This window comes from Centroberyx gerrardi, chromosome 20, assembly GCF_048128805.1.
Source record: "Centroberyx gerrardi isolate f3 chromosome 20, fCenGer3.hap1.cur.20231027, whole genome shotgun sequence".
Classification (NCBI taxonomy): domain Eukaryota; kingdom Metazoa; phylum Chordata; class Actinopteri; order Beryciformes; family Berycidae; genus Centroberyx; species Centroberyx gerrardi.
The window spans coordinates 17,457,499-17,729,024 of record NC_136016.1 but is presented as its reverse complement, the minus strand read 5'-3'; the positions used below and the strand labels follow the sequence as shown (position 1 = coordinate 17,729,024).

The window sequence follows — 271,526 nt, the reverse complement described above, 5'->3', positions numbered from 1 at the left end:
TTGTTTGAAAACCATAATCCTGGCTGTTAATTGCTGTGGTTTGAGAGGCTAGGCAAAGACAGGTGTGTTTCCCTGCAGTGGGTAGACTCTCAGTCTAGGTTTTAGTAGGGCATCCAGTGGGCTAAGCTTACGTCAGCCAGATAAGAAAACAAGAGAGAGAATTGGCCCGTCATTGTATGACAAATAGATTTGCTCATAGAAGAGGGTTTTGGTACAGGAGGCCCTGGAGGAAAATAGTGGTAGGAAACAACCATGCATACACAGTTAAAAATTTAATTGTGCCTGACTCAGAGGCAAACCCATTTAAACCAGTTGATTTCCCATAAAAAGAATCCTATGAAAAAGTTAAAATAACTCAAAAAGATGTTAGTGAATATTGTGATGTAAGTGAATATTTCCATGTATATTTCTGACTTCTGACAAAATCTCATCAGACCTGGAAAATGAGAGAAGAATAGAGGTTGAAGTCTGCTTTTTTTCAGTTCTGTCTGCAACAACAGCAAACTATGCCTGATACAAATTAATTGATACAGGATACCTTCAAAGAAATGCATTTTTTAAAATTAGTATGTAAATTAGTTGCTCTTTGTACTGCATAATGAAGTCGTGTTGAATAACATCATGAATTCCCCGCTCACTCCCCATATACAATGAATCTACCCTAGTAGCATCACTGTGGTTGACAATCTGAAGACAATGATGGCCCTTCAATGCAGATTTTGTACTCTACCAACGTTGGTTCAACAATGGTCTAATGTTGGCAATAGTAGTCTATCTATCTATCTATCTATCTATCTATCTATCTATCTATCTATCTATCACACTCTGATCTCTCCCCCTCATTTTTGCCATGCGAGCCTGATGCCACACATCCTGACACAGTGAATGGCCCTTAAGTAGCCTTATTAGTGTATGATGCAGCGTTTGGAGGTTTTGTGGTCTTACCCCCTGCAGCCCGTGTAACCCCAGGGACCCGGTGAGGAGATGGCAGCTGTATTCGGCTGAAACGGAGGGATAGCGGCCCTTCATTGGAGGGGGTCGCAATTCACTCCCTCTGTCTTTCCTTACAATACTTTTTTTTTGGCGGGAAAGCACCAAAGACGCTTGCTCAACCCAACTTGTGTGTTTCTTTGCAGGACCCCCTCCCTGAGAAATGTCTCGCCCGCCTCCACACTCACATACACCATGTCCACCCTGTCTTGATTGATTTTCAGTGCGCATTTTGGAAGGGATTACAGCCATCTGCAGGCTCTTGAGGAACAAAGGGGACTCCTCACTCTCCTCCCTTCAGCACTTCAGAGGGATAACATGGCCAGATAAACATGCTCTTGCCCCACTCTACCCTTGCTCTCTATTCTGCCATGACCTCTCAACCCACCCAAACTGCCCACTCTACTTAAAAGCTGACCACAGGGCCTTTTTTCTCCCTCCAGCACTATGCTTTGTGAAGAGAGGCTACTCTTAACTCATCAGTAATTGTAAACTTGCTCAATACAGAAAGACGAATGCTAGTCAGTGCCTTACCGAAATCGTTCCAATGAAAGAGCGCTGCCATTGAAGTAAGAGTAAGACATGAAGCTTATGGTTTGATAATGGCTGATGTTTCGTGGCCTGAATATGAGCATCATGGGATAACAAGTTAGCGTGTTCGCAGACTTGCACATTCACAGAATTTCCATTTGTGAATCATTATTCCCAGCTGTGCGAGGGTGTTATGGGAACCAGAAATTGTCAGCTGGGAATCTGGGATGCCAAAGTGTGGTCATGCTCACTCTCAGCTGGTGCTGAGTTGATGGAGGAGCAGCAGGATGCGTAACCACTGAGTCACAGAGAGAGATGGACACAGACTTAAGTTTGGTTGCATGCAAGCAGCATGGAAAAAACATTTGTACATATGGTGAATATGGCCATTTAAAACCACAGTTTCTTTATCACTTCTTAGTTCTCTACCTCTGTGAGTTTGGCTTATGCACAACCAGAGGTACAAAAACACCCACAAATCTTCTTCCTCCTGATGCCTTTCTGTTTGTCTTCCTGCCTTTTTATCACATCCTGGACTGACACCATGTACATACAAGTCAATAAGGAAGCACTTTCAGCATTTTATTTAAATATGCTTTTCAGGATTGTCAAAATTAGTGTTTATGTTTTGCAAAAACTTTGTAAGCCTTGATTTGGCGGCAGGGATATGAACGTGTACAGGTGCAAACTTGCACTTGATGAAAACATAAAACTGCAGGCTCCAATGGCATCATTATGTCTCATCTGGAAGATCTCTCCTGATCTATCTGTAGTGACCTCTTCCCAGACCCAGAACAAATATCTTCCAGGTACAGGACAGTTGGAAAGAAAACTGTCATAGTAATGCTCCTACATATATCAATCTCCAGGAGTCCATTTCCTCTGAACCTGCCACTGAGGAGCATCTGTGAATCCCTCTGGGAAAAGGGCAATCCCTTGGAAAAGAGAGCAGAAAAAAAGAGCTACAGAGAAGCCAGCAGGAAGATCAGAGCTCATGTTCTAGTCAGTCAGAAGAACCAAGTCTCTTCTGTCCTAAGGAGGGAGATCTGATTTTGTGTCAAGTGTTTGTCAGCAACCACAGCTTTTGATCCCCAACAGGAGTTACACAGCACTGAATGGGAGTGATCCAACATTTGTTGTTAAAGTTCAGACAAAGATTAGACTCTTAAATCAAGTTCAAACCCACAGCTCATAAGATGTTTGAACATATTAAGGAACAGTCCCAGTGGAGAGAGATAGAGGTAAAGGAGAAGGAGAAGAAACATTAAGAGAGGCCAGACTAGCTTCCTTCAAGGCACAAGAAGAGGAGAAGGGAAATGGTTTAAGGAGATGAGTGAGATGATGGTAACTCCCTCAGAGGATATTAAGGATTTACAAAAGAATTTGGAAGCAAATGTACTGATATTCCTGCAGTGATACAAGAACATAAAGGAAACAGCAGCTTTCAATCGGAGTAGCTGGTTTCAGTTTTTTTATTTGAGGACAAACGGCCCACAGTAGAGTCAGAGAAACTGCAAAGGATTGTCAACATTAACTTCTTGACCCAACACACTACAAATGACTCCCCAGTGTGTTGGCGATTTATGTCAGTCCATGTATGTCTGTTTGGACTTTGCTGACAATGATTTTTAGACCTTTGTCTGGTTTAAAGCATTAACTATTTCTGTTTATATGGGTGGATAATAGCGGAGAGTTCCTGCCGGGAACACAGGACCTGTGCACTGGGCGGGGTGTTGTTGTGCTGGACTACGAGGGAGCTAACCCTAACCCTAGAGCACTTTGCCCCTGTCTGCGCTCTCATCTCTGGAGCTTTGTGTGCAGCCACTTCCCCCTCAGGGGCCGACGGACGTCCACACCCAGCGACTCTCTCCCATCCCTTTGGATTCCCCTTTCCTGAGTGCTTCCCGCTCCGCAGCCTCTATACATCACCTCAGCTATACAACAGAACAGAATAACAGAGGAGCGGGGAGGGGAGGAGGGGTTTATTGTGCGCCCACAGCACTCTGAACCTCTGCAGAGCCACCAACATTTGTTAATACACAACATTTTTGAAGGTCCACAAAGTCACGTAAACATGCCTACAAAGAAAATCACTCATTGTCTATATCATGAATAAATATCACACATGCAAAGTAACAAAAATTCCTTGATTAATTTAAGAAGAAGCCATGTGAATGAACATTATTCTAGCGATAATGGTGTAATAGTGCATGCCATCAATACCAATGTGCAATATAATCATAAATATGTTGGATGTAGTAACTGCAAAATATGTTTTCAGAAATTTGTGTCACAGTTACACTTAAAAAAAAAAAATGAACACATCAAATTTTATCTGGATTGTGCACTGCATGCATTATAATGAGTTATTGCAATTGCTATTATGTTGCATTTACAAAAGTAAACATAGTGCTATTGTGGTTGGACAGCAAGGTGTAGTGTCTTTGTGGTTGCATGGTGTCTATATTGTGATTCATTTTGCAGTTTTAGGGGTTCAAGCTGGGGTCACAACCAAGTGACAACAATGGAGGAAGTTGAGCTTTGTCAAAATGTCATTAGTTCAATGAGCATAATTTGAGTGCTCTTTGTTTTGGCTTATCAGTTCTGCAGCAGTAACCTCAGATGGACTGGGAAGGAGGGAGGGAGGAGAGAGAGAGAGAGAAAGAAGAGAAAGAGGGGGGGGGGGGGGTTGTTGGAGTGCAGCTTAGGGCCCCCAGCCATGGCATTTTTTTAAAGGGGTACTGAGGCAGTAAATAGTCGGGGAGGTTGGAGGTTCACTCTCATGGACTACTGATGCAGTGGCAAAGCAGCGTTGGGGTTTCTATGGGTGATAGCATGCCAGACATGGGAAGCATGTCGCGCTTTTGTGATTCTTTTCCATTTAACCTAAACACCATGTTAATTCCCCAGCTGCTCTTTTTCAAATGGATTTACAGCACGCAGTAAATCTGAGATTTTACTGAGGTATATGTCATAGTCTGGAGCAGAGACGCATATACAAACGCAGTACATGGCTGCCCTTGACACTTTCTTTTTCACTGAGATACTCTGAATTTGGCAATGAGAAGAAACAGGTGGTGAATTTATCATAGTGGTTCAGTGACATGGGTGTTTCTGTACTGTTATTACCATGCAGCTCCTCATCGGTTAGAGCAGCCGAAATATATTATCCACGGGTTCAGTCATAACACTCCTCCCTAGCCACAACAGGCTGTATGACTGCACAGGTTCAGTATCGGTGTAAAGAATAAGATCCAAGTCTCGGTGAGATTGGAGACTAACTTTTGCTCTAGGCTGAATTATGGCTGAATGGAAAAGAGATCTGGTTTATTTTTGGCCTTGTGTACAGGTCTGCTGGCCTACGCGTGGTCAGGATGAAGTGAGCGACTGTGTGGCACCTCCGCTCAGCCGAGTCTGCCATGCCGCTCCCTTAATGGCAATTTATTGCTTCCTGAATCCTGAAAATGGGAGGCCGAGGACAACAGAATTCCAACCGTTGTTTTCTACCGCCTTCCCTCTCCGAAGCCCTCAGGGTCCTGAACACTCCTCTAAATCTCTCCGCCTTTTAGGCCGCTCGCTCTTTCAGGCACGCCGTTTGTTTTGAGCCTTCAGGGATCTGATTCATGGACACTTCAAGTGACTTATGTCTGAGAAAAGTTTAGAATGGTAGAAACCTATAGACCCACATACTCTAATGTAGATTAAACAGTGCTGTGAGAGGATTAGACTGCTGATAAATTAGTGATCATGTGAAGCATTAACATTATCTCTAATTAAGTGTTTATGAGAAAGCCTTTCAGAAGAAAACAAATAACTCCATAAACATCAGGATCATTTTCTTATGTTTTAATAACACAGACAAACATAAAAACATTCCACAATACTGAGACAATGTTTTTTTTCTCTCCATAGGTTTTTTTTGATGGTGTTGTTTCTAGAATTTCTTATTTACATATTTACATTCACATTGGTATTAACATAAATTCACATTGAAAAAAAACAAACAGCAAAAATGGCAGTGTACAGCACTTGAAACATACCGCTCCAGCACATCATGGTAATTTGGTATGAACCTCTCCACTTGTTGATATAGTGCACATCAGATATGAAATCACTTTACTGAACAGAATTTCTACACTAAATGCATATTTTGTGTTTCTCTTGAGCTAGCCTTGTCCATTGTAATCACTTGTTCTTCCAAACGCAGGCTTGAGGATTTTAATGCAACAATTCATTCATCCTAATTCATATTGTATCATAGGTTGGACAAATTTGACTTTTTTGCCCTATGTTCCTCCATCCTTACTACCACCAACACATAGCACGATACCACTGGACTTCTGTTAAGAATGGCTGTTGTCACCAGGTTTATGAGCGTTACTGATTATGTACAGGTGAAATACAATTATCAATCTTGTTTTACATCAAACATGAAATAGCTTCTTGATTTTGTTATTTTCTTGTTATGTGTTTCTCGAAACAGAATTGGTAATTCTTCGCAGACAGCACTGAAAGACTTGTAATTGCTTTGGCAACACTGCGGCAGTAGAACTCAAAGACATTTTCAAAAATAATCATCTTTAAAGTCAAAGGCAGTCCAATCAATCAAAATTTTGCAGAAATATAGCATGGCTACTGAAATGAAACAGAGCAAGCGTGTGATATCTTACACATGGTGACTTGTTGTGAACAGTGGTCTATACATCACAAACATCTTGTTTATACAGGGTTGTGAAAAGCAGTGTTGCCCTGTGTCTACTTTTAGAAACAAAATCTCAGAGTTGGCTAGAATATGAAAGTGCTTTCAGCACTAGTTTGAGCTGTGAAACCTGCTCAGGAAGCCTTAGCTTAGCGTTACTATGTGCTCACATTATCTGTACATATATTAAGTTCTCAATCGCTCCGCTATGCTACATATAGTTGCTTTTCATTTGGTTTTCAGTGCTTGCAGCATCACACCTTCCAGATCATTCCCTTTCCCTTATCAGTGCAAATATTTTTTTTCTAAATTTTCTTTTATCAGGACCTTCCCTAATCTCCTAAAAATAGCAACACTGAGGATGGCCCCTGTAAAGGAGTAGCTACCAAAACATGACATTGAACTTAATTTCCTCTTGCTGTTTGACTGCTAAAAAAAGCAAGGCCAAACATTTTCTTAACAAAAAACACTGTGGAAAAGGGTGGCCATTTTGAAGCCTTGGACCATAATAACACCTGCCTTGAGGTTGAACACTTGGATATCAACTAAGTGACAATAATGTCTCAACAGAACTTTTCAAACATTTTCCTGAGTTTCACAAATATATCACCCAATAGCCCTGAATTAATGGCTTGAATTAATTTGCCTTGAATGGAAAGCTTTTAAAAAAATTTGTTCTGAACCAGCAAAATGGCATCAGTATGGAAAAACTGTTGAATGCCAAATGCTTATAATCTCCACTTCAGCCGTGTCCCTCATGTCACAACTCCATTGGGTCTTTCGGACCAGGTGACTGCATATTGCACTGGGAATGGTGTCGCAAAAAAGAGCCAGGTTCGCTCCTCAGTCCTTTGGGAAGACTGTATCCATTGGTGCCAACAGCTGCACACCAAGGCTTCTTCCTAAACCTTCCTTCTCTGGGAGGTTTGGCAGCCCAGGATGGGTATGGAATGGGCCTGAGTTTGGCTTGGCTTTCAGTACAGCCTTGATTTTCTATTGTAGAAAGCGGCTGGAAAGTTTTTCGACTCAGTCTACAGCCAGTTCGCAGGGTATCTGCTGGGCCTCTTTGGCCATGATGTAGGCCCGTTGGAAGTCCTTGTATCGGGGGGCGCAGCCCAGCCAGGCCTCCCCGAAGTGGACCCTGCCTGTGAACAGGAAGCTGCCTGGCCCGGGTCTGACGCCGCACTGCAACAGAGTTCTGATCTCACCCTGGCTGGTCAGCCGGCTGTTACCGGTGAACAGGGCGTACTTCTGACGAAACACCCGGGTGGCGCTGACCTTGATCACTGCTGCCCTTAAGTTCTCGTCTTCCTCTACTGCCCGAATGTTTCCACGCACAACTGTGGAGAAAAGACACATTCTGGTCAATTTCTACTCTGCTTGTTTTACAATGAGGACCTCCAAATCTTGTCTTTTTTATCAGTACATAAAAATGTGGTTTTGTTGTATATTTGTACTATTGTTGCAATGTTGCAAAAGTTGTATTGTTGTTTACATGAGTTTCTAACCATTGGCTGGAATTGAATGGTATGGCAGAAATAACTGAAGTCATAATCTAGCTAGAGATGTGGTTCTCTAGAGGCTACCAACTGATGGTAAAAGCAGTATGGAAAACCGAGGCTGTTCACTAATCCTTCTAACTTTTGTTGCCAGTTGAGCCACTCGGTCCCATTACAGCTCAATCAGAGGCATGCAGATTAGTCCACTGCTCCTTCTCTAGGGGGGAGATGTTAGGATTAGTCCACTGCAGCGCCTTCAGGAGGGGTTAGAAAGAGTGCGTGTGGGGGGGGCAGGGTACTGCTGTTTCACCTTTAACCTTTGCAGTTTTGAGGGGAGAGGATTTGGAGGCACTGGGGTGCTCTGCCTTTAAGTCGATTCGACACAACCGATTTGTAGATCCTGACACAAAATCATTACTTGCTATGGCTTTTGCTGCAAGGACTTGTTGCCATTTGGTGGTCCGGTAAAATATGTTAATCCTGGCTGAATTAGGGGGGAATTCTGTGTGACAATAACATTTAATTCCTGGTGTGATGTGTTTTTTAGTCAGGACAGTGAAGGGCTCTAAAAGGTAAACTTACCAAAATCACTGGTACAGACAGCCATGAGAATCTCTGTGTTGTTGCAGGGTCTGCAGGCATCTGGAGAGACAAGGAAGGGGAAAGAGTGGATAAAGCGAGAGAAAAGAGAGAGGGAGTCAGTTGGTGACCTTACATAACACTCTAAACTCTGTTAGAAGACACCTATATGCTAATACATTGAGCCCTTGGAAATCAAAGGCCTTATTTCCGGATAAAAGCTACAGGACACGAGCTTACGATCGAATGCACAGAGGACGTGAGATGTGAATATCCAGGCCTAAAGCGCTGTGCAAAGACATGCAGCAAGGGAGAGACCAACCGCTGCGTTCTAACAGACAGCTGCTACTTTTACGGTTGGGAGAGGAGGACCAGTGAAGCTTTAAGGTGTGAGGCTCCTCCGTCCCAGACGATTTAAAGGCCAAATGAAACTTCCCCCCTAAAGCCTGCCAGGGTGTCACCAGTCACACCTCATCAAAGCCCGCTAGACAGGGGCCGAGGAGCGGGGGAGGAGGAGGACTTCAAAAGATTTTAAAAAGGAACAAAATTCCACTTCCACTTTCTCAGAAGGTACTTCCTTCCTACTGGGGGCCTGTCAACCTCATTTACAGCTTTTTTTTTATCATTTCAAACAAAAATCCTTGCGGAGGAAAGAAAATTTAGTGAACCCTTCCTGAGATTCATAAAAGGATCTGCAGATGGCCACAAGAAAAGAGTGAAACCAAACCACCAAAGCCCTGGCTGTCTGCATTGACTAAACTGGGGGGAAAGGGGGGAAAAAAAGCATCCTGGCATTTTTTAAAGTTCTGCTCTCCTTGTGGTTGTGCGGAGGCCCCTTGCCCACCCCACACATTCTCCTCCTTGGTGAAAACCTCCTGATAAATGAGATTCCTTCCTCTCTAGTCCATAGCAATCCTCCCCCCAAGCCTAATCAGTGTGTGTGTGTGTGTGAGAGAGAGAGAGATGCAGGGGTGGGGGGTGTACTCCTACAGACAAGTCTCCCCACAGAGGGGCAGCTCAACAAAAGAGGGGAGCATCTCAGCTGGGCAGAGGCCTCCCTGTCGCCTAGGCGACGGCAGTAATCCCAGAATACTCATGCGGCAGCCATTGAAAGGGCTCTGGACTCTGGAGAAGGCCCCACATACTGGGCTTTTGTCCCCCTCCTCCCCACTCCCTCTCTCCCTCTCCTTCAAATCTAAACCAGTGGACGCTTTCTGCACGCCTCCGGGGAAAGTTTGGCCACTTCCTCCGCTACACTCTGCATGGGCCGTGGAAAGTCCGAACCCCCCCACAGAAGCCTGTTTGGAATTAGGAATCATCCTCAGAGGCGATTTTATGGAATATAATATAATATTGAGACTGTCGGGTGAAAACCACGAATCTCCGAAATGTCTCATTGTCAGGAAACTAAGAAAACCAGTCTTGTTCTTAGCTTGGTGGCAATGCATTTTTGACTTTATCCAATGGGTTTTGAAAGGGTCTCATAAGCCCAATAGGTCAGAGAATTTACTCAACTCATAGAGAAGCATGTATTCCTTCAGTTTAAGCGAAAACATGAAAATCCCCACAATCGGAGTTACAAGGTTTTCACATAACAATATTCCTCATTGTTCCATTGAAGTAAATGAGTGAACTGAGAATTGAGTGACTTTTGTGAAGATTCAAGTTTCTCAGAACCTCCTCTGTGCTTTCCATGTTTATTACACACTGAATTAAAATGAAAAATGAATGTAGTCTCGTCTCATCATACTTGACCACAAATGGCCCCTGAAGGCCCCGAGGCTCAAACCAACATGGCTGACTAATGGCTCCACTGACTCACCTTCACTGCTGATGGGGCTGGAGTCGAGTGACAGCCGGGCGGTCCAGTCCCCTCTCAGCTCGTAGCGGAAGGTGGCGATCCGCCGGCTGATGTCCTGGTGGGGCGTAGCCTGCAGGAACAGGGCCACCCTCTCCCCGGGCAGCCGGCTGAAGCAGCGGACCCTCGGCGGGGGGGAAGTCTCTAGCCGGTCCCCCACCAGGAGCTCCAGCACCCCGTCTCTCTCCAGGTACAGCTGGGCTCCGTGGAACTGCTCCGAGGGCTTGACGCAGGCCGTGATGAGGCCCGAGCTGCTGCCGCCGGGCCCCACCGCCGCTGAGGGCAGGCGGGGCGACAGGGTGAGGCGCAGGGCCCCCTTGGGATACAGCCAGTCCAGGGTGCCCTCGGAGCAGTGGAGGGAGATCTGCTCCACGCTGCCCTGCTGCTGGGACAAACCACTGTATGAGGGGAAAGGAGGAGGAGGAGGAGAGAGGGAAGGAGAGAGGACAAGGTTAAATAAAGGTTTTAATTAAGTTTTTTTTCTAGATCTTTGGCCTCCAAACCGCCTATTGGGGCTGGAAGTTACTGCTATACCATCAGTGGGAGTTGGTGGCACTTTTCTGAATCAACTGCACTGGCCATTGCAGGATGTGTGGTTTGGGTTGGTTTTAAATGTAGAAAACAGGCAGCTTACATCAAAGATTTCTAAATGTGTAGAATACCAAGATGACTATTTAAAAATCTACACTGACAAAATTTTTTTTTTTTTTAAATCAGGCTGCAGGAAATTTACATATGCTCAGAAAGAGAAGGCGCCGCCTACTGGCAGCTGAGGGGAGTCAGGATTCCCTCACAGCATCCATAGTTATTATTATGTCATATAGCCTACTAAAACACTGTAATAAGTCCACTGTGGTAATTTCAACAATATAGTTAAATACAGTTATAGCTAGATAAAGTCAATGCTTAGGCAACCACATCCACAATATGCCAATATGCGTTTTATCCTCATTTATCAGTGAGCCTCCTGTCTGTCTGGACCCTCCATGCCTCCTGCAGAAAGCCCCGAGGCGCAATCGCAGCAGAGCACTAGAAACATTTTAATTGCGCCCTAATGACAAGTCTCAACTTGTTTCATACAAATAAGCATTGTCCTTTACCATCAGTCAACTGCACGCTAAAATACAAGAGGCATCCGCAGCATCGCAGATGTGTGGCAGATGGAGCATTTTTGCATCTGTTTTTTCACATTATGCCACATGCAAAAATAAAATCAAGTAAATAAAATGTACTTGCCTGCCTCTCCAGCTGCACTGGTCTTCCGAATAGTTTGAGAGAGCCATGTCAAAAATGGCAAAAAGTAACATCCAACTTTTGTAAATCCAAACCCCAAAACCAGGCATTTTCGATAGTGGATGAAGCAAAAAACGTGGGAGAATAATGTATTCCAAAGATGCGGTCTCCTAACGCTCTGCAAGTGAAAGTCCTCTATAAAACAAATGCTATTCTATCTTTAATAACCTCCATAGTTTGGTATCCTCTTACCCTAACGGACTAGATAAGAGAATACTGCTAAACTCACTTTTCTCCCTGCAAACATCCAGACTGATGTGCGGAAAGGACGGAGAGCTCCGGAGTTATTCCCCCTTAGAAAAACTTCGTCGACCAATCACAGGCCGAGAGGCGAAACTTTAAACCACTCACACGACAGAGGGGGAGGGAAGTCTGACCTATTGAATGGTCTAACAGTATGCAAGGATAAACGGTGTTAGAAATAGGCAGTTCACCATTGTGTTAGGCATGCCTGCATAGCAAATACTAATTAACTACTCAAATGTTGAGTGAGTTTACAGAAAGTATTACAGCCTACACTTTTCATAAAGAAACACATTTACTGGACTGAACTTTACATTTAGTGGACAGAATTAACACTAGAAAAGCCAAACTGTAGACAATTGAGGCTGTTTTGAATTTAAGTATTGAATTGAAATTTAAAAATGTCTCTCCATGAGTTTTTCTAAACCCACTTTCTGTATCACACAAGGAAATAGTCAAGTCAAGTTTATTTATAAAGCCTTTATCACAAGCATGTCTCAAAGGGCTTAACATATAAATACCATACTACATTACTATATACTATACTGCATCATATACATACTACATATACATCATATATTACTCATTATCATCATACATCATATACTACATCATATACATATGCATATACTACAGCATACCTTATATTGTATAGCATGCTATATTAAACACACTCATGCTCACATTTATGCCTATGGGCAGTTTACCTAGAAATTACATTAATAGTTGTCAAGTGATACCTTGTGGACTTTCTTTTAGATCCCTAAATCCACTGGCATTTCTAGTGTCAAAGTACAAAAAAACATAAGACAATCAGAGTCTCGTGATATTTTAATTTCAAGATTTTCATTGCTTTGATTAGTAGCCTTTTTAAATCTGTTTCTATCTGCAACATTTCACATTTTCTGACAGGAAGACATGTTTCTTGATAGAATGCATTTTCCCCCAATAGGATCAGATCCTGGAAAAAATGGCCAGGTCATTTGAAGGCAACATATAAAGTACTGATCCTCATATCAAAGATGCTAAACTGAAATGAATCTACACAGACATGATGCTCACCCCTTTTTCCATATTCAGAAGCAACATGTATGATGATGATGATGAAGGTTTTGCCCCCACTGGTTGCCCTTTACCCTGCTGGGCTTCTCTTTCATGTTGCGGTATTTAGAACCAAATCAAATATTCTTTTGTGCTGACGCTGCCATCCATCTCCCCGAGCCGTAACAGTGACTTTCAGTGTACGTGTGTGTGAGCGAGTGTGTACGTGTGCCTGTGCGTGTTTGCACATGTGTGTGTGTGTGTGCGTGTGTGTATGTGATGAAAGACCAGGCAAGGCCCGCCGATCGAGTTATGACAAGGCCTCAGACCGACACAAAGGCACATGTGCAGAAATCCAGCTGCTTTATTGTCTCCAGCAGGACGGAGCTTTGTTCTCCCAGGAGCATTTCAAAGCAGCAGAGTTTAAAGGAGAGCGAGGCGGGGGGTGACCGAGTCAAAGAAAAATGAATACATTATTGTCTAAACTTAGTTATGGGCATCACCAGTATGACTTAGCATCCACGTGTGCACAATGCATTCACACACATACATGTACACGCAGATGCACGTACTTTGTCAAACTCATCAGTGTGTGTGCATTCACACACTTGTCCTTTAAAACAATAAAGCGCACGCTTTTTGTGACCTGAACTACAGTTTCATCTGGACAGGAGCACATTTAATCTGTAACGCTTTGTGTTGCTACAAACTGTGTGCTGAGTTGTACGCAAGGATCATTCATTAAGATGAAACTGATGAGATGCAGGTTAGGACTTTCATTGCAACTCTCATTCACTGACAAAATGTTTTCAGCACAAAAAAAGTCATGGAGAGCTAGAAAAATACATGGTTGGCATTTGTTTGAGTTTGCACATGCATTATTATCAATGCATAAGTGAATCCAATGCATGTAACATCATCACAGTGCAATGCATCTGCAGCAGACTGATGTAGCGCTGACAGATTCTCTTATTTGAAATGAATGAATGAAGTAACGCATTCAATGAACTTCGATAAAAGTGTGATAAATGTTGTTTCATTAAATTTTTTTTGCTAACTCTGATTTTTGTCGTGATGAAAACATTTAATCAGTGAATCAAAGTTCCAATGAAAATTTCAGTTGCCATACTATAGACTCGTTAGCAGCACCTGATCAGTTTTGTACCAATTAGAGTCACAGGACCCGTGTGCACGACTGAGCACATATTTTGCAGAAACATAAAAGGATCATTTCAGTGCACAGAGCAGCACAGTCACTAATCAAGGTCAGCCTGAGTGTGTGAACCAGCAGCCAAAGCCGGTTCCGTTCTGCACCTAGAACAATGCCATCTTTGACTCTAATGAAATGCTGTTTGGTCGTCCTCACACTTTAACCAGTGAACCAGATTCCCACTGTTGTAGAGTTTAGCTCTCCGTGTCTCCTGCGTTCTCACCGGCCCGCGAACGCAGCGTCTTCAAACACTGCTGCTGTGTGTGTACGAGAGTTTGCATGTGTGTGTTAGTGCTGTGTGTATTTACCTGGTATACTGTATTCCTGTGTATGTGTGTTACAAACATGGAGAGGATGTACTGACAGTGTAGTGTTACTGACATTTATGGTACATTGACACTGTATGACATTCTTTCTCTTTCTCTCTCTCGCTCTCTCTCTCTCTGTTGCTCTCTCTCGCTCTCTCTCTCTCTCTCTTTCCCAGGCAGATAGGCAGAAGCTCCTTTCAAACATGCATTCTTTTCCATAAATGTTAACAAACGTTTCCTTTTAATGGGTCATGTGTGAATAAGAGCTTCAGTCAAAATTCAGGAAAGTCTACCCTTGCTGGAAGGGTTAATTTGACAATGTTCCATATCGCATGTTTGAAAGAGTCTAGAGATTAATGCTGCGTTCCATGCAAAGTCAGAAGTCAAAAATTCCCAGCTGGTAGCTCGTTATTACAACTTCAGTGCGTTCCAGTGGTCCAGCTTGGAAAAACCAGGGAAGACACAGATTATCTTTGCCGAACATAAAATCCTGTTCCACACGCAACAGCTTGTTATGTCAAAGATACAAGCTAGTTGCATGCAGAATATGAATGAATGAATAAATCTTTATTTGTCCGTTAGGAAATTTGTTCTGTACAATCATCAGTGGCAAACGACAAACAAAAAAAGACAAGAAACATCATCACTAGACAAACAGGACATCACATTAATGTCATAACAGGACACAAAACATACATGATTGGAAATGGGGAGCAATTGGGAACAGTGATCAGACCGTTGTTGATTAGTCCTATGGATGTGGGGATGAATGTTTTATTTGTGCTTGTTGTCCTGTGAAGTGGGGTCCGAAACCTGCGTCCTGATGGGAGTAGTTCATATTGGCTGTTGAGTGGATGAGTAGTGTCTACTATGATCCGGTTTGCCTTGTGTATTGCACGTGATTTGAACAGTGATGTAATGTCCCGGCATTTGATTCTGCAGATTTTTGCTTGAAATATTGGTGATTTTTGTTATCTTGTTTTTATTGACGAGTGTTAAGGAACTGAACCAGGCGAGGAATCCAAAGGTGAGAATGTTTTCCATGTTGCAACTGTAAGTGCAACTTTACATTTAAAATGTAGATGTTTCACTATTTACCACACAGGTATTTTGCTAGATTTGAGGTCATGCAATGCTGAAAATCAAACTCAAGTGTATTTTGAGGATTATGAACATGTTAAAAGTAATGCTGTGTAGTGTTTAACAGTGTTTGCCGGCATGTTGACATGATGACAGATACCTGCATTTCAGAAAACTCGGGGTTGAGAAATCTTGCCCAAGTTTCCTAGTTGGAATTCCAACTTGCAAATACGAATTTCCTACTTTCTGAGATCTCTGAAATGCAGCACAAGCCCTGTGACCACCATGGCTGACTGCCTTGAGTTCTTTAGACAGGTTTCATGTAGCAGTACTCTCTAACTTGACTGTCCCAGCTAAAAGACGAGGGGATGGACCGCTGAGGTGAACTGTCCCCGTTCCCAGACTTTCCAGCAGCTTCCCATGGCACCTCAGTGCTAATCCAGTTGATCTGACGTTGCTGCTGTTTGTTTTCCTGCACGCTGACATCTATCCGCTGGTAAAGAGATCTGAGAGCTTGTCAGGATGCCCTGATAATCCGACTACGTTCAGGATGGCAGACATTATGTCTTTCTTTTTAGAGGATTGTGCTGTGTCTTATAATTTGGTTGGTTAGTCTGAGATTAGCAATTGGAAACACAGACAATGGCTGAGCTGTCAGTGTCACATAATATGCAACTGTGGAGATTATTTAAGGGTTAAGGATGAGAAAAATCTTTATATCCTGAATGATGAGGGGAGTTAAATATGACACTTATGGTGTTAAAATAGAAAATCAATGAAGATTCCTGCAGAAAATTCACCTCTGCTGTGTTGCCTATCGACTTTCAGTTCAAGACCTTTATCAAAACATTTCTCATGGCATGAGATATCTCTTGAAGTATTAAAGGTCTTGTACTGAAACATCAACAGGCACAGCAGGCTGTGGTGGCTATTATCACTTTACTATTTTCACTATACTGTTATGTCACTGTAATTACAGTTTAGCTGTTTAGTAGATTCATAAAGCTTCACTGGCTGCGTGATGAATGTGCACCCAATCTTTCACACTTTTGTAAAAATACAATTGCACATATTTTGTAACGAGTTGAAAGCACAATACCTCTTCTGGAAAACAGTCAAAGATTTAGATCTGCTGGCTGAGGATGTCACATATAGTGACATATTGTGTATACAGCTGGACAGACTCTACCTGAACCCTTCCCATACCCCGCTGGAGTTTGGTGTTGTGATGAGTCAGTGAGACCAGTGCAGTCGGCGTTTTCCCATCTCTCCGTCCAGGTGAGCGGCTCCTGGTCTGTTCTCAGAGTCGAATGGCGGCCAGAGGCTGCGTGAGGCCTGTGAGAAGAACCAACGCCACGAGCCGGAAAAGCCAACGCTGTTATTTACCCTCTGAACCCCTATGAGAGCCCAATGTGAAAACCGACACCTGCTCTCTCATTGCACTTTCTCAGGACCGTGTTTGTGTGTGTGTGTTTGTTTGTATGAGTGAATTTCTCTCTGTGTCTCTCATCTCAGTGTGTGTAGTCTATGTGTGTGTGTGTGTGTGTGTGTTAGTGTAAAGCCCAGTGGGAAACTGTTGAATGCAAGAGGGCCCTATACCAGATAAACAGAGTCAGACAGGGTTGATAGCAAACGCAGCTGGAAACGCGCAGAGACACCCTGAGAATGCTCTCTAATGCTTTTCTAAACTTGTAATAGATCACTTAGCTCCACTGTCACAATACTCTCTCATGGCCCTCGTGGTCTTTCATCATCTCCGTAGGGATCTGGCCTAACTTTTAAAGAAGATATGTAGCTGAGAAACCCTGACATGCGTTGTTATATTCAAACGGATCGGATGAATAATCTCATGATTTAGTAGGAATCACACAAATCTCCAGAGATTTATTAGCAGCTGGGATTAAGTCTCAATTTAAATTTCAGCAACAATTTTTTACACATTTGCAGCAACTCTCTCTCTCTCTCTCGCTCTCTCTCTCTCTCTCACACACACACACACACACACACGCACACACGTTTTGTCCTATTCTTAGAGTCTGTGTTATACTTGTTTTATCCCATGTTTTATCCTCGCTTTTATCTGTTTTTGTGTCCCTTGTTTCCTGTAAACATTTTATGACAGGCATGTTTGTTAAAAGCACTCTATAAATAAACTTCTAAATTGCCTTCATAGCTCTCCATAACACTTAGACAATCCACTTTTTCTTTTGCATTCACCAGCTCCAGATATAACCTAATTACTGTGTCTGGGGTCAGAGGTCACAGCTGGGTGCCCTGGGGACTTTTCATTAGAGAAATGGAGGGAAGAGGCTGCAGGTGTCTCAAATGGCCCTCAGTATCTTGTGCACCCAAACTGGGGACATTGATTTCTCTAATTATAGTGCCTGCAATTTAGGTTTGTCTTTGTCTCTTTTTTTATTATCCTTTTTTCAACAATATGTATACTCACTTGGAATCAATCGTTTGTGCATTATACTTTGGGTTAAAAAGACATGCATAACAATTTTGACATTTGGCAAAACAGAGTTATCTTTACCTATTGAGGAATATCAAAAAAGCCTAAATCTTCTTTATTGTCAGTGGGCAGAGAGCTCAAAATGCCAGTATCTCACACTGCAGCCTCTCTCTGCCTACTAACTGTCTGTTCTAGGGGAATTTGCATATTCTGAGTGTTGGTCATCCCCCCTCTGTCCATTCAGCTGACAGCAAACTGCCCAACATATCATTTAATGCCTGTTTTCATTTAACTTTTAAATGAAAAATAGCCTGAGATGCAGAGGAGAGAAATCTGAGGATCACTTTTTTTTCATGGGAGGATCCAGTAAAGATCCACAGTTTAGGTATCTCGCAACTTTTCTAAATTGATACTCTCTTTCCTACTTGTGATGAATATTGATAACCCTTAAAGGACAGAATGCTAATTATTGTATCCCTAGATTGACAAAAGGATGGTATCAATCGCTTATCTCAGTGTAAGCAGATAACGACAGTGTCATTGAACTGAAATTGGCTTTAAACAGAGGCAGCGTCAATAGTGCAGCCAACCTTGACGTGCTTTGCGTTGATTCTTACATTCCTCAGTGTCCAAAAGCACATAAGGGAACGCTTTAGCTGAAGGGTAAACAGGCCGGACTCTTTTTAAGTGGTTCTTCACACAGAGTTGTCACTGCTAAGTCGGAGGATTTTACTTTTGACAATCAGTGCTCGGTTGCCAGCAAGAGAGACAGGGAAGGGATGAAAAGGCGAATGGAAACACAGTGCAGCCACCACAGAATGCACAGGAAGTTTCCTGCGGTACATGAGGTTTCAGGGTAAATATAGAATAAAAAGAGCTACAGTCGGCTCCGCGGCTTTTGATTACAGCCAGATTGAAACAAGCATGTGTTCCTTTATAAATGGTGCACTTCCCCATTAGAGCGTGGTAGTTCCTTGGTGAGCTTGTCATGATTGCCTGGCATTTATTTTGCAGAATGGGGTCTGTGCATGGTGTGGTGTGTGGAAGTGCTGGTGGTGCTTTTTTTTTTTTTTTTTTTTTGGAGGGAAAAACACTTTTGTCTTTTAGAAGATGGCATCTCCTGCTCCTTTCACTTGAAGTTTAGTTTAGTTCATTAGCTGCAATTAACACAGCATCTCCCAATGCAACTATTAGTAATCACACATGAGAGTATTGTCATTAGTATTCCAGTGGTCCTATAGTAACGCCTCGGGCCTGGGGGGGTTGATAGCCAGTGTTGTTGGAGCCCAGCTGGGGGTCAGACAGAGGTGCTCCCCTGTCTGTCTTGTCTGTCGCTCCCCTGCCCCCCAAACTGCCTCTAATTGGCTGAATCAATTTGGAGGGAAACTTAAGAAGAAGCAGGATCCCTCCAAAATTGACAATAGGTATAGTGTTTTACATATGTCCATAGAAAAGACAGATGTTGTCGGTCCTCACCACATCCACATTTGAATACCCTTATTTGGATACAATGGATGTGAATACAAAAGAGCTATTTTGGCGGTCAAGGCAGATGTATAATTTTGGCGGTCAGGATGGACCCTACATTCCTATACTTGTGGTTCTCAAAATGATGCTGTTGACCAGTGAGCTTTTAAATGAAATGATCTTGATTTTATTGAGACAGTGGATATCTACTCAATGTTCAAATCTTTGCCAGTTGTCCAAATCATTCTCCAATCATTCATATGCAGGACAGGACAAATTCCTTGTGAATATACCTGATGATTAAAGTCATTCTGATTCTGAATATGGCACACTGCAACATCAACCACTTGTAATGTAATTAACTGTAATGAATGTGTTTCTCCTTGTTTTTTCTATAGTCTTGGAAATTGCTTATGTAATTTGCCATTACACCATGAGACGTCACATATTGATCTAATTTAACATACTACTGCAAACTGAAGAAAGTATCCCAAAAGAAAGACGTGGATAAAACGAGAGTATAACTTATACACAGACCATCTCTTTTGCTTGTCTCATTTTTTTTTTTTTAAATTACACATTCATACATCCACTCAAATTTAAATAGACACACATCAAAACCTCACATTTAGAAACTCAAAAAAAAAAAAAAAGCATGCATGGTCAATCTTTTCTTGTGGTGCCTGACTGCACACAGGCTCTGCCCCTCCTCCTCACTGCATGATGCTGTTGACTCCTGGCTGTGTAGAATATAATTAGCCTGCCTACACACACACACATGCACACACATGCACACACACACACACACACACACGCACACACACACACATGCAGACTTTAAACTTTAAACCCCCCATACAATGGCCTGGTCAGACAATAGACACATGCCAATACTATGACCCCCTTGGCTACCTCCCCATGCACAAAACCCTCCCTGTTCATCCTCAGACCCAGTGTCCCCTGATTGTTCAAGTATTACATCCCCCCCGACCCCCCCCCACCCCCCCTTCCCCCCCATCCCCCCTCCCGCTCACTCAGCAGAATAATGAGACTGATAAGATTACATTTTAACTTATCAGATTTCACATCATATCTATTGGAAATAATATACAGCTAAACAGGTGCTGCATCTCAGCTGTTACTGTGGAGACTTTAAATCTTGCCAGTGGTCGGAATTAGACTCAAGATTTCTTCAATGTATTAGATTTCAACAGATAAAGTTAGACATTTTTAGTGTCGTAAATGTTGTAACCAAATATGGTGTTCAGCTTCACCTCCATAAACTGTTGGAAATGATTATCTGAAGTCAATGTTTCATTTTCCCAGTGTGTCCATTTGCCAAACAAACTACTACTACTGCTACTACAACTACTACTACTACTTCTACTACTATTATTAGTACTATTACTACTACTACTACTACTTCTACTACTTCTACTACTACTATTATTACTACTGCTACTATTACTACAACTAACACTATTACTACTGCTACTACAACTACTACTACTACCTCTACTACTATTATTGCTTCTACTACTACTTCTATTACTACTACTGCTACTAAAACTACTACTACTACCACTACCACTATTACTGGTACTACTACTACTACAACTACTACTTCTACTACTATTACCAACTTTATTTATATAGCGCAGTTTATAAAGTGCTTAACAATCAAATAAAATGAAACAGCATAATCATAAATAAATAAAAACAAACACCACCTGATAAAAGGTAAGGTAAGGTAAGTAAGACAATATGAGGGTAAAAACAATAGGGCCAAGGCATCACATAAAAGCAAGTCTATAAAAATAAGTTTTAAGAAGTGACTGAAAAGATGATACTAATTAGCCTAAGCAACGATCCAAGCATCTTCACATTTCACTCCCCAAATGACAATAAAAAGCTCTGAATAGAGACTTATTGTGCCCATAATTGCACACCAAATCTGAATCTGGAGCGTCTTTTATGCCACACCATCTTTCATCAAGTCCATTCAGACTCCTCGGTGACCTCGGTTAGTCTCAGGCCCCTTTTTGATCTAATTTTGTAAAATGCCATCGCACACGAGCTGCTCTCCCTTTGGTCTCTCAGCACCTGCACTTCAGTGTCCTCCGGCTCATCAATGGAACCTGTCTTTTAAAAATGTATACATCTGTTGCAAATGAGGAGCCTTTGTTGGGGGAAACCCTTGAGGGGACCGCCAAAATTAGGTGTCTCCCCCTTTCCGTCACTGAGTAAAGTCTCCCATCCCCCCCTAAGTTCTCTGTCCGCACACACACACACACATACACACACACACACACCTCTCTCACTACAGGGATATCATATCACCTATCCCTTGGGGTATGCTGGTGTGCAAGGTTGGATGTTCAAATACTAACAGGTGTATTTGAATGTACGCAACAGGTGGGATGAATGCTGGCAGAGAAGTCTACGGCTGTTTTCTTGGCTTTGCTGCTGTTTTCTTTGGGTTTTCCTTTCATTAAACAACATAAACAACACTGCAGTGGAATGTGTGTTTATATGGGCACTTTCACACATCGAACCACAATAATGAGCAGCTAGTGGTCAATTTTTCTCAATCGTATACACTACCAGTCAAAAGTTTGGGCACACACATTTTTCCATTTATTTATTTATTTATTTATTTATTTTTTATACTATTTTTCACATTGTAGATTAATAGTAAAGACATCAAAAGTATGACATGACATGACATGAATAACACAAATGGAATTATGCAGTGATCAAAAAAGTGTGAAACAAATCAAAGTTTGCCTCTGCAAAGTTTGTTGACTGGGCTATTGGGATAGAGATTAATTATAATGATAAGAAGTTTACTATTATTAACATTTACACACCTTATGAGTCTTATAAAAATAAGGATGAATATCTCAATAGACTAGCTTCTGTTTTTCTTCATTTATTGAGGACAATTCTTCAACTTGTATCTATGTTGTTGGAGATATGAATGCTGATATTTCAGATAATAGTTCTATATTTGCAAAACACTTAATACAGTTTTGCCATGACAGTAACCATGTGGGAAAAATGAATTAAATGAAAACTATCTTTTAGATTCTTTAAAGTAGCCACCCTTTGCCTTGATGGAAAGGCAAAGGGTTTGGAAAGAAATTCATACATAGGCATCAACTTCACTATTTATATTTGTCTAAGAAACAAATTTCAAGCATTTAAGCATAAGAGAATGAAAAACATAGTGCATTCAATCAGATGTGTCCAGACTTTTGACTGGTGGTGTATCTTTTGAACCAGTGATTTGGAAGTGTCACTGTTAACCAGAGTGATGAATAGCTCCTGTTTTCCTATTTTGAGGATGTTAGGGATTCTGTAAAGCATACCAGAGACGATAAATATTTATCTCACAGCTCCAAGTGGTTATTTGGCTTTTTTTTCCATCTGACCCCAAGACTGCTGAACAGAGGAAGCTGATGGAGGGGAGAAAAAAGAGGAGAGACAAAACGGAGTCTGTCTTCTGACTGAGTGACTCTTCAATGGAGGTAGTTTCTTTCCGCAGTGAACTGTGTCCTGCTGCAGAGAAGTGCAGAGGAGGGAGAAAGCAACAGAGAGAGAGAGAGAGAGAGAGAGAGAGAAAGAAAAGGAGGAAAGGCAACTTGTTGAATAATTAGAGCATGGAGGATACTCTTGAATTCCTGACACATTCATGCACGCACACATTCGCATGAGCGCACGCAATCACTCTCGCTCTTCCTCTCTGTATGCAATGCGCGTGCACACACATACGCACATGCACATTCATACGTAGCCCCGACTTAAGAATTTTGGGCCTATCTGCACATGTATGCGGGCTAATCAGGGCCTCTTCACAGGGAGAAAGCGGAGGGTCAGTCAGGGTGAGATGTTTGTGATGGAAATTTGGACGGCAGGCGTAGGAAAACAAAGATAGAGACAAGACTCCCCAGAGACGACATACTTTACACATGAGATAACACACTATGAGGAATAAAAAAAATAAAAAAAAACCTCTCCACAATGGGATCACAATGCCTTCCTCATTCATCGGGCTAAGAATGGCTCAGCTCCAATGCAGGCGTTTTCACGAAATTATAAGAGAACAGTTGAATTTCGAAGAGATTTTGTCTGTAGGTTTTACTCTGAGAGCTGGTATTGAAAAACTTTATTTTTTTTTATCACTTCACCACATTACAACTGAATTGTGGAAAAGTGGAACCTGCACAGAGCATTAAGTTTATCGCCACCTGCATTTGGGGCATTGGTGGAGACTTTTATCTAAAGTGTCTAATGTGAATGCATAAAGTTTTTGCTGCACTACATCCATTGAGGGCCGCTGTTCTGTATTCATTGTTGCACAGGCTCATAAATCCAGCAGAATCCACAGCTTTCTGTTTGACTTTTTCTAAAATTGTAGATTGCCTCAAACCACTTTACAGCTAAATTCCTGCCCTGCTTCTTCTGAAGGACAAGCATGTGCATCCATCGAGTCCCCCCCTGCTAGTCCCTGTTGGAGAGCACTGGGGCCATTCCTTCAGCATTGGAGGACATGCCCAGGACATGCAGAAGTGGGCATAGTGCAGAGATGGAGGCATCCAATGGAACCGCGCCATACTGAGAAATCACACAAAGATGGGATTTAATGGCCCTTCGATTGAGCGGTTCTGAAAAGCCAACCTCTGACCCCCAGCCTTGACCCCTGGCAACCCCTCCCATCCTCCAGGGTCCAGTGCTTGTCATTGGTCATTTGTCAAACTCCTCACACTGATCTGATTACCGTCCAATTTGGGATCTGCCGACTACACACTTCTAGGATCAAGACAAGCTGCTTTCAGCAACTTTACATGACAACAAATAGCTGGATTGTTGGGGGGAGTAAAGGGAAGAGTATTTGTTCTTTTCAGACAAGAGTGAGACAAAACTTTAGACAGAAGACAACCTTGGCATCTTCTAAATATTAAACTTATTTAATTTAATGATGAATTGCTAGAAATGGGATATAAATAGATATATCTAATGAAATCTGTTCAAGAAACAAGTCATATCCTCCTGGGTTCACACTGAATCATTAAGTGAAGAAGAGAAAATAGGATGGTAGAAACCACCACCGTCCAGGCAATAAAGTCTAAACTCACTGAGAGCAATGGGTTAGTCTGTGGTGTGTGTGTGTGTGTGTGTGTGTGTGCATATAACAGTTTATGTGTCCTCTCATGTGCTACTGCTCTCACATTACTGTAATTCTCCTGTACAGGAATTTCTGTCAGTCAGTCAGATATAATAAAAGCCTTTTACTGATCCTCCCTGAAGGAGAAAAGGAGAACCCCCCCCCCCCCCCCCCCCCACCACCACAACCTCCCACCTCTGTCTGGCCAACACACACACACACACACACACACACACACACAATTAGCCCATTGCTCATTATGTCTGGCTTAGCTCCTCTGGATTGTGTTGGGGGTTGGGACAGGGTGGGGTTTGGTGACCCCAGAGAGCATGACCTCAGGGGACATTCGGGGAGTTAAAGGGGGGAGGGGGGAGGGTTGGGTGGGGGTGTAGTGTTGAAGACAGGGGGATGGGGCAGCGACACACAGGGAGGGAAAGTAACTTCTTGTGCCCCTGCTGGTTGTGTTCTCTCCTGAGAGGGTTAGGGTTAGCTTTCGCTTAGCCATTCGCTTCCCAATTGACAAATGCAATAATTTGACATCACTAATAAATTGCATGAGCTTTACCAGAACATTTGTTTACCAGAACTTTGATTAAGTAATGAAATATAATCTACAATAAAGCTCAGTGCAAATATAAAAACTAAATTTTGTCTTTTGTGGCCCACAAGTAAGTAGTTGCAATCAATTGGGATTGATTGTTTTTATGTGGAAATAGAATCTCTGTCATGTTTAATTCATTGTACTGTGTAATTTATATGTATATAAGAAAAGTGCAATGGCCAAAGGCTGATGTGATGGATTTCCCTCTCCATCCCTGAACTCTCAGACACAGGAGTTTTGAGTTCCCTCCAAAACGTTGGTCCATTGTAAAACATCTCCCCCGCCACTTATACAAGCAGAGCCGCCGCTTCCACCCCCAGCCGTCACACATCCATCACAACAGGCGGAAAGAGACTGGTGTGTGTGTGTGTGTGTGTGTGTGTGTCTTTTGGAAAGCGGGGGGTCTCAGCCAGTGTACCATTAACCCCCCAGGGTGTAAAAGATTTTTGCACTAACACCGCTACTTTGAAAAACAAACTCAGTTGCTTTGCTTGTTTGGGTCTGAAACCAGTAATGGCAAAACACATAGACCTGTAACACTAACACTGACAATCAAGAGTGATGAAATTGGTAATGTATGCATGAAATGTAACAATAATGTGTCAAAGCAATAGCGTTTGACAACTTTAATGAAAAACCTGTAGTGTGCTTGATAAAGTTTTCAATTCAGTGGGCTGATAAAATTATCCTAGTCAAACATTTGAAATCCTTTTGAAATGAATAACCTTTTCTTGGGTTTTCTGTTTATTCATCTTTTAAAATGCAAGTTTTTATTTTGCCATTTAAAGTGAATTCCACATTAAGCAATATTTTTAGTACTATATTTCTGGGACTTCAACTCTCCTCAACAGTCTTTGTTGAAGTAGACATTTTCTTGACTCCCTGTGTGTGTGTGTGTGCGTGTGTGTGTGCATGTGTGTGTGTGCGATCTGAATGAAGGAGATTGATCTGCCCTTCCCTCGGGGGTGGGAGGTGGGAGGTGTTATTCCACACCCCTGCCTTTGTCAGGAAGCTTAATCAGGGCTGCGGAGGTGTGTGGGTGACTTCTGACCCCTTTAGGTGTCCCTGGCCTTTTTCTAACTTGCCTTTTACTTAGCGTCAGGATATCCCCTCATTTAACTCCTAACCTAACGTGTCCACTTTTGCACCCAACTGCTTAAAGTTGAGTTATGTACACACAGAAGTACAGATAGAAATTGTCTATTGGGAATGATATGCGATTTACAAACACTTCTAAACCCCTAACAGGCTATTGGAGAAGAAAATAACAGAAAATAACATTGTTCTGGATAGTAAGATGTAACCTGCAGGAGTCCAGTGACTAGGAGCAGCTGCTGCGTCACAACAGGCCTGGACATGTCCTCTACAGACAACTGTTGACAGACCGGCCAGAGAAAGTGACCAGTGACAAGAACATGAAGAGTTTATTTCCACCTAGACCTGTGCCAATATGAAGATTTCATAGTACGATTATCTTGGCCAAAATGATCTTGATATATGATATTATCCCGATAACAGGCTATTGGAGAAGAAAATAACAGAAAATAACATTGTTCTGGATAGTAAGATGTAACCTGCAGGAGTCCAGTGACTAGGAGCAGCTGCTGTGTCACAACAGGCCTGGACATGTCCTCTACAGACAACTGTTGACAGACCGGCCAGAGAAAGTGACCAGTGACAAGAACATGAGGAGTTTATTTCCACCTATAGGCCTGTGACAATATGAAGATTTCATAGTACGATTATCTTGGCCAAAATGATCTTGATATATGATATTATCCAGATAATTATTAATAAGATGAAAACCTTAAAATCAGCACTGTAATATGCTTCAATTACTTAGAAATTACTTTATAATGTCAATAGCAAGACATTTCTCTTTTTTAAACATGTTTTAATGTAAGACTGTAGAACATATGTAAAATTCATGTAAAATATTGACTTTTTGTGTTTGCTATTCAGCCTCCCAACAAGTTGCCGGTTATGAAATGTGGGGCGGTGTAATAGGCCTAACTGTTATTGTCTCATCCCTATATGCACCATGTGAAAAAATGTGACAAAATGTTTTATGGCATGACAGTAAAACTCACTATTGATTGTGATTTTGAAATGTTGAGTCAACATTGTGTCACATTTTCAGCCAAACAAAATGGATACACAGCATTTTGGAATTAAATCTTTCATGGTGGCTTTCTGCCTGTGGCATTCACTGTCAGTAGTGATTAGGTTATAACGGAAGGCTGGTAAAATATGTTTCTCTTCTGGTCAGTAAGAGAGCTTGCAAGATCGCTTGAGCAACGTTCAAAGTAGGGATGGGACAATATATCGAAATTCAACATAGCGCAATACAAAAATGTGACATTATGTATCATTGGGCAAAAAAATGAATCGTGATATTAGCTACATTTTATTCTGCTGTACTAATCACTAACGGCTTGATCATCACAATTTCACAAGCTCTCCATCCAAATTCCATTACTTGCACTTGTATTAAATTGTTGTTCATTGTAGCAAGCCAATGAAAGATGCGTGGGTCAGAAATAAACATAATTCTGCACAGTCAGACTTTGTTGTCATTGAACTTTAATTTATTACATCATATTGTGGTTGTCCAAGGTGAATTTGTCGCATGCACATGGACCCTGAATGAGTACAGAGCCTGGGTTTATTTGATAGAAGGTGATTAATGTGTCATTTGGTATGTTTGTTCTAGTAGCACAGGAATAGACTGCAGAGGGGAGTAACAGCATGTAAAGGGGAAAGTTGTGATTGACAGTAAGGCGTGTGTGTGTGTGCGTGTGTGTGTAAGTAAACAGGTGTTTTCCATGTCAGTGGGTGATGTGTGATGGTTACAGTGTGTATGTGTGCAGACGTGTGTGTGTGTGTGAGTGTGAGTGTGAGTGTGTGTGAATCAGAGACAGAGAAGCTTGTGACAGACAACAATGTGTCTCAGCACTCCAGCAGGTTAGCAGTGAAATTCTGGCTAACAGAGTAAAGTCGCTAACAGACGGTGACAGATGATTCACACAGTACTGCAGACTGACAGGAAGTACAGCAATAAACTCATGTCTGACTCTTCAGTAATCATGTTCTCAAAGAGACCAGCAAAATGCCTCTCACTTCATTAAAATGAGTCTGTTTGATAAGTTGAGACATAAATTTCAAACAGTGATTTTATGCTTTTCCATCTTCTGTGTTTCAGTTTCAGTGGGACTATTCTTTCACGTTTTGTACGTGGTTCATTCACCAGCCCGCTTTAACACACTGTGATAAGTCTATGAGCCTTTCCCCTTCTCAAAATGAGCAAACCCGCCAAACAAGGGACAGCCATTGTGCGTAAATACTCTTTTTGTTTTACCCATTTGAACCTGAGGTTTCCCTTAACGTCGAGGAGAGTGTGTTCACCCCTTTTCTCTTTTCAGAGGTTTTGGCGCTGAATAGCGGAGGCCACTGCCAAATGGGAAAACGACTACACAGGCAGAAAGAAAGACCAGAATCAATCAGGAAGTGGCAGCTTTTCAGCTGTGCCAGAGGAGCCTGGGCAACTTCCTGGTCTTGTTGCCAAGGTGACTGGAAGCTCAGCCAGCTGGTGGGGTGGGCAGCGGTCGGGTCTGATGGGGGGACGGCAGAGGGCGACGGTTGGGATGTCGACGAGGAAGGAGTGGGCAGGGAACTGGTGAGTGAGGGGAGAGGCAGTTTAAATGTAAACACTGAGTATTTCAAACATTATTCATATTAACCATCCTGATGTGGAGATCATGGTTCTATTCTGTTTATAATCCTCTCCAAACAACTACCTAATCCCTCCAGTTTCTCCCAGCATGTGGTCTGTGGGGTTTGTTCACACATTATTCTGATCATGGATTGAATGCAATAAGCCCTTGTGTATGGGAAAATGTAAGGTAATGCACTGCAATTACATGGAAGTCTGATTCCCATCTATTAATAGGAAATGGTTTTCTGAGATGAATAGATGTATTCCTCTGAGGAAAAAGCAGGATGGTTTCAAAAAGATCTGGCAACCCTTTATTGAGTACACACCCTTGTTGATAATGGAAAGTTAGGATGTAATTATTGTGCCTAGAAATAGTGCCTCTGTTGATATGTCTCCCATGGATTTAATGTAATCAAATTAATATCAAGTCTCTATAATGCTAATATATTTTGATTGTCTGTTTGTTTTTCCTAGGAATTGGTTGCATTTGTTATTTGTTATATTTGAGTTGAAATAATTAAAAAAGTTGAACATTGTACAAGTTGAACAATGACTTTATGCTATTAACTTTTGTATGCCAGTTAATGGTAGCATCCTAGGTGCTGCCAAGCCAAAACATGTATCAGTGAATAACAATAATAGCTTCACAAGTGTAAATATAAATTCCTATCATTAGTGTGTGTGTATGTCTTCATCAGTGTGTGTGTGTGGACTGGATTGTGTAAAACTCTTCTCCTCTCCCTGGTCACAGGCCGGGGGATGGGTCTGAGTGAGGGGTGTGTGTGTGTGTGTGTGTGTGTGTGTGTGTGGGGGGGGTGTTGGTTGGGGATAAGGGGACCAGACTGGTGGAGCTGGGCAAACACAGCTGGGGACACAGTCCTGGTGGGTCTGCGGCTCAACGGCCCCCTCACACATTTATCAGTGTGTTTGCTCAGGGGATGTGCCCTAATCTTCACACACTGATCCCTGCCCAGACCCTAACACACTCTTCACACAGGGCCGACAGCCTGGGATGAAAGTGACCCTGTCCACAGTCACACCCTTGCTAATTCCTCTGTGGGTAAACTTGGGTGTTCTTCCTATTATAAATGCCTGGATTGGACGCTCAGGACGCATCTATGGCTCTATCTGTGTGTGGGGCATCAGCGGGTGAATCTCTCTGTGGGTGGGTTGGCTCTGATCAGTCTCTATGTTCTTGATCATCATCTGACCTTTCTCTGAACATGGCACCTCCATTTGAATAGATCATTGTCATGCAGTGCCAAAGTTGACAGGCTAAAATTGGACTCCTAATGATTGTAATTTGTGACAGAAAATATCTGCATTATTTTGCCATGTAGGCTTCATTTTCCTCACTTATCACTATAGTCGCAATCTTGGCCAATCATGAGTAACCACAACTGCAACATTTTGGGTTAACCCCCCAACTTTCAGGGTTGTGTGTGTCATTATTCACATGCCTGTAGTGCGTCTGAGAGCAATGAGGTAAACAGCATTCCTCACTGGGATATCAGTCACCTAGATACACTGATTACAGTTTGTCACAATTGTTTACACACTAAAACTGGAACTTGGGACACAATCACTAAAACCTGAAACTCATGTATCAAATCCCTAAACCAAGTCTGCAAACCTACAAGCACATTTTCTGCTTTTCACTCTGTTTGCAATTCTCTATCACACTTTTTGCAAAACACTACACACAGTAATGTGTAGTTTTCCAACATTCAAAAACTAAAATCACATGTGTTCATTTGGAAGCACTGCCATCCCAAATGCTTAAATTCATTTACCAATTGGCAACATCCACTCATCACACATATAAACACTAATATCTGAATTGTTCACTCAGAAATCAGAGCTTTAGCTCTATAAAAAAAAGGCCACAGGTGAGCTCTCTTGTTTTTGAGAACAATGTTTCAGTGAGAGCTAGAGGAAGAGGAGTGACAGTAAGAGGAGGAAGAGGACAGGGACAGAGAGGACAAGGAGAACAGTTATCTCAGATGAGATCCAGGTCACTTTGGTTCACCATGTGGTCCACATGGGTTGAGCATGAGGGAGGCTGGGCAGAGTCCAGTCCAACCTGAGCTTCACTGCTGCTTCCATCATCCAGACATTCAGACATGAGAACAGGCAAGTAGCCTAATCTCTACACCATGCTGCTGTTCTTTATACTGTAGTATACTGTAGTAGTAGTAGTAGCAGTAGTAGTAGTCCTAGCTACTCAGTGATGGTTGGCCAATGTTACAGTAATGTGTCATTTCATATTGAAAAATAGAAATATTCTTGTACCCTAGCCAATCACATCATGTTTTTAGATCTTCTGCAGAACTGAGAGACGACAAGTCTTGGCTTGTGATGTAGATGAGATGCTGTCCGACCCAAACAGGAGGCAGGATGCAGCCTCATTTTTTAAAATCCTTTTTCAATTTTTATTTTATTTATTTATTTTTTTAAAGAAAAGGCTTTTTTTCTGTTTTTATCCTACTGCATTGTGTTTTGTATGTAGAACACTTCACATATCCAACACATTCAAGTGTTGAAATAAAGTATTTGTGATTGAAATAAAGTATTTGTGTGTTACTATATTACTGTATACTGTAACAGTCGTTTACAACAGGCTACTGTGCATAAGTCTAACTCTGAAATGCAAAAGGCATAAGCCTACTGATAAAATATTCATAATAGTGTTTTCCGTTAAGCACATCAGTGTATAGTCAGTTGTTAGAAAGATGTATTGTGTGTGTCATTTTACTGCAAAATAGCATTTTGAAAATAGATAAAATGGTTTTGAATGCAGTGCTTCATTTTGCCAGTGATTTGTGGAGTTTTGCATTTTGTGTTAGTGATTTTGTGTTTTGTGTTTAGAGTTTTCAGAAAATGAGCCCTAGTTTCAGGAAATGTGTGTAATGTGTAATGTGTGTAATGTGTGTGTAATGTGTGTAAACAATTGTGAAAAACTGTAAGAGTTCTGGTATGACCAAAGTCAAGACAGAGGCCAAATACAGTACTATGATACCTAGTGGTAATGATATGCTACCCTCTTGTGGACTCAAATCGTACAGCAACATCAAACTTTTAGGCAAAAGAAAGACAAAGAAAAAAATAATGTACATCTTAACCAAAATGACAACCACAAAACACATTTAGGCCTAACTGCTATCTATCTATCTATCTATCTATCTATCTATCTATCTATCTATCTATCTATCTATCTATCTCTCTCTCTTTAGGGGTTTGAATGCACCTCTATTATAGAGCGCCATCTGCTGACAAAACTACTTAATTTTTTTCAGCCTTTTGCTACTGGTCTCCTCTCAGGCTTCCGTCGTCCCGCAAGCGCTTGACGTCAGCATAACAACAACCTGTCATGACAGCTCGTGATGGGAAAAGCAAATCGATTAAGACTTGAAATTAAATTAGATAAACATCCTTTTCACCCGAATGTAACATTTCTTCTATAAGGTGAGGTTTGAACAACGTGTATCTTACAAAGCAATCGCTAACTTGCATGGAAATGATAAAATCGGAGCCTATACGCTGCCTAGCAGACGAGCTAATTTATGTTATCTAAGGTTAGCTAGCGGCTAACTGCTGGGGTGAGTTTTTTAGGCCCAGGTAACAAGAACAGAATTAATACATTTATTCGTAACCATCTCGCCATCTGCTGGCTAAATGGTCAATTGTTGTAACGGTAGCTACGTTGAATGAGCAGGATTGATGCTCTTACTACCCACCCCGGCGCATTATCGACAATGTAGCTTAGTATGCTATCTAGCTAACTGCTCCACCTGAGCACCGATCCCTTGTCTCTTGTTAAAGCCAGCCACATTGTCATTCTGTCTCTGGCACACTTTTGTAACAACTGGGTTACGCTGCTACATGCGAGCCAAACACTAAATGTCACTGTCCTACCTCTATCATCTGTAATTACCGTTTTATACAAATGTAGTATAGCTGAAGGCTGTGTTGGGAACAGACCGCTAAGCTAGTGCTGGGGACTGTGTAACGTTTTGTGATGGCTAGCTAGCTGTACTGCCCGTTTAGTCACCGTTGATGTTTGTCATATGAATGGTTAATTCGCCGGCAATCCAGCCACCTCTTTTTATATCCCAGCAGTGATGCACAGTCAGCGAACTAAATGAATCCCTTCTGAGTTGCATCAAGGACTGCACCTAATTCGCCCAAGACACGCATTGCAGGTGCACTGCAGTGAATGCACGCCAACGTTGATATACATGCCTTCTCTCCCTGGTCTAGTGTGTGAGAAACAGAAGTGACAGGGTATTCTTTAACCTGTCAGTTAGCCAGCCGAAGAGACGGGGAACAGGATAGGGAAGCAGGGCGAAGCGGGCCCCGCGGAGCCGGTGGAGAAGATGGCCGGCAGCCCGGAGAAGAGCTCCACAGCGCAGGAGCTGAAGGAGCAGGGGAACCGGCTGTTCCTCTGCCGCAAGTACCAGGAGGCTGCTACCTGCTACAGCAAAGCTATCGTGAGTAGCTTCTCTCTCCCTGTAAATGCCACGAATGCTGGCATAGTGTCTTGTTAATTGAAACACCATAAAAAGATATTTGGTCAGAAAGTAAAAAAGAAATTGATTGAATGCATTGCAGCCTTGCAATGCATTCAGCCTTGCACAGTGTATGCACTGATGATTGTAAATGAAAGTATACAGTGCCATAATGTTGCTCTGCGTGTATGTGTGTGTGTGCTTACACGTGTGTTGTTTGGCATGTCCTGCCTCTCAGAACCGTAATCCATCGGTGGCGGTGTACTACACTAACCGGGCCCTCTGCCATGTGAAGCTGCAGCAGCACGACAAGGCTCTGGCTGACTGTAAACACGCGCTGGAGCTGGACAGCCAGTCCGTCAAGGCCCACTTCTTCCTGGGCCAGTGTCACTTGGAGCTGGAGAACTACGATGAGGCCATTGGCAACCTGCAGAAAGGTCAGAACAAACCCCTTACGGTGCTGTAACATTTTGGTAACATTTTGCGGCAGTGTAGAGGGACAGTGTCATTGATTTATTCCCTCATTTATTGTTTTGTTTTGTTTGTTTGTTCTTAATCCCCTATGCGTTTGTTTCTTTTTAAAACTTTATCATCCCCCCATCCCTGCTGCAGTCAGCATTGCTCATCTCCCCGGCTGATTTTTGTCAGTGGTCTCAGAGTTGAAGTGCTGATCCTAGAATCAGCTGTGCCTTTTTCAGGTCAGTATTTATGAAACAGTTACAAAGGGATAATATTGCTGATCTTTCATTAGCTCTTCTACTCTGAGGTGCACTGTGGCCACAGGATTTCTTTCCAGTGAGCTAGTATATCAATTTCTGTGAGGTTAACAGCTTTGTAATAATAATTTTCTACACTGAATAGTATGGAAAGTTTGGGCATATCCTCTCTGGAACAAGAGAAGGCAGGACAAAAGAAAGCCGGTTTAATCTACTATGCAAAACATTTGAATGGTGATCCAGCGTTGCTGTAATGATGGTTTTGTTGTGCAGCTTATAACCTGGCGAAAGAGCAGAGGCTGAACTTTGGAGATGACATCCCCAGCGCCTTGCGCATCGCCAAGAAGAAGCGCTGGAACAGCATTGAGGAGAAGCGCATCAACCAGGAGAACGAGTTACACGCCTATCTCACCAAACTCATACTGGCCGAGAAGGAAAGGTGAGACGGGAAGCATGTTTATTTGTCTGGTAATGATCTCTTAATGAAGTCTGCAAATCACTTAAATGAGTCTGGCATGTGGGTTTGATTATTAAGGTCTGGATGGTGAATGTAGAAGGATAATAATTTTGTACTTGTACAGAGAACTGGAAGATTGCAGAGAAAAGCAGGACGACAATCAAAATGGAAGCAATGCTGTCAAGATCAAATCAAAACATGTATGTTTTTCCATATGTTCGGAACTCGCTTGGTTGTCATGGGCGTCATAAATTAACATACTTATGACATATTTTGACTGAATATTTATGGTAAAATGTGTTGTTCCCTATTCAGGACAAGTTCCTAATGGACATGGATGAGCTCTTCTCTCAAGTGGACGAGAAAAGAAAAGTACGTATGGAAACTGACTGAATTCATTTTCCATACCCGCTTATTCCTATTCAGGGTCACGGGGGGCCTGGAGCCTTTCCCAGCATGCATTGAGTGAAAGACAGGGTAACATGCTGGACAGGTCGCCAGGCCGTCACAGGGCTAACACATATAGACAAACAAACAGACACTCATGCTCACATTCAAACCTATGGGCAATTTAGAGTCTCCAGTTCACCTGATTTGCATGTCTGCGGAATGTGGGACACCTACTTTACACTAGCTTCTTTGTGCGTTGACATAGCAACAGCAGAAAGAGACTCAAACAGACTTAATCAGGTGTTTCTGTCAGATTTATGCACAATTGTGTTAGCTCATCTCTCATCTTAAAAGTGTGCACATTCTCTCTGCATTGTTCCTATCTTGTGTATCTGACCCACCCACTTCCATTAACACTTGCGGCTTTGTGTGTGTCAAGTGCACCGATATAGACCAGCATCCATATCCTATTTCCAGCCCAAGCCGTTCCTACGGTAACCACCACCTCTCTTTGCTTGCCTGTGCTTGTTGCGATGAATTACCCAGGCTATAGATAGTTGTTGACTCAGGAGAAGTAGTTGTCATGTAATTGTCAGTTGAAATGACACCATGTTGACCGGCAGCAGGCTGTTTCAAATCCCAGTGCGTTAGACGGAGTCGAGGCCAGAGGGTTCAGAGTGGCTTGGTGGGATTTTGGTGCTGCTGAGAGTGCTAAGCTGTCAGCATGTGATGAGCGTTCTGGACTGCGCTCCCTGCTAGGTAGGGTGCAGGGCGAGGCACAGGGTGGCTGGCCGATACATCATCACAGAAGTGTTCGTATCAGGAAGGCGGGACGTACAAATTGTCCCTACTACTGCTAAAATCAAAAAGCAAATTGTGTTTTTTTCCCGAGGTTATGGTAACATTTTAATGTTGTGTTGTACAGCTCTGGGGTCTCATTTATAAACGTTGCGTACGCACAAAACGGGGCCTGAAAGAGGCGTACGGCACTTCCCACGCAAAAGTTGTGATCTATAAAAAACAAACCTGACGGGAGAATGTGCGCACCTGTACGCTAACTCTGACCCATGCGTACGAACATTTTGGAGACAGTGGGGAACGGTGACTGAGATGGCAAAGTAGTAAAATAAAGCAAAAAATGGCCTTTACACTCCGCCGACTCCACATCAACTTAGAAACCCCTCTAATAATAATAGTCCTTGTTGGTAGAACGTCTAGGCTACAACTAAATAGTGTCTTTGTTGCTTTAGTTCCAAACCCGATCATTTGTCCAAAAAGCATCTATATGTCATTATAGGCTGACATGGTGTGAATTAGTCTCAAGTACGTACATTACAGTATTTTAGCAGAGACCCAGTTTGTCACAATTAAATCCGACAAATTCAAGGTGTTAGGCAATTGGACTGGATATCTCAAGGTAATAAATAATGATGCGTTATGACGCACAGGGCGCGTTGGAGACGCCGGTGCCAGGCGCAGCGTCCTCTTGTTCACCCCGGTCGCACACTGTCTGATCCCCAGAAAACGAGAATACAGAACTTGTCTATGCGTTTTTTTATTCAAATTAAATGAATGTGAAATGCTGAGTGCGTGGTTACGTTCACTCTTTCCAAAATCAAAAGGCACATTTACGATACCTGGGTCAGTCGCAGCATCTCATCTTCCTCTCTAACGTTAAGTCAGTGTCACGCTGTGTTTCTGGCACAATGCCACTAAATAGGGTTTCCCCCGTCATCGAGGTGTTTTCTCACACGGGAGAATGGAATGACAAACATATTTGCATACACATCAGTATTCATTCAGGGCGTTTCATTGACCATCTATGGTTAATTGTGGGAGTTAAGGGGCGGAGTATGAGGCTTGTGCACGTGCGCAACATTTCAAGTTGGATTGTGATTTATAAAGGGAAAATTGCCTGCAGGTGTGCGTACGCACGGTTTTATAAGTCTGATTTTTTTTTGGGCGCACGCCATTTTCGGCTTTTGTGCGCACCTACACTTTTGGTATGGATCCTACGCACTGTTTTATAAATGAGACCCCTGGAATCTCAGACACACACAATATTAACTTCTCCATCTTTCAGCTCTTTGTACATCACACAAAGCAGTAATCTGATTGGACACGCTTTGAAAGGTTAGCAGCAAACCGGGTGAATAATTGTAACTTTGCGCGCAGTGGCAAGGTGGAAAATCGGAGCGGTGTGTGACGCTCAAGGTAGCGCTGCCTCTAGGTTCAGCCTCACTGTCTCCATAGGAAAACAACGGCTCAGCTGGGGCAAAGCGGTTTTACCGGTGATCGTGTGTTGACAGCTTTAGTGTTCACTGCAAACTGAATAGCTCACTGAATAAATAATTCTGTTAAATGACTTGTTCAGATACAAAATCTTGCCTTGTGTGTGTTCTGTCATCCCTGCAGAAGCGTGAGATCCCAGATTACCTGTGTGGTAAGATCAGCTTTGAGCTGATGAGGGAGCCCTGCATCACCCCCAGTGGAATCACCTATGACCGCAAGGACATTGAGGAGCACCTACAGGTAAAGCTCCATCACCTGCATAAAGACTATCTCAGGGTTTTCATTGTTAGCTGAGGACTGTCAGATTTGCAAACCATCGGCCTATAGGCTAATAATCAACCGAGCACATAATGCACAGTCTGATCAGAAACTAAAGACATGGCATCACGGTCATATAACCAACCTAGATATATAGCCATGGCATATAATGTAGATGCATATTAAATACATTCATGTACATATTGTAAATTATTCTTTGAGTCCATCAGTGTAGTCTGTTGATTTTGTTAAAGATCATTGAGTGTAATACAATACAGCATTCTATAATTTATTGCCATTTACTTTTCTATCTGAAATGCTTTTGGCTATAGTTATATTACCACAACTTAAAATCTTCAAGCAGCCATTAAGAAGAATCAGAACTGGCATTAGTTGTGATAAAATTCTATCCATGCCCATTTCTTAGCTGAGAGTAAAGCCTGAAGGAAGGCTGGGGATAGTCTGAGGTTAGACCTGATAAAATTGATTAAATCTTACCTACAATTCTGAGTGAATACTGTGTTGAGCCAAAGAGGTCAGAGCAGAAAACCAGAAAATAGAGCACAAAATGTGGTTACTGTTACGGTTTAAACAGTAAGTGACTCTGAACTGTATTGAATCTCGTTTTCATTAACTCTTACCGACTCCACCTCTGGCTGTTTGTTTCTTCCAGCGTCTTGTATAAAAATGAAAACCCTGCTATCTTGCTCTCACTGTAACATGCATCTAAGGGAGCGTTCACACCCGGCATGTAGAGCGGTTTATTTGAACTCTGGGGAATTTACTCCTTCAATTTGATTTGCCCGATAAACAAGCCACTTGTAATTGGGCAGTGTGAACTTAAACAAAACAAACACAAAAATTCAAACTTCTCTACTATAGTTAAGACCAAAGGAAATGAACTGTAGGTGTGATCGCATTCTGCATCTCTTCTGGCCAAATATTGCTGCTCTACATAGTGTGAAATCCAGATATTCCCACCCTCTGCCTGTGTATCCCTTAAAGATTTTCAGCCGCTGTCAAATCACAAATGATAACACTAACTCTGAACCTTCTCTCTGTGCAGCGAGTCGGCCATTTTGACCCGGTCACCAGGAGTCCACTGACCCAGGACCAGCTGATCCCCAACCTGGCCATGAAGGAAGTGATCGACGCCTTTATCCAGGAGAACGGCTGGGTGGAGGACTACTGAACGGACCCCCTCCCTCCCTCTCCCTCTCTCTCTCTCTCTCTCTCTCTCTCCGTTACACCCCAATGTTCAACACAAGGCCTGGACAACTCAAGACTAGAGAGAACAGATCCCCCCCCTCTCCCCTGGATATGTACTTTACACAAGCGGGAAAAACCCACACCATGGACTACCGAATGGGAGCCATGTATCTCGGTCTGCCTCTCTCTCTCTCCGCCAATCCTCCCCACATTTTTGTCTTTGCTGTAAATCTTCCCGCTCCCAAATTTAGGAGGCTTTGTGGTCTCCTGCTCCCTTTAAGTCCCTCCCTTATTCTACTCTGTCCATATTTTCTCCTTTACTCCCTCTTCCTCTCTCTCTCACGCTGTTTCTCCTCCCTCGAGCCTGACTCCTTCCTTTATTCAAAAACAAGGGGCCATGTTTCTCAGGTCTCTTTCTCTCCATCTCTCTCTCTCTCTCGCTCTCTCTCTCTCTCTCTCTTTTTCTCTCTCTCCTCTCTATAGTGCCACAATCCTTGGAAAACATCAGTGCTGCACTCGAGTGTTTGACATACCACCAATGTTTTAAAAAACAAAAACGGAAAAAAAAAAGGATTTCCTCCTCATGGCGGCAGAAATTATAAACACGTTGGCCTTTCGTCTGGCTTTTACTCCAGTATTCCTTAGTTATTATTTTTTTCTTTAAACGATAGAACATTTATATAAGTAGCTGGTTACTCAAATGATTTGCCCACTTTTCAGTGTTGGTGGTACCTTTTGCTGAAGTGATAAACAAAATGCCAAAAACTTTGTTCTCAACAAGGGTGACTACTTTGTATGCAAGTTTTCAGAAATGAAGATTGAAAAAAAAAAAAAGTCCATTAAGGTAAGTTTTTGAGTGGATTGTCCTTTTTTGCATATCAGTCACCTCATTACAGACAATTGAAATAAGTTGAATGTATGCATAATATACTCTTTAGGTTTAGATTTGACCTAAGTTGAAATGTTTCTCTTATCAGTAAACTATAATGTTGTTTTTATGAAAAGGGGAGTTGAACTATATAAAAATAATGAATGGAAACAACAGCTGCATAGAAAAAAAAAAAAACAGAAGTCCTGACTTTACTGGATAATAATTGAAAATGTCAAACTGTTTGAATTTTGATAGTCTTGAGATCAGTTCATCTGTCTTTTTGGGTTTGACGTTAATGAAAACTGCTTTGAAGAATGGTCTGCGCTGTCTGTGTGTTGTTGATAGAAAAAAAAAAATGTGCTCGGACGTTGTGTTTGGCTAGTGCTCTTTGCTCAAAAATGACGGGACGCTCACATCAAGCATGAAATGAATTCTGTTTTCCTTTGCAAAGGACAAGAAAATGGTTGTGATTTGGCTCAGCACGACCCCCCCCCCCCCCCCTCCACTCTTCATTTCACACACTTTCTCTCCATGGTGTCACGAGTCGTAAAGAAAATGGTTGTAGGCCAATCATCTGTGACCGACTGACTCAAAGCTGAAGTTGTGGAATATTCTGTTACAGGGATTTGAGGTTCTCTGGCTTCACTGTACCAATCTCCTCCGTGTCAGAAATGCTGGAAGAGTTACAATCTTACCTTATCCATACCTCAGTCCAAGTTTCGGAGGGCCTGTGCACTGGCATTCTGTGCAAAACACATTTTCAGTTCAGTGCTGTTAGTTTACAGGTTCTCTCAGCTGAATGTGTGTCTGTGATGAATTGGGCCTACAGGCGGTTCATGTTGGGGTACAGGCAGTGTAAATAAATTTGCTTGTGTATCTCAGATTTTACTTCTTGACAAAATAGGTTTGATTTTTTTTTTCTTGAGAATTCCTAGAGCTTGAGAAAACTGTATTAAATGTAGATATGTTGATAACATAAATGCCTGTTTTAGTTTTCATTTGTCCCCATTAAACAGTGAACTTTGAGTTTGTTGTTTCTTGTGGAGTTTCTGACACTAGAGTAACATTAATGAGAGACTGAGTGTGATGACAGTTCTGTGCTGCTCATGGGGAGTTTATCAAGGGGAAGGAAATGGTTTCACATAGTCCACCTCTAAGCTATGATTGATATGGTAACACTTTTTATGAAGACCATGTCTATAATGCACTATAAACACGCTCATTATGTGCTTTAAAGCATTTATCAGGCATTATAGACCTCATAAATGTTTATAATTATGCATGACACCTTATAAAAGGGTGTACTATGTAGTAAAAGTTATTGACATAATACGTTATAAGTTCAGGGTTCATAACGCTTTATAACACCATTGCCAAAGTGACTACAGTGTATGAAAGAAGAAACGTGAGTGTCGGGTTGCATAGCGCATTATATCATAGGCTATATATCATAAAGACACTTGGAGAACTGTTCTGATGTATCATAACAGATTATGAATTATTCAAGTGGAATAATGTCTTATAAATATTATTAATAAGCTATAGCATGTCTTTGTAAGCTTTAAAGTGAAATAAATGGTGTGGTGAGATAATTTAGTGGTGAGACAACTAAATCATTTTTATTTAGTTGTTATGACAACTATAATCTAAGAATTTATGAGCTGTATTTGCTGGCTCTAAGTTAGTGTAAGTAAGTGTAAGTAAATTTTGCGCATAAGTTTGTGAGAGCGATGTCAAGTGTTTATTGCTCACTACAAACACACACGCTCAACTATTTTGTTAGTGAAAATCAACAACAGTACCACCATAATAAACTTTGGCATTGGTGTTATAAAGCTTTATGAACCCTGACCTTATAATACATAATAAACCCTGTTCTAAGGGGTTCATTATAAACATTTATAATGAGGTCTATAATTTCTTAGAAATGCATTATAGCACGTAATGAATGTTCTTATAATGCTTCATAGAAAGTGTTACCGTCTCAGTTCAACCTTCAGAGTGCTTCATTCTCACAATAAGAATCAATGTTGCTGCAGGCAATTTTATATTCTCAGATTTAGTTTTCCTCCTGGAACTCAAGCTAATTAAAGCAAGATATCCTCACTAAATAAAGGGCAATGACCTATTTAGGGTCCCAACCCATAGTTTAAGAAACACTAATAATGACTCTCAAATGCCTGATGCAAACATGCTGTTAACCACAAAAACTACAAAATCCCCACCATGGATCAGGCACCTGGATGCTAAAGATCAGTCACTTTAAATATAAACACTGTAGGCTAGTTTCTCACATGATCTCGACACACATAGGCGTATTCATGTGTGTGTGTGTGTGTGTGTGTGTGTCAGTCACACAGCCAGGACAGTGTCATCCAGCCACGGGCCCTCACACACCGGGCCTATTGTCAGAGCATCCGTCCGGAGAGTTGACGTCATGCCTGTGCTAGGAGGGGAGAGGAGTCTGTGCACAGAGCATTAGCAAGTGGGACTGACTTAGCAACACAGAGGGACAACAAACCAACTTCAAAATGGTAAGAAAAGTTGTTTTTCCCTGTTACTTTTCAACATAATTTAGTTTCCAATATGTCTTCAGCCTATGATAATGGATATGACTTCAATGAGGATTATTCTGAGATAATAGATGGATGTTCTGTACAGTAGTGGAAAGTAACTAAGTACATTTACTCAAGTACTGTACTTAAGTAGAATTTTGAGGTACCTTTACTTTCCTTTAGTATTTACATTTAATGAGACTTTGCACTTTTCCAATACATTTCAAAATGGAAATATTGCACTTTTTACTCCACTACAATTCTGACACCTGAAGTCACTAGTTTGTAGAATGAGGTTTTGCATATAAGATGTGTGTAGGATAAGTTCATAAAATATGATATATTATCAAAGTTCAAGTCACCAAACTGAAAAAGGGAGCAGTAAATGAACAACAACTTTAACACAATCTATAATAGACTGTCCTTAAGAATAAATGATTTTACTTTTGAGGCTAAAGTATTGCTAATACTTTGATACTTTTACTAGAATTTTGAATGCAGGACTTTCACTTTTACTGGAGTAATTTCCCATTAAGGTATCTCTACTTTTACTTGAGTAAAGCATTTGAGTGCTTCTTCCACCACTGGTTCTGTGTGTCTGCAGAGTGTCAACAGTGAGAAGTTTGCTGTATTTCTGCTTGGTGTCTTCAGTTTGTCCTCGGGCCTGTTTGGCCTCTCCTCTGCCACACAAGGTATGGTTTCAGGAGCAGAATCCTATCAGAAGTAATGGTAATAATAACACTTCCACATCAGTTTCTTTGTCCCACATTACTTGGCTGTGTGTGCAGATTTCACCTCTGGGGTTATGTTCTCCGCACTCAGTTCAGTTTTACAGTTCTGTTGTCTTAGTTATCCTATCCTGTGTTGATCCAGTGGGTCTGAGCAGCAAAGTCCTGGTCTTCCCTTATGAGACGGACTTCAGCTTCGTGGCCCTGATCCCCCTGAAGGAGATGGAGCTGCGGGCCTTCACCCTCTGCATGCGCGTGGCCACCGAGCTGCAGGGCGAGCGGCAGATCATCCTGTTCGCCTACCGCACGCCCGACTACGACGAGCTCAACGTGTGGCGCGAGAAGGACGGACGCATCTCCTTCTACCTGAGCGGCGACGGCGCCTTCTTCCACCTGCCGCCCATCACCACCTTCCGCACCAGCCTCTGCCTGACCTGGGAGTCCGGGACGGGCCTCGCCGCCTTCTGGGTGGACGGGCGCCGCAGCACCTACCAGGTCTACAAGCCCGGGCACACCATCCGTCCGAAGGGCACCGTCCTCCTGGGGCAGGACCCCGACAAGCACCTGGGGGACCTGGAGGCCGTGCAGAGCTTCGTAGGGGAGGTGACCGATCTCAACATGTGGGACTTTGTGCTGTCCAGGAGCTTGATCCAGGCCTGGCACTACGGACACAGGGTCCCCAAGGGCGACATCTTCGACTGGGGCACCATCGAGTACGAGCTGAACGGGAACGTGATGGTGGTGGACGATGACTGACTCGCTGTGGAGTCCCGTGCGGAGAGGGGCGAGGGTTTAGAGGCGTGTGTCGGACTCATACTGGTGTCTTTGTTTGATTTCTTTCTGGAGTTCTGTGTTTCTTTATGTTAGGGCTTTTCAGCTGTTCTTCTTCAAGGAGCAAAACTCCTTTTGTTGCCCTTTCTACCTGATGCTGAGGTATTTAGTTTACAGTGTTTGTTCCCCAAGATTTACCATTAGGAGTTTTTGATTTGTGTGAAGGAACTCTTGATTACTAACAGATTAAGAACAGAAATCAGGAGTATTTGGTGTTTTTTAGGATCTTAATTGTATATCTTTCCTATATGTAATCTAAATATTTTCAGCAGCAAAATACTTTGGCAGTAAGGAAAATACTTTGTGCCGCACGAAAGTATTTGTGAAACCTGTGAGAAACTGAACACAGTTTCACAAACCAGTCAGTTGCTTTACTTCAGTGGCTCCTCACTCATCAGTCAAATCTTATGCTAGATTGAATTTAATACAGTATGTTCTCAGTTTCTGTTTTTGTTTTTGCGCTCTTACTTGAGTTATATTAAGCTGTTTCCATTGAGTGTCCGTTCAGTTTGTGTTTGTGAAAACACATGATGTTGATGTGCCAGATGTATCCATAGGGTGGCACTCTATACTAGTCCACATCATAGAGAAAGGTGCGCTAAACAAAGCATTATTATACATGCATCCATCAGTATGACTTGGTATGGTTATGCTTAGGAATTGAGGTTATAACGAGGCCATGAATAGCTGATTGAAGTGTTAAGCAGCACCGTTTAGTTGTTAAACTCTAGACTAATTTACAGTTGTTCTGCATGCAAAGGAATTGTATTATTGTGTTATTGTGAAGATTGTGTAGAAATGTAGTCATGTCTAATAATTAAGACAGCTTACATTACAATGATACTACAATGCCTGTTATAGCAAATCAAAACAGACTTGAAATATGAGACAAAAACTGTAATCAACTATTACAATGCAACCATCAGTTTACAATTTAATTACCTTAGCTAAATAAGTGGTAAAACTGTTCAGTAAAACTAAGTCCAATTAACTAAATGTCTCCAATAAATTCATCTTCAGTTCATTCTTCATAATAATTTTGTAACAAACCCTGACATGTTTCAAAAAGTTGCTGTGAAGCATTGAAAATATGCAGAAATATGTTTTTAACCAAATTCTATTGTGAATGAGAGTGTGAATGAGAAAACTGGCTAATTTATTATTTCTATACTTAATGATTTAACTGCACGGAGAGACAAATAGCAATTATGATGTTTAAAAGCCATTGCCATAATGTTGCCTTCGGTTAGCATACTCACTCATGAATTTTCCATGTTCCAACTGATGTAAGAACGCTTTTGGGTCTGAAATAAAATCTTGCCATGTGCATAACTAAAAATGTTTGTCATTGAAGAGAATATTTCTTCTTTGAACTCTAATTGTATTATTTGAGGCATTCTGGCATTCTGGAGAAATATTACTTTTACGTATTAGTCCAATAGAGGCATAGTTTTAACTTATGTGTTATTTCTCATTAGGAATGCAGTAGGCTTGTTGTTTTTTTTGGGGGAGAATTTCACCTGTTCAAATTGATGTGTTTTCGGGGTGGATTGTTACTCACAGATAGAAAAAATGTCTCATTCTTTCATGATTTGGAAAGCTGTTTTGTGACACTAATGTTCTTGATCAATGTGTTTTGCTGTGAAAGTGTAAATTGAGTTTGACTTATCCAACTGTTTCTTGGAAGCTCACCCTTTTTTTCTAATGCTGGTGCTGCATTGATTGATAAAATATCAGTTTTCAGAAGACGGTTTTCCAACTGGTCTGAACAAAGTTGGCGCTCTGCAAGTCACTATTTTTGCACCTCTTCCTTCTGGGCCTCTGTCAGTTATCTAAATATAATGTTGGTCCCCGTACTTCCTTGTTTCTGCACTGTGCATCGGCAAGCCATGGCCAATAGACTTAACATGCTGGACGTGTTACATGTTACTTGCAGAAATCCAGTCATATGGAATCGCTTCACTAATAATGACCCCTCAGAATAAGCTTGAGGTCAGATCATCACCATCCAAGTGTAACACAATAACGCTAAGTTCCAGTCTCTGTCTCTGGTCTCCTCTCTCATCCTGACCTCCTTGCAGAGACGGGGAGAAGTTTCCGGCGCGCGGCCCAGGCTCCCTTGAGGGTGGGAAAGTGCTGCGTTCCCAATGTGTGTTTATTCCGACCAAATCACCCGTCGGCTCTCTCGCAGCAGCTAAATAAGGAGAAGGCAGGGCCAATGAGTTCTGACTGCGGGTCAGCAGCCAAATGTTCCACCTTCTTGGATGTTGCAATGCATCAATCGCAGTGCCCACTCACTGTGTGGTAACACCTTTGTGGACCATCTGCCCGAGCCTGGCATCTCAGCCCTCTGGTTCACACACACACACACACACACACACACACATTGAGCCTGTTATTTCCTTCTTTTTGCATCTCTGCCCAAGAGGGGTACTAATCCTACACACACACATGTACACATGCAAAGATCCCCACATGCCAGTCTGGTCCATCCATATTTTGTCTTATAAAGTGTAAGTTTGACTGAGTGCTTTTCCTGTTTCAGGAATTTGAATTTTTAAAACATGAATGAAAAATACACATCTACCTGACTCTTCTCTTCAATCCTATCTCATTAAGATTAATAATGAAAAAAACCCCACTGCATTTCAGTAATCATAGTAGCATAGGTCATCTCTAAGTATTTGTCTTGCGACTAACAAGGAAAAGCCTTTTTCACTATAATACACTGATATTTTGATACATTTTCCTCTTTCTTTTTTCTTTTGGAAACACTTAAAGCCTTTTTATTACTTGACATTTTGACTTTTTTTTTTTACAAACAGGTGAAATTCTTTGGGGTCACACAGTCCACTGTTTCAACACCAAAGTAGGAGTTTTGAGCATTTAAGAGCAAGACAAAAGCTGTGGCCCGGCCGCTCCAGAGAGCAGATGATTATTCCCCATGTGTCCTGTATTGCGTGTATTATCCAACTGAGCAAACAGTTGCAGGGCTCCTTGTCCCGCGCGCTGATAGGGCCGGCAGTGTCGGACTGTAAGATCTGCATATTGGCCCATGGTGGTAGAGGCTGTCTGAGGCGCGGCGGTGCGGCTGACTGTATGTCCGTGCGTGTGGAGCTGGTGAAATGTTTTCCACGCGAGAGGAGATAGACGGCGAGAGGGAGGCCCCGCGTGAGCCGGCGAGGGAGACAGAAGGAGGGCCGTTCTGGATTCCTTCGAGCAACTCCAAATAGATTTCCAGGCAAAACATATTTGCATACGCAAGACAGTGCTACGAGCTATCTGAGTGAGCTGTGGCATGTGCGCATTGAACAGATGGATAATTTTTTTTTAGAGCTTTCTTGCAGAAATTTCAGCCCATTAAATTGAGATCTTGGGCATTATTCAGCCTGCTTTTGTTCATGAAATAAACCCACACACTGTCATCAAGATTGAATTGCTCTCCTATATCAGATTTGGTGTATGGTTCCCAATAGAAGAATATGAAATATTACAGAAAATGCATATAATTCAAACTGTTTTACAATACATTCACTAATTGGCTTGTGGGAATCCATGCATTAGCAAAGACATGTAAATGCACAGCGGAGATGAGTAAAGAATGTCTCATGTTTTATCAAAATGAGTCACAAAAGCATATCATCTGCAAACATTACTATCACAGAAAGTAGAACAAACATGAATTTGACTGAAAAACAGTGAAATTTCACCCGTAAAAGTTAACACATCAAACAGATAATAGCTCTCTGGCTGTTGTGGCTCATGACCATCTTTGCTCTGCTACAGCCTACACTGCTCAAAGGAAGAGAGATACAAGTTACTCATTTGTCCCAAAGATTCTTGCAGCAAACATTTCTCTTTTTGTTCGGCCGCAGCTTGGCTTTGTTCCAGAGACAATTCTCTCCTGGGTTTGCATCTTCACAAGGGACGTTGTTCAACAATCTCACTGTCTGTTCAAGTTTGATTAACCTGTCATTTAGCAAATGCCCATCAAAAGCATGATGAGAGAGAGTGGGGATCTGGACGTCACTCTCTCTCCCTCTCTCTCTCCCTCTCTCTCTCTCTCTCTCTCTCTCTCTCTCTCTCACTCTCTCAGAGGTTGTAATCTGCCAGTATGCTCGCTCGTCCTCCCCCTCTGGGCTGTATGAAAAATTCACCAGGCCTTCCCATTAGAGTCAGTCTGAATCAGGGAGCAGGCGCTGCAATGGCCACACGCATGACACTTTTACCACTCGACACTTAGCAACGCAAACGTTACGTTTAAAAAACACAAAATCACAGCCGCCCCAAAATTTCTCACTACGTCTGGTGTTTTTAAATGGACTATGAGTTGTACACCTTTGCATTGACCCTGGACACACAAACAAGCACATACTCTATGCACATACATACAGCATGTGTATATGTAACACGTATTTATGTGCCCGCACACACACGCACACAATAACCACAGTTCCTCACTTGTTAACAACAGAGCAACTACACCCTTTTCAATACAGGCTTTTCACACTTCTGGTGCGAGGCCTGACCTTTACCATGTGTGAGTGTGAGTGTCTGGCTCTGTGCGGTGCGATACCTCCAGGCAGAGGGGCTAGCAGCACACGCACTACCTTTGAGCATGTGTCCCGCGTCAGGCAGCCTGAAAACTTCAACACTGTGGGTGAGGTTAGATACTCTGTGTTTTGGATGTGATGTGGTGCGACAGATGTGATGAATTCATAAACAAAGAGATTCTTTCCATGTTTATATTCATAAGACAGCAACACCGTTGGCAGCTGCTATGCATTGTATGATAATAATAGAGGGGATGATTTTCTGACTAAGCAAGGAAACACTGTAATGAAAAACTCTTGCAAGGAAAATATCCTAACAGTGTCTACTGTAAGCAGGATGTTTTACAAATACACTGAAATTCAGCCTGATTTCTCCCGCATGTCCTTCCAGTACCAACCCATCTCAGCGCCTTCCTCTCTCCTCCACCCCAAAGGAGCGCGGCATCAGAGAGTGAAAGAGAGCGAGAGGCTCTGTGGTTGAATGCGTTGTGGCTTTTAGCAGTGAATTCCCCTCCGTCGCCTCTGGGCTGGCCTCTCCTGTGAACATATGAGCCGTGCCACAGCGTGTGGCGCTGGGAGACGGTCCAGGGCCTCCTGATTAAATATTACAGCGCTCTAAATGGATGGAGATTAGCCTCTGTGGGAATGTTAGGGCTTAATTTACCCCCCGGCCAGAGGACTCCGCCGTCGTTAGGAGGGTGTGTGTGTGTGTGTGTGTGTAGATGTGAAAGGAAAGGCGGGGTGGGTTGGGGTTGTTGTACATGTGCCCTGGTGTAAATGGATTGCATGTTTCCAGGACTAGGTCAACGGAGGATGTGCTGCGGTTACATGTGCTGACTGTTCTGCAGCAGTTCATAGGTACAAGTAGGGTGATGAGATCTGTCCTGTCTGGTTATACATGGCACAAATAGATATTAAACATCAAAATAGTGTCAACTGTACGCTATTTATTTTTATTTTCATTTCCAACCTCTTAAATTTGTGAGCAGGAGGAATTATGTGACGATTAGTGATGGGGTTGTACTCAAAGTTTCATTGTTATTTCTCCAGTTTCAAAGAAGAGTTTTAGTCTCTTTCAATTTTGACTAAATGAGTCAATGTTTTTGCATGTAATATTCAATTTCCAATGTACAGGATCAGATCTAGCAATCTCTCGTGCTGTTAAACTAGGTATCAAATGATGTAGAAACCTGGTTTGGATGTTAGAGTGCAGGGTGGGAATGGGGTTTGGCTGAGAGGAGGCACAGTGGGTCATTGGGGTTTTGAAGTGAGCATCTCTTATCACAGACAACTCATTGATCCACAACACCTCCAGAAGACTCAACACCAAATTTTGGCATCTCATCACCTCCTTTATACCCACTCAGCACCCATCAGACCTGCGCTCAACTACACTACACTGAACCTGCCCCTATATTTACTCTTAAACACCATCTCACCCTGTAATTTCCATTCTCAATATCAACCTGGACAACAGGCCAAAGGGAGGGCTGACCCGCTGGCTTCAAACAGCCCACTCAGCAGTTCAGAAACTGCATTGTATGAAGGTTTGCAGCCTAAATGGATGGCTGACCCAGAGTAAGCTGTAGGCTCAGATATTGGATGTTAACGTGATTAGATGTGATCACATAAATGCAAACAGGAAATATGTCAACATCTTTGTTCCTACTTCTAAGAATATGCACCAGTCTAGACTGAACCCCCCACACTGAACAGCAGGAGAGTGATGTTGGCTGGTATTAAATATTTCAACTAGTTTGATTCGCTTCGAATTTAGAAATACAGCAGTAAAAGCATTTGAATATAATGTTTGTTTTTTTTTCTTCTCAGGATTAGGGTTATGGTTATTATGGTTATCTTTGATAAAAGTAATCATAATACGAATATGCTTTGTTCATATAGCACTTTTCAAAACAGTCTAGCAAAGTGGCTTTGCAAATAGTAAAGCAATAATAACTGAAAACCAATCATATGTACATTCAGAATGCCAGGAATTAATAAAAATAGAAAAAATAAAATCTCTCTTGTTCTTTTCTAATATAGGAGGTTAATAAGTTCTTCATACAAGTAACTGACAGATCACTTTGTGGTTTTCCATCATTGTTCAGTTCTTCTACATTTCCTGTTAAAGCTGCAGATGTTCATATGAAAGATGATCTGGCTGTTTATTACATTGTTACTGTATTACTTTATTATTACATGATACATTAATTACATTCAATGTGGATCAACATAACTGATTAAAGCAATAGCTAATAGTTAAGCTTTTACCAATAGTTAGTTTTCATCTGCATATAGTTTTAGCCTAGTTGGGCTTTTAATCCAAGAGTCCTCAAGACAAAACAGATCACACACAATTGGAGATGAAATTATGGAAAATTGAAACTGAAGAGTAAAGAAAACAGCATGATGATAGTTATGCAAATGCATAGAAGTACTGTATATCTGTATTACACACTGGCTCTAGCCATTATACTATACAAATACAATAATGAACCCTATGAGAAAGAGTCTGTTATTTCTGATGGCCATCCAAGACTGTTACACATATTCAAAGACGACATTTCTCTTTTGCAACTCAGACTTGTTCCTGCTACCTGATTTTGAGCGACCTGCAGCCTCTCCCTATACCACAGAGCGATCTGCAGAGAAAAACATTTTTACATCAAATTCATTCTGTTTTACTGTGGGAGTCAGTCATAGTAAGCAAAATATTTATTTCACACGTGAAATAAATGACTGTCATTTTAATTGCAGGCTGTTCTCTGTGTTCTGTTATGCCATCCTGACATTCCTGCTGAATTATTGATTGGTTGGTTTTGTAGTTCGCTGGGTTTAAAATGCTTTTAGGGATGTGAGTGCATGTTTTGAGGTCTTTGCATGAAAACCCTGAAGTTTATTATTTATAAACACACATAACCTTTACAGATGGAAAGGGGACGTATTTAATCACCCGCTCTATCCGTTCACCTTTATTGGACTTGCTTTTACCCTGACATCACAGCGCCGTTATAATGTGCGTCCTGATAAACATATGTTTCTCTCAGTCATCTTCTTCTGCAGAATGGTGCATCAGATGTATCACTGCAAGGTCTTAATTCTCTGTTAATTTGCCTCTCATAACGGACAAACACATCCATCAAACGCACACCACATGTGTGTATAGCAGCCATAGACAATAACAGTTCAACATGAACACGCACACGCACACACGCATCGTGCACACACAGAGAAACGCAAACAGAGAAACAGAAACACAACTCCGCACATGCACACACACACACACACACAAACACACACACACAAGCACTCTGCGCCACTGGGCAGGGACTAGCCTGAAAGATTGAAAGCAATTAAAACTATCATCTGCAGTGGCTCTGGGCTGGCCCGTGGCTGCGAGGGGGGAGCTGCCACTGTGCATCAGCCTCTCAGTCTCAGCAACGCGCAGCGACATGAGAGGGAGAGTCGCAGCCCTCTCTCTCTCCGAAACACACAGCCACCGCCACACAGTAGCTCCCCCTCGCAACATACACACACACACACACACAGGGGGGCTTCAACGTACAACTCCCATGCTGTTGACGCTCTTCCACCTGCAGTGTCTTCTTATGGGACCTGAACTGGTGATGCAGTTAAAGCAGGACCCTCAAGACACAGAGCAGAGCCAGCCAGGCACAGCAACTCTCCATGAAGTTGGATAATGTATTAGAGTGTATTAGAGTGTATTAGTGACGTACTGTGCTGACGGTGTCTGTGGTTATAATGTGGTTACAATAGCTTTGCCTTGAAGTGTGAAGAACGGATGTGACTCTAGAGGTAAAGTGACACAAACAGGGAGGAGAGAAAAAGTTCAAGTTGCAGTGCACGGGGATGTGGAAAGAAAGTGCTGGATGCCTTTAGTGCACAGATGAGTCTATTTTGTAAAGTGCATGTCTTACACAAGAAGCCAGTTGAACATAATTAGGTACATGGGTGAGTAAAAGGCAAACATAGAGGAAATAGTTATTGTTGCCATGAATACTTTTGTGTTTCGGGACACTTCATAAAGGCACACACACACACACACACACACACACACACACGCAGCTCATCAGTCTGATCTCATCTAGTGGAAGTAACTCCAAGCTGTTTGGGCCAAACTTGGAGCAGTTTACCTGCGTTCAGATCCCTGGGAATGGTGGCTGTCTAGCCCTGTCTGGACTGGCCCTTAACAAGTCTCCTCAGGACAACCACACCACCATTATCAACTACTGTTACTGTTACTCTCTCTCTCTCTCTCTCTCTGTCTCTCTCTCTCTCTCTCTCTCTGTCCTTTCCCTCCGATCAGCTCTCAACCTGTCACTCTCACTTAGCGTCGACATTAGCACCGGTGGTTTCCTCATCCTGGTTCTCTTCACCCCTCCCCCGCCTCCATCTCCCCTCGGTGCGTTTGAATACATATCTCCGATATCCAGCCCCTACTTAATTTGACAGGCCCCTGTTTTGTCAGTCTGACAGGCCCATAGCAAGACACTAATAGGCCACGGAGACCACCAGCAAAGGCACCAGCCAGGGAGGCCCCTGCGGTGCCAGTCCCCATCACCCTCCATGTCTCTCGGGGCGATGCAGGCAGCAGAGAGGGGGTCAGGGTTGGGGGGGGGAGTGGTCAGAGGTGGCCAGGCAGCAGCGCTGTCACACCAGGCCACAGCAGACTGGACCAGGCCTTAGTGCTGACACCCGTCACTGGTCCTCTGCCCCCCCCCCCCCCCCCCCTCTCAACACACACACACAAAGCGGGTAAAAAGAGCAGCCAGTGGGGGCATCCAGGGATGTAATGACTGCGCCTGCCACTCACAGCCATGGGTGCAGTCATCACTGAGATGGCTGCTGAGAGAGGGAATTAGTCCCACACTGTTTGTTTGGTGATGGACCCTCGCTGGAGCAGCTGGGAGAGGGCTGATGTGCTGCTGGTTGTGTGTGTGCGTGCGTGTCTGTGTGTGTGTGTGTGTGTGTCCCTTTAGGCCGCCTGTCTGACTGATTGTGACCTGCTAAACTCTGATAACGGTTAATTGGTGGCTGGTGGCGGTGAGAGGAGGCACCCTAAATTTGAGACAGTGGCTATTGTTTATTTTTTTTTTGGGCTGTTCCCAGACAGGTGAGGGAGGGGACCGGGTCCAAAACATGCCACTAAAATTAGGATGCGCTCATGACCTTACATTTTTAATCTGCAGACATGGATGAGGCTTTCATGCTCCCTTCAAGACTCATATCAAGGACTGTATCATGATATTTTTAGAGGCTTGTGTGACAGCTTGGTGTTGTCGGCAAAAGAGACGGGAGGTTGAATTGTCTGAGCGAACAACAATCTTTAGGAGTAAATATAAGACCACTGGGACTCATTCAGCAGCCATTTGCAATTAATAGATGCTATCAGAACTCACTCAGGTTCCTGAAACTAAAAGTATAATTCAATACATTCATTCAATACATTTCAACACAATATGATTCAACACATTTTAGATGTAAATTTTAGAGTTACAGTATTTTAGATGTTCCTTCCGGTGGTCAGAGAAAACATTTAGACGGGCATCCTAAAACTATTAGACGGGAAAAACCCTCATATCAGAGCAGCATGCACCTGTGTTTGCTTTCACTAGTGGCAGGGATTACACTACCTGTCAAAAGTTTGGACATTTTTCTTTATTTTTACTATTTTCCACATTTTCGAATAATAATAAAGACATCAAAACTATGAAATAACACAAATTGAATTATGCAGTGACCAAAAAAGTGTTAAACAAATCAAAACTATCTTATATTTTAGATTCTTTAAAGTAGCCGCCCTTTGCCTTGATGGAAAGGCAATGGCTTTAGAAAGAAATCCATACATAGGATCAACTTCACTATTTATATTTGTCTAAGAAACAAATTTCAATTAAAGCATAAGCCTTTAGATCAAAATGGCTTTAAGATAATGAAAAACATAGTACATTCAATCAGGTGTGTCCACACTTTTGACTGGTATTGTATAATCCAAAGAATAATGTATATTGTGCTGCACTACATCATGCTGTCAGTCGGTTAAGATCAGGAGTGATTCCTATTGTCTTTGACTTTGGTTCTTAACAACCGCTGCAAGAGAGAGCCACAGAGAGCCGGGGCCAGGACGAGAGACAGAGCGGGGGTCGGTCGGGGGACTCCGGGGTCTTTGGCGTAGTGAATTATTAAGGTTTACTAATACTTCATAAATCCCCTCTTTGTCCTGTCCATTACCGGCCTGTCACATCCGCTCGCCACTGCTAGACTGACTCACTCGCTTCATCCAAATGACAGAAGTTAAACTGTGTTCCAGAGGAGATGGGGGGGATGGAGGGAGGAGGAGGGGGGGGGGGGGGGGAGTTGGGGGGGAGGAGGAGGAAGGAGGAGGGCAACAGCACTCTGCAAGTAGGCCCCAGGGCTGGATGGCTTGGGAGGGTGTGCGTTGGTTCAGAGTGTGTGCATGTGTGTGTTGCTGTGTGTGTTTGTGTGTTGCCTTGTGTGTGTTTGCGTGTGTCTTCAAATGCAAATATAAATGTGTGAGCGCACTCATACGACAGCGAGTGAGTGACTAGATCAAAAGAGGAAGTCAGTGTGTATCATTTCTCAGTCCTGTGGTTCCTCATCAACTCCCCACGCAGCTACACCACCAGCTCGCTCCCTGTCCTCCCCCCTCCACCCCTCCACCCCTTCACCCCTCCACCCCTCCTCCCTCCATCTCTCCTCCTCCTTCTCCTCCTCCTCCCAAAACAGCAAACCTCGCCTCAGTGCGTGCCTGGCGGACTCTCTCCGCGGTCTCGACAGCCGAGCTGGTCGTTGCCCCGAGCGCCGAGGAGCTGTCGCCTCTCGTTAGTGTCGCCGCGGCGACCCAGAGTCCTGCCTGCCTGCCTGCTCCTTGATTAGAGAGTGAGGTGGAAGGAGGGAGGGGAGGAGGGTGGTGGTGGTGGTGGTGTGTGTGTATGTGTTGAGGGAGGAAGCGAGGGGGGGGGGGGGGGGGGGGACTCAACCCTACTCCCCCCCTTCTCCCCCCCCCCAGAGCTGCTTTTAAAGATCAGTGATTTGGTCAATTGGCCTGGCAACTCCAATCCCACGGAAGGTCACTGATGACTCAATGGACCAGTCAGTGAGGCAGGCTGTCATGTCACTATGCGTGTGTCCGTGTTTGTGTGTGTGTGTGTGTGTGTGTGTCTGACCAAGCCCCTGCCAAGATCAATGAAGACTAAATCAATAAAGGTGTGATCAGGATGTCGAAAATTCCATGACACTTGTCTCGTTCTCATGGAGATGGCAAATCAAACTTATCAGACTATATCAAACATACTGTATGTTTCCCATTTAGACTTAACATGCCATCAGATAAATCATGCATTAAACGTGTTTATAATCACAATTGCAGAAGTCAACCCCACACAGAGATGGTCAATATTATGCGCAAACAGGGAAAGCAATTCAAAAGTAAACTATCCATCGTCCATCGCTGAGCAAAATTGGGAATTCTTTTGAACTTTTCACAGGCACTAAGCTCTGTGAAATATTTTGAAAAACACATATATTAACAAAACCTCGAATTCCATGACTATATGTCCACCACAGGAAGGAAGAAATAGTGAGATACCGTAAGAATGAAATGGCGTTCAGATAAACAATGCTTTGATTGCTGACTTATCTTGTAAACCTACCACTGTGCTGGACCGAGGCTGACCTTGTAATAAACTTTAGACAGCCAACTGTCTGCCTGTCTGCTTCTGGATGGCCAGGTCAGTGAGTCGATGGACCCTGGGGGAGCCATAAATACTGTGTGTGATTTCACTTCCTATATGCCCTGCCCTGGGCACAGCTGTCCATCTCTGGCCAATTTCTCTGCCCAAAGGGAGGACTGACTGGCCCCACGGACCTTGTACACACTCTGCCCATCTGTTTTGGACTGTCTTTCATTCACCCCCTGGAAAACATCACCAGACAACTTGGTTCATTTTGAAAAAAAAAAGAAAAAAGCGGCTTTATGTTTAATTGAGGACACGCTGGGGTCATGAGGGTTGTATTTGAGTGGAGAGAGCACACTGCCTTGTTCAAATCAGCAATAGTTAAACTTAACTCAATGAAAAAGCTTCAATGTAAAACAAGGCCCGGACATTTGAAGGATATGTCAGACTTAAGACAACATTTCACTTGTATTGTTTTTCAGATATGAAGCCTGACAGTGTTCCTTCTGTTTAAAGGATGCGCTCACAATAAAATACACGCAGTTCACAAAACACAAAATGTTATCACACTTTCTACATCATCCATCTCATACCCAACATGATTCTATATTCCCCAAATCACGTGATCCTCCCAAATGTACTGCATGAGGACGCCGCACGGAGAGGAGAGCGAATGCGAGTGCGAGAGAGAGCGACAGCCAGTAAAGAGGGAAACAAGACTTCCCCCTAGCTATAGCTTCTTGACTTGTTTATTTGCTAACTGGGTGCGGGGGGGTGGGGTGTGTGTGTGTGTGTGTGTGGGGGGGGGGGGGGGGGGGGGGTGTGTGCGGGGAGGGTGAACATATGGTATGCTAAAACATGGACTTGTAGTTGGGAGGCCGAGGCACCCTAAGGGATGGAGCTGACGGGCTTTGGTCCCTGTCTCCCTCAATTCCTCCCGCTTGGACAGCCAGAGCCGACCAGCCGTCCTCCAGGAGTTCGCGGCGCAGGCTCTCTCTCTCTCTCTCTCTCTCTCTCTCGCGCGCGCTCGCTTTCTCGGCTGCTCCCCCCACCACCCGTCCAGTTAAAACCAGAGATGGAGGGAGGTTGGAGGGGGGGGGTCACTGGCTTTGGGGTGTACAGGGGGCCTTGGCTGCAGCTGGGCCACTGGCTGACACCATCCTCTTGTCCCCGGTCCCCAGAGTGCAGCGCTGAGAGGTGGCACTGCTGCTGAGGGAATAGCAGCCCCGGTCCCAGCAAGAAGACATGCTGGTACTGTGGTCCCAACACATATGGATGGTTACTGGGGGTTAGCATTCGTATTACGGATCTGTTTGTTTGGTAACAGATACTAGCTTTGGGAATTTGTCAGTCGGCGATGCTGAGATTTATGTGAAGATACTGAAGTGCCAGGATGTTTTATTTTTAGAAGTAGAAGGTTGTCAATGACTTACCAGCCGCAGCAGCTATATCTTGTACAGATCACTGCACTGAGATAGACAGTCACCACACACACACACACACACACACCCTCAAGGTCTATGTGTTTACGGACACACTCACTCCCTGGGATCAAGGCGCTAATGTACACACATGGACTCACACACCCTGCATTGATGAACAAACATATGCACACACTCACATACACTCCCTGTGGGTCAGTGACTTAATATGCACACACACATATACACACAGTGGCTCAGCGGAGTTGTTGATAGACTCACACAAATACACGCATGTAAACAAGCGCTCACACACTCTCACACACGCACGCACACACCCCGGAGGTCAGCGCTTTGACGGACAGGAGTCCTGATGCGCTCTGACAGAATCGGCTGCTTCCTTTCATTTCCAGTTGCTTTTCCCCCATCAGGTGACACCCACAGGTGCCTTGGCAAGAGAGACCCCGCGTCCCGCGGGTGTGTTCGGGGGCAGCTGGTAAAACGGGAGGCGGAGACTGAGACGATGAGCGAAACCCGGCGACCGAGGCACCAGCTGCTTCCTGTCAGTGACCCACAGCAACGGCGTCAAGTGTTAACTCCATGTCGCTTCACACAGACAGATACAGCCGGCATATATCGATACTGTGAACGATAAGAGTGTTAGGCCTCAGCTGAAGCGTCATTCCAACTGAACACACCCTTCTCACCTATTGTGATTCTATGCAGATCCACGTAAAGCAGCATCCATATCTGATGCTTTTCCTATTTAGTTAAGATCCAGAGAAGGGCATAGATATCTGGAGAGGAAAATGGAGTCATACGTCCAGTCATGACTGAACCTTGACATCTGCCCTTTTCAGATATCAACCCAGCTCACTTTGGAGGCTGCTTTTTCGCCTTGGAAACTGGCCAGCGCTCGTCCGGCCCTCGTCTGTATAATTGCATGGGTTCATTTAAGTGTGAAGCTGAAAATGTCTCATTGTGTGCTCCCAGCGGTGTTCCCTGACATACTGTGGGGGCAGTTCACCTAAAAAAGATGGACAGTTGTCTGTCTCGTCAAGACTGCTGGATCTGGAAAGTGGGTCTGAAAGCTTACAAGACATCAAATGCCTTTTCTGTATTATAATAAGGAAATAAACTCAAAGACCAGTCAAATCTCAGGGAAATATGATGGTTCAGTTTGCACAGCAGCCGCATACTGTAAATGAGACAAACCACTCACAGCTAATAATTTTTGAATAGGTCAATATAATTTGAGTGGCAGTGTGGCCTAGTGGAACTGAATCTCGCGCCACGACCACTGTGAAGTGAAAATAGACTTTTTCAATGGGATTAACTAAGTATCACATATATATCTAACATTCTCACTGTGCAAAATTAGTTCAAACTCAATTATACATGGAACAGCTACTGTATATATAAACCATATCATGCAATAATGATGTAAGATCATTATTAGCATGTTAAAGACTATTCCAAGCCATTGCTGCCAGTTTCCAGTTATAAAACACATTGGGGGCTAAAGAAAACCAAAGGAAGGCACCAAAGGCATTTGGTTGTTTTTTCTCTGTGGCTGTGTATTAGTAAAGCTGGGAATGGCTGTTGGAGTTGTTCTCCTTTGAAAAGGAGGGGAAGCAGGGAAAGAAGGGAGGGGGTGGTGAATAATTGATAGTGGCTGAGAGCGATATGAGTTTAGTTAATGTGCCCAGCAGCGCAGGCTAAGAGAGGAGCTGTTAGCTATTCCACCTCAGGCCCTAAACTCACTGGAAGAGGCTGAAGGAGACTCACCTGGGCGAGAGGCCGCCATTTAACGCTCCAACCAGCATCAGTCCTCCGTCCATCCCTCCTCCTACCTGTCTATTTATCTTTCTATTCACACCGTAGTCCATCTTGTGTGAGTGTGCACACAGGGTGGGTGCATGTGTGTGCTGAAAATTTCTCTTAATTTGCATGAGTTTGTGTGTGTGTGTTGGGAGGCATCTGCACAGCTGGATCTCCCTGGTAGCGGTGTTGTAGCAGCCCTTGGGTTCCTTTCTCTGAGCGGTAATAGAGTGCTCCTGTCAGCCTCCCCAGATGCCTCTCCATAAGGAGCCTCAACTCCCTCAACTCGCCAGGAGACTTCTGCATTCACACTGCAAGTCTCACCCAGCATATCCCTGATATTTCTGTCTCTACTTTTCCCTCTGAAGGCAACTCTGTAAAAAAGACTGCAGTTTGCACTCGGGCTTAAAGGAATACACTGAGTTTTTGGGAGTGTTTTGGGGAATGTACAGTGAGCTGATCAGTATCGGAAAAAAGCCCCGACAGGGTGAATCAAGACCCTGACCAGCTCACTGTACATTATCCCACTTATTACACAGCTACTTACCAAAGACATTAATCATTTGTCACAAAATATTGATTTAATATGATTCATTACAAGCTAAAGTAATTTACAAGCTTCTGCCAAAAAAATAAAAAAAAAACGTCCAGCAGGAGTGCAGCCACAGAAACGACTGAGGCTAGCATCCATGGGCTGCACTGTAGCAGAAGTACAACCATAGCAATGTAAACAAATTCAGTAAGATTGCCGTTTAGCCTCTAACCAGCAATCAAAAGTTTTGTGCGCTCTGAATAAATTAAAAGTAAAATTGGAAAAATCTTCCGTGTTTCCAGGTTAGCCAAGTGGACTGCTTGCCTAGTCTGATATTCAGAAATCACAGACAGGCCAATCAGAATCGAGTATTCAACAAAGCCGTATAACAAGTGATGAGGACATAGAAACCAAAATCAGCAATTGGCTTCCCGGTAGATCATGCTAACACTGTTGAGTGAAGTGTTTAGCATTATCTCAAAAGTGAGAAAATGAGAACTTGTAGTAGCTGTAAAACTAAATGGTCAGTGATCTTAAATGATATGCAGCTAAGTCTGGCAGTTTTATATAGGCCTATAAAAAAATAACACTATTTTTTTTATAGTACCATGGACTATTTTCCCTGTTTCCATAGGAAGTAAATGTGGTCAGCAATGGGAAACAGTGTACTGTCTCACATTGTCTCACATCAGAGCCCATCAGTAATAAACAATATATATAGCATAGGACAGATGGAGTTGTGTATCATAGCATGAGATGTTGATGGATCCCACGACAGTTTTTTTCTGTTTTAGCCTAGACTTTTATCTAGGCTATAACAGTTGACATATCACACACCAACACTCTTCTCTCTAACCCACAACAGACTTGTGGATCCAACAATAAAGAGGTTGAAGGAAGTGGCAGCACTGAAGGAGCAAGTCCCGCACTTAGACGCAGTAACACTTAACAGGAGGAACTGACACAGCCTCCCAAGTGTCTCCATAGTTGGAGAGAAATAGTCTCTCTCTTACTCCCTAGAAAAAAAAACTGACATCATCTCCCATGTGCCCTTGCTTTAAGAAGTGGAGGATCTCTCTCTTTCTCTTGCCTCCCTTCCCTCTCTACTTCCTTCGCTCTCCTCCATCTCGTCGTGCGCTCCTGTCGTTCCTCCTGATTTACCAGACATCCTCTTTCCCCTGCTGTCACATTTGGTACAGATGGTTAGGCCCTATGGAGTGGCCTGTCAGTCTCCATTTGGCCGCCTCGGCGTGACAGCGGGCCTGATGGCTCGTGAAGGGCCCCCGACTTTCCCAGCACACGGACACTGACATTTCTCAAAGGGGCTCGCATGCGCGCCTCCCACCCAGCCAGAGGAGAGAAATGAAGAAACCTGGAGTTGACCCAAAGCCTGCCACAGGCTAAGAGAGTCAGCGATGGTGGAGGGGGGTGGAGCAGGGAGAGAGATAGGGGAGCTTGAGAGGGATGCGAGAGAGAGAGAGAGAGGGTGGGGTTAGAAAGACGGCATGAAAGGAAAGTTAGGGAAAGAGACGGAGAGTGTGGGGAAAAGAGGGTAAAGAAAGAGGAGTGGAGAGAGGCAGGAAAGAGGATTGAGAGAGAGAGAGAGAGAGAGAGAGGGGAAGGGAGAGAGGGAGAGTTAGAGGAAAAGAGAGAAATGAAGTGAGTCTGAACTGTCAGAGGCGACATATGTCAGTCATCGCCTGTGGATGTGATCTTGCAGCTTATGTCAGTAACCTATCTGGTGCCTTGGTACCGTTGCACTAATCACTTCCCTTGGAGGAAGGCTGCACTGACTCACCCCCCCCAACCCCCCCCCCCCCCCCCTCCCCCACACACACACACACCCTGCCCGCTCACCCGCCCGGCATTGTGGGTGAGGTGAAGCGGAGGGGAAAGAACCCCCAGCTGCCCCAAAACGCACTTCCACCTGAATACACCTGCTGACTTAAACACTCATACTTACTGTGTTAGAGTCACAGAGAGGCACAAGCACACAGCCGTCGTGAGTGCATACACACACTTCTCATTCAAACACACATGGACACATACACACATGTGCAAGCATACATAGAGAGACGTGCACACATGAACACGTGCACACACCAAAAACACACAGGTTACACATTTACAGACATGCTCCCATTCTTCTGATTGTATGAAGAATTACAAGAGGTAAAATCAACAAAATCTAATAAGAAATGTAATAATACATTTTAAAATATGGAATACAATGCACTGCAATTCACAAAGATATTAATAGATGATGAAAAAAAAATGGGGAAATGAAAATCTAGTCTAAAACAATTGTATGTTTAAATGCATGCTTCAGCAGAGAAGAGATTGCAAACTCTCTCATCCGGAAAGCTGTCTGTCACATAAACTGACAGATGTGAGGAATATCTCTGTGTGGCAGATTGACAGTTTCAGTCTCTATTAAATTATAGACCTACATTATTAATTCGAAAGCACTACACAACTTTAAAAACAATCAGACCTATTTCACAATGGAAAACATTACATACCATAGATAGATAGATAGATGGATAGATAGATAGATAGATAGATAGAGCCTTCACATGAAAACATTTTAGAGAAAAGTATCCATCTGATTTAACCTATATCTAAAGCTTTAATAGTCACAGTCGGAGCTTAGTTTTTTTTTATGCTAAACAGTTTTGAAATGCAGTATGAACTGCAGTGTTAAATTTAAGCATAATGGATTCAACAAGAACAAAATTGAGCAACATTGCATTTGTTCTGAAAAAAAAAAGATTTTTCTGCAGCGCTAGAAATTATTATTCACTTAACAATTTCATTTTATAACAGTCTTAAAATCTATTTTATTTGTAAAATAAATAAATAACCCATAAAAAAATAAAAGTCTGCCAATGGTGTGCTTTAATTTCATTTGTTTCCATTGCAAATCATCTTGTTTCAAATTCAAGCATTTTCATAAATTAACTGAGATTATCTTCATTCTAATGGAGTGACTCACTCACTTCAAGAAAAATCTGTGAAATTGAAGTGAAATTATCACTGGCAAAAATTGATTTCAGGTATTTTAAGAAAAATGCGATTTCAGTACAAGATTGATCACGTCTTAAGTTATGTTTAGTGACATTTATTTTTGCAGTGGGGCTATTAGAGATAATACACTGGCCCCTGCTGTCTCATGCCTCCTTTAATACAGGCCTTACCATAGAAATAAATCAACACAGTAATGCCTGTGTACACACTGTGCGGCTGACAGAGTTGTACTTCTCGTCTGCACTCCAAACAGTTACATATACAGTACCGTTTAGTGGATAATGCTTAGGAGAGTTTAGACAGAGAGACTGTAATAACTAAAACACCTCATTATCTCAGTTTCAAGGTAAGTAGCCTACTGTATTTGTCTCCTGCTTTACTCCAGTGACAGCAATAAAATAGGCAGACAAGTTAAGCAGCTCCGTGTAGACTATAGCTTCCATGAAAACTGCATTATCCTGAAGGAATTCATCCAGACAAATCTCATTTTTAACCTCGGTTATAACGACAGAACCCACTAACCTAACCTTTGCCAATATTGTTGAAGTTGTTATATTGCATCCTGGCTGCAAGGTAGAGACCACATTTGACAATCCAGGGGAGGGAGGCAGGAGAGAGGAGGGAGGGAGGGAGGGGGAGCTGCTGTATTGTAGTGCCTCCGGGCAATGCTCCTAGTCAATATATATCTCCCACTCTCGCTCCTGCGCTCCCATTTGAGCGGGACGCGCTGCCCTCTCGGTACCGCTGCGCAGAGGAGTGACAGCCAGCCACACCGGGACACTCTGCACTCTGCAGGTATGGATGAACACCACGTTTATTCCCTGCTTTCAACTTCCCTGTGACATTAAAGCCGGTTAGTGGGTTAAGTTGATGTGTGTGTTTGGAAATTAAGACGAGAGGCCTGCTGTAAATGGTCCACGTTTTATTTGCATGGAGATTTTTATTTAGCTTTTTTTATTTTTTTTTTATTTTTTACTTTCAATTGTAGTAGGCCTACATCAGTGTTTTGTAGTTAAGAATGGCATGTGAGCTTTTATTTATTTCAACTTTGATGCAACTAGGCTGCTATTCAATTATAAGATTGAATTCTGTGACAAAATTACATTAAATACAGGGAAGAAGTAATCTTAAAGTTTATTTGCTATCATTTGTACTTTTTGTGATAACATCTTTTAATCTATAGACTGTAATTGTACTATGACAGTTTTACATAACTGTAATATAACATGATATAATACTAGTATAACATGATATAATACTATAATACTGATGGATGTAACATTTCCTTGAACCAAGAATCCTTGAACCTTGAATCAGTTTTCATCATCATTATCCAATATTTTACTTGCAAATGTAAATGTCAGCAAATCCCCTTTCTATTTTAACATCCAATTATACAACAAATAGTGTTTGTTGGAAATGTTTGTCAAAATGTTGTTTGATGAAATAGCCTATTGATAGGGGAGGAAATTTGTTTCATGCTTATTATATTGAAAATGAAGCATGAAAATGAGAATAATAACTCTTAAACTCTCTCTCATCTTCTCTTCCAGGACCTTTATTTTTCAGAGGGAGACGGTCAACACTATCCCGACCTCCATCTTAGGTAAAGAGTGCAACTCTATGACTTTAAAAAACATAACAGCTTATAAACAATATCAATTACAGCCTGTGGGTAGGTGGTGTTTGGATTGGACAATTCTGTGCCTTTACTCGTCTCACTTGAAGTAAATCAATAGCTCATATTGGATCCTTTGGACAAAGGCCCCCTTTTCCGTAACCCAGTCCCATAGGCTGTCATTGGTGTGGTTTTTATTGCATGTAACTTGTCAAAGCTTTTAGTGTGGTGAACCTCTTTAATTGAAACGATAGATGTTCAAGCGTTTAGGCTTGTATGATCATCAACCCTAAAAGCTTAAAACAAGACCGCAGGGTTTGGATATGGGACAGCGGGGGGCCAAAGTGCACAGTCGACAGGGAGGGGAGCAGATAGCAGTGTCCAGGAGAGGGAAAAATCAACTGTAAAAATGATTTTTATTGATTGGCTTCTAGTAGCAGCTGTTAGACTCCATTATGAGCTCAAAACCCAGGTCAGAGCCCCGGGGCAGACAAGCGAGCCAATCAAATGGTCGAACACTAACGGGCCAGTTCTGAAGGGCCAATCGGGTGAGCAGCCTGCCATCCTGTGTTAGAGTCACAGTGTCTCGCTCTCATCATCACCCTTCGTGCTGTGGGTGTTATGGATGAGGTTGTCCACCGTCTCTGACTGTATCCGGACACCCGACTTCATCCCTCACCTGTGTCAGAGACATTCGCCTTTATTTCAAAGCTTTGTGATGAAGAGTTATCTTGTAAAAAGACAAGTCAGTGTAAAGACAGGAAAAAAAAAACGGGTTGGTAAAGTTTGTTTTACCTCAGCATGGACCCCGAACATCACACAGACTTTCATCCTTGAATGACCTGGGGAAAAAGACAAAATAAAAGCCTCACAGCAGAGTCTTTTAAATTGAGGAGCAGGCTCACTCACGCCTTCTTTCACCGCAGGGTTCACCCAGCGGCTTCGCTCAAAGTAGAGAAAGATCACAAAGTTTCTCTGATTTAATTGAAGAAGAAAAAAATCATTTAATTGTTGGATATTTTAATCTATTTGAGAGGAGTAGGAGAGAGGGATATTAATTAAACCAATGCAATGCAACTCATGTTACCTATATATTAAAAAAATACCAGAGAAAATGGAAGAGAAAGAAAGAGAACAAGAACTAGAAAGAGAAAGAAAAAGAGAACGATAGAGAAAGAGGAGGAGAAAGAGAAATTGCAAAAGAGAAATAGACAATTTTTGGAGAGTGAACAGTAACTAAATCCTAGGTAAATAGTAGATTACTGTAGATGTACAAGCTATACTTTATCATGTATTTCATAGAGGGAAGAAAGCAAGAGTTAAATTGCTTAAAATATAAATATTACAATAAATGCAGCTGGAAGGTTTATTGGTGCTGAGAGGTTGTTTGCCTTGTCAGTCACGGCATATAGAAGTAAAGCCATTTTAATTCATTTTAATATATGCATCATAAATTGAACCGCTCATAGTCCATACTATGACTGTATATTGACAAATTCTGAACTTTGAAACCGCCATCCCAACTCCAAATGCAGAAGTAGCAAGACGAGGCAGAGTACAGGGGAGCAGTTGAACTTGGGCACTGCGCCCTGACCCAGATCCCTCCCTGGCACTAATGATGCCCTATAGGCATGACGCCAGGCTCTCATTAGGAACCAGGGCTCATACCCCCATTCCCTCTCCCTTCCAAGCCCGCCCTATGCAACCCTCACCCAGGCCTCACTATGCCTGTAGCCGACCTCCGAGGGTCCAGCCCTGAACCCAGGCGGGCCCGTGAGTGAGGCCCCCTGCACAGGTGCAGAGCCCCCCGGGACGGCCTGTTTGCCCCCCAGCCCTGGGCCCTGTTAGCGCCTGGTACTGCACTGGAACTAATGAGTAGTGGCAGGTACAGTGAGAACAGAGCAGTGTGGGCCTCCCTGCAGTTAGGTTAGTGGCAACACTCAGCGTAGGCAGACAACACATGATGCACTCACATAATACACATATGTGCATGCTGATACATAACACCCTTCAGTGCACACACAACCTCATCTCAGATGCTAAGATGCTCATTTTTGACACACACCGTAACATGACTGCATTTCTGCAAGTTGTCTCCTTCTTTCCTCAGTTACGAGTTACGAAGAACAAGTCAAGAAGTAAAATTGATAAATTGAAAAGATAATAGCTACACTGTCAATCTGATGTTTTTGATGTTTTGACGTTTTTTTTTTTTCTTTACTCATCATTCTAACAATTTGTCTTTTGTATTCCACAGGCCCCGCTCCACTTGTGTAGAGAGAATGCTCTTTTTCACACCCATCTACATTCAAGCCCGAGGAGACGTTCACAACAAATGAAATGTACCCTGGCAGAAAAGAAAAAAAATCTAAAAAACTTATCTTGAATTCTCATTAGTCTAACTCAGTCACATAATCTTGATAAACACCAAGACTGTGAGCGGTCTATCTCAATCATGTCCAAGGACGACGCATGTAAAGTGACGTCCGCCTGCAAACACAAGGAGCGCAAACCCAAGAAGCCCCACTACATTCCCCGGCCATGGGGCAAACCCTACAACTACAAATGCTTCCAGTGCCCCTTCACCTGCATGGAGAAGTCCCACCTGTACAACCATATGAAGTACAGCCTATGTAAGAACTCCCTGTCCCTGCTCATAGAGTCAGACTGGCCGTATAAAAAGGGAAACATTCTGCACCCGGACCAGCTCCGACCCCTCCAGCAGGCACACGGCATCCATGCAACTGGGAAAGATGAGCCAGAGCAAGTAACAGGGACTGAGGAGCGACCCAGGCAGCGAAGGATAATGGAGGAGGAAGGAGAGGACAGGGAAAGCCAGGGGCCAGAAGATGAAGAGGAGGGAGGACGAGCGGAGGGAGCAGAGCTCACAAAGGAGAGCTCCAGTAACGGCAGCAACAGAGGAGACGCTGTAGAAGGCGCCACCAAGAAAACCAAACGGCCAGAATCAGAGCTCCTGATGGCTGACATGTTCTCCCTGGAAGACCAGCTTCTACGGGCACGCTCGGTGGAGGTAGAGGCCCAGCTGAAACACTATAAGCTGTCCAAAACATGTCTAACAGCCCCCGGTCTGCTGTCAGAGCAGTGGCGGCTGCTAGCTACCAGCCACACTAAGGCCAAGGCTGAAGGTGCCCAGCCCCGCGTGGCCAGTTCAATCCCCTGCTACCCTCCTCCGCCCAACCTGGTGGACTACCAGGATCCCACCGGACTCAACCTGTCAGTCCTCGGGGTGGGCTACCCCATAAGCCCCAGCCTCTTCTCCTACGTGAACTCAGCTATTCCCACTGCTGCCGCCAACGTCACTGCCCAAACCCACGCGCAGCTAGCCCAGCTTCCCTTCCTCGCTTCGGCCGCTCAGCTCATGCACCCTGCCTCCAGCGCGCACCCTCACGCAGACAGAGCCCTCCTCCCTCCTCGTCTCTACTACCCCTTCCTGTGTGAGCACACCTTCGGACCAGCCTCTGGGCAGACTGACGCCAGCAAAGGGCTCAAAACCTCCGCAAACAGTTTGGAGGCTAATCCCTTGTCCGGCTACCAGCCCAAAGTCAATCTGTGGAAAGTGCCTGCTTTGCGGCCGGGGACCACCACGGTGTCCCCTGCTGGCTGGGTGTCACCGCAGAGAGAGTCCCCTGACCCAGGCTACAGGCTGGGGGATAAACTGCAGGTTACAGCCAAGGAGGGTAAAGCAGGGTGGGGCCTCAAGAGGACCGGGGCCCCACTGGGGAACCACGAGGCCCCCGTGGAGAAAAAGCCGGCCATGGGCTTCACCTTGGACCTTCTAAAGAACATCCAGAATGCTTCAACTCTTACTATGGCAGCGGACAAGCTTCTCCTCCATAGCAGGTAAGAATCCCCATACACTCTTCTTCTTCTACTTCTTCCTCTTCTTCTTCTTGTTATTAATAGTAACAGTACTAGAAGCAGTAGCAGTAGTAGTAGTGTGATCATCGTTATTTTCATCATAGAATTATCTATAGTATGTGTCATACATGTAGGGGTATTTCTTTTTGTGGTAGACGTAAATGTCGTAGGTATCTAACTGAAAATCTCTAAATACTTCTCTCCTCCTTAGTTTACAGAGCGTTCAGCCTCAGACTCGGCCTACCGAATCCTGGTACAGTGATTCCCTCACCAGTCCCAATAGTGAATCATCCTCTCTTCCGACTTGTGGGGGACCCAATAGCCAGGACTCGACCTCTGCCCGGACAATGGGGGAGGGAGCTTCAGAGTCAGTGGCTGCCCTCCTCAGCGACCTCTCCAAGGCCCTGCAGGAGTACCAGGAGGCTGAGCGCAAAATCTCCCACCTGGAGAAAGAGGACCTTCCCGCCCAGCGCCACCTCTGGGAACACCTGAACAAAATCCGCAGCGAGCTCTCCCACATCCACCAGGCGCTGGAGCGGACGGCCCGCCAGAGCGAAGGGCCTCTCGACCTGTCGGTGAAGAAAGACTCCACAGATGCGGTCGCCCACGGTGACCAGGGCGTGAGAGAGGATGGCGGCCTGAAAGACAACACAACAGAGACGGAGGAGGAAGACGAGGAGGTAGAGGAAGAAAAGGACGACGATGAGGAGGAGAGCGAGAGGAAGGCAATGAAGGCTTCGCTGGAGAGTCGTAAGCAGTCGCTGGACATGCTGATCAAGATGAGTCAGGCGGGTGTGTCGGTGGTAAACACAGAGGTTCTCTCCCCCAGCGGCCTGGGTTTGAGGCCCAGTCCGGCTGAGGCCTTATGGCCAAGCAGAACCACTAAGTGTGAGGCCGACTCCAGCGTCCTGCTCTGCCCCGACGGCCGACCTGTGGTCTTCACCGACATCCCCTCCTCTGCCAAAACCCAAAAGAGACCACCGTCCATACAGCGACTAGAAGCCCAGTGTCCTCCTAGCCCCTTGACAGCTATAGACAACTAAAACTCTGTTAATCTGTATATGTCTATAGCCTGAATAAATCTGATTCCATACAGTTGTTCAAATGCTACAGCTACATGAATTTGTCTTTATCATTGGCATGCCCTTCGATTTTCACTGCTCAAAAGAAGCCTGTCACTCTCATCCCCAAGTTCCCTTCACATCAACCTCAAAAAATTTAGCACCTTATAAGACAAACAGAGAATGAAGGACAAAATATGGAAAATGAGAAGTGATACTAATGCACTAACTGGACATTGATTGTTACTATAGGATTCTCTTAAAGATAATAGTAAAATGTAATATGAATGAGCGACTTATAAAATGAAAAAACAGCCCAGCACTTACCAAGACAAAAGGTGAAAGAACAAGAATTTTTAATGTAAGGCCATTAGAATAATATTGAGAGACAATCCTTTGAGCTGATTTGTAAATAATGTAATTATTTGATCAATGTAAGTAAAATGTTTTAAAGGGTAAATGTTATGTTTTATATGGATGATGTCATGTTGGACTGTATTATTGCATTTGATGAAAATAAAATTGTATTATACACACTGTATTTCTTTGAATAAACAAAGAGAAGAAACAAGAACGTGTCTTATTCTTCTTTATGAAATTGTGGCAATAAAGATGAACAGAAAGGAAACAAACATCCACATATCAGAGGAACACGAAACACCAGAAAAGAATAAAATAATGAAAGATTTGTATGTAATTGCATAAAAGAAAATAACATTCAGTATGAGATGGAATATAATAATGTTTCAACGTGGATTCATCAGTGTACTGTACGTCAAGTTTCCTTTTGTAAAGACCGTGAGGCTAAACATTATGATGACTGGCCTGCTAAACAGAGTCAGGGGCTTACAGGTTAGCAAACGAAAAGACAAGCAGGCTCCGCTGATACGTAGTGGCACGACCCCTGTGACTCTCCTCTATCCGCCCTGACATAGTGGGGTGCCTGTGCTAAAGGTGAAGGGACTCCCTAAGCTAAAACGCCGTCAGCGGGGTCACCTGCGCCTGGCTCCTAGGTCCAGGAGCCCCCCTGCAAAGGTCAGGGCCCCGGGGCCGAGCTCCACATAGGCTAAGCGGAGGAGCACCTGTCTGCCCCGAGGTCGGGCACACAGCGCCGGGCTGGCCTGCTTCCTCCTGCCCCCTCGCCACCCTCACACCCAACACACGGCCGCAAAGGTCAGCTGCCATGACCAGAAGAACCGCAATGGACGTTCATCCTGAAGAGGTCAAAATGCCTGTCTGCTCTCTTTAACCGTGAGTTTTTTTAAATCCATATTTGATGTGAACTGAATATCTTAATTGACTTAAAGATATTATTACTAAAGTCATATTTGTACTAGTTCTTTTAAAAAAAAAAAACAGCTATCATTCAATCAATGAAAATGTAACATATTTAGCATATTAATAAGAAAATGTTGGAAGCATCAGATGTGCACCATAACAATTTTTTGTCATTTGTTTTCAAAAATGAAAAATAGAAATCTATAGTTTCTCTAGTTTCCCACTAAGACATAATTGCTGTAAGACTCCCATAGCCTTTCAACGATGCAGAGCGCTCAGTGCTTTACTGAGACAGATTTTAAATTTAGGCAGCATTAATCTGAAGTTTTACAGCAGTCAGTCTGTCAGTCCAACAGTCTGGGAACACCCAGAGACTCCTGATGGTGGGTCTTCTGAAAAAAGGAAAATATATAAATTTTAAGGTAATTTCATTTAAGCTACCAGTTAACACAATGTCTCTCTGTCTGTTCTGGGGTTCTCTGCCAAATGTCCATCTGGGTGTCTTTGGCATGAAAAAATATAAATTCTCCTACAAACACAGTACAGTCTCTATATGCAGTATAGCTTCATTGAAATAGGACCAAAGCCGATAGCTCCCTCGTGTGGGCAAAGATTTACCGGAGTGAAATTACATTTGGATGACCATGAGTCCTGTTGAGAACAAGGATGTGTGTTGCTAATGCCTGCATTTTATCCTTTCTTTCTTTGTTTTTTAAAAAAAAAAATATCATATCAACAATATTTTGTCTATGTTTTGTATTCAATGCAGTAAGAGCTACAGGGCATGACAGTGAGTTGAGAGTTGATAGGCTCAGTTTAAATGTTGTTGTATAATGTTACATCAATGACACAGATGATAACACATTCAATAGTTTGAGTGACAATATCTCATGGAGTAACTGAATATGAAACTTGTATTTCTTACTCAATTTCATGAACTTCCATTGCAACATAATTGTTGATTGTGTTCTGAATACTAACATTTATTTCCTCTTTGCTTTTCAAACCTTTGTCCTGATTCACACACTGAGAATATTTCATAGAGGCTTGCAACTCACATCAGGAATTATAACATTGAACAATGAATGCTATAGTTTGTGTTGCCATTGCCTCACAATGAAATACACCCATATTGCTGGCTTTTCAAAAAATGATCTTTTCAACATTTTCACAGATTGATTCAATGGAAAAAATGACTTAAGTTACTGCACATAAAAAAGGACATAACTGGGGCTGCCATGTAAAGATGGATGAAGTGGTGCTTGCTGAGATCTGCAATGTCTTGATTTTTGTACACTCCTGCAGCTGCACATCCTCAAAATCATCTGACATTGAGACAAAATTAATGTGTTGGTTGAAAAAAAAAAAAACATTACCACAGCTAACTGAGCAAGATAAGAACTGCATTCAATAGTGTGATTACAACTCTACACACAAAAACCTCCTTCCCACGCAAAGACATTTAGAGAACTTGATAACGGTCAAAATGGGAAGTGCAGCTGCAAAAAGTAAAGCAGCATCAGAAGAGATGAAAGGGTATGTTTTAGTCTTCATGCTGTCACAGTCATACTGTATAAATATGTTTTCCTTTTAATGTGATGCAAGATATTCTTATGAAAAGGAGGATTTAATATAATTTGTCATGGTTTGTACATCAATGTTGTTGGCAAGAACACTGAATGTTAACTTTTGGATTGTTAACTGAATATATAATGTTATATTCAGGGGTTGCTACTTTGCTGAAATTGTATTTAAATTACCGGTGTAAAAATCTACTTAAGTAGAATTAAAAGTAGCTAATTTAAAATGCATTCAGCGATTTATTCTAAAAGGCAGAGAGGACAAAGTTGAAAGTAGATTATTTTAATTGGAAAATTAATTAAAGTAAAGCCAGATTACTCTTCTCTTCTCGGCTGACTGGCTGTTCACTGTGGATGGCTCCACATTTGGCCAACTTTGGACAACAGTCTAGTTTCTGATGCAGTGCTTATGGAGAGCCTAGAAAATGCTACTTTGTAATGAATGTGATTTAAAATTCAGCAAAGTACAATACTTCAGTCAAAACACACTTAAGTAAAAGTAAAATTACTGATTTCAAAAAATAATCTACAATTAATTACAACTACTATTAAACAAAAAAGCTACTCAATTACAGTAACAGGAGTAACTATATTTATTATTTATTAAATATAGTTTAATATTTAATAAGGGCATTAACTTTAAGAGCGATAGCCTTTTCATGAAGAAATCCTTGAACATTCAGTGCTTTGTCTCTTTAACACACTTCTATACAAGAAACAATAAGACTGATCATTCATTACAGCCTCAATGTGATTCCTTGTCAACTTCCTCATAATGCAGTGGGTTTTCTATGTCAAAACATTTTTTCTAGTTGGACTCCTGTGCAGCTTGTGTAGGGGAACTGTACAGCGAAGATGGTGCGAACTTCTCTGTTCTTGCTTCTGCTCAGCGCCTCGGCCTGCTGGGGTTTTGGCTTTAAGGGCTGCTCTCAGAACTACCCAGCCGGGGAAACCATGTGGTGCTTCAACAAGAACATCGCCAACCTCTCTGAAGTCACTAGCATGATCCCAGAAAACATAACGGCAGTCAACCTGTGCAAGAACAGGATCAGGACCATCCCCTCTGGATGCTTCAGACGCTTGCTCAAGCTCGCAGACCTGAACCTGAGCCAGAACCAGCTGGTCTCTCTGAGAGGAGGAGAATTCAGAGGACTGAAGCGCCTGGATCGTCTCAACCTGACCTGCAACAACATCTCACACATCCACCCCGATGCCTTCGATGAACTCACCAGCCTACGAATCCTCCTTTTAACCCATAACCAAATTGTCAGAATCTTGCCAGGTTTTTTTCGTTTCCTCCCTGGGATTCAAGAAGTGGATCTGTCTCTGAACAGGCTGAAGACTTTCAGCTGTGGAGAGTGTGGCGTCTCCTCCACTCTTAAGCGGCTATATCTTTTAGCAAACAACATCCAGAGGTTAAACGTGAGCGGGTTCCCTGCTCTTGAGTACATCAAGCTGTCCAACAACTCAGAGCTGGAGCTCCAGGCCGATGTCTTTGCCTACAACCCCAGGCTGAAGAGTCTGCTTCTGAAGGGGACTAAAGCAGAGGTGCTGGCAGGACTCTCTGTGGAGACCAAGAGGAATCTTTCTTGGGTGACGTTTTCTGTGTTTGTGGAGAAATCCTCTTTCACCATCTGCGGATTGCTGAAAGGAATGGACCAACTTGAGAGAGTGGAGGTACATGTAATTGTTATGCAGCATTTCTTTCCTCATTATTATACAACATCTATTTATAGTTCTTATAATGTGTGCTTTAACTCTGCTATGAGAATCAGTTTTAAATGAATCTAATGTGACTTTAATAACTTGATTCAGGTTGACCTAAGAGGATCCAGGTTTCCGCAGCATAACTCCAGTCTCCTGGACTGTGCCACTCCAAAAATGGTTGTTATTGAGAATGCTAACCTGGGGAATGTTGCCCGGTTGGCGGTGGCCACGAGGAACACCAGCAGACTTGATCTCAACAACTGTGGGTTGAAGGAGATATCTCAAACTACATTTGATGGCTATGAAGGCCTGAAAACGCTACAGCTGAATCGAAACAAGCTAGCCATTCACCCGAATACATTCAGAGACCTGATCCACCTCGACTTTTTAGCTTTTGACCGAAGCAAAATACGCGAACTGGACCCTAACTGGTTTGTCCCTCTGAAGAAGCTGACTCGCCTGTCTATCCTGAAAAACGAAATCACTGAGCTCACACCGAAGATATTCAGTGCCCTCACCCACCTTCAGCAGCTATACTTGCAGTTCAATCTGCTAAAATACATCACCAACCAGCCCTTCTGTAAACTGTGGAGACTAGTGAAGCTCAACCTCAGTTTGAACATTATCGATTTCATTGAAGAGGGCTCCTTCCAAGACCTCAGAGAACTCAGGTATTTAGTATTATTTATTCTGCTTGTGCATGTGTATGGTTGTGCATTCATCCAACTGTCCTCTCTGTCCATCCAATTATATATATATACTGTACATCCATCCATCCATCCTGTAGATACCTGGACCTAAGTGGGAACCGCATCAAGAGGCTGACACCATCCATTCTATCAGGCCTAGTGAGTTTGAGCGGACTCATTCTGTACAACAACCGCCTCTATTTTAAGCTGTATGAAACTCCTTTCATCAACCTGACTTCTCTGAAGGTATGACCAGTTTCTTATAGTCATTATGCACTTCATGATTGGCAGTAGAAATGTAATGCATTGCAAGTATAGATCTATTTGTCTGTCGGTCTCATTAACCACATGTTCACTTTGGAGGTATTGGAGTTGAACTACCAGGGTCCCGGTGGCCGTGGCATTGGGTATATTGGACCGCATTTCTTTGAGGGTCAGCGGCGACTTGTCAGTCTTGCCATCGGACACAGCATCATGGGTGACTTCCATCCCGACGCCTTCGTTCCTCTGGTCAATCTGACGGCTCTGTACATAGCTGGCATGGTTATGAGCAAGACCAACCTGAGTGCAGTGCTCTTACCTCTCAAAGGGCTGAAGAAGCTGACTCTTTACAGGGCCGACCTGGACGCTCTGCCTGCTAACCTGCTGCCCCCAGGGAATTCACTGGAGATCCTGAAGGTCCAGTCTAACCACCTCCACACTATGGACAAGCCGCTGTTGGAAGCTCTGCCAAGGTACAGAGGCCACTGAAATATCTAAAGCAAATAGTTCTCAAAGGAGAATCAGCTACCAACAGAATTGGTCATTCAGGACCTCAACAAAACTTCTCAGTAATTTGATTTGGGTCTGAAACCAGATTGTAGCTTCTCATATAGGCCTACACCATTAGAAGCGGTTAATGCCACAGTCGAAGGCCTGTTCTTTTGATCAATGGGAACAACAGTGGCCTGGGGGCTCGGTACTCTACAGCGATTTTATAAAATGTAGTTTAAAAATACCGCTGAGTTGACCAGCACAAGTCTTAGGTACCTCCCTAAGTACATTATATGGATCTGGGCCCTCAAAAAACTCAAATTCCTGTACAGTAAAGTCTGTTTCAGGACCAGTTGTCATCTTGTCATCATGTTGAAAATCAGGACGCAAATAAAAACTATCCAGTTCATTGACTGGTTGTGTGTTTGAGTTAAAACCGTGCAGGCTCACCATCCCACTGTTTTTCTGGTTATGTGACCCTGTCATCAGGTTGTTGCTAAGATGAGCCTCTATCATCTCTTGATATTTATTCTTGCCTTCTTAATTTCCGACTTTACCTCCTTTCTTGCTTCCCTTAGAAGCAAGACACAGGCCAAACTCCAAAACACTGACTTTAGGATGTAATTTAAGCAAATCAGTAACCTTTGTGTTTGTTTCCAGATTGCGTTTCTTGGACATCAGCGACAACCCATTTGCCTGCACCTGTGAAAACGCCTGGTTCAAGACCTGGGCCGTCCATAATACTCACACACAGGTAGTAGAAGCTACAGACATTGTTACATATATTGAGAATTACTTAATTCCAAAAAATGCATATAACATTTCAACGCTTCGGTCTATAAGACCTTCCTCAGGTATACAAAAAAATGTGTCGGCTAATTGATCCATTGGCACCACTATAAATGTCAGGTAGAGTACACGTGTTTTGAATACCTGAGGAAGGTCTTACAGACCGAAACGTTGTATGCATTGTTTGGAATAAAGTAAGTTTAATCAGTGTACAGGACTTGTTTTCCTATTGGTCTAAGGCTGGCTCCATTAGTCCCTTTGCACCTGTCTCCAAGACTTTAAGCCAAGTGTGTGGTAGCTTTTCTTCTCAAATGATACATTTCTCTCAAGTTTTAGGCCTAGTGGAAAATCTGATGGCAGTTTCATTCATTTCGTTCCCTCCAGGTGTCCTACCTGTACGACCTCCGCTGTGACAACAACAGGAGGTCGCCCTACCTGTGGCAGTTTGATGATAAGGCCTGCTCTTATGACCAGATGTCCTACGCTCTCTTCATTGCCAGCTCTGTGATAGACGTGCTGTTTGTATGTGTGTGTCTGGCCTGGCACACACAGGGCCCCACCCTGCGCTACCTGGCGCTCGTCCTCAGGGCAAAACTCAGAGGACGGAGGGGGGTGCAGGGGGCCAACTTCCGGTATGACGCCTTCATCTCCTACAGCTCCAGGGACGAGGCCTGGGTGATGGGACAACTGCTGCCCCGGCTGGAGAGGCCGGCTGCCGGTGGGCCGAGGTTCAGGCTGTGCCTCCACCACCGAGACTTCCGCCCCGGCAGCGCCGTTATGGAGAACATCGAGGCGGCCATCTACAGCTCCCGCCACACCATCTGTGTGGTGACACGTCACTTCCTGCGGAGTGAGTGGTGCACGATGGAGTTCCAGCTGGCCAGTCTGAGGCTTCTGTGTGACGGCAGTGATGTCCTGCTGCTGGTGTTCCTGGAGGAGATACCAGAGCACTGCCTCTCTCCATACACACGCCTGCGCAAGATCGTACGCAAGAAGACCTACCTCCTCTGGCCTGGAAACACACAGGAGCAGGACGCTTTCTGGGTCAGACTGGTAGATGCTTTGAGAGAAAATGAGGAGGAAGAGGAGGAGGAGGAAGGAGGAAGAGTGGATGAGTTGGCTAGGCTAATTGGCTAGACTTAAAGCTATTTCAATATGAAGAAGTTTGACATGAGAGATTAAATATGCCTTGGCTTTTTTAAGTGAGGCAGCCAGTTAGGATAGAGCTTTAGTTTAGGAGCTGTCTATGGACAAAACGAAATTTTAATATTCTTTGCAAATATGGAAAAACAGAAATTAATATTAAGCTGTGTGTCAGAGATCTTAATCAAGAAAACTGAATTTCAATAGGGAAAACTGAATTTGAAAATTAAGTTAAATTCAATACCATTCAGTTTCAAGCAATTGCGTCCCATTTCGTCCCATAGAAGATGTCACTTGGCCCCAGCATGTATTACAGAGCTTTCAACTCCCTGTCTAGAGCAATCTGTAGTCTTCGACCTTTAGACAAAACTCTTCACTCTTCCTGTTCTAGATTGAAGACAAAAGGTGATTTTACATTTGCAATCTGGGCCACTAAACCTATAGGTCCCAACTTGCCTAAAATAGACTTAGCAATATCTTAACTCTGTTAAGAAAAGTTCTTTAAGATAAGTTTTTTTTTTTTAAATATAGAACTATCATTATCATTAACTGGGGACAAAGTTTTATGTCTCCATCTGCTGCTCAAGTCTGTTACTGCCAACTCACTCCAATACCATGTTGATTGTCACTGAATAGTGATCATAGTGATTATTGTTATTACTTATTTTATAGTCAATTTGTTTTGAGACAATAATAAGTTTTGTTACTTTCATTAGTTGTTAGTAAAGCAAGGAAGGATGGTTGCTGTTCCACTGAGTTGAAATAAAGGAGCAGTGTTCCTCTACAGTGCACTGTGGCAAAAACAACTACCACGATTAACTACTTTCTAATGCAGCATAAACATCATTAAACTCCTTCATGGTATTAAATTGTGTCATTTCTCATCACAGATGTCTACTGCAATGTATCAGGGATTTCCATAATTTCAGGACACCAGAGTTTGAGATTAGGAAACAGGTTCAGAAGATTCAGAAACACTTCATTTATTTGACATTATACATTCAAATGAAAATAAAAAATATTCATATATATATTTAATATAGAGCTAGTAAGCAAGGTACAAGTTTAAAACAAAACACAGAAGTTTTCCGTGTGGCATATATATACAAGGCGTGATCTGAATACTATACAGTGTGTATCCATAGCTGCACAGGTTTCATGGATGTGTATATTCTTCACTCAGTTGAGGCACAAAGACTATTTCAAAGACAGATTTCAGTGAGAGGTCAGGGATTGGGCCAAGTGCTTCAAGACCGCCGCTTACAGTAAAACATTTCAATCTCAACACCTAAACAGTAGGACTTGCAAAGCAAAGCTTATTAATGTTAAGAGTTCCACAAAAGCATAAAGTAGGAAAATGAGGCAAAGTGATCATTCTGCAATTCAAATTACCATACAGTCATGCAAAGTCCTAAATAGTGTCAATTTTTTTGAGATGAAATTCTCACACCAAACTCAAAACTGAGCAAACTCAAATTCATGTTGTAAGAGATTAAAAATAAAAAAAACCTCAGTATCACTAACAAGTCACGGTTGTTTACCATATTTGACAGAAGTCATGATGTTTGGTTGCACTGCAATAATAGACTTGAAGTCACTACACCAATTTGAGACAAATAAAAGAAACAGCTTCCTCAAGTAGTCAAGTGATAAGTGCAACCCCCCCCCCCCTCTGTACCCCTTCACACACAGACACTCATAATTTTATAAATCTCTCATACATCAATCAGCAATATAAGCATCACATTTTTTTCCACTATCAATCAAACCATAGGTATAGTACAGCAGATGCCCCAACAATCAATGGCAAACCATACTCTTCCACATATCCAGTAGTTATGTACAACACAACTGGTGCAACATAAAACACATAAACAAAATTATTAGATATAGAAATTGTAACCAAAACAATAAAATACAGCAGATATTTAATTAATTCATACTGGGAAATATATATTATTCATACCGTGTATTGCTGTCTGTTTTGGCATTTTGGTGGATCAATAAAAAAATAAAATGCTGTCACTTATCCCTCTCAAAAGGTAACACAGCTTAAGCTTGACACTTATCCACCTTGGACAGATTCCATATTAAGGTTATTAAAGAAAACTTACACAGGATTGATTCAGTTATGTAAACTAAAATGAAGAGACTTTTTTCCAAGAATACAAAAAAAAAAAGTGACAACTTTTCATTACGAACAGAGAAGCAGCCAGTCCAGGTTTAGAATTGATACTGATAGATTTTGTCCATTTGCTGTAAGAGTCTCCGCCTGATGGTGGCATGGCCTTAACAATCTGACCAAAAACCAAGGCTAGCAAAGAGAAAAGAAACTTCAGATTCCCAATATTCAAATCTTTCTGGAATCCTTTGCCTCAAATAGCTTCATGCGCTCCTGCACAGTTAGTCCCTCTTTTAGGCTCTAGAAGAGAGAGAGAGAAAGAGAGAGAAAAGAAATGTTATTGATATTTAACTGATGATAAGGGCTCATGTGGGCAGAGAAGAACATTCAGAAAACAAACCAGGAAATTTGTCAATTGCTTTGGAAGACATATTTTCTTCCTCATTGCAGGTCTCAACTTAAGATGTGCAGGAAAAAGTGTTATTGTTGGAACAAAGTCGTGCAAATTGCCACACCAGAGATAACTGCAAACAACCATGATGTGCATACAGTATTTCTGGAGTACAAATACCTTCCACCATTGAAGACACAAAAGACTGACAAACTGACCAAAGACAAACACACTTCACAGAAAAGGTTATTTCACATCAATAGAGCATCACAAAGTTAGAGCGTCTGAGATGTCTCGCATAAAAAAAAAAAGACAGCTGTCATTTCTGTATATCATGCATGTTGAGACAGTTCATCGACGCACTTGTTGGGTAAGACTGATATTCCCCAGCTATCACTGCTGACCCAAACAGTGGTGGCTGCAGTGAAATAGGGGTGGCATGTCATTAAATCTTACTAGAACTAAGGTTGACTGCTCCAGTAGGTTTACAGTATATTGCGAATACATTTCATTGGCTGTTGCAGAGATTTTTAAGTGTACAGTTTTTTCAGGGAGGAATGTAACCAGGTGGGCTTTCGCAGGACAGTTTATTTTTTAGGCATTGTCTACAAACCTGATTTGCTAATGACCGCAACTGTGATATTTTTTGGACGTGTGGGACACTACAATCAACTCTTGGTGGTGGTGCAGGTTGGGGTAGAGGGGAGATCATGCGAGGTGGGGTAGGGCATGCTTGCTCTAGGGTCATGCTATACCTACAGCACATCTTGGGGCAGGGGGGGAATCACCCCACAATGGGAGTGTCAGCTATCCCATGAGACCTGTTCAGTGACAGACTGATGGACAAAAAAGACAGATGACAAACTTACAAGACAAACAACTTACATAATCACTTCCTAACCCATTTTAAAACAGCAAAACTGGAAGCCTTCCAAAAAGCAACAAAGATACATGGAGAAACAACCTTGATGCAACTCGAAATATTTTGCGGATTTTGGGAAGTGGCCTATAGAGGCGAGCACATTGCCAGACTAACAATTAACAAGAATGAAGTCAAGTCTGCACACTGAAAGCTCAACACATCACCTCACTTTGTGCAAACAAACAGCAATGGTAGACTTAAGAATGTGTGGATTTTACTCCATTCATATGTTTTGGATTTGAGACAATGTGTCAGTATTTGGGAAAGAAAAACAGGTAAAATTTGTCCAACTAGTCTCTCACCTTTGACCTTAAACCTCTTGTTTGCTTGGCGATCGTTGATCGTTCTTTTTTCAAGAAGTCTGGATTACTTTTTGATTTCATGATATCTAAAAAAAAAAATAGAAAATGAACATATTAATGGAATATTACTTTTGGGCAAAATGACAATAACTTAAAGTAACAGAATGAAATCACCATGTTGACACAAGATATTAACAGTATTTAGTTTTTCAAAACTATAAAAATTAAATTGTGTTTTCCTAATAGGAAAATCAAAATGTCATAGTTTTGTATTAACCATATCCAGGTGTGACGGCTCCATCTACAGTCCTCTCCCCAAGTGCTTCTGTGGCAACGAGCAGTTTCTCCTTCAGTTTACTGATGTCGCAGTCTGCCTTTGCTTTCACAATGCTGAGCTCTGTGTAGATGTCCTTATATTTGTCTGTGGCATATTTCTTATCCTGATGAGATGAGAAATCAGTGAAAAGGCAACTCAATTTTTGGTATTTTGATAAGAGAACCTGAAAATGTGGCTTGAAAGAATGATGTATATTTCCCATACCCTTAAAGCAGACTGCAGTTCATCTTTCAAAGAGTGGATTTCCTGTTTAAGATATTGGATCTCCGACTCTTTAATTCGTAGCAACACCTAAAAATGGAGAGGAAAAGCTCAGATTAGAGAGCAAAACCTTGATGTATATGGGTTGTGTGTGGGGTGTGTGTGTGTGTACATACCTCTAGTTCATAGACATCCTTGCCCTGGGTAAGCGGTGACAATGCGGTTTCACCACTGAAGCAGGAGCGCATTCGAATGATCTCTGCACTCAGTCGGTTATTTAATTCCTGTGGGGCACAAAGATGTCAATTTTTGTCTGTAGAAAGGAAGGTGTTTGTATGTGTGTGTGTGTGTGTGTATGTGTTTTTAACCTGGTTGTGTGCGTTGAGCTCCTGGTTCTCCCTTTGACACTGCCTGAGGGCCTGCCTCTCGGCCTCCAACGCCTGGGCCAGGTGAGCGTTCTCCAGGCATTTCTGGGAATACTGCTCTGACAAAACCTCCAGCTCCCTCTGGATGGACTGCAGCTCCTCCCTGGACAGTTGATACAACATGATATCAATTCCCATTTCATGTCACATTACCAAATATATTACAGCTTTTACCCAGCCCAGAAGAGAGTGGACCCTTTCATGTCACAGTGACCATTTCCTAAAAGCCAGTTAACAACATTCCAAGTATAGGGTGCTCCAGTTACTCGACCTCAAACAACCTTATGGGTGGGGCAAGCTCATGCACCGATCGGAAGACCTAGATTTAGTTTCTGCTATGAGTCCAGTTGTCGAGAAAGAATTGGTGGATGGATAAAATCAAAACTATCCAAAAATACACAGTTTGCACAACTCCATACCTCCACAATCTTGAATAATGATGAAAATTCCATGTTCCATTTCTACAAGACCATTGCTCATGTTTTTTACATTTGCCCTACTGCAACTGAAAGCTACCCTGCTTCTCATTCACACAGATAAACACAGTCTAGTGGTGTAGAAAGTTATGTTCTTGTCAGAAAACATACTCATATTGTAAGCGAAGCTCATCAATGTCAGAGTTCAGTCCACTCAGTTGGGAGCGCTGGGTCTTCTCCAGTTCCTCCTTGTGTGCATTCTTCATAGCTTCAATAGCTGGATTAAAGATAGATCACACACGATTATGTCAATCTTGTTTAAAAGAGATTATATCAATTACAGTTGGTAATACAGTTGGTTTCTTTACCAGCAATTGTGGCTGCAGTTTCCTCAGCCAACAGTCTCTCTCTTTCTTCCATGAGTTTAGAGACCTCCCTCTGGTGCTGCCTCTGGATGTCCTCTATGACCTTCTGGTGTGTTTCCTCCATTGCTGCAAAGCCACGTTCACATGTGGCCTAGGGGACGGAAGGGTTAACATGCTGTCATCATGAAAATCCCCTGAATTTTCCACTTATCAATTAACTATATTCTAATTTGTGACTACGACTTCAGTGCAATATCTGTTAACAGCTCACTAGGCTACATGGTGCATTATTGACAAGCTCAAGCAAAATCACATTGCAGGAAGCCATGCAAGCTTTTTATTAACTAAAGCCAAGCTAGGTTAGTAAGAGAGCGAGTTAAGGCAGTAAATTTATTTTCCTGAGAGGCTGCATTTCGTCACTGACAGACTGTGGTTCAGTCTATTTCTGAAGGTGGGAAATGAGTACAGTCTACTGATGCCTAAATGAAGAGGCAATGATGTGGTGAAAGTGAGACATGCAGGTGAGAATTATTGTTTTACTCATTAGGACCTAGGACTTAAGTGATGACATACTGCTGTGGATAGTTTTGTTTTTCATTAAGTAAAAGCTATGAACAGTTATAATCACATTACTGGTTACAAGCAAATTGATATAATCCAAGATGCAGTTTCTAAATGAACAATAATTTCTCAATTTATGCCATTTTCCAATTTCAATTCCTCCTTGAAGATTAGTAATGGCCTAATATGGAATGATGAACACTACTGTTTGTTTGAAGGACAAAAGCAACCAAATATTTTGCTATTTTACTATTCTACTACTCATTCATAAAAAAAAAAAATACTAAGGTAAAATGAAAGAGCAAAAACCTTAAGACTTTCAAAGTCTCTCTGGTATTTCTCTCTCAGGCTGGCCACATCTCCTTCTAGGTGCTTGTTCTCCAGTTCGTCCCTCATGGTGTTCATCTGGGTCTCCAGCTCCTGGATCCTGTCCTTCAGAACCACCATGGGGTCCACCTCTGACATGGTCTGTGCTTCCTCCCCCTTCCCCTGCTCCTCCTCTTCCATTGGTGCTGCGGCCTCATCACTCTGGGGTGAGTGGGAGACCTCAGGGTATTTCTTGCCCTGCTGGTGCTCTTGGATACAGCGAATGGTATCCATATACTGGGCATGCAACTTCTGAATCTCCTCCTCATGGATATGCTGGAGCTCACAGATCCTCTCCTGGAACTGCTCCTCCAGTTTCCTCACGTGGCCCTCATGCCGCTCCTCCATGGTGTCCATATCCACCAGCAGAACCTCTAGCTTTCGTTGGCTGTCAGCTGTGGTCTCCATGAGGGCCAGCTCTGTGGAGGCACGGCCCTGCTCTGCTTGGCTTAGCTCTTGCTTGTGCCTCTGCCTCAGCTCTTCAGTCTCCATATGGAATTGCTCCTCCAAGTGGGCAAGTTGCTCCTGCTGCTGGGAGAGCTGGTTCACACGTTTTCCGATTTCACTCTTCAGTGTTTGGTTCTCCATCTGGAGAGTGGCCACTGTTTGCGTGAAGCTCAGGTGCTCCTCCTGCAAGGATGCTTTGAATTTCTCTTGGATGGCAATGACATTGCGGGCATGCTCCTGGACAAGAGCATCCATGTTTTGACCTGCCTGTTGACACCGACCCAAGTCCCGTTCATGCATGGCTCGTAACCTGCAGGCAACATAAGCCACTTGAGCCTGGATAAGAGCTTCGCGCATACAAAGGGAGCTACTTGTGAAATTATGTGTAGCTTGGTGCCCTGCGAGAGAACGGATCATGTTGGCCACTCCAGGATGGTTGCCACCACTCTCCATCTCGTGAGCATATCTATGAAGGATTGCTGCCTGTCTTTGAAGCTCGGCAGCCAGGCTGTCTTGTGCATTTTGCAGTGACTCAATAGAGTCAACACTGCAAGATGGCATGTCTCCAGCCAATTGTCTATCTATGATTTCCTCTGCCAGGTCTCTGGCCTCTTCCATTTCAATCTGCTCCATATAGGGAGCAAGTTCAGGAGGACGAATATCAGCTAACCTCTGTTGACTAAAACCAAAGTTATTTCTCACTTCTTTGATTACGTTTTTCAAATCAGGCCTTTTGAAAGCTTCAAAAATTGCTTTCAAGGCCAACTCCCTTTGTTGTAGGTTATTATGGGCTTCGGCCAGCTCCCTTTTGAGCATTCTGAATTTTTCCTCATAGAAAACTTTGAGGTTTTGAATAGAGTAAGCTAGTTCAGCTTTAATGAAGGTGTTTAAGATAACTGTGGCATCAATATCTGCATCAGCTGAAACTCCGCCCTCTCTTGATTTAGCAACATTCGAATGTTCACATTCTGTCTCTGCTTTCTCCCGTTCTTTCCAAAATGCACTCTCCAACATCAACTTCCTGGTCAAGACATCAGCATAAACTATAGCCAAGCAATCTTCATCACCTCTTTTAATGTTCTCGATGTCTTCCCATATCTCAGCAAGACCTTGTAGCAGGTCAGACTTTGAATTTTGTATTAACAAAGCCATCTTGTTCAAAACAATTGCCTCAAAAGACAGGGTTTTGGCAAAGAGGCGCATTGTTTCTTCATCTAAGTCCTTGCTATTAAGAGTCTCTTGGGTTTGATTTTGATGGACCCCTAGTGAGGGCTCTTCCAAGGTCTTTTCCCCTTGTCTGATGTACAATGTTGCATTGAACAACTCATTCTCTATCTCTGACAAGGAGTGCAACTGTGAATCGGTGGTCTCATGAGAGCCACTGAGAATAGCCCTGACTTTCTCTCGACTTGTTTCCACACACACTAGGGCCTTGGCATACTCGTTATTGGCAGCACTAATCTGACACCCACTTCCACAACTGGGTTCTGTCTCTTGGTGAGGTTTATCATCCATCTCCTTTAGATCAGTCATGGACAGGTCTTCTACTTGGACAGCTCTTTGCTCTGCAAGGTTCTGTGTGAGGTTTCTTAGCTTTTCCTCAGTGGCCAGCAGTTTAGTCTCTAGGGCATGTATGATGGAGATAAACTTCTCTGGATCACTCGTGTAATGGAATGTGATATCAGAGGAGCTTGTTCCTACAGTTGGACCGACATCTTGGCTCACATCTTGGTTAACTTTCTGGCTTGTATCTATAAAGGTGCTGCTCACATGACTGGAGTCCAGGCCCTCTAAGTTGATGTATTTTTGGCACTGAATGCTGGAAAAACGTATCCTTGGCCTCTTAGCCTGAGACTCCTTATCATCTGAGGAGTTTGTTGTCTTGGATGGAGTGTCAAAGGCAAGTGACAGTTCTGTATTTGTTGGCAAGGAGGGTGAGGTCGTAACCCTTTCCTGTGTGTGCTGTTCTGGGATTCGCTGCCTTTCCATGCGGAGGCCAGCGTACCCCAACTGCAGGGCATTGAGGTGCTGCTCTAGCTCTGCAATACGGTCCTCTGCAACCACAAGCTTAGCTTGCAGATCCCTTTCAGCACTGCAGGGCTCAACCTTATCTAAGAGGCTATTACTTATTTGACAGAGAAGCTCCTCCTTAGCTTGCAACTTCTGTTCCGTCTCCTCCAGGCTGTTGCCAAGTGCAGTCATCTTAACAAGGGCCTCTTTCAGGTCATTGTCCTTGCGTTCCACCAGCCTCTCGTACATTTCCTTAGTCTGCCGGATCTCCTCCTCTTTTTCTCTGAGGAACTGGCTCATCTTCTGGAACTCTTCAGAAGCCCTCTCATAAGAGTGTTCAAGGGTGTAGTAATCAGCTTCTTCCGTTTCCAGACGATTACGGAGCTTGTTCACCTCGCGGTCTGCCTCTGCAATCTGGTTGAGAAGCTCCTGACAGTGGCATGTGAGATGGCCTTTCTCTTCCTCTAGCCTACGGACACTCTCTCTCAGTTTCTCAACCATACCAGTCTTCTGGGCCAGTTCCTCTTGCAGCTTCAGCACTTCCTCCCTGCCCTCTTTTCCTCCTAAGGCCTGCCTCCCTCTTAACAGGGTCTCCACCTGCTGCTCAGCCTCCAGCAGTCTGTCGTCAATCTCTTTCCGTACACTTTCAGCTTCAGCTAATCTTCTACTCAGGCTCTGTCTTTCCCTCTCATGATTCTCTTGTATGCTATGCTGCTCCTTCCTCAGGCGCTCCTCCTTCAGTGCCTGACCCTCTTCAGTAGCGCATAGTCTGGCAGTCACCTCCTGTAGCCTCTCTTGGAGCCTCTGTACCTCCCTCAGGTGGTCCCTCTGCAGGGCCTGCTGACGTTCCAGGTGCCTGAGGGCCTGATTTCTCTCCAAGAGGCTGGCCTCTACTTCACGGAGTCTGTCCTCGCTGTCCCTTAGCTGGGCACGTAGGGTGGCCTCACTGGATCCCCATTCCTCTTCCTGTTCCCTGGAACGCTCTTGCTCTAGCTTGAGCTCGTTACGCATGCGGGCCACAGCCTGCTCACTAGCTAAGATTTCAGCCATTGCAGAGGCCAGTTTAGCCTGCAGAGCCTGGATGTCAACCTCATGTCGGTCTACAGCGTCCTGGGCTTCGGTGTAGCTTCTCCTTAGTGTCTGAACCTGCTGCTGAGCAAGGTCCTGCTTGCGCTTCTGGGCCTCCACCTCACCCTGCAAATCTTGGTTGAGCTTGTGCAAGCGTTGCCATGGCACTCTGTGTGGTGAGGTGGAGGGGGGTGTTGCACTCTTGAAAAGATTGATGAGACAGTTTCATTAGTGACATCACCTCACTTCCCCTACCACATACGGAGAACCACATCTCAGGGGTAACCAGGGAAAAAAATGTTTTCTTCCCTTTTCCATTTAATGTTCATACCAAAACCTTTCTTTTGAGAAGCATTTTCCCAAGCTTTCACTGTGCTTTTTCAGAGATGACTTGGAAGTTGAAAAGTTTGAATGACAAAAAAATAAACTTAAAAGTGGGTGAATAATATAGAGATATAAACATGGATGTGAACTGACAGCAAAGCAATCAAGTGCTTATTTTAAGACCAACCCATAACTTCCTTAATTGCATTAAACTTGTGAACAGTGAATGTGATGTCATACAACAAAATACCCATCCTGCCTGTTCTATAATCTCATTTAAAAAATATAATAACATGTGCATGATGTATAAAGGAATTAGTTAAATTATGCAATTCCAAAACACCCAAAAGCATGCACAAATCAAGCTTGGAAAAGACACACAGACAAAGCACAGATGAACAGAGAGAAAAAGCACAGCGCAAGGCTTCTTGATCAAGTTTCTTACCTTGAGCATATCAGTCCAAATCAATTATTTTCCCAGGAGATGTGAAACTCCGTAAAACAGTTAGTGAAAATTCATGCTAAGAACACCACAACCATGCATATCAGTTTTAGAGACTAAGCACCCACACCTGTTAGTAGAATTTCATACAAGTTACAGTAGCCACACAAATCTACCATGAGCCAGTACACTGTATTACAATAATACATACAGTACAACATTTACAGCTTTGTATTGTATTTGACCAGTACATTTATTCTATTTTACAAAGTCTGCAAACCATTCCAAACATACAAAAGATTCCCTTGCCTAAAAACATGTTACAATGCTTTTTGTTCATGGTGTCAACTATTCAATACCAAATGAATCCTCTCTAATGGATGGTGAGTGTGGTACCTGCAGTACATAGCCCTCCCTGGCACTTTGTTCTCTCCCTCTTGCATCTTCCAGTTGTTCCTGTAAAAGATTGTTCTGTTGCTGCAGTCGGTCCAGCTCCTTTTGCTTCTGTCCCAGCTGAACAAAGTACCAGGTACAAAAAAAATGAATGAATGACAGAAGATGCAGTACCATAGTATCATACCATTAGTACCATAATCATACTGTATCTGAACATGTTCGGGAAACATACCTCTTTGTCTAGAAGGGCAGCAAGTTCATGTGCAGGCAATCTATCAGAGTTAACAGAGTTTCCTATATTTGTACTGATGGGCACTTGCTTCTCTTCTCTTAACGGTGTTGTCTCCACCTGATGCCAGCGCTGCTCAATCTCTACCTGGACATCTGAGGTCCTGTTACCCTTCTGCCCACTCTTTTCTTCACTGGGGTCAGTGTGCATGGCTGTAGGGTGGTCTACTTCCATCTTCCCCTGGTCCTGACGTTCAGAAGTCCATGGCTGCACCCCAGATGTAGTGTTTAATGTGGTAGTCATGGTAACCGTAACAGTATTTGGCGTGTGGGTTGCACTGGTTGTGGTGTGCTGCAGGATGCCCTTCCTTTCCTCGAGCCAGCGTGCTCGCTCCTTTTCTATCTCTGCAGTTGCCACGGAAAGTGGTTGAGAACCTGAGACAGAGGAGGTCTGGGGAGAGGAGGTGTTAGAGATAGGAGAGGATGCTGAGGAGGAAGGGGATGAGGAGGAACAGCAAGAGGAAGTGGTTGTGGAGGATGATGACGGAGAGCTGAGGTCGACTGTGTCCGCTCTATCCCTCATGGACTTTTCTGTCTGTCCCGCTTTGAACTCAGACCAGTCGTAGGTCTTGGAGCGGCCCTCTCGTCTGCGCTCACGAACCCGACTTTTGCGTGGCTCAGAGGCCGGCACAGAGACACTGCTACCAGCTGGCTGTGTGTGGACATCCATCTTGGGGGCCTCAGGACTGGGGCTGGGCTCAGTGGAGGCCTGTGGACATGGCTCCAACACCACTTGCCCTTTTACCTTCTCCTCAGGGAGGGATCTGAGGGGATAAGAACAAAAACCAAAAACAAATAAAATAGTTAGACCGGATGGCTTAAACCACAACCTGATGATGAATGCCAACATTTCCATCAGCTCAAGCTACTCACATTACTATTACATAAAGCCTTGATGGACAAACCATTAGTGCATACATTTTTGGCAGTGCAGCATACTACTACAAGCGAGATTAACTGAAAGGAATGTATCAAAGTCAAAGCATCTAAACATTCAACATTTTATTTGGCAAACTTTTGTAATTGCACATTGGGCTCAAAGCAGCTTTGGTGTTTCTCTTGGTGTCCACAGCTGTAGTCTGAGGCTCAGGCCTAATGGTTCTGGTGCAGTCGCCTGCCTTCAGCTTCTTTGTCCACTCCCGTTTATACAGTAGCTTTTGCAATTACTGCAATGTGTTCCCAGTAATCCGCACACTGCTTGGCACTTTTAGTGTTGAGGAGCAGAGCACTTAAAAAAAGTAGCCTGACCGAATAATCTATTTCCATCACGTTGTGTGGAGGTGGCAGGAGTGGGGGGTAAGGGGAAAAGGAGAAGGGGCACAGCCCCAGAATAAGGAAGAGGTGTCTGTGTGGCGTCTGTGTAGAAATGCCAAAAATATCACACATTCCCCCTGGAGAGAGCCGCCTGAGAGACAGACTTGCGCACAGCAAGGTGTCTGACTAATCGGTAAATGCAGCTCAAAGCATGTATACAGTACCATACGTACATGTGATGAGTCCTCTGAAAGGCAAGACTCAACATTAAAAACACTGACATAACAGTGTTAAAGTATCCAAAAAAACAAAACCCTCAGCTGAATACTTGATTGTTGTTACGGCTGCTTTGGAATATAGGAATGCAACAAAATACTTCTCTTCCCCAGCTGTTCCTTACTGTTAACTCAATGGCATTTTTTTCTTCTGTGTGTTGGTTTTGTGATTGTTATGTGACCACCTCCAAACATTACTCTGTGGATAGTCACATTATGACCATTATTATCAGGTAAGGTGGATCATTCTAATTGGCTGATATAGTAGCAGTGTGTGGGGCCTTCAAGCCTCTACAGTGGCACAACTGACAGGGAGACATTACTCAACAATCACATGACACAGGGTGGGACGACAAACACGCCGAGGCTGACATTGCTGAGCAATTACATCACTGTTTGAGGAGGGGAGATATTCAACACACAAGCACTCCAACCTGGGCTTCAGAACGGACAGTTTCAAAGAGACGTTTTTCCTGGAAGCAGGTTGGAAATACCAGTCGAGGGAGGAAGAGAGAAAGAGGAAAGAGAGGGCGAGGAGGAGAGAGAGATTAATGAGATAAAATAAGTGAGAAAAACAGTTATTATATCTGCCAGTGGTTGAGTGTTGATCCTCTTTGGGCATTACCGGGTGACATCAGGGGCGATAGTGGGCCGCACATTCTTCATGATGGCCTGAATCCAGTTGCGACGGATCCCAGAGGTCATGGCCGACAGAGTGCATGCCCCCTCCTTACACTGGAAACAGAGCAGGCATGACATTAGAATGACTGACAGGGATGAGACAACATGCCGATTTAAAAGACCTCTTACAGTGACCTTATTGCCAATTTTAAAATTCTAAGCCTAAGCTTTTCTGGTATGCAGCAGCATGGCTTTTCCCATTTCAGTTAGCAGATATCAGTTACTTCTCCTTAATTGATTGTAACCTATTCGATTGTAACCTATTCACTTGTAACGCTTACTTTCAAATATGTGGTGAGGTCATTGGAGGAGGGCTTTGATATAAATTAAACAGACACAGTTTTAAACTTGAATGGAAAACAAAACACAGTGGAGGACGGTTTTGTTCAGTGTGTCATACAATCAATCATTTACATACCACATTGCACCCAGTAATATCATCCCCTAATCTATATAAGTACTGTCTCTAATAGAGGTAGTACTTTACAAGAATCCTATCAAATATTTAGGCACCCCATTTATTTGATGCAGACAACAATGTGATGTTTTGGTTCTGCACTCAGATCAATTCTAGCCCCCCACCAGTCTGAACATGGAGCAGAGGGAGTAGTTATAAATACTGTAGTTATTAATTTCTCGTCACTAAACCCATGTTGTTCTCAGCCAAAGAGACAACGATCCTCTCTACAACTCTATTTCTGGATTCCCTGAGAAAATAGCCAGAGTAAGCTGCTTCAAGCCAATGTAAACAAAACAAATGACCTTGTAGTCACTGTTCTCCTCATACTCATACAGGCTGGATTTGTATGTAAAGTTGAAATCTATAAGTAACATGAACAAAATGCCCACTGACATCAGCTGGTGAGTTATGATTAACTTTCAAGCAAGTACATAGGTCCAGCAAGTGTTTGGCATATGCTAAAGGGATGAGATGTTTGGTTCACAGCCAAAGGATTATATGAGCTAAGCATCCTTACATTAGTTTCACAGGACGTTCTATGGAACTGCATAGTTGTTATGCCGTTATGGTTCAGGGTGAAAGCCTTAAAAATAGCTTATACATAAGGGTTTTCAAAACATGAGTGTTGTTGAGCAAGTGTGGACACAAGGACAGGCTTTTTGAATGCAGGAGGTTAGGTAAACATATTGTGCAGGATGAGGGGCACGTGGGTTCAGGGGGACAACCAGGGGTGGCAACGTCTGTGGCAGATTTAGACCCCCATGATGTCAGCCTTTCACAGAGGGATGACAGGTCAAGTGACATCCTTCGTGATGGGACAAAGAATTGTTTTAAAAAGAGAAATGGCAAAACCTGATCCCGACATTTGCACCACATGGTGTCTCAGGCTGTTTATAGACTGGCAGGTCACAGCGGAGCAGCACCGTATAGACGATGGGTTTTACCTTAAGCTTTTTAGATGTGATCAATGACAGCAGAGAATTGATGGCATGCAGAATCAACACTCACCAGGATTTGGAAGCCGTAGTTCCTCTGGACGGGGAACTCGGTCACATCGTAACATGTGGAAAGGTCAATCTCACCATCCAGATCTGAAGCCTAGGGAAAAAAAAAAGAAAAATCCTTGTTATTTACCTATTCACTGGCATAAAATAATGACCACTTAATCACAATACTGACAAACCCCTTGAAGGAAAAAAGCCTTACCTCCTCAGCTATTGAGTCCTTGTAGTACCTCAGACTCTGGTCTGTAAGAACAAACCAGTGTTTCTTCCACTAAAGGGGGATAAGACACCATATTTATACAATATCAGGATGTTTATGCAGTTCAATTGGGAAAAGAGTTGAGGTCTCCAGTCATTCATTTCTACTAATGAAACAAATTACCATTCCATCTTCATATAGCTTGGTCATCCATCCTTTTTTGAAGTTCAACAGATCTGGCTGCAGAGAAAACAAATCAGAGAGGCATCAATGTGATGTGATGCGATATGTGATGCAACTAAAGTAGCTCATCCTTATCAATGATAGTTAACTTGGCTACCAGTTAGTCTGGAGAGATTTTCAACTAAATAAGTAGACTTCAACCAAATAAGTACAAAAAAAACACAGGCAAAAAGAAATAGCCAGGCGTAACACTACTACAGCAAGTTACCCACAAACTTAACGATCATGTTGAAAAGTTTTTAGCTTATGCAATCCAAATCCTAACATTGTGGTCAATGTTTACATTTTGTTGAAACATTTTCTACTAAGTTTTGCCATTGTATTAAAAGGTAAGTCCTCATTACTGATGTAATCCGAATACATTCCCTAAACAATGCTCCATTTATGTTTTATTTGTTTACATTTAGTTCACCACCATCAGTTCAATCAGTCACAGTGCCAATATGTGGCTCCGGACTGGCGTGAGCTGGACTTTCCCTGTGAAACTCAAACTGCCTCGCTCAGTCATTCAAACCAAGCTCAAGTCTGTTTATAGACTCTAAAGTAAACCATTCTTCCAAAAACTGGTTTCTGCTCACTCAAACAATACCTTGTTTTTGCTGAGCTTCATCAGGTGTGGTGGCACCGTCTGGCAGAGAGTCATTCTGATGGCTAACTGCCTTCACACTCAGTACACTTCATATGTTGACAATCTGTCTCTTTCCGTCTCTCATGGACATACACACAACTGCGGCTGTAGCCTCTGTGCTGGCTATTTATATCCGGGGTGGTGCTCTGTGTGTGTGTGTGTGTGTCTGTCTATGTGGGTGGGGGGTTCTGGCAGCTGCAAGTTTGCCAGCCAGACCAACCACACACTGACAGGAACACCCCAACAGCATTCCCTGAACAGACCTCAGATCAGCAGCAGCTTGCTGCTGGCTGGACTAGTAGAGCTAAAACCTGAGGGGATCCCGGTGCAGCATTTAGCAGAACTGAGGGCCACTGTAATCTAGAGCTGAATGATTAATTAAAAAAAAAAAATCCAAATCTCAATATGAACAATTTCCAAATCGCAGAGGCTGCACTTAATTGCTAAAGAGAGAGTTGTGTCCAAAATTGATTTCTAAACAAGGTGCTTTAGAGCTCCAGGTAATCTTTGGTCCATGAATCAAGTACAATATTGGTGAAAACCTTTCATCATACTCAAACTCACTAAATCCTGCACACTGACATCATATTTTTTTTTTAACGAAATCACTTTTATTTAAACAATTTTAAAGTTCTAAAAAATTCTGACCAGAAAAAAATTCTGTCAAACAATCGCAATTACGAGTTTCCATTAAGCAAAGAAGTGTGCTATTGTCTTTCATACTGCCAATGTTGATTACATATTTCAATCAACAGCTCCCCTAGAGGACATATCAATCATTTGAAATATCACAGCCCTATTTTCTGCACAGTAAAAGGTTTGCTGACATATCTCCCTCCTTCCCATTAAACACCTTGTCCTTGACCCTACATGCTCCATGAGCAGGAGAATTTATGCCAACCAGCCATGAAAATGGTTTTGTGGTCCACTGGTTATGGCTCTGTATACTTTTAGAGAACTGTACTTAGAACTCACAGTCATGGAGGACTCTGTGACTCTGCGGTCCAGTGACTTGGCTCTTCTTAAGTTGGCAAATGTGGAGCTGGACACGTCAGGGACTGAACGCTCCTTCCCAGCATCCAGTGACATCTCCTAAAAATACAGAATCACATGTTACATGATTTGACATAATGTGGAGATCTAAGAAATTCCCCCGTATCAAACCAGGGAAATCATTTCTAACTCATAACTCTTCTTATCATACATACGTCCTTCAGTGAATTCTTTGATACTGTGTTTTACACTTTTTTTGGATTTGGTTATTCAGGTTTGCATACATGTTTGTTAGCCAGGTAGCGTCTCTCGCTGCGGCCTTGTCTCTGGGTTAGCGTGGTATTAGAGGAGGGCTCAGTGGAGCTGCTTGTGTCCATACGCTCTACATGCTGCCCCTCCTCAAACCGGCCAATGACTTGAGGACGCCTAGGAGACACAAAAAGACAAGCTTTAGCGGGACAGGCACAACGCACAGTGTGGCACAGTACACATATCACACTTAAAATTAGATTAAAAAAAAGTCTTATAGAGTCTAACAAAGTTAAAAAGTAAGCTTAAACATCTTAATCCTTCTATAAAAGTGCCTTTTCTGCAGCATACCAATGAAAACCCAGTAAAATATAAAAGATCAGCCATAACATGTAATAGGTTGTTCATAAGAACAGGCTGCAGCACATCTTCCTCAAATGGTGTCAGGCATCAGCATAAAAATCAACAACATGGAAGCAACTTTGAGACAAAACCAATGTCCTCAATGGACTAATTACAATATAAGTGCAGAATACAAGTGCAGATACATTTACATATGTAGGAAGTTTGGACATTAATCTTGACACAAAGTCCCTTTCATAGACAACAATGTGTAAATTAAAGTAGAAGGATGATCCCCAAAAGAGAATGAGCCAGAAGTATGTCAAAGTATGAAAGACTAGTGTGATATGGGGAGAGATTAAATTTAAGATGAAGAGGAAGAAGTCTAGGATGGGTCATTGGAGGATTAATAACCAGATCCCAGGAGTAGCAGCAATGGCAGCACAATCAGCGTTACCTGAAGACACTGGACCTGTTAGTGTGTGTGTGTATGAGAGAGAGCAAGAAGGAACTGTATGTATAAAACACAATCAGGGTGTGTGTCTGTTTGTGTAGGTATGTATATAATCAAATAATGTATGTGTGCGCTCCCAGGCAGTGCAGAGATGAAATGATAGAAAGCAGGTATCAGCGGTGACCAGCAGGGAGCAGCATTGGGACAGGGGCGGAAGGGTTGGTAGAGCATTAGCTCCGGGAAGCTCCTTTCAGAAGCCCCTGGAAAAGATCAAAACAACAAAACCAAATAGCAAAGTAGCAAGAGCAAGAGGCAGAGACCAATAGAAAAGGCGCAGAAAGTAATACATGCATTTAATTCCCATAAATCATTAATTGAAAACCGTTGATAAGCTAGTGTAGGGGGCAAAGAAATTGATGTTCAAGAGATAAAAGGTGCCTAAAGACAGCAGCCACAAGGTGGCGCTACAGGACAGAAATGCTGATTATGAGTTTCACATAATAGAGGTCTTTGCATTACATCAATAATTTCTATGCAGGGCTATGGGTAGGGCTAACAATCAGTTGCCTGTTTATGATTACCTATTATGTTTGGCTGCATCATCACCACAAGTGAATCTGTATTTATGTTTCTGGTATATGATTTGTGGTCAGAACTGATTTGGTCTTCTAGTACTAGTCTAGTCTTCTAGTATAAGTCATCATTTTACAGCAGGTGGCAAGAAACTGACAGTGTCGCCTGTGTATAATCTTTCAGTGTGCTGTGCATGTCTCTAATCCATGCCGTCTTACCTGCGCTCCTCCCCAAACAGCCGGGCCACCTCCTCTCTGCCGGGACTCCGCGTCCGCGCCCTCAGCTCTTGCCGCTTCTTCTCCGAGCGGAACGCCTCGCGGTAGCTCAGCCTGCGAGCCCGCGGCACGTCCGACAGCGCTGCGTACTCCCTGCCGGGCCGGCCCACCCTGCCGCCTCCTCCTCCTCCTCCACTGACGCTACTAACGCTCCCTCCACCGCCGCTGCGCCCGTCCCAGCTGGGCGCGCTGCTGCTGGGTTCAGAGTCCAGCGAGCTCTGGGAGGAGCTGATGGTGGAGTAGCTGGGGGAGAGGAGGGCGCCTGGGGAAGGGAGGGGGTCTGGGGAGGGGTAATAAGGGGAGTTGTGGGGATCTGACTCGGAGCTGTACCTGTGGTTGGGGGCTCCTAGCGAGGAGGAGGATGCTGAAGAGGACAGGGGCAGGTGCTGGGGTGGCTGGGATGGCTGCATGGGCGGTGCTGACGGCTCCGACTTGGTCTTCTCCAGGGAAAAGTAACCGCTCTCCACTCGTACCTTGCGTCCACTGCTGATGGTGCTGCCATCTGGGAAAGGATAGATCCAGAGACAGTTATTGACAATTTCATACAAATTACAATTTAGTTAAAGATTAGAAACTTAAAGTGAGTTAAACAAAATGGCAAGTGGCAACGCATTTCTGTTGACTGTGACCTGCAAACCATGTCCCAAGGTGATCTCAGTGAAACAGCAGCTGGAGTGTGTGTGTGTGTGTGTGTGTGTGTGTGTGTGTGTATGAATTTCCACGCCCTCTCCTTAGTCCTCACCGTCTTGACTGGTGACACTGGAGCCCGGGTGGCTCTGGGCCAGCTGGCTGAGACAGGAGGCGCTGCGGCTGCAGGGGATGGTGGCCCGGCTCCAGCGGGCCTCCTCCTGCCACAGGCTGGCACGGCTGGCCGGGACACGCTCAGCGCTGGCTATGCTGCTGGGCAGGCAGGGGATGCTGCCGCCGCTGCTGCTGGTCACCGTCACCTTGGCCGGACCGGGCTCCTGGGGAGAGATTGGGGACGGACGGAGGGGGTGGGAAGAGGAAAGGAGATGAAGGGAGGTGAGGTCGCACAAAGACTAAAGAAAAGGAATACAAGAGGAAAATAAAAATAAAAATACTGAATACTGAATGTCAAAACTCATTCAATAAACACATGAACCTTTTTAAATAATGAAGTACATGTACTCTATACTGTACCTATTGTCTATTGCAGTGGTGTCCATTCATATATCATGGAGGGCCAGGGGTATGGAAGTTCTCCTTCCAACTAATCACTAGACATTTCAACACACATTTCACTGATTAGTTTCTCCCTCTCTGCTTGAAGGTGTGCTATTCAGTGAAATCAGCTGCTGTAGGGTTTGGTTGGAAGGAAAACCAGCAGACTCTTGGCCCTCCATAGCACATTATTGGACACCACTGGTCTATTTTCATTTTTTTCCCCTTGTCTCTTGATTTTTATGTCCTGCTTTCAAGTCAAATCCAGAGTGACAGAGCAAAGGAAAATTGTTTCCATGATATTAGCAAAATGACAAATTCTGAGAAGAGGGAAGAAGGATTCGTGGTAAGGAGCAAGACACAGAGATGGACTGCTCAACAAAGAACAAAGAGCTCCTTTATGGCAGACACACCTGTGTTATTAGAGAATACAGAGGACAAAGAACAGACAACGAAGACATTCTGTAGAATAGAGATATGATAAGGATGAAAAACCCCCACAACAAATTCATACTTACCATCTTTAACTGATTAATAAATGCAAAGTAAAGAAACAAAACACTTGCTATTGCATTCAAAGTTTGATGCAACCAGTACATCGTAATCACAGTCCATTTGGTGATCAGCAAACCCACAGATCATTTGAGCCGATAAGAAGTGAAAGCAAGATTTTTGAAAGCGACAGAGAAGCAAAGGGCCCCTCAAATATAATCTCTTCAGCCACCCCACTTCAATCACCACCAACATGCCGCTGTGCTGAGGATCATTCTTTCAATAACAAAGAGAGAGGTGCAAATAGCATGTTCGCTTTATTCCCCCTTCACCTAGATTGACCGGGAGTAGAATTAGGTCTGATTTGTAAGGACTGGGATTTCAAAGCCACTCAGGGCGTGGAAGGAAGAGGAGTTTGGCCAAGCTGAACTCACTGGGTGTCCGTTCATGTCTCCGGTGGAAAAGCAACGACTTGGAGTTACTCCGGCCTGCCAATCACAAAAAGCCTTTTATGTTAATGTGTGCATCTATTGCGGAGTATAATCAATACTGGTAGACCTAATAATCTGATACCAAACTAAAAATGAAAGAGTTGAGGTCCAGTTTAAGTTGAGGGACCTTGAGGAGTTCCTGGCTACTTTATCCGTGTTATTTTGCCTTAGGTGTATGCCTTTTTTCTAAAGAATTAGTACCAACTTTAATGTTAAAGTGTAACAGAAGGCGCTCATTACAAGAGGTTTTGTATTTTAGTGCTGAAGAACAACAGAGCAATCTGGAAGGACAGACCGACTGCTTTCAGCTCCAATCCGAGACTGCAATAATTACCAGTATTTCTTGACAGAGCATTTGTTCTTGTTTCTCATTGTCAAGTGTTTGACTTTGAGGGCACTTCCCAGAAGGCAAACAGGTGTTTCTGTGCCCATGTATTGACACAGCTTGCCTGGCATGTGTCTCCTGTAAAATGGTGCAAGTCAGTGGAGAGCTTTCAGGTGAAAATGTGGTCTTGACACTGAGGAGGTGGGCAAACAGTGAGGCTTATCACAAGGGTGGATGTGTCTTTGTGACAATCTCCCCTGTGTAATCATACCTTGCAAAGGAAATCTGCCCAAAAGCACAGACCAACCCATGAGACAATGCTGCAAACTAACCTGAGACAAGCAATGAAAGCATCATCGCTCTCACAAGTTAACAACCTTAATTACATGGCTTGGCCTTGACTTGGTGTGCAGATTTATCTACCAGCAGCTCCACTGTTATTTGAACAAGTAGTCATTTCACATACACACACAAAACCAAGGACGAGGGAGACAGGTAGGAACTGTGTAGTACTGAAATATCTTAATAACTACTGGCTGAAGTTTCCAGCTCTACAGCGTCGGCGATCCAGTTTTGGGCCCTGTAATTATAGTATTGTTTGGAAGGAAGAGCTCCTAGCAACCAGACTTCCTAATTGCTGTCAATGAGTGTATGAAATGGAACAGGGGGGGCGGGGTGGGGGGTCAGACAGTCGAGCCAATGAGATGAAAACACACACAAAGACACAATGACAGTCAATCAGGTAACCTAAAGTGCTGACAGTTCAAGAGACAGAAACTGACAAAAAAACAGGAGTGACAAATAATGAAATTTAAATAGAAGCAGACAAGTCACAATTTGAAGAGAATGGCAGGCAGACATACCTACACAAGGAAGCTTTGTTGATGGACACAGCAACAAACAAAAAAAAAAAAAAGACATAAATGACGGGAGCCACATGGGACAAACAAGTCAAGGTCACGTCTGTGTCTCTGCTGTCCCTCTGCAAATGAGCCTGTTTGTGAAAGCTCAGTAAGGCCAGTCTGATTCGGGGCACCGTCATTAGAGAAACCAGACAATGAACTTCAGAGACTGTTTTGCGTGCCCCCACCACAAATCTGGCCTCACATCAAAAAGGAGGGAGGAAAGGAAAATAGCAACCGTATCCCACGGTGGGTGGTCTGTGCCATACAATATCAAATGCCATTACTTCATCTTGTCATTAAAACCATTATTACGGTCATGCACCTTTACATTGCCCTGTTATTTTATACTGTATCTACCTACCAGGGAGATTACTGTATAGCACATGCAAGCTTGTACCGACAAGAAAATTGTATTTCAAATCCCTTTGGGCATTGTGTGCCTCATGGATATCACATGAATGGCTTGAACAAACAAGATAATGTGACTTCATACTAGAATTCACATATTACTCTTCACCTTATTTGGCTCTGCTCACCTTGCTGTGAGACTGTCGAATGTAATTGTGTTTTGGTTTCTAGTTGCTCAACTTTATGGTTTAGATGTTATATGATATATTTTTCATCTATCCATCCGTCTATCTATCTAGATACTTCATTGCTCCTCAAAGGGGAAATTATCTTTCACCCCCCTCTACAAGGGATCCAGTGTCTTGGTCAAGGACACTTCAGCAGACGCTTGCTGCCACATAGCTTGAACCCGGGCCTTCTAGCCCCTGACTCACCACTCCACTCTGCTGTGCCTCTCTTTCTGTTCATGGGTGTTACCAAACTGAATAAATACTGCATCTACTGTATAAACACAGAACTGCTTTGATAGATCTATCCTGTTCTAACTAAAATAGTCAAAGAAAAAACAAAAACAGTTGCAATCACACAGAAGCCAACGTTGGCAATGCTGTGTCACTGGCAGAACAACTGCCAGGCCTCAGTGTACAAGCAAGAGGATTATGGTTACATTGCTGAATGTTATTTTAGAGGGCAGCTGTTATCATCAGCCTGGATTGCTTGCTTGCTTTTTGCCACTTTTTGATCCCTGCTAACCAGCTGATACTGATAGTTTAGTCAGCCTTCATGAGCCAAGTCAAACTGAATGAATACTGCATCTATGAAAACAAAACTGCCCTATGTTGTTGTAACCAGAATTTCTCCTGAAACTTCAATCTTTGATTTTATCAAGTAACACGTTCTGAAACTACTCCAATAACAAGGCTGACTTTATAGACTCAAAAGAATACTTTTAGTATAGTTTTATAGCAAAATGAGTGTTATTGTATCACTATTTTAGTTTCTATCAAACACGCTGTACCATCAAATCAAGTGTTCCCATTATTATTCCTCTGCTATTCACAATGAGCACTGCGACAAATCACATAGGCAGCATACAGTGCATTCACCTATTTAAATCTGCCATTCCATGTGACTCAGGGATGCACTGTGTAAAATTTCCCTTAGAGTTGTTGCTGCACTTCAAAGTAATACGATATCACCTCAAGAATAATCCCAAAATACAGTACAGTGAGTGCATGAAGGCTAAGGTTGCAGTACCATCCTGTCCTCTCCCTGCTACACATCTATGTACAGGACGTACAGAAACACTGTAAAGAGAGTTTGCCATAATCATGCAGTATAAATACGAACAATAGAATGCGTAGCAAAAACATCCCACTTATGATCAAGGTAAAACCACTTTACCATGGAGTGGGCGAGTGGGTGCATTACCTGGTGAGTGGGTGGTTCAACCTTGCGTTTTTTCTTCTGGTTCTGCTTGTTGGTCCTGGGGTAGACAGTCAGAGCCTCCTGCCACCTACAAATAATCAAATTCATCAATCAATTCATCTGAAAGTGATGGCCCTGAAAACACTAAATGCAGACTGTACAAACCCTGCACCTGTGGTGGGGTCAAAACCCGTTTAGGACAAAGTTCTTTGAACCAGTATATAAATAATACTTTCCAGAACAAACCAGGTCAGGACCTCAAATACTAACAACTACAAAAAGATCCAACTATGCTATGACATGTGCACCCTCTCTACAGTGAGCTGATGCATTTACAGTACCTTTAGCCTCTGTCCCATCCCTCAAAGTGCAACACAAAGCAGAATTAGCTTTGCATCATTCTTGAAAAGCACATATACACTATTCCCCACTGTTGAAATGGCACAGCACAGATAAAACTGTCATACCGTTCCTATTGGAGCCATTAAGTCATTCGCTATGGTGCAGAACACTTGAGGAGTGTCACATATTCCACCATTGTCCACCCACTCTGTGAGGAGTGTGAAATCCTATTCAACAGTGCTGCACTGTGACACTCCAACACCACAGTTCCAGACATCTGACACAGTCACAAATGAACAAATGCAGCTTTTGTCAAGACATCCGGACCGCATTTTAACATGAATCCATAATAAATATAATCTCAAGACAGGGATATCTCCACAATTAAATACTCTTCTGGTTCATTGCCTTGGAGTGCAGTACAGTGTGGTCTTAGTGGCATATCATTCTTTTATTCTTTGTGCAAGACCAATACATTGTCTCGTATTATATTTTGCAGTATGAAAACAAAGAAATATGAGCAAAAGATATTTTAACACTGAAGCTTTTCCCCCCACTGAGGTATAAAGGTGTTCAACCTGCAAAACTAAAACTGTTATTGTGATTGTTAGAGTTTACACATATTATTAGATAGATATTTAAGGTTTTGCTGAATTTAAGGGGAAATCACAGAGAAGAGGGGGTGCGGGAGTCAGGGAGAGTGTGAAAGGCTTAACCAAACCATGAGGAGGGGAAAAAAAACAAACAGACAATCTCCTAAACCGGGAGTTTATCATGGTGGCCAAGCCCCTGTCAGATGGCAACATCCCTGCCAGGGCCAATATGCTTGCAGGATGGCACAGAACCAACGAAGCGGGGGCAGATGATGGGGGATTGGATGCGGACAATGATAGAGAAGGTAGCATAATGGAGAGGGGGTGTTGTGAGTCAGACTTTCCTAAGAATAGCTAATATGCATGTTACAGCCAAGGATGGGAGTGCAGTGCAGAAACACATTTTGAATGAGGAGCAGCGGAGCAGAGGCACAGAGGAAGACTGAATTATGAGGCTTACAGCTTACTGTGTATCGTGTACTGCAATCTGAGTGTTACAGGCACGGCACAGAGCAGTGTGCCAGGGGTTATGGGGGTTTATGAACACAGACAGAGAAGGTAGAGAGGCAGGGAGAGGGAACAGTTCAAGAATGTGCACTGTCATTGCAGTGTGGATTACAACTCCTTGAAAGCACAGCCCAGAAGAGACAGCAGGGGGCAGAGCAGTGTTGGCAGCATCGGCAGTTGCGCACAACTCTTCTCCCTTCTCCACCTCTCTGTCATCTCTACTGAATCAACCCAAAAGACACAGCAACACAAACCATACTGCTCACCCAAAGGCACAAGACTTTTTCTTTCGTAAATGCTAAATTAACATTCTTGGGTCATTATCTCTCACCCGTTGATGATTTCTTTACACTCGGCCCGTATGAAGTGCTCTTTGTCAGGGGTAAGGATGCACAGCGAGTTCTTCTGGCCCGTCCTGGACTCTCCATCGATGACATCAGAGCACTGATTCATGTTGATGGTGCCCTGGGGCAGAGTGCTGGGCTGGAGAACACAACAGAGAGACATGGAGAAAGTGTTAAGTAGGCACTGAACAGAACTCAACATGCCCACATATCCCTCCACATGGTCTTTCAAACTGTCTTCTAACACAATCCACCCAAGCATCAATTTTCATGCCAAGCTACATACCACACATTAACACTTTTACGACAAACATCAATGTTGTATATTATGCCCCTAGAAAGAGTCTGAGTGCGCCTGTGAAAAGGACTGTCTGTGCCATTTATAAACAGTGCGAGTTCATGGGTTCACTGAGCGGGTTTGATTTTAATCTGTCTGATACCTAGCTGTGAGGTGTAAATCCAACTATGCACGATGACATGGACTCCATCTGTCAGCCATAAACAATGTGGCCACAGGACTGCCAGAATAATACTGGTTTGTGTGCACTGACTCAAGGTTTTACATGCAGGTTTATGTAAGCACACAATGGCTTTGTGTATGTAGACACAGCTCATTTGCAATGAATGGAGACTTGTTGGCTTGACTTGGAGCAGATAAGAGGATGTATTTAGTGCATTTACCAAGTCGCTCAATGAATAGCTGTTGTGCTAGCCATACATGCTGACAAAATGCTATTTTATGTGCACTTGCTAGTCAAAAACCTGTGGAGATACATTCTTGGAAAGACACTACTTCAAGCAGACAAATATCTGCACACATTACCCCTTCAGGAATCTGACTTTTGCTTAGTGTGACCTCCAAATGACTTAGTCAAGCAATGGAAGAAGCCCTGATAAGCTCAAGTTGACTGAGGGATTTAGAATTGCTCAATGAAGTAACATGAGTGCTGCATAGCTAAGGACGCTGGGCACAGGCAGCTGTTTTAACAACCTTTGGGTCCTACCTTCTTTGCACTATAAATACAGGCAGAATTACAGACACCAAAATACCACAGAGGTCCCAAGCCATCAGTACCAGGGACCCACAGATGATAAATTACAGCCATCAGCAAATCTGAATACATTAGGAGATAGAGTGGGAGACAAAATTAAAAGGTATCAGGCTCAAGTTAGCTACTGACCGAATAAATCTGACTCAAGAGCCCAATATGCGCAGCATAACCATAGCCTGTCAGTCACAGAGCAATTTAAGCTTATGGATGGCCTTTGATGTGGACAGAGAAGTCAATAGTTAACAGTTTGTGGTAATCCCACCCAAAGGGCGGTTGAGAGGCCCTATTTACCCCGTTGCTGTTAAATGCCACTTTTCATTCTCAGTTGCTTTACCATTGTCTATATTGTAATAGATAGTGTGTCAAATGAAAGTTTGGCACAGCAGAGTGGAAAAAGAAGGATAGCAGGTAGGGCTAATACTTAAAAAAAAGAGAAAAAGTGAGAGAATTAAAGACCTGAGAGCTGAAAATCTGAGCAGCATGGTGTGGCAGGTGGTATGACCTTTGCCACTTCTCATGTACCATGGAAAAACAAGAGGGAGGTACTCAGTTGGGCATTATGGTTTGGTTCTTATGCTCCTGGCTTTAAAATGGTGCATAATGTGGAAGGGTTCTTGACACCAAGGTGAGAGGCCGGGGCAACAGCCGGGCATGACAGACAGACGGACAAATAGACATTGGGACAGCTGGGCGAGGGCCTGGGCCTGCTTCAGATTGGACAGAGACTGGCGTCAGCTTGACCTGAGAGCCCTGTCACTCTCAGACATGGGGAGTGATCGAAGGTTTGCAGATGGGGGGGAAAGGAACGGTAGAGGGTCAGAGAAGCGTCGAGTGCCGAGTTGGTGGTCAAGGGGCACAGCAGCAGTGCAACAACAAAAAAAGAGAGTTTCTGGACTATGACATTGGAACGCTCGGCCATCTGTCTATGTAAACAAATCAAGAGCACACACCACACGTGGGCTTGTCCTTGAGCCGAGGTCATGAGAGGATAAACAGCAAAATATTCCAGATTCTGGGAACAGTTGTACAAGCAGTTTAAGCCCTCGGCGTTATCATCACAGCATGGGATTCTATTGGCACATGGAAATAAATCAGAGACTGACAACAGCTCTGATGAAAAACTAATTTTCACAAAGCCGCTGCAACCCTGTGAGAGATTGAGGATTGGGTGCTTATATACAGTAGGTGGTGGCTGTGTGGGTGAACAGTATGTGTGTGGTGCTGGGGGTGTGTGGCAAGCTGCAGCATGGGACTCCTCTCACACGTGTGCACACTCCCAGGCCCGGCGTCGTGTCAGCTGACCGCCAGTACACGCCTCTTCTTTGGGACGGCTGCCGCAGCTCTAGCCCCCAGACCCAGGCCCCCCAAACCCACACCTCTCTGTCACCTAGCCTAGACCTGGTCCCCTCTCCCTGGGCCGCCACTTTCCACAATGGGCCCTTTGTGGAGCAGCACCAGTTCACACACAATGTGGGATTGTCAGCCGCCACAGTCCACAGAGCCACTCCTCCCCTTAACCCTCAATGAGGAAATGACCAAGATTTTAGAGACACAAGAGAGACAAGAGGCCCAAACAAGTGTCCTTTTGTGATGGGTGCATGGAAATTATGAAGCCAGCATAAACTTTTTCTTGTGCCTGAAGTTGTTCAGACAATAGTATAAATACTGTCTCAATGGGAGCACTTGAGCAGAGTTTCAAGGAGAGTGACAGGGACAAATTAAAAGAGGTTTCTCTAGTCTAGTCTACGATGTCTGTCGGGGCAGGTGAGCTTTTGTATAAGCAGCCATGTTTTTGGCCTTGCATCTATAATAAGATGTGATTGTGAAAGCAGCAGACAGTTTGTGCCAATTAATCTATCATAATATAATAGTCTAGAGAGCAGTACTGTGATGCAGAGGCAAAAAGCAGTACTTTTTGTGAATTTTAATAGGTCAAAGGTCATGACTAGAGTTTAGATTTAATATCAATGACCCATCATTGCTATTTAATGATATGCAGTCCACTTCTGTGCCAACAATATTTTTGTTGGTGCAGGAGATAAACTTCCTCTCCTGTTATTTTTCTTATTTTCATTGCTCATGCAGTTACTGCTCTCTGGCTTTGCGGGGCAGAGTACCACAGCTGACAAAAGAACCAGGTAACCTCCGATGACAGCCTCTTGCTTTAACAGATGGGGCAGTGACCCAACCAGACCAAAATACACTGAAAAACAAACTTTTTTTTCTTGCACTTCCACTGCATAATCTAGGCTTATCTCTCGTCGCCTTATGTTCTAACCATACTCTACTCAGTTTTCGTGATCTTTCAGTCTGTCTTCTTGTGATCTCTGTCCAGATGTTGTGCAGCATTACAACACTGTTCATTAGGAATGGATTCTCTGCTTACAACATGGTAATTAGTAAGCGCCATACTAGCATGCCTTTGCGCCCTCCAAAACTTCACCCCTGGCCGTTCCGCAGATTAGCAAAACATCCCATTCTCCCTCTAATGACACACCGAGAGAAATATTTGCTTCTTTTGGCAGCCGGCGGACAGTCTACTTTCATTTTTGGTTGCAAAGCAAATTCTCTTCCTCTGCCGTCAACATTTTGGATCTGACAGACCAAGTTCTGGACACGGAAATCAAGAGTGTAGTGAAACTGACTCAGTTAAGAGGAACACAGGGGAACGGCATGGCATTGTGTTACATTTTAAAGTTTTATCGATTCTTAAAAGCCAGTATTTGAACATCAGCCAAGTACTGTTGCCAATAAAATGAGTTCAGCAGAGGTGCATAATTTTTCATGTTCTAAATGACACAGGCTTATAATTTTCCCCTTATGGCTATCATTCCCAATTAAGATTACAAAATTGGCTGATTGGAGTTGTTGTAACTACTGGTGCAATTTCATGATGGATGGAGACTTGTATTGCCTCCACCTTTTTCATTATTTTATCATGATTTGTCACGCATTACCTATCAGTATGGTACACTGCCATAAATGTGAATCATCCCCCATGTTATTGAGTTATGAACACCTGCAATTCGATTGTAAACACCTGCTATTTGATAACTGGCGCCAGTTTGTTTGTCTACCAACTTTGTGTGGTGACAAATTCAAATGCTATGAATTCACAGATGCGATCATACTTTTGTTAGGCATGTAGCAGCAAGATCCTTGAAGATCGCTTCCAAGTTCTTCACCTTCTATCCAAAGTCATTTGACTTTGATCATAAAAGAGATGGAAAGCAAAAGGAGTGCTGACAAACTGGCAGTGGTTCATCCTGACTCATGAACATGGCGTAAAATGTGCTGCTCGGGATCCAACTTCCTCTGCTTGTTACCGATAAGGGCAATTATACAATGAGTCTTTCCTTAGCAACTTCGGACAACAGGGGTAAACACACATTCTTGAAACCAGCGAGCAAGCCAACAACCAGCTACAGAGTAACGTCCACAGGTGCCAGAGAGATGGAGTCACCTCCACTCTTGGTCCGGAGGAAATATGAAACATACACTCTCTCTGTCTCTCTCTCTCTCTCTCTCTCTCTCTCTCATTCTCTCTCAGGAGTCCACAATAAACATGCATACAAACGCAGACATACAAAGTAATCAGGCCAGGAACAAGAGCTGACAGATTGATCATTGCCATGATTACAATCATCACTGTCCTGGAGTTGTCTTGGTCCTGTAATTTTACCCCAACACTGAAACAACACTAATCTAGTACTAGGCTTCGATGCCAACCCCTAACCCCCTGTCTGTAGTACACACAGACACATACAGCTCTATAAAATCAGACTTGGCCATATGGTGGATATCTGTCAGATATCTGTTGCCGGGGCAAGTACAGTCCTCCAGGCATTCTCACATACACCTCACTCCACTGGAATGTGTTCGAGACGTTCAGCTGAATGCTACAGACAGTATAGGTATCTGCCCTAAGCCTGAGAGTATAGCAACAGTACTACAGTGTAGGCTTGCTGCAAGAACGCCGTTTTGACATTACAATGAGGATATTAAAAGAAAAAGCCATCGTTGGCCCTTTCACAGGCATCTACACCAGGCATTTTAGACAGGACTGCAGATGGTATTCCAAACTGGCAATGGTGCTCTCCTTATGGAGAATGGTGGGAGATGTGGGCGGTTTAATGTTGTGTTAGGCGGCCTGCAGGAGCCAAAGCTCAGGATGCAGAGGAGGAGGAAGAGAAGGGTGAGTTGGAGGATGAAGAGCATTCTCTGAGCTGGTACAGTAGAATTATTTTCAAAACTGGTAGCTAGGATTTGTTTGCCGTCTACCAGATGCAATTGTATACAAGGAACTTGATCTACTGCCCACTGTAGTAGTACTAATCTACTAACAGGTGGGATAATGAGTGTGTGAGAGAGACAAAGAGGGAGAGAGAGACAGAGACAGAGAGAGTGAGAAATCAGTCAGTCTATGTCTGGGTGGCAAGAGAGTAGACAGGCAGGCTGCAGAAACAGGTGCTATGTTCGAGTTGTGTCATGTCCTGTTGGCCAGACTCTGTCTAAGCAGAACTTCTGTGTGTGCGTCTTTGTTTTCCCAGATTGGTCACTCTCTTTACTTCACTTTCTTTGCTTCACACCTTCCTTCCTTCCTTTACTTCTTAGAAACTCTTCCTTTCTTTTATGCACTTGTCAATGCTTAATAATACACTAAATCCTCAATCCACTTAATTTATCCCTTTGATCACTTGGGAAATCACACCCAACCCACTCACACCCATCATACCCAACTACTTGTGAGAAAACATATAAAATTGTACTCTTTCTTCTACCTCCTTCCCATCTGTGACATGGCATCTGCTATGTCTGCTAGCTACTCTAACAGCCCAGTTTTTACACTCCTCACTAAATTGTGTAGTCCGTGCTAATTCATTCCTACACATGCATAGTGATTGTGTTTGTTGCTTTTGTTGTAACTAATGTCTAGATGAAGTGGTGAGAGAAACACTGAGGAAATGTAACAAAGTAGTGAGTGAGACAGACTGACAGTAAGAGAAACTGAGCATGTGAGTGGGTGAAAGGGAAGGGGAGGAGACACAAACTAAGAAGGAAAACATTTTGATTTTATTAGATGCCCAGGTGAGGGCGGTGGGCCCCGTTTCCATGGAGACAGAAAGGAACGGCTTATCTAAAACCCTCAGTGGCTCAGCTCCACTTGATGGAATATTAAACCTGCAAACGCACGTCACAGTGATGCAGCACATTGCTTAATAAACCGTCTCCATTAACAGCACGGATCAGTCTAAATTCACTGCATTTGCAACCCAGACAAGGCCAACTAGATCAAAACACTACCACTCACTCACTACTTCAGCACTAAGTGTTTGAGTCGCAGCTGTAGGATCAGCTTCTAGTCTCCATTGCAAAAAAAACAGTTGTTCCGAAATCACACGGCCCCCCCAAAGCAGCAGTGTCTGGATTGCTGCAGCGTCCCATGCGGTCCTCTGACACAGCACTTTGGAAAGTAGGCCAAGGTGAGTGGGAATAGTCTTTACTGGGACCTTGCCACCACAGTCACCACAGCAGCAAATGGGCACCTCTCCAAAACCTTTGTAATCAACATACAAAGAAGTACATAAACATCATTCCCCCGTGGAACACCATGACCAAGAAGCTTCAACAATGACTAATTTCTGCAACTCAGTCCACACTATGTGGAGAAATTACGTAAGAACTGCAGTCAGGCTTCAAATAACTCTTTGATAACGACTGCAAATCTGCCAAAGCCTCGCTAAGTAGACACAAATTAGCCCATCAGGCAGAGGCGAAGGGAATATGGGGGAGGGGTAGGAAAATGTTCCTTTGGGTATTCAGTTTAATACCTCAGTTCAGGAGCTAACCATTTTTCCACAGTGCTGAGGAGCAGCTTTCTACAGGCCCGAGTCTGCTGGTTAGCAGTTGACCTGCTGTTCCAAAAAGTCTTTCCCCTAAAAGAGGGCTACGCAGTAAAGGGGTAATTAACAAGACAGAGATAGCACTGGATAGTTTTAGATGTAAAAAAAAAAAAAAAAAGATAGATAGATAAAAAAAATTGCTGGGGCATGCAAACAGTTTTAGCAAAACTATGTGTATGATTTCAACCTCAAACACAGCTTCAGACTTTTCTGAATACCCAGTTTTTGTCATGTGTGTGATGTCAGCTACAAGCCACCAGTCAGGATTGAGGAATATATTATTTAATGTTTTTAGATTAAAATATATGATTGGTTTGTTGGCATACAATAACATTTATTTATTTACTCCGGTTCGTGTATCCTGTAGATTTCAGCATATTTCAGATATGTGATCTGTGAGTCAAAGATGGGCCAGTATTAGCTGAACACAATATGTTGTTGTGCAAGCACAGCTCAAAGTTGATGAAGACAGACAAGTTGGCTGGGTCTTTTTCCACTAAGTGTTGTCTACTTGCTCTTGATTTCTGGAAAAGATGCCAGATATCTTGGCCTTGTAAGCATTTTTTGTGAGTGACGTAACATTGCGTACTTCCAATATCCTGATGAAATTAGAAAACTATTTTGATCACTGGTGTGCTTAGTTAGCCATGACATCGTAAGTAATAATCAATATATTTGTTAACTTAATTTAGACCACACCAACTTAATCTAACTAAAATTAGACGACTTGAATCATCAGCATAGCCTCCCACACACTGTAGGTGTTTACAGCCATGTTTGCTATTTAGATCTCTGACGTGGCCTCAGAGTATTTTACTGCAGTGCTTTGTTTTCCATTTTATGACATTTCTGTATAATTTTTCCAGCTTTTTTCGATCAGTAGTTAATATCTCAAAGGAATTTAGTTTCTAAATCTTTTGTAGGGGTAGTGGGGGGGCATTTTCTGTTGCTTTCTCTTTAAAGAAGAGAAAAAGCACAGAGGAGAGAAGGGAGCACTAAGCTGATTAGGTGCTGGGGTTGGAGACGGGCCAATCCATGCCTGCTGGCAGTGGGAATTTTGGGCAAGGACCTGAGGAAGCTGGAGTGGGTTATTAAAGAGCGAGCGGCTCACCCAACAACAATGAAATGCTGGCCAACATACTTAAGTTGCAGGTTGTGTGGATTTTACAAGCAAGCACTACCCATGAAATGAGGCCCAGGTCAGTATATATATCAGTAAAAAGATCTTGTATGCTCTCTGAGGTTCTACTCTGTGATATGAGTAGTTCTGCAAAGCTCCTTCACCTGTATATCAAGTATTTCTACCTCCCATAGAATACAAGCCATCCTTCTTAAATTTTAGCCTGGCTACAATATCAAGATCACCAGATCTAACTCCAAGGCTGCACTTTTTCTGTAATCCTAATAATATCTTGGCTGCGGAGACCTGACCTCAACAGGTGGCTGGATTGGCAGGTCGCCAAGCCGAGGTGAGGGGTTAAAGGTCAGCCAATATACCTGCATCTGTCGCAGCTCTGAAAGACATTCAGCTGCAGCTGTGGCTAGTGCAGGCCGTCCCAAGACAACAACCTATAAGGATGCCCTGTCCCAGGCCGGGTTACGACTTACTGCAGTGATGTAACTAATCAACTTGGCCAGCCGTCCTAAAACCTAAAAACAACACAGAGCTACAGTATGAGGGCAGGAATCATTCATGTTTTAGTGGTACAGTGTTTTAAATATTAATATTGTAGCCCAATCTAAACAGAAGTGAAATGTAGTTCCTTGCATAGACTACTGGGCTTTGGCATTTTAGGCCCAATAAGAGGCCAAGTTTGAGACAGTCACAGCAGAGCACTGGCAGCCTCAGGGCACAACCACAGACAAACACAGACTCTGGCATATGATACTGTGGTGTGGTGTGGTGTGGTGTGGTGTGGTGTGTGTGTGTGTGTGTGTGTGTGTGTGTGTGTGTGTTTCACTGAAGCTGCTATATAACTTCCTAAAGTGAAAATGCCGAAATGCCCCCACCCCCCACGTGGACACCAACCCACCCACCCCACTGTTCTGTGCAGCTAGCCCCTCCATTTTATTAGCGCCTGTCTCAAAGTTGGCTAAACCCCTCACGCTGAGGCTTCAAATGAAACCTATTGTCGGTGTCCTGGTCTAGTGTTTAGAGCAAACTGAGCGAGCAGTCCGTCAGACCATGTTTGGCTTTATAGACAAGGGGGGGTTTGGGGGAGAGAGAGAAGTTAAACAATACTGTTGGCTGCCCGTTCCAGCACAAATGATTTATTGGCGAGAGAGAGAAGTGGAGTGAAAGACAGAGATACGACAGAGTGACAGAATAAGAGAAAGTGGGGAGAGAAAAGGATGGGAAAGTGAGTCTGAGTGAGTAATGGGAAAGTAAAAGTGAGGACCATGCAAGTGAGAGTGGACACTGGTTTAGCCAAAGCCTCCCAGAGCCAGCCTTTCTCTGGATAATGAATGGCTGGAAATCATTAAAAAGAACAAGAAAATGAAAGAAGGGAGAAAGAACAGGATGGTAAAAAGACATTCTGAATAAAAAAAAAGAACCTTTTGAGGACTTTTCACCATGGAGCAGCAGTGGACTGCCACCAAGCATTTGGTTTAACCCCAAACGGCAATCACACTCACCGAGACTAATTTGCAAGAAATCTCAAATGAAAAGTATAGCTCCACCATGAATTGGAATACCACATCAAAAGAAAAGCGACACCTTATGAAAAACCATTCTCCTTATGCTATGAGCAATATGGTGCTCATTTATCCAAGGTGTTGAGAGACCTAGTGCCCCGTGTTAAATGATCCTGTCCACGGCTCACGGAGCAGTGAGCACCAATACAATAATGGAACAGAAGGATTAGGAACCTGATGACTTGATGATCAGTAGAAACTCAAAGCTGAAGTGGAACTTACAGAGAGACACAAAATATGGCCAGCAATTGCACTGTTAAAGTTGTAGTGGTTTGCTTTTCTTGTTTGGTTCTCACTTCTTTTGAGGTGAGATGTTTTTATAAGCCCCAATTTGTATTTTTTCCTCATCTTTATGGGTTTGTTGATCAATGTATTTCATCAGAGTGGTTTCAATATCTTCCCTCTCTGCTTTATCACTGTGCAAGGAAACTGAACTCAACTAACCTAAGCAGACAACTGAGGAAAGAATCTTCCTGCCCACCCAATCAACTGGGACAGCTTAGAGCTGCGTGTGTTTGAGTGCGTATACTGGGGAACAATGCTGTTTTGGTGACTAATTTGGAAGCCATTATTTTTAGACTCATTAGGCTTTTGGGCCATGGGTTCCACACTTCATAAATGGAGAGAGAGAGGGAGGGAGAGAGGAGGAAAGTGAGTTCAGGCAGGAGCATAACAACTTCTCCCTTTCCCATCACATGATCTGATCCTTGAGAGTTTGGAACAAGAGCAGAAAAGCAACCGAGTGTTTTTCAAATCAGCTGGAATCATTAATGATTTTTTGACAGATTTCTGGAAGGTCAAAATCTCTGTACCCTAATGCAGATAACAAAGCCAACAATACAACAATACAGAGAGTCTTAAAGATAAGGTCAATGAACTTGACCATAGCTGTGTCATTTATAGAACAGTAGCTCATGGTCAAACCTAGCCTACACACCAGCTTTTAGTGGTGGACTGTAAAGTTTAGAGAGCAGAGTTAGTGCTGGGCAGGGTTGCTTTGACTAAAGCGATGGAAGTATTCAAACAGTGAACGAGTGGAGGAGATAAGATCTTTATCTTAGTTATATCCGGGATGATGTGTTGACTAAAGCTGGGCAGAACTAGAAAGCACAGATCAAAACAGATTGGAAAGACACAGGAAGGGAGAGACAGATTGGTCCTCATTTATCATGCAAGCATACAACCAAACCCATTTTCCATAAGGAATTCCATTGCATGACTTTCAACTTAATCATGCACTATTGGTAAGAGCATGTCTACTCCGAAAGCATGTACACTCAGCTGGAGAAGTGGACAAGCAGGTCAAGTCACTTAGAGCAGTGATTCTCAGCCTTTTTTCATATCAACGACCCCTAATTTAGTCCACATTAGGGCCACAGACCCCCATTTGATGAGATTTTGTCTCTCTGACCCAAATCTGAAAATATTTTTATTGTTAGGTATTATTTTGTCCAGAATTCCATGACTATCTGTATTGTAGGTAGAGAGATAACAGAGAAACTATGATCAAAACAGTCATTCTTCTACATTCTCTAATTGTGTTAACTTCTTGTAAATGAAATAATGCTGAAGTTTAACAATTCATCAATTTGCTGGGGACCCCCTGGAACCCCCTCAAGGACCCCTGGTGGTCCCTGGACCCCACGTTGAGAAACACTGACTTAGAGGAGCGTAGGGCCCTTCAGCAGCCACCAAGGTGAGCTGGTGGATGAGAACGTCCTGGTGGAGCCCTCTGCCTAGGCAAGGGTGTAGGCTCACTTCACAGACCAGCAAACTGCTGTCTAGCTTGATTTGTCTGGGTGCTATGCTTCAAGGCCTGTTGTGTTGTGAGGCCAAACATCTCCCTAGGGACCAAAAGGAGAGTGTGTAGGGCCTCTCTGCTTGGCTCTGACTGGGGAGACAGAGGCAGAAATACCTGGCGGCGGGTCAGGGCAGACATGAGGTTGCCAAGTTCCCTTGCCATACAGGCAAAGAACTGCAGTGATGCATCACTGAGGGTCTGGACAGAGAGTCTGGGGGTGTGATCACTAGCCTGGGTGCAAATAGAGTCCAGGAGAAAACATCACTGTCAGGAGAGGAAAGAGACAGGCAGCTGGGATTGACCAGTCACAGCCACAGGAGGAAGTGAACATCTAACCTGTAGTTACGAGGCTACAAGTGACAAGTTGCCACATCTTTGTTGGTATAGACACTCAACCTGTGTGCACAGATGATATGTTAAGCGAGCTGGTCATTAATGACAAATAAGCCCCAACAGGATGATTCAGGGTCTTGATCAAGCTGAAACGACTTATGTTGCAAAAATGACTGTCCTGCTACACATTATCCCACTCATTATGGCTATACCAAAGACAATCATTTGGCACAAAATATTGATTTAACATGATTTTATTACAAGCTAAAGTAATTTATAAGCTTCCACCAAAAAAATAGTCCAACAGGACAGTCTGCAACAACCAAGGAGTAACGTCTTTTTGGCACAAGGTGTCAAGAGTTCATTTAATTGGAAATCAACAAAATCAACAGAGTTTCTTGACTGATATGATTAGATGTTAAACAGCAGTCTGTTATTCAGAAATAACAGACCTCAGAATGCATTCATCTTCCAACCAGAATAAATTAGTATTCAACAAAGCAACGCAATAACCTGTTAAGCACTGTCTGGTGGTCAGGAGAGTTAATCAGAATGGGATTGATAAGAGCACAGAATGACAGAATACTGTAAGCCTTCTTAGTTGATTATCTCAGATTTTACTTTATAGGCCGTTTCATTGCTGCAGAATATAGAGGTGCAGCAGTCCACAAATGCCAGGAGGATGCTGCATTTCTGTCATCACAAATTGACAAGTTCAGCATCACAGAGCCTAGCCTAAATGCTGTCTGTAGAGTTCACAGGAAAGCAGTGGGTGTGTTATTTTTCAAACCTGTGCTGTCATGAATGTGCTATTCACACTGGAACTTGTGTTAGCAATGAGCTGGTGTAGCAGGTCTTGGTGTGGTTGATCAGTCCAGAGAACTGTGTCTTACAACCATCTCCAAGTGTCACCTTGTGTTCGTACGTAGTTTAAACGCATGTCGGTATAGTTAAGCAGATAATGAACTGACATTATATGGGCCATTAGCTGCCAGAGAGCATAAATTGTAGCTTGGTTTGTTATTTTTGTTTGTTTTTGTCATCCATTGCCGTTCTCCCTTTGCCACTTGCAGATCAAAGAGTTTAGTGGTTTGAGAAATAAGTTCACAAGACTTTCAAATGAAGGGAGATTAAAAAAAGAGGGAATTTTAAATACAAGGTAATGTTCTTTATAAATCTATCCTGGGAGACAGCTTTGGGATATGTGGTTGCCATTAGGTTGAGTGGCAGTTACAGTGTAGTAGCAGAGCCTGGCGATTACAGGCTGAGTGAATGGCTATTCCCATGGTTTTGTGGCTTTGTGCAACGGGAACAGTGACCCCACTGTAATCCGTGGCTGTTTACATTCCAGCAGATCAGTTCCTACTGGAACCAGGGGGAAGGAAGGGCAGGGGTTAAAGAGGACTCTCACGCACCCTATCTTCCTAAATCCAAAACAAGCCTCACCCGCGACCCACACTTAATAAACAAACTACAGTGAACCACTTGGGAAGGCTTACACCGTCTTATCGACAGTCAGGAGTTGTAACCCACAACCCACTCCTCTTTTTTCCTCTACCTCCCTTCCTTTACTCAGTCATCTGCTTCCCTCTCCCAAATCCACCTTTCCATCTCTCACCAACTATAACTCCAAGTCTTGAGTATTTCAGGCCATCCCCTTCTTTCTATTTGTTCCAAGTCTCCAATCTTCTCTTCCCTCTCCATTCTGTTTCCCATGACTGGCTTTGGAAGTTTGGAGCTCTCCTGCAAGTATCCCTAATTTGTCGGGGTGGAGTGAGGTGGGGTGGGGTGGTCAGCTTCCAGTTTGTCCCTGCATAGGACGCCTGGAGGCAACAACACAGCGCAGAGGCCCTCCCCACTCATCCATTCCCTCGAAAGCTCTCCCAGACCAACACAAGACAAAAGGCCTTCGGAATTGGTTAAAAATAGCCCTTGATTTCATGTTTCACATGGAGAGGAAAAGGAGAGGGTTTGAGGGCAAACAGGCTGAGGGCAAACACGTTGAGGGCAAACAGGCTGAATCTCTCATGTCTGAGAGAGATTCAAGGGAAAGGCTGCAGAATAGTGTGCCTCAAGTTAAAAGAATGCACAAACTGGCAGAAAATGGAAGGAATCGTTCTTTCTCAAAACTTTTGGACAGTGCTATGGGGCAGGGGTCCACCATTTGAATTCCAGTAAACACAGGAAATGAATTGTGCTTAGATGAAATGAGAATGACCTCAACAGTTGAAACATCATCAGAACGTCATGTTCTTGTTGGAAAAACAACGGATGTGATACAGAGAGTCAAACTGCAGGCAATACAGTCTAAGGTCATAGCAATTCACATCTTTGAATGGACCTTTTGTGTACTGCAACTCAATAGGCACCATGGTTTCATTTGCAGGTATAGCATGCTCACATAATCTGGACCAACGTTACATAAACTGACCTGCATGACAATGCAAAGAGCGTTGTCTTTTAACAAGCAGGCATAAAAGACGCCTCTTCGCACACAACCCAACATCAGTGGTAATCACAGCAGTGTCAGTGAATGAGCCTCCCTTATCCTCCACATAGATCCTTAACCTCAGGATGTCAGAAAATTTGTGGGTGTGATTCAATGTGAGCTCAGAGACCAGAACAGACATTGTGAACAAAACAATTTCAACCCAGCTCATATGATGAGGGGTCATTTTCAAGTGGGTGTTGAACTTGGTTCCCCTGCTGCGCGTGTGTGTGTGTATGAGTGAGAGGAAGAATATGTTGGAATCAGGTCACAGCAGGGTCAGTGGGAGCTAGGTGTTGCCTAGGGTATTTTGGACCGCATAGCGAAGCAGTTATTAGAGAGTGGGTGTTGAGCATTTTAACTCGCACTGATGTCATCAGAGGGGCTTTGTGGGGCTGGAGAGTTCTTCTTTACACCCACCTACCTGCCCTCACCACTGGGTGATAATGGATTGTGTGTGTGTGTATGTTTCTCACATCACTGAAACAAAATGAACATTGTGCGTACAACATTTGTTCATACGACTTTTTGTCCACCTCTAAATGATTGCAAGACCACTACTTCTCAGCAGTGCTTAGTCAAATCAGCCCCCTGTTCAGGTGACCACAGAACCAGCTTCCTGTCTGAAACCCTGAGGCTTCTCCAACCTTGCAACACCTGTTCCTGACACGGCCTCTGCAGTCAAGCACTCTCAGTCCCAGGTGCATTCACTCACTCCCACATACACACACACACACACACACACACAGTCAGAAACTTGTGCGGCTCAGCACAAAAAGGGACTAGAACTCTCTGTCCTATACTGCCTTGCTCTCATTTGTTACAATGCTGTGTTTGATGTTTTTCTACAGCTACTGTAGAATGGCTTGCTCACCATACGACTGAGCCTACAGACAACCTCAGCCCACACACTCATGTGCTTTGCTTCCAGATTGTTCTGTCCTGTACCCCTACAGTCAGGGGAGAGACAGCGAGAGCTCTCAACAAAACAGAGAATGTCTCCATGTCCCATGTTACGCATGCCATGGTCAACTGCTGTTGGACAAAGAGACAAAAACATGTTGCCTTGGCAACGCTCGCCTGAAATAACTTCGTGCTGGCTTCCTCTGGGAAAATCTAGCCTGTAGGTTCAACAGATACTGTAGATATTAATATCTGAATTGATACGACTCAAGAAAATATAGTAAATATATTACCAGATGTATATAAATAATACAATGCTAAAATTCAATAAAGCGGCTCTGATACAATAAGTTACAACTCCTTTCTTTGGAGGCCTATGCCAAGAACAATCCACTAAAGCTGTACTGACGCATTAGCTTTGCATGGCAGCACATGTTCTATGTAGGCCAACATGTTCTGGCCATTCACTCGGCCTCTCTCTATCCTTCTTCCCTATCCTTCCAATCACTGACAACACATCCTCTCTTTATCTCTGCTCCCTCACTGCTGCTACATTCTCTCTCCTCATCCTCTTTCACATTTGGTTCTCGCACATAACCTCTCTTCAAAGCCACCACTGCCCTTAGCAGAAAATGGTGGCAGTGGTGTGTCGTGCTGGGTGTTCACCCTAGGTGGGCAACCCCAAAAGATGGCTCAGAGGATTGTGATCTCTCCCAGGCCCTCGCTAACCCATTCCTCTCCCCCAGAGCCGTGCCACATCCTGCAGGTTGGGACCGCAGCCCATCTGGGTCTAGTTAGAGCCAAGACACCAGAGCCATAAAACTAGGCTGGGAGGAAAACAGAGGGGCACCTTCTCATCTATAACCCCAACCCAGAGCTCTCAGATGGGGGCTCTGATGTGGGCTGGAGCAATGTTGTAGCCTATTCTTTTATATTGGCTAAAACTGACAGTCGTGAGATTTGACCTGATTTTGTTTACAATACTGCATTTAAATTGATCTTAATGCCATTCTCTTAAATATTTAATGTTGTTTGAAGCTACAATGCATCTTGCACTGAACATCTTGAATTATATGCAATTGCATACTGCATGAAATACATCACTGTCGGTCAAATTTGTGTCAACAATAGGGATGTACCAATAACACTTTCACTAGCAGTAGTGATTCCAAGGGTTAAAATCTAAGCATCATCCAATACACTCTATTAATCTGATACCTTACTTTAATTGAACAATATAGGTTTAGGTCATAGGTTTGGCATCAGTGGACAAAAATTACACATTGCAATGATTGTGAAGTCACAGAGAGATCTAGGATCCATTGTTTGAAAAAGAATGCAGAAAAACAAGCCGCTTGGCTTTGATCACTGACATGTCATACCTGGCTCTCGGCATCTAATTAAATATCATCTGATATTCAAACACTGTTTCACTATCAGCCCAATCTAATACCAGTATAAGTATATAATTGTAACACTAGTCACAAAGGTTTTAATGCTTGTATAATGTTAACCTTGGGGTCAAATAGAGCCTGTAATGTACTATGAGTCTGGAATTGCCTTTTATCTCAGTGAACTGGCGGTGGAGGGTTAGGGACACAAAAGGCTACCACCAGGGACCAGGCCTAGAGTTCAAAGGACCTCGTCTCTGGTCTCTCTGCATTTCTACCCATCAACCAATGAGATCCCCCCCCCCCCAATAAGATGTTATTCATTAGCAACTTACAGCTGGCTTCCCATGAAAGAAAATCAGTTCTCATTTAAAAAGGCAGCAGGTTCTGGTTTGACAACAAAAACTGCGTACCAAAGATGTGGGGTGGGGTGTTTTATGCGAAGAATCATGAAGATATGACTGTAAAACTGCAGGCTAAGTCTTTGCTTTGTGTTGAGCGGTGTGTTGCTTTGGCATTTGTCATCAGGAGTTCGTTGCCTGGACTTGATATGGAGAGGGTCGAGTCTAGGGCTGCAGCTATCGATTATTTTAGTAATCGAGTATTCTACCGATTATTCCATCGATTAATCGAGTAATCGGATAAGAAATACTTTTGCTTTATTAAAGAGCAATAGTAAATATACAAAAGAGAAAAGCTGTCCGCACGAAGCTGTCCATACGACACTGTGATTTACTGAAAACGAGGTGAAATAATTATTATTATTGATATTTATTACTAGGCCTAAATATCATACAAGTTCATAAGACTGGCTAATATACATTTATTTACTATGTTGAAGGGTTGCCCTACACCTGCTGACCCTACTCACTGCAATCAAACTAAACTGAATATACCTGCTGTATTGGACTGGTGCATTTTAGGCTCCAATTGCTACTTACACCACCTGATATTTTGCTTTCTGGGGTATTTTATGCATCACTGTGAGGGGAGTAGGTGTGTGTGTGTGTGTGTGTGTGTGTGTGTGTGTGTGTGTGTGTGTGTGTGTGTGTGTGTGTATGTGTGTGACTATCATAATAATAACATGAATGAAGCTCAGGCTTTCACAAATTGACTGCAGCATTTTATTTTCTGTGGTTATTTTCTTGAGCAAAACTTAGCTAACTTAGGGACATCATAACTAGCCACCATATTGATTTACGTTCTTAACTAGCCATTACATATAGCCATAATTAACGTGCATTCTTTACTAGCCTTCATCTCATCCCGTTTTAATATTAAGTGCTGACTCCGCCCACCCGGGCCAGTTTCGGCGTACGCCGGTAGCAATTACAAGTGGACCCTATCCTACAGTCCCTGCTCTCAGCAGAGGGAAGGAGCAACGCTGTGTGTGGGAAGCGCTGTGATCGTCAGACCTCTCTGGATTAGACAAGCAAGTAGAGAAAACCGGCATCAGCCGAACCAATTTATTGCCAAATGCTTTGGGATTCAACACATTAACATTGCTTCCCATGGTCAGAAAAAGTCGGCAGATTTGTCGCTAGTCGCTTTTGAGAAATAAAGTCGCCAGGGGGGTCTGAAAAGTCGCTAAGTCTAGCGACAAAGTTGCCAAGTTGGCAACACTGGATCCGAAACTTTGGACACTTTCTGTCGTTTTCTCTGGCCTGTCTCTTCTCTTCGCCCCTCGCTATTTTCTCTCTCTTTCTCCAGCGCGTTGTGCAACAGTAATAATCATCCGTGCGAAACACTGAGTGTGTATATAGTTATATGGATTAAACAAAGCTTCGATGCAAAGAATTTGCATCGATGATTTTTAGTAATCGAGTTACTCGAGTTTCTCGAGGAATCGTTTCAGCCCTAGTCGAGTCTAAGCACTCCAACTGAGTCTTCCAGACCTAGAGTCTGATTAGGCCTGTAGGAGTGTGTCAATACATATGCAGAACATACACACACACTGTCAGTTCTAGAGATGCATTTTTACATAATGACCTGTACTGTCCCGAAAAGTGACAAAGAAGACATTATGCGCTATGTACAATGTCATCTCAATTTGTACCACCCACACACACTCTAGCCCTAAGCAATAGCACTATAACAACTCAAAAGGCTCTAATCAAGGCTATCTAGTGCACCAAATATCAGTTTCACCTCTTTGTTCGTCCACCAAGAGACCAATACCAGATAGGCATGCCACTTAGCCAAGTTTGTGCAGCTGTTTATTCAACAGCAAACAATTATTCTGATGTACTTGGTGTGACAATTGAGGTTCTATATTTAGTGCCACTTGATATTTTCAGCTCTAGACCTTCGCTAACCCCCCCTCCCTTTGATCCTCCTTTCAGAAAGGAGATGAAAAGATGAAGAGTGACACGCACAGAGGATAGTGAATGGAAGGAGGACATCCTCCTCCTCTTTCCTTCAGCTCTCACTGTACACACATCATGCTCCTGTCTCTGTCCTTCTGGAGTCGTCATCCTCTACCAATGTCTCACACAGATACAGTGGACTCCAATTTGAAGAAGACATTATGCACAGTATAATATTTCTCATCACATTTAGTACCACTAGGGTATGAATACCTCTGTGGTTAGGAGAAATCTTCCCTGCTCTTGGGTGCACTATGCAAAGAATAGCCTACCTATTCAATATGTGGCAAATGTCTGCACAAGGAATGCAGACCCCCACCCACACAAAAAAAACACAAAAATCCCTGTACCTACTGCTTCTTTTACATAAGAGCTCTCAGCATCTCTCTCCCCTGCTAGAGAACACTGCATATGAATGAGTCAAATGCAACAAGCCATGTGCTGTTTCATCCACTTGCTGTTTTCACCTCTCGCTTCAAAAAACAACCCACGTTTAGAAAAAAGCTGTTGGGTAGCATTAGTTTGGGCCGATCAATATTCAGTGTGCCCACATTCAGCAGCACATAACACTGTAAAAAGAATCAGCAATAAATTGGATGATAGTGTTAAAAAAAAAGTGGCCTAGCAAAACATTAACACTATAAAAAAAACAAAAAAACATTATGCTTTTACGCATTGCACAGACACCCAATTACAAACATCAAGATCATACTGAAGACTTGAATCTATCTAGCATTAAGTGGTTTTTCCAGTTTTTCTCTCTTGCACAATGAGTGTGTTAGCCACTTCAGGAAACACACACAGCCCTGCTCACATGACTTACAGTATCAGCAACATGTGGTGTCATTTCATTCCTTCTGACACTGCTGTGCTAGTTAGTTTGGTGTTTAGCACATTAGCAACATGCTCGGCGTTATGCAGGACAGCACTGTTGCTGACAGCGTGGTGAAAGCCTGGTGCTGTGGCAGTGAGCCCATCACACATTCCAGGTATGCCTCAGAAGAATGGAAAAATACTAATAACAATAATTGATGTACTTACATACATGGGGAAACATAATAGACATGTCAAAATTCACACTTGCACAACACAATCTAAACAGTCAAACCTTTCCAATGTTTAGAGTCTGTAAATGAGTTCTTAAGAAGGTGCCACTTGCTTCCTTTGATGTATATCTTAAGCTGTAAACCATTCACTATGAGTTATTCTTTTCATAAACAGACATGAACAACTATAAAATCTGATTTTTTCCTACAGTCAAAATGGCCACTTAACTGTCGTGGGACGTATTATATAGTAAATCATTCGACGGTGAAAACCTTTCAGACATTATTATTACCCAGAGCAAACAAAAAGCCAGCAGCCAATTGGGAGGAAGTTTTCACTCACCATCTCGTCCAGAGCATAGCGGAGCAAGCCATGCTCGTAAAGGATGAAGAACCTCCTCTGCCATTTCTGCACGGAAAAAAAGAAGTTCTAAAGTTAGTCATATGCCCATATGGTCACATGAATCATTTCAGTTTCAATGTCAGTCATTACAGTGCATTGCATGATATGGCAATTTATACAGGATGAAGCAATATGAAAAAATGTGCCACTATTTTGGTTTGGCAACTGTTGTTTATTAAGCACTAGCCTATTTTTAGCCATGACAGTTTGAACAAATGATCTTAAGATGCATGGAGAGACATTCAGTTTATAAAAACAGGAATTTATTATTAACAGAAACCACTCTAAACTTTCCGATGTAAAATCTTGGAGTCGTATATGCATAGTATGCAATAGTATCCATCTTCTCCAGAGATGAATGCTGCAGATGACTGACTCAGCACACTCCACATCCCAGAGTAAAGACTGGGCCAACTCACACACACACACACACACACGCACGCACACGCACACGCACATGCGCACACACACATGCCAAGCCTTTGGGTAAAATGTGCCATGCAGTAGCAACCAATATGCTGGCACACTTTCAGCATATGCCACATAACAAGGCCTTAAGGCCAGTTGGACTACATTCTATCCCTATGCTTCAATCAAGAGATCAATCATCCACTCAAGCTGAATTTTTTTCAAAACTGTATGTGAGAGCAATGGGTAAGAACAGAAAACAAGACAAATCTGCAGCTGCTCTTGAAGCCCCAGTTGAATTATAGCACAAAAACAACATAGGCCTACTAGAAGCAGTGAAGCCATTTCACAGCAGTACACAGAAACACACTTCTGATAATATTAACAAGCTAAATGATTAGCAAATCTCTCTCTTACAGGATAAAACCAACAGAACCCTGAACTGATACCTAACAGTATGATGTCAGTGTTTAGCCAAAACACAAGTAGTGTATAATACGTATGGACCCGAGCCTCCTGAGGATGATTAAGGTCTATAGTATTGATAAATTGCAAGGTAAAATCCAACACACAAGGAGGTCAATTTATCCCTTGGTTAGAATTACATTTTTGCCAATTTTTGAACATATGATATGGTGACCGTTTCCATCGATCTCCTTTCTCGTTGGCTAGATCGCCCCTCCATTGTCCCCTCCTTCCTTAATGCACCGTTTTGTCTCAGTGTTAAGTTTCTTGGCTCTGTTTCCTACCGAGACCGATCCATAAAATATTGAGAAGTGCTTTGTAACCTACAAGGCATCAGGAGGTCTGAATAGGGTTGCAGATAAGCCTCCTCTACAGAGGACATGTTAGAGGGTCATCATACTCTTATCGATAGATGCCATTAAAAGGGGATCTGAAACTCACAAGGGGCCGCTGAAAAAATCTGTTAGACTCCCAACCCTCTCTGCAGTGTTGTTCATGGACAGAACAGAATAGAGCCACAGACCAAAATCTTAGACCAAAGAGGACCTAAAACACCCAGAGCAACTGTTACCCTTCACATGACTCAACCAAGTCATCAGCTCTTTCTCTATGTCATTTATTTTTCAGTCAGTCCAAACCTGACCAACATGCTTACCTCAGCACTATGCAACAGAGCACCAATCACCTACCCCACAGTGAGAAGTTGAATGTCAGAATAGACAGAACATGTAAGTGACGAAGTCAAAGTGTGAGCGGACTGTTGACAGTAGTCGAGTTCAAGGCTCCAGAGATGTTTTCCCCTGGCCCATATGGAAGCCATCAGTGGGGCTGTGAGAACTGGGACTTTTCCTTCTCCTCCCCCACATCCTCCCTACTCCTCTTTGGGATGCTCCACCACAATATCATCTGGGAGCTGATACAGGAAGCGGTGCAACAGAGGGAGGCTCCCGCCACACTACGCCAGGGGAGCAGGTTTTGTGAAATAAAGTCAATATTATGCTCATTACTGCCTGAGAAAGGGGCTTCTTCTGATAAAGGACCAAGCCTCCCACAGGAAGCTGCCCACTCCATGACGCAGCTTCAGGAGCCACAGCAACCAGGCCTACTGTTCAGCTGCAATCTGCTGCTACATACAGTGGAGAGAGTGTGGAAGACAACAAGAATACTCTGCAGAAAAACCCAGTTAACACATTATGCACCAGCAATGTAACCCATTTGGACTTTTTAGTCATTTCATGACTTACCAGCTGGCAATATTGTGGTTATGTTCTTTGGTAGCAATTTTATTGCCTCCATGGCTCATTTCAGACTTGCTAACACACCATGTTGTAATTTCATGCTCCATATTTAAATACCTAAGGTTACCAGTCAGTCATCAAATTACCATCCAGCAACATGGGCTCTTTGTTAAGGTTAACTCCATGTATGAACAAACCCAATGAGGCGGCAAAAGCTGCACAACATTTTATGATGGTAAAAAAGCCACAAGCTAGGTTCTTGATTTACTAACTGTCAAGATAATTTTACTCTCCCAATGACTCTAGATGGGTAAATTCTCATGCTTTCAATCTAGTTGAAATTGTCTGCAGTTACCCATGTTATGTCAAGTTCAATGTCAATGCATAATTCTACAACAACTGATTTTTGTTGTTGGGTATAAATTAGAACTGCAGCCGTGTTGAGTAACTTTGGTAATGCAGTTTAGCACATCTCCCTTTTCCCCAAATCTGTTGAAAATTACATAATTTAGGCTATAGTATTATAACTCATGAAATTTTAAAATCAAATAACATAATATTTCAATATATTTTTAAACAAGCTCCTCCCCTACATGTAAACTATAAACTCAATGTTACCAAGTTCAATTTTCTATTTGTCACAACACAAGTAGTTACACTGCTATGTGTTCCTATTCAGTATTCTTTGAAAGGGATCAGACCTGAGTCAAACAGCATTTACAAAGACTTTTTACATTATTTTTTTAACTACACTTCACTGCCAGGTGAGGCTATTGCCACATACCAGCAAGTATAAACAATCACAGGAAAGTGTATGAAAGTCAATTTAGAATATTCTTCCGTCTTTGTCAACTTACCTGACACTATCTGAACTGTCCCGATGGGCTAAACCCCACCCATCCCCACCCTAAGCAGGTTAATGCAAATAGTAAGAACTGCAGCTACCATGTGACACAGGTCAAAGAACACAAAGGGCAACTCAGGATAGAAGTTAAAGTTGCAGACTATGGATCAAATGAAGTTGTTCTTTTAAAAGAATACCATCTTGTTTTCAAGTAGCCTAGCTCTACCACAAGGAAAATTAATAGTATTCAAAAAGAGGTGAAGAGATTAAAGTGCTCATGTCTGAATGTAATTCATTTCAATCCCAGCAAAGGTTGTGAACCCACTTACCCGAGATCTGTGTAAGGGATTGTCAAAATTTGTTCCCTCAGGCGCCAGCAGCAACCATCCTCCATATATTGGTTTTGCCTAGTGGGGAGAAAACACATTTACAGTGTGTTGAAAGCAAATACTTAAAACAGAAACATTAACAAACAGATCAATAGTTCAATTATGCACTTCCTAATTGTTTCTAAATAACAGCGTCTGTGAAACGACTGCAGGCTAGCCGACAGTATATAAACTGTGGCCTAATATCACATGGTGTAATACTGACACAAACCCATTTTAGTTCAACTTCAGGATAGTATGTATATTGGTCAGATTAGCTAGCTGCTTTGAGTCAGCTGCGGCTAAGCTACACTCTCCAGCTGGCTGTATTCCAGCGCACCATGCCGCCGAGGAAAAAAGGAAAGGCTAACACACGTGATTTTCTCTCTGATCCCCTAAGTGGGTGGGTTGGTGGGTGGAGGGGGCAAGAAGCAAGAGGAGAGGAAGAAAAACAGAAGACGAGAGGTAAGAGAGAGAAGTAATGCAGGGACCAAGAACTTGTCTGGCTTGAGATTTGCAATTCAAACCTCTTGTACTGAGAACGGAAGGTTGACTCTAATGAAATGCCACCTGGCACGAATTTTTATAGTACAGGTACACACAATTTTAGTCATACTAGTAGCCTGCACAATTGCAGCAGGAGCACCAACTCTACTAAATATGTTCAGACTAAACAAATCTTACCTACAGCTAAACAGATTAACAAACTAATTACCTCACATAATTCCATTTCAGTCCCATGGTCATGGAACAGTAGCCTACAAATAAAATCCAAAAGCTTTGACATTTACAACAGCCTGGCACCTCCATGTCCCTCTATCAGTGGTTTTGATTACAGTCATAACTTCAGCCCCTGTAAAGCCATTTCTAATCCAACATAAATCCACTTTCACTTTGATTACAGGGAGAACAGCACATTTCTCAGGTGAGTGACTTGATAAACAAAATGACGTAACAGGAATATGGAATCCCATGTCAAACATCCACCAAAAAACCTTGGACATCCAAGAGTTTGTGAGCATTTTTGTACAAGAAACATCCATCTTTAGAAGAATATTTTTTAAAAATGTTCAGACAAACTCTTAGTCTAAGTCGGAAAGCTATTGTATTTAAAGGATAATTCCAGTTATTTTCAACCTGGGAATTGTTTTCCCTTACATACTTACCTATTTAAGGGACAAAATTTGAACACAATCAATCGTCATGATAACAAAAACTAGGGAAATAAGGCCCAGGTTGAAAATATCTAGAATTATCCTTTAAATATTGATACATTTCGGCACACAGCAAGGGTTAAATGTGTCGATTTCAGGGATCATGCCTGACAGATGGGATTAAGCTAAATTATTTGATAATGGGACTGTACAGTGGAAAGGGCAGTACGTTTTGGGAGGATGAGAGGGAGTCAGACTGACATTGGGGCTTTAAATACCTCTATGCCTGTGGAAAATGAGTTTAAAACACAAAGAGAAAAAGTGAGACTGAGCAGGGTTTGGGGAAAAAAAATGGCCCATCTCTCCTCACATGGCCAGACAGGAGGCCCAATGGCAAGTTCTCCTGCGAGGGGGGATAGACGAGATGGATCTAGGTCAGTTTTTACCCTTCAATGGTTAAACGCAGTCATTTGAGTGTGTTTGTCTGTGTTCATTTCGCAACCGACATCCCCCCCCATTCCCTCCCATCATAATGACTATGTAATACTGCAGTGAGAGCGTGGGCCTTGCAGTGGTGAGTGGGTGGGGAGGAGGGCAAATACTAAAGGAATTACAAAAGTTCTGGCTGAAAATATGCTTGGAATGAGATTCACAGGCCCAGAGTATCTCGTGTGTAGTAGGCCTTTCTCAATAATGAGCAACATGTCAGGCATGTCTCGAGTCTGCAGTCTCTGGCAAATGATAACCTTTCACTGAGTGTAGTCATCAGAGGATAAGCTTGATAGCCTTTGGGTCAGAAATTCCAGTGGGAAAGACGATAAACCTCAAGTCTATTTCCACTCCTGCAGAGAAGCCGTTGGTTATGATGGAAGATGTTACAGGAAAATGTGTGTGTTCACTGCTGAATCCTCACCCAACTTGCTTGATACACATTACCAGCTCCAGAGGCTTTATCCTCACATTCATCATAAAATAATCTTTTCTTTCGGTTTATATGTGTGTGTCATTCATATTAGCTGTCAAACCCCACAGAGTGGTGAAACCAGGTGACCTGTCCATTAAACAGCTTAACAAAAGGCATAGTCACCATAGAGGCCGAATGAGTTCAATGTGACCTGATGCTGCAATTCACAACCTGCGAATACCCACATCACAGCCCAGTGTGTGTTACTGACAGATCTCTATTTAAGTACTTAGTATAAAATAATGGTTCAGTGGTATAATATGACTTCATCAAAAGCTTCCTATCCTCAGTGCCTTCAAAACTTAGTTTGACTTGGGCATAGGAGAGATTATAACATTCATAAGTATAAGAGAGTGGCAAAGAAAACTGAGCGAGGGGAAATGCCAAAAGGGCCTTTCAAGCAATAAGCTTCTGTTTATGACATTATGGCAACTTTTGAATATTTTCACCAAGATATAGCCTAACCCAGCAGATTCAACAAACTCAGTTACTGTGCATATAACATGACAGGCAGTTGGACGGAGGCCTATATCTGCATGAATTAAGGTCAATACGCGCCCTTGGGCTGGAAACCAATTATGTTCAATTAACCTAACCTTTGTACTTGGCCTATGTTTGACACATTACAAACTGTTTGAAGCGTACATGTCAAACTGGGTTTTCCATTGGGAGAAAATGTGGTTAGTGTGGACAATATCACAAATATCAATTACCATATACTACATGTTAACAACAATAAAACAAAGTCACTATTTCTATTTACCTGATTTAAATCTTCGTCGTTCAGCAAATGCGATTCTCTGGGTTTAAAGCAGTTCTGACATTTACTTTTGTTGAAAATGTTGGCTTGAAATTTCCGACAGGGATTGTCTTTAGAGGACATGATTGATTTATAAAGAGACACTTGATGAAAATAACTGCTCAAAGAAAAAAAAGTGCTCAATTCCTCCGTTCAAATGGGCTGGAATCAATTTGCTGATGTCAAAATATGACAAAACAACTTTCTAGAGCAAAACCATCCGAAGAATGGAGCAAATAGTCCAGTAAATACGGCACTTTGTCCACCTGCCAAGGCTGTTACCTGGAATCTCACCACTACGGCGGTGAAGAACCTAACGTTAAGTAATATCGATAATACTCATCTTGCGCGAGGGGTTGCCTCCCACACTTCGGCTAACGTTGGGCTTCTAACTTTTTTTTAAAAATCCCACTTCCAAGAATATGTCTACCAAGAAGTTGTCAGATAAGTCGACGAAAGCGCAGACAGTTGTACAGTCCTGTTTTCTTTTTTTTTCTTGTTTACGTTCTCCACCGAGATGTGGACATTACGACGTTTCACAGGTGACATTCCCGGCCTCGAGCTCACTGCAACGGTCCCGTCATCAGCCTCCGTCAGGCAGAACGGCACTAACGTTGCCAAGGGAGTTCACTTTCGCCTCTCGCGCTCTCTCTCTCTCTCAAACAAGTGACATAGGATTCCTTTCCGTTAAATCCGTTTCACGCTTGTAATGTTATTCTTCAGGACCAGTCGCCGTTATCCAACTTTCGAAACGCCATCGAGTCGGTAGTCATGCCGTTGGGTCCATGGCGTTAGGTCCCGTACGTCGTAGCACCCATGTTAACTCGCACTGAAACGCATTCTACGGTTGATGTTTTCGTGAAAATCCGTGGGCCGGACATCCAGTCGGTGGAGGGACGAGGCGGCGCTGGGAGAGAGGGAAGAGGTGAGTAGCAGTAACGTCGACCAAACAGAAACATCCACACGCCCACAAAACGAGGCCATGTTGTTATATGTCCAATAGAAAACCTCAAAAAAATCTCCACTACTTTGGCTCAAGGTAGGTGGGCTTTAAAGAGCCATGACAACAAAAACTAACTTCCGGGTAGATAACTGTGTGGATCCAGTTTAGGATGAGTTTCATATTCCTCATTCCAAACAGAAGGAAAAAAAATCTAGGGTAGGCCTACATGTATTCACCATTTCCCTTGTTTTTTTTATACATGTTATTTCTGTAACCTTTGTTTGGTTTGGTGTTTTTGGGTTTGCTACTTTTATTCTAAATCCACAATAACAGGACAAGCTAACAAAGAAAGATAAACAGCTGTCAAAACACTTGCCTTGGCATATAAAACCCCTTTTCAGCAGGGAACAATTGGTTGCAAAATCTGTAGTCAAAACTGTGATTCTCAAACTCTATAAATGACATAGCTTGTATGGGGCTTTATTTTAATTGCTGGGGAATGACTTGCTGAAAACCACAGCCTGCAACATATTCAGTTCTTTGACCTCTTATGAAGTATTGTGAAAGCAAAAGGATACAGCCTTTTCAATGCACAAACTGCACAGATACCGTCTCTCATTCCTTCATTGCATCAAATTGTTTCATCAAATTGACAAGCCATTTTGGCCATTAAAGGAGAGGACATTTACAAACTCATAAATGGCAACTAAGCTATATCAATTTCATGTTATATTTGAAGCCATACCTACATTATTGAATTGCATGACACACTTTGCAATCATACACTTGGAAATTGCACTATAAGCTGAATACATGTAATAAAAGCAGATGCATAAAATAACAGAGGCACAGCATGAATATAGCATCAAACACATTTTATGATGACTTTATTGCTATTGCTTACATTATCCAATCTATCTTGTTATTGGGGCTCATGTATTCAGCTGCAGAGAGGATCCTAAGGGAACTTTGAGGCTACTTCATGATCCTTAGGAAGAAACCAGTGAGCACAAATATGCCTCAAATGTAGATGTTGGATTTACAGTACAACAGAGATGGCTCTTCATTAAATACCGAAGCTTAAAGGACATCTGGCAGGTGCTTGTGTTAAAAATGGAAAGCAAAAAGTTACCTCAAGCTTTCCTGGTCAAGGTTTTTGATTCCAGGCTCCAGTGCACCATCTGTTGGTCTGACATTTCCACTGTCTGGGTCCAAGATGTTCTCAATCCAGGAGCAGTGTGCTCAGAGAATGGAAACAAGTCATAGCCTACTTTCTGTTGTACAAAACCTTGTCAGAGCCAGATCAGGTGGGAATCTATATGTATGATGATGAGGTTGATGGTTTCCCAAGCATTTGGCTAGATTTAGGAGTGAACCTACAATCTTGGTGTGATGTTAAGTATACAGTGTTGTGATTTTATGCAAAATGTTATGCAAAATGTGATGCTTTGCATTGTACTTAAACAAGTAGAATATGTCTGAGATTGTACCAAATCTACACTCATAGACTCACATTTAGATGATCTTACGGTTACATTTATTTTGATTTGTAATCCACATTTAACGTTTCACAACAGTCTAATAAAGGTTGCTTTGCTCATTGCACTGCAGGAATACAGTAATGAAAATTTGGCATGAAGTTATGGAAAAGTCATGGAAAAGTTTTGGAATTGGCAAATGAGTGTGGGAACCCTGAATGTGCAGTTTGGTTTTCCTTCACTTGCTGTCTGCCTCGCAGCAGTTGATTTTAAGCTATGCTGTCTCCTGATTTTTGCCTCGAGGCTCTAAAAGTTTGTCACAAGAGGAGAGCAGGAAAGGTGGACTATAATTTCAGCTACTTCAAAGTCAAGATGACATTTTTTTAACAATGTGTATTCATTGCTGATTGTCTTTTGCCACTAAAGCAAAATATACAGAGAGCAGTAAACATGAAAGAGGTAATATCTATGCCGAGTCCCCAGTAGATAACAAGATGAAGAATGTCTGTCTTTATGGGTTGGTTCTTTGAAGTCCACATGAAGTGAAAAATAACTGTATTTCAGTTTCTTAATTGATGTCCCAAAAACTCCAAAACTGCAGAGACAGTTGTGCTCAAAACAGACACGTCATCTTGTAAATGCTCAACTGCCAATAGGCATAATATTTTAATTGACATTTTTGAAATGTGATGTGCCAGGAGAACATTGTCATGGTAAAATATAGCCTATACAATGATCTAATTGTAATTAAGTAAGACTTTATTGATATAGGCACTTATAAAACCAGAGGTCACAAAGTGCTTCAGAATTGTGTTTGCCACAGATTAGTCATGGTGCCAAATAAAAAAACAAAACAATAAAGCATTTTGAGCGATATTTTAGTGATACAGAAATACACAATTCTCAAAAATTTGCTTTATTCACAATGTTGTGCTGAAACATAGTGTATTTATAACCGGGAAATGGCCTCAAGGTGTTGATTATCAGTTGATTAACAGAAAGGAAATATCAGGTAGCATTAACAGTGACAGTGACAGTACAGGGGAAATGCATGCAGTGCAATCAAGGACTCATCAAATTACCCATATCTGAATTCTGTTACAGAAGTAACCGCTTACATATTTCTTTCTACTTACTGCAGACAATTCTGTTCAACTCCGTAACCTCCTGAAATTCCTCTACTTTCTTAGTTCATGTATCCACTCACTCCACTATGCATTGGTAAGAGATATTATACCATTTATTAATTGAAAAGGACGATATAAAATAAACTTTTAGAAATGCAAACTGTGATAAAAATAACGGGCCAAGCAAACAATGTGTTACGATGGCTATTAATTAGGGCAGCCCAACTTTAACCAGCTTTCACCACCATTTTAGTAATGGATGTCACTATTAAACCACCGAAACACCTTTGATACACAAGAGATTCTCATTGCCGCTTATCCTTCTCTAAAGTAATATTCAATAATGTCAGTCAGGCCTAATTTCTCTCATTTTCAGAAGGCAAGAAGGAAAAATAAATGTACTTAAATGTTAAATGCGGGGTTGTGGGATTTGATCTGCATTATGAAAAGCCCTTATGTTGCTTTGTGGGCTCTAGTCTGAGATCCTTTTAACGACACCACTCTGTTTTACCATTTTGTCATGCTTAAAACTACAGGTTTATGAAGTGTTACAACTAATTTGTAAGACATGTTTAGAAATTATAGGCACCACTTACTGCATAACTGATAATAATACTGACTAATAGTCAAACAAAATGTGGAGCAGGGTGCTGTAACAGCAGGAAAAGCTTATAATACAGGGATATCTATTACAGGAAGCAAAACTGTAGCTAAGATGATGCACACTGAGTTCTCATGTCCCTTTAGAGTCATTATGAATTTAACCGTCATTTATCACAATACAGAAACTATTTGGAAGCACAGTATTGTGTCCTAGTAAAAAGGTGGTTTGTCCTTTGCTTAGGCAAAAGATTAGGCTACTTATTTCTGTGTCAAATGCAAAGAAATACATAAAACAAAGGTTTATCAGAACTTTACATGTACATTAACTGAGGGTAATAAATTAAAGCATGCATTGGTAGGCATCTAGAAGAGCTGAGCTTTCTTCTTCATGTCATTGCGCTTCCAAAGTGGAAGTCTGTCAAATTCCTGAATCTCCATGCCAAAGATATCAAAGAACAAACCCGGGGCCAAGTGACGCTGCAGAGGAAAGCAGGAGAGCATGAAAGAGAAAGTTAGTGTGGAAAAAGCTGCATACAGACTGACATTAAGGCAAATATCTCAGCAGTGGCAGCTGAACGTGGCAACCGCCTACACCAAGTAACTTTTTAATTAAACATTTTTATTATAGGAGTAATACATTTTACACACTCTCTAGCATTATAATTTTGAAGAAAATAAAAAACAGAATTAAAGGTATTTAAAATGAGTTTTGAAAAACTTTTTCTCCAGTGCAAATCTAGGTGGTTTGTCGCCCTCGCCCCTTATCGGCCAGCCACTTCTGCATTTCATCTGTTGTCTTTCACTTTACCTCAAGCCTTGTTCTGTCAACATCCTTGGGAAGCTTGACACGTCCTCTGTTGGTGACAGTGAGCATTTCATATGGGTACACCTTGACAGAGGAGAGAGTGGTTGAGTATGCCATGCAGGGCGATTACTACAAATGCATATTCTCAAAATGAAAAGAAACACAACATGATCTTTTGCACACTGTATGCAATGAGTTGATGAGATGAGAGTTGGGGTTGGAAAGTCATGCACCATGCAAGTATGCATTTGTTGTAAAACCACTGCATAATTAACACTGAGCTTCTGAATAAGATATAACATAACATGAATGTTATGTTATACCCTTGTCAGAATAACTAATTTGCCTATATTATCTTCGTTTTTCATGACTACCCACAATTGGAGTCTAGTAACCAAAGAAAAAAATTTGGTTGTCCAAAGAAAAAAATTATTGTTAACCTCCTGCCACTATTGGCCTATGTGATAAAAAAAATATATTTTCACAGACAAGACTCAAGATAATGTGATTCTATCAAGATGACAGGAGGCCTGTAATTGAGGTGAAGCGCAGAACAAAATGTACAGCATGTAATTATGATCAGGTGAAGGCACTCAAGTCTTCAAGATGTGACTGTAAAAAGACTTCTACTCTAAAGTCTGCAAAGACACTTTTCTCCCGTTATTCTTGTCGTAGCTACTTTAGTATGGAAGTGAATAGATTTTATTATGGAAGTGAATGGGAAAACTAGACAGGAGAAACTCCATTTCAGTTGCACTCTATGTATTATCATATTATAGTAATGGGAAGGTGATCATTTATTTTTTCTTTGACACCTCAGGAACAGGACTCCAATACCATCACACAGTGAATCACAATTTCTATGCTAAGCTCATAAGTCTATCCTACTTTCTCAATGTATATTAGCCCTGTTGTCAAAAAAGCAAAAAAAAAAGAAACAGTCTAAATGATATGAATATAATTTAATTTGAGTAAAATATAATTTGAAATGTTGACCAAATATTTGCCAGAAACATAATCATAATTTAGCCCAAATGAAACCAGAGGTATGTAAATCTTATTGTACATTGTTATGATAGGAATAACATACATCAATTTATAAAAAAAAAAATCTTTTGGAGGTTAGGGTTAGGGCTTTTCATGGAACAGAAGGCTCTGTTTAATTTTTACTGTATTTTTATTTGGACTTTTTATTTGACAATTTGTACTCGATAGCATCTTAGAACCTAGGACACTGAGCTACTGTATATGCCTCTGCTGTATATTATTGTTAATCTTAAGTGCAATGCGTATAGATATTTTTATGTGGAGAACATTATATGCCTTTGTGGTGTGCACAACCTTGCAGAGAATTGGAAAGTGTTGAAATTGATATAAAACTGGTGGTATAAACAACAATATACAAATAATACTTGCTTTTGGTTCCAACAAATTAGGCATAGACACTCCTCTGTCCATTCGTGCTAATGGACGTTGATCGTCATGGATGAGCTACAGGATGGAGCAAACACATGTAATGGGAATTATCTTGGCCGGATTAATCAAAGCTACAAGCCAAATGCCCAAATCAAGCAAAGCATTATTTATAGAGCATGTGAACAAAACAAAAAACATCCATGTTTAGCGTGTGATATCTGGTGAAACATGCATTGTGGCTATAAATGACAAATGTTTGTTTTTTCTTTTTATAAGAAAAACATCCATGTTTGTTACTGTCTAAATACTGTGTAGGAGCAGTAATTAACTATACTTCCAGGACTCAACTATAACAGATAGTTGTTCTTTGATACAGTAAAGTATGTAATGGGCCGTTGACTTTATATGGAAAATGTATACAAGTGTAAATCAAAAAAGGACCATTATGTCTCTTAGTCCAATGAAAGATTGAATTGAGACTGAGTTGGCTGTAGACTTCATCTTGAAACATGCTGGTGCAGCCAATGAGTGGTGAAGTCAGTCTCTTGAAAATGCAGTAAACCAAACAGGGAAGGGCAGCATGACCCGGCATTCAGGATCGTAACCTAAAGTTCCTTTCACATACCTTAAAATCTGAAAGACAAGGGAAGAGGTAACACATTCATATTTAAATACTATACACTGAGATAGATTTGTAGCAAGTAACAATATGTAATAAAACATGCTTACCCCTGACTCCATGACTTAAGTCCCCATAGCTGTTGTACTGGGAGAATTCAGTTGATTGTGGCTTTATGAGAGGGAAACATTAAAAGATAGATGCATTTAGTTTTCCTGGAACCAGTGACTGAACCTGTAGTCACAGCCACTTGAAAATCTGTGTAATTCAGGGCCTGAGTTACTTGTCAGGGGGAAAGTCAGTTCTGTTCAGTATAAATCCACTCAAGTGGGTTGGACTATCTGGTTCTTTAGTGTCACCCTAAAGCTACACAGTAAAAAGCCAGAGAAATGCCATTTTATCTTCTTGCCTGTGTCCCTTTAAAAGTAAAAATAGTCACAGTGTTTGCAGGAGGTGCAAACACTGTGGGAGGTGAATGCTTGATGAAAATAATCCTGGTGGATTATTGGTAGCTAGTTGGCAACCTTGTGCTTGGCAAATATTCAAAAATAAAGTCCTCCAAAACAGAGATTTCAGGAGCATGAAGACCAGCCTGAGTAGAGTCAGACTGAACAATGCCCTCTGTTTTGGTGTCATTCAATTCAACTATTCAACTGTGATTAGCGAAACAAGGCTAAATTTAAATTCAGGATGAGTGCATAATATTTAAAAATTGTATTGCAGTGATTCTACCACTGTTGCAAATGAAGCATTATCCTAAACAATTGTCAGAAATTAAAAAGTTTCTACATGTTGATGATATTTGGTTCTGAAATGAGGTCTAACTGCAAATTGTTACACTCATCCATGTGCTCTCTTTCATTATTAACTTATTTACAAAAAAGGGGGCATTTTCAAAAATGTATTTGCCAATCGTTGCCATTGAAGAATTTGAAGTTATGCTGTATCTGCATAGGTTTTGCCAACCCATACTTTTAATAATGACCAGTGTAGTTCTCTGATCACCAACAGGATTGTGAAACCACTAAGAGGAAAGTAATGCCAGACCCTGAATCACCAAGAAATTTGAAAAAGTGGGCATGACATGTACTAGACTAAACTCATCCAGGCAATTTAAATTGTAATAAATTAATAAAAAAATAAATTCATAAAGAGCTAATTAAGTAAAAATGATTTTTTTACCGGATTGAGGCCATTGCGACCATACCCAGGCAAAGAGCATGTTTTGGATGTGGAGGAATTTGGATCTATGAGAGAGTTAAACAGCAGGTAGATTAGGACTCTAATTACAGTCAAGCTAAAAATGCCCGAAGACTTGAAAGGGATTACTCTCATTGGATCTATGGTAACCATGCATGTATTAAGCAGGCTGGTATTATAATATTATGCAATGAAACTTGCAAGAAGTACTAGCTTATCATTTCTATGTTTTGGATTGCTTTTCTAATGAAAAGTGACAAATATGTCATAATTTAAAAAAAAAGTCAATATTTAACAATTATAATGCACCAGATGCAACCAAGGGATAAGTCATGACAAGTCATTTTTGGATACAGCCTTAAACCATCACTGCCTCGACTTAATCCTTTGTTGCCTGCATTGTGTCACAATTTTGAAATATTGACATGTAAGACTACAGAGCAAATGGGAATCATCCTACCCTCCATTACATCAGACCTTAAGAAGGTCACTCAGGTGACTTTTACCACTCAGCTAACATCAAACAGCTGGTTCTACATTTCAGGCCAGACCCCCCCTGAATCTTCAAGTAATTGAGAGAATGATTACCAGTTATGGAGACGGAGTATGGGATGTTTGAGCGCTGGCCAGACACACTGCAAGTCTGCCGTTCTCTGTTAATGTCTTTCTTCAGACCAGACTGGATGTTTTACAAGATTATGTACAGAAATATAAAAATGAGAAAAAAGTGAGTGTCAGTGCGATTGAATTATGATTAATATAATAATCGAACCTTAATATACATTACAGATCATTCTTTTTGAAATCATTTGTTAGTTTTACTGCTCATGGAACTGTACATCAGGTTATGTAGTTCTAGTTTCATGATTAGGTTTATGGAATAGGGTGTTTATAATCATTCATAGTGTAAAAGTATATGTGACAGTAATTTCCCTGGTTACATTGTCGTGGCACTACATCACATCAATGTGACTGTCTCACCTTACTGAGATGTTCCTCTTGCATTTGTTGACGTTTCAGATAATCCTCGTCTTCATCTGGTGACTGAGTTCTCCCTTCTGATCCTAACAAACAGCAGCCAGCAAAACACAATTTCATACAAAGTTAGATTTTTGTAATGTTCTGCATCAAAATTAAGTATGCGTGATTCACTAATAGATTAATTGCAAAGAATGACATGGATCTGCAACAAACGTCAAGAGGAACATGAGCTGCATAATGTCCTGCCATAAACACCATCATATATTAAACATAACCAGCATTAATTAACAAATATTTCTATGTCAGTTAGTTGAGTTATTGTGTTCACAAGAATGTGTCTACACACAGACAGACAGACAGACAGACAGACAGATGGAAAGACAAATGGACGGACGGACAGACGGACAGACAGACAGACAGAGACACAGACAGACAGACAGACAGACACACAGACAGATGCCACCATGATGACATTATGGTGAGACATATCATGAAAAATCCATTCACTCAAGTCAAACCCATGTTCACAGTATGAATTTACATAAATAGTGCAGCTGGATGGAAGTCAGACAGTGAGAATAAATCAATGTTGTGAGAACACACAAAGACACACAGACGCATCCATTATAACAGTACAGCTGGGACAACAATTAATAGCTTTAAAAAACATTTCACTGCTTTTCTTTAGTATTTATATAGAGTATAAAAGGGTTACTTAAAATATAAAAGGCATACCATGCTGTTTGTATATTGGAGGCTTTCTATACATGTTGAAGCCTTGGTCTGCAAATAAAAAATAAATGCAGGGTCAGCGACGACCATACAGTTGGTAGCCATTGTGGAAGTCCCACTTCATGCATTTATCCTGCATCTCTCCTGCATTAGCACTACCGATAATTCATATATAATAGAAGCAAACTATTGTATTGCAAATCACAACTCTAGTGTCTCTCAACCAACTAGCTACCAGACCATTCCTCATAATGTCTGGGGATGGTAAAGAGAGCAAAGGTTTTCAAACAGTTACTCCTGGAAATTCAGCAAAAAGTGCAGTAGTGGTTCAGCAAGAATGCAGTTTTAAGTGGGACTTCTAACATGGCTACATCTGTATTGCAGTGATATCACAGAATACAGACCAGACCATGGAAAAAAGATGCTGCCATGATGATCACGGAACAACATATTTTCATATGCAAAAACAAAAAACAATAAAACACAAAGATAATGAATTCTGAATGGCAGTGGCCTCACCATTTGACCAGAGTTAAAGCGGGGCAGTTCAAAAGCCAGAGGGGGAAAGAGGAGACAAAAGTAAGGGTGGGATAAGGAGGCATAAAAAAAGGAGAGGGGAAAGGCAAGAGAGTATAAATCAAAAATATAGAAAGGAAAACAGAAAGGGCAGAAGAAGTAATAAATAAAAAAGATGAAGGGAAGGGAAGAGAGAAAATAACATTTGCAGAAACCATAGAGTCAAAGTGCATATTCATATCGGGGCATTTCCACAAAACATAAAAGGGGAATGCACACAACTGAAGAATCCATTTCAGTCCAGCCAATATGTATGAACACAGACTCTAACAAAGCTAAAATCCAGAGAACTAGGGCATCTGCATCTGTTCAATAGGCAATAAATGGGAGGCTGATTTTGCTGACACAGTCACCTTTAACATCTTTCCCACTTCCCACTCTATAGAGCAGCAGCTGATTTTCCATCTGACAACACAAATTCAAGTTCTTGTTTTCTGTTTTCTGTCTTTCTTGTGATATTGTTCTCAAGTATCAATTGGACTGTCTTACAGGCAAATCATACATGAACTCCTAAATTGTGTGGTATTCCTCTTAAATTGCAAGGCCTTGTTATTGTGAAAGGCAGAAATAGTGTGTGCTCTGTGCTTTAAGTATAGCATGATGATCATTCAACGGATGGATGACAGTGAAGAGAACACGGCAGACATGAGTTAATAGAGTTTGAGATTGCATGCAATTGCAGGGTGTCATATATGTGCTTAGATTTCATCTGCAATTTTAGCTTAGGATTTATAAAAAAGGCAATGACTGAATAAAGTTGCACACCACCTTCTCTTCTATATATAAATCAAGTGCCTTAGGATTGTCAGTACATGTGAGTGATCTTCAGTTCCCCACCCAAAACGCAACCTAAACTGACATTGATCAAAGCTTGTCATATTTTATCCACAAATAAAAAATAGGCTTTAAAAAAAAATCACAATACCTATATTTAGGTGCCTCATAGCTCTTTCATGCCTGCTATAAATAGGCACTGCTGCATAGAAATGTATGAAGCTGAGATCAGACATAGAGCACAGGGATCTTTTTTCACAAAAATCTAATTCAAGGTTTATAAATAACTACTTTGATGTGGATTCTAAGAGCTCATTCAAAGTTTTTCCACTTTCAGTGAAAGCATTTTGAGACCCTTGGGTGAGAGGAAAGAACACCAAAAAAGAAGAAGAAAAGTTAAAGTAAAATACACAGAACGGGACAGAAGAGCAGTGGAACCTCTGAAGGAGGCAGTGGGACGCACAATGGTACATATTGAATATTGTATATCCTGTATAGGGCGCAGGCTGCTGCTCTGTCTCCTTCCTGGGATGTGTAAATGTTTAGGGTTCAGAGAGGGAGTTGGGGTGACCTGCTGGGAGTCAGGGGAACTCCGTCCACTAGGTGGCTCAGTGCCTCTAAACAAACCTGCTCAAGAATCACATCTCCCTCTCCCATATCATCCTCCACTATTTGCTGCACTGCACTACATCCTCCACTGCAATATACTCTGGGCTCTGACCCTTGCACTCTCCACTATTAGTTGTTTGTAATGTCGGTGATCTAGAAATGTAAGCTTATTCTGCTGTTGCAGTCATTGTAATTTGTTGTAGGCAAGATTGTAAACTAGATGCCTAAATTGTAAAATATAACAACAAACCAGAAGGGAAGAAATAACAGGTGGGACGCTTGATGAGGGAGACAGGAATTTGCATAAGAACAGGATTTAGGACAAAAGGACGTCAAGATGTCTCTTGTTTTGCCCAGCAGGTCCCAAGCAAGAGGGAGATTGGTCTAATTATTCCATAATATCCCATCAAGAGGGTGCTCTTGGTGCCGTCCAGTGTTCAGATATCACTTTTGAGACCATGGGAGTTAGGGAAAGGATGAGGGAGGCCTGCTCCGCAATACCTGTGTTTTCCCCAAGGGAGAGCATTGGGTAGGACAAAGAGCGATCACCCACTGACACTGGACCTCTGCCAGTATGTGTGTTGTCAGAGAAAAGGTGGAATACAGTATGTTCATACTGAAGATCAAATTAATAATAGTCATTTTATTCTGGTTTCCAAGGCTGACAGTGGTGACACACTAATTACTATTCACACCCTTAATGTTTTGATGAAAATCATTCAATTACAGTCATTTATTTTCATATCCCACAAAGAATTGCCATAAGTATATTCATGACTGCCTCCTCATGGCGATAATAACCTCTATCCTGTAGTGTGTCAGTTGATATCTTAGCACTTTTTATGGCAGTGCTTTTGCCTCTTGAAGTATTTTTATTTGTGCAATTAAAGATGAGTGTTAGATAGGAAGCTAAAAATATAAAAAGTGAGATGGAATTGAAGTAGTAGGGGTCAGGAGAAGAGATGCAGAACAGGGTGGGGAAGGAGCAGGGGGGCCTTACCTTTGGTGTGAGGGAGAAAGTGGTGACATAAAGGGGAGGTGGGGCAGGTGTCATTGTTGCCAGGGAAAAAAGAGGGACAGAGCATCAAGCCTGCCAGTCATTCCAAGGAAGAAGTGGCAAAAATAGGAGGAAGAGGTGGAGAAAGAGTAAGAGAATCGGGAGAGGAAGAGATGAGGAAAGGTGGGGAAATTGAGAAAATGTGAGCAGAGGGGGGCATCAGTGTCCTCGCCTTTGAAATTCTTTGAAGATACACCACACTGGAACATTTTACTGTTGTGAGCTCTTCTCACCTGGCCGATGGAAGTGTTGAGGTGATCGTGACACGGTGGGAGTGTAGCTGTGGTGATTGTACAACGCGCGAAATCCATAAGATCCGTGGCTTGCGGATCTTGGTATCGTGAACTTTCCCATATCATAACACCCCTTAAAAGAAGAGAGACACATGAGCCAGTGTAAAATATACAAGAGTTAGAAACGAATTGTAATAGTGCTATTATTAGGCTATTAAATATCTTTGATATTAACGGGGGCCTGATAGTTGTGCATAATACCTTTTTCATTTATATAATTATCCTGTAAATGTTTATGTTTCACCTTAACTGGGTAAAATTAATTCAAATCCCAGAAGCATAAATATTAGTTAACTAACATACTTACCTCAGTAGTTGTAGTAAGAGATAAGGTCCCTGGTGACTAAAACAAAAAGACAGAAAAAATATTGTACCATATAGCCATGTTAACTGGAAAGAATATCCTTGCTGTGGGGTGAAAACCTTGTATCTCCAAAACATCAACTTTTCAGGAACTAAACAGACTTGATCTTAGCTTGACCACCATGACGTTTTGAGTTTATCCAGAGGGTTTTGAAAAGGTTTCATAAGCCAAATGCTTGTAGAATAGAGGAACCATCTAATCTTTCAGCTGAAGTTAAAACAGGAAAATCACCAAAATTGGAGTTACAAAGTTTTCACATGACAGCAGCAATATTAAAAGGAGCATCAGCTCAATTCTTAAAAATGCAGAATGTAAATGTAGACAGTAGAACAGGACATCCTGTACCGTCGGCCATTTGAGTTGGAGTTTTCTGAATGCAATTTCTTTTAATAAAAAAAACCCTTATCATTGAATATTTAAATTATTTTGAAATAGAAATGCTGTGCAAACAAGAAAATGAAATAAGGGACTAGTAAGTCAAGCCAAGAAAAAGAAAACCGCAAAACAATCACACGCACACACATATGTCACTGGAGACAACTGGAGCTCCGAGGGAAGTTACCTCTGCAGGCCTTTGCCTGTCCTGTCTGTTTCCTTTGTTGTCCAATGTAGAGTTGTTCAGAGACCCATAGGATATCATATCAGGATGCTCTATATCATATATAGCCTTGACTCTGGGAATAGCTGCTAAGTCTCGGTAATCAATGATCTCATTGTCTACTTTTGCCTGGGATCAGGGCAGGGAAAGAGGGATGGGGTGTAGAGAAGAATACACAGGATGGAAGGACAAATGGAGTAGAGAATATGGGTTAGGGCAGGTGAAGGGTCAGAGGTCGGTTATTACATCACTCCAGGGAAGAATTCAACTTTATTCCCACAACACCACATTGGTTGAACTTAAGCATGAAAAGTGGACATTTTTTGAACAAGCAAACCAAATAAATCCAATTAGTTGTGTTTCTGACAGTTCCTGCAAATTGTCACCATGTAAAGTATTTCTCAGGCTTTGAAGTGGATTAAGGCAAATTCGTTTTTTGGCTCACAGTTCAAGAGGCATGTTGGTGGGGGTAAAACCAAGGAATATCATGAATCATAGGAGGCTGGGTGGAGGACAAAAGGACACTGGTTGGGTTGCCTTCATCATCTAACTCAATCTGAATTGCAAATACATTCAAATTGATTAAGCAAGATAAAACTAACATACCTAGTTCCAATCAGTCAAGGTAATATTGAAATATATGCTTACGGAGAAATGTAATGGATTTTAATTGGGTTTTCTTTAAAAAATTTTTGTATATTAATCTAAACGTATTTCTTCATTTATTATCGGGAATATCTTGAAAGAGACACACTGTTTCGATGGGACTCTCCTGTATGAATAAAGGATAAATGAAAAGCAAATCAACCCACTGTGAATTGTGCATCATGGAAGATGCTGAGCAGGTGTTGCAGACAGTACTCACACAGATAGAGTGACCGGGGGAGCCTGGAGTGCTTGAGCCCGGTCTGGAACAGATGCTCTCGGACGAGGATCTAGTGGGCTAAGAGAAAATAGTTGTGTTAATAGTTTGACTTAAAGGATGGTTCATGAGAAATAGCTGTTTCTGCTTCAGCTCTGGGGTTTGGCAGACAGTCAACTCCCATTGTTTTTTCTCCTACTTTCACTACACTCCAACTTGGTCCTCACATCTTGACCAATCTCATTCTGTGTCCCATGTGGGTAAAGGCGATCACAAGCCAGCAATTTACATACAGGACCATTTTCTTCACTGAGGAGAGCTGAGTTGCTTCTATTTCTCTTGCTATGAAGAAGTCTGTGCCTTTGTTTTTCTTTTCTCCTCCTTGAATTTGATTTGATTTGCTAATCAGCCAGCCTGGTGGGCATTGCCTTTGTTAGAAGCCAGCTATACCAGTTACACACTGAGCATTATTGGAAGGGTTCTTAGTTAGTTTACTTGCAAAGCAATGCACTTCTCTTCTTCCTCATACTTATGCTATCCTTCTGCTTGTTCTTCTTCCATCTAAACCAAGTCGTCTAACTACTACTTCTTACTTTACGCTATAAGCTCCATTCCAACAGTGTATGACCCTTGAGAAGGTGTTTCCACTGTGAAATGTCGACTGATTTGATAGAAAGAGAACTCCAATTGTTCATCGTGCTTTCATGTGAGACAAGCGAGTGCAGTTAGCTCAAGCGGTGAGAATACAGCCTGCTCACATAGGAACTCAATAAGCGCAAACCTCAGGCCTGCTCACAATATTAACCTTTAGTTCACATGGGGGGAAATAGAAATCAAGACAGGGTGTTTTGGGTCTGATGGCCGGGGAAATCTGGGAAGGAAGAGAATTGTGCAAAAAAATTACATTGTATGGCTAATTGCATTTATCATTTAGGATAACAAATTACACACAGAGCACTCTCATATTCTTTGTAACAGCATTCAGATCAGCTAGATGTACACAGCTTACTTTGGGAAGTTGCCTGAATGATAACTTCGCATTGCCAGGATAGAAATATGTGTGCTCCATAGTGCTGCCTCTAATACATATTTAATTGTGTTTCACACATAGAAATGTGAAGTTGAGAATGTCTAAATGCACAAAGATGTGAACGGGGGTAAGTCTGAGGAAGCTTACCCTGTATCTGTCCTCAGCTCTGCTGCTGTTTCTACAGTCTGGGTGCCACACTGTAGATCCTGTGGCGAGAGAGACTGTTAGACACCATGCTTTGAGGGGAGAGTTCACATCACTAAGCACCTTGCCCTTGTCAAAAAAGCTCTTCAGTACTTTAGGCTTTGGGCTTCACAATCTGCCCACATTCACTCAGCCCTCTGTAAACTTACCTCATGTAATGAACTGTCCCACATTGGGCATCCTTGTAAAAGACTTCCAAAGTCCTCCACACGGTAAACCAAAAAGCTATGAGTCAGCCAGAATAAAACCCTCTGTTCAAGGGAGATAATTAGGCTTACAAGGTCTCAGGCAGCACCTTTTTGCTACATGTCACACTCTCCAAACTGACCTTGCAAGTACATTTCTTCTCCTTCTGTGAACATGTGGTCACAGCGGCTGCATCTTGCACAACTTGGGTGATAGTGTTTGTCCCCTGCCTGCGGAAAATGTTAAAAAAAGGGAAAAGCATCAGCTGAGCATGTGCATATTCAGAAATCACATTACAGTTTGAGGAGTGCACATGCACAGTCCATGAAAGGTCATCTTTGAGAAGTCACTGAGAACCACATACATGTAAATTCCTTTAGGGAATTTAATTTAAAATATAATGAGGAGGCCTGGGGTGGAAATGGGTTATCCAAATCATGGACAAACACTCCCACCCCACCATCCACACCATCCCCACATCCCCACACTACAACAGAGAGAGATTCGGTGACTGTAGAATCAAAGATATGTGTCCCGCTGCAATCTGATGCAATGCTTGTGAAATGCATGATTTCACCCAGATGAGACCGTACTGCGGTCCTTTTGCTATTGTTACTGTGGAAATGTAGCAGCAAGTTTCCTCTCATAGACAAATGTTGACAAAAATTAGCAATTTTGCATGGTTTATGTACCGTTCAAGTCAAGTCATGCTTATTTATGGAGCACTTTTGACAAAGAGGTTTGTCACAAAATGCTTTATAGTAACAAGGGACACAAATGCAGATAACACAAAGATAATAAAAAACAAGGGACAGAAAGAAGTACATCACAACCTCCAAGTAACAGGGCCAGAAGGTGTGTGTGTGTGTGTGTGTGTGTGTGTGTGTGTGTGTGTGTGTGTGTGTGTGTGTGCGTGGGTGTGTGTGTGTGTGTGTGTGTGTGTGTGTGTGTGTGTGTGTAATTGAGACCTGGATAGTGGATACACAGCATTTAGGAGCTGGACTCGTTATTGACTCAAGAGGAAACATTTCTTACCTCTAGGACTTTCCCTGTTATGAACCTCTGGCATGCTTCACATTGTACCCCAAACTGGATCTGGTAGTCCCTCTCGCAGTAGGGAACACCATCCCTGAAAGGTAATACACCGACAAGTAAGAAACAATCTATGTATTAGTTGTAACGTATAGTAACATAGTTGCTAATTATAGTTTTTCTCGTTAGGGAAGACAATCTTTTTTCACTGGCAAAGGTTTGAAAATGAATTTCACTGCCTCTCAGATATCTTGGCATCCATTAGCATAAAATGTAAGGGAGGTAAGAAGAGACTATAGGAATAAGACAAGGTGTAAATGGGAGTAGGTTGCAGATTTGTATTTACTTGCTGATGTATTCTCCACTCAGCACTTTGCTGCATGCTTTGCACTTGAAGCAGCCCAGGTGCCACTGGCCACCCAAGGCTAACAGGGCCTGGCCATTCTTGATGTCTCTACCACAGCCAGTGCAGTCTGAAAACACACACACACAAGCCTAGCTTTGTAAACACAAGTGAGGGTGCAAACCCTGGGGTTGAAACACAGACCTCTTAAATAGTGGAATAAATGTATCTTACCAAACAATAAAACAATTGCTTTAAATGGCGATAAAAGGAACACTTCAACATTCATTTGCAAGTCTGGTATTATTAATTCTACTTGATCTAGTTCTGCTAAATACCCAGAGATAAACAAAACACAATGTAAATGGCATTTCCTTCAAACATTCCTTTTTTCAGACTGTACATTTTCACTGAGAAAAGGCTACAAAGAGCCTATTGAGCTCCACAGGAATGTGCGCCTTTGTGTCTGTGTGTACATGGATGCACGGGAACCATGGACCATGGTCCGTGGTTTAAGGATTTTTAGAGGGATGGGGGGTATATTGTACACCTTTAAACAACCACTGTTTAATGTCCAATGAAACGTACAAATCTGGTAAAATATATCCTGTACGTTACTCAGTGGTCCAGTATGTCCAGCTACTGCCTTTCTTCTTCATGTATGGTTACATGCATCAAAATCACAGTGTAAAGCCAACAAAATGTTTTTGTTGCTCTTAAAAACAGCATAAGCACCTTCCTTCTAAGTGATGTACATTCCTAGAGATAGATCCTCATGTGCCATGGGTTTTGTGAGTCTGAAACCTCTAATAATCCCTGCAGTCATATATCATGGTGAGGTGCATGAGGTCGAGTTGAGGTGGAGAGTCGAGTGCCAAGTCATTAACCCGAAGTGCTAAGTCATTAACCCAGCATGATCCCAGGTGACATAATTGAAAGGAGGATGACCGGATTTGCAAGGTAATGTAGACTCACAGTGTTGTGAAAAGAAACTGGGGAAGTAGACCACTGTACCAAGTTCAAGTTCACTTATTTATATAGCTTTTTATCACAAGAATGTCTCGAAGGACTTTACAGAGAATGAGCCTAACTAGATCTAACTGATCAACAATCAATCGTAGAACAGAATGATGTAAGACAAGGAAACAGAACAAAGCACAAGACAAGCAAGTCTACCTATTCTACATAGCCTAACCAGGCACCACCCGCCTCAGACCCTCGAAGCATACAAGGAAAAACTCCCAAGAAAACCCTATTAGGGCCATTTACTTGGGCGGGCCAAGTAAAAAGGGATGCCTGTGGAGCTTTTCCTCAGAACAGGAGGAAGCAGAATTACACCCGACTGTAATATGTGAGGACGGTTTCAATCATTGATCATAAAGATGGACCGGGATTGAATCTGACACATTGAGCTTCCTCCGTTGCTGCAGGAAGAGCATCGTCTGTGGGCCTTCTTGTTTAGGCACAATATGCTCTCATCTCATTGGAGTGTGTTGGTGTCAGTGGTCCCCAGGAACTTGAATGACTCATCCGGTTTCACAATTCAGCCATTGATCTCCAGGGGCAGATGAACAGATGGGCTCCTTCTGAAGTCAGTTCTTATCTTAACAGTTTTGAGAGCGCTCAGCTTCAGCATCACACCATGATGCAAGGCAGGCTCCCTCCGTCTGTACATGATTTAATCTTTGTTGCCGATTAGGCCCACCAGGGTGCTGTCGCCTACAAAGGAGGGTGAAGAGTTCACGTCCCTGTGATGCATGTGTGCTCCCAGCAAGGGGGCTGACAGATAGTGGAGCAATGTTGAGATAGAACAGTTTGCTGTGCCGCAGGTCTTGAATCATTCCTGAATACGGGGATAAACTCAACAAACAGGCCCCTGGCATAGGAGCCATAAGTGGCCGGTATAAACCCAAGTTCATTCACTGTCTGTTTCACCCTGTAGAAAAAACTGCAGGGTGTCAAAGAGTGGGTCTGATATATTTATGGTAGGACAGTGCCAGGCTCTCAAAGGTCTTTGTTGTGACTGAGGACAGTGCCGTTGGCCTGAGGTCAGTGAGGCTGGAAACCTTGTCCTTCTTGGGAAAATGAATGATTGTAAATGATTTGAAGCAGGTAGGAACATTGCTTACGGACAGTGAGTAGCTACAGATACAGGTGAAAATAGTCCACTCACTGTTGGAGTAGCTGATGTCCTTAGGAGTGGGAGACATGGGTTGGATGCAGCGCTGGCAGAGGCAATCTTTTCCACTGAAGGTGACGCGACCCCCAGCAGGAAAGGGACGTCTGAAAAACAGAGAAAGAGGGAGAAGATAGTTTACATCTAGACAGACCACATGGGAATGCACAGACACCAACATGTATAGGTATGTGTCCTGTGTGTTTTTACTCTTACTTGCAAATGGTGCACACAAAGCAGGCCGGGTGGTAGGCCTTCCCCAGGGCCGTGACCACTTCTCCCTCCACAAATTCCCCACAGTTGTTGCAGCGTGTGCCATGCAGCCTCTGGAAGTCCAGCGGGCAGAGGTAGTCTCCACTCTTCATGAAGAACCCTCCCTGAGCCAAGTCACAGCCACACACTGCAGGCACACACACACACACACACACATGGCAGGAGGAAACAGAAAGAGATGACAGTTTGGTAACAGCATAAAACAATAACAAAACAAAGAACACCTCCCCACACACATAAATACACGTGTGTATTTGTTAGTGTACGTGTGTGCATTTGAGTGTGTGCTTGTCGGTGTGCATGTATGTGTGTGTTCACAAAGCGTGGGCTCAGAGCCTGACCACAGCCTGATCAGAGCAGTGACAGGTCCCTGACAGGCCGGCAGCGCTATCTCCCAGCTTGTTCAGAGTCATCTGATACTCCCCCATTTCCGGCACTGTCCCTCTAAACATGCCACAGTCCTGCCAGCCGGATTTATGCTGTTCTATTCCTATCCTATCGCGAGTGACTCACAGTGTGCACTATTTTTATTTGAAGCATTGCTTTCTGAATAAAGCAGCCTCAAACTTGTTTCTACATTTGTCTAGCCCTAGTGATTAATGATGTCATGAAAATGAAATACAAACATACAAACTCCCTCACTGTCAAGAACCTGATCAATTCTTGCTTGACTGATAACATGGTAATGAATGCATGAGAGTGAGGGCTGCCTTAGCTGGTTAGCTGTGATTTATAACAACAACAACAACAACAATATCTGATGGATGGATGGATGGATGGATGGATGGATGGATGGATAATAGTAACATTATTACCGTTGTTGTTATTGTTATTATTATTAAAGACCCCATGAAATGGCATCTTTACTTCCTGGATCTGATGCATTTGCTGTTGAAACAGGATGTTGGGATGGGACATAATGTAGTGAGGGATCATTCAAAAGTCTAAACCAATGGAATATCAGTCTGGGAGAGAAAGACAGTTTTATTTGTGGGGGATTGTTCAAAAATCTGATGGTTTTATTGGTTAGAAATTTATATTTATGCCTACTGGTGCAGCATGAGGTCACCATGAAAGATACTGTGTTTTCCCGGAAGTAAAAGTAATGGGAGTTCATTTCATGGGGACTTTAACATCTGATCTGGGTCATGAAGTTAGGTTTGACTTGATAAATATTTCCTAAACTAAAACAGTCACTAAGCTCTTTCCAATGGGCCCTATGGGCATATGAAAGCAATTCATACAATTTAATATTGTCAAAAAAAGTCAAAAAGTATTTGAGGAGACAGATCTCTTCATTTATCGTGCCATTCATGGCCATTCATTTTCAATTCAAAGTGAAATACTCAAACTGAATCAGCGAGGCAGACAATCACAGTCGGTCCCTCAGATCTTCCCATTGTGAAATGATTGCAAGCTTCTCCGCTCTGAAAATGCTTCTTTGTTTTCTCAGGGCTGTAAACACCATCGCTATGCAATGAAAGGGCAACAATATGAGAGGCCTGTCAGTGTAGATTAGCAAGGACAAAGCTTGTTGAAGAAGCACAGTAACACTGGTAGAAGACTGTCTGACAACCCAATCTCACTACATCCCATTATAGCTGTAGAATATTTTGTGGTTAGGGGCAGTAAATTGAATTAGACTGTACTATCAGTCTGACATTGTTTGACAAGTCTGCTAAATTTAAAGCTAACATACTGAACAACTAGACACTTTTCTGCTACCTGAAGTTTCAAAAGTGACATGTGAGATTATAGTGTCCCTGTAGATTGCTAACTTTTTATGTTCAAAACATTTTTGTAAAGAATACTGTACAGCATGTAAAACTGTCAGTGTTCATTTAACCCTGTAAGTGTCAAAATCAACACTGGCCGTGTTTATATAAATTCAATCAACACTTATTAAAACTGGAATATTTGCTGTGCACCTTGAGCAAATTTGTATAATCCTAATGTAAAATGAAAAGCAATCCCAGTACTCCAATCCTACTGGGCACTGCCAGTAGACAAACACTAAATGTACTGAGAACAAAACCAGACTGTTCATTGTCAGGCTTCTAATGATATTAATGTGACAGAGCTGTCCTTTCTCAAAAGTGATTTGGGAAAAAGGGTCTTCACTCACTACATGTCTCCATGACAACCACCAAGACTTACCTGCATTGCACGTATTGAATTCCTGTTCATTGGCAGATTGCTACTTATATTTCTCAGGTGTCTAATGTGATTGAGGTGTGATTGAGGTCTCTCCACTGCTGCATGTGTCCCTGCACTTACACATATCAACACTACTCACCCTTGCAGGTAAAGCACTTTATATGGAAGTGCTTGCTCTGGACTCGCAGCACCTCTCCCTTGCACGGCTCCCCACATCTGAAGCACTGGATGACCATCTTCCCTGCTGGAGGACAGTAGCGGGCATCCTGAGCATGAACCACTACAGGAGAGGGAGGGCTCAGTGAGTATAACAAAGAGTCATGGAAAACAGTTGAGTCCTAACCTATCCATTACAATCTGTTGTCTGTAGAATGTAATACAACTTTCGGGTTTTGCTGTGCCTCAAAAAAAGGCCAATGAGCTGCTTGCTCTGAACTTCTGACTATCACTCCCAGACTTTTTTTCCCAGTTATTTCTTCACGTTCATATTTGCACCATAGAAACTGCATATCTTAATTTTAGAATTTTATCCAGTAGGTAAAGTTGGAGATATTCAAACATACTGGACTACTTACCAAAGCAGTCTGTGTCAAAGTAAATGTGGGAAAACATGACTTTTACTAACTCATAGAGACAAATGTCGTACTCAACCGGTCAATGTACTGTATGCACATTTACAATGGGGGAATAAATCCAAGGCAAAGCTGCTGAATGTGTACATTTTACAATTCATGTGGCTGGAAAACGCTCAGTAGCACAATCTTCCGTCATTTTGATCAGCCACAGTGTAAATGTACTGTGAAATTATAACAAGTGCTTTAGAAACACGAAAAGCAAACAAGACACAATAAAAATACCAGACATGAATCCAAAACAGGGTTACAGAAGAATATAACAGGCAAATACAACAAGAATAAAGTAGATATGAAACAAATTATATAAAACCCTCTTTGTGAAAATGTGTTTAACAGCAAAATGAATGATTGGTTGCACAGGAACCGCATTTGTCTATACCCTGTCACACTTTCAACGGTGACTAGAGTAAAACAGGATAAAATAAATACATGTAAGCAAAGACGGTGTGTTTTGGCAAGGCAAAATACAGCACAGCGGAGCGGAGGCCATGGCTGTCACACATGCACAGTAAAGAACATTAACAAGCTCCTCACACGCAGAGCAGAGCTTGTCAGGATTTGTTTTACTCAGTGCTCTCAGTGCTCTCTCTCTCTCTCTCTCTCTCTCTCTCTCTCTCTCTCTCTCTCTCTCTCTCTTCCATACAGTAGGTCTATGTCTCATCCACTTTCTGCCTGAGCAGCTCATTACAATTATCTCTCAGTATTGTCCTTTCAGTGCTTACATAACTGAACTTAATATGCAAACCCGCTCTGTTTTGGCAGAGAAACACACACACACACACACACAAACACATGCACTTCCCAAATCAATCAACAATGAAATACAAATGCCACCTCACAAACACAGGCAAGAGCTAATGAACCAGCCAGGATTTTTCTGCTGAGAATTGAAATTCATTCTCACAACACAACCACTAGAAATATTATACTTCGTGTTTTGTTGGAGCAGCAGAACTGGTGGCCCTTGTGTGCCAAACCTGGACCTTGTGTCATAGCATTTGGTTTGGGAGAAGACAGCTATAGCCTACCCTTTCCTATCGACCTCATTCCCTCTCCCTCTATCTCTTTCGTGTTTGTATGGCGAGCGGCGGATGCCTTTACAATCTAATCGTAGCTCACTTGAAAGGTCCTGAATGTGATTAGCAGAGGAGAGGAAAGAATGTGACACGTTGAGAGCACTCTGTCTCCCTCCTGTCCTCAAATACAAATACACAAACACACATGACTTAAATCCTTTCTTTTCTCATACACTGTTGGCTTTTCATAAGTGCCTGCTCTGCCCCCCCCCCCCCCCCCCCACCTCTCTCTCTCCCTCTCTCTTTCCTGTGTTCCTCTCCTCTCTCTTCTATGTCCAAATACAGGTTACCTAAGGTTATTATCTGCTGTGGCTTTGCTTACACAAGGCTTGCAGGAGTGAATTGCCTGCCTGTCAGAAAAAATCCCAAATTCAGCTCAAAGATATATAACAGGAATCGTGTCATCCTCAAATTATCCCAGCTGCTCTAAAATGGATAATTTGTGCCTGAAATTATTTAACCCAAGCAGGACAATTTCCACACACCTAAAACTGGAAGTGGAAATGTTTTCCGATCTTGAAGCTTATTACCATTCTTAATACCCAATGCAGCCTTGCGAAAACTAAGAAAATTGAGTCAAGCGTCATTGGTATGTGGCCCCTCGTCTGCCCCTCCACTGGAGAGATTTGTCACCATGGTAACAAGCATATAGCAACAAACTAGATTAAGAGGCCTTGCGTTCCTAAATGTTAAGATAAAGTTCACTGCAGCTGACCACACAGCTTTGGAGACACGCCAAGCCAGTGTATGTGTGGTGTTTAGGCGATAAAAAACTCACTGTGGCCTGATCAAACTCTGCAATGCACACACACTAGACCATCCTGTAGGTAAGACAGTCTGATATAAATCCTTGGATCTTAAGGCCAAAACACACTTCTCAGATTACCAAACAATAATTGATCAATATGTAGAATCTCAACAGATGATCACTGAGCTCAGAATAAAGAGACAGTTCATCTTCAGAGGGTTTTAGACACCAGGAAACTGAATTTGTGATGTGAAATGATACAAAGGTTTGTAATTTACAAACAGCCTTGCAATTAACAGTCTAATGAAAACCCTAAACATGTAGATTACTTACTATTTATAACTGACTTGTGATTTGTTTTTGCCATTCCTTACACTTTCACCATAAATTAACACTATAAACATTGCAAATTGTATTGCAACCTTTAATAAAAGCAAAATAGAATCAAGCGTTTTTGGTCATAGTAAGAGAAAACCACAGTTTTTCAGAGCGCAAGTTCGCTAATTGTCAAACTTATAGAAAAGAAGAAACTCAGGTCAAAATATAAATTAAAAATCATTCTCATTCATTCATAACCATGGCATTCATGATCTTGTGTTGTGTGAATGATAAAACTGTGTGATGTGTGCTGTCAGATAGAAAGATTTTAAGAGTCCAAATCTCTACCAGCCACAACACTGTGTACTCCTTGATCTCTCCCAGAACAGTATGGTGTTAAGTATTAGCAAAAGGTAGATTTAGAAAGACAGCAAATGCAGAGAAACCTGAGAGGGACAGCTAATCACACTGGTGCAACCATCTCCAGCTAGGAAAATCTCTATCTGTGTGTGTGTGTGTGTGTGTGTGTGTGTGTGTGTGTGTGTGTGGTGGGGGTGAGGGGGAACCTATAATAAGCATCTAGAATAATGAATGTAGATCTAACATCACATATATAAGTAAAAATGTAATTAAGTATGTAAGTATATATTTTAGATACTTAATTTAGGCATTCTCAATATAGGGCTGTAAATAAATAAACCATTTCATACAATACAATGAGGTCACAGGATTACATTTCCCATGAGAATTTATGACACAAAACGTACGAGACAACGTAAAAATCTTGGGAATAGGAAAATGTCTACTAAAAACCTATAAAAAATTCAGTGGAACTCCCCTTTAGTGTCTCTCCAATGATACAGTAGGAAATATAAAATGACTACAAGTGACTATGCATGTATGTAAAATGGTTATCATCCATGCTAAAAATGTACACGCTTTGGATAAAGGTATCCACCAAACAGCATGTGTGATAAATATATCTTTGGAGGCTTCTAAGACTGTGCTGGTCCTAAAAGTAACTCAGATGAATCTGACCTCTTGAACAAGAGTTTAATCCCATGGTTTGGCAGAAAAAGTGTTGATGGGTTGGCTTTTAGGCTTCCTCACAGGAACAATTCAGCGTAAAGACATCTCCTGGCTCTGTCAGAGGCAATCCATTGCTAGTTCTATTGGCCGTGTTACACAAGAGCTAAAGTCCATTCCAAAGAGGTGAGTAAGAGACGTAAGTCCTCCTCTCTGTTCAGGTGCCTGTTAACATCAGCACGACATTTTAGACAGGCTTCAACCCCACAGATTAATTTCCCCCCTAAAAACATTTCTGCCCGACTTGCTGCTCAGGCGCCAGTTAAGCTGTACACTGACAGTTTTCATACTATGGAATTTGAAGTGGTCACTTTCTTCTTCTCCTCTAAAATTTTTGACGCAATTAGTTGCCTCAGTTATATGCTACCCACCTCAGGAGGTTAGGATCGGGGACGCTTATGCCAACATATACTTCTAATGTTAGCTGCCTAGTCTGTTATGTCATACTGTATATGCATTTTCCATAAACTGCGAGTATAAGCATGATCATAGCTTTTGTGTTTCTTTAAATATCCTTATGTGGATGCTCTCTGTCAATGTCATTAATGTAATCAGATGTAACTAAAGATCTTTAGTAACACCTAAGCTTCCTTACTGCCATGGCAAGGTTTTTGACCAAGAAGAATAGGAATGAGGGTTTATAGCTTTCATCAGCTTCCATTGATTTTAGGTGCAAAGAATTTTGGTAAAATTCATAGCTTCACTGCCAGGGAAGTTATCATGTATCCACACTGCGGGAACGCCCAGTTTGCAGGTGTCTTTCCAATGATCAAAGTCAGTTCTTATACCTTCACTGAGTATGGCAGAGACTACTTCATGCCCCACAAATGACCCTGCACAGGTACTTATGTCCCAAATAGAATTCGCTATTCCTCTGGAGCTTTTCCATCAATAATGAATGCCAGACTGATTTTGGACTGATTTTGGTGACTAGGGTGACTAGGGTGGGCGAACATATTTGATTCAGAATTGGCTTAACCACTACAAAATAAAGCTCAGTGTCAGAAGATGTAAGAGTGGCGTAAGAGTTCAAACACTCTGTGAATCAGCAGTCAGTCTTCTATTCACTGTCAACAGAGCAGCTCCAAGTCTCTTGAGGACACTTTCTCGAGGCACTTACCTCACTGACCACTAGTTAAGTGAAATGAGTGAGAGTCATTTTTTCCCACTGGGTGATGTCACTTACTCCTGCCTACCCACTACCCACATAATTGCTATGCAAGTGAAAGGAACTTATTTCACTAATTTCACTTTGACTAAAGATTCACTGCAGTAGTGACATTTCAGCCATAATAAAATATCCATCTGTCTTCTGTTTTCATTAGGAAATATTGCAAAAATAGAATACTTACTGCTTTAGGGTCTTTAATACCAACACTTTTAGTGACTGCCCAATTCAGTAGTATTGCTAAATTCACATGCTGGTCTTCACCAACCATGATGCTCTGATTAGCTGTGACAGCTGTGCTTGCACTCTTCCCCACTTGGAAACTACTGTCTTTATCTTGGCTCTCTAGTTTCTAGCTTTGGGAGTACTTTGGGAATAACATAACATAACAAAATAACATAACAAAATAAATAAAATATAATAGGTATATCATAAAATAATGTGAATTGTGTTTTCAGAATGCATGTGTATGTTAATTGCCAATTTGTTTAACTGCTTTGCCACAACATTCATGCAGCCATATAGACTTACCAAATTACAACAATGGACAGTCTTTACATCTCTCAAACATTTCTTTTCACACAGCGGGTATAATTTTACATCTCACTCTACAGGAACAGTGAGCAAGGTCTGCTACTGAGATAATTCTGATTGCATAGCGGACTCTTTTACAGTACACAAGTCTTTGAAAAAGACTCCACTTTTTCCGATCAATTCAATAAAGCAGCCAAGAAGATTGGCTAGGATTGGAGGGTTAGAAGATTTGAGTCTTACTTTCCATACACAAACACACACACACACACACACACACTGAAATCAATAAAACAAATTTACAAATTCGTTTGCTATACTAAAGTTAACATAACATTACTGGTGTCACATTGATATGATTTTTCAAAACTTGGTTTTCAGCAATCAGCCTTGACAAAATAAGAAGCATGGATGAAGCTGTGAGTGTTTCCAGTCAGTGCAAGAATCGTTACACACGCACACACACTCATCGATACACACTTCAGACACACAAACCAGGGCAGATATTCCATACAGACACAACTCCGCATGTTTCCAACTGAGACCTCTGACATACGAACTGACATACGGTTCAGCTCCTAGTTTACTCTACTCATCCAGTTTCCTACTAATACATGTACAGTATTTCAAGGCAAACACAAGTATGCATTTCAACAAGCATGTGTGTGAGCACAAACACATACGCAGATGCTAGACTTTGCATATATCTCATTAGCCCACTTTACCACTGCCCATAATTTGCTTACAAATAAAAACAAAATACAACCTTAACACAAACATGCATACATGTGCACGCTCTCTCGCTCTGTCTCTCTCTATTACACACACACATGCACACACACACACACACACACACACACACGCTCCCGAGAATGTCTACCTTTCTCTTTCATGACCATTGGCTTCTGCCCGTCTGTGTGGGACAGCTCTCACTGCAGTGGATCAGAGTGAGGAGAGGAAGGACTAGACTGCTATAGTCAGAGGAAAAAGGGGGTGGTCCGAACGACAGAGAGCAGCATGTGAGCAAGAATCAGTGTTTGTGTGCGTGTGCGTCTGCGTGTGTGTGCGTGTGCGTGTGTGTGTGTGTGTGTGTGTTCTCAAGACAGACAGTGAGAGAGTAGGCAGGGTGTTAACTGCTGCTTTGCTCTCCTTTCCCCCTCACCCATGAGCCTACATGTATGTGTATGTGGAACACAACAAGAAGCAGTGGGAGTGCTGGCACCTAAGGATACTATTATTTTCTTTCTTTCTTTTTTAAAATTTCCCTCTATTTTACATCATTTCAGACCCTGAATTCTACATTTAGGGTATAAAGTACATCTGCATAACTTGGCACACTATGATCAAAGACTGGCACACATGAGGTGGCGCACAGAAAGCACACAAGAAGACTATAAAACTAGCTGTCATTTGATCTCTGGGAACTTGTCTTATAAGCTAACCTGCCCTACTGGAATGAAAGTGTTTCTATTTGAGCTACAGATCTACCAGGATTAACCACAGATCTGTTTGATGTTGAGTTTTATGTGACTGATGCATCATTGTGGTTGTTTACAACGTGAAAACAAGTTGAATGTAAAAGTAACCTCAATGCGATAGAAGCTTTTTTGTCTCAGGATGAAGTGTTTTGTTTTTTGGTCTCAGTGAGCTCTACAGAGTCTATAGTTTTGAGGACATAATCTATAAAAAGACATATCATTCTATGAAAGTTGTATATTTATAACTTCACCAGGAAATGTGTGTGAATGGTGAGGGTGATAGGGTAATAAATCCAGTTCAGTTTAAAACATGAACGAATGTTAGAGCAGAAGACATAAACTAAATTTTTAGCCCCAGGCAATGGCACTGACAGTGTGTAGGATGTTGCTTTCCATTCATAAGGTAGACTGGCAGAGAAATGACTGACTAGAAACTGTTCAAATGAGCAGTAAATAATGGCACAAAGTCATACTGTTACACTGGAATCATAAGCTTTTATAAGCTTTTTGTTGAGTCTGAGCTGTTGTTGACCTGCAAATCCATTCAACAGTTTTGGTCAAAGGAACCATTTATGGAATAACATAAATATCTGTGGTCTTGCACATACATTTTGATGTATAATATAGATTATGATTCTGTTATATAATATAGATTATATAATAGATTGTTAATTTAAGATGGGTTATCTTGTGTGGATGGTGGTTGGTGGCCCACATTGCATTTTTCTTCAACTTTCCTTTCTCTTCCAGACATTAATGGCTCAAGAAACACTCACCAATAATCAACATTTGCTTATCTTCGTTTAACTTAGAAAACACAAGTATTGTAGCGAGTAAGTGGCCAAACCAGTCGACTAGTAGACCGCATTTGAAGTGAAACTTTAAGATCATTTATGTCTTGCAGACTGTCAAGTAAATATACAATACAATACTGTGCTATACAATATCTTGAAAAGTATTCATCTCCACTAAATTAGATGATTTTAGATTAAAGTCAAAAGTCAGTTATCACAGCACAGCAACATTCAACAAACCTGAACTTCCTAATTTATTCTGATTTAAATGCAAGATACAAGATTTTGAGGGTCTGCTCTATCATGAAATGTAAGAAAAAGTCTCCTCAGACAGTCACAGATTTGTCGTCACATATTGTTTTAGTAGCATCAATTCTCCTATATTCAACATATTCATCAAAACATTTTGAATCAATTCTGAATCACCACTGTTGAGCATTAAGAGATTTTTGTCATATTTGACTTGTGACAACCAACATATTTGTCACAGTTATGGCCATAGATTGTAGCTCATGAAGGGAATAAGAGTCGTTGCTGTAATAACTTGACCAGTGGTTCTACCTCATCTAAAAAATGTCACCCATAGAAACTCTTTCAGGAAGTGAGCTGTTCATTACCTGCCATCTCAGCTGGCATGCCCATCATCTTTTCACACAGGATGTAGTCATCGGGGTTGATGAAAGGAAGCTGCTCCATCATGGATTGTTTAGGAATGAGGTAGAGAACCTCCGCAAGTTCACCATCCTCAATAATCGACATACGCCTGACAGAGTTCTTGCGCTTGACTCGGTCCAGAACTACCATCTCATCGCTGCGACTGGAGCCACAGATCTTGCCGAGGCTGCTGAGGTTGAGAAGGTTGGGCATGTCGATGCTGTGGAGACTTTGAGCCCAACAATTCGGGCTGCAGATTGACTCCAAGTGAGAAACCATATAGGAAAACCTCTGAGGAATAACTGGGGAGCAGCTGAAACTATAAAAAACAGAGCAGCGAAATGGCAAATCCCTTCCCTCGAATCTCAGGTGTTAAGTTGCTCTCTAAGACATTGTGACTGACTCAGCGTGTGTGTGTGTGTGTGTGTGTGTGTGTTGCCGTCAGGCAGTAAGAGACTAACTTCTGCCACACTACCCTTAAGAGGATTAAGAGGGGTGTATTTTTAGGGTTTATCTTCAAGGTAAACAGAAGATCTAGGCTCTAGGAAGTCTCTCAATCAGACCAAGCTCTATATCTGTTGACCTTCTTCCCTCCTGCCCAATGACTTCTCACAAGCATATCAAAATAAGAGACGCATCCTACTAGTAATCCTTAGTGATCGGGAGACTCTTTAAGAAGATTATAAACTATAGCCTTGTATTTTATCATCCAGTTATGTATGCAGTTTAAATCTATCACTTAATATTTAAAGCTACATCTCGACCACATCTGTGCAAGCAAAGAATTTTCTGCAGCAAAATCATCTGCTTGATCTTTAGTTGGATTATGACCGAATACAAAGGCCAGCTGGACACAAAATAATACATTTTCCATGAAAGCATCAATAGTGGGATTGCTTGGCTTTGGCTTAAACAATATACAATCATACATACAATCATACATGAGATTGTTTTTTTTTACTTTATATTTCAGTAATCTATATGTTATTTTGCATGGACTGCACTCTCTTTAGTCCTTAGCTTTGGAACAGGGAACTCTCCACATTTAACCTGGCACTAATTCAGGGACAAACACTGGCTCCCTGAACCTGATCCTTGAGAGTAATCACCCAGTGAAAGTATTTGAGGATTGCAGCTTTACCCAAAGGCAGCCATGTCTGTCTAGATCAATTTAGACACTATGTTATTCAGCTTTATTATTTTAGCTAATTATGTTATTTCACTACATTTCCCCCCAAAACAAATCGTACATAAACCAAAGATTGTGAAATGGTTAAATCGTTAAAAAAAAACTAATTTGAAAATCAAAAGTCAGATCTGTAAACAGGATTGATCCATGGTTTACAAATGAAATCCTTAAATTATGACTAGGAATGATTTATGCATTCAGTTCTCATTCATTTTCTGAATTCTGACATGATAGTACTCACTCTTGAATATTACTAAACTAGCTTACTTTATCCCTTTACTTGGAAAATAGTAGTATTTAGACACACACACACACACACACACACATACTCACACAGCTAAGTGACAGAAGAGACATGATGTCATGAATGTGACATGGTCTTGTCTACATCTTTTCAGCCAGATGTCAACAAAACATCTCTCTCTTCACCAGAAGGTCAACACACTGGATTTGCTCACACTCATGACAACACACGGCTAAAACATGATGGTCTCCCATGATCTTAACCTGTCTTGTCCTGGACATTTTCCATAAAAACCTGGTGCAGACACACTACAGTGGTTTTAGAAAAGGAGAAATAATAGTAAGTAATTGGCAATAGGACTAAAACAGCAAAACACAGACTGGAATATATGCAATATTGCACACAGACCATTATTTTGTCTTTTCCGACATGTTAGATGTTAAGATGTCAGTATATTTAAATAGGGACAGACTTAGTGGTGTATGAGGAGAAGAAGACAGTCTGCCTGAAACAAATAACACTTGCTTGTGGTGTTGCCATATCTGTCTGCAGCTATTTTGATACAGGCTAAGTCCTTGCAATGTCAGTTGTCGACACAAGTGACAGTGTGATGGGTCTCTGGATGTGATATGAAGACATCAAGTTAACATTTCCACCTCTCTCAAATACACACACCAACATAAAATAAGGTGACAGCAACAGTAACACTCGTGTATTCAGTTACACACACTGAGAGTCCAGGGAACCAAGAGAAAAGGCCACTTACAGAAAAATGGGCAAAGTGAGAACCCAAATAAAAGCCTTCCTTATGGGGAAACAACACATTGATTTACTGATAGTCTTTACAAGCCCACACTCCACAGCCTTCAGTCCATAAGCTGCAGTTTATCTGCTGCAAAGACGTGTAAAAGGAGCCCCACCTACTGGTTAAAATGTACTAAACATGCTTTGCCAACCCCTGTGTTGAGTGTCTGTGAGGAAATTACAGTTATACTTGAATCTACTACAGTGTTTAAAGTGAAATCAGTTGAGGTTGTCTGAACCAAACCAGTAATGTTGGTCAGCCTTATTTCATGCTCACTGATTTGTTTGTACTGTACATTTATGTTTCAAGTTGATTTCACTGTATCGTGGTTTTAAAAGCATTATTATTTGTTGCTGGATGATGGGAGTCTGGTGTTGTGGCTGCTGCTTGTTGGTGAGTTACTGGAGAATTTGTCCCAGCAGAGATTTCATCATAACCTGTCTTTGATCATTAACAAGTTTCAACACCAGAAAACAACTGCTGACAAAATCCTCTTGACTTTTAATTCATAATGACAATTCTACATAAACTCCCTCACTTACAACTAGCCAATTGTCTTTGTACACTGCATTTCTTCTAACAGCCATAAGAGGGCAACATTGAATCATTATGATAGTGAAAACGACATGGTTTATGCATAAAACGAACACTTTAGGTATTTGATGTTTTTGGGGAAAAGAATGATGTTATCACTGAATGCTGTTATGTTAGTGAATATCCCAAAAACGTGTGATATTCAGTTTCCTGTAACAAGCTCATTATGCAGACAAGGTGCAAAGACCACACCAGCAAAAACAGTGAACAGCATTTTATTTTTGCTGTTTTGGCAATACAAAATAGATCAAATTCCCTTCTTCAAGTAGATATTAAAATCCCTAGCCACAAACATACAATAAAACAGTTACAAACGGTTCATTGTGTCATTAGGAATTAGGAAGGCAAAACATAAAAAAACAGACATACTGAATTTCTGCATGCATGAATATTTGTTTCTCACATGAAATGAAAAATATTTAATAACCTCAAAGAGATCAATAAGGTCAATAACCTTAATATAGTCAATACGATACGGTTGTGCAATGGTGAAACTGATGAGATATTTTTTAGCTAAAAGTAATCAAGCAATCAATTAGCTAAAATTCAAGAAAGTTAAAATTATTAGTCTTAAAAAAATAAAATCAATGGACTTCTGTCCAAAAAACAAACTGTTTTGAATCCCTTAGAGAGGATAAAGTCAAAACCTGTAATACTTGGTGCAAAGTTAACATAGTGTATAGACAAGATTTACATTTTAATACTACATAACATGGATTGTTCTGGTTCATAAAGCTACTCAGTAAAGTATCCACTGTACCAGCCAACGATACAGCATGGGGAGGCAGTGCAATCAGTGAGATGTGTAACAAACTACCTGAAGGGGCAAAGTTTAAAAGAAGCAATGGGGAAATGTTCAAAGTTAAGAAAATGGTGAACATGATAAAATTTAGGAGTTGACAGAAGGAGAGCGGACCACCCCGTCGTTGTCCTCCTCTTCCTCGTTTTGCCCTTCCTCTCCCTCCACCAGAGGCTCTCTGTCAGTGGGGCTGCTGGCAGCCGGGGCTCCAGACCTCTTGGTCGTCTTGTTCAGAGTCCCACCCTGAGAAACAAGCAAAATAAACTCAACTGAGCACACTGGTTATACTGTACTGAAAATGTGCTGATAAAATTCACTCGTACCACCCAAAAACTGGTGTACACTTCAAACTTTGAAACCCTTTTTAACCCCAAGCTGTTTTTTTTTACCATACACAAATTATGCCAAATCTCTGACGAAATAACTTGATTCTACAGAGTATTTTTGAAGCAATCCAGATGAGCGGTCTGACCTGTCGGCGGTCTACAATGTTGAGCAGCACTGAGGTGACGATGCAGCTGACGGTGTTGGCCAACATGAAGATCATCATCCTCTGCCAACGCCACAGCGGAATCTTAGTTTCACTGGCAAACACACGGAGAACACACACTCAGTAAGCATATAAGACCATTACATATACCATGCCTGCACTGCAGTGAGGTCCTGAAGTGTATTGTACCTCGACTTGGTGCCCAAAATCTGCCCGACAACCAGATTGGATACTCCAATGCCAATCATCTGTATGGAGGTGGCCAGGCCCATGGCCGTGCCCAGAGTGGCCTGAGGGACCACCAGAGGGATGGAGGGCCACATGCTCGCCTGCAACACAGCAAGGATGGTTAACACTGACAGACAACACACATAAAAACACAATGCTAATACATTTGGAAACACCCGAGACAGCTCTCCCTTTCTTTTTTAACACCATTAAGCCATGTATAATGGGTGTATTTGTAAATCCTATTTAGCCTGTTATCTTATGAGTATTAATGTTCAGATCAGGCTAATGCAAAATTGGCCATGCTGGTTAGATTTTGAATAGGATGTAATGGAGAAGGGAGAGAAATGACAGCTAAATGATACTGCTGGGCAAATGGCCAAATCCTTAAAGTAAAAATCCACTCTCGGATACTCTTACACTGTTATATATCATCAATCTGTGATGTTCAATGCATTCCAGGAGTTATTTTGTGATTATGTGTTGTAATTTACTTTTTATTGCACCGACAATCCCTCAACCTGTCAAGTCTACTTTTACTTCAGTTAGTGAAGTTTCCCAGAAGAAGAAGACTCTTAACAACCATCAGAAAACAGGCATGAACTTGTTTCCTTTCAATCACAGGTGGGTGTATGGGCATATAAATATAAACCAGCTAGCCAACTAGTTTGTGAACATTGGTGCACGTCTTGTGGCTGCATTGCATTCTGGTCTATTGAGGCTACTGTTGGTGGAGAAAGTGGTCTCTCTGCCTCTTCTATGATGGATTTCTCCCTGTATGATTATTGACCATCGGTGTAAAATAATGAGTCTAGATAGAAGCCCTCTCTGATTCTGATTTGTCTCCAGAAAAATATACCACTAAACAACAAAAAAGGTTGAGAAAAGCACAGCACCTCGCTAAAAGCTGTTTTTTTAACAGTGTTGAAGTGTTTTAGGGTGGATTTTTCCTTTCAGTTCGACCCAAGCCCAAATACAGTGTGTCCTCACTCCTACCTCAAGAACAAATCTATAGCTGCTCTAACAGAGGATCAGCCCTCCATCATCTACACAAAGCCCCTGAGTGGCAGAGACAAACTCACAGCGGCGAAGGAGTAGGTGACTCCCAGCCAAATGGTGGAGACCAGAGGCGGGACGAAGGTGAAGGCCAGGAGACCAAACACAGGCAGGGTGAGGATGGCACAGGCCACCGCGAAAACCCCTCGCAGACCCACATAGTCCTGGAACACAAAGACACACACACAGGAGAAAGTCAAATTTAGCATCAACTTCATTTAAAATTTACTTGGCAATGACGGACACCTCAAAGTTCAAGCGATTTTCCTGATAGGGGTTTACAGGTTCGGGATACTTACAATGAGAATGCCCACAATGGCTGAGAGGACTAGTGAGCTGTCATAAACTGCACCAGCGATGTAGGCAGCCTCCTTCTGACTGTAGCCGCTATACTTGTCCTGAATGAACTTACTGGACAGGGAAAACAGAGTGGACATGTGTTAAAATAAAACTGAAGCGAGTGGATGATTTGCCGATATACGTAGGGCCGATATTGGCTTTTTATTAAATATAGGATATCAGCCAGTCATGTGGTCCACTGTCAATATGATTGAGGTTCCTCTCTGACCACAGCTACATAAAAACAGTGTGTAAATCCTGCATTGAAATTGCATTTTCTTCGCATATTTTGTTTGTTCATTTACTTGTTAATTTATGGGTTTTTTTTGTAAATTATTTCTTTATTTAAGTGCCTAATGTATCCCAGAGTTTCCCTATCACTTAAGGAGCTGCTATCTTGCCTAAAAGAATTTCATTAGTATGGGTGTCAGTGGAGAATTGTAGTGTCACACAGGGTCTAAATGCTGTTTCAGAGGCTTTTCCATTCTGCCAGGAATACAATTCTAGGGGAAACACTGAATACTTGTACTTTAGTTGGCATGAACATGGTAAAATATAAAGAGGTATTGAATATCAGCACAAAATATCAGCTATCGGCCTCCTCAGTCTAAAAATATCAGTATTTGTGTCAGCCTTCAAAAGCCCATTCCCGTCAAACCCTAATATGCACCACTGATCTGTAAGTGTGTGGTGTGTTGATGTTAAATTCTCTACCTGGCATCAGCGATGAAGGGGAAGATGCCATTGTAGAAGAACATGATGGTGAGAACCAGCAGCCAGTATCTGAGCGACAGCAGCTTCACATCCTGAATCCTCTGCACACACACACACACACATTTAAAACATCAAAATCATAGCAGGGCATACAACGAACACACTCCTGACCAATGAAGGTTTAATAAACATTGACACCAAGAAAGATAAGACCAGATATCTGTAACGTCCCATACACTACATATTATTAGATTGGATTCAGACTGTTGCTAAAAGCGAGTATTCGTACCACTTTGCGGGACTCTTCCTGGATGGCGCCTTCCAGCCCCAGCTGCTTCATCCCTAACTTGTCCAGGGCACTGACTATGATGGCAGACATGAAGCCCAGCACACACAATATCGCACCTGGAAAATGAAACATCACATGCAACGCAGCATTAGAAAAATCTATTTTCTTGTTCTACTCTTCTCTTCTATTCAGACATGCCGTAAACCTCCAGGTGTCTCACCCCTACAGACTCACAGTCAAAGAAGGGGACTGTCTGGTGTCTAATGTGCATCTCCATCCTCTACCTACCTCCCCACAGAGTCCACTGCATGCCATAGCTTTCCTCGAATTTCTGGGTGAGGAAGAAGTTGAGGACAGAGCCGAGGCGGGAGAAGGACAGGGTCAGACCGAAGGCCAAGGCCAGCTCCTTCCCTCTGAACCAGAAGGCTGTGATGCGGTTCTGAACAACTAATGAGGAAGCGGGTGAGAGAGAGAGAGAGAGAGAGAGGAGAGATTTAGGGATATTTGGGATAGTGGTCTCGGCCCAGTAGTGTGTATTGCATCGTCCGGTGGCCTTACTGGTCAGAGATCCGTTGCCTGAGCCGAACAGCAGGCGGCCTGTCAGCATGAGGGGCAGCAGGTAGGGAGTTCCTTTGAAGTGGGAACCCAGCGCAAAGATGGATGAACCCAAAACACACAAGAAAGAGAAGAGAAACACTCCGACTGCAGAGAGATAGGGAGAGAGAAATCCAATTGATTGGGCTTATTTTGTCCATTGCTTGTTTACAAAGATTTGCAGATAGGACATATTTACCCAGCTATGAACTTACAGCGGTTTCCCAATTTGTCAATCAGGAAGCCAGCCATGATTACTACCACTGCATTGCTGTTGATAGAGTAGAAACACACAATTATAGCTGTTATCTAACAAATGACATTACTGTTCATCTGTACATGTAGAGCATGGTGTGTGGAGCAAGTGCCAGTGTGTGTACTTGTACTTACGTCCATGCGTAAATGGCATAGAGAAGGTTGTACTGCTGAGGCGTCATCCCCAGTCCCACCACACAGTCCACCGTCCCATTGATCACTGTTGCATTAGGACAGGTCAGGTTCTGTTGCACGGGAGGAAGTCATGGACAATAGTTATTGTGTAACCTGCTGTCTCTCTTGCTGAGGGCAGCATTTGAAAATCTCCTGACACCAAGGTACAATTGTCATGCAGGGTTAATGTGGAGGAATCAGGTCTGTTGTGAGAAAACTTAAGGTAGACTCAGTGGTGTTACAAAGTGTGGGATAACACCTTTTGACACTAATGTATATGGAAAAGATAATCATTCAACATTTTTAGCTGTGGTGAATTTGGTACTGGCGGCAACTTTAAGCCGGTCTGCCCTGCTAACACTTACTTACCCCCTGAAACTGGTCCTGCAAAACGCTGGGGATGTCGAAGCAGAAATAGGAGCCAAACGTCAGCAGGCAGTTGAAGAACAGCACCACAAAGCGATAATATGCTGCAAAAATAAAAGAATGATAGTCACACCATATGCAAACATGAAATCACTGGTCTTTGGTGGCCATTTCAATGACTTTTTCAAATCCAGTTTCACTATGGAAGCCAATCTAAACATTGGACAGGAAACCACAGAAACCACATAACCTCAGTATTTTAACACATAGTGATGAAAGCATGATGGTATATTTTTTCATTGAAACCTCAGAGAATGGACTCAAATACTATCCATAACTGAACTATACTATATTTGAGTGCTCTGATGGAGAGTCCACCCTACAGCCTAGAGTCTAGTCTAGTCTTGTTTATTTATATAAAGTTGGTCTTGGCTTTGTTCACCAATTGAACTGAAATAATCTGAGTAACATCTCATATGAAATACTGAACATTTTGTACCCCTCAACCAATTCAGCTCAGTTAACAGGGAGGTGAATTTATTTGATACTTTTGGTTTTATACATTCCCACAAATTGTGTCCAGAATTTCATTTTAACTCTGCTGAATGGAGCATGAAGCAAGAGGGAAAAAATGCAGTTTGTGTGTGGGAAAAACACCATTTACACAACAAAAAGGGGCAAAAGTCGTGGGTGGTGGTGAATGCAGAACAACAACAGCGAACAGCGAACAGCGAACAAGGCTTTTATTATAACAAATCCAATGAATAGCAACCCGTTGCTGATAAAGGATTTGGCAACTTTCCACTTGGTCATCCAAACAGGCTGGTTAGTTAGTTACACTTCCAGCAGAAAATGTTGAGTTGGCACAATTGTACAGGGAAGTCTAGCGATGCTGAATCTGGTGACTGAAAATCACTGTGGAATAGAAACAACAGTCAGACTTACGTTTCTCCGCCGGCTGCGCCATGGTGAAGTAAAAGGACGATGGCAATAAAAGAAAACTTCAAACTCCCATCCTGTTGTTTTGTTTACATGGACAGTGGAGCAGGGTGAGGTGAAGCCCGCTACTGACCCAGACTGCTGCTTGCGCCTGCAGACTGCGCGCTGTTTATAGTGCATGGATCGATATGTTGGTCCGTAAAAGGCGCTGCCGATGGTTTGGAAATCTGCGCACAACGCAATTCTGCAGCGGAACTGACTGCCCCTGCCTCGTGTGTCTACGTCACTTCCTGGCTTTCACAATAATGCATTTGGATTGATTGGCACCAGTCAAGTGTCTCCAAAATGTTGCTGACTGTAGAATTATCTGAAATTAAAGACATGGAATCAATGTAGTTTTCTGAAAAAGTATCAGATCACAGATGTTTTTAAAAGTATATGTCATGTAACCAAGAGAGAGAGAGAGTAGAGAGAAAGAGTAGAGAGAAACAGTAGAACACATCAATTCTGTAATCCCTTCTTTAACTTTGCTTAGTAAGCACATGTATCATAAATACTTTATGATTATTATATTATAAAAAAAAATTATTTCAAAATTTTTAATCATCACTGTCATTGTTGTTACTGTCCAGAACTATTCTATGTCATTAATCTATGTATTTAATATGCAGTTTATTTCGTTTTATTTTACTTTATTTCTATCCCATTTCTGTTTGACTCTATGCTTTGGCAACATGTGCACATTAATTGAATTGAGAGAGAGAGAGAGAGAGAGAGAGAGAGAGAGAGAGAGAGAGAGAGAGAGAGAGAGAGAGAGAGAGAGAGAGAGAGAGAACAACAACTCTGATCTCTGCTACTCATTCAGACTGCTAATAATCTGTGCTGCTATCTTCCCCTGCCCGAAACTAACCTTTGTGGCTTAATCCAATAACCAAACACCTGTGCCGGCTGGTGTGTACAGGTGCTGCCTTCTGCTGTTTCCACTTAAAGCACCATAATCTACTTTTTAGTCATGCATTCTGTTTGACAGTATGTGACATATGGCTGGGACAAACTACTACATATCCCCTATTCATAGTCTTATGGAACAGGGACGAAAACAAGGCGGTTTTGCATGAAAAGGGCTTAGATAAAGTGGCTGAACCGAGCGCGTTTTGATATGTCCCTCAACGGACACCATCGGAGGAGACAACAGAGATGATGATAGGACAATAAAAGTCTGTGGCATAAAGGTTGCAAAGTGCAGTCCTACGATGAGACCGGTATGTGTTTTATTAAACTCACAAGTTAACAGTGATTGCACGAGTTTGATTCTGCCTTAAGATGAAAAAATGTCTGTCCTACAAAGAGCCAAAACATGGGAAATATCCGAATCAGAGGAAAGCGACGCTGACACGAAACCCGATTTAAAATGTGATGAGAGCAGACACACTGCGGCTGTCAAAACAGACTGTGACAAGAACCAAAGTTCAGACGAAAAAAGCAAAACCCTCTCAGCGTCAGCGACGAAAAGCGAGTCCACTAGTCAGGGTAGTCGGTTGTCTCCTCCACGAGTGAAGTCTGGTACCCCGAGTCCTGCGAGGAAACGCCGCAGCAAGGAGGAGCTGGAGGCAGACAGACTGAAAGCCAAGGAGAGGAAGGAGTCGAGAGATAGACAGAAGGAAGCTAAAGCCAAGGAGAAGGAGGAGAAGAGACAGGAGCAGCAGAGGAGGAGAGAGGCGGCCGAGCACCTGAAGAGGCTCAGGCCGGAGAACTGCCTCAGGTGTCTGACTGTCTGCGTAGATCCAGGTACAGAGAGCGTGTGTGGGGGCTTTTGATGCCTTCAGGTGCTGTGGGAAATATCGGTATTACGAGCTGAACGCACCTGAAGGAGACAGCAAAGTAGTAAATATGACTGGGAGAGATGGGAGTTGCCGATGTGACATTTAAGGGGCGGAGAGCATGTCAACAACAGATAGTAAAAGAAATGTATTTCATTATTATCTGGCATTGTTGGGATTCCTATGTAAGTAATTGGTATTTTGAATATTTTTGTGTTCACTCGCACAACTCTTAAACTCAGAAGTCGGAGCTTACAAGTAGCACTTGAAGGCAGCATTTGACCAAGTTATGAGTACAACTACAGTAGAGGGACAAGCTGAAATAACACACGTGCATCAGTTTGTCTATATATGTCCATCTGTCTTTCCCCCAGCTGTTCTACAACATGACGGCTCTGACATCTTGCTGGACACCCTGGTCACCTTTGAGTGGAAGTTTAGTATTGAGAGCCAGCAGCTCCCTCACAGCATCACCTGGACCAGAGACTTACCTGAGGTTGGTACATAACACACACACACATACACACACACACACACACACACACACACACACACACACACACACACACACAACAGGCAAACCCTCTCCTCAACACTTAAAAAATCCACTTTTTTGTGTAGTGTCAGCACTTAAAAAAGTAAAATAATCTTGAATTGACTTTAATTGATAGGGTGGACAGCTACTAATGCACATTTCCAAATCGGTATGTTCTCATTATGTTATCTGCATGATCTGTTAAGTGTATATAGCCTATTTGATATGATGAATATTTTTTTACAAAGCAAGTCTTTGTGCTGAGACAGTTTCTGTACATGTGGATGGCCTTCTGTAAACTTATGAATATGACCCACATTTTGCACATCATGTGTATAAGCTGTAAATTCTTCATAATCCCATGTTGTCTCATTTGAATTTGTATACAACTTCATATTTCACTAATGTTTCTTTGTATGGCGCACTGTGGTTATTTTGGACACCCTCATAATGCTATAACTTTTTCATACCTTTCTCTCATATGTTCTTGAAAGGTTGGAATTGTTCGTCGCATTATGTTTAATACCCCTCATTTGCTAGATTTTAATTTTATATTCAGTTTTTTTCCAATTTTCCCAGTGAGATCATTATTAAAGTTTCATCTTGTCTTGCCAGCAGGGAGAGGACAGCAAGGGACCGGTGGAGGAGGAGCAGGTCGTTCTGGTGCAGGGTCTGACTGACTTCATGGACATGGTGATCTGTGTGAAAAAAGTGAGCTTCCTTTGCAGTGATAGCATGAAGGTTGAAGGCAGCCTGAATGATAGAGTCCATTGATTCAGCTCACTTTTTGAGAATATCCCCAACAGTGTAGCTGAATGTGTAGTCTACTATCCATAGTGTAGTCTACTTCATTATCCCATAGCCCTTTGCACTGTATGTAAGACCCTGTTAATGTTCTGTAAGTTGTCAATATGCCCCAATTTCACCAACACAAATTCCTCTACATTTATTTATTTAATGCGATTGTGGTTCTGATTCTGAATTCAGGTAGGCTGCGTGTTGCTTGTATGTTTGATAGTGCTTATGCTGCGCTCCATGTCTTCCTCCATGTTTTGTTGCCACTCCAGATGCTAGAAAGTGATGGGGAGGAGTCAGGAGTGGAGTCTTTCCTTAGTCCGCTATTGGAGTGTCTCAACCGTGATGCCAACAAGGTGGTCACTGTGTTAGTGATAGACTCTCAGACAAACTACAGGTCAGTGTATCCGTCTGTGACGGTGGCTCCTCAGATAGATAGATAGATAGATAGATGCATGCTTCATTACCTACTTACTTACTTACTTTATCACTCTTTATTGTTCTCTTTCATGGAAACCTTCTGACTGAGTCATTTACTGTCGTTTACTGACTCCCACTATGATCTTTACAGGACTAAAGCCTACGGTGGGCATTCACTAGGTCAGATGCTACAGTCCCAGTTGGGGATGGAGGCTCTGGACATTGAGGAGGTCAGCTGAGTTTTAATCTCTTCCCTCCTGAGACTAGTTTTACAGCAGGGCATAATTGATTTTAAATCTGATAATGTGAATAGCTTACAATGCATATTGGCATGTTTGGACACATCTCTGTGTGTGGCGCTGTTGTCGTGTGAAAAAATTGTAACTTCAGTTTTGGTGATTTTCATGTTTTAGCTTGAATTGAAGGATTACATTTTCTCTATGGATTGAGAAAATTCTCTGACCTCTTGGGCTCATGAAACCCTTTCAGAATACGTTGGATAATGTCAACAATGCGGAAAAAAAAAATGTTTTCTTAGTTCCTGAAAAATTGACATTCTGGAAATATTAGGTTTTTGGCTATTTACCAGTTGTAAAAATTATTTGTTTTATTATCTTCAATCCACTACATTTGTCTTCATCTTATCTTTATCATATTCTCTGCTCCTGCGGAAATCTAAATTCCCCACAGGAATCATTAAAGTTTCAACTCCTCTAACTTAAACTTACTTGACCATTTTCAGATCTTGACTGTGATTTACTCTTCCTTCAGCTATATTGAAGATGAATGGCCTCTTTACTTCTGTCTCCATCCCTCTCCAGGTTCTTGTGTACCTGCAGCTCTACAAGAATATCTCTCTGGTCTTCCTGGATGGCTGGCAGGACATCACTGACCATGTGTGCGCTGTCACCAAGGCCTTGTCAAAACGCCCTTTCAAGTACGCACCTACTATCATAGGAAAACGAGTTGCTTCCAGACTCTCCGTTCTCCTTTCAAGCTGATGTACTTACTCACTGACTAAAAAGCTGGCAGTAGCAGAATTGGGATGACACCCAAGTTACCACCTGATCACCTTTAGCCTCACAGACAAAATGTTACAGATTGTATCTCCATGTCCTGGCAGACTGCTGACGGAGCGGGCGGAGCTGCCGTTCTGTGTGGACGGCTCGTGGGCCAGCGGGGTTCGGGCGGAGCGGGACGGCTCGGGGCTGAGCCAGGTGTGGAGCAGGCAGATCCAGCAGCTGAACAGGGTTAGTCCCGCTGTGGCCTCCACCGTGACCGCAGCCTACCCCTCTCCTCAACTACTGCTGCAGGTACAGCTGAGTGGCCACCCAGGCTAGAAATGTGTGCACTCGGGGTGTTTCGGATAAATTTGTACACCAAAATGGCTTATCGTCGCTGTTGGGTGAAAACCTCGTACCTCCAAGGTGTCAGCTTTTCAAGAACCAAGAAAGTCAGCCTTGTTTTAAGCTTCATGACAATGCAGTTTTTATCCAATGGTTTTTTGAAATGTGTTGAATTTTCTCAACCCATAGAGGAGCATGTAATCCTTCAGTTGACATGCAAACATGACAATCAGCAAAATTGGAGGTATGAGGGTTTTTTTTACACGTTAACAGTGACATGTTACAGTGCGAAATAAAGAATAATGGGATGTGTTACCTTAGATGCAATGTAGATATAAAGAGTAAAGAATAAAGAGTAACAATCCACATGGAGGATTGTTGTTAAGATGTGGCAAAACATGTCAAGAATAGCTTTCAACAGCAAATGTCCAAATCTCACATTTATGCTTAATTAAACTCTCACATGGAAACACTTTTAACTAAGTGGTAGGATATAGTATTGCCAGAGTTTTATTCACAGGACATTATTTATCTGACGTTTTTGTGCATGTTTTGACCCGGATTAATTTCTACTTTTCATGTAATATTTTCTTTTCCGTCTCCCATGTTGTTTTTCAGGCCTACCAGAGTGTGGAGTCGGAGGAGGAGAAGAAGGGGCTGCTGGCCGGCCTCTTAGTGAAGAGTGGAGGAAAAGAGAGACGCATTGGACCAGAGATCTCAGCCAGAGTCTACCGCTGCCTCACAGCCCACAACCCCCAGCTGGTGCTGGACTAATTGGTCCAGGCCCTCTTAAGATCGAGCTGGATGGATGTAAGACAGGACTAATCTGGTTTCTAATGGACCCTTGTCACCACTTGGCTACTAATGTATTAATGTAGATGTTTACAGGCTAACAATATGCCTTGGATTGACTTGGATATCATGTTCAGTTTCCAGTGGAACATTATTTATACTCATCTGAACCTCAAGAGAGTTGAGGAGGGTTAATCATATAATGTTGTTATGTGATTTTGTTGTTGAGGAGGGTTAATCACATAATGTTGTTGTTGTACTGCAGGATGATTTGTTTTCTTTATATAAGAATTATAAAAAAAAAAAAAAAAGCTGCATCAAATCTTTTGTTTTTGTTTTATTTTATAGAATTAAGAAAGTTCATAAAGTAAGAAAGCATACCTCTAAATAGAAAAAAAAAACAGTTGAGTAGCAAACCTCCTTGTAAGCAAAAACCATTGCTGATATTCAAACCAAATGCTGATTATAAAACACATTTACAAAATGTCATTTCCACAGTATCAAAAAGCAACGTTTTCCCTGGGAGTTTATCCCTGAGAATAACATGTTTACACATTCACAAGATTTACAGTGTCTGGTTGTCAGATTCTAATCTGGCAAACATTAGGCCTTCCAAAGACTGACTGTCATATATGAAAAGGGAGAAATATCAAAGAGTAACACATATGGCTCTTGTAAGCTCCATGATAGACATTGGCTAAAATGAGAATGACCCAGATGTCACTCTAACATCAGTCATCACAACTGCATAACATACTGTATCTCACATGCTACATACTCACTTCCTTCTTCCCATTCACTGACTAAGTTGTTTGAATGACACAAAAATGCTAGATAAAAAAGAGAAGTGAAAGTATAACCCAAGGGTGCTCTTTCCTCCATGTTTTCCAACAGAAGCTGTTGATGGCAATGGTAGAATAGCAGTGTGCCAAACGCTTACTCGTACATGTTTTGGCTACAGAGTCATGTCCAGCGGCATCTTTTGCTCTGGTAGTCTTCCGGCTCAGAATAGCAGCTATCGTAGTCGCTGCTGGGGGGAGTGGGAGGGCAGCGGCAGGCACACGGCTGAGCCGGCGCTGAGAGCATGCAGGGGCACCGGTACGGGACCGTGCCAGGGAAGGGACTGGGACTGGGGCAGGGGCTGGGGGAGGAACAGGCACTGAGGGTGGACGCCGGGCTGGGGACGGGGCTGGGGACGGGGCTGGGGCCGGGGCTGGGGCTGGGGACGGGGCTGGGGCTGGAAGGCAGGCTCATCTCCTCTGGAAAGTCCTCAGGGGCGTCCACAGGCTGCTCCGAGTCGTCGGGGCTGCTGTCCAGGGTGAAGACCCAGCCTAGCTGCGTGTGGAGGAGGGTGCGCAGGCCCGGCGGCAGCTCCAGGACGTCCAGCACGTCTGGGCAGCGGGGCAACGCCTGGCGGAGCCGGGCGCAGCAGAGGTACTGCAGGGAGGTGGGGGTATAGCAGGCACGGATCACCTTCATGCTGCTCTTGGCTGCTGTGGAGCACACCATGGGGTAGAGCTTCTTGTTCTGCAGCCTGGTGGCAGCGACGCCTGATGAGCGGAGGAGGTGATGGGACAGAGTAAAAATATTGTTGATGAAGAAAAGACACTTGGCAGTCATTACTAAAATGTTTTGTGCAGCTAAACAGACCGGATTGAATCTCAGGAAAACACTCACCGATGCAGTGCCGATTCTTGTAGAAGGTCAAGGTACCGTACCAGGTGTCCAGGTGAACTCCTATGATGGAGCCTTGGCCAAACCTGGAGGAGAACTTCACCCTGTCCCCTTTGTGCTGGAAGAGACCTTCAAATAGATACAGAGTTGAAAAATACAAGAATAAGGATTTTTCTTGAATTACTGATTATCAAGGTCAAACGTCTCTGTCCAGTTTCATAGGTTCCTCTGGTAAGTCCATATGGAGCCAGAACAGTGACTTTAGTATTTGGCAGTTAACAGGAAAAAGTTGGCATTGTATTTGGAATTTTAAAAAAAATTGGCATTGAAAAACAGGACATTGGCATTGAAAACAAAAATTTAACTGAAAAAACAAAACAAAACATCGGCATTGAAAATCTTTCATTGAAAATAGTATTTATTGGAATTGAAAACAAATCTATGGAAAAATAAAACATTGGCATAAAAAAATAAAAACTTGGCATTAAAAATGAACTGAATGTAACACACTTTCAAATTTTTTGACCATGCACTCACAATCTTTTTTTTTTTTGTTCAAAATTTTTTTTTTCAATGACAGTTTCCATGGCACTCTTTTGGCATTGAGGGAAGGGGTTTTCAGTGGAGGGGCAGGGGCTTGATTTGCATCTAATCTGCAAATTTGGGGAAGAATGCTGGCTACCAGAAACTGATGAGAAGAAGAAGAATGCTGGCGTTCTTCTTTGGGGAAGTTGACCGAGAAACAAGCCCGGCCAGCAGTGACTTTTTCAACTCAGCTCTCAGCTGTGCTGGTCGGTAGATGCATCGGAGTTTGCCCTGTGACTGTTAACGGCCTGGAGGCGACGAGAGAGCGCAGCCTCACTGCTCGACCGGGGGAGCGGGCTGCAGGGAGAGCAAACAGATGCAGCTCTGATGCATCTACCGACCGGTCCAGCTGAGAGCGGAGCTCGACAAGTCGGTCAGGCTTGTTTCTCGGTCAACTTCCAGTCAGTTTCTGGTAGTCAGCATTCTTCCCAAAATATGCAGATTAGATGCAAATCACACTCCTCGTCCCACTGAAAACCCCTCCCCTCAACACCAAAAGAGTGCCAAGGAAACCGTTATTGAAAAAAAATTTTCAATTCCAAATACAATGCCAAATTTTTTTCTTTCAGTGCCAAATATTAAAGTCACTGTTCTGGCTCCATAAGTCCAGGTCTATTTTAATCGCTGCACTCTAACCTGTGTAGGAGAGCCCCCAGCTGTCCTCATCGTGGCCCAGCAGGCTGCAGAAACTGTGTTTGAACTTCTCCAGGTTCACCTCCAAAGTTCCAATGCCCACCATCTACCGGTCAGTACCAACCCAATGAAAACAGGACCCAAAATGTACAGGTTAACAAAAGCTCAGAAAAGAACAACAGTAGTTCTGTTTTAAATGATCCTCAACATCCATCAGTCATAACTGAGTTTGAGAGACTTTCAAGCCTAGTTCAGTTTTAGCGCCATACTATAATAGCTCCATACTGTTCAAGCTGACTGCCACCCACCATGTCAGTCCCATAGACGGGAGAGGTCATCTTGATTTCCCAGAAGTGCTGGCCCTCTGCGAGCTCCTTGGTGCCGCGGATGGCAGCCGTGCCGCAGCTGTAGTCTGAGTGAAAGCTCACCTTCCTGTTGTCAGAGCTCAGGAAGGCTCCGGCGGACATGCAGTGTTCGTCCCACACCCAGTCAAAACCTGAAACACACCAGACATGAACAGCTGTACTGACTGGATACCTAAAACTTCATTCTTGTTCACCTCCGACAAGGTTTTCACCCCTGTTTGTTTGTTTGTTTGTCTGTCTCTAAGCAGGATATCTGAAACATTTATTGGATTTCCATGAAATTTGAACAGATAGGTCTTGTGCCAAGAGACAATTGATTAGATTTTGGTGGTTATCTGGGATTTCTGCCATTAGTTAATTATCATTATTTAGCCATTATATCGTTTTTTTTAGCCATAACTATGAAACTAACAGACATAGAGACTTGATTCCAAATCCTATGGGAATGTTTGCAGGGTGAACAAATCAATGTAATTTGAATTTGAAGTGATGGGAATGATGTCTTTGGGTATTACAGCAAGTTGTAGAATTGGTGCATTGGCAGAGGTTTGCGCTCTCTGAGTGCCTTCTAGTTCTGTGCTTATTTCTGTGATCTATGATGAATGTGGAACAGATATTGCTCACCAAAAGCCAATTATAAATGTAGCTATGTATAATATACTTTCATAATATTGTCAAGGATAATAAGCCTAGAGATACACCGAGAGAAGTTGTTACACTAGTCCGCCCACCTGCAATACTGCACTAGTGTCAATATGGTGTACCAAGCTAAACACCCTAGATCACTGTGTTCATCAGCCTTCCTCACCCTGGTCCTCCTCCCCACAGAGGCAGTCACTGATGGGACTGAAGCCCAGCAGGCCGACCCCGGGACCGGGCTCCTCCTGGGGGTCACACTGGCAGAAAGACTCCCCCATCACAGGTCCTGTGCTGGGCCTGGACACCACCTCAGCCACAGCCTGGGACCTGGCCAGGTAATCCACCTCAGAGTCCAAATCGCTGATCTGGTTGACACAAACAGTACAGACAGCGTCGTGTAAGTCCAGAGACGTGGCCATGGTTCAAGGATTTTGGCTTGGAGGCAGGGGAAGGAATTAGATCCAGTGGAGAGAGGCTGTAAACTGTATTTTGAAGTCTTCTCAATTCCACGGACAGCTGTGATACTTTTTGAAAAGAATAACTCTTTCTTAGCAGCAAAGACGTCTGAACTAACAGAGTGACAGCTTGGCAAGCCTGGACAGGGAAAGTTCAAATGCAGAAATGACTTTATATTAACTTTTACTCAAAACTTCCAGACTGTTCCTGTTGCCTCCACCATCCAGCAATCTAGTTGTGCTCTCTACAATCTAACCAGCACAACTGTGACTGTCATCACCTATATGACATGCTCAAAAGACCCAACGAGATGGCCTTTTCCCCTAAAAGCTGTCCATGACTCCTATTGGTGAGACAAGCCATGTGTGCCAGCAGGTAAAAATAGACCCTGTCCAAAAATACAGTGCCCCCTATCCACGTCTTAGACACAGCCATTTTGAGACGGGGGACAATCCCAGTGGAAAACTACTGGTTGACTCGAGAATTGAAGTTACCTCTCCTTCTCTTTCACTGCCTCACCAGTTTTGATGACTGCACTGAAGTACTGGATACATCTACTACTTATTTTTCCAACTAACAACTACTACTACATCATGTAAGTGTCTCTTGTTAAGTGTCTCTTTCTCCAAACATACCCAATATGCACCTCTTCAGCATTTCCTATAACACCCACTCCCTTTTTTTCCTTCCGCTCATTTTAAAAGTCTCTCTTTTCCTTTATACTCAACGCTTTTCTCCAATTCCCTTATAATCATTCTCTTTTTTTTTGCTCTATCCCACACCCCGACGTCTCCCGGGCTCCTTCTCACCTGTGTTGTCGTCTGGCCCTCCCACTCCTCTCTCTCAGAAGCCTGGATCACTGCCATGGCATCTGTCTCCTGCCGTGTCTCGATCCAAGCCAAAAGCCGAGCCCGGCCGTTCCTGCCCCTCCTCAGCATGGCCGCTCTGTGGACAGCAGAGCCAGCACCTCATGACCAGCTGCCATGTGTCATATACTTTTCATATATGTAAAGTAAGTGGTGTGTTGAGTGAGCTGTTTGTTCACAGTTTATTTATTTAGAAGCAGGCTAAATTCAAAGCAGGGAGCTGGAAATACTTCCTATTTCAGCTTACAGTACAATACAGTATATAGACTCAGCTGAATATGAATATTTCATTTCAAAATGAGAAATCCACGAAATGAAAAAAATTGACACATACATACTTACTTAATAAAGCATTGCTAGTATGAAAGTAAAGCACACATTGTGTTACTAGTTATATAGTTATGTGTCATCCTAAGATGTTTGCTTACAGAAATTGTTACATTTTTGAAGATGGAAACATTGACTGATGAATTTCTGGTTGCAAGCTTTTTCCAAAATTGATAAACATTTGGAATGAAACTCCTCACATGTTCAGCCCATCTTATGCAGCTGTGTAGAGACGGTGTGAGCTGCCGTTCACATTGTGTCTCTCAAATGTCTTACAAATTTGTGAGCATGCTATGGCAGAATATGTGAGAATCGGGTCTTTGTAAACGAGCTCTTGGCAATGTCTTATTTAGCTAATTTTCTTAATAAGAAGCTTTCATTATGTAAAAGCACCTTCACTAAGATCAACTATGTATTCACTAACTTTTGTCTTTCCCCATCAGCTGTTACCAATCAATAGGAAACTGCACAAATATCCTTTAGTGGAAACATTTGTAGACACCTTGAGACTGATCTTTGTGTGCAAGCTAGCCTAGTTCTATCTGTCCCAGATGCCACTGTTGGCAGCAGGAAGTGTTTCCATGCACTTGTTCAACCTTTAAACCTTCTGCTTTCCACTCTGGCAGGACGTCTGCTAGCTAGCTACAACAGCAGATAAACACAGATAAGGTCACCTGACCCAGTGACTACAATGTCTACCAATCGTAAGCATTTCATATCCTTACATTTTCACTCCTCCAATAACAGTGACCTCAAGCCCCCTCCCACAGAAATATCTCAGTCTTGGCAATGTCATTGATTTTGGAATAAAGGTTTGTGTTTAACTCTGAGAATGGCAGTGGATGGATGAATTGTGGAAAAAAATAAACAGTCTTCTGATATGATTTTATCTTCCACTTTCAAACATTATAATGATAGTGTTTTGAAGACTTGAGAAATTTTTTAAGTCACAATTTTGTTCCATCATGACAGTGAACAGCTATAGACCAAATGGTGATCACAGAATTCATAGGATCTTCAGTGTTCATTTGGTCAGTGGGAGTCAGTAATTTTACTTTTACTTAGGTATGTTTTGACTGAAGTATTGCACTTTGCTACATTTTAAATTGCATCCATTACAAAGCACATATTTTGTAGTCTCTCCATAAGCATTGCATCAGAAACTATCCAGTTGTAAATTGCATCTGCATCAAACACTGCATGTGCAACATCAACAGTGTTTTTATAGAGTAAACAATCAACGTTGATGATGCAATTGCACTTTACTTAGTACAGTTATTTTCTTAGTACAGAACCTCATTTGAACCTTTTGTCCTTTTGCCTTTTTTGCATTGTATGGGAAAGATCATGTAACAATGTGGTTTTTAAATGAGCTACTTCATACTTTTACTTTAGTAGATTTTTACACCCGTAATTTTACCGATACTTTAGTAAAGTTTCAGCAAAGTAACAGTATTTAGTTGGACATTATGGATATTTTGATAATCTTTCCACCTCTGCCCTTTACGACTTGTGAAGTACCTCCAAACTCATTCACTCAAAGCAGCATCTGACTATTACGTCAACTTTTTAATTGTATCAGTGCTGTGGCGTTCAGCACTCTAAACATCACAGCTGTTTCCCTGGATTTCAATGTTTTGTTTTGCTGATAAGTTCTCCTAACTGGTTAAGCATTCATTAGGATTTAAGATGCAGTGTATACCAACCTGGTAGCATGTCTTTGTTAATGCCACCAGTGAACAGAGCAGCTGGTGCCTGCTTTACAAGCAGGTGCAGGAGATAACAGCAGTTTAGATTAATTAGTCTGGAGCTAGTCTCACTTTAATTGGGCCTTACCCTACATACTGTAATGCCATCATCTGGACAACTCATCCAGGACAGACTATCACTGGCAATCATTGTTCTGATGGCCATGACGTGAATGCAGTGCAGTGGGACTGTGACAGAGACGTGAATGAGTTTTGTCTTTCAGTGTCAAATATAGAGACATTTTCTGTTGTAAAATCAAATCACTGTCCCTGAACTGTGCAGACCTTCCATTCAAATGCACCAGGTCTTATACACCAGGGTTTCCTCACTAGTTTCCTAGTGTAGGTAACTGTGCATCCAAAATGCATTGGATATGAAAAGAATAGCAACTGATCTTTCCAGAAAATCTGTATTTACTGTACAAGTGAATACAGTGAGGCTAGCTATCCTCGTCTCATACCTTCCTCCTTCCTTCTGTCATCAACATGCCCCTTGTCTTGAAGTTTAAAAAAGCCCTTCTCTCTCTCCATAGCTCTTATTTCACTTTCCTAGTATTTCTCTCTTGCATGATCATTTTACGGTCACAGGAATATTTTATTACATTTATTGTCACTTCTCCTTGCACTCATTTCTATTGTTTGCTCGTACTCTTTGTGATCTAGGAATCTTATTCTGCTGTTGCACTCATTTTAAGTCATTCTAGATAAGAGCATAACATTTCAATGCAAATTATTTAAAGTAAATGTTCCACTATAGTTGACATATTGTCCAAATTCTGTATTAATTTTGAATATATATATTAGGAAATACCATCAGAGGCACAATTTAACTCAGACAGTCTCTTTAGTTTGTGATTGCTTGATCATAAATATCAGTCACATACAATACAACACCTGCAGTCAAGACGCGGTTATGCTCTTACCTTATAGTAGTCCTCTTATGCACAGTCTTGCAATGGCTCATTTCAGTGCCGGTGTGCCTCTATGCCTCTATATCCGACTGTGCGACAGGTGCAATTTGCTCTCTGTCCCACTTCTCGGCGAGCCAGACGTAAACATTACTGCTCCACGCCCTCGTCTTGTGCTGATTGGATAAGACTATCTGGGGGAGGAGTTTATTTAAATTTTATTGCTTACCAAGTAGGGTAACAATCAATGGGATAGTAAGATAACTGTTGCCGTTGTGCAAATGATGTGGAAGTATTGTGTATGGTCTGCTGATAAAACATGCACGGGAATCCCCGTTACATTCTCAAGAGTTTTTAGACGATTTTTGAAGTAAAAAAAACAAAAAACGATCATATATCATATATTCACCGGGTCTAAGATATAGATTATCTCAGGTCATCTTTTGATAATCCAAGGATTTGATTTAACCATAATTTACTATCTTTTAAAAGTATCATGATTTGATTTTTTTGCTGTCATTCATTTTCTAAAAGCAGGTGTCACGTCTTTCAAATGGTGGATAACTTTGGCGTTTATCAAGACAGACGATTGAGACAATTGGGCAAAATAGGTTGATGTATTAAGATTTATATCTATATATAAAATATACTTGGAGCGAACTGTAGCCTTTAACACAGGTGTTTGTCATATCTGTTGAACAACGACAGTCAAAGACATTTGAATATGTCATAGACAGAATAGCAAAACCACAAAAATCTTGAATGTTTGTGGAGCGAGCGCTCACCTTGACGAATGCGATATGCGCGCATGTTGTGAAACAACGCACAGACAATCTATTGGTGGCTTTTGCAGAGAGGCGGGACTTATATGTAACGCTCACTGTTTGATTGGCTAGGTGCCGCCTGACGTCATACGGAAGTAGTTAATTCAACTGCGCTGAGTGAGACACTTGCATGGTGAGAGCTCAAAAGCCAAAACATGGAACAAAAAAATGGTATGTTGGAAGTACTGGTCAGTCAGTTTCGTCAGAAAGATTCGTCTTTGTCTGTAGCTTGTTTCTCTCACCACGAGCTATGTTTACGCACACTGAGAAGTAGCAGTATAAAGAAATTTCTACTTGTGTCATAACCATTAGCCAGATAGCTAACTAGCTAGCAGCTGATTACACCGGTACGAAACTAAGTTTTTAATCTCCTGAGAGCTACCAGAACTGTTAACATTGCTATAGCTGACAGAAATGTTTTCATATCGTTAAAGAAGTAACTATTTGCGGGAAAGAAGCTGTCATGAAGTACACAGCATCCAAAATGACCTACTTATGATGCTGAACTTATGAACTCGGCTGATGAAACGTGATTGCAACGGCCCCTGACCCTGTGTTCAATTTACTTTGTCGGTTCAGATTACCTACTAACGTGCCATTTCTAACATACCATAGCCAGCGTTTATAGAAACATTAGAAAAATGACCTTTCATGTATGTGTGGCGCTCATATGACTGACCTACTTTTTTGTCTCCCTTTGGTAGAAGATGGAGGCTTGTCCCAGGTCCGACATGTTGTGTTGGTGCTGTCAGGGAAAGGAGGTGTGGGCAAGAGCACCATCACCACAGAACTGGCACTTGCTCTCAGGCATGCTGGCAAGAAGGTGAGCTGAGAGACCAGCTGTGTGTGTGTGTGTGTGTGGGGGGGGGGGGGGGAGAGAGAGAGAGAGTCTGTATGAAATTCCATATACACTACTGGTGTTTCTGAGTCTGCACATAGACACATGCATGTGTGAAATACACTTGTTCATACAATGACATGCAGCCTGCTCCATTCTCTGTAAAGTGACATTCTGTCCAAAACAGAAAGCCACTAAGGGGCTGGTGAAGGGACTATAGTTGATAATGACATGTGTACTAATATAAACCAATGTCCCAATATGTTGTCTCACTTGAAATGCTGTGTTGTTTACTTAATAGTACATATGTTGCTCACCATTAAGCAATTGCAATTATGTCTGTTCTTAATAGTCCAAATGTATCATTTTTGAGCAATATTCCACAAACATACATTGGCGCCAAACAAATGAAAATCGTATCGACCGCATACAACAGCACAGTAACGCAGCATATTATGGTCAAAAACTGTGTGGTTCTCCCAGCATGCAACACCTGACTTCTGTTCCCATGATCTCATTCAAGTGCACCTGTATCCCAATACTAACTCCACCCAGTGTTGAAAGTAAAAAATACACAATATATACAAGCAATGAAATGACATATTTATGTGTCCATCAGGTTGGCATCCTGGACGTTGACCTGTGCGGGCCCAGTATCCCCCGCATGCTGAATGTGGGCCGGACCGATGTGCACCAGTGTGACGCAGGCTGGGTGCCGGTCTACACTGACACCCAGAAGAGCCTTGCCCTCATGTCCATCGGCTTCCTGCTGGAGGACCCAGATGAAGCCGTGATCTGGAGGGGGCCCAAGAAAAATTGTGAGACAATAATACTGAGTTGTTGTGATACACAGTTCTACTGCCTAAACTAATGATAAAAAGCTGTTTAAAATCTCTCACAGAATGAGATCTGAAACAAACAGTTTTATCATACTTTATATTACTGTACAGTAAAATGTGATGAACATCAATTTCATTACTTAACATGTGATTTGGCATTAGTAGATATTGTTATATATTGATATCAAAATAATTTCTTAAGATTATTGTGATATAAATTTGTCCATGTCACCCAGTCCTACTCTTGGGTCTGCTGCACAGCTGCAGATCCATCACCACAGACTAAAAATCAATTTCAATTGAAGAAAATCTTGGACTAATAACTTTGACTGTCACTACAGGCAGCATCTTTAATGACCTCCTGCCTCTGAAGAATGATGAGAATGCTTATACTTCTCTTCTGCCCAACGTCTTCTCCGCCTCTGCTGTCTTCTCCTTTAGCTTTGATTGGCCAGTTTGTGTCGGACGTAGCATGGGGAGAGCTGGATGTGCTGCTGGTGGACACGCCCCCGGGGACGTCTGACGAGCATCTGTCCGTAGTGGAGAACCTGAAGAAACACAGAGTGGACGGAGCCATTCTGGTCACCACACCGCAGGTACACGCCAGACTGCACTGGACTAGACTGTGTCTTTGTAGAAATAACATGAGAATATGGATGGGATGAGAGGGAATAAGATGAAAGGGGAAGGTTTACATTGACACTTGACATCAGCTTCAGCTATATGGGGTATTTACTCTCAGTAAATACCCCAAATAGCTGTCTAGTGTCAGACAAAACCATGTTTCATTCAGATTATGCTGTCACATGTTTCAACACTGCTCCCTGTTATTGCTGACATCATCTTACCAAGAAAACGAATGAAACAATGAATAAGAATTGCTTCTCTCTACGTGGAGTAGACTTTAATGTGAGATTGAGGACAAAATAAGGCAATCAAAATGTATAACTAAGAAATTGAATTCCATAATGTCTGAATTGGGGTTGATAGACACTTGGAGAGATATGAATCCAACAAATAGGGATTATACTCATGTTTCTTCTCCACATTCAACATACTCAAGAATAGACTATTTTCTACTATATGGTAAGAATTGCTTCTCACGAGGATGAATATGCTATAAATGCCAAATAAATGCAGAATCAGGACAGGATTATCATCAGAATCAGAAATGTTGTGTCATCTATTATTTTGTTGTGTCATCTATCAGTTGTGGCATCTGTTATTTTGCACTGGACCCTGACTAGAAACCCCTGTAAAATGCCTGACATTCATAAAAGATTTGGTATTATCGGTCTTGCTGGTGGCTGTAGGCAGTATCAACGGGGGATGTGAGGAGAGAGATCACCTTCTGTAAGAAGACGGGCGTACGGATCCTGGGCCTCATAGAAAACATGAGTGGCTTTGTATGTCCACACTGCTCGGTGAGTAAATATTTACACACATACACACACTCTAGTTTGAACAATTCAAACATGGAATACAAATGCTTCCCAATTAAGTTGAAGATACATCTATGTATGAGAGGCTTTGAGGGATGCAAAGGTCATTTATCTCATCTACAAATGAAGTACCTTAGTGTCTTTCTTTTTAATCAGTTATGTATTTCATTAGACACTCACTAAAATACTTAAGTGTGTTTTTGTCAAAGCTCGAAGTCAGACTGCCACCCATTTTAATAAATACTCTTCCTTTTCAGGAGTGCAGCAACATATTCTCTAAGGGTGGAGGCGAAGAGCTGGCCAAGCTGACAGGATCAGTATTCCTAGGTGAGATCAATAGGACTGGACGAGTTGTAATATCAGCTTTCAGCCACAAGGAGTCACAACACTCCATGAATGTGCGTCACTCTTCACTCACAAGTCATCATTTAGGAGGCATTTTACATCACAGCCTCGCTGCTAAAATGGTCGGTCTAGATTTCAGCGCAGCGGGCTTGTGGTATTTTGGGAGAAGGCATGATACATATTGATCAGTATCACTTGGTCAAACACATAGATCACTGAACACTGACTCAACGGTTATCCGCTTTGTGTGTAAATCAATCTGCTGAGTAATGAAGCAGCTAATTCAGATTGCCCCCTGGCAATGGGAAGCCAGCTTTGACTGACGATGCTGCACAGTCTTTATCCAGCAATAGAGACCGGAGTGTGTGGTAGTCTTGTTGGAAGGGTTTTACTGTATTTGATAGGTCAGTGCGTCACTGCAGATCACCCATTTAATCTTCACTAATGATCACCGTTAATGAGTTGTTTGCTTAAGAGTGCTACTTTCAGAAATAGGCCACAGGTAGCTGTGAATCATTTCTCAATGACACATCAGTTGTGATATAGAGGAAACTACAATGCTGTTATCAATCGGTATATAGGTAGAGGTCAATTGTCAATATTGTGTGTCTGTCTTCTTTATCTCAGGTTCTGTGCCCTTGGATCCGCTGCTCACCACCAGTATAGAGAAGGGTCAAGACTTCATCCAGTCGTTTCCCGACAGCGCCACCTTCAGCGCCATCAGCAGCATTTGTCAGACTCTGCTCACCAGCCTAGAAATGGACTGATCAATGGATTTCTTTGCTCACAGTTGCGTCTTACAGTGACACTCGGCACAAAGTCACTATGAAACATATTATGCAGAAATATTAGCTGTCACGCAGACATGAAGATTTCTAAGTTATGCATTTGTCCTTGTGGATAGCTAAACATATTTAAGATAAAAATGACACATTCTCTAACATCCTTTTTATAGTTGATGTAATTATTCAAAATCAGTATTTGTAGTCAGGCCTTATATGTACAGCCATTTTTTTTTCCGCAGAAAAGTGCTGCAGATGTCTTTGATAACAGAAAAGGTGTTAGCCACTGTGTGAAGAACAGCATTTTCACCTCAGTGAGAAAAAAGGAAGACTGTGAATACAGCAGAGCATGATACAGCATATCTCAAAGCAGTCAGTTTGAATTTTACAGGAAATTGTGCCTTGTTATAAAATACTTTCTAAATCACATTGTATTTACAATATTGAAAATGAATTTGTTCTAGTGAAATTTGCAATGCTGAAAATGCGTTTTTCTGTTGGGAAGCAAGGCAAATCTAAGTTGGAATCTCCTTTAATTCGATTGTGAAAACATTCATGTTGACACTACAGCAGAATAACCAGAATACCAGTGGCAATACAGGATTTTAGATTGGCGCTTCAGTAAATGCGTCACCAGCACTCCCATTTTCAGAAAACATACTCCAGATCAAATTCGACCAGTCTTGAAAAACTAGGCCAAACTTGAATACTAATCTCAGTGGGTCCCTGCTGCATGCTACAACCAATACCATGTTTGTATAGTTTCGTGGCATTTCATTAAACTTTCAGTTTCATTTTGCAGTGGAACAGAATCAGATGTCAGAAATAAAGACGACCATGCAAGGTGCTTTTGATCTGGATTAAATATTCTGAAAAGTGGCCTGGCTCTTCAGCTTCATATCCAACAGCAACAAAACACTGAACTCCATGCAGGTTTGTAATGGTTGGGATGTGGAGGAGATGGAGTACAGCCACAGATGAGGGGAAAGGGGTGAATAAGTAGGAAAGGAGATGAAATTTGGAAATTACACTTGTGAGACCCAACACTGGGCACACACACCTTTAATGCAATCAAACAGCGGTACTACAGGAAAAACATTGAAGTGTCTGAGAATGTTTGCGTAATGATTAGAATACACAGTACACACAAAACTCCCACTCCACCAGCCACATACTAAAGGCAATCTTAATTTTTAAACCAAGTAATACATCCAGAGGAATTCCAACCACTTATCACAATTAACCCACAGTGCATTAAATCTATCTATATAGATATTTATGTCTGTATATATATTTATATATATATATATATATCCTGGGGAATTAGACTTTTGCTCCATTGAAACAGTTTAATGAACAATTTCTTATAAATAAAATCAGTGGAAAACAAAACAAAAAAAAAAGCTAAGTCCATACACATTTTTCTTTACAAATAGATCCTCAACATTAATGCAGAAATTGTGTCGACTCCCAAATCAACGTGGGAGGAGATAAAGCAGTGGGGCCCTTTGGTCAGCTCTCTAAGACCAGAGGCCAAGCTACCTCAGCTGGCCTGAAATAAGTGGAGGGAAAAAAGGAATCTTCATCATACAATTGTTTTTAAAACACACACACAGGACAGACAAATCACTACATTGCGCATTTACAAGTTGACTATCAAATTGGGACGACTGTACACATTGTAGAGATAAGACCATATTTATGGAGCCATTTTTATTAATTTTTTCCCCACCTTCACTTTCATCTTTTTTGTGGCAGAAATTTTACAATTTTTTCCCATTTTACACTTTTTCTCCAGCAGCAACATAAAGGACAGATCTTGTAGTGGAGATGTTTGGGTTTTTATTTCGTGGAGAGAATGAGGGCAACGATGAGCCCGTAGAGACCCAGGACCTCAGCGAAAATCAAGATAAGAATCATGCCCACAAAGAGCCGGGGCTGTTGAGCTGTGCCCCGCACGCCTGCGTCTCCCACAATGCCAATTGCGAAGCCTGCTGCCAGCCCGCTCAGGCCCACACTCAGCCCAGCTCCCAGGTGGAGGAAACTCCTAAACACACAGAGACAGAGAGGTTAGTCAACAGGGTCCCATGTCAGGCATCCCCCCCCTCACCAAAGAGCACTGCTCCCACGCAGAAAAATCAGAAGAAAGTGTGTTACAGAAACCCTTGAATATGCATGTCCAACAGGTGCAGACAATGGCTGCAATGTGTATATACTTTCCACACCTCAGTGAAGCCTATGGTAAAATACCCTGGGGGAAATCTATCGACAAACTTGTGAGAATTCACTTTGAGTGCAACTTCTGAATGTTCTCCATGGAGCAGTTGTATCCTGTCATTTTTAATGCTGTAGTTCTTCCTGACATGAGGGGAATCCATGTTTTCTCAGGCTAAAAAAAATGCACACTTTTAAAGCAGGATGGAGACAGTAGTTTTATTTAATTACTACTGCTAGAATATTTTACAGTGTCACATTACTGATTAAATGGTCTCCAATTTTAAGCCTTTATACCTTGTTACATGACAAGGCTTGGCAAGTAATTGTAAACAAATAGGTGAAGACAAGTCAAGTAAGGGAGTAAGTTGCTGCCACTAACTGAAACTTAAACCACTCTGTATTTGAGTTGCCTGATTATGGGTAAAATTATAATTTTGCTAGATATTGTGATCATGATTATTAATCATGGTTAGTCTTGATTTGAGGAACAAATTATTTTACTGCACTTTTGGCATCTTAAAGCAACATCTTGATTATTTTCAACTACAGCTGAGAAATTAAATTGTTTCAACATTGCTGATATGCTGACATTCCACATATTAGGCTAATTGTGGAAACTGAAAAAAACTGCAATATTATACATAATTGTGCACCTCTATTACAAGCTGTGTTGAATAGAATGGTAAGAACAGATATCACAGCGATTCTGTAGGCCTATATGTTGCTGTATGTGTCCAAATACGCCCCAATTTAAGAGGAACTTGAGGTCAAACAGACAGTCACTTGTGACCATCCATTTTTCCCTCCCAAGGTCATGCTTGTGAGCAACTGAGAACATGGCCGTTTCACTACTGCAACTATGGCTTTTCTAACAAACTCTCCTTTGGAATACAAACCTTTCCCCAGCAGCAATATGGATTATCATGTGGTCTATGCTTACTAGAAATGGAAGAGGAAATGAAAACAAATCATGTCTACAAATCACGTCATGACTGAAAGCAGTTGGTCAATGGAACTCACTTGTAAAGGCTGACCCTCTCTGAGATGTTGTTGGCAATCAGCACTGCTACTACCAGGCCGTAGATGGCTATGATACCCGCCATGACGACGGGGATGATTGACTTCATGATGAGCTCCGGCCTCATCACAGACATGGCAGCGATCCCCGTACCACTCTTAGCTGTGCCATAGGCGGCTCCCAAGGCTGATGGGGATGAGAGAGAGAGGCAGGGTTAGTTAAAAGAGCAGGAGAGCACATCTTTCAGTACATATAGTACAATCCGAGGTAGAGAAGCTGATGCAGTGATATGATTAGAGCAAAAAGTAGACAGCAGGCTAGCTAGGTCGCTGATAGAAACCAGAGGACACAGTTAAGTAATGAAGAGGGAAGTGAAACAGGAGGTGGAGCAACTACAAGGCAAATCTCACAGTTTCTGTTCCCTTTAAAAATCAAGCATGGCTCCATTTGGGGAACTCTGCTGGTGTTCAAAGGGGAAAAACAGATCACGTTCTTTTGCAGAAATACCCAGATACTACATGACCAGCTAGCCACCATTGTGTTTCTGAGACTAAAAAAATCTGCTTTGTAGTCACAGTTTGTGTCTCATCTCCTCGACCTCTGCTTCAGCCCTTGGAGTATCAGAATTAACCCTTTTATGGCTTCAATTGGGCAGTGTTTTTAAACAAAAGGCAGACAACGTCCGACTATGCCAGAGAGCTGCAGTGTTGTAAATCACTCCTCTGAATGAAAAGGCCTCGTTAGGCTTTAGCAAACAGGAAGCTGGTGACGTCATGAGAGCAGCGGGATACCACATCTCCAGAGACTGCATCAGCACAGGATGGGTACCAGGGGGACCAGCAGCACACGCTCATGCAACATCTGCTGTGCGTTATCTCCACATCCTCTAGCTAACACCCTGGTAATGTAACAGAGAGGAGAGCAGAGCGCTCCGTCAGCATGTTAGTGGCCAGCTCGTGACGCCGGGGAGAACTGCATCGTGCCACCTACGTCACACACGACCAGGAATGACTGCAGGAGAGTAGAGCAGAGAAACCTGTGCTCGGTTGTGGAATAGCAAATTAATATTGGCACTGCTCTGAAAGTCAAAACCCAGCAATGCCAAATATTTTCCTAATGCTTGGTAAAAAGGGGCTGATGGTTTCACATTTATAATGTGTTTGGAAAACACAGCAACAGCACTATGACCATCCATTGAGGACTGGTTATAATTCGGTTGAACAACAAAGAGAATTTAATGGCTGCCAGGTCAGAATAGAGAACAAGAGTCTCTAGCAATATCGGACAGAGCCTGTCAAGAGCAGGGAAGCGTATCATGAATCAGAGGCAGGCTGGTTTGACGAGTTTCCCCCACGTCAGCTGTGTGTGTGTGAGGATGTGAGCATGCTCAGTCCCTCACCCACAGCGGGAGCACAGTAAAACAACAGCTCTGTGAGATGGCACTGACCAAGGCAGAGCATCTATTTTACTCGCCCATGCCTGCTTATGCACTTAACATCCAAGCTCCTCTCGATCTTCATCTTAGCTGCAGCACATGCTGGTTAAGGTTAGATTACACCATTTTGGAGACTGTTAGCATCGATGGTTTCACTATCATTTTGGTCCTATTCACACCATCTTGCAGTATTTTTAGTTATTTAAATGTGATTAATCCTAGAACAGGAAAATATATCAGGACAGCGCAAAACATCTCACGTTTCATTTCTGCAAAATTATATTTACTGCTAGTAAAGCTAAAAATAGCCATCCTTCCTCAACTTCAAATGAGAGGGTTTGTATTGCAGTGAGACTGAGTAGGAAGCTTGTGTGATTCCCTCTATCAGTTTTCTTCTACATTTTTTTCTGTAGAATATTGCAGACAAAGGACATCAAGCCTAGGCATTGAAGTGATACGTACAAGTCATATCAGCTGAAAAAGCTACAAGAAAGTTAGATTGAAATTCCAAATTTGCCTTGATTTACCCTCCTGCAACACTTTCCTTGTATGTGATGTGTGAACAGATTTGTCAAAATGGCCTCATGACAGCCAGTAAGTCTTATGTAACCTGGTGAAACATCAACCATCTTTAGAGGAAATGCAGGAAAATTCCAACCAGTACACTTTGAGTAAAACGTATTATTCCGACATTGTGCAAGTCATATGATCTGTGTAAGGAAAAGGATCTGGCACCTCATCTGTTGCGCTTCCCTCTCCATTGCAAGACACACATTGATGACATTGACTTCATCTGAAATTTTAAGTATGGTGTCTTGGGAGACGGCCCTTTGCATACAGCCTGAGGTGGCCTTGTGTTCTTTCCTCATTTCTTGGGACAATGTGTGTTGAAGTAGCCTTGCGGTAGTGCCAGTTAACTCCGAGCCTAGCTGTGAGGTTTTCTGGCAGATGGCTGTAGAGGAAGGCTGGTGGGCCAATCCTCAAATGTGCACATGGCAGCCAGCCACCTCCCCAACTACTTATATTCACTTATTTATCACCAGACTGATGCAATCAATTCAAGGTTAAATCACTCCGGCCCGTCTAAGGAGCTTGCCCCAGAGTACAATTGGCCCCCGTCTACACAGACCTTACTGACTGCATGGAGAGAAATACCTTACTAAACAGGGCATCTCCAACACAAAGTATCTACTACATCACAACAAACATACTGTTTTGCATACCACAATTATATGAGGAAGGACATGGAACAAACTTCTGCAGTGCCAGATAATGACTTGCTCTGATGGTGCAGCCAAATCAAGAATTTTTTCACAACGTCCTTGTTATTTGCTTCTTAAAACAATCTTTAGGACAATATTCTAGAAACACATAAGCATTCCTCACAACAGCTGTTCCTCTTAGCTATTTAGCCATCCATCCCTAAACCAGTCAAACCATAGTTACCAACAGTAACTTTATCCTCCGACTCCATCCATCCTCGGTAAGCTTGGCCTCACTGAGGCGTGATGGCTGCAGGTTGGTAGAAAAACAGCAGAGTCCTCAAATGCTGCCATTCTGCTCTGATGATTAAAGGTTTGATGTGTTGCAGGGCTGCTGCTGCTGCGGTGTGGAGGCACAACCCCTGGGTTTTAATCCTAATCCCCTCCGCTTAGGTAAAGAGCTTTCATTCCTTTCCTTTTTTCTCTCCCCAGAATATTTATTTGATGTATGGGATGCCCTGGTGACGTCTTGCAGCGTCAGAACGGGAGCTGCCCCTTGCTAGGGATGAACTAGCATGCAAAACGCCCACGCAAGCGGCAACGGATTGGTCTACTCCGTGAATAGTAGGTGAATGAGTGGCATTAGTTTTAATAGGAACCAATGACAGCAGTGGGAAGGTTTTAGTTCTTCACAATGCTTTCCTGAAAAAACTGTCCGCTGGCTATAAGCTACACTCTGTAAAACTGCAAAGATATGAGCCTGGGTGTAGAAATTACAGGACACATTGACCAATCTACTGCACCTGTGTATCACAAGTTGAGGGACCGTCTGGAGCATATGGACTGCTGTCACTAATTAAGACTGCTTCATTTAACTATCCCTGAAGTGTATGCGCATGTGTGACAGAAGGAGAGAGACAGAGGGAATCTGAATGGGTCAAAATGTCAAGCAATAAAAGTACTATTCATTTAAATGGTGACTGGGCAGAAAGAGTTATTTGGTGGAAAATTTTGTGGGTTGGTATCGTGTTGCGCTTTTCAGAAAATACATGCCTGCATTTTCACAGGAAATCGGAACATGGACAAGCTACATAGCAAGGAATTAATCTGGACTGACTTGTTCAGACCGTAAGAGATGCCAGAGAGTTTTAATATTGCTAAAGCTGTATGACAAACATGAATGCTTAAACATGTTTCAATTCTTGACAACCCCACTTTGAGCAAATTCGTCCTCAAAACTAAACCCTTAGAATTTGACAGCTTGATTTTTCTCTAGCCACAGTTTAGGTTCTGAGGCAACAACCTTTACTCCAAATTGCAAAAAACGGTCCGTTACGTCAACCTAGACAGCAATGAAAGGATTGGAGAAGCAGACAGCAGTAGATTGGATCAGAGCCACGATGGAAATGGGGTTACCCTTCCCACAGATGCTGAAGCCTTGTCAGTGACACCTGCACTGAGCCAAGCATCACTGGAAGCAGCTCGCACAATAGGATAGCAAACACCAGACTACGAGTACAATGAAAACCTCACCTGATGATGGGAGGATCTGTTCCAGAAAAGGTGGCTACCAACAGTTTTTAAAGAATACTGATTGACATTTTACAGTAATTTGCAGCTCTAAGCAAAGAAAGGGGAGAGGACACTTGGGCTTGGACTCCAACAGATTAGTGTAGAGTCCTAAAACAAATCAGAATTCTTGGAAAGGTAATTATCTTGGATCACCGCTGTCAGACTGGACTGACTTACTGTAAGGGTTTCTATTTTCTTATAATTTCTCTATGCCTAGGCCTATATATATTTATCTTCTAGAATGTGAGCAACTGCAACGAAACCCAATTTCCCCTCGGGGATCAATAAAGTATTTCTGATTCTAATAAGGAAACAAATCAATTATACATTACAGACCTTTGTGGATCAAGCTGAGCTTTCGACACTAGCAGCATAAGACAAGATCTACAAGTTTTATGGCAAATTAATATGTACACAACCTTAATAATGGCAATATATATATATATATATGTATATATAGATCATTTTCACGAAGGCTTGTTTACACAGCAGTGGGTGACATCAAAAGAGAGGAAGCTGCAATTTCCCGTCAGTGACTCTAGAAACACTGTAAGATGCTTAATGCTGGGGCCTGAATCATCAAGTGTCCCTGTCCAGCCCACCACCCCCATCCCTTCTTTGTGCCAGTACCGCTACTATCAGATCACCCTCCCTCCTGGCTAATTCCCCAGCTGTCACTCCTTCACCATCACAGACTAGTCCTACTGCCAGACACAGGGGCCACACGCTGCCCTCGCCTATCGCTACCCATTACACCTCAGCTCTGACAAGGACAGGTCTGACTCACGCCTCCAGCTTACATGCATGCTGCCTGTTGTTCCGGGCATTAGGTGAAAATGTGTATTTCTACAAAATCAGAACTTCCCTTGTCTTAAGGGGAATTTCTCTTGTTTCTGAGATTCTAAAACAATGCCAAGGCAATCAGTTCTCACATCTTAAATCCCTGGTAAGGAGCGTAAAAGTGCCTGTCACTAGCTTTGAGGAGGTTTTAAATGGCAAAATGACAGAAATGCGCCAAGAAAAAAACATATTAAGAGATTGCTGTCATCCCTAAATTAGATGGCCATGTCTATGTATGCATGTGTGACAAGCCAGAATAAAAGGTGGGGGTAGCATCCTTGGTCACAATTTCAGGTTCTCTATATGAAACACATAATGCAGCCATACTGAAAGGAAACAACATTATGTGCTGCATAACCTGGTTCTAAAGATATTTGAAAGGTTGCTACTATGGGATTGGTTGTACATTGAAGCCATTTTCTGTCACTGGTGTCTGCTATCAATGAAAAGCTATCTGCCACCCACCACCATAGAGGAGCCAGTAGTGCCAAATGGCCTCAAGCTATTGGCAATAGTATGATTCAATATGGCTAACAGGTCAGGCCCAACATGTAACATGACAATTAGTAGCTTGTCGATTTGCCACAGGAGTTGCACCCGTCTCCCCAGTCAGCCTAGTCACATGATGGCCTGTGCTGTGATACAGCATACCATGGGCATATCATGTAGCTCTTGCCCTGATTAAAGGAAGGCAAATGATGAAGTAGGAAATGGGCTATAAAACAGGTATGACCAATTATGAAGTAGGCACGAGGTCCGTTTCAAAGTTCACTTTCTTTTCCACTGGCCAACTTCCTTCCAACACGCCACTGATACTATTGGTGGTGTTAACCACTTGTACAGTTATTTTGGTGTAAAAATGAACCATATTCCCTGAGCACTGACTTACTGCTAACTTGTTAAAAAAAAAATTTAAAAAAAAATTGTTGTAGTACACAGGACAATTACAATTAACAGCATCACTAACCACTTGGCAATTCCAAGTCAGAAGCCTCATCATGTGACAATCATGTGATCTTGTGTCATTCCTTTGTGCCATAAGGAAGTCACCAGCTGATAGTAGCCTCCAATGGATAAATGCTTACGTTGAACAAAAAGCATTGGTATAATAACTCACATGATCTGATATGTTGTCACACAGATGAGTTACTCACATGGTAAATGATTTCGTACATTTAATGCAGACGTGTTACGCCGACGATTCAATTATTTCATTTTTATTATTTAATGGATCAGCTAGTAGTCAGGTCTCCACTGTGAAGCCACATGTGATGACAATAATTTAGGATAAAGGCAAAAGTTATCCCCTACTACCAACTACACTGTTCAGCTCTGCATGCAGGAGTGTCGCATGTTGCAGGAAAAGTGGGGACCGTGCTACGCACCCCAAGTCCACCCCATATGTGGCAAGCTAGCAAGCCGCTAACTATGCATTTACCCTTTAACCATGAGGGACAAATGGCTAACTACATTGAATACATTCTTGACACTATGTTTTTTGAACATCGTTTTCTATTCTGATCAATTAGTGTCATTTCCTGGTTGTTCCTGGTCATTAGCTAACTAACTGCCAAACTAAGCTAACGCTAACTACAAACGTAGTCGACGTTAACGCTAGCTTGCTGGTGTTGATTTGGTCGATAACATTTACCCTTGAGGCAGATAGGCTACCAACAATAAGTTCAACTGTATAGTAGGCATTGTCATGCTAAAATCAAATCCACTGCCCTTACAAAATCTAAAGAAAATGTGCAAAAGCTACCTAGCATTACGGTGACAGCTCGATATTAGCACAGCGAACTAACGTTAGCTAGGTTAGCGACTGGCTTTTGCCAAGCGAGTTTCAAGAGACGCACCAAGGTTGACAATTCAAAGCAGCCTGTTGAAAACGACATGGATGCAAAAACGGGTTAGAAGCAAACAAACACAGCGACATTTTGTAATTGTCAGTTCAAATGTTAAAGGTGATGTCTGTGAGATAATTACCGCTGAAAACCATAGCCGCAGAGGCACCCATCACTGCGAAGAACGGAGAGTATTCGGGGCTTTCGGACGACATCCTTTCTCACACAATATAAAAAACTAAATATACAAAATGACTACTGATGTGTTAACCCCAAATATCGCACTTCGCTAAACCGATCAAAGGCCACAATCTTGAATTAAAAACGAGTAAACTGGGAGCCGTCTGACCACCTAACTGACAGAGTAAACGGACTAGTCACGATTCTTCCGATAAATACCCGGCGCAGCAGCACAAAATGGCGAAGCGGAAAATATCACCTGACTGGCCATACGGATAAAACCTATCATCGACTGGGTGTAGGGGGGCGCACTAAAAGTAGCTCAGTTAATGATTTACCGCCCCACACAGTGCATATATTAAATGAGAATGACACTTTTAAAATTGCAATTGCCTTTATCCATGCAAGGAAAGTGGTTTATTTTTTCGCTCCTTTTTTTGTTTTTGAAGGTCATCCCCTATCAGGCATCACTTTGGTGTGCTCCGCTGCAGGCTTTCCCTTTGATATCTAGGCATTCACCTCTCCTTCAGAACCAGGGGGATGAAATGATGGGGATGAGCAGGAGGGTGTGGATGCTATTTCAATGCTACTCTAAAGGAATATGGTTTATGTGTTATCCTATCTACCATATCCGTGAAAGTCAAGAGAAACAGCAGCACTATTATTCTATTAGCATTATAAACAGGCATTCTCTAAAGGAATCTCAAAATTGGTAACTTAGACACACCTGTCCAAATAGTGAAATGTTGCATATATTCAAATACATGTCTGCATTTTGCACCAGGACACTACCACGCAGGAGAGGGTGCTTTACAGTAAGCTGTGATATGCAGCAGTGATGTGGAGCGTGAGTGTGAGAGATTTTGAGGTTGTGTGTGTGTGTGTGTGGTGGGGGAGGGAATCGAGAATCCCCACTCCACTGTATAGCTCCCAGCAAGTGCAGGCAAAGAGAGGGAGGAGGGGGCCAAGGGAGCTACGGACAGCATGGGAGTGACGAAGTGTGTGAGTCAGAGAGAGCTTGTGCAGTCCCCCCTGCCTCCTCCTCTCTCCATCCATCCCTCCATCCGCCCCCTCTGCATTGCCTAGTCAGTCAGCATCAGAAAAGGCCCCCCCCCCCCCCCCCCCCCCCTTATCACTGTAAAAGCCCCTTCACTCGTGATGTAATTTCTACACCAGCATCACAGGCCGAACTCCCTTTATACCCTTTCCTTGACCAACATCTTACTCCGGCTGCCAAATCCAAGGTTCAGCATCGCATTATGCATCAAAAACAGATAATTTTGAGGCAGGAATGATGTGTGTGTGCAGTGATGCACTGAGAACATAAAGGTCACAACCGAATAGAGATGATTTTCACTTCATTTTCTCTTTCTCTGCTGACTGACTGACTGACTTATTGATTAGGAATCTCTTTACTGTGATGTTTGAGGTGGGTAGGGAGGCAGCCTCTCCATTGAGGCTGGCTTGTTATGATGTTGTATCTGGGATACATATTCAGCAGGCATTCACAACCAGTTCATTCAACAAAACACTGTAATATGATACGTATCCACACATTGTACATTCCTGTTTGTTTTGGGTGGATGAACACAAAGACGAGGCGGATGCTCTTGTCACAGAGTGGCACTGATCAATGCATTGTAACAGGAGAGGATAAGGACAGTATATATTTTGAGACTCTGTTTAAGGAACAGGGGAAACTGAACAGGGAACTGTGAGAAATTCTCACAAGGGGCATGAATCAAAATATTACTGTCAATTGGTTATGTACAATATAATGCAACTTAAGACAGATTGACAGCTTTCAGACAACCATCACCTTTCATTTGTTCTTGTGCTGTAATACTTGAGATACAATCAGAGCAGGATACTACTCTACTGAGAGCTCTACTCTCTCTGAGTAAGATTTGCCCAGGATCTAAATAAAGGAAGTCGCTGAGCTAAGCCACTCTCAGGTTTGGCATTTGTCTCATATGGGCTAGTTTCAGTGTGAAGCCAAAATCATAACTGCAATCCCTCATTCCTGTTGGCATGAACAAAATCATTTACAGATCGAAATGCTCAGGATATAATCTTGTGCAAATTGAATAGATTTAATCCTGCATGAATGGTGATTGTATTTCATTTGAGAGAACAAATCTTTTCATAGAGGACCTTAGCCTGCATACAGAAGGATGACATTTTACATTTTTCTATTACTGCCACATATTCAATGGCACATACAGCCCAGAAGCCAGATTTGTGACATGATATTCACTGTAAGCAGACCCCCCTCCCCCCACAACAACCAGTAACAACCAGTCAGCGTGTGCCAAAACAATATTTGCCCGGCCTTTCGTGGCCTGCTTCTTAATCCCCTGTCCACAACTCCTTGCTGTCCGAGAGGAGGGGGCTGGGCAAGGAGAGACACGTCTCAATGTAGGGTTAAACACTTAAGCATCTTACTGCTTGAGGCTGGAAAGCGTGGTTTTCAGGAGATGCGCCCGACCAACACCCAACGGAGCAGCTAAATATAGGAGCGCATGTGCGATTAGCAGAGTGTGAATCCTGAATGAACAGCACAGCCTTGGCAAGAGGAGGCGAGTCAATGCCACTTAAGAGAAGGAATTACTCGACCACTTTGCCGTCTACTCTACTACAGTATATTCCCCCAATGCACTAGGCCGGACCACGCCCACTGCAAATGAATTGCCTATAATACATTTGAATCAGGGTGTGATTGACAGTGTTGAATTATTTAAAGTTGGAATGCTTTCAAATTGATGTTTTATCGAATGCCTGACAAAAAGGAAGAACAGAGGGTAACAGTTGATAGCAGTTGGTTATCAAATGTGTACTACAGAACAGAACTGCAACAGAATACCTGCGTACAGGATACACCTATAAGATGCCTATTTTACTATTAACTATGATCAAAATCTAACAGTAACTTCAATAAACTGAATCCTACACCACATCTAACTTTGACTGTTTCAAGTAGCAGGCTTTGGTAGATATATTTATACCTATATAGTCTTACTCATTTCTGTTAAATATTTTCCAGTCATGCAGTTCACTGTCAGAAGGTTCCAAACAAAAAATAGACAGTGTGCATCAAGAAGCATTTTTCCTATGACTAATTTAGTAGTCACACTTGCAACAATCTTTTATCCCCAGACCTATAGATATGCTATTAGCCACATTGCCATTTCATGTATCTTACCAAACTATTGTATAGTTTAAGATACAGTAGGTAAAATCAAGTTTTTTTCACCACATTCTTGTGGTTTTTAGATTGCACCTACAAGTTCATATAAACAGAGTGTTGGAGGGTGCTTGCTTCTGTATTTGTAGGTTTTAATATATTATTTTATTAGAACAAAATCTATTGCTTTATTCCATAGAAGAAGATGGCCTATTCTTGAGTATCCAATGGCAACACTCAAATACTCCAAATCATTATGGATTCATGACACATACATCTACATTTTTTTTTTAATCAAAAACATCTTTTTAAATTTTGAAAACTTTAAGAGAAGAAACACACAAGCTGAATTTGTTTTGGGCGCCAAAAAATACACTGAAGACAGATTTAGCAGTGAAATCCCTGACACCGAAAAAACTTCACTTAATGACTAATGACAGGGACGGTTGATACTATAGCATTACACAAGTATATAATTGCACAATCTTTGTAGAATCATGATACAACTAGATTGAAAATATTGAAAACAAGCACCCGAGTTGCAACTACTTGTCATACAGCAAAATACCAAGAAGACAGGGACTAGGGTTTAGATTGTGGGTCAGCTGATTGTAAAAGGCATCTGGCACACTTCTGTGACGGGGTCTGAAGAAACACAATCCTCCCCTCGCAAGGGCAGAGATGTGATTGAGTAAGAAAAAAAGAGTCAAAGTCAAAAGGAGCTCGACAATAAAACAAAGAGAGGAGAGTTATTTGCTCTACTGGAAGTGTATTTCTGTACTTTCACATGTAGGATACATCTGTAGTTACTCATTTGATATTTCACTGGAACACATCCTTGAACATACAGATCAATACAAATATTCAATTTTGTATAGCCCCAAGAACATTCAGCCAACACAATACAATTCTGGACTTGTTTTGATACTATCACAATACTGAGGAGGACGGATATATCAAGAAAACTGAGCGTAGAAAGAAGGATGAACACACTGCATTTATCTTCACTACTTGTTGTAAACCAAAAACTCCCCGCAGTTTGTTCTTTTAAAAAATAATGTTCACACTATCATTCAAATGACCAAAATATTCATATACTATACACAGGGGCTTTCTGAAGCGGCAATATCAATCAAAACAGATAGGTGAGCTGATAAGAGAGATGGTGCAAAATAGCTACACTGACATTCATCATTGATATTCACACACACATATACCGGCAATACAGCAACACATTAACTTATCTGATAGATCTCCCAGATATGTACAATAAGTCGGTAAGAGGGGGAAAAGCACAACAGGGCTTAACCAAAATCATACAACATGACCTGGTACAACTTGACTGCATCTTAAGTCTTGGTACTCCAACATTTAAAAACACTCTTCACCAAATGGACACTTAACTTCACATACTTAATCATAAATCTCAGTTTATCAACATGGCCGGGTAAAGTTAGATTTTTTAGGACTGCATTGCTAGCTACAATTTGGCGACTGGAGCTAAACCAGATTGCACAGATGAATGAACGTCGATTAAGAAATTCAAATGCTCAGCGCGAACATGAACACATCACAGCTGACCAGAGAGATATTTAAAAAGAAGAAAAGAAAAGAAAAAAAAAAAGCTTAAGTAGCTGAATCACTTGTTCGCTGTAACTAGAGCAAATCCTGAAAACGTTTTTTTCATAGAACCAAACCCTTTCAAGGAGGGTTAACAAAAATAGTAGTACAACATAATGAAAATCTGTAAATACAAAAAACAATAACAAACAAGAAAAAAAAACTCACATTCTTGATGATATTTTCAAATTAGGATAACTGCATTAATAAATAAAAATACTTAACGATATGTGTATTTGCTGGACGGAGGTGGTTTTGTTTGCATATGTCTGGTTTTTCCTCAAACACCTTGTTGGACGTTTTATATTGTGAGTGTTGGTGTCTAAATCTTTTTCAGTGTTTAAATACTTACTGATTTTGTGTGCATGCATATGTATGTATGTATGTACAGTATGTATGTATGTATATATATGTATGTATGTGTGTATGTGTGTATGTATGCATGTATGTACACTATGCATTTGTGATTATGTTTATGTGTACAGCACTATGCATGTCCCATTATGAGGCCATGGTATCCTGGAAGCCCCACACTTCCAGCACAGAGACCTGGAAGCTCTCGGCACAGAGCGGCGGGTTGTCAAAGGTGGCGCAGCTGCCAGTGCGCCCGTGGTTCAGCTCAGAGTCGATGTAGAGAGCGTTGCCTTCACCTCCACCTGGTTACACAGAGAAGAGCAGAGCGTTATACCGGGGCTGCAGACACTGGGTTTATGTTTTCTCTTCATGCTTATGTTGACATACAAGCATAAGAAAGAAGGATGCATGTACATAATGGCCACAGTATTATGTTTACACTAACACACTTCTAAAATTCTATCCTTTGATACTCTCACACTGTTATATATATCAACCTGTCATGTTCAGTGAGTTATTTTGCGATGAAGTGTTGTAATTTACTTTTTTGGTGTACCCATTTTCCCTTAACCATGCCTCGTCTACTTCTACTTCAGTTAGCCCTTTCCTATGATTCCCAGAATGCCTTTCAACAACCCCCAGAGAACAGGCATAAGCTTGTTGCATTGAGCTGTGGGTTAGGCATGTAGATGGAGAGAGGAAAAAGCAGTAGCGATAGCAGAGGGAGAGTTTTTCCAGTCAAGAAAAGCGAGAGTCATGGCCCTTAATCGAAACACAACATATTTTGTGGTTGCATTGAATTATGGTCTATTGGGGCTGCTGTCGGTGGAGAAATTGGTCTCTTCGCCTCTTCTATGAAGGATTTCTCCCTGTATGATGGTTGAATGTCGGTGCAAAATGTTGAGTCTAGAAAGAAGCTCTTGCTCTTTGATTGTGAACGACTAACACCACACCCTGACGTTTACCGTTGATGTTTTAGATCGCTGAAACATTTTCTGCTATCTAACTCCACTGTAGCTGCGCTGGAAATATCTTGATGTGATGACAAGTTGTCAATGTTTGGTAAGTTATCCACGGGAATAAGAAAATACACGACCAAGCAACAAAATGGGGCAGAAATGCAAGGTACATCGGCAATAGCGGTTTTAAAGTTAAAGTGTTTTAGGGTGGATTTTCCCTTTAACAAAGTGGATGACTGACGATTTACACTCATGTAAAGAGACTTGCCAAAGAGAGGTACTTAATTTCTTATCAATTTTAGTGATTCCTTTGACACTATCATCAGTTTAACTCATGGCAAAGGAAAGGGGGATCTTACTGGATTTTGCCAGAGTTCAGTAAATTTTGTAATAGTATTGCATTATCTTGCTGCCAAGTCTGAAGTGGTTTTAGCCAAGCAGCATTTTGTATGACTCATGTTTCCTTATCTCAGACACCAAAGATGACTGATAAAGAGTTTAAGATAAAATGTCAGACTGTGTCTTTCAGCAATGCCTTTGATACATCCTAGGGAAAATAAACCTCCCTCTGTCTCTCACTCACCCACTATGATGGAGTCAAAGTTGCCAGCCATGAACATGGAAGTATTGTTGGAGTTGAGGTTGAAGTGGCGGGCAGAGAGGAAGGGTGACAGGTCTCCAGCGGGTTTCTCAGGCTGCTGCAAGCTTTGGCTGTCAGAGTTTTGGACCTCGGAGGAGGCCATGTCCTGCTGGCCCTGGGCCTTGATGGAGGAGGCCAGCTCAGGGTGGCGGATCACCACCCACTCATAGCGCTCCATCTCTGGCTTCAGCTAGACAGGGAAACACAGCAGTGACAAATGCTCATCATCAATTATGTTGCTGAGCATCACACATTAAATAAACCAGTTTTTCACATTCATCTATATAAACAGAAATAAATATTTACCTAGCTTATTTCACAATATAACACCTTTATAATTGATAAAATTATCCAAGGACACAACCTATATCTTGATTCCAAAATGGATAAACATAATTAGTACGAGATGCTTCATGTGATAACCAGACATGATTATTTTATGCTTAGGCAAAGGTCGTACTTCATTAATTCCCTTCTCTGCCCCTCTACTCCTCTACGGCTGTCTGATAGATGTCAGTCCCTGCTCTCTGTCTCTGTGTCTTCTGGTGTCAGGTGATGGCCCAGTCAGATACTATTGTACTGAGATGCTCGGGTTACAGGAGTTTCCGATCTGTGTGTGCTTACGTATGCGTGTGTGAGATGATGGTGTTTTCTGGCGAGCAGGCTCAGAGAGCCCACAGCTGTGAATCAACACAGATAGCCAAGTTAATAATTCATGCAGAAGGCATTAGAAAGCCTGTCTATTTGCTATTTGCAGGCCAGGTGTTATGATAACTAAAGCTTAATGCAGCACCATCATAAGCAGAAAAGCATGGTGTGTGTTTTTTTTGTTGCAGAGGAAGACAGACATGGCCATGAAGGTCCAGTGACTTCTGACCTGCTTGACAGGCTTTTCCTGATGGGAAGCCAGATGGGAGTCAGAGAGGCCAAAGGGGGCCAATCACACTGACACTAGTAGGAGCTAAAGGAAACATTGTGGATGGCACCCTCTGGTGGCCACATTGAGGCACTGCTCAAAAGCAATGAAGTGCAACGTCTTACCTTGAAAGGACATTTGATCTACCTAAAAAGCTTCCTAAAATTACTTAAAAGCAAAAACCAATAGGTTGCAATGGAAATAAATAAACCAGAAAGACAAAGTACTGTGAATAAATTTACCCTGAAGACAAAGCACTCCCCCGTGCCAAAGAAGCTGACTTTGTTGCCTCCTCTCTTGCGCTCCTCCCAGTCCGTGGAGAGGAAGGCCCCACATACCTGAGGCAAAAAACCATTAGTATTAGCAAGATTCACCGCAGTGGTTTGCTTCATTTTCTGGACGTTAAAAAAAAAAAAAGATCCAAAATTTATACTGCTGGATGACTGGTATTAGTAAGCTGCTGATGTCCGTGCCTGTAAAATACCAAAACCCAATCAAATGACACTTCTTGTGGGCTCGGAATAGAGCCTCTGTCTATTTTCAAATGCATTAGGCTAGCTCCATTTACTGATCATCATCTCTCCATTTGACTGAGATCTGAAAGAGCCTGAAATGGGAAGTATTTCAGTCAGGAACTGGGCTATGGCAGTTTTGTTGACTCCACTCCACCTCACCTGGTACATTTAATATCAGGGCAATTATGTTGTACTGAACAGGGAATCCCTACTCTTCTGGGAATAAAAATGAGTGAGTTTCTCTCCATAGGTCTAAATATGGACAGATCATGGAGGAGGATCCCCTAAGGCTGGGGACACATGAGAGGATGTTGCCAGCCATGAACATGGAAGTATTGTTGGAGTTGAGGTTGAGTTATCAGGCCGATTAACACGATATTTGGCCATCCCAACAATCAGGAGGGGGAACCCCAACTGTCCACACATTTTATCTGGTAGTGTGAGGAGTTTACAGATTCAGACTTATCCACCCTGATCGTCTCGCAGACCGATCTGAGCCGCTCCGATCATATCAGACATGTTTGATATTTACGAGGTTGACATCTGGACGCATGTGTGGGGTTCACAGATTAATTCCAAGAGCGGTGACTGCCAATAGCCAATGAGAGCCCAGTTTACAGTGAAGTGAGGCAAAAATTTTATATTAACAAGTTATATTCATGATATCCTGGGCCGGATTAGAATCCAGGACGTTGCGTTTCAATGCGCCTTAGACCACTGAGCCACCAGGACGCCCCTTGTGTATCTATTTAAGGTCCTTGCCCATGTTGACTGCCTCTCATCAGCCACGGATTTACCCAAATTTTCAACCCCCCGAAAAATGTATTGTAAAACAGATTAGATTTATTGTAAGACATTACATTAATGCAGGTTGCATTAATGTGCATATTAATGTACGTCAGTGATGTTTCAGGAGTCAGCAGGATAATTATGTATACTGCGGACTCCTGAAACATCACTGACGTACATGTTAGTTACGTGTGTGATACTCCGTCCTTGTCTTATCATGTAGTGTGAGCATGAGCAGACCGAGACAAAAACATCCGTGGAAAGTTGCTGTTATGTGTGTGATGCAAAGCGTTTTCAAAATCAGTCAGGATTTTAACCTTTTAGTCTTTTACCGTGTCCCTAGCCTAAGTCAGCAGGTTGAATATGAGTGCCAAAGGTCAGAGGTCAGAAATGTAGCCTACATCAGTGTCCAGAACTAAAATATCAGATACACTGTGGACACAGCATAGTAGGCTGCAAAAAAGTTATAAGCAGATAAGAATCAAAAGGATTATATGGATTAACACTGTTGATGAGATAAGCTTTCCAAAGTGTATTTTAAATATTCCAATCCAATCTTACTACTACATGGATGTGTGTGTGAAAATGTATTCATAGTATTCTGTTACATCACCACACGGCCATCTTGGTAGGAAAATAACAGGTGATTGTAATAAAGTGACAGGTGATTATAATCAAATGACAGCCACAGCCAATGAGCTGTGTACATGGTAAAGCACTATATTGGTAGGAAATGCATGTGACATCATGAGAATACTATGAATAGGGGAGTCATGAGGCAGTTTGCTGTGTGTGTGTGTGTGTGTGTGTGTGTGTGTGTGTGTGTTGTTTACATCGCCATCGGTGGTCCGGATGAGGAGCAGAGTGGGTTCGTAGCCTTCACAATGGGAGTAGAATCTGGAGGGAGAAGGAGAGGGTTTAACTAGTTTGGTTTGGGGAAAAAGGTTCATTGACTTTTTTTAATGGCTCACTTTATTGGCAATACTGGTGTACTTTGGATTGATAAGATTTACTGAAGCACAGGTTAGATAGAAGCACTGGATAAATATTAACAAAACTCGTACACAGGTCATGTTATCCTACTTAAGTTACTTCTGTTTTCACTATGGGAATAAACCAACTAACAGGCGTATGTGAAGGAAATGCTTAACATAATGGCTGCAAACTCACTCCATGACAATAAAGGCAAGTCTGCTGATCAGGATAGGTAGAATCTGTTCTTGTGGAATAGTACTGGCTTCTGTAATTGTGAATCAGGGCTAAACAGAACTTGAGCAGGAACCCAAAGTGAGATGTGTGTGCTGAGGTGGGCGCTGGTCTACCTGTTAAGGCTGCAGCCGTGGTTGGAGGTGGTGAAGAGGAGCTGGGGTTGGCACAGGGCAAAGCGCTCGGGGATCCATGACCAGATGTCCCGCATCTCCTTGGCGCTGACAATCTCTGAAGAGAAGGTCTCAGGGTTTAGTGCTAGCTGCACATTCCGCCTGGGGACCCAAAGAAAGATAATAATAATGATTATATTTATTATCTTTCTTAAGTTTACAAAGTGCTTCACAACCAGTAAAAACAATAGACAGATGAAATAAAGTACACAAACAAGTACGTTATGTAGAACGAAGAGTAAAAGAAGGAGGTACATAGCAGTATATTATGGCAGGAGGCAGAGATGGAGAGGTAAAGCGGAAGGAAGAGAGGCAGATCATACAGTTGGTGATGCACAAACCTTTCATCAGTAATCCAAAGCAGATGAAGCAGCTATTGTATTCAAGGCAATTATGTTGGGCCAATCAAAATGGTACATCATCATAAAGGAATAACCAAGCATAACTACAAGAGCACATCTAACTTAAGGCTTAATGAGCATTATTTCATACATAAGAAATGGTTTTGAAGAGAAGATTAGAGAAGAGAAGAGAAGGGAAGAGAAGAGAAGAGGAGAGGAGAGGAGAGGAGAGAAGAGAAGAGAAGAGAAGAGAAGAGAAGAGAAGAGAAGAGAAGAGAAGAGAAGAGAAGAGAAGAGAAGAGAAGAGAACCCACCTAAAACTGTAAAAGAACCAAATGAAGTAAACACAGGGGTGCAGATGAGACAGAAGATGGTGGATGGGAAAGGATGTGGCAAAACCAAACAAAAAGGAAACAAGAACAGAATGTGAGACAAGGATTGACAACTTAAACCATTCCTCCAAAGCAAGCCATAATACAAAGCCTAAAAAACTGGACATCCAATAAACCAGTTGAAACTGCTTTAGCAATTAATCTACCGGCTTCATACAGTCTGCAGTGTGCACATGGGGTAAATTGTATTAAATACTCCAAACTGATTCTGTACAATTGTAGGACTGCATGCCTATCATTCCTAGCATACCATCATGATTTGGTTTATGGTCTAGGAACCGTGTCCTGTGTTTATTTATACTCGCATGAATGGGGAAGCGGCACGGATGTGGACCATTCCAATTCTAATTAGAGCCATAGAGAAACCTGGGCGAGATAAAGGGCTGGGCTCTTGAAGGTATGATCGCTATGACCCTCCCATCTCAAATCAGCTGATTAAGATTAAGATCATATCAATGACTTGTGCGCTTGGTTGTAAGAAGTAGTGGGATAAAGACTGGAGTTAGCCATGCAGTTAGCATTATTCAAAAATAATTGAGTAGGTCTACACAGTGGTCCAACTGTGATTGGCCATATTTTAAAATAGCCAAAACTTGAACATTGGTTGCTTGCATTTTGTAATCCAGAGAATTTACTTCATGAGGAATCTGGCAAATCCCTAAATCTTTCAATTTCCCCTCAGAAAGATCGATGTGAGTTGAATCATTTCCAAATAATGAGCCGATGTGATGTGCTTGATTATTATTTTCAAAATCCATTTCCCTCCCACTATTGCACTGTGAACACTACTTGCAAATGAATGAAGGATTAGCTTGATATACATAAATTACTTCATGATTGAGACATTAATTTCCCTCTTTTAGGTCTTGCAAATCAACATGGTTGAGGCAATTTGCTATTGCACATGCACTGCAATCTTAGTGAATGTGGGATTCAGTCTCCTTACTTGACACAGGATAGATAGTAGGATTGCCAAGTAAACCCACTAGGCACAGCCTAGTTTCCTCAGCCTAAGATGCTCACAATCCACCCAGTACAAATCATATATGTATAGGTCATACCGCTTCTGTTTGACAGTGATTCCCTTCTGCTGCAGGGACTTTTCATTGGTGAGCTGCAGCAGGGTGATCTCCTTACGGCTAAACAGACGGATGGAAAAGGCCTTCTCTAGCAACTTGTCAGGTGTGACGGTGGAGCCGATGCCCTTAATGAATGCCTGAATGTCCCCCCTGACTCCCTCAGAGTCCTGCTGCTGCTGGCCCGCCTGGCCCCCCTGAGCCCCTGCCTTGTTCTTGCGATAGAACTTGAGCAGGGCTAGGGCGACTCGGTAGAGGACCTTGTAGCCCTCCACCAGGTAGACGTCCAGGACCCTGGCCACATGGTTGAAGGGCAGGTCACCCAGCACCCAGCGCTGCCAGTCTGAATAGACCTCCAGCACATCCTGGGCTGTGGCAACAATCAGCTTGTGGGCGGCTGGGCAGTACTTGTTGGCCAGGTCTCCGAAGGTCATGCTGCTGGACTCGTAGGCCAGGTACGTCTGGTCTAGTAGTCGTTTGCCTGGCTCATTGCAGGACAGCATGCGGCTGACGAGCTCAAAACACTGTGCTTCATCTGCGCTGAAGTGCAGGAGCAATGCGGTGACAGAGGGCAGCGCCGGGCAGTAGGAAATATCTGGAAACTGTCCAGCCAGGCAGGAGATGACCCGATGGGCCGAGGCCACTGCCTCTGCCTTCAGGCAGTAGCGTGGCACGGGACTTCCATCCACAAACTCCGGCAGTGGGATGAAGGTGGAGGTCTTCTTGGTGGCTTTACTTCCCATGAGGTCACGATATACTTCTGCATCTGGGGTAACTGTACGACAGGGAATGGCTTTGATGAGCTGCTGATAGACTTGTGCACGCAGTTTGTGGTTCTTGGCCCAGTGACCTTGCCGAGCCATCTGTTTGAACTCTTTCAAGTCCTTACAGTCCACCTTGGTGGGCCCGCTGCTCTTGGCCAGCTCCCCCATCTGGTTCCAGTCCACAAAGCTGCCGTAGTCCTCCTCAGCCATGGTGCTGGAAACTTCTGGGACTGTGGCTGAGGCCTTACTGGGAGAGGAGAGGGAGGCTCCGGGGTATGACTAGCCTTTTGTCCTCCACACAACAGATGATTTTGTTATTTTTCTTAACTGCCCATGATGGTCACTGGAATAGAGGAAACAAAAAAGAACAGATGAGAATGCATCTTACTGAAAAATAGGGTTAGACTATCATGGCAATAGCCTTTTTACCACAGCACGGTTGCAAAAGCACCATGGTTTTCAAGAGCTGAATTCAGGGGTGAGATACTTCACTCCTCTACCTGGGCACTATCAAACTTCATCACCAAACATTCACATCTTAGCTGCAATTTTTCACACAACTTCCATTATCTTTTTCTCATATGCAAATGAATATGGATGAAATAACAACAGGATAACATACCTCTGGGTTTTTCATCTATTAGTTTGCATGAACTGCTGCAATATAGTGATCTATGTTGATATACTGTATCATTTTTTTTTAGGATTGTGAGACAAAACAAATACTTTTTTTTTTTTTTTTATTACAAAATCACACTTCTATGCACAAATGCATGCTATAAGCTATGTTTGCTACCGGTACAGCTACTAATGTTACTGTATTCTCCATAGAAGCAATGAGGCAGCGGATAAAAGTAAGGCGCCAGAGAGCTGAGATTTTTCCACGCCTATCCGTTCCTGTGTAATTGGCTAGCTTGTAGGCTAACTATATCCATTAGCTAAGGATAATACAAAGACTCAGGATTAGCAGGCATGTTTATCCATATCTGTTTCCATTGGTTTAGAAGTGATTATAAACAGGTTAGGAGGGGCGTGTAAGCAACTGGCCACAGTCAGTCAGTAAAACAACATTAGCCAATTTCACTAATTAGATTTGTGTTCTGGTAAAGATCTTGATGGGAAGGAGTCGTGTACGTCATACATTTCACACAGCTGATAAAAAATTTCAAGCAAAGCCACCGTAGCTAGAGTGGAATGCAGTGCGGGGCTATCTTAATGGTGGCATGTGACAGCCACAAAACAACTTCAGATGACCTTTGATGCAGAAATACTGTATGTGTTAGGTTTTATAGGTTAGACCGGGTTTGTTACTGAAGTCATTAAACTGTTGAGACTGATGGTGGTGAGGGAAATTAAAAAAATATAGGCCTATATATTGGATGTGGTAAAAGACATCTTCAGCAGTAATGGAAATGACTGTCATAGAATCATCATTTCACACTGATTCCCAAGTAGTCACATGGAGATTCATGTCAATACATTACTTGACGTGAACCGGGAACATCTTGTTGTGAGCATGTAGAGAGATAAAATGTCCTACTCAGAGGGTATGTTTTCCTATAATGTACCTTCTTACTTCTGACAATGGATGTAATTGACCAAAGATAGATTTGAATCCAGACACAAAAAAAAAACAATTTCATAACTGCTGAAAACAAGCAGCTCAGCTGCCTTTAGGTTTAAGTGTCCACCTTGATAGCTAAAGTTGGGGCAACTCAGCCACATCCCTGACGGAGACTGAATAAGGTATCCTGTACAAGAATGGTTGGCACCAATAAGATGGGTCGTTGGGTGAGGGGCTCTGGTCCTGCAGTGGAGACTACTAGTGGAGATGGGTTGTCTCACACTATGGAAACAGGACAGAGGTGGCTCACGGGCTCCTGTCCTTCTGAAGAAGGCTTAGCCTACTTAACTTATGCATATGCTTTTAGGTCTACACTATAGGCTACTGTCCATACTGGAACCAAGAAGTCTTGTTTTGGTCAAAACCAAGTAACATTCATGCCATAATTCTCATCTGTTTAGTTCAGAGTTAGACAAAGACTCTGGTGTTAATAAATGATCCCAAGCACAGTTATTTGCAAAGAACATTTTGACGTTCCTGCATAATTATTATGCAATATTCAGTTATTCACAGCATTCCTACACATTTTCCATTTTAAAATTCCATTCGTAATGACTGTAATTTTAAACTTTTGGTTGGTTTTGAACAGTGATCCAACATAACAGTGACTGGATAATGTGACTGTCATGTCACTCTATATGCTTTACACTCATTACAACAGATAGATGTCACAACATGAGACATGACAGTGCATCAACAAATACATTAAATATGTATTTCACTGAATGAGCACTGAAAAACAGTTTTCTTCCATACTTTTCTAGGCATTTTGTTCAATTCCTTTACTTTTCAAGACCTGCATAGGAATGCTGTGCTCAAAATGCACATGCTGTTGCATGACTACATTAAGTTACAGATCATGTCTGAGCGACAGATGACAATGCACACTGTTATCTACAATAAGGAGGTGCTGCCCTTAGATGTCTGATTGGGGATCAGGTTTGCAAATTCCTTTTTATTAAATTAAACGGGACAGGGAAGCTGATTCCTAGTCAGAGGCCAAGGGTAACGTACTGGAGCTGTCACACTAAACTGCACCGGGGCAAAACTCGACACTACAGAGGGGGTAAGGTATTGAAGGTAAATCAAGGTTTGCAGATTCTTCTTACCGATGCAAAGACGTTATGTGCAGGACTACCTCTCCTCCTTAAGCCTGAGCTAGGTGAGCATAGCTAACACCAGTCGAGAATCTGTAAGTTATGTCAACACAGTGGATTGACAGCTCTGAATGCGTGCAAGGGTGTTCAAACTAAACTGACAGATAGGCGACACCGCTGTGTGCATTAACAAAATGACTAAATTATACCTTTAACTAGTTAATTTCCTGTCGAAGAAACTATTAACGTTAGCTACCTAGCTAAAGGTGACAGTAGCTTTATAGCACGTTACAAGGAGTGCACACAGGTCACAGGGTATTTACCGCCCGAGTAAATCTGATACACCCTTTTCCATTCACGCTTGCCAAGTTAGCATTGCTAACGTTAGCTAGCCGCAGGCTACTCATGTCAGTGTGTTTCACCAGCTAGTCAGTTTAACCAGACAAGGAGAACTAGCCAACAAAATAGCAAGCAAGACAGACAGACAGGAAGCGATGCAAATGTTGGCGGACACCACCTTAACTTGCTACTATGTAGTGGCTAACGTTACCGCACTAGCTAACATTGATGTTACCAACCGCAAATTAATTTGGTCCACAGGCTTTCTCGGTATTTGTTGATATGTAGAGCAGTCGGCTTGAATTAGTTGAAAAGCAATGCATGTAAATCACGAAACCGACATCAGGGGTACGCATTTGCTTTTGTTGCTTTCAGCCGAAGACGGGTCAACGAACGAAAAATAACTGTCAAGACATAACTACTCCTACCTGGACGTGAGATGTCTTGAGATGTGGAGCTGCATTCATATTTAGTTGCTTCGGGCATGCGCAGTGCTTCCTTCTCCGTCATGGTCCGTGCCTGTGCTCACTGCTGGAGCTGCTGGGAGGATCCATCTGGCGTGCAGAGGAGCTCAGGTGGGCTGGTTGAAAAACACTGTATAACACTGTATACAACCATTTCTCAGTGAGAGTGCAATGACCTCGTTTTTTTCAGGAAATTATGGCCAAACCTTAGTTTCAGAGTTCAAGGATACATAAATGAAAAAAACTAAATAAATACATTGCCATCATGAGCAATTAAACACACCACCACTGCTCTCATTATCTTTATACTACAAGTTTAGAAATGGCCTATCATCTTACAAGTCTTGAAATAGCCTATATCCCTTTTGAATAATGAACTATGGCAATGTGATAATTCATTTAAGAAGGATACCATACAAATACCACAACAAAATGGAGTGTTGGATGGAGCAATGAATAGGAGATTAAAAATACCATATGTAAGATAAGATCACTGTAAACTTACTATTGTGCACCAAAAAATGATTCCCTAAAGGAATATTACAAGAGTTTTAAAGTGATGTTTTGTTGGGGATGACATTGAAATACATAGCCTTAACAAATATGTGTCCTTACCATGACCATTACATCTAAAGCAAATATGGGTAGGGAAAGTAGATGAGTAATGCTAATCCTTCCCTCATCAACTACCTCAACCTGCCCTTGAGCAAGGCACTGAACCCCCAACTGCGCCATTGGCAAACAGCAGAAGACTGTGTTGTGTGTAACCGTCTGAATGTGAGGAAGGGCATTTCTGTGGAAGTGCAAGCGTGCTCAGTCGACTTTCTCTGGATAGATAAAGGTTAAAACAAAAAAGACTGCCACTAAGGGCAAGCATCAGTATGTAGGCCATATTAAATTGACCCAATTACTCGACAATAAGCCACTTGTCCACATGCAAGCTCTGTTTCTGGTACTTCATGTATACTTTTGTAGAAACTAAGCCGACTACATTGCAGTGACCATGGAGTGGTAGCATGGCAGAGCAGAGCATCAGATTTGCCTTGTTTACTTGCAAAGCTCTTCTGTCAAAGGAGTAATGGCACTGGGAGAGGACAGGAAGTACCCAACCGAGGGCAACAACACCCTGCTTTGTTCTGTACTCAAAGCGACCGCCAAAACACAGCCGCCCAACACATGACAGTCATTACTGATAATTCAATTGTGGGACCACCGCTGCCTTCCAAAACGACTCAGGCTGAAATGTTGTTCTGCCTCTTGTCTTGTCCCTCTGCCCCTCGCAAATGCTGCTGATGTTTTTCATGTCCTCATTCAACGCTACTCTGACCTATTTAGTGCTACTGCCATAGCAGGGCAAATGTACGTGCCTCAGCTGTGAAGTCAATGGACTTTAAGAGGATCTGACATTCATCTGTTTCTCTTGATCAGACTTTAGCCATACTCTTTCATACTTTTTTGTCTGCAGCCATCATCATGGCTGGTGAATCTCAAAATGCACCAGCCACTTTCACTATTTTACCAGCCAACTAGGTTTTTAGAGTAGAATAAAACCCCAAAGTGATGCTTGGTCATGTGCCAAAGAGGCTGGTAGAATAGGGGATCTTTCAGCCTCAGCCAAAGATTTACCAGCATTTGGCTGGTTGCTGGTGGCTGGTGTTAGTTTCCCACCCTGCATACTATTATTGAGGGATGAAAAATCCATACGCATTAAGTGTCAGATCGATACACAGGACCAAATACACCACTACACAATATTAGACTTCTCTATGTAATGGATGGATCGTTTTTGGTGTGACTTGTTGACAGCTACAGCCACGGACTAGTTTTCCTGCTGTTGCTACTGCTGGCTGCTGGTTCTGATCCAACAGACACTGATGTGTGTTGGAGAGCAGACAACAGCCGAGTCATATGAGGTAGGCAGGCCGTTCTAATCCACAGGAACACCATACTGTATCATGATCAGGAGACATTTTAGTGGTGCACGACATGCACAATCTGGAAACATTGACCACTGAGCAGATTGAGAGGCTTGTGTACAGTACTGTATGTGTGTGCATGTGTTGGATATATGTGTGTGTGTGTGCGTGCGTGCGTGTGAGTGGTGTGTGATTATGAAGAAGGTTGAGAAAAAGCGAGAGAGAGAGGAGGGTGAGTATGAAGGGCGGTCAGGGAGTGAGTGAGAGAGAGAGAGAGAGAGAGAGAGAGAGAGAGAGAGACAGATGGGTGTAAAGCCACTAAGCCTTAAGGTCCTAGCTTATGGAGGTTTATGCTCATCAAATCCTTCCTCTCCTGCACACTGTATGACATCACACCAGTGACCAAACACACACTCCTCCACAGGCACACACACATGTACACGCACACACACACACACACACACACACACACTGATGCACACATGCACACATACAGTATGCATGCATGATCTGAATAAACCTCTAAGATTACACTAAGAATTGACATAGACTTACAAAGGAGAAACAGGTCATGTGTCATTCAGAGCAGGTTTTCATTCCAACTAAACACAACACCAGCTGATTCATCAGACATACATTGGAGTTTAGTTTAGTTAAATATACCTTGGTAGCCTGGAGATTAAAGAAACAAGACTATAGCTGAAAGATGGCTGATTTGAATCCCTGGAATGACTGGGGGTATATGGGTAGGGAAAGTGGATGAGTAATGCTAATCCTTCCCTCATCAACTACCTCAACCTGCCCTTGAGCAAGGCACTGAGCCCCCAACTGCTCCATTGGCAAACAGCAGAAGACTGTGTTGTGTGTAACTGTCTGAATGTGAGGAAGGGCATTTCTGTGGAAGTGCAAGAGTGCTCAGTTGACTTTCTCTGGATAGATAAAGGTTAAAACAAAAAAGACTGCCACTAAGGGCAAACATCAGTATGTAGGCCATATTAAATTGACCCAATTACTCGACAATAAGCCACTTGTCCACATGCAAGCTCTGTTTCTGGTACTTCATGTATACACCAGCGACATTTCCATATACACACCAGTAGCATTTCCAGATATATACTGTATATATAATGTATATCTCTTCTTTAGGGAGAAAATAAGGGCCAAGTTTTTACAGAAAATTAGATTCCTTATCCCTCAGCCTCCTTGTGGTGAGACTGATGTAGAAGCACCCACAAATGCATTCAAGCCTATAGAAAACACGAGTCGTGGCAGTTCACGTCGTATTATAGGAATTTCAAAATTTCCTCTATTTCTATACATATGTAATCAAAGTTGTTTAGTGAAGACATTGTTAACATTTGTTTTAGTTTGAGTGGATATATTTAAAGTTATTGCTTTTAAAAAAACAACAACCCTGAAAGCCTCCACTGTGCAGGTTTACCTCATTTGAATCAGAAGAGCTGGTGTTGTCGACCAATCAGGGTTCAATATTGTGACTGCTCTGCCTTTGAGGACTCTTTAAATTAATTCAATCAATACCCTTTTAATTAATTAAGCTACATTTATCTACAAAGCTTTGTGAAGAACATAATTCTTATCCCAAACAATATTATAATTGAAAACAAAAATCCTGAAAGGTAGGCTATCAATTTAAACCATGTTTCCACAGTAATTGAAACTACCAGATCAAAAGTTGCCTGTAGGTGGCTGTAGTCAGGTGCACCTTTAGGAGCCGGAGGGTAACTCCTCACTAGCAGGTCCTTTAATGTTGGATCACGTCTGAAACTGACACCAGGGGGCTCAGTGAACGCTTCACACACAGATCATTTCCCAGTTCTTCTCAAGTGATGTGTTTACTGACTTGAATTGCTTCCTTACTGCACTGACTAAGGAAAGTAGAGCTTTTGAGTTTATTCTTTTTTGCGCTTGTGATAGAGCAGCTCCTTCCCATCAAGTGACAGGATCTGTTATGTGCTCACGTGAGCACCTTGGGTTCTCTCTGTATTGAAGCATCATTGTATGTCAGCAGGCTGAGCAGGAAAGTCCTGTTCATAGTCACATATGTCTTAAGCTATCTATCTATCTAAAAGGGATGTTCTTAATAAGTCAAGTGGTTTGGAAGCTTTTTGCACGTCGTATTGTATTCTGATCTGTAGCCTTCCTAAATATTGTTGCATGTCAGTTCCCTCGATCATCCTTCTTTAAACCAGGAAATTGATCTCTGTTTGACTGTATTCTTGGCTCAATTTCAGGTGTTCACTGGTGCTGTTGATATAAACATGGAAATCCAACAGCTCTTTTTCACAGGCAGAGATAAGATCATAGTACCGTTTTCTCTCCTCTTCTTTTTCTGCTTTAATGATTTCAGTCATTTGTCATTGTTATTTTTGATGCAATATTTGTATATTTCTAGAGATTTTTGTATAGTTCTTCTACTTTTAATCATGTTTGACTTACATATTGACGTTTACCCGTAAGTGGCAGGCTTGGGGCATTCTCTGCCACACAGGTATGCAAGGTCTGAACGGCTTTGTGTGTCCAACACCCTAATGAAAGCATAGGCCAATACGTGTAGCTGTTTTTTAACCTCTTAGCCCTCCCCAATCAAAGGCCAGTACACTTTTGAACCCAAATGAGTGCCTGGAGTTGAGTTTTTTATGCCATGACAGCACATTTGCGGTCATAATATTTCCTTTATTATGTTCCAGTACAATTCCTGGCCTCCAAGCACACCTTGGCTCTGTGGCATCAGGACGCCCTCTCCAGGAACCTGGGGGATGCTGATCTCATTTGTGGTCAACCTAATTGGATCCCCATGCTATTTGTGTGGAGCCTTGTTTCCACTGAAGGCCCAAACAGGCTACTCATCACCTATTCCACCCATTCCACCAAAACAGTAAGTAATTTTTTGTGTGTATTTGCCAAAAGTACGGATTTGCTGTTAACAAATAATCACCCAGTGGTTTTAACTGTGTATTTTGACTATACATTTTTGTGTTGGCCCTGACCCTGATAATCTCCTGTAGAAAAGACACTGTTAGGGTTCTGGGAAACACATCGTTCAAACATTTGAGACCCAAGATAACCTGTTGTGGTTGTTGTTCTATCAGCAGACATTACCACTCTTGCATTCACAACCAAAATAAGACCTCAAAAGCAATACATGCATTTCCTTTTTGCATGTGTTGTCTGATCAGATTTCTTTTAGATAGTTGCAATGGTGTGACAGCAAAATGATTCAGATTTGTTTTCCATAATGTGAATTATAACATCTTAGACTAGTGTATAATTACCACTGGGTATTTGATCAGTCCATTATTTATTTTTATTGTATATGGTTTGCCCCATTTGAGCTATTTAAATTGGCTCCCTAGTTGTGTATTAATTCAAACCAAGGCTTAAGTCTAGCCAGCAGGACTGAAAGAAACTGTGTCACCCAATAGCGTGGGCTCCATTGTATCTGTGAAAGGCCCAAGCAGCACTCTGGGTATTGTGTTCTTTAGAGGGGAGTCAGGTTACCTTGGCAACCACAAGATGCCTACCCATAGGCCCGAAGACAGAGAAAAGGCACGGCTAGAGAAGGAGGGAAAGAGAGCGAAAAGAGACAAAAAAAAAGAGGCGAGAGACTTCCCAGCCCCAACTTTCTTTCCTTTTTTTTTAGTTTGCAGGACTGATGGTTGCCATTGGGTTGGGACCAAGACCCAAGGAGGTGAGGGTGTGTGTGTGTGTGTGTGTGTGTGTGTGTGTGTGAGTGTGTGTGCATGTGTGCGTGCGTGCATGTGCTGACTGGTATCATACGCCCGGCTCTTGAGACATCTCTGTAACTGTGTCTTATTGACCACACAGAATACAACAGTGAACGGGGAAAGGGGAATTTTGTTATGTTTGGGTTCATTATTTCTATCAGCCTAATGAACTTGTTGGACACAAACATAGAAAGACCACAAGCTGAATAGGCTCTCATGGCGAGTCACACTGGCATTATAATTACCTTGAAATTTTAGCCTGCTGTTTATGCTAACAGACTTTACTGGTGCAATTGAAGTGGAAAATATGACCTGCTATTTGCAGTAGAAGAAGAAACAGCTTTAGATTTCAAACCTAAACACAAGAGTGAAACACTTAACTGTGCAATAGCTGTGTTTTTGTCTGCACAAATCATAACTATACATTCATTACTGAACACGTGTTTGTTTTACTTACAGATATCTGCAATGTTCTTCTTGACAGTGAGACCCAGCTCCCTGTAGACTGAGGGCCATGCGTCTTGCACTGCGGCCACGCAGGTAAGGCTCATCCTCATTGGATAGAAAGTGAGACCAGGATCTAGTAAAGAAATGTGGAATCTACATGAGGAAGTATAAGAAACAATCACTTTCGACTCTTTGTTCTGCTCACCCAACTGATGCATCTCACCTCACACATACACACTTCTGCATTGTGCATTGACATTTTGCTCGGCATAACTGACCGATTATTATATTATTATTATTTTTCCACCAGTGAGTAACAACATCCTCATAGAGCTGACAGGTCACAATCAGATTGCCAATTCACTGTGACTATAGACAAAGTGCAGCGTAATGTCTAATAGAAGATATTCATATGTCAGTGTGAATTAATCATATCTTCCCTTATAATTTAGGTGTAGCTGAATCTCCCCAGCATGTACCATCATCTAGATATCAGGCCAACACATATTAATGTATACTATTGTAACATGATGTCTCCCTGTGCATTTCACCACTGTGCTACTTCTCCATATATCCCTTCAACTCACATCACATGTGTCTTTGATAAAAATCAAAGACACATGTGACGTTGTGTGGAGTGCTTTGACAAATTCCATGAAATGCAGACCTTTCATAATAGAATTGAATGGTTTTTGAGTTGAATCTGGAGGTTTATAGGCCGTAGGAGAGCTTTGAATATGTGTGTATGCATGTATTTGTGTGTGATTAGCTTGGCTACACTGTGCTGTTTTAGACAGGGGGGTTTTGGGTTTGACTGGCCTGATGAAAAGAGCTGTAGATTGCTCTCTACCCTACTAAAACTGGAGCTGGGAGCCCATATGAGCAGTGAGCAGACACACACCATAATGGCACATGACGCTTCAGATGTTTGTTTTGACACACCAGGGTCTTTACTTGAAGTCATGGAAAAATGTAATCCTCCACATTCTCTTAATGCCCTTGGTAAACGGCAGAGTGGGGCTGTAAGGGGTTTTTATTGAATCAAGCCCACTGTTAAAATCAAGTGCATGAAGTTAAAATAAAAGGAGGTTTAACTGGTTGGGTATGACACGAATTACTAAAAAATGTGCTTTTATGTCATGCCCAATATCTGGCCAATAAACATACACAGCGAATACAATAATGACAGAGCTGGAGTCGATTACGCTATTGCATACTTGCTGTGTCTGTGGTAATCAAACTTTGGCGCAAGGAATGACATGATCTTACATTGTCACATTTACGCAGCAGTATGCTGTTTGATGTTGTGTTTGAACAGATTGCTGTGTGTGTTGTGCCCTCTAGTGGCTGCCTGGTGCTCTGCCTGTGTCTGTCGGTGTTCACCCTGCTGCTGCAGAGCCTCTGGGTGCCTCTGGAGATGACCAGGGAGGAACCTGATGGGAGGTCACCTGAGGAGCAGGGTAGGGCACACAACACACACACACACACACGAAAACAGTTTGAAAACAGCTTGCATGTTAAGCTGCTATTTCCACTAGATTAGTGAACATAATATTAACTATTAGTAAGTTGCTTATTAAGATACATATTAGTAGTGTGTTGGTTCATTATTAGTCATTACAAACCACTTATTAGCACCTTATTCTGCACTATTCTACAAGTATAGCCCGTTAACGATGGGTTTTCCCTCAATAGCCTCCTAATTAGTGTTTATAGCATTAGTATTTATAGCACGAATTGGGCTCTATATGCTTATAAGGTGCTAGTGTCACATATTATTGAGGGAAATGATTAAACTTGAGGGAAAACCCATAGTCAATAGTTAATATGTGTTCCCTAATCTAAAGTGTTATCACTTTACTATGACATCATTCAGACAGCTTTTAGATTAGAGTTGGATCTTTGCCAGGTAAAACAGAAAAGCGCACTTCCCAAAATCCTTGTAGTTACATACATCAGATCACATGGCCAACGAAAAAAGTGAATCAAAAGAAAATACTTGAAGTAAATCAAATGATGGAACAAATTCCTCTCTGATGTGACGACTCGACACAAAGCATTTGTCGGAGAAATGTGTGCTTTTTTTCATCTAGCAAGCATGCCTCCAGTTTCCATCCTTAAGTATGTTTTGCAGAAGTGCACTGTGCCTCCAGGGGGTAAGAGCTGACCTGACAACTGTCTGCCCAGTGTTGAATGCAGCTTTGTACACAATTCGCGGTGGGTCCTTGAGTGTGCCTGACAGTTGTGGCTCTGTGGCCAAGATATACCCGTGTTTGATTCAATTGTCTGGCCAAACTGTTTTCCTAAAGGAGCGTATTTGAGGGGGCAGTGGACGAGGTTGTTTGGGTGAAAGCTTTCCTCTTGGTTTACAGGAAGAGAAAAATGTTGTCAACAATCTCCCCCAGAGTATTTTTCCTGTAAAATCAGCATTCTTTCTTATCCTCCCGATGAATAAATTAGCATATTCCGGCGCCATGCCTGTTCTGGACTTGAAGTGTTTCAGACAGTCTCTGGTTAAGCTAATGCACGGTGGTCTGTCACTCCCCCTTGAGAGGAATATTGGTAGAAAGAGTGTCATTTGGAGAGTTGCTGATCATGTTTTGCTCTTCCTCTAGGGCTCTGCTGACTGTTTTCATTTATATCTCTGACCATGATAATGTACACTCAGCTACGGTACACGCCATTTGATTTTTGTAGATTTCCTAATTCAAAGGGAATAGATTCACCGCTGACTTATATATGAAACTGACCGACAGAAAGTCATGACTATGCACAAAATTTCCCCATTCCACACCCTTGAAAAAGAGCCACGTTGTGAAGTTATGCAGTCGGATACACAGGTTTAGCTGAAGACAAAGTGATTTTTTAGCAACCTTGGTGAAAGACAAAGTGGTTACCCATGCATGAGAACAGTTTCAAAATGTAACCCAGGAAGACGGATTTTTACCCAAACATCCCCATCCACTGCCTCCTCAAATGCTAGGAAAATTGTTTGAGTAGACAATATTTCCCACTGGTCCATCTCAGCCGCAGACCCACAATTGTTCTACATTTTCATGGACCCACCAGGAGGTGTATACAAACAGCCACCCAACAATGCTTGTGTTGGAAAATATGCCACATGGGGGAAGCTGTCGGTGTAGTCAGCGCACACAGTTCATCCAGCTCAAATTCACCAACAAATGCTCAGTGGTCACTCATCTCAACATGCACTGCAAAAACTAAATGTCCATCTTAAGTCATTTTGTATTCAATCTTAAAATATTATCTTTCTGCCAAAACCCTGCCAATGGGGTGAGGTAATTTCACTTGTTTCCAATGCAGTTTTGCGTCAAGAATTTTATAGAAAAAAGGGACGATATCCTGAAATAAGGTAGATAATTTCACTAGTATCGATATAATGTCACATGATTCAAGAAAATACTTGAAAGCAAGATGATTTGCAATGGAAGTAAGTAGAACTATCTCACCCCATTTGCAGATTTTTCCACTTGTTAGATCAAATGACTTGTTTAGGAAGACATTTCTGCAAAATTGTGCTCAACCAAAAACTATAATTTACCCCCTCAGATGCCCCTGTGGCAAATCCTATATGAGCAAGATCATCACAGCTCTAACAACACAAATTGCAGAGTACAGGAGCGGTAACAAGATTAGTTATTGCAATAAATCCTGATAGTTATGTACTTTATAATAGTCACCTGTCACTTTGATACACAAACACTCAGCATGTTAAAACACCAGCGAGGAAGAGGATGTGGATTGTTGACAGTAAAAAATGCAGTGCATGGGCTTTTAAACTAAGGGAAACTGACATCCAAAAGGATTTGGACATCTTACTGTAATTTCTCTGTACTGTTTATGACTTTTGACTGTTGTTTTTGTCTCAGGATGTACGGGAATAAACCTTCAGTATCTTATTATATGATGCATAAACAGGCAGAACACACACACACACACACACACACACACACACACACACACACACACACACACACACACACACACACACACACACACACACACACAGCTTTACCTTTACAAGCTTTGGAATGGTTTAGTCATGTAGTCATCACACATAACTGGCATTAAGTTTTTATTGGGATCCCACCTCTTCTCCCTCCCTATTCATCTTTCATTACCTTTTAGCTGAAAGGGCCCCAGGGCTTTCAGTACTGATACACTGACAGTCAGCTGAGCAAACAGAGGTGAAGTGACATCACCACTGTGTGTGTGCGTGTGTGTGTGTGTGTTTTACTGCATATCCCAGGTAAAGGTGATCCTTATTCCAACCCCAGCTCACCCCCACTTCCCCCAGTTCTCCCCACTCCCCTAACCTTAAAAACACCCCAACCTTTCCCAGCTTTTCAAGGTCTTCAATGTAATACAAATGGCCGTCTCCTCCTCAATACACACTCATACCTGGACTTTGAACTGGACGAATACCAAATTTGACTTTGTATTTTGGAGTATTATTGACCGAGCTATTGCTCCCAAGTGCAACACATTGAAAACATAACCCTATAAGGAGAGTCATGGCACACTAACCTTCCTGTGTTGTCACCAAGCTCTCCAGTATAACACTCAATATTCTTCATTCAGTGCCAGCACAACATTTTTAACGGTCCTCCCTGCTACACTTTGGTGCTAAATGCAAACGTTTCAATCAAGACGTCCTTGATCTGCCCTCTCAAATAGCCCCTTAAAGGCTCACCAGCAGACTTTTAAAACACACATTCACTGTTTTCACAGTTCTGGCATGTCTGGCAACCAGCATATCTGGCTAGGTGGCTAACTATGTGCTTATAGGGACCAACACTACTTCAGGTCAGCCAGACACTTTACATTGGAGGGCCAATCAGAGGAAACACAGGAAGTAAAGCTGTTGGTTTTATGGGGCTTTTGGCACATTTTGACATTGTTTATGTTAGCAATCATTTCCTAATGTGAGCTAGTCATTGTAACCCACTGAAATTGTGTAGCTATTTAGCTACCTACCAGTGAAAAGTATTTATTAATACTTAATTGTTTTGACAGCTGAGGCTCCTTAATGTTGAAAATATTTTCTTTGTATACAATTTAGATTACGGGTTAGAAAATGGATACACAACACACTGCTGCTGTATCTATGGTGCAGAGTACATGTGGCACTTATGAATAACATGACAGGGTTTGGGAGAGAGTACATGTTGAAACACGGCCTTAAATTGACTTTTCTGCAGCCCATGATGTCATCAAGTTGAGCTTAGGGCTACCTTTACCCGTTAAGGTGTCTGTGTAAACATTCACAAAAGTGTATGCATGTGTGTGTGTGTGTGTGTGCATGTGTGTGTGTGTGTGGGCCCTCTCTGAAACCACAAAGCAATGTGAGATGACCGCAAAGCTCCAGTTACCCTTCCAACAATATTTGCTTGTCAGAAATTATGACTCATTACCATCTTTATCTGTCGTAAAATTATCCTTCTGGAAACTTCACTTCTGTAAAAATGATTGGATGTCATTACTCCATGAACGGAATATGGAAAACACACATAACCATAATCGCTGTTTCATTTGCAGCAGATCAACTTAAGTAAATAGCGTTACATAACCCGGCCTTCATGATACATGGAACAAGATTTGTTCCTTCGGGACAGGATTTTCTATGACATAATGCACTGTTTGGTACAGCGTATGGCAGTTATTTACTGTATAATCTTAAACATTATGCTATTAGATAATACAGGATATCGTACGTACATGACATGACATGACAAAGATGACAATGTGATTTGCGGCCATATTGTGTACATCTCCCAGGTCAGCGTGGTCTCGGGATCCGCAGGCTGGCTCTTCGGCTGGAGGCTTTGAGCTCTCAGGTTCAGAGGCTGACCAGGGAGAGAGATGCCACCCAGCCTGCCAGAGAAAACCTCAGTCTGCTGCTGCAGAGGTACCCAGCAACGTCTGTCACCTGAACACACAAACACGATTCATGCAATATCTGGTTCTCATTACATAAGAAAATATTCAAATATGGCTGCTTAGTAAGCCGTGTGTGTGTTTGAATGTCTGCGTGTGTGTTCCTGTGTGTTCGTGTGAGAGAGAACATGCTTATGTGTATATTTGTGTGTGTGTGTGTTCATGTGTTTGTTTCTCTTTGTGTGTGTGTGTGTGTGTGTGTGTTCATGTGTTTGTTTCTCTTTGTGTGTGTGTGTGTGTGTGTGTGTGTGTGGTACACCAGTCTCAGGCAGGACCAGGAAGGCTTGGTCCGCTTGGTAGAGAGGGAGCTGAAGAGGATGGCCCAGAAGCTCGACCAGCTCAGCCATCATCATCACCATCACCATCAGTCTCACACACCATCACCATATGATGACCACAGAACACACACAGGTAAAACCCCCGACTTCGATCAAAATCCTGTTTCTGGGATTGATTTGACCTCCCTAGTAACCATTTGAATTGTGCCTAAAATGCAAACTACAGCCATCTGAAGATCTGGGCCTATAGTCATAAGAACTCTAAAAAACAATTAAGTATTGATCTTGGAGGACTGGATACATCATATGACAATATATGATAAGTGGAACTGCTATCCCAGAACATATAATGTAGATTTTATTTACATCGGTTGCTCCGAATGGCAGCGAGAGGTAACTGTTTGAAAAATTTGAACTTCGATACCCAGAAATCAGTAAACTGCACACAGCACACTCATGTTTACCAACCTGGCTGGTTTGTGATCAGTTTATACCAAACGATACCAAAGAGACAAGAGAGGCAGAAGATCTAACGTTGGTGGGTCCAGCTTTCTCTGGACGTAGTGCTGCTCACTGCTACTTAGGAGACAGTTTCATGTTTTGCTCTTAAGTTTTGATTCATCACTTCTTGTGGGTGGACAAGTGCAAATCGACCAAATTTACGGGGTCTAAATTAGTGGGGATGGGACGCTCTTCTCTAGCCTGGTAAGACCATCCTGATCACGTGACCTCACATTCTGTTTCGCTCCACGGATCAGTCTGGACTTCCAGCCGCCCACATCGATTTCTTGAAATTACAATGTAACCGGGCCAATCAGGGACTGCGTCGTAGTTGATGGCGTGAAATATAGGCCGCCGCTGGCAAAACAGTAATGGCGTCTCCCGAAGCAACGAGCGGTAACGTTAACGTTTGTAGAGTAAACACAGCCATAAGTGCAGTTATTGCAGAAATAGACTCAATAACAACAATTAAACAAGAACAAGAGTATGCACTAGCGGAGTTTCTCGGCGGAAAAGACGTTTTCGCCGTTCTTCCGACTGGATTTGAATTTGGATTGGATTCGTCACGTGATCAGGATGGTCTTACCAGGCTAGCTCTTCTCTATCGCAGCCCCACTTTGTGATTTAGGCTGATAAGATGTATTTTTACATAAAAATGCCTATAGTGCAGCTTTAACTTTACTATGCACTCTGCTGAAAGACCCTCATTGTCCGAGCTATAACAGAGACGTTAGGGTTTGTTCCAGTTATAACATGCTTTAACATTCTGACTACCACCAAATAAATTCACTCTCCCTCCCTGCATGTTGCAAGGTTCAATAATTGGCCAATTGCGTGCTTTTTAGTGGCCGCCTGCAGTGGTGGAGCGATACTCCTCGCCAAATGCACGGTTCATAGCCGCACTAGAGGTTAACCACACAGTGAAATTAACAAGCTGTGATGATGGAGGGTGTGAATGGTGGGGGGGGGTCAAAGGCCAGTGAGTGCAGGTGGTTATGGGGGATGGAGTCCTTGAATAGGACTTTAACAGGTCCCACAGAGCCAGCGCCGATCGACCGGCCGCGGGGAGGACAAAGTTTACGTCTCCGCTACGACCCTCCGGAGAGGTGTCAGGTGGGGGTCGGGTTACGCACCCCGGCTGGCACGCGAGGAGGGGAGACGGGGTGAGAGGGGGTCGGGCGAGCGGGTGTACGCTCACCTCGCTCCCTGAAAAAGGGGATTCATAAAGCCTGGGCCACACAGACACCCTTCCATACATAGGTGCGGACACACACACACACACACACACACACACACACAGATGCATGCACACACAACACACACTTCCTCATCAGCAGCCCACCCGCCCTCGCCCTTCTCCTCTCACATTACCTCACACCCATAAAGTACGATTGAATTACCCAGGAGTCCTTTCACCAGCTTGTCGACTCATACCCTTGTTTTCTCAGAGGGAGTGCGTTTTTTTTTTTTTCTTTCTCTTTCGCCGTGCTCCTATAGCATATCACTGTTTTCAGGCCTTCACACCTTGGCTATGACTACGAGTTTTCTTGTCTTTTTTTTTTCTCTCTCCCTTTTTTACTAGGTTGTTTTACACAGTTAAGGACTGTGTATTTTGGCAAGGGCTAACATTGTAAAGGAGAATGTTTGGTAGGAGGCAGGTGGGTCAGGTGTGTGTGTGTGTGTGTGTGTGTTCATTCCAGTTGATTGACATTGGCTAGAGAAGGTGGGGGGCTTACGGGAAAGGGCCTCTCAGAACACACTGCCTCTAGTCTAATGCCTCTTACATGCGTGGCAACACTATACATCGTGCTGATGGCTGCTATTCATTGTGCACATTTCAGCTGAGAGGTTATATATCAAAGTTATTATCCAGTGTTCTTCATTACCCACATCGAGTTCACTTCACAATGTGCGTTTTGTTACCAAAGCCAGGATTGTGTAATAATAATGCATTCAGAATCATGGCTATATAAAGTAAAGCTGTGTGACGGCTGATGTCTCACCCATAAGGCCCCTATAAGGAGTGTGAGGTGCCAATGGATCCTGCGTATCCTGTGTGTGCTGAGAAAGTGGAGGTGAGAAAGTGGAAATTTCATGCACTTCATGGCTGTATATGTGCACTGGTATGACTGTATTTATAAAGTGTTAACTCCTATTTTGACTTTGCTTTAAGCTTTTATTTTTAGACACAAGTATAGAGAGTAAAATTGTAAATAAGTTTGAACTGGCTGAAAAAACTCCGGACAGGAAAATAACACAATAACACAATAATAAAAATAATAATAATAATAGCATGAAATAAAACACATTAAAATAGAATAAAAAGTTAAAGTAGAAGACGGAAGGAAGGTTTCAAATGTGTTACTTTCCATAATAGAGACTAGCTGATAATGACTCATTCAATTATTTAAAATTGTATTGCATAGAGTAAATTGTTTGGCAGGTAATTTTGAAACATGCACAAAATGATTTTATTTCAAAAGTGCTTGAGTTACTTTTTTGTTTTTTTAGCAAGCCTCATTTATTTTAGTAAGTAATTCTCTAGAAGTAGTATTAAAATTTAAGTGAAGAAGTGCTTATTTTAGTATATATATAATATATTTTAGTGCTCTTTCCGTTCTGGAATTGGGAGCTATATATTGTAGCTAATCTGCATGATGAATCACATCGCTGAAAGTGCTGCACCATTGTTTTGACTTACCATTATTTTTTCCTTAACACCTGTGAAAGGTTATGTCTCTCCTGTCATCATGTGGAATACGCCTCTGTTCATTCTCTCTTTCTCTGAACCCATCTTTCTTTCTGTCTCTCCACTGGACCTTTGCCAGTTCCTGCGGGCCCGTTGGCAGTCGGACCCCTGCTACGCCTTTTACGGGGTGGATGGCACCACCTGCTCCATACTGACTTACCTCAGCCAAATAGAGGACTTCTGTCCTCCCCGTCCTGGAAGAAACCACTCTGCACTGCCATGGCACCAGAAACCCCACTCCTACACCAAGAAGGTACATCTACATCTTTGTGTATGACTATAGGACTTCTCCTTATATTGCCACTGGCCTCTAATAATTCAAATAAAAGTAAAATAAGAGAGTACCCTACTGTATTTTCCGTCACGTTCCCATGCTTTGCACTAGCCTGCTGTGTTTCACACTCTGATTGTCCACAGGCTGAGATGCGTACGACTCTGAGCCCACTGTATGAGATGATCAGCAGCAGCAGCGGTCCTGCAGTGAAGTTCATCCGGTCCAGAGTGGAGCGCATGTCTGAGCGGTGGATACAGGCCGGCCTGAGGATGAGGCAGAGCGGCAACAGGACAGCCTCGCCTCGGATGAGGGTATAATAACCAGCAGGCCACATCTGTTGAGCATCGTCTCGGCTCAGAGGAATTTCAAGGAGAGGATAGAAATCATTCCGACACATGTAGAGGATTTCGAAAGCACACCTCTGTATTAACATTAAGTCATAGATCACAATGTTGATGTGAGGGATTTTTTGGGGAGGGAGCATGTAGAAACGTCAGGTTTCAGGTTCTGTGCAGGTCACATATTTTCTCATTCTTTTGTGTATGTTATTTTTATATTCCTATAATATACGATATATCATACGGCACTCCCTTGAACTTGCTATCCTACAGTACAGAACCCTAAACACCACAGGAAGGCAAAGACCCTTTCCTCTAGCCAACTGCAGTGTGGGCATGGCTTCACCCTTCAAAGATGGATTTTTGGACTTTAAAACCTCCTCATATATGTCTCCTCCACCCGTTCTAGGTGCTGCTGTATCCTGGCGCCCTGGCTGGAGGTGTGGGCCAGCGGTTCGAAGCCATGGTGGAGAGAGGGGGTCCTCTGGGGGAGCTGGTCCAGTGGGCGGACCTCGGTGCCTGTCTGACCATCCTGGGCCACAACCTGACCCTCAGCACCTCACAGCACCACCTCCACAGGTAGCACAGTACCACTGTCAAATACCACTGGACTCTCTCTCCACAAAATGAATCGGTTTGTTGAAGTATTGTTGAAGTATTTCCATGGTAAATTGCATGGAATAGGGTTCAAACATCTGGCAATATTGATAAATTAGGCTATCTATTGTTTTTCTCTCTGAAGTTTCGATTCGTCACTTTCTGTGGGTGGAGAAGTGTCCATACCCAACACCAGAATTACATTTAGGCGTTAAGATGGATGGGATGCTCTTCCCCACTTGTTTTGTAATGGCATTCAGTCGGTGAGTATTTCCAAACAAGTTGTGGACAAGGGAGTGTCTTTGTGGCTACGTACACATACTGCAAAAATGCTGCAGTGTGGGGGAACTGAATCACATTGTGGGAATAATTAGGATTCCTAGTCTTTCAGTCAGGCCGATATGTTGACCAATACTACAATGTTGTCCTACAATGTTGTCCTTGAAACTCTTATAGTCCATTATAAGTCTTAACAGCTCATTTGACGGCCATGAAGGTAACAGAGGAGTGGTTGGGTGTCCTTTTTCCTACGTACCTGTAAGTGTGTGTTTGTTGTGATTGGTCCAGTCTGATAGGTGCTGCCCCAGGCCGAGGCAGCTGTCCAATCCAGAGGCCCCTGACCTTTGACCTCATCTATACTGACTACCATGGCCTTGCCCACCTTCAAGGAGCCATGGGACTGGCCTTCCTGCATTACCAGTAATACTCATTTAAAACAACTTGTTTATGCTTCCATTATATGGTGACTTCTCTTTGTACTTAAACATATACTCTGTTTCTTTCACATTAATGCCGTTTTTTAAATTGTACAATGGGCTTTGACTGAGTTTCATGGTCTGTAGGGTCATGGTCAGTGATGTGCGGTAAATGAAAAGGTCTGTAAACTATGATCTCCAGTTAGATATCAGCATAAAGCAAACAACCACCAATACAAACACTAACTAGGATGCTGTCGGGGGCCGACAGCAAGGGTATATCCCCGAAATTCCCCAATCCTCGAAGGCCCCATTAAGTCAAATGTAATAAAAAGCCATGGGGTGAATCCATAATATCCCCAAAACTCATTTCGGGGATATAATGAGTTATATTTTCAGAAGAGCATTATTATTATTATTTTTTTTTGCTTTTTCTCCTTAAATGACCCTATATCTTTCTGTAACTTATGTCAGTTTGATATTATTTAGTAGGAAGTATACTGTGAATTTACATCATAAAGATTTATGTCAGCTTAAAAAGGGCAAAATGAGTTGAGGTGGTTTTACTACATACCTGATCATGGTAATTACCCCGCACACAAAGGACCCTGTAAACCTTCAATTCTAGCAAGAAATCATAAACATGAATAATTCCATTTTATTACGGCAGCGTTACTGCCATTTGTTTGTATTTATGTGATCATTTGTGTACTGATAAACTTAATATAAAATGGGTTTTGTTACAAACCAACTGAATTCTTTATTTTTTTATTCTTTATTTTTAGGTGCCGCTTCAGAATCCTGGACTCCTTCGGCACTGAACCAGCCTTTAACTTGGGGAGTTACGCACGCAGCCGTGGTTATAAAACACTGTGGGGCAGCTGGGCTCTCCAACCGCTGCAGTACATGACAATGTTCCGTAAGTGTGTGTGTGTGTGTGTGTGTGTGTGTGTGTGTGTGTGTGTCGTGGCAAGGCATACTTTTTATGTGAGCAATAATTCCGTGGCGGTAATGTGTTTACATCGTATAAGCATGCAAACATGTGAGTCAGTGTCTGTGTGAGACCGCAGCGATGATACTGTATGATGGTGACTGTGTGAAGTACACTGACTCATACATGCACTTTTGGAGACAGACAGTCAGCCAGCCAGACAGACACACACACACACACACACACACACACACACACACACACACACACACACACACACCTCACACACACCCTCACACAAACTCACATATGTTTCTCGCTGACTGTCACGGCACCGCTCCTTCTCGTTCGCCCCTCTAAGCGTCCTCGGAGCGAGAGGATTAATAGTTGAGGTTAAATAAACTCGGTGCCCAGACAGAGCTTTCATTCCAACACCTCTCCCTGTCATCTCTCCCGCCCTGCCGGCAGACGGAGGCAAGCTGGACGCTCTTCATCCCCACAGCCTGGAGCTCTGTTTATTTGTCCTGCTGAGGGCGGGGGGGGGGGGGAGCGGGAAAGACACACTGCAGAAAAACATCCATCTTAACAAGTCATTTAGTCTCATATTCAGCCAGTGAGGTGAGATAACTCCACTTGTTTCCAATGCAGTTTCACTTGTTTCAGGAGTTTTCTAGAAATGAGTGTCAGTAGATCACTGCACTATCAAGAAAATTAAACTTGATTCTACAAAAGTTGATTTGCATTGGAAACAAGTGAAATTATCTAACGCTATTGGCAGATTTTATCACTTTAAGAAAATTACCATTTTAGAGGACTCAATAATAGACTAAATGACTCGTTAAAATGGAGATTTTTTGCGGTGCAGAAGGAAAGAAAGAAAGAAAGAACGAGAGAAACAAGGGCACGGTAATGAGACTGAGTGGGGTGATGTTGATGCTTCTGCTTTGAAGTGCAGAGAAGAGGACAGACACGGACAGACAGACAGACAGAGAAACAGACAAACCAATAAACAGACAGGCGGATAGACAAAGCAAGAAACCAAAAACCGAGAAACAAACAGTAGGGAGCCTCATTCCTTCATAGCTGTCCATCGAAATTCCCCCCGCTGACTCCGCGTTTCCATCTCGATCGTGTCAGTGCGTTGTCGCGTTTCCCCGCTAATCTGATAGGCGGGCGTGTTAAGCGCTGCGTCTAGACAGGTGTTAGAGACAAGTGGGGACAAATGGAGCTGTTAGGGAGCCAGGGAGGAAATTCTTTATTGCTGTAAGGGCTGAATAAGGGAGGAATTATTTGGCAAGGTCTTTTAAACAAGCACCCTAAGAGGAGAGGAGAGGGGAGGAGAGGAGAATTTGGGTGCCTGCTCATACACACACACACACACACACACACACACACACACACACACACACTGGAGAACACGTAAATGCTCACAGGTGCATGTCCAACACACATGCTGACATCTTTACGCACACACACACATTTGCTGACACATTCCTGCATCTCTTAAGTAAATACTCATCTCTCACACCTTCCCCATAGTGTCAGAGGGCAGCAGGGTGACGGCTGTCAAAGTTGAGCAAACAGCCAGACGTGACCCCCCCCCCCCCCCCCCCCCCCCCCGCCACCCCCCTCTCCCTGTCATACATGTCTCATATGTATGTTCCCATTTCCTTCAACAACTGATTCATAGGCGTTGTTCCTCTTTCACTCTTTCACACAGGCTCAGAAAAGCTTACAGAATGTTGTTTTTCCCTCATCTGTCACCTGCGTTCTTGGTCCCTGCTGTCTATACTGCCTGTCCACGAGTCGCTTTTTGATCCTTCTCAATTCCCATCCTCTTTTTTTTTTTTTGTATCTTGTCTTCAAAGGAGATGGATGCACAGACATTCCTTGTCAGTCACTCTGTGTTTCCATAGAGATGCCTGTCCTAGACTCTGTGTCCATGGAGATGCCTGTCCTAGACTCTGTGTCCATGGTGATGCCTGTCCTAGACTCTGTGTGAGATGGACTGTCTGTCAGGGATTATGAGAGGGGACGGCATCTCCCTTGTTTGCACATAGTTTTGTTTTTTGTGTCGCTATTGATAGATTTTGCTTGGAAAAGTGAGATGAAGCAGCTTTTTTACTTCTCCATCATTACTGACTGCTGTTACTTCCTCACCGCACCTGGTTTCTTCAGTCGGCACATCCACATGCTGTCAAGGACAAAACTTAGTAGCACTTTTTTGACATGCAGCTCTGGAGATACGGAATTGGGGGAAAAAAATAAATAAAATCATTATTGAGGTTGAGCATTCAATATTTCTAAATTGTAGAGGACCCAGTATGTAAAAGTATGATCATTTTGTCAACTAAAGAATTAAGTTACCTACTCTGCTTTTAAATGTGCCATGATTTTGTTTTACTTCTTGTGCTCTCGGATCATTTTGGAATAAAATCCATGTTGCTATGTAGGTGACTATCTGCTCTCCGTTGTATCGTCTCCAGCTCATACTCCTGATAACTCCTTCCTGGGCTTTGTGAGCGAGGAGGCGGCGAGGGAGGAGGCGAGGGAGGAGGAGCTGGAGCCAAACACCTACAGGAAAGACAAGATAGCAGTTGTCTATGGCAAACAGGACTACATGTGGCAGGTAATGACCAGAACTGAGTGGTTGGATCGCTCATAAGGTCTGTGTATGAACAAAGACAGAGGGCTTTCTTCCCCTTTGGAGCAGTGGTAAGCTAGATACACACCACGGCTACATTTTTCTTTTTGAGGACAGCTCATATTACCAGATTACCAGAAACTAAGATTTAAACTCTGTCCTCTTTTTCCTCTATTTTGTATGTGTTTGTGTGTGTGTGTGTGTGTGTGTGTGTGTGTGTCCTAGGGTAAATCTGGCTATGTGGAGGTGATCAGTGAGGAGCTGGAGACCCATGCCACAGTCTACCAGCCTGCAGGACACGCCTCCACGCTGCCCAGCTTCATCATCAACCACGGCCTGCTGACTCAGGAACACTTCCTGCGACTGCTCCGCAAAGCCAAGGTCAGACCAGAACTCATCCAGACCAAAGCTACGTGGCAACAAATCTAAATCTGACAAGTGAACTTACTGTACCTCGATCATCAATACAATCACCATGTATTGTGTGATGTATTTTGTCTGAATTGCTGGTCACTATTTATCATTATATGCTTATTATACCTTGTTTATGGTCCTTTATAGCTCAGTAGGTAGAGTACGGCACTGAAACTTCCAGGATTAGGAGACTTGATTCCCACTGCAGCTGCTCATGGTTCTTCTCTTTGGATAAAAGTGTCACCACATGGCACACAGCATGTTATGTTATCATTGTTTATCGTGCATCTTAGAACAGGAGAGCGGTCCAAAAAGCATTTTGGTGCAAAAAGTCTGTTGATTCCATTGTAAACAAGCAGGCTAAGACAATAATAGTGCTGTGCTTTTAGGAGCTTTTGGCAAACTGGCCTGGGTTTCTTCATCTCTTTCAATATGCTCTAAAAGGCCAAACTAATCTTAAATCAGCACTTTATTATCCAATACAGTTGTTTCTTTGCTTGTTTGGTTTGTTTCTTTGTTTTATTCTTATTTCTTCTCACCTGCACAAATTAACAGCTACATCTCTGTTATTTGTATCGCTTGGCTCGTATATTTTATCTCTGTTCAAATAACTAAAGTCAGCTAAAGTAAACTAAACTAAACAAACTCCTATTCTGAATCACAATAAATATAGCCCCAAACTGAACCCTCACTTCACTGCTTTGTGTTCTCATCCCCATCTCCACTGTGATACTAAACACTAAATCATTTGCCTGCTTTGCTTCCCTCTCAGGTGTTTGTAGGTCTTGGTTTCCCCTATGAGGGTCCAGCTCCCATCGAGGCCATAGCTCTAGGCTGTGTGTTCCTGCAGCCTCGTTTTGACCCTCCACACTCCTCAGACAGCAGTGACTTCTACAAAGGCAAACCCACCACAAGACAGGTACTCCTCCAGCTGAACAAATGAGGGATTAAACTCCTAAATATTGTACATCCATTTGGGAAAAATAAAATTGTCACTGCCTTGGTCTTTATTGCTCAAGAACGGATGAATAAGTCTTCTAAGATGTTTTAAACAAAGGTCTTAAGATAGCAAATAACTTCAGTAATATTCCATAGATTTTTAACTTAATACCAGCAATAATACTGGCATTAATTAATGCTGCAGTTCCACAGTTAGTTTATACTGCAAATTTCTCCTGTGCCTCTGTCTCTGCCTGTCTGTCTGTCTGCCTGTCTGTCTGTCTGTCTGTCTGTCTGCCTGTCTGTCTGTCTGTCATTCTGTCTCCCTGGCTGTCTGTTTATCTTTCTGTCTCTCTGGCTGCCATCTTTTCTGTGTCTTTGGATCCCAGATCTCCTCCCAGCACCCGTATGCAGAGGACTTCATCGGTAAGCCCTATGTGTGGACGGTGGACATGACCAACTGGACCGACGTACGGGAGGCGGTCAGGGCCATTCTGCTCACAGAGGTAGTTCCCAGAGCACAGAATTACCAAATACACACACACACACACACACACCTTGTAATCCCTATATTTCAGTACAAATCAAATGAAATGTGTTTGTGTGTGTCTTTGCAGGTGAAGCCTTTCACCCCCCGAGAGTTTACCTGCGAGGGAATGCTAGAGAGGGTCCATGCCTATATTACTCACCAGGTATAGAGATGCAGTCAAGTAGAACTAGCATTTTGGCATGTTCCACCACCTAATTAGTCTCCTGAGGCGGTCTGGTCCTGCAGCGTCATTCATATTATCCTGTATCATGCAATGAAATGTGAACTCACAAGATCAAAACGGGTACACCAGATCTCTCACCAAATCTCAAAGTGGATAAACTCATAAGAGGGGGATGATGATGATGGATGTTCCTCCCTGACCACATTAGTCCTTCTTGTTGAAGGAAATTAACTCTGAAATCATTCATTCCAAGTAAATTACTTCATTTAACAGGCTAATATATCCCAGAGTTTCCCCCACCATTAACTAGGTGGGGTGGGTCAGCCGACCTTAAATAGCTGTTTACCCAGCTAAAACAACTGTATAGTGTGGGTTTCAATGGAGAGTTTTAGTGTCACATGATGGTCTAAATATTGTTTCAGAGGCTTTTCCACCCTGCCAAGTATACTGGGGGGAAACACTGAATCCTTGCAGCTTCAATTCAAAAATATCAAAATTCAAAAACTTATATTAGTCAAACCCTGATGATCATCTTTCTTTCTTTTATCTTGAATCTTAATTCTGTCTAGAACTTCTGCAGTAAATCCGTCCCTACCTGGCCACCAGAGGGCGCTCTAAGGGTGCACCTGGGTCCTCTGGGTCAGTCGTGTGCGAGTGTGTGTCGACGCTCCTCTCTGGTGTGTGAGCCGGCTCTGTTTCACCACCTCAACAGTCCTGCCGCTTTCACCAGGTGAGAGATCAGCAGGCATCTACCGCAAAGACACACTGTGCAGGTGTGTGGAGGGAAAGGTGGACTAATGAATACATGTTCACAGCTGGGAAAAGACCAGAGACAGAGCTTTCATATTGTACAGCATACAGTATAGGATCCATATTAGGTGCAAATGCTTCGTGATATGCAGCCATCTAAGTTCAGTATGCAGCTGGATATCAGCAGACACTGGAATTTTGCTCATAACTCAACATCAGTATTTATCCCACAAAGGCAGAATGACATCAGTACAAGCATTTAAAATAGCGATGGAAAGAAAATCCAAGAGAGGTGACTGTCTTTGATGATTGCAATATACAATGTCAGCAATATTTTGTTATTCATATTGTTCATAGACCCTGATCCATGACATACACTGCAAAAATTGACAGACTTGTTAAGTTATTTTACCTTGTATCCAAACTTATTAAGCTTCTTTTAGTAATTTTTTTTTGTGAAATCATCTTACTGCACTGGCAGTTTCAGGATAATGTAACTTGTTTCAGGACATTTACTTGGTAAAAGTGAAATTGTCTTGGAAAAATTTTCTAGTTTCAAGATTTTCTTCATTGTTTTATGATGATTTCTTGAAAGAAGTCATTTTGGCGTGTATCAAGTGAAATTTATTGAGACCAGCAAGATTATATGTGCTGTGAGATAATGTGACTAAAAATATATCAAGAAATAAGCTTGATAGGTCTGGAAACAAGATAAAATTACTCGATAACTGACAACATTTTTTGCAGTGTAAATTGATCCCACTGAGTATTTGCAGTCATTTTTCAGTACACTGATTGCCAATAGATACACTTTATACAATTATGCTTCTCACTATTCCCCATTTTCTTTGCAGACTGGGGCTGGGCTGCTCCAGCATGGGGCAGGAAGTCAACCACCTGTTTCCTGCCTACAGCCCTTGGGGTCGGCACTGTGGCCTTCAGCAGGAGCCACTGCTGTTTAGCTGTGCCGGCTCGGACCCGTCCTGCCGCAGACTGTGTCCCTGCAGAGCTCACCTGCCGGGACAGGTGGCTCTGTGCCCCGACTGCCTCTAGGAGACACTGTGGAAGGAACTCAGGACATTGGAAATAGCAGGGAAAAGGGGAAAAGGGTAATCCGATCAAGAAAGCACCAAAGAGCCATATGCTGTACATACTGTAGGTGAAGCTTTGATCTGGACCAAAGAGAGCCAATCGCCCTGCCCATGTTGTTGAAAGCACTGAATGTTTGTTGTTTATCATACAAAGGTTGAAAGTGAAATTTGAAAGTGAAATTTCACTCTGGTAGTAACATGCACACCTTGATATGAGTTGAAAATTCATGAAAATTCAACCGACGATATTCCCCGCCCTAGTAATCTGAAGGCATCATCACTGTCATCATGTGTGCCATTGCTTTTTCTCATAAATGTTTTAGAGTTAAGAATTTATCAAATTCAAAGCAGGTGAGCGACATGGCAACTGATACCCAGTATCAGGCCAGTATTGGTGTTTGACTATTGATGAACTCATATGAGAGACGTTGTGCCAAACTGTGAAAGTCCACTTGTGTGAAATATCTCTTGAAATAAGAGGGAGGCAGGGAACAGACACTTGTTAGTTTTGTCCAGGCCAGTGAGTTTTGACAAAGCCACTGACGATCAAGAGGGACTTTTCCATGGGGATCAAGATTGAAGATGCTTTTCTAAATGACAGCCATTACTCAGGAACCAAAAATGAATGACTGTCATTTCGGAAGTACTTGAAATGTCGAAGGAGGGAGAATTGAAGGCCTAGATTTGAATTGTCTAATAAAATCCTTTCAGTTCTTGTAGCTCCTTCAGTCTATGAATGAAGGCAAGAACAAGCTTCAAGAAAAGGAAGACATTTCACATTTGAAAGCAGCCATGGTGTGTAGATGCATTCAAAATGAACATGAGGAGTTGATTTTTCCTTTCTTTCATTTTAGCTGGGGGATTTGGCACCAGCGACTCTAAAGTCATGGCATTTTCAGTGTTTTGTTTCTCTGCTCCTGCTAATGATTTGCGGCATAAAACAACTTAGGAGAGATCACCCACATCGGACATCCGAACAGCAACAAAAGTCCATCTCAGCTCAGTATTATGATAAATAAGTATCTAATCACTCATTTGCTTACAGTAATGTACCAGACCGGGCAGCGGTGCGTTGAATTAGTACCCGTGTTGCCCTCCCATCGCATGGCTGGCTCTGGATATTAGCCCGGGCCTCGGAGGAGAGAGGGTGACAGCCTAAGTGATGAGGGCCATTATCAGAGTGAATCATGGGTAACCTCTGGATGCCTTTGGGAGGTCACGACCATACGACCATGATTACACTGTCATACAAACCAGCGATTCCCCACCTTGTTTTTTCACTTAGCAACACCCGCCTCCAACTCACCCCCTGATAAAATCCATGTATCTGTCAAACACACATTTTGCGTCATTTAGACCAGGAAAACTCACAGAAGGGATTATTTAATGACATTTTCTTCAGTTATTTTGCTCGAAATTACATCGTAAAATGATTTTGATTATAACAGATGACTCATTTGGTCCTGAGTTCTTGCTGTTTCTCCAATATTATTCCTTTACTGCAAAATTTTTGAAACATGTGACCCCTTCCCTCCCAGGTCTTTGGAGCCCCCCAAGGGGATCTTGCGCCTCAGGTTGACAACCATTAATATTAACAAACTTGGTAACTTGGGACATATATAAAACGATTTGGCTCTATCACACACACACACACACACACACACACACACACACTCAGGCCAACATGGAGAGAGCACGCTTCCCTCTCAGAAGCCTGAACGGGTCACACAGGCTTATCCCATCACCCCTGTCTGCAAAACAGCATGTGAGAGAAACAAATGATAACAACTATGGGCTAAACTGCAGCCCATAATCGGCGTTATGAACGATGGGGTGCTGGACTTACACGGTGCAGCTGCTAGCAAAGATGGCTCCAACAAAGTCCACAAGGCGCTGTTTTGTTTTGAACTGGACAGATGTGAGGCTTTTCTCGGAACCGACGCTCTCAGGAATATTAGCTGGCAGCAAGAGAGACCTTCTCTGCCCCGATACACTCCATGTGACCTGGACTTATTGTCACTCAGGGATCGGACTGCTCAGGGCCGCGACGACGGGATTGGTTGGCAATATGATTGACTGGTAAATGGCTGTGAAACGGTCCACTAAAACAACACTCGAGATGACATTGGTGGATGTTAGGCGAATTCATTTGGCCCTGTCAAATGTGACTTTTGCTTAATTAGCCGAACTGTCCAAAGATGATGGAAGTGAACTTGTGTTTGTGTTGAGAAGCTGTTTGGAGTAAGGGAAAATAAAAGCTGCATTTGACTCAGAGGGACTTCTCTGAAACAAAATGTTGGAAAATGATGTGTCATTTTTGGATGAGTCATGTTAATTCATATCAGTTACACGGGTTAAGGCGTGTAAAAGCTGCCATTCAGTTCCCAGGAGGCCGATAGCGGAGGGTTCAAACTGAGGGTTCAAAAACAGCAAAGCACAGCGTATATACAGTATATGGAGCAAATGTGTGAATGTGGACAGACAAAGGTTTTAGTGTTCCATACAACTGACTGCTGGCCTCACACTGAGTGGGGTTGTATAAGAGTGACAAGGTCCATATATGTTTCAGAAACTCATTTCCTGATATTGGCTGGCAGATGTAATGTAATGTGCTTTGAATGAAGACACTAAGGTGGATCATCTGGCTAATTTTAGTGATCCAGATTTGAAGTTATCCCATGATAACGGCTGGAAATCAGTTTTACAAACCTAGTTCAACTTCAAGACCCAAGATCGGTAGTTGAACCATCTATGTTCATAACTCTGCTCACTCCGTCTCAAATGGCCACAGAAACCCTCTTTAATGCTGTTAGGCCTTCGCTTTGACTGTGTTGGGTCTCTTGGCAGATCATACTGTGTGTGTGTGTGTGTGTGTGTGTGTGTGTGTGTGTGAGTGTGTGTGTACGAGAAAAAGAAAGAGAGAGTGATGCAAGGTTTGTACCAGCAGAGAGGATAAGCAAGGATAAAGCTGTGTATGTGGGTGTGTGTGTGTGTGTGTGTGTGCGTGTGTGTGTGTGTGTGTGTGTGTGTGTGAGTGCATGCGTGTGTTCTGGAATCAAACCCAGGACATTGTGGTTACATGGGATGTGCCTCAGCCAACTGAGTCAGTGTGTGTGAGCACAAACTGCACTAAATGTCAGACTGACTGATTCATTCCTACACTTCTGGATGAACAAAACTGTCCAAAACATTCAAAATTCATGTTTTCGTTTTTTAATTTTTCCCATGAGTCTCAAGACCTGTAGAAGATTTTGAATAACGATTAGAGGCATTTTGAGTCTGGTGAAATTATTTGTAACTGTTAATTCTTGAAAAAGATTAAATTACTGAAGTCATTTTCATTGACTTTGAGGTCCAAAAATGCCTCTTTTTACACAAACACATGCTCTTACATATTGGTTTTGTTGTCCAGGAGGCATTACATTGTTTAAATTCTGTCTGTGAGTTTACTACAATCACAATAAGCCCGAAACAGCATTTAGGCAAGATACTTGGGGAAGCATCATATATATAAATCTATATTCAGAAATGTAAGTTGGTATATGCCTATTGATGTTCATAAATGCAAAACAAACAAGAAACTACAAGTAAAAGGGAACTTGGGCAATCCTACAGGTGCTTGACCACCCGCTGGACTCTATCCATGCATGTGCCTGCATGCTGCTCCTGCACTTTGCACTCATGATTAGACAGGTAGAAAATAAGGGATGATTGATGGAGGAGGGGGGAAAAAAGGAGAGAAACCCAGAGAGGAAACATGAACCTGTCAGGGTCAGCCAGACATTGTGGAATGTTCATGCTCCAGTGGAGGTTCAATAATGTTTATCTGAGCGCTTTTTAATTTTACATGAGAGACAGGAACTCTTTCTAGCCCCTCTGCAGCCATAGGGACTCTCTCTGCCGTACCTTTTGACGGAGGAATGTGGTGGGAATTCAAAAGTCAGTGCCAAGAAAAATGGGAGAAGAAGATGTTATAGAAAAAAAAAAAAAGCCATACAGGAGAGTTTGTCTTAAATTCAAACCTTAAGCTCATTTATTCTGAGATACCTCATATGGCATATAAAATTAGATTGGACCACCTAATCTATAATATCATAAAATGTGATACAGATTATGTGATTATGCTATATCCAAGCTGGGAGTGATAAAGCAGGAGAATATGAGTACTTTAAATCCAAAATTATCGTCTAACATTTCTAGATCAGCTTATCTGGAAAAATCAAATGCAAAAACTGGTTAAATATGTCAAAGGTGCCATTGATGTGTAAAGTTGCATAATCAGAGAGATATAAAAGCAATAACTCACCTATCCTCTCCTTTTCCTGAGAATTACTAGACAAAAGTGTTGTTATTTGTAGTTACTGTATTATGTTTACATTGTTCTGTGCTATCAATTACACTGTTTACACCAGATCCTCATCTACAAGTGTTTCCTACTGTACTTATACTTGCTCGTTTCATTTTCTCTCCCACCCCTTTGCTCTCTTTCTTCCACTCTTTTCTTCATTTGCCTCCACTCTTTTTCTCACCTCCCCTTCCTTAACTGGTTCCTTGTCTTTATCCATCAGAGCTGCTAGCAATCCGAGTCAATTGCAAGTATCTGTTAATGATACAATGCCTATATGATCCAGATTAAGTCTGTTTCCAGCTTTGGGCAAGTTGGGCAAGCGATCAGTTTTGAATCATTAATTTTCTATTTCTCCCATTATGACTTACTTGTTTGTAGTCATTAGGAGAATGGATGGTCTCGGTACAAACATTGCCTTCTGCCAGCATCCGGTGTGGTCAAGGGCTCTAAATATAGATAACAAATATAACAAATACACTGCTTTAGTTCACTGCATTTCTGGTTGAATCATGAATTCAGTCTGGTCCAGATTACTTCCAGTTTGTGCCATACTGATTTGTTCACCTCATACATGTGGGATACTTAATTGAGAGGAAACAAACAACAAATTAACTTTTTCCATCAATACAAAAACGAAAAAAAGTATATTGGGGCTTCATTAGGATTCTACAAGCCAAAACTGGTTTATGTGCCTGTGATTAATTAATGAGATATTTTGTGAAAACATTCCCACCTCTCCCCCTCTGCCTCCCTCCCTCCCCCCCTCCTTTTGCAACAGCAGTTCATGCCCTAAAGGGGGCAGTGTGGTCAAGCTAAACTACACAGCATTGGACCGAGTCTCCACAGAGAGGAGTTGACATCGCAGACGCACAGCATTCCAGCTAAAACCTCTGCAACCTGCTTGGGGAAAGAGAGACAGGGGGATAAAGAGAGAAAATAAACAACAGAGAGAGAAATGATGTGTGTGTGTGGGAGACAGAGAGAGAGAGAGAGAGAGAGAGAGAGAGAGAGAGAGAGATGGGGAGAAAGAGACAGAAATACTGAGAAATAGAAGTGTTAGAACAAACGTAGCTTCCAGTTTTGCTCTCCTCTGGGTCTCCGTTTATTCCACCCAACACGCTAGCGAAAGGGGGGAGGGAAGAGAGCGGCTTTACTACCATAAGAAAGCAGCTGCTTTTATTGAAACCTGTTATTGGCGTGCCAAGATTACACTGAACAACAACAACCCCCCTCCCTGGAAGCCAATAAAAGGCCGACAACAAACACTTGGCCTGCCTACAACGCTGCTAGAAGCCACAGAGGTTGGCCTTAATGATACTTGGTAACTATTACAGACTATTAAACTAAATGAATAAAGGAGAGCGATAGAGGGAAAGAGAGGGGGAGAGAGAGGAGAGGAGCAAACAGTGATTCGTTTAGAAGTTGTTTCCAGACATAATGTAGGTAGCTGAGTCATAGTTGGGCAAGCTCAAAGACATGTAGTGCTTTAGTGTGTGTAGACTGTAGAAGTTGTATAATTGCTCGACAGTGTGTGTGTGTGTTCACAGATAGATAAAGAAGAAAAAGTGCTCTGATGTGCTGTCACATCCATCAGCGATACACACACATGGCCAGAGGAGCTTGTTGTATATGCTTGAATGATTGGGGCATGGCACCGACTTTTCCGGGATTTTCCCTGAATGTCTCATATCAGTATTCCAGCGATGCCGTCTCACCACACCTGAGTAACTCTGAGGCTGACGCGACCCGGTCCACCTCTCGTGTGTGTGTGTGTGTGTGTGTGTGTGTGTGTGTGTGTGTAAGTGTCCAAACTGCTGCTAATTCCATTGTCTCTATGTATGTATTCGCCTCAAAGTGTTTTGTGACCCCTGGGGGAAGGAGGAGGTCACCCATGCAGACCGAAATCTGAGCCACACCTGCCCCTAGATTCAGTGTGATATCTAAAACAATTTCTGAAAGTGCTTTTCAAGTGTTTTTAAAGTGTTAGTGTGAGCAACTGGCATGCAATTCCTCAGATTTTTATTAAAAAAGTGCAACAGGAAATGCTTTAAAATTGTGCAGGTTCGCTTTGTGCCATCAGTCGACCTTTTCTTTGTTGACAGAATCTATTTCCCTGAAGGGAAGCTCAAAGACAAAACTGAATTTTTCATCCCTCGTCTTGTTTATCTATTTATTTCTGCCCTCCTCCAGACTCGTCACACTCAAGCTCTCTCTCCATCCCTCTCTCTTAGCGCACAAACCAGAGAGGAGAAAGTTCTGAGGAAACACAGAGCTGCTAGCTAACGTCTGCTCGCCCCGAGAAAGCTCTTGTCATCTTTCATCCCACACCTCCGAATTGCCTTCATTTTCTCGGGGCCCATAAATTGCCTCTTATTGTCCCATAAATGGCTCCTTTTGGGGTGGGATTTATAGTGAGGGGTGGGAACGGGGTGCGCGGGGGGGGGGGGGGGGTATAAAATCCACCTTTTGATGTCCCCTCTGCTTAACAGGCAGTGCAGACGAGCCTGCACATATGCCTTGCCACACACTGCTAGCGTGCGGCTCACACACACACACACACACACACACACACACAGGGGCATTAAAAGATATTAAACTGCATTTCTGCTTTCATTCAGAGTCATGGGATGTAACAAGCAGGGAGAGTGGTTCACGTTAAGCTGTGCCACTTCCTCAGCTGTAATTAAAGCCGCCCATGCAGGGGGTCTCTAAAAGTCATGGTGGTGCCTGTTTTGCTACACGCCTGATCCTGACCTTTTAAAAGGAGAGGGTGAGTTTTTTTTAACACTGTGGAATAGGCTGGAATAACACAGGTTGGAGTTTATATCTGTGGGGGGTGATGTGGTATTTCTGTAGGTTTAATAAAAGCCCACCAAGCATTTGATAGATGGCGACATGCAGGAGGTGGCTAAGTTCAAGTTCAACCCAAGCGAGCACGAAATTTTCACAGTATGATATTATGGCACGGTAAAAAATTCATGTTGAAACAGCTTTGGAAACTTTTGGACTGATATCAGGAAGATATTTAGGCTCCGATTTCACAAAACGCATGCAGGTAGCAGCTATGGACGACTGCAGACGGCGTCTCAGCTTTCATTTCGGCGCTGAATTTCCACTGGTTTTCAGTGTTAGTGCAGGCTGTCGTATCAACATCTATTAACTGTCAAAATGTTTGCTAGGGTTTATCTATCCTGTTTCTCCAATGGGCTTCTCTTTTGTTTCTAAGGTAATCTCTCATGCTTGTTTTTTTTTTATTTTTGCCTTTCTCAATTTCTCTTTCCCTCTGTGTGCTTGTTTTTTTTTTATTTTTGCCTTTCTCAATTTCTCTTTCCCTCTCTCTACAGTAAGTATCTATTTGTCCTCTCTCTCTTTTTCCCCTCTCTCTCTCCTTCCTTCCTCTCACTCTCAACCACCTTCAGTCTATTCTCATTCTGTTTCTCCATCTCATTTTTTCTCTTTCTGCCTCTCTCTCTCTCTCTTTCTCTCTGTCTTCTCTTTCTCTCTCTCTCTGTCTTCTCTCTCTCCCTCTCTCTCAGAGGCAGATGAGCCAGGTGATAGTGACACGCCCAGCTGTGTGCCAGTTACCACGGTGATGACAGCTGCCAGCCCAGGTGCACAGGCAGCTGGGATGGCTAGGAATGTGTGTGTGTGTGTGTGTGTGTGTATGTGTATGTGTGTGTGAGAGAGAAAGGGGGAAAGGCGAAAGAGAAAGAGACATGGGCATCTGTGTGTATGCATGCTTCTGTGTTTGTGTGTGTGTGTGTGTGTGACAGAGATAGGGGGAAAGGCGACCTGGGTGCTTGAGAGGAGACAGGTGCGTGAGTGATGGAGGGAGCGTGGGAGAAGACTGAGAAAGGACAGGAAAGAGAAGAGTGGAGGGGGGGGGGGGGCGGCTGTGGGGCACGACTGACCTTTGACCCCCTGTATCGTCCAGACAGTTCCACCTGTGCCGCGACTCGGATGTGTCACGACGTCCGGGCAATTTGATTTGTCTAGACGCTCGTCCATCACTCACTGCTCCGGACTGAGTCTCTCACTGAGCGAGAGTAATTGAGTCAAGACATGAAATCATCGCAGGAAACACGCTACATGCCTAGTTAGAGCTGGGATGACATCAGCGTGTTAAATTGGAGCCTGTCAAATAAAACGAGGTTATGAGATGGACTAGAAAGATAATCCTGACCATTCCCACACTGTTTGAAGCTTTTTTTTGCTATTTCATTGATGGTTCAAGCTCTATTGAGTCATCACAACAAAGCACATTCCTCCTGCGGCGCACCTGTGAGACAAGCACAGATGATACAACTCCTCTCCCCCTCCGCCGCCGTCCCTTTCAAACAACCTCTTTCTCTTTCCCTCTCCCTTCTTTTCCTCCTCGTTCGCGCTCTCTGTCTCTTCTGGGAACATTCCAGTCTACTCCTCTCCTGCACCTTCTCCTCTTCGCCTCCTCCTCCTCCCCCTCCCTAGCCCCTTTCCCTCTCTTGGGAGCGGGAGGCCGCGGCGCCGTCACTCACCACTTGGTGATAACCGGCACAAAGGGGGCCTTGGTGGCCCCGGCTGCGGCCAGGCGGCGCGCACCGCCACTGGGGAGAGAAGCGGAGGAAAGTCCCCCCTCCTCTGCCGAATCCCTCCAGTCCTCCGTCGTCCCCACCTCCCCGGACGATGAAAACCCTGTCAGTGCGGATTAGGAAGGAGCGGTGTGCGTCGGCGGAGGGAATAATAGTGATAAAAGCCGCGCCGCCGCACCTCTGTATGTCCATCCCTCTTTCAACTTGCTCACTTTTTGTCACTTTATACCAATTTTGGGATTCCAAACCTTTTCATGCTGTTGTCGCATTGCCAAACGGCTGTTAGGCTTGAGTTTTAATGCGGTTGTGGTATGGCCACTGTGCTCAGGCTGTTCGGTGTGGTTATTAGATCATACTAGTTGAAAATATGGGGTTGCATACGATAGAAATTTACTTTGTTAAGCACATATTTTATGTCATGATGGACAAAACCTTTTCTGCCCTCCGGCCTTCGTTAGTGTCATTTAGCCTGCTTAATTATGCTGATAGAGGGCAGGATATTTATTATCAGAATGTCATGATCAGACTATAATTAAGTCATTCTGCCAATTCCCTGGATAATGAAAACTGACTTTTATAGATTTTCCACATACAGCAGTGAATGAATCAGAATCAGAATCAGAATCAGAATCAGAATCAGAATGCTTAGGCTGAATATGAAAGTGTGTGTCTGAGAGTGTCACTGATTCACTGTGTGTGGTCTCAACTGTCTGTGTGAGTGACGAGTTGGACGCTGGTGACACTGGGTCAGTGCTTGGGCTCATTTCATCTAATATCTAATATATAAAACAGAGGGATGACGGCTCAAGAGCGAATTCGAATACTGGGTGACGGAGAGGAAGGAAAGGAGACAGGAGGGAGACGGTGGGTGCTACGAGGGCACAGCACTGAAGGATTCTGGGAAGGGGACGGGGGCATTAAGTGGGGGGCGGGGGGGGGGGGGGGTTATTATTCTCAGGCTGGCACAGCAACGGTCTCGCTTCATGGTGAGAGAAAATGGGCGCCGAAGAAGGGCGGTGGGAGGGTGCAGGCTCCGAAATTGATTTCATGCCGGAGTCAGACACAGCCCCGAGGAAGGAATAATGTGTGTGTGTGTGCATGTGTGTGTGTGTGTGAGTGAGAGGGAGAGAGAGAGAGAGAGTCCAGGGTGAATTCTGAGGGGCACACAATGGCAGAAAGAGAGAGAGAGAGAGAGAGAGAGCAAAAGAGAGAGGGGCCGACCTGCATCAAAGAGACTGGATCTGCATGTGAAAAAGCATGTTGCTATTTCGCTGTTGACATGGGCAGCAAGCAGCGCCACAAAAAGTGGGTGTTTGTTGTTTACCATTTCTGTCCGTTCAACACATTCCCAAACTATAAGTCCTTTGAACCATATTTCAAATGAGAATACAGGGATGATATTCACTCATCCTGGAAGATTGAACATTGTCCTGGTTTTTATGAATAACACAAAATGGCCATTGACGATAAGGATCGTAACTTATTAATTTTTTTTATACAAGGAGATAAGCAAGATAACCCCAGACACTTTGGCCAAAACTGTTCAACTGAACTGAATTCAAATCTTTATCACTGCTTAAGGGAAATAACATAACAAATCAGCACATCGTACAACATAACATCAGTTGATAAAAGCAGATGGGGAGCGAAAAGGCAGCTAGAGCTCATCAGTTCACATTGCAGGTTGTGTGTCTGAGTTGAAAACCATTGTTGCAGACTGGCAGTAATCTCCAGTACATTGTAAGATGGTGAGAGACTTTGAGGAATGGATTTGCAAAGATTGGCTACGTACCATTTAACAGTCATTTGAAATTCAGGCGCTTTCCCCCTTTTAATGCCTCTCACCCCATTACCACACCCACACACAATCCATCTCTTTTAAATACTTGCACGCACACATATGTAGGCACACACACACACACACACACACACACACACACACATACGCACACACACAAAACGCATACCTTTGAAGGGCAGACCTCTCTCACTGTTGTCTTTATTCGCGCTCATTACATCTATCATGAACTCAACCACTTTCTTCTTCTCCCTCCTTTGAGTTCTGTCCTGTGTTGCTCGCCCTCACTCTTTCCTTTCCCTCTTACTTTTAGTCCATCTTTCCCCTTGATCTCGCCTTCCTTCCCTCCCTCACTCCCTCAATCTGTCCATTCTCTCTCTCTCCTTTTCGTTTCCCCCCTTTCTTGGCATCAGCGGCAGCATCTCTTTTAAGGCACATGTCAAGGGAACTGTCTGCCGCTCTCAAAGGCCTTTGTGTCCGGCCTTTCTTTTCCCTAATTTGGTTTCCCCAAAACACTTTCCCATAGCATGGCTGTCTCGCCCCCTTTTCTCCCAGCTACCCCTCTGCTCTCCTCTCTCCCTCCCTCGCACTCTTCCAACTGTCCTAAATCCGTTTTTCTGAGGACAATATTTACGAAGTTGTGGTACCTCAAGGTTGTCTGACGTGAAGTAATTTATGAACATTTATGTCAACCGTTGAGGAGGTAGTCAGGATGCGAGTTATTATGCTAAACACATTCGAAAGCATAAACGTTCATAAAACAAAGCGGACATAGATACAAATGCTGAAAACAATCAGAACCTTTTGAATTAGTTTCTTGTCAAACAATTTCAATAAATTGATTTCCAGCAGAGGATAAGGAGGTGAAGAACAAATGATTAAATCCCTTAAAAAAAAAATCCATAAGTCATGCAGATACAGTCGCCTCACCCCATAATACCAGGCCCTCCGGTGCGTCCTGGGGATCCGGTTTCCCTACCACCCTCTTCCCATGACTCCATTGACCGCATAGGTTTCTTCAGGGAGCTTCTTGTCATGGCAACGCTTACCCAAGTATTGTTCTGTTAGTAGAGTGAGTAAGAGGGAAGATGACCTTGGGAAAAAAAAAAAAAAAAAAAAAGGGGGCCGGCACTGTATTTATTTATTTATTTATTTATTTATTTATTTTGCGGGACACATGAAAGACGCGGCAGAGATCACACGTTAAAAAAAAAGTTTTGCGAGCAGCAATAAGTCGGCAGGAGAAATAAATAATGGAAAGGAACGCGCGGCGCCCCTGGTGGGTGCGAGTGACGGCATTCGTTCCTCGCGTGTGTGTGTGCAGCGCTGCAGTGTCCTCACCTCAGGCACACACATGTGGTTTTAATCCACCGTATACGGACAGACTCCTCCACTCTATCTGCGTCTCTTTTCCCTCCGAACCTCTCTCCTTCTCTCCTCGTCTCTTCTTCTATCCCATCAATTCTGCTTTCGCTCCCGCTCCTGCCTCTTTGACAATAGTCTTCACTTTCTCTCACAAGACATTATTTCCTTTTGATTCTCCTCATATCCCTTGCCAACATCTCTTCTACATTGTTTCACCTTTTTGTTGAAATCCTCTCTACCTTCTTTTCTCTTTCTCTCTCTCCTGAACACTTCACCCATCTCTTTACTTATCATCCACTCGACTTTGAAACCTTTTGAATTATTCCCTCTGCAGGAGCATCACCACTGTGAGCGCTGTCACTGCAGGATGTATTACTTACCTCTCACATCCCACCGCTTTGGGAGAGTGGTGCCAAGGAAATGTCTAGCTCTTCTCCAGGAGTGTGTGATTGTGTGTGTGGAGGGGTGTGTGTGCGTGTGTGTGTGTGTGTGTGTGTGTGTCGGAGGGTCGGGTTGTTTCCTCAACTCTATGCGGAGCCAGAGAAACATACGTTTCTATAAACTGTCCAGGGATTTAAAACGTCCGGATCTGGAGTGGATGATCTGGCTTCGCTTTGTGGTGTGTGTGTGTGTGTGTGTGTGTGTGTGTGTGTGTGTGTGTGTGCCTTTCCAACAGACGGTTTTATGAGAATAATTGTGTCCAAGTGTGAAGGAGACACGGCCTCTTGGTGCAGAGAGCATCAGCATGATAAAAGCGGAAGGCTGAAAAGGCGATGTCTTCATTGACCCGTCCACCTTAAGGAACTTATTTCAGTCGGCGCCCCCGCCGGAGCCTTGAAAGGCCGTTTACAGTGAAGTAATGCTGGATGTTTCCACAACTCTGAAAGGAACACCGAAAACACACATCCTAAATTTTGCTCATTTTTGAGAATGGTTTCAATTTCGACGGCCTTGGTGCCTGTTTGAAAGCTATGGGGTGGAGGCCCGGTTGAGCTGGACGCTGAGTATGACAGAATCAACAATGGGATTGCATTACTGAGGTTATAATAATTATATAAAAGCACTGGGACATACACTAGCAGTCAAAAGTTTGGGCACACCACATTTTTCTTTATATTTACTATTTTCCACATTTTAGAATAATAGCAAAGTGAAATAACACAAATGGAATTATGCAGCGACCAAAAAAGTGTTAAACAAATCAAAACTATCTTATATTTTAGATTCTTACACTTGATGGAAAGGCTTTGGAAAAGAATTCATACATAGGCATCAACTTCACTATTTATATTTGTCTAAGTAGCAAATTTCAAGCATTTAAGCATAAGCCTTTAGAACAAAATGGCTTTAAGATAATGAAAAACAGTACATTCAATCAGGTGTGTGCAAACGTTTGACTGGTAGTGTAAGACGCACCACCCTGTTCTTATCCCCCTTTTTAAACCCCGTTTTCTGGTCCTTTGAGGCGGATGACGGTTATTGAGAGTGAGTGATATGCTCAGGGTGAAGACGAGATCAAGCCCAAACAAAACATGAGAGAGACGCACTACAATGGAGCGATCGTGATGGAGGGCATTTGCTTCTAATTGACCTCCACCTTCTCCAATGGGCCCCCCCCCACTTAGGCGTGGCCCGTCGCCCCGTGTAACCCCACGCAGCATCTCCAGATCCCAGAGAGCTGAATGGGAGCGCTAAAGCCTCTCTCTCCCACCCTCCGCTGACACACACACAGCCTTGTACCTTTGGCCTGAGAAGCAGGGGAGAGGTTGTTTTCGCTGTCTGAACTCAGCCAACCATCAAACCCCTCGCAGCTGGGACCCAGAACCATGACTTGGGACCAGGACTCTGCAGAAACCCTCCTCCACTTAGTGCTTAAGCCCAGTCATTGATGGTGGCGATAACAGCGGAGGGGCAATGGAAAAATGTCTGGATAAAGTCATTGATGAATGCGATATGGAGCTTCATTGGAGATTATTATTAGTATTTCCCTTTTCCGTTATAATTTCTAAGGTGTGGCTCTGTCTTACTGGCTCAGATGGTTTAGATAACTGTGCAGAAAACAAGATTATACAAAGTGAAGCAAATGATATGATTATGGAATACTTGGGATTGTTGGAGTGACATAAAAACTTAAAATCATGGTTCTGTTTTTCCACGATCCGTTAGCCCGATGTCAAACAACTCAGTGGAATTGGTCATTTATTTGGTTTCCAAATGAGACGGGCCGCCACTTCAAAGCGACTGATTGCCGCTCCAAAGCACGCATGAAACGACGAGACGTATTTTCAGTTGCACCTAAATTATTCCAAGTGCTGCGTTTTGGGGGTTAGACCTTTCTTATTGGCGCAACGACAAGGCTGCAGCCGCTCTGACACACACACACACACACACACACACCACAGTACAGACAGCCAGACACACATGCATGCACACACGTACACACACACACACCACATTTCAGTCAGCCAGACTGCCCATATCCCCCCTTTCTTCCTCTGACTTTCTTCCTCTGACTGTTTGTGTAAGCTAAGACTCAAAGTGGAGAGAGAGAGAGAGAAAGAAAGAGAGAGAGGAAGAGAGAGAGAGGGCAGAATGAGAGGGAGAGAAGACAGAGAGAGAGAGAGAGAGAGACAGAGAGAGAAAGAGAGAGAGAAAGATAGACAGTTGGTGATCTGACAGCGTTTTGATGGCCGCGGGCTGGAAACAATTTCGGGAGGGACGAATTTAATACAAATTCCTCCCAGCGTAACCATGTGTCCCGTCGACCTGAGTTGCCCCAACACACCTCCCGGGAAACACACACCCTCTGCTCACCCTCCCACCCCCACCCCACCCCCCCTCTCTTCGTCTCCCAGCGTCCCAGCATGCTTAGCTGTCAGTCACGGCCGCCTGTCACATTCTCCTAACGGTTGATGAGTCCGTGTTTGTGTGCGTAAGAAATGTGATGTTTGAAGAAAGACGTATTTGGGGAGTCAGTCATCCCGCTGGTTAAAGTGACAGCCGATGTCCCGTTGGAGGAATCTAGTTTCACACTACCTGAAAGTCTGTTTTGTCTCACCAGACTTCAGCATGGAGGTCTAAGAATGTAATCCTATGGACTGCTCTACATTTATCATTTTATTATTTTCTTTCTTTTTATTTATTGATATTTTCCCTTCCCAGTTGATTACTTGCTTACTGTACAAGTTAAAAAAATGAAAACATGAAAAAGCCTCCTGTAATGAGGTGCTTTGATTGATCAAATGATGTATTGACTCCTGCAGTATACGCCTTGATTATATGGTAAAAATGAGACATTGTTTAAAGGGAATTATGCGAGCTGTAGATGACACACAGTGAAAAAGCCCTAAGACTGGTTCAATAGGAAGCATACTGCTTCAACCTGTCTGCCATTAGTGCATCATTTGTTCTCCTTTTGATCAAATAGGTCGTTTGCGGCGAGGATTAGACAAAGATTATACTTAACGATCATTGTTCCGAAGCAGAGCGGCCCACTCCAACTTCGGCATCCACTCTCCTGGTAAAGGGATACCCTATACTTTTCTGCACCATTGGCAAGCATGATTGACCACGATTAGGCCAATTACAGCCAATTTTAATGACTGGGACAAATTGATGACGGGGTTTATGGGAGCAGCTGTCCTCATTTTCATCTTATTGCTCTCATCAGTCGGGACATCACTGACTCAACTGGAGTGGGTACTGGGCAAGGTGGTGGGGGTGGTGGGGGGGGGGGGTTGCAGAATGGAATGTGTGTGTGTGTGTGTGTGTGTGAGAGAGAGAGAGAGAGTGACTGTGATCGTGTGGAAGTTTAGGTGTGGGTCGGAGTGCTTTTTCTGTGTGTATGCAACTGTCAAGGTGGTGTGTGTGTGTGTGTGTGTGTGTGTGAGTTGGTGTTGAGTCACGTCCAGCACTGATCTGTAATCACCGTTGCCTCAGAGCTGCAGGTGTCCCCCGTGCCCCGTCGATTGCGAGCCGCCTCTCTTTTCCCAGGAAAATGCTTTCAACCGGCGTTGGGTTACTGCAAAGCAGCACAGACATCTGAGAGACGCCAGGAATGTCCCTCCTCATCAAAGGGCAGCGTTCGGCCATTTTTATATCTGCAATTAAAAAGGGAACAATAAGAGAGAAGAGGAGAGGGAAGTGAGCGCAAGGAGAGAGAGACAGAGGAGAGAGTGAAAGAGAGAGAAGCCAAGTCAGGGCTGGAATGGAGGGAACAAGTGGAGGAGGAATGAGAGAGAGAGAGAGAGAGAGAGAGAGGGTTGAAACAGTGTCAGCACCTGCTACGGGCGCATGTGCTGCCAGACAAAAAAGAGCAGCATAAAAGAATGATGGAGTACGATTCTCCCCCCTCACATCCCCCTATTATTTTTAATAAACTCTTTAATAAAAGGGAATGACCCCCCTTGACCCGCTCTCTGCATCTGGTTGTGGTTGTTGGGGGGAAACGCCTTGCCAAGTTTAGAGACAGAGGGGGGACCAGGGACCTGTGAAAGTAGACCGGTCTTTCTCCTGGACAGGGTCTTTCTCAGTGTGGCTCAGAAAAACCACAAAGCTAGAGCCGCTATCAGGTTAACCGAAAATACTATAAATATATTTTACCATGGTGGAATGGACAATGATTGTCTATCAGTCGCTGGATCAATACAGAATTGTTAACAGTCAAATGCAGTAGGTATAGACACAAAAAATAACAGGAGTGAGGAACCAAAACTGCACAAAAATGAATTTGTTGAAAATGGATTGACTGAGCTGGAGACTTGCTGTATTGCAGCAACAAATATATTTCCCTATCCTCAAGAGGACAGATGAGGATTTCACACATTGTAATACAAACATGTGGACCACATGAATTGGATTTTACAGTTTTAATATCATGGACGTTGGACAATGTCTGACTTTTTTGTCTTCAAGACAAATCCAAAGAGATCTCCACAAAATTTGATTTATTACCAGAGTTTAAACTCCTGACAGTAGCCATTATTGAGGTAAGCCTGAAATTTAATGGTTTAAAGGCATATTTCATGAGGCTAAATACTGTGAAAAATGTTCAGCCTGCTTCACTTTTCTAGAAAGAGATAGTTAAAAAAAACATTTCTAAAAATCCATTATTTGGTTTACCTACACCCTACACACAATAAAAAACATGAGTAATTGTCATAAGTTAATAAATGAATTAACATTTGATTATATTGCTATACTATATATATGCCAATAATGACTGGAAATTGTCACTGTGGCATTTTGATCTTCACCAGAAGCCATCTAAGGTGAGGAGGCAGGATATGGAGTGAGGCGACTGGTAGGAGAAGATTAACTGAAGATGAATATAGCTTTCTTCCTGAACCCTTAAACTCTTTATCCTCCCTCCTTAAGAGATGGGAGAGAGCCAGCTCACATCTTAGTGCTCAGAAGCCTTGTTATTGTTCTTTTTTCCTCTAAAGGTCAGCGATTACTCTTGGAAAGGGGAAAGCCCAAATTGTTCTCAGTCGGCATTGAGAAGATTGTGTATTTCATGGGGTTTCACTTAGAAGAGGACTGCAGGGCCTTTAAAATCTCTCTGCTTCACATAATTTCTCGAAACATGCCTATTTTTATAGGCCAGGAAAACAGTCCAAACACAGTCCAGGACGGGGCAACAACACACACCTTGGGGTTTTTGAGGCTTGTAAAAAATGGGTGTTCCCTGCATTTGGTCCTCAGAGCCACCTGTGCACACTGGCTTTTGTTTTCGTCATTCAGTTTGTGAAACGCAAGTCGTATATTTTGACAAAAACAGAGCAATTACAGCGTTTTAACAAAATGTTCTGTTGGGTTTCCCCCCACTTTAGCAGAGATTTCAATTTTGATCCATGAAATTAATTTTGCACAGTTGGCAGTGCAGAAGTGGTGGAACCTCGTTGATCCTTTGAGTTGGGTGTGACCATGTTTGGCAGAGCTAGACGAGTCACTTATTGGACTTTTTTTCATATTCTCATTCCCTGCGTCTACCTCCTCTGCTTGCTCGCTCTCTTGATCCCTCCCACTTTGGCCTCGTCTCTCTCTCTGTGACTTGGGGAGCTTTCAGTCGGCACATTGCGTGCGACAGTGGTGCTGCAGGCTGCGGAGGCGCAGTCCAGGAGCAATTACATGGCTGGTGCAGTGGAAGAGGTGTGTGACTGCCTATGTGTGTCTGTGTGAGTGCAAGTATGTTTGACCACACGTGTGTATATGTATGTATGTACTGTGTTACTGAGACAATGGATGCACCTGTAGTAGGCTTGTATGTGTGTGTTTTTTTCATCTGTCAGCCTGTATGTGTGTGCTTGTATGGCTGAAACACTTAACCATCTGGCAGCACCGCTAGTCCCAGCAGCCCCAGCGTTGCCTCTGGTGATATGGTCATCCATCGCCAGCTCCGACCGGCAGCTGTGTTCTGGCGCCCCATAAACAGAATTCCTGCCTGATTTTACAGTTCTTTCCTTTTCCTTGTTCCCCTCAACAGAATGTGGATTAGGAGGGGTGCCGCAGCCTATAGGGTGGGAGCTGGAAAGCATCCCAAGACGTCTACACAACACCCATACGACTGGCAGTGATTTGATCGGCACCACTTAGCCAATGTGGTTCCAGTAACCTATTCAAGCCATGTGTCAACTAAGCAGCGCAATCCAAAAAGTGAAAAAGCAGCACCAACTGTGGCCAAGCCGCCGGTAAAAAACATCCCATATCGTGAGAGCAGGTGGTTGAGGAGAAGCTGGTCTGAAACATGCCAACTACTCCATTTACCTTGACTAAACCATCAGAGTGAAATACTGGTGCAATTTGACAAGCAATACAGGTGTATGAATCACCCATACATTTCTTTCACACATAAATGGGCCCATGTGAAATGAATGGCCCTTAAAATTCCATTTGGTAGCCATGGGACTCTGTAAGAGCTGGAGGAGGACTTTGATTGGCTGGTGCCCTGCTGTGATGCTACAGAGGTGGCTTTTTATTGGAGGGTTTTTTGGGGGAAGCAGGAAGTCCCGTTGGACGCTATAAAGCCTGCTCATATAAAGGGGTAATCCCCAGATAATTACAGGTGGGGTGCTGTGTACAGAGACTCAGACTGAGGGGGAGGCCCCACTGCCCAAGGTCAACCCCCCCCCCCCACCACCACCCCCCACCCCCGCCCCGACTCCCCCTGCCTCAAAGCATGGATGGTAAAATGCTAATAGGCTGAGGCTAACGCACGCTATGGCCAGCAGTTTATTTCCTTACCATGGTGGTAGAAACTGAAGCTTAACAGGTGGAGTCAACGTTTTTTTTTTACCAACTGTTCCTGATTAAACATCCTCTTAACAAAGTGCAGATAAAATACTATATAGCGAGGTAGCTAGCAGCAGAAAATACAAACTTTAGCTCTTCTGCCAGAGAGGGGCTTGAGTGACTGTGTGCAGTGATGCAGCACGTTAAATGTGTTGCCCTACCCCATTTCATAGCCAGACACAATGAAGCCTGAAGGCAAGCTAACATGATTTATCTATCGGACAAAACCCAACCTCTTCCTTTGATTTACTTAGGTGCTTTGGGCCTGAGACAAGGCCTCAGCTGCCTTTTCTGTGGGGTGATCATTGACTTCATGCTTGTGGTTTGACCCACAGGCTAAAGAAACATTTGCCGTAGCCAGTGGTTTGACCTATTTTACTAATGGTTTCTCCTACATTATATTCTGTCATATCAGGCATGCTGACACAGTCATGGATAGAGTTACCAACCATCCTGCATTATAGAGAATCGTTCTATAATTAGATGAAAAATGTTCCTTAATAAATCAATATGGAACGTGGTTTGTTATGCCAAGGTGATCAAAATGAGAAAAGGCCAGAAGAACTCAGTAGAGTGAAAGAGAGAGAAGGGAAACACTGCCTCACTCTGTGGAGCGCATTGTGTTCTGTGTGTGTGTGTGTGTGTGTGTGTTGCGTACTCTCTGCACGTTATGTCAGGATGCCACCATTGAGTATTTGTTTAAGTGAGCGTTCACATTGTTTTTTGCTACGCTGATAGGTTACAGATACAGGGTCTCTGAAAATATCAGTCTTCTCCTATAACCTTCTTGTTAAAAATGAAAAGATTTGTAAACATATAATGGAATGGGCAATGAATGTGAATTTAAGGCCAACTGTAACATCATGGGTGTTTTCTTTTCTCCATGCAAACCAAGAAATCTAGAGATTTTTTAAATATGGAGTTTGTCACACTGGTAGTTGATTCAAAACATGAGCAGCCATTAGACAGAATATAATGTAGTCACAGTTGACACAAAAAGAATACTGTAGGCTTAGAGTTTGCCTTGAAGTGGAAACCACTAAATTTAAGAACCCATATTATTCATATTGTCTCGGACAGGCTAAATATTATTTGTGAAAGTGAACAACTCTCTACCAAAGCAAGAGAACAGTGACGATAACTAGAATTGGCTTCTCCAAAGAGAATGGCATGGCGTCTTTCCCAATTCATTCTCTATGGAACAGCTCCAGGTCTTTGCAACAATAAAGGTTCAGGTATTTATTCTCTGCTAAAAAAAAAAAAAAGACTGTTAGAGCAGCCAGAGGGATGATCTGCGGTTAAAGGTACATTTTCTGGTTCAGAACTTTTAACACTATACTGTGCCATAAAGATCATTTGGGTATAAAAAGTCAAACATTCTGTGGGTCTACAAAAATAATACCCACATCATAATTCGTTGTCTATGGAACAGCTTCAGATTTTACTTGTTAATGGCAGCACAGCTTCAAACCATATTTCTCGGGTTTCTGGCTTTGGGAGAGAGGAGAGAGAGAGAGAGAGAGAGAGAGAGAGAGAGAGAGAGGGAGAGGGAGTTGGTCATGTTCGCAAATATTGAGTACGAATTCTTAAATTCAGCGGTTTCCACTTCAAAGTTGTACGGTCCACATTGATTAAATTCCTTGTGTCTGGAACCACATGCATGCCCCACCTATAAGATCGACGCCTGCCAGAGCTTTCTCAATAAACAATAAAAACAAATTAAGTTCTTGAAGTGGTAATCCTTGAATTCTTTCTGTTATTATTATTATTATTATTTAGATAAGCGGTCGTTGTTGTGGTGTTTCTGCACTGCACTTCCCAGAGATCACCTGTCAATCAAGCTGTGTGTCCAGTACTGTGACGTCTTTTTCCTTTGATTTTCTGTTCATGAAGTTTGAGTCTCTGTAGGTGGCGCTCTTTTCTTTGTCTGTTCAGCCATGGCGGCTGTCGCTGCTCATGCTAACTACCCAGTTCTTCTTGTATTTATTCCAAACAAACCGCCGTTGCAGCCGGAGCATTTTTCCTGGGAAAGACCCACCCGACGCCGCATGTTTAGAACAGCAAATGTAAAAGCTTACGTGAGCTGGGTATAGGATGAATCACTATTGTTTTATCAATCAAATCGGCGATAGCAAGAGTAGCAAAACAGACATTGATTTATATGAAAATATCGTGGATTATTACTTTAAGCACCCCCTCCTCACAATTTAATTAAGTGTCCTTTATTATTCCATGTTTAAAGTTGGCAACTCGAGTCATGGTGGTTGTGAAATTGATACTTACACACCATAGGCCTCTCAAGTTTTTCTGGTGTAGGGGAACTTCCCGACCACATACTTAGGAAAGGAAACACCCTGAGCTTTCACACACTCTTTTGCTTACTACTCTCCAGAGTGCAAATACAAGTACCTTATGAAAACTAGGGACCAAACCGTTGAAATTGACCAAATCTAATGGAACTGCTGTGAAATCAGGAGACATATCAGTCGTGCTTTTTCCAACAGTAGGAATGTGAGAGATAGTTACAGTTCTGTGGCACATCAGCAGGTGTGGAGGCGTTGGTGCATGGAACAAGTGATTGGTAACTGGGCAGAATGGATGATTTTGGGGGCTAAGGCATGTGGCAGATGAGGAGGCAGCTGTTAGTGTATTTTCATGTGCATAGGTACACGTCTGAGCATTTCTGTAAGTGTGTAACTCGTATTTACATGTCACAAAATCTTTGCATTTATTTGAGCATGTGTCTCTGTGTATGCGTGTGTATGACATATGTGTGTGTTTGTGTAAATGTGTAAATGCTTTGGGTGTATGGGTATAATTTTGAATGTGTTTGCATGTGTGATGTGTTTAGAGCTTGTAGGACACCGACAGTGTGACGGATGGCGTCTCCCACCGCTGACAGGCTCCTCTCAGAGTCTGGGAGCTGATTTACAGTGGACAGCGGTGTGGACAACAACTGGGACCATTACTCACAACACCACCGCTCTACTGTACACTAACACAGCATACTGGAGACATACGAGGCTATGTTACCCCCCTACATATCCAAACTACGGTCGCTACACCATTTCACATGCCAGTTGGTGTAGTTGCCGCCAAGTGGAATGTCTTCTGGTGTTATCGGACGACACCTGATACATATTTCCAAGCACGTTTTGCTTATAATCTGATAATGAGGACTTTGACATGTACCTTTTGGCAAGTCCAGATGGAAACCAGCATGATGAGCGGAAATAGAGCGATTGAGCGTACAATAACTTCTGATTTCAGTGGTGTGTAGCAATAAGTAAGCCCCGCTGCAACGAACCCTTTCAGCAAAGCAAACAAATGGAATTAATCTACTCTGTTTTGGGATAACAATGATACGATATCAAGGGAGATATGATATTCGTTCCCAGTGACCAGAATGCTCCATCTGCAGAATATTGGGCGGGGAGGGGGGGGGGGGGGGATCAGTTGCGGGAGTGCGGTATTCCCTAAAAACACTGGAGGCCAAGTGAAATTGAGCCTAATTCCCTGGAATGCCGCTTCCGTCTGGACATGTCGATAAATAGAAAGCTTATTGTGATAGTGGGGGTTCAGCCCCCAGGTAGAGTAATGAAAAGAAAACTGGGAGAGTTCCCAATGGGACAAGCTCACCTCCCACCCTGCTGGCCACTGACATTCACATAGCTAGCTCGCTATATGGATGCATACCTACAGGAGGAAAGTGTCAGTGAGTGTGTATCTGTATGTATGTTTGTGTGTGTCTGTGTATGTGTGTATACCTTGTACTATGGTGTGTTTATGTGAGCATATGTTGTCCAAAATGGTTAGCTGTACAGAAAGGTGTACTTATCCAGTCTCAAGGAAAAGCCATAGAGGGAAAGTGAATGAGGGGTTTGGAACCGCAACAGATATTTAAGTGTGTGTGTGTGTGTGTGTGTGTGTGTGAGGAGATAATCTGAAGTGACAGCACCCACTAGATGGACTCAAAGCGTGCTTTCGTAACAGCGCACATCACTATCAGGTTGAAGGAAAGTCATTGACAAAGAACTAGAAAGGCCAGAAGGTGAGGCCAGGAGGCTATAGGCTAAGTGTGAGTGGAAGCGATGTGTGTAACAGGCTGCTAACAGTCACACAGCCAGCCAGCAAGACAGGCAGACAGCCAGCCAGCAAGACAGGCAGACAGCCAGCCAGCAAGACAGGCAGACAGCCAGCCAGCAAGACAGGCAGACAGCCAGCCAGCAAGACAGGCAGACAGGCAGACAGCTGCACGGGTCGGTCCGGCTGGAGGCTTTACGAGGCAGCTCAGGTGTGCCTCTCTTAAGGGCCTTTACAAGCCTGAAGATGCATTTAATGAGACTGGCTGGGTCTGACATCTACACATGCACACACACCTGCACACACACACACACACACACACACACACATATATATACACAAATGCATATTCAACACAGTCACACACAGATGGAGGGCTGCATGAACTCACACACACTCTAGCCACCTTCAGGACTTGAGAATTGTTGGAGATGAAGGCGAGAAAGACTTTGGTGACAGATGCTACAGGTAGGAAGTAGGAGGAGAACGCCGATGAGTGTATGTTCACTGTGAATACTAGGTGGGGGGGGGGGAGAAATTTACACCCAGCTGGATAGAGTCTTGCTTGAAGCTAATTGGCATTCGTTTTACTGCTTCCCACTCAGGTTGAAAATTTTCAACTTAAGGGAAAGTCTCTTCGTCTCAATTTGCGTTGCTCAGAGAAAAGTTGTGTTCATCTTGCTCCGTTTGCCTCCTACCATTGAATTTGCATGCATCTGCACTAATTTTTTTTTTGCATTCTGTCTGAATGTAGGGTGAGAGTGAGGGGTGTTGGAGGAATTTGGATTATATGGGGGACTACAGTTATATAGTTATAGAAGTCTAGGTGATAGTGCAGTATAATAGGTGTTTGACGAAGATTGGTATAAAGGACATATAAAGATATAAAGAGATCCAAATTCATCCAACATTGTGATATTTAAATTTATGTCAGAAAAGGTTACAAATCACTATAATAAGCACCAGGAACAAATTACATAGGGCAGAAAAAAGAGTCTTCAACACCAACACCAACCAATTAGTTAGTTTAACGCTTCTGCTCTTCTCCTACATGGCAATGCAATACACAATATACCATGCGCCACACATACCATACACACACATTCATTCACACACAATCTCTCTCTCAGACACACTCAAACACATACACACACACAGACACAGACACAAACAAATACTGCAGCACGTAAACATCAATTAGGTGGACAAATGTGTGTGCAAATTAGTGTGTGAATTTTTGCTGAAGATATGTCAGTGCATATGTGTATGTGTTTGTATGTATGTGTCTGTCAGTGTGAACCATATGGGAAAGTGTGGCCAGCCCACAGCATTGGAGCCTGTGAGAAGCACAGTGGCTCGCTCTCTCTGTGCTGCACGTCTATGGTTGCCGCCTGGGCTGCAGCTGTGCTGTCCTTTCTTATAACATCACCCAACGTTAAGCTAACATTGCCACAACGTCACAGTAGCAATTGAATAGTCAGCGGCTGAAGCTAAGCAGACGGGCAGGCATGGGGTGTACAGGAATGCAGGTCTTCTGTATGTTTGTACTGCTGCAGCTGGGCTTGGCCACAGGTATGTTCGGGGCTGTGAGGTGGAATACTCAGTATGGGTGGAGATCCATGCCATCTGTAGCCTGACTGTGCGCTCTACCGTGGGAGAGAAGCTGGAAGACAGACGCAGCAGCTAGCACGGCGGTACAAGATACAAAGACAAATAAACCGAGGGAAAGAACGAGGGGAATCCTGGTGCTGTCCCGAAGTGAGGGAGGGGGAGGTAGGGAGGGGGCCGTTAGGGAGCTGGGATGGCATTAGGGGTTGATGGAGATTTCAATGGAATAGTAAACAGTAGTTGAATTCAAGAATTGTGGTGATTTTTTATTATTTCTACGACTGCAGGACTTAAAGTGAAAGAGTTAAATTCACAAATGAAAAATCTAACTGTAGGGTACATGTAACACAGTTGAATAAGTTGGTTAAACTTACCCCTCTGGCAGAAATAGCATCCTTAGTCTACATCAAGAACAGTGCTTGAATTGGCTTGATCTGTAACATGATAGTCTATCCAACTGATAGACAGAGGACTTCTGGGTAAAAGACTATGCTAAAGTCTCAGCTGAAGAGGAAGCCATAGTCCTTGCTAGCATGAATGATGCAAATAAAAGCAGCAGCATGACTGAAATGGTCTGTGGAGGATAAAACCTTGACTCATATTTATGGCTTTGCCGACATTACACACCGCTGTCTTAAAATCCATAAGTCTGCTTCATTCGGTTTCTGAGAGTCCCACTGTCGTATCAAAGCCTTCCAATCTAAACAGCATTAAGCAATTCACCCGAGCAGCTGTCTCTCCCCCCCATCTATCAGTTGCAGGCTCCATCAGCCACCATCCTCCTTGGGGAGAGCTTACCTCTCAGGTATAAAAGTGAGTGTACGCTCTTGTAACTTTCCATCTTTTAGGGGGTGAGTGGTGTGCAATGGGGGATCCAGATGGCCCCTTAATTGAAACCATGTGGTGGCAGTTAAAAAGGATGAGAAAAAATGAGAGGATGCATGTATTACACCGAGAAATGTAAAAATAGTCGGCTGCACATTGGCATGTGATTATACAGCTAATCTTTTGTTTTTGGGGCATTACCAGTGCAAACCAATACAGGCAGAGAGCAGTCATAAACAAGCAAAGGAGCAGATTAAGTGATGAGGAGGACTGGACTGGTCTGAGTTTTTGTGGTGCTTCTGCATTAAGCCTAATTTGTGCTAGCAGAGGACAAGGCATAATAAAAGAATAAGCTGTCATTAAAAGATGGGAATTAAGATTCAGGAGGAAGGATTTTATTCTCAGTCTTCAGCTGTTCTACACTGTTCTTGAAGTAGCAGTGGATGTCAGATAATGAAATGCGTAAGCGTAATATTTTGTTTGCCCTTGGGGGGAAGACAAACTCTCAAAACTCGCTAAACTCTTGTTTTAACTGTTTAACCTGGCAGCAAAACAAACAGTTCTGTCAAAAACAATTTTTCAAATGCAAAACGTTACAAATCTGCTTCAAGCTATCTACTTAAAAATAACCACTCAGGTCCATCTGTTTCTGAGGTAAAAAGCTAATGGCTGCAAGTCAGTGCTAATTCACTCCAAAGCACTTGCGTCCATCAAACTCCACAGCAGGTCGTGCTAACCACTGCTGAAAAGTCATAACCACAGTGGTTATTGTATCACTGGTGTTAGCCATATTGTAGCTCAACACCTCCTAACTACCATCTGCTTATTGCAGCTCACCTTAGACGTGTAATGTGAGACTGCTGTTCACACCACAAACTAATAGGTCTTCAGGGACTTTTGAAAAAGTGTCCTTTAATTGACTCCCGTTGAATCTCAACCTTTACGGACGGACAGAGTTGCCAGAGACTTTGAAAAGATAAATAAGGAGAGAAGAGGAGTTCTGGTTGGAGAGGAAAACAGGCAAGAGGTGCCAGAGGTCTATGGTGTTTCTGGCAGAAGACGTGAACAGATCTTGTCTTTTGAAAGCAAATTTGGCATACGGCTTGTGGAGACTGCTCTTAACACTATTATGATCACCAGCTTGGCATTTTCTGAAGGTGAAGTATGTACTGAAGTATGACCTTTCAAACAAGGAGTATATAAACAAGATCTCTCTCTCTCTCTCTCTCTCTCTCTCTCTCGCGCTCTCTTTCGTCTTTTTCTTATTTTCGCTTCTATCTCATCTTAATTCCTAGTTTTTATTTTTTATAATCGGAGGGAGTTTCAGGAATCTGTCGCATTCCAGGCGGCTTACGAAGAGCTCTCACCTGGTTGTTATTATGCATGCTTTTCGTGTGGTACGACCCCCCAACTCCCCTTACCCCACCTCCGCTCTCCTCACCTCGGGCTTGAAACAATAAACATAACTTTTCCATGGCACCCTGGCACACATATTCCCCTGCCTTGCCCGGGCCAGGGGGCCTGCGAGCTTGACCCCCTAAGGTAACTGTCATTTGTAGGTTTCTTGCGATGCAGCAGTGGGGATTTAGTCGAACGGAGAACTTAAGTGCTTCTTCATGTTGCTGCGTTCAAGTCGGCTGTGGTTTTGATTATGCGCAAAGCTGCTTCATCTCTGAGAAATGGCCTGCTTGTGTCAGTGGGCTATGTAAACACCTGAGCCCGCATACGTGAATATCAATGTTGACTTTTCAAAGCATAGGCATAGAGAGCAGGGCTATATAGATATGCAAGGTCACATGACAGCTCATACGGGTTCAAGGAGAAAGGTGAATTATTCAGCACTAGAAAGATGCTTCCTCTTGCAACAAAGTGATACAAGAAGAAGTAGAGTATTAATGTCCCACAACCCATAAACCACATTACAGTTTGTTTTTGAAATTCTCAAAAAAGTCAAAGCAGCACATCTCCATCCATGCTGGTATACAAATTTCCCTTCACTTTCTGACTGTCACAATCACTTCGGTGAGGTTTTCCCTGCCCCCACTCCTATCTGGAGTTTCTGGAATAGCTAGGACAGGTGCACATTCAAAGATCCTCTCTATTGCTCCTTACTGACAGTCCCATGTCTCAGATAGGAATATTATTGCTGTTGTATTGTGTGGCAAGGTTTGTGCGCCTGCATTTTTGTCATTTCTGTCTTTTTTCACCTAAGTGTGAAGTGTACTGCTCATCTGGCCAGTAACTTCAAAGCAAACATTTTTGGCTCCGATGTCTGTCAGTGTTATAAATGGCTTTGTGAGCTGGGCTCTTGTTTAGTGAGGCCAAATACGCTTCGGATTCCAAGTTGAGCCGAGGTGCCCCAAGCCAAAATGAATTAGCAACAACGTCCAGTAAAATATTACAAAAATATTACATTCTCATTTCCTTACACAGCGCAAACCATGAAATAAAAAAATATGACCACAAACCATATTTAGTACCAAAGTCAAGCTTCACTTCCGAAGTAAAAAGTGACCCAAACACATTGCTGAACATTATGATGGAAACAATGTGCTGTATGTTGAAGGTGGTGCAGTCAAACTTCCCGAGTACGAGGCCCAAGCCTCCTACATTAAAAAGAGGAAAAGTTTTAAAAGTGTGGTTATGAGCGTTGGCAGTCTCTCTAGCAACGCTTGGTATTGATCGTTTGTCCAGTCACACATGTTTGCACAATAAAGTACCTGTTCTGCCCCTGCAAAGAGCGCTCAAAAGTAACGATTTACCAACACGCCACGCTGCTCCAAAACCCGTCAACAGTTTGCCAGGCAGGACTCTCTTTAATTATGCCTCTCAGGGGGAGAAGGAAACAGGCACGGCTCATGCCAGGATGGATCTTGTGTCACTCTGGGTCTAGCATGTCACGTGTGTTTTGAGCAACTGGCGGTCCGGGTTGGCACCGGTGATGATGGCCTGAGGTTAGGGTGCCAAAGTAAATGTGATGCCTTCCTTACTCTGTGGCCTGCTGGTTCTACCACCTGCAGCCACTGGTCCTGTTGCCCCGGCCCTCGCTTGGCTGCAGCCATTACTGCTGGAGAAACAGGAGTAGAGGAGAGGAAGTGTGGTTTCCTCTAGTTTTACTGCACCATGTCAGGCCCTGTGTCCTCCACCGCCCTGCTAATGCCACCAGACACACAACTGTGACGAACGCTCATAGGAATTTGCTTTTATTAAATATGACTGATTGTAGCCCCAAACACTAGCATTCATTGTATTCTATATTGGTGTTTTGCAACCACTAATGGTGTTATTCTGAAACCACATCATAGGTGACACTCTCTATATGGACAACATAATGTAGAAATAATGTTTTTTTTGCAGGCCAGAGGTCATGTCAACTTTGATTGACAACTGTTTATACAGTTATAACAGTCAATACTTTTTGAGTGGGTTCAGCCACTACTGTAATATTTGCATTCTCTAACTTGAGTCCGTTTGTGCAGGGACCAGAGTCTGAATACAGACACTATTCCACACATGAAGCCTCTACGCCATGAAAACCAGACATAGTCCTTAGCTCCACCATCATGCTAGCGAGGTGTTTTATTGGCCCTGGGTGCGGCTGCCGAGTGGCATCTGTCATCAGAGCGTGCCCTCGCTCTGCGCCAAGGTGAGTTTATTTGGTTTGATACGTGGTGCGCTGCCCATATTTTCACAGGTGCCTGTGTTGTTGAACCTAGAGCCTGATTCCTGCTTTCCCTGGCAGACACAAGGCCCTGGTTGTCCAGAACTTCCTCTGGTGAAGGGGGGGGGGGGGGGGGGGGGGGGGGGCTGCCTCTCTGCTCCCTTAGGAAGCATTCCCATTCAAAATGCCCTCTCCTCTAATCTCACCACCCTCCATTTCATTCTCCCTTGATTATTTGGATTTATTATTGAGTTTATGTACCTGCAAATCCATGTGTTTGGTGTTGAGCACAAGCTTTACTTGGGACCGTTTCGTGCTACCACTTCCACTTCCGTGCTACCGTTTGCACTCATTTTGTCAGACAATCCTGTTTTGTCACCAGTTTTTGATAATTACCAAGTTTGTGAATGACAGACTGTCAAAAAAAAGGCAACAGAGAAAGCACGATGGGTCAAGTCCTTCGCTACCTGGCAATTTTTCATATTACATCAACATATTTAAGCGCAAATATCCCATGTCGGATTTTGGCTGGGTGGAAGAGTAATGGTCCAGCAGCCATCATTAGCTGTGATGGGTCTCTGGGTGTAGAGTCCTCCTGGCAGAACCACAGTCCTGCAGAACAGGGGCCAAGTCACGCCAGGCCTCCTGCCCCAGCTGGGCTGAGGCTTTGTGGGCTAGCTGTGGGGGAGCAGGTTGCCGCTTGAATGGAGCTGCGACTGACCGTGGTGGTCCTTTTTATGACCCTGTGTAGATGCCGATGGTGGGGGGAGATAGGAGTCGCTCATATGCCTGTTGGCGTTGATCTGGGGTCAGATTTATATTTCCTATTGGTTTCTGTTACAGGGGAGAAGATGCTGGTAAGAACTGACCTGGGATCATATCAGAATCTTTTTCCAGAAATGTTTCAGGAGGGAAAAGTTGAAGCTCAATGTCAGAGTTTGGGTGCAAGTAAGTAGTAAGTAAGTAAAGTTTATTTATATAGCACCTTTCACAGAGCAAAGTCACAAAGTGCTTCACAAGAGTAAAATAGTTAAAATAAGAAAACCAGAAAACAATATAGACATAAAAACACAGAATTACAGACACAGAGGCTAAACAAAGGCCAGTCTGAGCAGATGAGCCTTTAGCTGCTTTTTGAAAGTGTCAACAGAGTCTGCAGAGCTTAAACTGCAACTTCGGTCAACTCTGGTTAGGGTTAGAATTGGAGGAAAGAGGGTTGATGCTATGTGAAATCTCTGTCTAACGGCAGTGTCCCCTGGGAGTGTAAAGGGAGAGATGGTGGGAGTCTAGCATGCTGCTCTGCTGTAGTCGGCCTTGTTAGTTTACAGGGCACGATTCCTCCATGACAAGCAGATGAACCCCTGAGGCTCTTTACTCATGTATGTCTCCTTCTCAGCGCCAGTCCTCCGCTTGTCCGACTGTCACAAAGATAAAGACCACAATTCCCTCTTGCACGGAAAAGCCTCCTGGTCTTTCTCTTGAGAAGTGGACACACAAAGAGAAAGAGAAAAGGATTGGGAATAGAGAGAGTGGATTTGGGAATTT

At 42.6% G+C, this 271,526-nt stretch overlaps 14 protein-coding genes across 23 annotated transcripts; 7 read left to right on the top strand and 7 right to left on the bottom strand.

Moving 5' to 3' along the window:
• Positions 1-5,426: 5,426 nt before the first annotated feature.
• On the bottom strand, positions 5,427-11,677 carry metrn (meteorin, glial cell differentiation regulator). The gene is made up of 4 exons (XM_071907333.2): positions 11,393-11,677; positions 10,121-10,554; positions 8,302-8,361; positions 5,427-7,560 (listed from the first exon to the last, which is right to left on the bottom strand). The coding sequence occupies exons 1-4, from the start codon at positions 11,497-11,499 to the stop codon at positions 7,247-7,249; spliced, it is 915 nt and encodes a 304-aa protein (XP_071763434.1). The 5' UTR covers positions 11,500-11,677; the 3' UTR covers positions 5,427-7,246.
• Positions 11,678-32,076: 20,399 nt separating this feature from the next.
• stub1 (STIP1 homology and U-Box containing protein 1) lies at positions 32,077-40,463 on the top strand. Of its 3 annotated transcripts, none has more exons than XM_071907321.2 (8): positions 32,077-32,201; positions 33,044-33,226; positions 33,483-33,681; positions 34,234-34,399; positions 34,542-34,617; positions 34,733-34,789; positions 37,223-37,339; positions 38,424-40,463. In XM_071907321.2, exons 2-8 carry the CDS (start codon positions 33,113-33,115, stop codon positions 38,547-38,549), a joined length of 855 nt encoding a protein of 284 aa, XP_071763422.1. In that variant the 5' UTR covers positions 32,077-32,201; positions 33,044-33,112; the 3' UTR covers positions 38,550-40,463. The 3 variants fall into 3 exon arrangements, with proteins under 3 accessions (XP_071763422.1, XP_071763419.1, XP_071763420.1); XM_071907318.2 differs by having other exon boundaries at positions 32,079-32,201; positions 32,997-33,226; XM_071907319.2 differs by having other exon boundaries at positions 32,092-32,201; positions 33,040-33,226.
• A 2,464-nt stretch (positions 40,464-42,927) lies between these two features.
• On the top strand, positions 42,928-43,877 carry LOC139918068 (C-reactive protein). The gene has a single exon (XM_071907334.2). It carries the CDS (start codon positions 42,943-42,945, stop codon positions 43,474-43,476), a length of 534 nt encoding a protein of 177 aa, XP_071763435.2. The 5' UTR covers positions 42,928-42,942; the 3' UTR covers positions 43,477-43,877.
• Positions 43,878-66,696: 22,819 nt separating this feature from the next.
• prr35 (proline rich 35) lies at positions 66,697-69,163 on the top strand. The gene is made up of 2 exons (XM_071907277.2): positions 66,697-68,102; positions 68,332-69,163. The coding sequence occupies exons 1-2, from the start codon at positions 66,697-66,699 to the stop codon at positions 69,161-69,163; spliced, it is 2,238 nt and encodes a 745-aa protein (XP_071763378.2).
• A 2,815-nt stretch (positions 69,164-71,978) lies between these two features.
• LOC139918035 (uncharacterized) lies at positions 71,979-77,324 on the top strand. Of its 2 annotated transcripts, XM_071907291.2 has the most exons (7): positions 71,979-71,995; positions 72,852-73,716; positions 73,855-74,417; positions 74,534-74,681; positions 74,799-75,169; positions 75,849-75,942; positions 76,362-77,324. In XM_071907291.2, exons 2-7 carry the CDS (start codon positions 72,895-72,897, stop codon positions 77,112-77,114), a joined length of 2,751 nt encoding a protein of 916 aa, XP_071763392.2. In that variant the 5' UTR covers positions 71,979-71,995; positions 72,852-72,894; the 3' UTR covers positions 77,115-77,324. The 2 variants fall into 2 exon arrangements, with proteins under 2 accessions (XP_071763392.2, XP_078146902.1); XM_078290776.1 differs by lacking the exon at positions 71,979-71,995 and having other exon boundaries at positions 72,765-73,716.
• Positions 77,325-78,103: 779 nt separating this feature from the next.
• On the bottom strand, positions 78,104-130,527 carry mpripa (myosin phosphatase Rho interacting protein a). Of its 4 annotated transcripts, XM_071907290.2 has the most exons (25): positions 129,678-130,527; positions 126,758-126,835; positions 123,414-123,479; positions 103,078-103,229; positions 101,308-101,392; positions 98,242-98,295; positions 96,876-97,098; positions 96,464-96,635; positions 94,525-94,666; positions 94,223-94,339; positions 92,560-92,616; positions 92,380-92,448; positions 92,182-92,271; positions 90,658-90,767; positions 88,448-89,267; positions 88,216-88,332; positions 82,605-82,752; positions 82,408-82,513; positions 81,764-81,923; positions 81,572-81,679; positions 81,399-81,485; positions 81,135-81,297; positions 80,858-80,943; positions 80,393-80,469; positions 78,104-79,542 (listed from the first exon to the last, which is right to left on the bottom strand). In XM_071907290.2, exons 1-24 carry the CDS (start codon positions 129,795-129,797, stop codon positions 80,437-80,439), a joined length of 3,363 nt encoding a protein of 1,120 aa, XP_071763391.2. In that variant the 5' UTR covers positions 129,798-130,527; the 3' UTR covers positions 78,104-79,542; positions 80,393-80,436. The 4 variants fall into 4 exon arrangements, with proteins under 4 accessions (XP_071763391.2, XP_071763390.2, XP_078146870.1 ...); XM_071907289.2 differs by lacking the exon at positions 80,393-80,469; XM_078290744.1 differs by lacking the exon at positions 98,242-98,295.
• Positions 130,528-133,125: 2,598 nt separating this feature from the next.
• Positions 133,126-158,612, bottom strand: LOC139918051 (actin-binding LIM protein 1-like). The gene is made up of 21 exons (XM_071907313.2): positions 158,594-158,612; positions 152,291-152,431; positions 149,938-150,121; positions 149,719-149,828; positions 147,549-147,675; positions 147,206-147,299; positions 146,313-146,400; positions 145,928-145,986; positions 144,754-144,831; positions 143,829-144,017; positions 143,234-143,269; positions 142,867-142,999; positions 139,621-139,668; positions 138,886-138,962; positions 138,493-138,583; positions 137,887-137,951; positions 136,815-136,875; positions 136,711-136,718; positions 136,086-136,160; positions 134,673-134,753; positions 133,126-134,341 (listed from the first exon to the last, which is right to left on the bottom strand). Exons 1-21 carry the CDS (start codon positions 158,610-158,612, stop codon positions 134,228-134,230), a joined length of 1,878 nt encoding a protein of 625 aa, XP_071763414.1. The 3' UTR covers positions 133,126-134,227.
• Positions 158,613-163,705: 5,093 nt separating this feature from the next.
• On the bottom strand, positions 163,706-169,849 carry mfsd1l (major facilitator superfamily domain containing 1-like). Its single transcript, XM_071907322.2, has 13 exons — positions 169,721-169,849; positions 168,779-168,879; positions 168,371-168,480; positions 168,196-168,251; positions 167,945-168,088; positions 167,675-167,833; positions 167,387-167,502; positions 167,098-167,198; positions 166,344-166,455; positions 166,071-166,208; positions 164,950-165,089; positions 164,743-164,854; positions 163,706-164,513 (listed from the first exon to the last, which is right to left on the bottom strand). The coding sequence occupies exons 1-13, from the start codon at positions 169,740-169,742 to the stop codon at positions 164,361-164,363; spliced, it is 1,464 nt and encodes a 487-aa protein (XP_071763423.1). The 5' UTR covers positions 169,743-169,849; the 3' UTR covers positions 163,706-164,360.
• Positions 169,850-170,932: 1,083 nt separating this feature from the next.
• Positions 170,933-175,631, top strand: eme2 (essential meiotic structure-specific endonuclease subunit 2). Of its 2 annotated transcripts, XM_071907323.2 has the most exons (8): positions 170,933-171,502; positions 171,909-172,030; positions 172,685-172,780; positions 173,137-173,261; positions 173,436-173,514; positions 174,106-174,221; positions 174,408-174,597; positions 175,249-175,631. In XM_071907323.2, exons 1-8 carry the CDS (start codon positions 171,046-171,048, stop codon positions 175,402-175,404), a joined length of 1,341 nt encoding a protein of 446 aa, XP_071763424.2. In that variant the 5' UTR covers positions 170,933-171,045; the 3' UTR covers positions 175,405-175,631. The 2 variants fall into 2 exon arrangements, with proteins under 2 accessions (XP_071763424.2, XP_078146924.1); XM_078290798.1 differs by lacking the exons at positions 173,137-173,261; positions 173,436-173,514.
• A 660-nt stretch (positions 175,632-176,291) lies between these two features.
• Positions 176,292-183,685, bottom strand: spsb3b (splA/ryanodine receptor domain and SOCS box containing 3b). Its single transcript, XM_078290896.1, has 7 exons — positions 183,639-183,685; positions 180,584-180,719; positions 179,488-179,683; positions 178,623-178,810; positions 178,318-178,420; positions 177,100-177,225; positions 176,292-176,972 (listed from the first exon to the last, which is right to left on the bottom strand). The coding sequence occupies exons 1-7, from the start codon at positions 183,677-183,679 to the stop codon at positions 176,386-176,388; spliced, it is 1,377 nt and encodes a 458-aa protein (XP_078147022.1). The 5' UTR covers positions 183,680-183,685; the 3' UTR covers positions 176,292-176,385.
• An 859-nt stretch (positions 183,686-184,544) lies between these two features.
• On the top strand, positions 184,545-190,096 carry nubp2 (nucleotide binding protein 2 (MinD homolog, E. coli)). The gene is made up of 7 exons (XM_071907302.2): positions 184,545-184,618; positions 185,152-185,270; positions 185,905-186,103; positions 186,566-186,720; positions 187,438-187,548; positions 187,824-187,893; positions 188,539-190,096. Exons 1-7 carry the CDS (start codon positions 184,603-184,605, stop codon positions 188,676-188,678), a joined length of 810 nt encoding a protein of 269 aa, XP_071763403.1. The 5' UTR covers positions 184,545-184,602; the 3' UTR covers positions 188,679-190,096.
• Positions 189,618-199,222, bottom strand: atp6v0cb (ATPase H+ transporting V0 subunit cb). Its single transcript, XM_071907304.2, has 3 exons — positions 198,964-199,222; positions 191,931-192,114; positions 189,618-190,740 (listed from the first exon to the last, which is right to left on the bottom strand). The coding sequence occupies exons 1-3, from the start codon at positions 199,034-199,036 to the stop codon at positions 190,536-190,538; spliced, it is 462 nt and encodes a 153-aa protein (XP_071763405.1). The 5' UTR covers positions 199,037-199,222; the 3' UTR covers positions 189,618-190,535.
• Positions 199,223-204,291: 5,069 nt separating this feature from the next.
• tbc1d24 (TBC1 domain family, member 24) lies at positions 204,292-215,466 on the bottom strand. 3 transcript variants are annotated; one of them, XM_078290881.1, is made up of 7 exons: positions 215,419-215,466; positions 211,152-212,273; positions 209,301-209,459; positions 208,812-208,875; positions 206,917-207,012; positions 205,702-205,948; positions 204,292-204,461 (listed from the first exon to the last, which is right to left on the bottom strand). In XM_078290881.1, the coding sequence occupies exons 2-7, from the start codon at positions 212,138-212,140 to the stop codon at positions 204,307-204,309; spliced, it is 1,710 nt and encodes a 569-aa protein (XP_078147007.1). In that variant the 5' UTR covers positions 212,141-212,273; positions 215,419-215,466; the 3' UTR covers positions 204,292-204,306. The 3 variants fall into 3 exon arrangements, with proteins under 3 accessions (XP_078147007.1, XP_071763443.1, XP_071763444.1); XM_071907342.1 differs by lacking the exon at positions 215,419-215,466 and adding an exon at positions 215,230-215,355; XM_071907343.1 differs by lacking the exon at positions 215,419-215,466 and adding an exon at positions 215,230-215,355 and having other exon boundaries at positions 205,847-205,948.
• A 6,164-nt stretch (positions 215,467-221,630) lies between these two features.
• LOC139918074 (alpha-1,6-mannosylglycoprotein 6-beta-N-acetylglucosaminyltransferase B-like) lies at positions 221,631-240,397 on the top strand. Its single transcript, XM_071907341.2, has 17 exons — positions 221,631-221,656; positions 222,908-223,023; positions 227,363-227,492; positions 227,784-227,932; positions 230,311-230,375; positions 231,129-231,302; positions 231,467-231,634; positions 232,071-232,240; positions 232,826-232,957; positions 233,739-233,872; positions 236,371-236,513; positions 236,754-236,909; positions 237,715-237,861; positions 238,271-238,387; positions 238,499-238,573; positions 239,164-239,324; positions 240,199-240,397. The coding sequence occupies exons 1-17, from the start codon at positions 221,631-221,633 to the stop codon at positions 240,395-240,397; spliced, it is 2,262 nt and encodes a 753-aa protein (XP_071763442.2).
• Positions 240,398-271,526: the final 31,129 nt, after the last annotated feature.

Coding starts and splice junctions, on each gene's coding strand:
- metrn (XM_071907333.2), bottom strand. CDS start 11,499: ATGCCTGGTTTTGGGGTTTGGATTTACAAAAGTTGGATGTTACTTTTT. Junction 10,555..11,392: donor CAGTGCAGCTGGAGAGGCAG/GCAAGTACATTT, acceptor CCCCTCATACAG/TGGTTTGTCCCAGCAGCAGG. Junction 7,561..8,301: donor TGTCTGTACCAGTGATTTTG/GTAAGTTTACCT, acceptor TTTTCTCCACAG/TTGTGCGTGGAAACATTCGG.
- stub1 (XM_071907321.2), top strand. CDS start 33,113: ATGGCCGGCAGCCCGGAGAAGAGCTCCACAGCGCAGGAGCTGAAGGAG. Junction 33,227..33,482: donor CCTGCTACAGCAAAGCTATC/GTGAGTAGCTTC, acceptor CCTGCCTCTCAG/AACCGTAATCCATCGGTGGC. Junction 33,682..34,233: donor CATTGGCAACCTGCAGAAAG/GTCAGAACAAAC, acceptor TTTGTTGTGCAG/CTTATAACCTGGCGAAAGAG.
- LOC139918068 (XM_071907334.2), top strand. CDS start 42,943: ATGGAGCTGCGGGCCTTCACCCTCTGCATGCGCGTGGCCACCGAGCTG.
- prr35 (XM_071907277.2), top strand. CDS start 66,697: ATGTCCAAGGACGACGCATGTAAAGTGACGTCCGCCTGCAAACACAAG. Junction 68,103..68,331: donor AAGCTTCTCCTCCATAGCAG/GTAAGAATCCCC, acceptor TCTCCTCCTTAG/TTTACAGAGCGTTCAGCCTC.
- LOC139918035 (XM_071907291.2), top strand. CDS start 72,895: ATGGTGCGAACTTCTCTGTTCTTGCTTCTGCTCAGCGCCTCGGCCTGC. Junction 73,717..73,854: donor ACCAACTTGAGAGAGTGGAG/GTACATGTAATT, acceptor AACTTGATTCAG/GTTGACCTAAGAGGATCCAG. Junction 75,170..75,848: donor CTGTTGGAAGCTCTGCCAAG/GTACAGAGGCCA, acceptor GTTTGTTTCCAG/ATTGCGTTTCTTGGACATCA.
- mpripa (XM_071907289.2), bottom strand. CDS start 129,797: ATGTCCTCTAAAGACAATCCCTGTCGGAAATTTCAAGCCAACATTTTC. Junction 126,836..129,677: donor ACGACGAAGATTTAAATCAG/GTAAATAGAAAT, acceptor TCTCCCCACTAG/GCAAAACCAATATATGGAGG. Junction 81,298..81,398: donor AACTGCAGTCTGCTTTAAGG/GTATGGGAAATA, acceptor TCATCTCATCAG/GATAAGAAATATGCCACAGA.
- LOC139918051 (XM_071907313.2), bottom strand. Junction 139,669..142,866: donor TCAACACTTCCATCGGCCAG/GTGAGAAGAGCT, acceptor TTTTATTTGCAG/ACCAAGGCTTCAACATGTAT. Junction 138,963..139,620: donor TCCAATATACAAACAGCATG/GTATGCCTTTTA, acceptor TGTTAGGATCAG/AAGGGAGAACTCAGTCACCA.
- mfsd1l (XM_071907322.2), bottom strand. CDS start 169,742: ATGGCGCAGCCGGCGGAGAAAC. Junction 167,834..167,944: donor AGGCAACGGATCTCTGACCA/GTAAGGCCACCG, acceptor CTTCCTCATTAG/TTGTTCAGAACCGCATCACA. Junction 166,209..166,343: donor CCATTGTGGGCATTCTCATT/GTAAGTATCCCG, acceptor TTTGTGTTCCAG/GACTATGTGGGTCTGCGAGG.
- eme2 (XM_071907323.2), top strand. CDS start 171,046: ATGTCTGTCCTACAAAGAGCCAAAACATGGGAAATATCCGAATCAGAG. Junction 173,515..174,105: donor AGGCTCTGGACATTGAGGAG/GTCAGCTGAGTT, acceptor ATCCCTCTCCAG/GTTCTTGTGTACCTGCAGCT. Junction 174,222..174,407: donor TTGTCAAAACGCCCTTTCAA/GTACGCACCTAC, acceptor ATGTCCTGGCAG/ACTGCTGACGGAGCGGGCGG.
- spsb3b (XM_078290896.1), bottom strand. CDS start 183,679: ATGAGCCATTGCAAGACTGTGCATAAGAGGACTACTATAAG. Junction 179,684..180,583: donor AGGGCCAGACGACAACACAG/GTGAGAAGGAGC, acceptor TGTGTCAACCAG/ATCAGCGATTTGGACTCTGA. Junction 178,811..179,487: donor CTGTGGGGAGGAGGACCAGG/GTGAGGAAGGCT, acceptor GGTGTGTTTCAG/GTTTTGACTGGGTGTGGGAC.
- nubp2 (XM_071907302.2), top strand. Junction 186,104..186,565: donor GAGGGGGCCCAAGAAAAATT/GTGAGACAATAA, acceptor CTTCTCCTTTAG/CTTTGATTGGCCAGTTTGTG. Junction 186,721..187,437: donor TTCTGGTCACCACACCGCAG/GTACACGCCAGA, acceptor TGGTGGCTGTAG/GCAGTATCAACGGGGGATGT.
- atp6v0cb (XM_071907304.2), bottom strand. CDS start 199,036: ATGTCGTCCGAAAGCCCCGAATACTCTCCGTTCTTCGCAGTGATGGGT. Junction 192,115..198,963: donor TGCGGCTATGGTTTTCAGCG/GTAATTATCTCA, acceptor CATCCCCATCAG/CCTTGGGAGCCGCCTATGGC. Junction 190,741..191,930: donor GAGAGGGTCAGCCTTTACAA/GTGAGTTCCATT, acceptor CTGTGTGTTTAG/GAGTTTCCTCCACCTGGGAG.
- tbc1d24 (XM_078290881.1), bottom strand. CDS start 212,140: ATGGCTGAGGAGGACTACGGCAGCTTTGTGGACTGGAACCAGATGGGG. Junction 209,460..211,151: donor ATCACTGTCAAACAGAAGCG/GTATGACCTATA, acceptor TTGGGTCCCCAG/GCGGAATGTGCAGCTAGCAC. Junction 204,462..205,701: donor CTTTGACTCCATCATAGTGG/GTGAGTGAGAGA, acceptor CTGTGTAACCAG/GTGGAGGTGAAGGCAACGCT.
- LOC139918074 (XM_071907341.2), top strand. CDS start 221,631: ATGCGTCTTGCACTGCGGCCACGCAG. Junction 221,657..222,907: donor CTTGCACTGCGGCCACGCAG/GTAAGGCTCATC, acceptor TGTGCCCTCTAG/TGGCTGCCTGGTGCTCTGCC. Junction 227,933..230,310: donor TGACCACAGAACACACACAG/GTAAAACCCCCG, acceptor CTCACCCATAAG/GCCCCTATAAGGAGTGTGAG.